The sequence below is a fragment of the Carettochelys insculpta genome, chromosome 1 (assembly GCF_033958435.1).
Source record: "Carettochelys insculpta isolate YL-2023 chromosome 1, ASM3395843v1, whole genome shotgun sequence".
NCBI classification, from domain to species: domain Eukaryota; kingdom Metazoa; phylum Chordata; order Testudines; family Carettochelyidae; genus Carettochelys; species Carettochelys insculpta.
Genome location: NC_134137.1, coordinates 228,048,493 through 228,321,771, shown reverse-complemented (window position 1 = coordinate 228,321,771; position 273,279 = coordinate 228,048,493). Strand labels below are relative to the sequence as shown.

General features: G+C 45.9%; 6 protein-coding genes across 12 annotated transcripts; 5 read left to right on the top strand and 1 right to left on the bottom strand.

The window, feature by feature from the left end:
* The first annotated feature begins 909 nt into the window (after nucleotides 1–909).
* On the top strand, nucleotides 910–22,933 carry TRIM45 (tripartite motif containing 45). Of its 2 annotated transcripts, none has more exons than XM_075000836.1 (7): nucleotides 910–1,004; nucleotides 2,733–3,225; nucleotides 6,906–7,639; nucleotides 10,817–10,946; nucleotides 14,583–14,697; nucleotides 15,952–16,078; nucleotides 22,601–22,933. In XM_075000836.1, exons 2-7 carry the CDS (start codon nucleotides 2,789–2,791, stop codon nucleotides 22,750–22,752), a joined length of 1,695 nt encoding a protein of 564 aa, XP_074856937.1. In that variant the 5' UTR covers nucleotides 910–1,004; nucleotides 2,733–2,788; the 3' UTR covers nucleotides 22,753–22,933. The 2 variants fall into 2 exon arrangements, with proteins under 2 accessions (XP_074856937.1, XP_074856942.1); XM_075000841.1 differs by lacking the exon at nucleotides 910–1,004 and adding an exon at nucleotides 1,653–1,774.
* A 25,069-nt stretch (nucleotides 22,934–48,002) lies between these two features.
* On the top strand, nucleotides 48,003–57,444 carry VTCN1 (V-set domain containing T cell activation inhibitor 1). Its single transcript, XM_074991834.1, has 4 exons — nucleotides 48,003–48,017; nucleotides 48,983–49,091; nucleotides 55,712–55,984; nucleotides 57,088–57,444. The coding sequence occupies exons 1-4, from the start codon at nucleotides 48,003–48,005 to the stop codon at nucleotides 57,225–57,227; spliced, it is 537 nt and encodes a 178-aa protein (XP_074847935.1). The 3' UTR covers nucleotides 57,228–57,444.
* A 2,179-nt stretch (nucleotides 57,445–59,623) lies between these two features.
* On the bottom strand, nucleotides 59,624–87,223 carry CTC1 (CST telomere replication complex component 1). Of its 3 annotated transcripts, XM_075000807.1 has the most exons (24): nucleotides 87,134–87,223; nucleotides 86,890–87,044; nucleotides 84,799–85,048; nucleotides 81,602–81,801; nucleotides 79,604–79,748; nucleotides 78,906–79,205; nucleotides 78,574–78,702; nucleotides 77,989–78,218; nucleotides 74,215–74,389; nucleotides 73,935–74,135; nucleotides 73,586–73,712; nucleotides 73,273–73,387; nucleotides 71,999–72,443; nucleotides 71,482–71,571; nucleotides 70,768–70,911; nucleotides 70,374–70,441; nucleotides 68,816–68,925; nucleotides 68,062–68,227; nucleotides 67,638–67,724; nucleotides 64,482–64,659; nucleotides 63,870–63,934; nucleotides 63,456–63,615; nucleotides 63,198–63,324; nucleotides 59,624–60,561 (listed from the first exon to the last, which is right to left on the bottom strand). In XM_075000807.1, the coding sequence occupies exons 1-24, from the start codon at nucleotides 87,143–87,145 to the stop codon at nucleotides 60,416–60,418; spliced, it is 3,825 nt and encodes a 1,274-aa protein (XP_074856908.1). In that variant the 5' UTR covers nucleotides 87,146–87,223; the 3' UTR covers nucleotides 59,624–60,415. The 3 variants fall into 3 exon arrangements, with proteins under 3 accessions (XP_074856908.1, XP_074856917.1, XP_074856927.1); XM_075000816.1 differs by lacking the exons at nucleotides 84,799–85,048; nucleotides 86,890–87,044; nucleotides 87,134–87,223 and adding an exon at nucleotides 84,242–84,322 and having other exon boundaries at nucleotides 81,602–81,751; XM_075000826.1 differs by lacking the exons at nucleotides 59,624–60,561; nucleotides 63,198–63,324; nucleotides 63,456–63,615; nucleotides 63,870–63,934 and having other exon boundaries at nucleotides 64,527–64,659; nucleotides 67,595–67,724.
* Nucleotides 87,224–111,650: 24,427 nt separating this feature from the next.
* Nucleotides 111,651–133,465, top strand: TNFRSF1A (TNF receptor superfamily member 1A). 2 transcript variants are annotated; one of them, XM_075000795.1, is made up of 10 exons: nucleotides 111,651–111,801; nucleotides 124,034–124,208; nucleotides 124,687–124,815; nucleotides 125,168–125,314; nucleotides 128,163–128,241; nucleotides 128,479–128,567; nucleotides 129,091–129,213; nucleotides 130,512–130,558; nucleotides 131,363–131,513; nucleotides 132,072–133,465. In XM_075000795.1, exons 1-10 carry the CDS (start codon nucleotides 111,763–111,765, stop codon nucleotides 132,338–132,340), a joined length of 1,248 nt encoding a protein of 415 aa, XP_074856896.1. In that variant the 5' UTR covers nucleotides 111,651–111,762; the 3' UTR covers nucleotides 132,341–133,465. The 2 variants fall into 2 exon arrangements, with proteins under 2 accessions (XP_074856896.1, XP_074856887.1); XM_075000786.1 differs by having other exon boundaries at nucleotides 131,267–131,513.
* A 1,603-nt stretch (nucleotides 133,466–135,068) lies between these two features.
* METTL16 (methyltransferase 16, RNA N6-adenosine) lies at nucleotides 135,069–170,059 on the top strand. Its single transcript, XM_075000773.1, has 9 exons — nucleotides 135,069–135,334; nucleotides 137,240–137,439; nucleotides 144,218–144,358; nucleotides 151,756–151,871; nucleotides 153,149–153,291; nucleotides 160,471–160,540; nucleotides 164,520–164,609; nucleotides 167,540–167,713; nucleotides 167,820–170,059. The coding sequence occupies exons 1-9, from the start codon at nucleotides 135,207–135,209 to the stop codon at nucleotides 168,438–168,440; spliced, it is 1,683 nt and encodes a 560-aa protein (XP_074856874.1). The 5' UTR covers nucleotides 135,069–135,206; the 3' UTR covers nucleotides 168,441–170,059.
* Nucleotides 170,060–178,480: 8,421 nt separating this feature from the next.
* POLQ (DNA polymerase theta) lies at nucleotides 178,481–271,564 on the top strand. Of its 3 annotated transcripts, XM_075000759.1 has the most exons (30): nucleotides 178,481–178,613; nucleotides 179,682–179,812; nucleotides 181,853–182,009; nucleotides 190,633–190,741; nucleotides 194,021–194,240; nucleotides 197,690–197,849; nucleotides 197,965–198,111; nucleotides 200,699–200,911; nucleotides 209,085–209,227; nucleotides 211,073–211,277; nucleotides 212,569–212,711; nucleotides 216,900–217,093; nucleotides 217,444–217,568; nucleotides 219,710–219,953; nucleotides 221,845–225,020; nucleotides 226,737–226,883; nucleotides 227,929–228,125; nucleotides 233,002–233,242; nucleotides 234,225–234,418; nucleotides 236,737–236,874; nucleotides 238,229–238,403; nucleotides 242,666–242,795; nucleotides 243,813–243,848; nucleotides 246,321–246,436; nucleotides 248,858–249,042; nucleotides 249,796–249,907; nucleotides 255,960–256,084; nucleotides 264,936–265,089; nucleotides 267,602–267,711; nucleotides 270,250–271,564. In XM_075000759.1, the coding sequence occupies exons 1-30, from the start codon at nucleotides 178,544–178,546 to the stop codon at nucleotides 270,361–270,363; spliced, it is 7,611 nt and encodes a 2,536-aa protein (XP_074856860.1). In that variant the 5' UTR covers nucleotides 178,481–178,543; the 3' UTR covers nucleotides 270,364–271,564. The 3 variants fall into 3 exon arrangements, with proteins under 3 accessions (XP_074856860.1, XP_074856851.1, XP_074856845.1); XM_075000750.1 differs by lacking the exon at nucleotides 200,699–200,911 and having other exon boundaries at nucleotides 178,484–178,613; XM_075000744.1 differs by lacking the exon at nucleotides 243,813–243,848 and having other exon boundaries at nucleotides 178,484–178,613; nucleotides 270,250–271,563.
* Nucleotides 271,565–273,279: the final 1,715 nt, after the last annotated feature.

The window sequence follows — 273,279 nt, the reverse complement described above, 5'->3', positions numbered from 1 at the left end:
AAAAGTTTCTTTTGAAAGAAAATGTGCGGAGGCTTGCAGGGCCCTTTTTTCCAAAAGAGCAGTTCTCAAGGGGCCTGACTTTTCGATCCCTGGCCTTTTTTTTCAAAAGTGCAGGGGCTGTGTGGATGCTCTCTATGGAAAGAGCAGATCACTCTTTTGATCCACTTTTTTGTGTGTAGACACACTCTTTTGAGAGAAGCTCTTTCCACAGCGATCTTCTTGAAGAGCTTCTTTTGAAAGACCGCTGTAGCGTAGACATAGCCATCATGCCTACAGTTTCCCCACTACCAACTAGGCCAGTAAATCTGTCAAAAAAGGGAAGCTATAGTGGTTTGGCATGATTTGTTCCTGACAAGTCCATTCTTCTAATATTGACCATCTGTGGCCTGGCAAATTCTCAAGTGTGGCTGCAGCCAGGTCCCCAGGATGTGGGAGGAGTTCAGCCTGTAGCATAGGTGCTGCAACTAGGTGTTCCCGGGGGTGGGGGATTGCAGCACCCCCGGACTTTAAGGGGTCTCCATTATATGCACGATTTACAATTTGGTTCATTGGCTCCTAGCTCCCCCCCTACAAAAACTGTTCCAGCTCCTCTGGGCAGTAGCCCCCCGCGCTGGCCTCCCCCCACGGTGCTACACACACTAACAAGGGAGCCCGATTCCTACCGCCCGGCTGTCTCCGGGGGGTAAATGCGGCTAGCTCCGGCCGGCAGAGCCGCGTCCCCCGGGCAGCTCCCTGCAGGTGCCAGCTTCCCCCAGAGCCGCGGCCCACCTCTCCCCTGCCCGACGGCTTTGCTCTAGGTCCTGCCCCGCGTGGGGGCGCTGGGGCAGAGAGGGAACGGGCGGGGGGGCGGTGCAAAACAGGGAGCGAGGCGGAGCGGCTCGGGGGGCGGGGCGCTGAGTGGCGCTGCATCGAGGCCGCCCCCGGGCCGAGCGCGCCTGGGCTGCGGGGCGGGGCGGGGCGGGGCCAGGCCAGCACAAGCCGCGCGGCCTTGGCGCCGCTGCTGGGTAAGTTGCGCTGCGGCCTGTGAGGGGCGCCGGGCTCAGCCCACAGCGCCGGGCAGAGCATCCGCGGCGGCGCCCCCTGTGCTCCGGCAGTGGTTTGACAGCCTCGCCCTCGGGAGCGCCCCGTGTCCCCGGCTGGGGGCAGCCCCATAGCTCCACCCTAGAGCGCCCCTGTGCCCCAGGCCGGGCAGCACCCTTCCCCCACAGCCGTGCCACCGGCCAGCCCTGCACCCCGCGTCCCGCGGCGATGCTTCCTTCCGCGGCGGCCACAGCCCGGCCCGCAGGGGCAGCACCTGGCTTTACCATCCCCCGAAAGCCCCATCAGGCCCTTCCGAGCACAGCCCCGGGCCTCCTAGTGCTGCTCCCCCCACGGCGGGTTGGTAGTGATGGCAGGGGGCCCCTGTGCCCGCTGAGAGCACCTCCGGTAGACCTGACAGCATGTCCCCGCCGCCCCCGGAGTGCCCCTCACAGCCATGCTCCCCTCCCCTCTCTCCGTCCGTAGGCGAAGTCCATGTTGCACGCAGGGAGGCGAGGCGCGTGCTGATGCGCACCACCAGTAGAAGCACAGGCTGGTGGCTGTGGGCGCTTTGCCAATCACCAGGCAGTAGCTGAAGCTCTCCTGGGGCAACTGCCCAAGCACACAGCTCACAGGGAACGCTGCTCATAGTCCCTGCCCAGAAGTGCCCCTTAATCCCGGAGTGCCCTGTGTACCTCTTACTCAACAGCAAAGCTTCAAGAGTTACTGCCTTGTCCTCCACCTGACAGTGGCGCAGGTGAGGGCCTGGCCCCTGAGAGTGCTTTGTCTCCTCCGCCTGGCGCAGATGCTGCCGAAATGCCCCCTCTCACTTATGCGAACCACACATCTGCTGGGTGTGGTTCGCTGGCCCGTGTAGTTGCACTTAGACCATTTACACAGAGAAAGAATGAGTCTCCTGGCCAGCCTTAGTTTGGAGCCAGCTGGCTTTTCTCTCAAGGGGCGGAGGCTTAGGTAGGAAGTTCTAGAGGTCAGATTTGCTTCCATTTGTTGGCAGTTACAGGTTACACTTGCAGCTGGAATGGTTGGTAGTGCGACACAGCTGTGCTGTGAGAGGTGCTCTTTCATGTCAGCCCTGGCGCTCTTTGTACATTTACTGTATGAAATAGAACAACAAGAAGTCCTGTGGCACCTTATAGACTGACTAAGATATTTTGGAGCATAACCTTTCATGGGCAAAGACCTGCTTCATCAGATGCATGAGTGAGTGTGGGGTGGCAGTTTCAGAAGGGTATTTAAAGAGTGGAGGGCCAGAGCTGACAAAGTCTATTCAGTCAGAGTGGAAAAGGCCCATTATCAGTAGTAACAGAGAGATAGCCGTGCTCGTCTGTACACTATCAAAACAAAAAAGCAGTCCAGTAGCACTTTAAAGACTAACAAAATAAGAGATAGCCATGCTAGTCTATTTTGTTAGTCTTTAAAATGCTGTTGGACTGCTTTTTTGTTTCGATATTATCAGTAGTATGTATCCAAAGAGGAAAAAACAAGTCAAATAAGACGGGGGGATATGGCCCATTGTCAGAGTCTAAGTTGCAGATGTTAACACCTAGGGCAGAGAAGCTCCTTTTGTATGGGGCAAACCACTCCCAGTCTCTGTTTAATCCTTGGTTAATGAAGTCAAATTTGCAAATAAATTGCAGCTCAGAGATTTCTCTCTGCATTTGATTTTTGTGAAATAGATTTTATTTTCATTCCAGAATCTGAATTTCAGAAGATGGCCCACCTGTAGGAGCAGCAGCGGCAGCTTGGAATCATGGCCAAAATCCCTGGTGAGGTCAGGGGTTTAGCCAGAACGAGGTGCCCATTGTGCACAAAGCTCTTCTCTTCCCCCAAAATCCTGCCCTGCCTACACTCATTTTGCCTGGCCTGCCTTGAGCAGCTGGAACCCTTTTCAGTGCTCAGCATCCAGGGGGAGGACTCAGACTCTACCTCAGATGGGTCGTGGCTCCAGGATCATCGTCAGCCACCGCTCAGCATCCTCTGTCCCATCTGTGACACCGAGGTGGATTTGCCACCAGGTGGTATTTATGACTTGACCACTGACCACCTGACCATGAACGAGGTGCTGCTGGAGTCCAGGCAGGCACAAGGCGCAGGAATGCTGTGTGACCTCTGTGCGGACGGGGAAGCCGTGAAGCACTGTGCCACCTGCAAAGCCAGCCTCTGCCCCTTCTGCTGCCAAGCCCACAGGTATGGGAGGAGGTACCCCAGGCAGACAGCCCATAGGTAGCACACCCCATTAAAACTCCATGACCGTTTGTAATATATGTATGGTGTCACTTGTGCACTTAGGCATGGTAAACTCTTCGGCCAGAAGGGTTCACTTAGGTTTTGAGTGCCTGATTTGAGCCTGATTTTTTGGAAATGTTGAGCGCTCACCACTCTAACTGAAGTGAATGGGAGCTGTGGTTTCTCAGTATCCTTGGATGTCAAGCCACGGCTGTCTCAGCTGGGCTGCCAAAAACAGAAACACCCAAATTAATGAACAACTGTGGTGATCTGGCCTGTATATCTTCCTGTTTGCAGTGCCTAGCCCGTTCTGGCTATTTCCTTCATGAGCTGGTCCACATACTTCCTGGTCCACATACTGTCCCAGGTAGGGACAAACCACAGAGTTGACGGTGGGGGGGTGCTGCACTTATCTGCCTAGGCTGATCTGGTCGAGAGGCACCATCCAGTCAATAAGTCCAAACTTTGGTAACTGCTCCAAGAGACGTTTGTTTATTTCACATTTAAGTGAATGTAGAGTAGCAGAAAAATAAGAGCTTGACAGCCCTGGAGACTGAAGTGTGCTGTTCCCAGATCAGGTGCTGCCAGGGCAATGGCTCTCTGCCTCTTGCCCAGCCCTTCCCTGGAGGGACCCCAGCTCTGAAGGAGAGAGGGCAATCCATCTTCCATTGGGCCAAGTCCTGGGACCTCCTACTGAGGCTGACCGCAAAGAGGCAGGGGAGACAAGAGAAGTGCCAGATGGGGTTTGAAAAGAGCTGGAGAGGTGTTGAGACAGAAGCACCAGGTGGCTGCTAGAGTTGTAGGTGCTGCAGACAGGCCGTGCTAATGACTTCTGGTGCACAGTGTAGCCTGAGCACCTGAACCTCCCTGCTGGGGAGCAGGGCAGCTGCTCTGCAGGGAGGAACTGTGCTTAGGGCTATGGGAGCAGGAACATGGCAGAGAGGCTGGTGGGGGAAGAGGCGGAAGAGTGAGTGGTGCAGCCCACCAGTGCTGCAGGCTGGAGGATTGGGGCCACAGGGCTGGGTGGCAGAGTGGGAGGCTGAGAGACTAGGGGAGCTTGGCCGGTGGCTGAAGTGTTTGGCCTCTGGGGCTGGAAGGCAGGAGGCCAGGGGATTCATCCCATTGGATCCGGGCAGCAGAGGAGTGGAGGCAGAGGCTTGGAGGAGCCAGGCGGGGAACCAGGGAATTTGAGGGTCTGGAGGATTCTGGTCACTGGGGCCAGGAGATACACCAGGGGCTGAAGGATTGGGCCACTGGGTTAGGGAGGTGGAGGTAGGGCTAAGGGATTGGGCTACCTGGGCTAAGAGGCAGAGCAGGAGCTGGAGGACGAGGCATTGGGGATGCTTGAGTTAGGCGGCACTAAGCAGCATAGGGCACTACTTAATTTGGAGCACAGCGGTGCCCCAAATTTGGTGGTGCTCTTCACAGCTGAATACTGTGCATGTGCCTAAGGACAGCCCTGGCTGCAGAGAAGGTTCTTGCATCTGTGGTGGTAAAGCTGTGTGAGGAGACCGAAGTGCAGTGCTACAAGTAGAAAGAGAAATGAGATCTGTGTGGCCAGCTGGAGCATGCACATAGTTGGAGGGGACTAGAAAAGGACCAGGTTTAGAGCCATTCTGGCACCCCTGGATTGGCCAGGGAAGTTCCCCATACTAGGGTCATGCTCTGGGCCTGTTTTCTTCTTGTTTGAAGCATCCTGACAGCTTTGGAGAACACAAAGGCCGTGTCTACACATGCCCCAAACTTATTCCCACGGGAATAAGGGGAATAAGGGGAGCTCACGGGAATAAGGGGACTTCGAAGTAGGTGGCGTCCTTTTGAAAAGGAGCCCTGTCTGGACGCACCGCGCAGCGGGAAGGCGCGTCAATTTCGAAGCGCCGCTGCCGCCCACATGCTAATGAAGCGCTGAATATGCATTTCAGCGCTTCATTAGTAAACTTCGAAATGGCCATTTGCATGGCCATTTCGAAGTTTGGGGCACGTGTAGACGTAGCCAAAGTGTCCCTTGCACTACCAAGAATCAGGCCAGATTCTCTGTTGCCTTGCCCATGTGTAGACACCTATACCTGTGTGACAGGGGCTTGATTCCCATCACCCTGCGCTTTCTACAACCAGTGACACCAGGCCAGAGTGTTACTGTTCTGTACAAGTAGCACCTTACACCTAATTTGACTACACTAGATGCTGCACAGAGAAGAATGGAGCCCCAGAATGGCAGCTCTTCACACTGATGTAAAAAGCTGTCCTAGGTGCAAGGCTGTAGAGAATCTAGCTGAAGTGGCCTGACTCCAGTCTCATCTATTGATACCACTTTTGCACTGTGGTCACTCCATTACTATCGGTGAAGCTGCTCCCCATCTGTAGAGGTGTGAGTTCAGTCTCCAGGAAGACCGCTGGGAACTGGGTCCTAGGCAGCCCATGGAGTTCTGGGAAGATGGGCATGCCATTGCCATCCTTTTTGGTGTACCAGTGAGGGATTTTGGCAGAGGTGACATCCAGGGAGAGGTGTGTGTGGGGTGTGTTACACAAATGGTGTGTGACACCTGTGCAGGCAAAACACAAGTGGGAGCAAGAGCAGAGTTCTCACTGAGGAATGAGGAAAATGTCTGAGAGCGCCAGGCCCTGACTTATGGCAATTTTGTGCTGCTCAGGAGGTGCAAAGCAGCTCTAGAGCTGTCCTACGGTTCTCCTGCAGCATTCCCCCTGCCTCAGAGAATCCTTGGGTGGTATAGAGCCATCTTCTCCTCCGACGCTCACGCCTGTTGGTGTAGGAATATGGGCCGTGGAAGGAGGCACTGCCAGGACTTAATGTCTGTGGATCCCCCCAGCTGTTAAATGGTCCCTGGGGCCTGTTGGCAGCTAGCATAAAATAGAACAACTTTGAGAGAGCTTTGCCATGTGTGAGGTACTGGCCTGTCAGCTGGATGTCCCCAAGAGATGTGCCCTGACCCCAGCTCAGCTGGGCTAAGCAGGAACAAGCACTGCGTCTAAAGGGAGATGGCTTTAAGAATATTTATTACGTTGATATGTTGGTACAGATCCTTGTTTGGCTGTTTCCTGACCCTGATTTCCCATTTCCCCTTCAGGAGTATACAAGTTTCTGTTTGAGTGAATAAAGGCTTCTGGAAGAGAGCCAGACTGACAGGGTAGTAGCCTGACATTCCCTCCTCATCCGTGGAAAAGGCAGTGACTGAGCAAACTTACTCCGTGCCACTGCCTGCTGGTCCTCACTGGGTGGCACCTACCCCCTTCTTGCTCTACTCATCACAGTGGGCTCTGGGGGTCATTGCAGCTGCCCTGTTTCTGGCAGGCTCTGTAAAGAGACACAGTTTGCACTAAGGGTGTGACAGCCACCCCTTGGTTCTCCCATCTGAGAACAGCACTGTCGGCATCCAGGGATCCAGTGATTAATTAGCATAAAGGGTGTCAGTTTGCAGATTACATCTTCTTCTACATGGAGATGTAACCCGAGGACATTAAAGTTTCTGTAATGCAACATGGCCATCTTCTGAGGCAAGCAGCAGTATCATATATTGTAGCCCCTGCCTGTCACGGTGTGTGAGGACGTCATCCTCTGCTCTGTAGGAATCTGCAGGCCGCATGTGGGTGAGCCCAGCTTTCTCTCTCATACTTCCTTCTAGGAGACAGAAGAAAACAGCTTCCCATGCTGTGGTGAGCCTAGAGGACCTGGAGGGCTACAGCCAGACCGGGAAGCCCATCCTGTGCCCTTCCCACCCTGCCGAGGACCTGACGTTGTTCTGTGAGCAGTGTGACCACCCTGTGTGCCGGGATTGTGTGGTGGGCCAGCACCGGCAGCATCAGTGTGACTTTGCTGCCAGTGTCGTCCACAAGCATGGAGATGCCATGCGGGAGCTGCTGACGAGTACCCAGCTGCACGTGGGCGCCCTGGAGGGGGCCCTGCGCCACATTGAAGGAGTTGGCAGTGCTGTCAGCCGGCATGTGGAGGCAGTGGCTGGGGAGATCCGCACGTTTGCGGATGGGTACGTAAAGGCAATTGAAGAGCATCGGGACCGGCTGCTAAAGCAGCTGCAAGACTTGAAGGTGCAGAAGGAAACTCTGTTGCACTTACAGAAGGCACAGCTGGAGCAGCTGCTGATGGACATGAGGACTGGGGTGGAGTTTACCGAGCGCCTGCTGACCTGTGGCTCAGACCTGGAGATCCTTCTCACCAAGAGGGTGGTGATGAGCCGGCTGAGGAAGCTGAACAAAGTGGATTATAACATCCACCTGGCAGCAGAAGATGGGATCCAGTTCTCTCCCCAGGAGGAGGCCGGCCAGTGCTGCGGCTATGAGGTGTTTGGGACCATTCTCAGTCGGGCCGTTGATCCAGCCAAGTGTGTCCTGCAAGGGGCAGGTATGGGGACAACTCCATTCTGTTTGACCGGCGATCAAATAAAAGTGGGAGGGATTGGGGTGAGTACTAAAAGCCCGTAGCACTGATGACATTGATTAACTGAGCAGCTGCATAGCCACTCTGCAGAAGCCCTAGATACCGAAGACCGTAGTTCAGGCCCGTCGACGGGAGGAGGGGGACCGGTGTTCCAAAGGGGCCTGGAGCTCCAGCTGCTCTGCTGCTACTTTGGCAGCAGAGGCGTCCAGTGCTGTAGGTCGCTTTGAAGTGCCACCGCAGCACTGCTCCATACAGCTCCAAGGGAGAGGGAAGGGGGACCCAGAGCTGCGGTCCAGGCAGCACAAAGGGCCAACTGCCCTGGGCCCCATCCCTTCCACCTTTGGCCCCTCTCCTTGAAGGGGCATGGAGCCAGGCACCCTCCCACCTTGCTCCAGTGCTCACAGTGGCTGTGGGCCCCACTGCCCTAGTTTATCCAGGATATAGGTACAGTGCATGCAGTAGTAGGTCAGACTTCTTTCCTGTTGCCTCCTGGCATTGTCTCTCATCACTGAACTGCGCAGACCATCTCTGTGGCTGAGCTGGCAGTTCAGTCTCCTTGGTACGGATAGTCCTTGGCCTCTGCTGAAAACGACAACTGGGGAACCAGTTAGTGCAGATCATAACGTAGACAGCTGCCCACCAAGAACTTTGTGGGGCGGTCAGACGCATTTCATGCAGGCCACAGAGCATCTGTGAGAGAGCAGGAACTTTGGGTTACTCATACCCTGGACTAGATTTAACAAGAGAAGTTCTTGATTCCATTCATCCTCTCGCGTGTTGACTGCAGATGTAAGCTTGGCCTGCCAAGATGACAGCTCCCACTGTGCAATGCTGTCTTGGTCTGAATAGATGATCATGTTGTGCACTGGGACATCATCTTCAGCCCCTGTCTCTGTGTTAAATATGGGCTAGCGGGCTGTCCTAGGCAGCAGTTAGGCTGTCCCTACCCTATAGGTTTACTTCACTCTATACCTCTAGTGTCACAGCTTTTTAAAAGAAGAGGAAAGAACTGCTCTTACATTTCCTGAAGCAATCTGGTGATCCTTCTACACTTGTAAGTCCAGGGTTGTCTTCCTTGGCCTCTGAGCTGTGACACATGAATTCTGTCAGGGAAAGGGATGGAAGGAACCACCACTGTCCCAGCCCTTTGCAATTAAAAAGCCACTCCTGCTCAGAGAGGCAACTTACCCCAACAGCCCTGATCTCTGCTGCAGGTTCTTTACACCAGCTGTGGCCCCAAGGGTCTGGAAAACCAATGGAACCAGCCCTTGGAGAAAATCTCCGTCTCAGGGGAACCCTGCTGCTGTAGAGCCAGTGGAGTGGTTCTGTATCTGACCCTACTGTGCACAGGGACATAGAATCCTAGGGTTGGAAGAGGCCTCAGGAGGTCATCTAGTCCAGTCCCCTGCCTAAAGCAGGATCAGCTCCATTTAAACCTTCCCAGCCATGACTATGTCAAGCTGGGACTTGAAAACCTCTAGGGATGGAGAATCCACCACCTCTCTAAACAATGCATTCCAGTGCTTCACCACCCTCCTGATGAAATAGTTTTTCCTAATATCCAACATACACCTCTCCCCCTGTAACTTCCGACCATTACTCCTTGTTCTGTCATCTGTCACCTTTGAGAACAGTCTCTCTCCATCCTCTTTAGAGCCCCTTTCAAAAAGTTGAAGGCTGCTATTAAATCGCCCTTCAGTCTTCTCTTCTGAAAACTAAATAAGCCCAAGTCTCTCAGCCTCTCCTCATGGGTCATGTGCTCCAGACCTGTAATCATTTTCATTGCCCTCAGCTGAACCTTCTCCAATGCATCCACATCCTTTCTGTACTGGGGGATACAGAACTGGACACAATACTCCAAATGAGGCCTCACCAGAGCCAAGTCAAGGTGAATAATAACTTCTCTAGATCTGCTGGAAATGCTTCTTCTAGTGCACCCCAATATGCCATTAGCCTTCTTGGCTAGAAGGGCACACTCTTGACTCATATCCAGCCTCTCATCCACTGTAATCCCCAGGTCTTTTTCTGCCATACTGCTGCTTAGCCAGTCGGTCCCTAGCCTGTAGCAGTGCTTGGGATTCTTCTGTCCCAAGTGCAGGACTCTGCACTTGTCCGTGTTGAACCTCATCAAATTTCTTTTGGCACAATCCTCCAGTTTGTCTAGGTCACTCTAGACCCTATCCCTACTCTCCAATGTACTTACCTGACCCCCCCAACCTTAGTGTCATCTGCAAACTTGCTGAGGGTGCAATCCATCCCCTCATCCAGGTGATTAATAAAGATACTGAACGGTACTGATCCTTGAGGCACTCCACTTGAAACCAACCACCAACCAGACACTGAGCGATTGACCACTTCCTGTTGGGCCCAACTGTCAAGCCAGTTTTCTTTCCATCTTACAGTCCGTGTATGCAATCCGTACTTCCTTAACTTATGGGCAAGAATGTTGTGGGAGACTGTATCAAAAGCTTTGCTAAAGTCAAGGTACCTCACATCCATTGACTTCTCCATGTTCACAGAGCCAGTTACCTCATCATACACACTAATCAGATAGGTCAGGCATGACTTGCCCTTGGTGAATCCATGTTGACTACTCTTGATCACTTTCCCCTCTTCCAAGTGCTGCAAAATGGATTCGTTGAGGATTCCGTCCATGATTTTTCCAGGGACTGAGGTGAGGCTGACTGGTCTGTAGTTCTTTGGATCGTCCTTTTTTCTTAGGGGGTGTAGTAGGGTAAAGGGGTGCAGCTGGAGCATCCTTGCACTCTGGGTCTTTTCAGCTGTCACAGTGTGCCCTTCAGAGCTAAGCCTAACTTACAGCAGCCCTTCTTCTGGGGACTGAAACGATGATTGGTAGCACTCACAAATCAAGGGATAGCACTGACCTGCATCTTCAGATCAGGGCACATGTGCCATCTGTGGGGAGGCGTGGCCAGCCGGACACAGGAAGTATATTTGAGTCAACGTTTCCTGGCAAGGACTCAGACACTGCCACGATGGGGAACTTGGTCAAATCCTGGTTAGACAGAGTGAAGTAGACTGTAGAGATTGGGAGCTGGGAAGCTGCTGGCTGATGTCAAGCACATCTATTCCCAGTCCCATTTGGAAGAACAGTAAAAGAGAGTTTGCTCTCTCTTTCAGATCTCCACGGGGCCCGCCAGAATCAGCTGGCCAGCTTTACTTTGGTGTGTAATGACACGTCCGGAGAGCTGATGGGGAAAGGAGGAGAGCCCATCCGGGTCACTATCACCCACAGAGACAAGAAGGATTGGTTTGTACCTTCCCGGGGATGACCAGAGTGGTTTTGTTTGCCTTCTGTCTTGCTTTAACATCTCTGCTGCAGGCTTTCTCACCCCATCTCTATGTACCTCCATGTTTGCATTCCCCTGTAAGTAAAAAGCTTCCAAGGGCAGGCCAGGATCTATAGAGAGAATGGCACAAAGGTGCTTTGTCCAAGTGCAGCCCTGAGGTTAATTATGACCTTTTGGAGCTCTGCCACAGAGCTGTCTACTCATGATTTTATCACCATGTTTGGACATTTTTAAAGGCACCTTGGGTATAAACCATTCTGACTTGGCAGCATTGTACAGCTACACCGCACTGGGTGTCTGCACATGATCCCAGGCAATGGAGGACGAGGACTTTTGTTTCTATTAACACCCATTTAAATTAACAGGGTGATTGGCATTTTTATAAGATGCCTTTGTTAAAGCATCAGCAATCCGTGTCCTTCCAGCCAATGGGAGCTGCAAGGACAGTACTTGTGGGAGACCTGCTGCTCCCCTCCCTGCTAGGGGTGTGCCACACAGACACACACAACCTGGTACCAGCAAAAGACCTCTGAGCGGTGTGTGGGGCTGCAGCGCGAAATATGGAACATGTTGGGAGCTGCCTGTAGTAAGCGCCTCCCAGCTAAAGCCTGCATTTGGAACCACCCCCACACCCCAACCTCCTGCCCCAGGTCACAACCTGAGCACACCCTCTGCACCCATGTCCCAGGTTACAACTCCCTCTTGCATCCAAACTCCCTCCCTGACCATGCCCCACTTTCTTGCTCCAGGTCAGATTCCCCTCCCCAATCCAAACGCCCTCCTAGAACTCACACCCCTCTGGCACCCCAGTCTCCCACCCAGAGTTCCCTCCTGTACCCAAAGTCCTTCCAAGACCCTGCACCTCCTCCATTAATATCCTGGGAGAGTGCAGCCCTTGACTACTTTCCAAATTCTTAGGGTGTCCCCTCCATCAAAAATTATTGGCCACCTGTGAACTACAGCCTTGCTCCTGCCAATGTAAGTGCCCTTTACAACACTGATGACATAACTCCTCCATGAGAGCCATAGGGCTTATGTTGGTGTGGTTAGGGCAACACAGTATCTGTAGACACTTCCTTACTTACCTTGACAGTTTGGCTAAAATTCTGTAAAATTATTTGTTCCACATGTAGAGACTTATAGACTGATCAAATCGCCCAGAATCTTATTTTTGTTAAACTAAAAAGGTCAATCTCCTTGACTCTATCATTATCAGGCACATTTTCTAATCCTTTAATTAGTCTCATGGGTCTTTTGTGCACCCTCCACAATTTAATCAACCTCCTCCTTGAATTGGAGAGACCAAAACTAGACACAGCATTCCAGCAATGGTTGCACTAGTGCCAAATACAAAAGGAGGTAAAATAACCTCCCTGCTCCTACTCAAGATTCCCCTGTTTATGCATTCAAAGATCACATTTTTGCCCCTGAAATATGGGAGCTCATGTTCAGCTGACTATCCTGCATAACCCTCAAATCTGTTTCAGACCACAGCTTTCTGGGGCACAGTCTCCCATACAGGTTATGGTCACCATTCTTTGTTCCTAGATGTATACATTTACATTTGGCTATATTAAAATTCATAGTTTGTACCCATCTTACCAAGCAATGCAGATCACTCCAAATCAGTGACTTGTCATTTTTATCATTTACCACGCTCCCAATTTTTGTGTCATCTGCAAACTTTATTAGTGATGATGTTATGTTTTCCCCCAGATTACTAATAAAAATGTTACTGCATAGGGTCAAGAACTGATTGCACCAGCATCTTGTTAGAGACACAGCTGTTAGAGGATGAGTCCCTGTTTAGAATCACAACTTGAGACCTATCAGTTTGCCAGTTTTTCATCCATTTGATGTGCTGTGTTAATTTTATATCTAATTTCAATTCAGAAAGTCAGCTACTTTACAGAAGTCTAAATATATTACATCAGCACTATTACCTTTATCACCCAAACTTGTAATCTCGTCAAAAAGATATCAAGGAAATTTGACATAATCTACTTGCCGTAGATTTATGTTGATTGTCCTTAATTTTATTACTCTCTTTTAATTCTTTATTAACCAAGTCCCTTATCTGCCACATCATTACCTTGCCTGGGAGCACTGTCAAACTGAAAGGCTTATAGTCACCCATGTCATCCCCTTCACTCTTCACAAAACAAAAATGCAGTCCTGTAGCACTTTAAACACTAAGAAAATAATTTCTGTCTAAACAGTTTATTATTGTTATTTTGTCAGTCTTGAAAGTGCTTACAGGGCTGCGTTTTTGTTTTGTGAAGATTCATACTAACATAGCTACCTCTCTGTGACTGTTCACCATTTAGAATAGTAACAGGGAGATAGCAGTGTTTGTTTACGTTCTATCAAAACAAAAAGGCAGTCCAGTAGCACTTTAAAGACTAACAAAATAAACAAAATACCTGACTGTTCTGGTATGGCTATGGTCTGAAGAAGTGGGTATGTCCCACAAAAGCTCACCACCTAATAAATTATTTTGTTAGCCTCTAAAGTGCTACTGGACTGCCTTTTTGTTTTGATATTCGCCATTTACCATTAGATTTCTTCCCATCCTCTGGAACTTCCCCAGTGTTCCAAGAGTGACTAAGAATCAGCATAAAAGGTCAAGCAAGTCATCCAACTCTTTTAATAGTCACAGAGTGGTAGGTGTATTAGTCTGTATTCTGACAAAACAAGCCAGTGGTCATGTAGCACTTTAAAGGCTAACACCATAATCTATTAGGTGATGAACTTTCATGGGGCAGACCCATTTCGTCAGATCTGATCATCCAGCCTTGCTAATTCCATGAGTGGTGTTAGTGCTGGTGACGTTCATTTCATCCATGACTGAGCAAAATACCTGGGGAGAGAAATAGTGTGCTGTACTCAATGAAAGCTTTTCTATACTGCCTGTGTGCGATGTCTCCATCCCTGTCTTTGTCTCCTGTATGGGTCATTTGACCCATCACTGTTGTATTGAAGTGCTGTGGTCATAACAGCTCTGAACAGGGTGTTTCTTGTAAGACCCTGCCGTGGCTACAGCTGGCAATGCTTGCACAATCCTTTTAACTGGCTCTGTGTTTTACAGGCTCAATAATGAGAGTGAGAGCTGACCTTTAGCCTTTCCCTCTAGGAATTTGAAAATGCTTGTGTTTTCCTCCTTAAGGTCAAGGGCTTTGCCACTTCCTCTTGCACCTATGAAATAGGAAAGAGAAGGCAATGGGCTGAAATCCAGATGATGCTCTGACATTGCACTTGTCTTCCTCCCCCTGCTTCTTCTTTTTTCTATTGTTTCTTCCCCCCCCACACCCGTTTTCTGCTTCTCCTTTTTCAGCCCTTGCTGGTTGTTGGTAAATTACTGCAGCGTAACTGACTTTTTTGCCCTCCTCCTTAAGATATGGTAGCCTCTGATGGTAGGTATATGTGTGCAATCTATAACACATGCATCATAGTTCAGGGGCTCTCTTATACATGGACGTTTCAGGTCCCTGAACTGGGTAAGAACTTTCTTATAAATCTAATCCACAAAGTGATTACCAATTAGATCAGTCTTCTACAGGTTGCTGACCTTGCTTCCCTCTGTCTTTTATTTATAGTGTAATCAAGCCCAGTGTGTGTGATAAGAGGGATGGGACTTATCACATTTCCTACACTCCAGAGGCACTGGGCACATACACTGTCTGCATCTATGTCAAAGGGCAGCACGTGCAGGTAACATTTCAGCTCACAGTGATGGATGTAACTCAGGGAGTCTCAAACTTCATCACCCCGACTCCCTTTTGACCTAATCCTGGGATGGGGGAATCAAAGGCTGAGGCCTCCCAGGCCCCTCAGCTTTAGGCAGGGGGATCGAAGCACAAGCTCAGCTGGTTCAGTTCCAGGTGGGTGGCCAAATCATAAGCCTGAAGCCTCCTGCCCAAGCCTATAGCTTGAGCCCCACTGCACAAAGCTGAAGCCTCCTAGGCAGCAGGGCTTGGGCCCTGGCCCCAGGCAGTCAAATGCCAGCCTTGGCCACCCACTCTAGAGTCCCAGACCACAGATTGAGAACTCGTGTAAGGGCAGGGCACTAGTGAGTGAAGCCCAATGAGCTCTCCCCTTAGGTAATCCCTATATCTCTTAGTTCCCTCTGCTCTGACTACAGACATGTTCTTCCCTCTCTGTTATGCAATAGGTATTGTTCCATTGGCACTCCTTCTGCATGCCCTGTTCCTCCCAGTGGAACCCAGCAACTTGATTCCACATCCCTGGCAGCAGCTTCCCCCCACCCATGAAGCAGCCTCCTGGAAAGCACCCTAGCCTGGCCCTTCCAATCATGCTGCAGCCTTCTTGAGCCCCTCTAAAAATTTCTGTGGCACCCGGGAACTCCCCACTGCTGGCATCATACCCTAGAACTGGAAGGGACCTTGAGAGGTCACCAAGTCTAGTCACCTCCACTCGCAGCAGGACCTACAAATCTAACCTGCACCAGGCCCTTGAAAGGCTCCCTCAAGGATTGAGCTCACAACCTTGGGTTATAAGTCTAATGCTCTAACCACTGAGCTGTTCCTCATGGTGAGACAGCCTTTCCTGCTGCCCATGCAGCCCTGCTGGTCCCCTTCCTAAGTGCTTATCTATTACCACTACCAGAGGTTTACTTGCCTTTTGTGAGGGATTCTGCTGAAGGGATTTTGAAAGCCCAAACAAATGGTCATTGTTTCTCCTTTATCTGCTGTTTTGGCTGTCCCAAAGTATTCTGGTGGACCACATATGCTGGGTTTTCATTTGTGGAAGTCATGCTGGGTTTTCCCATTCACATCCTGTTCCTCTAGAGGATTGGTATTGAAGTCAGGTTTACTGGTCTGTGGTTGATAGCATCACACTAACAATTTTATAAATTTTGGAATGTTTAACACCCCCCCCAGTGCCTTCAGACAGCAGCAAGGTAAGCTGGGTGCATGACTACCTCTGCTGTGTTGTGCGCTGCAGGGCTCACCGTTCACTCTGACTGTGAAGAACCAACTGCGCAAACACCAGGGTGTGTTTCACTGCTGCACGTTCTGCTCCAGTGGAGGCCAGAAAACTGCTCGCTGCGCTTGTGGAGGGACCATGCCAGGTGAGCACTAAATCCCAGATCCCCGTAGATTCCAAGGCCAGACGGGACCATTGTGATCATCTAATCTGACCTCCTGTGTGACTCCAGCTGGAGAACTGTCCCAAAACAATCGCTAAAGCAGATCTTGTAGGCACACATCCAGTCTTGATTTTAAAACAGCCTCTGATGGAGAATCCACTGCTACACGAGGTAGGTTGTCGTCAGGGACCATAGGTCCTGAACAGTGACCCCAAGGCACTTAGTGCTAGTTAAGTTCAGACACGTTACCCAGTGGCTGCCAGCAATCACCAGAACTTGAAACTGAACTCTGACAGAGGACTCTAGTCCCAAGCTCTGACTGATACAACACTGGGGCTCTGACTGGGTCCATGCTCATATTTAAGCCAAGCACAGGATTAGAAAGCTGTTCATGGAACTGAACTGGCTCTGCTTAAGACTGTTTCCTATTATAATACCTGCTTCTGATCTCCTGGTAACCTAACCCTGACTGCTTCCTGGCTCTTGACTGTCTGATTGCCCTCTGGCTGTCTTGAAGTTGGATATCCTGATATCTGGTCTGACCCTCATGCAGCCCTGTGGCCTACCTTGCATTCTGATTTCCCCCTATCTACCCTTGCCTGGTTCCTGACTTCTGTACTGACCACTGCATCAGACTGACCACCTGTCTCTAGTCATGACAGTTCCACAAGTACTCTCTATTTTCTGTCTAAATTTGTCTTGCTTCAGATTCCAGCCACTCGACCATGTTATACCTTTCTCTGCTAGGCTGAAGCACCCAGTTTTGAATATTTGTTCCACATGTAGCTCCCCGAATGTTTTCTGGTACATAACTTCCATTGACATTTAAACTGCTCACCCGAAATTGTTTGAGCCAAGAACATGTGTCATGTTCCCTCCCTTCTCATGTAGCACTGTGTTTATAATCACCGTGGCCCACTTCAGCTTTGGCATACACACCATAGCAGCACAGGCCAGCAGCAGTCTGCTAGAATTGGGCCAGGACCAAGGCATGGATGAAGTGCAAACAGTGTTGTTCCAAATGTTCGGCTCTGCTTCTCTTGACCTTGCGGGGCTGGAATGCTCTGAGCTCTGGCTCTGTCCGCGTTCCTTGCGGGGAGGTCTCTTGAAAACATTCTTTCAGAGTTCAGCTGGGTCAGTGATTTCATCAGAGCTGGTTTCCACATCCCTGCACAAGACTCTTGTTTGTCTCTGTAAGGTTTGCTGGTTGTAAAAGCGGAAATGGCTCCTTCCATCCCCCAGACCTGGCTGTAGCCAGCTCTGACAGGAGCACATTCCCCCTCCATGCAGACCAAGGGTTGGTACAAGTCGGCATGGTGAGACTTCATGCAGTGAAGGTTCGTGGTGTATTGCAGGCAGCGTGAACAATAAGACATACGTTTTTAACAAAGGAGGTTGTCACGGTTCTACGGGATCTGTTACGCCCGCCAGCTTTTAACCAATCTATTGGAGGAACTCCATCAGTGTGCCAGATCCCCAAGGGCGCCCGCTCTTCCAGAAGGTGCTTTCAAGTGCTTAAAAGGGTGTTACAAGGTGGAGGGAGAAAAATTGTTCTCCTTAGCCTCTCATGGTAGGACAGGAAGCAATGGGCTTAAGCTGCAGCAAGGGAGGTTTAGGCTGGACATTAGGAAAGACTTTCCTGTCAGCATGGTTAAACAGTGGAATAAATTGCCTAAAGTGGTTGTAGAATCTGTCGGAACAGGGTTGGATAAATATCTAACAGGGATGATACAGATGAGGGGTCAGCAACCCCAGCACACATGACAAGAGCGGTACGCCAGCGGCTTTTCCTTGGCACTCCAGCTGGAGCTCAGCCCTGCCCCTCCTCCCTCCCCCCCCACCCCCCGCCCTGTGCAGCGGGGAGCTTGCAGCCCTGACACAGCTCTCCAGAGACTGGTGCCTCTGCTGCTGGAGCTGTTGTATTTACTTGCCTGCTTTTAATCAGAGGTAAACATTGCACAACTTTCTCTGAGCAGAGTTACAAGCAAGAGCCTCAAGTGGCTGACGCATTGTGTGTGGGGGGAGGGGGAGAGGTCAGTGTTCTGGGGGACAGGTATCAGCAGGAGGCGTTCTTCTCCCCAGGACTCAATAAGGGGCCCTGGGAGCGGAGCTGGCGCTTTAGTCCCTTCAAGAGAGGCCACTGATTGTTTCTGCAGGGAAGCGGGATACAGACCGGTGTGGGCTATGTCGCTCAAGCAGTAGTGACGGAGAGCTAACCCTGTTAGTCTGTACTGCCAACAAAAGTCTTTAAAGTGCCACATTTCTGCTGTACCATTTAAGGAGGACAGTTGAAGCTGATGGCCACTGGGAGGCTGGAGTTACTTGGGGAGACAGAAGGAAGAGAGGGGCAGGGCACTGTCCAGCTGAGCTGCTGTATCTGCCCTGGCTGCGAAGGGCTCAGAGGAGTTGTCGGCAAGGCCACGGTGCCAGACCTGCTTGCAGTTCCCTCTTCTGCCCTTCCCAGCCCCCCGGCCTGCAAACCACAGCACCCTCCAACTGTAGGGTCACCCCCAAACCCCAGCTTCTGAGCCTCCCTCCCCTGTGCTGCCCCCAGACCCTGAGCTGCTCCGCCTGCTCCTGGCTGCCCTGTCCCTTAAAGGGGTGGGGCGGGTCCAGTTGCCACGGAGATATGTCACAGGGGAGTGCCGTGAGGGGGGAGGGGAGGCCCCCCACAGCCACTTGTGGCTCCCCTTGGCCAGAGTTTCAGGGTCACTCCTGACACTGTGTGCGGCTTTGGACAGCAAGCTCCTTGTGAGCCCTGAGCGGAGGTTGTGGGCACCGCCTTGCAGGGGGAGGCACTGTGCAGCTGGGGACTCAGGCTGGGGCTGGCATGAAAAATGGGTCTGTGCACGGAGGGCAGGAGGCTGCTCTGTGGAGGACTGGGGGAAGGGTTTGATCCAGGGCTTGCATGGAGGGCTGAGGGGTGGGGACATGTATGGGGTGGGGTCCCACCAGAGGCTGTGCACAGAGGTAGGGAGCTGTGTCCTGACTGCCTTGCACCAGGGTCTCATCAGTTCTCCCACCCAGGACCTCCAGCTACGTGGCCTTTGATCTGATCACTGTGACTTTGAAAGCGTTGCCTCCTCTGTCACTAAGAGGCGGATGACTCGGACTTGTCAGCACCGGTACAGAGGGTCCTAGCTGCCCAGGGGGCTGCTGAATTTCTCTTGCTCATGGGTGGGTTCCATTCAGGTTTCCCTCGTCCAACGGGGTGGGAGGGTTCCCTGCTCAGCCGTGGTCTCCCCCCTCGCACCCCGAGAGGGCAGGGAGCATGTGAACAGCAGCCAATGCAATGTGTTTCGAGCAGCTGGCGCTACCTGGGGGAGGGTCCTTGCAGAGCTGGGTGTGTGTGCAAGAGGTAATATCATGTACTGCACCAGCTGCTGTTGGTGAAATGCTTCGACTGCCACGGAGCACCTTGTCAGTGCCGGCTATGTGTGTGTGTGACTGCTGGCAGGGCAGAGCCGGGCCTGGCCTGGCCGTCAGCATCTGACAACAGACCCTGCAGCCTCCTGGGGCGCCGCAGGTCTCAGGCCCCAGTGTTCAGCCTGGTGTTCCTTCTAAGTTTTTACATTCATGGGTGGAATAAATTTGTGATGTGCACCGCCAGTAGAAACGTGCTGTGTGGCTGCTCTGCTAATCAACTGAGTGGCACTTGAATCTCTGCTGCGCAAGGGTGCCTAAGTGCTCAGCTTACAGGGAACGCTGCTGCTGACTGGCACCCTGGTGCACGTAAAGTGCTTAGAGTGTGAGACCATGTCATCCTCTAGTGCAGGGGTTGGCAGCCCCTGGCACGCATGCCAAGGGTGGCACAGTAGCGGATTTAATGCACCAGTGGTAAAGCTCCGCGTCGTTATTTGTTTGTTAATGAAGCAGTTGTAAGTAGGACTGTTAGTGACGTTAAAAAGTATCACCGCACTCAGACCACACGTAGAGGTCAAAAGGTTATATTTTGGCACTCTGCCGTAGAAAGGTTGCTGACTGCTGATACAGACAGTGCTTGGTCCTGCCATGAGGGCAGGGACTGGACTTGATGACTTTTAGAGGTCCCTTCCGAATCTAGTGCTCTTTGGTTCTGTGAAGGGCAGGCCATGCATCCTCACCGCCTCCTAGACAGAGCCTCTGGGTTTCTGCTTCACACTGGCTGCGTCTACACGTGCACGCTACTTCGAAGTAGCGGCAGTAACTTCGAAATAGCGCCCGTCACGTCTACACGTGTTGGGCGCTATTTCGAAGTTGAAATCGACGTTAGGCGCCGAGACGTCGAAGTCGCTAACCCCATGAGCGGATGGGAATAGCGCCCTACTTCGACGTTCAACGTCGAAGTAGGGACAGTGTAGACGATCCGCGTCCCGCAACATCGAAATAGCGAGGTCCTCCATGGCGGCCATCAGCTGGGGGGTTGAGAGATACTCTCTCTCCAGCCCTTGCTGGGCTCTGTGGTCACCGTGGGCAGCAGCCCTTAGCCCAGGGCTTCTGGCTGCTGCTGCTGCAGCTGGGGGTCCGTGCTGCATATACAGGGTCTGCAACTAGTTGTTGGCTCTGTGTATCTTGCACTGTTTAATGAAAGTGTGTCTGGGAGGGGCCCTTTAAGGGAGCGGCTTGCTGTTGAGTCCGCCCCGTGACCCTGTCTGCAGCTGTGCCTGGCTCCCTTATTTCGATGTGTGCTACTTTGCCGTGTAGACGTTCCCTCGCTGTGCCTATTTCGATGTTGGGCTGAGCAACGTCGAAGTTGAACATCGACCTTGCCAGCCCTGGAGGACGTGTAGACGTTATTCATCGAAATAGCCTATTTCGATGTCGCAACATCGAAATAAGCTATTTCGAAGTTGGGTGCACGTGTAGACGTAGCCACTGTGAGCTCGGCTCAGCAAACCCAACTGAACTAGACTGCTGGTACAGACTGCTGCATGTTTCAGGGACTGCTGCACTGCAGGCAGTGTTTGCAGGCACACTCCAAACAGGCGCTTTTAAAACAGAGTGGGATTCGTTGGGCAGCTGGAACACAGCATTTTGCTTAGCACAGAGACATAAAGGCTAAAGCATAATCCATTCGGGTCAAGCCAGAGCAATTGACCTGCCAAGCTATAGTGAAATCCATTTCCAGGATCGGTCTCTCTGACATCCTCAGTCGGTTCCAGTGGAGCATTCCCAGCTACTTCTCGGAAATAGCTCTTTATTCCCATCGGACTCATCTGGCATTTGTTCTACACACAGGGCCACGCACAGGTCACAGCTCTCCTGGCTAGAGCTTCCTGCTGCTGCATGTTGAATCCTGAGTCACCGGATCCTGTGTTGTTTTTCTGGGCCCCTTGTTGATCTGAGTCAGTTTCCCCCAGTGCCTTACTGACTGTACTAATTCCACCAACACAGGGCGGTAACATATACATCTGTCTCTCTTAATTTGCACTGCAAACAAACTTCATCCTTTCCTCCTCATCCCCTGCCATCCCCTCAACTGGGAAGCAATGTAACATGGGTTAGCGGGGGACTGAGGCACACATAAAAATACTCCTAAAATATTACAAAATATTTCCATTTTTGTCATGGGTGTAATTGACCATCAGAACACTTTGCCAGGGGTCATGGGGGATTCTTTATCAATAGCAACTTCTAGATTAAGACTGGATGTTTGTCTAAAAAACTCTACTCTAGGAATTATTCTGGGGAAATCCTGTGGCTTGTGTTACACAGTAGGTCAGAGAACAGCAGGGGAACGCAAACTGGGGAGGTGTATCACTTTGTAAGGGGGGTGGAGGGCTCAGCACAGTAGGCCCCCGCTCCCCTCCACAGCTTCTGCTGCATTCCCAGCCCTCTGCCGCCACACCAGAGGGCTGGCGATGCAGCGGAAGCTGCAAGTGTGGGAGGAGAGCCAATCGTGCTGGGCCAATCAGGCAGAGGGGGCAGGTGCACCTGTGGCACCTGCCCTGCTGCCAGGCTGAGGCAGCTGGTTCCCAGCAGCAGGGGTGGGGCTGGCTGGGGGCTTGTCCCGACATAGCACTCAAGTTACCCTCATGAGACCACAGCCAGCCTGCCCCATAGCACTTCCCTCCTCCCCTAGGAGGAGGCGCTGTTCGCCCAGCACCTGAACCTCTTGCCAGCACAGGCCCCCACCCCTATCCCTTCCTGTGGTCCTCCCTCAGGTTGGGGTCCCTGGCTAATAGCAGGGATGAAAAGTGGGGACACAGCATGAAAAGTTTGCTCGCCCCTGGGCTAGAGGACCACAATGGTCCCTTCTGGCCTTACACATTATGAATCTATTAATAGCTTTTTGTTGGAGATTACTAGAGTGGGCGGTGGGCATCGCATGTTCTGTCCCAGTTTGCATGAAGGATTCTGGCCCAGCCAGCCCGAAGCAGGAGCACCTCACTGTGTGTGCGTGGCCCTCCCGCAGGGCGCTCCCTGAGGGGCAAACCACTGTGGGTTGGTGACACGCTCAGAAATTGCTGGCGGCTATTTTCAGCAATGCTAATGGTGTTTCTCCTCTATCCTGGTGATGGGTAGGTGGGTACCAAGGCTGTGGGCATGGTCACAAAGGTCATCCCGGCTGTCCCCACTGGTCCTGCTGTGGCAGAGCGGCTGAAAACTCCGAATGCTCCACTCCTCCACCTGGCGACAGCTCGCAGAGAAGCCTGCTCAAAACAGTGGTGCTCTGACTGGCGTAAGAGTCTCCCAGAGCTTGTGGTGTCTCTGCCGGGTGGGCTTGGGCTTAAGCCAACAGGAGTGCAGGGACTGTCACCAGGCACTCGTTGCCAGAGAGCACCGTACCAAGATACAGGGCTGCCATGTGGGCTGGGAGGGGACAGGTCTGTTAAAATAAACATGTGCCTTATATTCCATCCTGGGGCTGTGTGTGTGACAGGTTATTTCCAGAAGAGCTGGGGGAGCCGTGCGGCTCATGTCACTGACTTCCGCACAGTGGGGAGAACATCAGGAATTCCATAGGCACTAAACTCCAGGCCTTGGGAGAACAGGCTCAGAGTGTCACTACTGGCACATACCTCCCCTAGACACATCTTGTTCTAACTATGGAATCAGTGTTCCCTTGCCCTGCTTTGATCTTAAAGGATGGTCACAAAGAAGCCAAAGATGCTGATGGAGTCACCCTTCAAAAGGTGCTCTGCCGGCGTTTAGAAAAGGCTTGGCAGGTTACGTATTTCTCATGCCTCTCTGGCCGGCCCAGAAGTAGATCCCCTGCATGGATGCGTACAATACTACACAATCTCACTCAACAGATCTGCTATTTTGTATGCAAGCTTTATTCTCCCCAGCACCTCCAGGTGTACTCCTTTACATGCCACAAATAAAGCAGGATTGGTCCACGCTAGCAAATACTTGGCCGAGGGGAATCCAAGGAACACTCAAGGCGCGAGAGGAACTGGTAGTGGTGGTTCTGCTGATGTGTCCTTTCATCAGTCAGATTTCCCAGCGTGACTGTAGGAGACCCTGTGCTGAGATGCCGAAGCGCAGCCACCTGTTGCTTGCATTCATTAGGGAGCAGCTTGCACGTTACGGAAAGCTAGAACCAAGTGGTGAGTCAGGGCTCAGGCTGGCTCCTTTCTGCTTCTGCTCTGTCTAGTGACGCTCTCTCACTGGCAGTCTCATTAGAAATTGCACTGTTTTCTGTATTTAAAGGGGTCTCACAGGCTTGATCTACACTGGGAATCATCCAACTAAGTTACACAACTTCAGCTTCATGAATAACGTAGGTGAAGTCAATGTACTTAGAGCTATTTACCAAGGTATCTTCACAGCTGATGCTCTCTTGTTGACCTCCACCTGTGCTGCTTGTTCTGAGGAATACTGGAGTCGACAGAAGAGCGCTCAGCGGTTGACGGGTGCTGCAGGTCATGTAGACAAGCCTGCACAGGCTGCTGCAGCAACCAGCCTGAGATGGATTAGCAGATGTAAATTTTTCTGTGGCGGTCCAAATGCAGCCTGGGTTGGAAGTGACAGAAAGTCAATACCACTCACACATGTAAAAGGCTGAGCTGTGAGTGTGCTTGACTTTTATCTACTTTCCTTAACTGTTCACTACACATCTCAGAGGGGCGGCCGTGGTAGTCTGTAGCTTCACAAAAAACAAGCAGTCCTGTAGCACCTTAAAGCCTCGCAATTTTATTTATTAGGTAATGAGCTTTCATGGGTAAGACCCACTTCATCAGATTTCACTACAAGAGATTTAATTGCTTAGCCAAGAAGAACTACACTGTAAAATTCTTATAATTGAGCAACTTTAACAGGGTTACCAGAGTTTTTCTCTGTTAAATTTATTTTTAAGTGAGTGGAAAGGGCCCTAACTCTTGCCCCCTACACAGATCTGTCATTTATACTGTACTTGCTACTGTTCTGTAGTGCTCCAGAATTGCCATCTGTGCTTCTGCTGGACTTAGCCATTGAGACCTTGCACCCTCGGAAGTGGGCACCGTCCACCCCTCGGCCTGCACAATCTACCACGCTCAGAGCTGGCTGCATGCTGGGTGCAGGACAGTCTGATGTGGAAGGGCTGGGCTTGAGCCCAGCACGGATGCAGCTCAGAGCAGCAGTGTCCAGTGTGGTGAACGGGACACTGAGATGTGGCAAAATGGAGCGCCCTTCCCCCGCTCCACACGCAGGCCCCACCAATAGGTCAATCAAGTGGGTGGTGGCTCCAGCCGCGACAGTAGCCACGGGGGTTGGTGCGGCTCCAGTTGTGGGGCTGGGCACCTCCAGCTTCAGGGCTCGGCACAGTTCCGTCCGCTGCAGCTCACACGGCCTGTGGGCTCCTGCGTGGCGGTAGCAGCAGCTCTGTTGAGTTGCTGGCAGTTAGCCGGGGGGGGGGGTGGTCTGGCTTGGGGGGTGGGGGCTTGCTCTGTGGAGGGGAACTGGAGTGGGGGGACTGTGGCAATCCTGAAATTTCTGTTGGCCACCGCTGTCTTAGCGGTTCGGCAGCAGGTTGCTAGAGCATGGGCAGAGATCAGTCAATAATATAGTCACGGGGACCTTGGTGTCAGTACAAATAATAAGGAATGGGGACGGGGGCTGGCAGGTTTGAGGGGGGTTCTGGGGTAAGGGCAGAGGGCTGTGGGCTCGACAAGGGCCAGTGAGGGGTGCAGGAATCAGGGTGGAGGGACTGTGGTTGCAAGGGCAGGGTGGGGGGCTGAGAGTGTGGGGGTTCAGAACAGGGAGGTTTGGGGTGTTCAGGGGACTGGGGGGTGAGGGCAGGGGGAAGCTGGGGGTGTTAAGGAATAAGGATGGGAGGCTGGGGAGGCCTCAGAGCCTGGGGCTGAGAGGTGTAGGAGTAAGTTCAGGGAGGCGAGGGCATAGTTTTGGGAGTGGGGCTGCAGCCTCACATACTGGGTCTCTGCTGCTCTTCCTTTGAGGCTTGGGGAGCGAGGGGAAGGGTGCAGCTTGTGTGAAGTCTCCTCTGCCCCTCCCCTGGGCAGCGGGCCGCCAGCGGAAGGCACACACCCTGCGCACTTCCTCCTGGCTCCCTGAGTCAGGGGAAGAAGAGAAGCAGAGTTCCAGCTGCGTGTGGCTGCAGCCCTCTGCCACTCCACAGGGCAAGAGAGGTGGTGTCTCAGGGCTGGGGCAGTCCTGTAAAAATCCCCAGCCAGCCCCCATTCACCTGCCAGCCTGCTTCTTAGCAAGGTAGTGTCCAGGGAGCCCAGCCGGGAGCAGCTGCAGCGGAGTACCCCAGGGCCCCAAATTCTCTGGATTGTGTTATGCTTAAAAGAAGCACGTGGGATCTTTTTCAGGGGAAAAGGCAAAATGCTGTGTTCGTTGAGAATACAGGAGAGAAGCAGTTAGCGTATGCTGTATAAAGACAAGTATCAGAGGGGTGGCCATGTTAGTCTGGATCTGTAGCAGCAACGAAGGGTCCTGTGGCACCTTGTAGACTAACAGAAAAGTTTAGAGCATGAGCTTTCGTGAGCTAACTCACTTTTTCAGATGCTGGTCCTGGAAATCTGCAAGGCCAGGTATAAATAGGCCAGAGCAAAGCTGGGGATAACGAGGTTAGCTCAGTCAGGCACACTGAGTTGTATTGTCATCAGTAGATCTGGAGGTGTGAACTCCAAGAGAGGGGAAGCTGCTTTTGTATTTAGCCAGCCATTCATAGTCTTTGTTTAATCCTGAGCTGAGGGTATTGAATTTGCGGATGAATTGTAGCTCAGCAATTTCTCTTTCTCTGAGCCTGCCTGACTGAGCTAACCTCGTTATCCCCAGCCTTGCTCTGGCCTATTTATACCTGGCCTTGCAGATTTCCAGGACCAGCATCTGAAGAAGTGAGTTAACTCACGAAAGCTCATGCTCTAAACTTTTCTGTTAGTCTATAAGGTGCCACAGGACCCTTCGTTGCTGTATAAAGACAAACACACACAGGGCCTGGGTCTGAAGAAGTGTGTCCGCTCCACAAAAGCTCATCACCTAATAAATTATTTTGTTAATCTTTAAAGTGCTAGTGGACTGCATGTTTGTTTTCACAGGTCCTGCAGATGGCACGTAGTTACCAGTCCATGGTGGCTCAAGTCAGTCTTACTGGCCAGGCAAGACTGTCTGAGTGAGAAGTCAGGGTTCCTATGACACTCCTCTTAGAGCTGGCTTGCAGGACTGAACCCAAATATTGTATTGTCACCCTTACTTCTGCACTGCTGCTGAAAGGGCATGGCCTTCACAGCTGGATGCCCAGCTAACAGCCACCACTCTGGAAGCCCAGCTCTGCAGTCAGGGCAGCGGTAAAGGTGGCAATAATGCGACACACACACCCTGCACCTTGACGGGGTGCAACTTTATATTCTTGCCCCAGGTGCAAAATTAGCTAGTTACGGCACTTCCCAGAGTCCTGTGGCAAGAGCTTCCCTTCTTATACGTGTAAATTCCCATTTGAGTGTGGGTTTTGCAGTGTCATGCAGCGCCCTGAGGAGGTGTTAGTCTGTGCTTTTCAGTGTTATCCTTTGATGGTGCTTGTCAGGCTGCCCATCCTTGTTTCTCACTCTTGGGGGAGTCTCTGCCTGTCTCCCAGGTTTGTCAGCGCTGCTAATTCAATTCAGACTCATGCTGTTTCCTGTCATCTTCAAAGTTTCCACTTCTTCTTGATCCCCTGGTCATCTGTGATGGCTTTCACTCACACCCACCCGCCACTCACACCAAACAATTGTACAGACAAGATCAATAATTGCTAGAGGACACAACTTAGTTTTGGATGCAGACAAGGGATACAACTTAATTTGTAACACTAATAGGGAGCAAGGCCTTACAGTAAACATTATCTAATCATGAGAGACACAGGGAGAAATAGCCACAGAACTTATAAGCAAATCATTACACGTGAAATTACACATCCTACTTATAGTCTTATAACCAATACTAAATAAAATACACATTTTTGCTAGCTGTGGCCATGCCACTTAGTTGTGCCCCTGCTACAAGCTGTCGTTCTGCGTGCCTGGATACCCTGGCGGACTAGGTAGGGCTGCTATCTACACATTCACAATTACTCACAAATTATTTCCAACAAACTTCTGGTGATGCAGTTGTTCAGTTAACTCTGAACTTAGAAGCCTGGTCTGCATGCTTGGTCAAGTGGCACCTTTCATTCAGTGGTGGGTGAAAGCAGCAGGATGTTTCTTTAGGTGCATTTCACAGTGGGTCACATCAGCCTCAAGAGTTTCTGTTCCCCCTGAAGTCCTTGATTGTTAGTTTTACGACCATTTTTCATCCATGGAAAACTATGAAATAAATATAATAGAAATATAATATCCATTTTTAAAACAAAAAGGTAACATATGAGACAGTGGCAATGTAGGAAAGAAACACTTTATAACTTTAAATAATCATAATGGACAGCCAGTCAGAGTAATTTTATTGATAAGAAACTATTTATATCCTATGGCTACATCTACACTACAGATTTCTTCCAAAAGAATGTGTCCACGCACAAAAAAGCGGATCAAAAGAGCAATCTGCTCTTTCCAAAGATAGTGTCCACACAGCCCCCACTCTTTGACAGAACAGGCCAACGATCAAAAAGTAAGACTGTTCTTTTGAAAGAAGGGCCCTGAGGAGCATCTACAGATGTTTTCTTTCAAAAGAAGCTTTTGAAAGGTGGGCAATCTTCCTGAAACAGGAAAGGAAGAGCAATTTCAAAAAGATCACCACATTCTTTCAATTTACTTTCGACAGAATGCTTTTTGTGTGGAGACACTCTACAGAATCTTTTGAAAGAGACCCCCTTCTTTCAAAAAATCTTTTGAAAGAACTTGCTAGTGTAGATGCAGCGATGTGTTCATTCAGATCCTATAGGAAGAAGTTTAGAGCAAAGGACTGGCCCCCAGGAGAATCAGGTTCTGCTCACGGCCCTACCACAGATTTTAGACAAGTCTTGTAGCCTTCAAGTCATCAGAATGTTCAAGCCTGGATGTCTAAAGCTCGGCCTTCCAAGCTAGGTAGACACTGAAATGAGTGGCTGCATTTGGAGAGGGGATGAACCATTGAAGTCAATGGAAACAGCAGATGCTCAGCACCTCTGAAAATGCGTCCCCTGATTTACATGCCTGGATATCAGCCACAGCCTTGTCTAAGCCTCTCCCTGCTCTCTCAAATACTCCATCCCCTCTGCCCTGACCTGTAGGGAAGCATCTAATGACTACATAAGCGGCGCATTTCAGGAGCTGTACCATGGCCTGAAAAAAACAAACTGCAAACTTCTGTACACAAGGAAATGCACTGCTATGGGGTATTTCTACACATATCCAGCACAATCACATATCCTAAACTCTGACCCCTGTAGCTCCCTACCCTGAAAAACACCACACCTTAAACTCTCCCAAAGCCTTGTGGCCAGTCTGATCTCTGCAAAGCAGCAGCAAGTACTCCCTGGATCAGAGGTGGGGGTGGTGCCCTGAGCCCCTTGTGTCTTGGGAGACACTGTGAATAAAAGTCCTGATTTGGAGCTGTGGTAGTCTCAGAGAAAATGGCAGTTTGTATTCGGATGGGCAAAGCACTGGAACATTCCCAGTTCCCTACCAGAGCACAGGAAAGCCCTGTACAGACATTAATTTATCATCACAGAGGCTCAGGGTAGCATAGGGGTAAGTGTTGTTATCCTAATTTTATGGGCATATGCAAGCTTCCCTCAAATCCACACTCACAGCCTCCCCCTACACTCCAATCCACACACAAAGGGGACACACAGAGCCCCCCCTACCAACTTCGGGATATCTTATCTGAAACAGGCATCTCTTGCCCATCTGCTCTCCCCATAGCTGTTCCCTCTGCTCTCCTCTCGCCCTCTTTGCCTGCCCCTCCGTCAGAGCCAGAGGAGAAAGCAATACAAGGTCCGTGCTCCCTACTAGCCTTACGGGCCCTGCAGGCTCCCAGTGCAGCCAAGCTGTCAAATAGTATAAAGGGTCTAATGTCAATCAATCGCATCCCCTGACCCATTAGGCTGGGCCCAGCTGTCACCAGAAGTCCCACCCCTGGGGTTAGTAATTCCAGGGTTAAAGCCAGGCACATGACTGGAAGCAAGGGTGTCATGTGACCCCACCAAGAAGTTGTTCCACCACCCTCTACCAATGTGGAGGGGTTCTGCTTCCATAGGACTGCCCCAAGATCAGATTTGACCAATGGGGGGGCAGTTCCATGGCAGGATGAACCACCCAGAAGTAGGTCATGTGACCCCTCTTAAGAACTTCTCCCACCTCTACCAACCAGGAGTGGTTTTGTCTCCATAGGACTTTCTGGGGAGCAGGCTTGACCAAATAGGGCAGGTTCTGGGGTGGAGTGAGATGCCCAAAAGAGGGTCCCATGACCCCCTTTAGCTGTTCCCCCTACTACCCTCTACCAATCAGAGTGTTGCACTTCCCCCAGAACATACAGCACCACAGAAAAAGAGACCATCTTGTACCACGATGCTTCTTAAACACTGTTATTGCCATAGACTATACTATGCAATGTTTGTACTTACCGCAAAAACATTTAGTGAAGGGGTGACCTTGGTAAATGCAGAGCAATTCAGTTGAGACCCTCATGGGGTTTTCAAGACAATGACCAAATCAGAAGATGCTCACTTAGAGCTTGATATTGACCATCTAGGGTGTACAAAAACTACAGAACTCTGCTTAGGAAAAAGACTATTTGTCAGACAGCTAAAAAGATTATGTTAGAAAATTGTGAGGGGGTCATATCAGTGATAGCAAAGTTGCCGGTATAAATATCTATAGCAAAGAGTTTTGGTGACTAACTATGTTTCCGTTAAAAGGTTTGTGTGGCCTATAAGGGAGTAACAGTTTTGGTGGACACCACGGTCAGTACATCTTTTAAATAAAATAATAATGATAAAAAAGTTTGTGAAACCCCACTTGGCATAAAGGGTCCCATTTTACTGAAAAAAAACCTGAAAAGATGTGTGGGAGAAAGTTGCTGGGAGGGGGAAAAAAGTGTTTGTTTTTTTTGAAGGGAAAGCACTCGCCCCCCTAGCCATTGTTCTATCAGGAATGTTTGAGTACAATTACAGCGCTGACTCACCCTGTTGAACTCAATGGCTTAGCCTCTTATTGTTAACATGCCCATAGAAACCTTTCTTGTTACGCTTCACATCCCTTGCCAGCTGCAGTTTCAGTTGTGCCTTTGCTGACCTTACTACGGCCCGGTATTTTCCAGCCCTATATTTACACACATCTCCATGCACTGGAAGGGACCTTAGGAGGTCATCTAGTCCAGTCCCCTGCCCTCTTGGCAGGACCAAGTACCATCCCTGAGATCTATTTGCCCCACTTATCTGTCCACGTTTCCATTTCCTATATGCGTCTTTTTTGAGTTTAAGCTGACCAAGGATTTCCCCATTAAGCCAAGCTGGTTGTCTACCATATTTGCATTTCTTGTTATTGTCATGATTTTATAATATCTAAGGACATTATCGTCCCCGTGGGCCAGGGAATACACGCCTTTGGCTATGAAAAATCAGTGCAGGCACATGAAAAATCCAAAGTCTCACAGGCTGCCATTTGGCAGCATTACCAACGGTCACTTTTTGACAGTTGGTTTCCCCGGTAACCTGAACTCATAACAAGGTGTTTGAATTCTAGGCCTCTGATTGGGCGGAGGTGAGAGCTTCTAGCACCTTCCACACCCCAGAGGACCTAATTGAAAACCGCAGGTACAATCATGAATATTCATTTAGAATCATGAATCATGTATGAACTCCCTGCATATAAGCAGGTGCCTCAGGCCATTCTGTGGCCCTGGAGGACACAGGCTAGACCCTGCTACTCCATATAGTGAGGCGTGGCTGCATCTGCGGCGTCTGCCGAGCCCTTAGGCTAGCCTAGAGCGGTGAAGATTAGCTGAAATCACTATCTTTGAGCTAAATCATTTCAGCGCCGCCACTACACCTGCGGTGCTGACCGGACTCAAGCGGCGCCTGCACTCTCAAGCAGCAGCTCCTCTCCCACATGGCGACAGCGGCAAACGGCCTCTGCAGGGCGGCGGCCAGGTGTCGAACTGGCCTGCCGTCAGGTGGGTACTGCGATCCTGGCTGCCAAACCCAGAGGCCGCCATCTTTAACACCTCCACGCCTACCTCACCGGCGCCACCATTTTGACTACCGGCTTTTCCACTCTACCTGGACTCGACTCATTCTACTGGATCAGACATCAACTTCAGGACACGTAACTTGTCTACTGAAACTGACACCTCATACACATTTAAAACAAATCTCACCTGGGACGTTGGGGCCCCCAACGGGGGTGTAAGGGTTGCGCCCCTGCAGTGTGCCGGCCTGATGGGGTCGGCACAGAACCTGAGGGCCTGACCCTAGGGCCAGGCCTGTGTGCCCAGGGTTATAATACAGCACATTTAATTATTAATTGTTTACTGCTTTATATTGATAGTATTGTTGTTATTATAGTATAGGTTTAACATTGAATCCTTTATTGATAATTCTGTTAGGAAGGTGTTATCCCCTACCTTGTGATACCTATATTCTTCCACATACAGTGAGTGAAGGCCCAGCCTCCTCGCTTCCCGCAAGCTACCAACACAGTGCTTCCTGAGGAAGAGCTGAGGCCCCCCAGGAGCACATCATAAAAAGTGCCCACAAATTGGGTATCGGAGAGCCTCCCACAAATGGCGGAGCTACCCTCAACTGACCCCAAGGGCCTTTCTTTGAGGCAGGTGTAGCGTCCTGCCCCTGGCCAGGAGCGGGGGTTAGCACCCCTCGCTCTGCCTGTAAAAGTTGGTAGCAGGGATAATATAAATCCCTTCACCCCTCTCACCTTTCCATCACTAATAAACTGAATTTTTGCCTTCCGGAGAAATAAAAATTTATTAACTACACCAAGAAATCTACAATCCAAGGTTCATCATAAGTTTATAGCTATAGTTATTGTTTAGTTCATTATAGTTAGTTTGTTATTTAACAGTGTGCTTTAATAAAATAGTTAATTTGTTTCACCTATTTCTGCCTTGTCCTTGCTCTCGCCTTTCCGTGCCAGCCACTTCCTGCTAGGAGGCTTGGGCGGGGTCTAGTGAGAACTGGGGTGGAGCTCTCCTGCCTGGGATTGCAGCAGGGGACTGTCTGGGATCTGTGCTTAGGAGGCTTGTGACCTCCTTCTAAGGGCTTATTGTAAATTACCACCTGACCAGAAAAAAGCCCAGCAGTTATACAGCGAGATTGTCTGTTCCTGTGCCTTCAGCAAGACTTCTTTAAAGTATTGCCAGTTCTCCTGAACGCTTTTCCCCTTCGTCTTCGTTTCCCAAGGGATCCTGCCCATCAGTTCTCTCAGGGAGTCAAAGTCTGTTCTTTTGAAATCAAGGGTCTGTATGTTACTGCTCACCTCTCTTCCTTTTGTCAGGATCCTGAAATCTCCCATCTCATGATCACTGCAGCGCAGGTTACCACCCACTTCTATTTCTGTTACTAGTTCTTCCCTGTTTGTGAGCAGCAGGTCAAGTTGCGCACAGCCCCTGGTTGGTTCCATCAGTACTTTTACCAGGAAGTTATCCCCAACATTCTCCAAAAACTTCCTGGATTGTCTGTGTGCTGCTGTATTGGTCTCCCAACAAATGTTCGGATAATTAAAGTCTCCCAGTATGAAGGGGAAGGGGAGGGGTTTCCAAGCTTTTCCAAGTTTTGCATCCCACAAATGTAACCCACATACCTAGGTGTGGTTCACTGTCCCATGTAGTGGCACCTAGACCATGAACAGAAAGAACGAATTTCTTCTACAGCCTGAGCTGAGAGCTAGCTAAATTTACCTCACACTGCGGGTCATGCATTATGCTCCAGCGGTTCTGAGGTTCAAGTCTGCCTGTGAGCAATTACACAAAAATGTGATGCATTTAGCCAGTCTTTTTTAAAAAGCGGTAGCAATAAAAGCCTTTGTTGTTGTACAACCTGAAATCCATTGCTTTGTTTGAAGCTGTGACTTTTTTCTCCCTTTTTTTAAATACCCTAATGAGCATTTTAAATTTACAAAACTGTTTCATGTGTTGTACAATAATGTTGTTTGTTTCACAATAAGGTCAAAAAAATGAGGGACCTTTAGACGAGAAAGTACATAAGCCCAAAAGAAAAAAGAAAGAGACATCTGAAAAGGAAACTACACTGGTATCGAGGACTGATGGATGGATGAAGCCCAGTAGATAGATATATATATAGATATATATAGATATATCTACTATCAAACTACAAAATATATATATATTTGCTTATTGGTTTGCTTATTTGATGAGGGTTTCCTTTTTTAAGTAAACACATAGGTGTGGGTGGCAAAAATGATAAAGTTAAGTTTTGTATCATCTCTGTTTTTAACTCCCTCCTTATTAAGCACCTGCAGCTCTCCTGACCATGCTACAGCTACACCTCCAGGCAACTAGGAATTTACTCAGAAACCATCAGCTATGACAACGGCAAAGCAAACCAGCACTAAAGTGCAGACGAAGCTTCAGGAGAGCCAGAAACTCATACCCAATGACCAAAAAAAAAAATTTAATTGGAGATACACATCTTCGGGAACTCAAAAGGACCTTGGGAGGTCAGCTAGTCCAGTCCCCTGCTCTCTTGGCAGGACCAAGCACCACCCCTGACATCTATTTGCCCCAATCCCTAAACAGCCTCCGCAAGGATTGAGCTCACAACCCTGGGTTTAGCAGGCCAATGCTCAAACCACTGAGCTTTTAACCTCTGCTGTTAAAAAAAAGGAACCACACTCCAGTTTCTTAGCAGTCAACACCACACTGATCACTGAGAAAATGCCCACATTCACAAACCCAGAGCACATGCTCTAACAACTGTAAATGAAAAACCAAGGACTGACAGCACCAGCTGTGAAGGGCTTTCTCCTTATGAAGAAACAGATATGTATTATGAATTCTTCTTCGAGTGGTCCCTGTGGGTGCTCCACAGTAGGTGTCGGGCTCACCCTGGCGCCGCAGAGCGGAAATTTTTAGCAGTCTCCGTCGCGTCGCGTCGCGCATGCGCCGACACGCACCGGTCCTTTGCGCGCCTTCGGTCACATGCGCGATCCGGTCCCCGCCAGTTCGTTCTCAACCGCCAACGGCTGCAGACAGATTCCACTCCGGCTCCAACGCCTGAGAAAGATAAAAACTATGTTTTAATTTTGTTAATCTTGCTAATAGTTATTAGTTTGATAGTTTAGTTAGCATTGTTAAAGTTGTTCTGTTAAATGTAGATATAGTTTAAAAAAAAAAAGAAGAAAAAGAGGGGAGAGAGAGAAGACTGCAGGCAGCCGCCCTAAGCGGTCTGCTATCCTAAAAGCCACAAACGTTGTCTTTTTTCCAGGACTGATTAGCTGTTAAGTGCCCGATGAACATTCAAAGACGTAAACGCCCGGGCCGAGATGTCCTTGCTGGGGTTTAAGAAATGTGCGTCATGCCGCGAGGCCATGCCTGCCTCAGATGGGCATAGCGAGTGCATTCGTTGCCTCAGGGAGACCCACGTTCCACAAAAGTGTCCTCACTGCTCCAAGCTCACAGCCAGAGCCAGAAAAGACAGGGAAATGAGGCTGAAAATGATTTTATTTGATAAGGCCCTCCAACCTGAACCATCGGAGAAGCCCCATAAAGAGGGGCCCTCAGGGTCGCACAAGAGGAAGGCGGCTTTCCTAACCTCCTCTGTACAAAAGAAAAGGAAGCTGTCTCCAGCTCGATCCTTGCCGGTAACACCTGCGAGCAGGACGAGCAGAGCACAGGACTCTAACCCGCGGGCTGCTCAAAGTGGGATAGGTGTAGCGCACACAGCGGCGCCGGGGCCTCTGACAATGAAGCAATTGGCACCAGCGGCGCCTCAGGCACCAGAATCGGCAGCACTGACTCCCACGGCACCGAGCCCTGTGGCACTGACGGCACCAGAGCAGGGGTACCCGGCACGGGACCCAATGGTGCTGGAGGAAGCTACCCGCGCGGCGCCGTGCACAGGGGCACCAAGCGCAGCACCCACAATGGCGGCGAGGTCCTCGGCATGGGAGGGGGCGGCGCCTGTTTTGCAGGGATGGGGAAAAGTAAAAGCTACAACCAGGCACCGCAGCCCATCCCTGGAGGCCACCGCATTACTATTATCGCCTAGCTCCCCCCCAGAAATACATAGGGCAGCAACTTCAATGGCCTGCTTCAGACCTCCATCCCCGTTCCTTCAACCACCATCCCCCTGGCCCAGACAACCTTCACCAATCTCCAGTAGGGACCCCTGTGAATACTATCAGAGAGCATCTCCACCGCTCTCGGCATCATCACTGAGGTCACACTCATCTAGACCCCATGTGTACGTTTTCCGATCGTGGTCTAGATCCCCATCACCGGGCCCTTGCCCCTGCTGTTATGGCCGTCCCTACCATACTGAACACCGGCACAGGGGGGTCCAGGTCCAGGGGTAGATCCCCCCCCACACCTCGCCAACACCCCTTCACACAGTCTCACTCCGTGAGAAGAACACAGCCTCCCCAGGCGGACGTTGGTCCACAGGCCCTGGACCTCCCCTCTGAATCTTCAAAAGGGCAAGCATATGAACAAATCCAGGAATCGGAGGAATTAGGGGAGGTGTATCATAGCGATGCCTCTTCGTCCTCCCCAGATGAGGGGATTGTCCCCGGGGATATTTCCCCCTGGATGACCTTAGGCAATTCCAAGAACTAGTCAAGAGAGTAGCACAAACACAGGACATTCACATAGCGGAGGTGCAGGAGAAACATCATAAACTCCTGAGAAATTTAAGACCCCCGGCTTCATCTAAGATCGCTATCCCACTAGATGAAGCGATTATGGAATCAGCCACCAACATATGGCAGACTCCAGCCACTACCCCTCCCACAAATAAGAGGGCGGATAAGAAATACTTTGTCCCAGCCAAGGGCATGGCATTCCTATTTAGCCACCCCCAACCAAATTCCCTGGTAGTCGAATCATCACAGCAGAGATCCAATACACCCCAATATAAATCAGGAGGGTCAGAAAAAGACGTGAGGAAATTAGACACATTCGGTAGGAAGGTCTATTCCTCCTCTACCTTACTTCTCAGAATGGCAAACTATGCAGCACACCTGTCAAACCACAACTTCAACAATTATTCCAGACTTGCTTCTCTCATGGATTTCTTTCCAGAGGATAAGAAACCAGTGCTAAAAGCTATCATCCAAGAGGGCTACGCGGCCTCATGAACAGGAGTCCAGATTGCCCTGGACATGGCAGACACGGCAGCATGCTCCACAGCCACAGCAGTGGTAATGCGTAGGGAATTGTGGCTCCAGACGTCCGGCATTCCCAGAGATCTGCAAACAAAAATCGTAGACCTTCCATTTGATAAACAGAAGTTATTCGCAGATTCAACTGACTCGGTCCTACACTCCAGCAAGGACTTGAGAACCACGCTTAGGACCCTGGGCATATATACCCCTCCGTACAGGAGGAAGAAGTTTTACCCCCAGCAAAGGCACTACACTTATCAACCTCAGCGTACACAATACCAACGGCACTATGACCAGGGACGCCACCACCAGCAGCAACAGTATAGGGCCCCCAGACGACACCCCCAGCAGGGTCACGCACCCTCGGGGCAAGCCCTGAGACAGCAAGTTTGACGGGTATGTCGAGGACTGCAATATCAACACCATCCCTCATTGCCAATCCCACCACATGTTCCATCATCGGCTCAAACCGTTCTACTCTCAATGGCAAAACGTCACCACAGACAAATGGGTTCTGGAGATTATAGCCACGGGCTACACAATCCCCTTCCAATCACTACCTCCACCGAAACTGCCCACCCAGCCCTTCTTCAAGGACCCATCCCACGAGACAAGGTTAAAACAGGAGGTAGACCATCTCATGTTCATAGGCGCAGTGGAGAGAGTCCCGGAACAATTCCAAGGGAAAGGGTTCTACTCACGGTACTTCCTAACAGAGAAGAAGACAGGAGGCTGGAGGCCAATCCTGGACCTACAGGCCCTCCACCGGCATCTGCACAAACAGCGTTTCAGGATGATTACAATTGCCTCCATACTTACGGCATTGGACGATGGAGGCTGGTTTGCAGCCCTCAACTTGCAGGACGCGTATTTTCATATAACTATTCACCCGGCACACAGACGTTTCCTCCGCTTCACAGTAGGCAGGGAGCACTCCCAATACAGAGTTCTTCCGTTCGGTCTCTCTTCAGCACCCAGAGTGTCCACCAAAACACTGGCGGTAGTATCAGCTTACCTACACAGACAGGGTGTGTTCATTTTTCCATACCTGGACGACTGCCTACAGAAAGGGGCCTCAAAGGTAGAGGTCCTACTCATGATACACGTCACTACAAACACATTCGCCTCGTTGGGCCTAGTTATCAACCTCTCGAAATCAAAGACCGAGCCTACACAGAATATAGAGTTCATAGGGGCACACATAGACTCTACTACATCAAGAGTATACCTGCCTGAGGCCCGTTTCCGCACCATCAAATCCCTGGTACAAGTGATGACGTACAGCCCCACAGTGCCAATCCTAACATGTGTACAACTGTTGGGGCACATGGCGACCACCACGTTCATGGTACAGAATGCCAGGCTGTATATGCGGGGCCTGCAGAATTGGCTGGCGAGCGTTTACAAACCAACAGTCCATACCATCCACAGGGCAGTATCGCCCACAGCGGAGATGCGCAGGTCACTGGCATGGTGGGCAGATCCCAAGAACTTACTAGTAGGGGTGCCCTTCCACCAATCACAAATCACAATTTTTCTTGCAACAGATGCATCCCACATAGGATGGGGAGCGCACATTGGCAACAAAGTAACTCAGGGGCGATGGTCCCCCACAGAAGAGACATTGCACATAAACATACTAGAACTCACAGCAGTGTTCAATGAGTGCAGACGTTTTCGGAAATACCTGCCCGGCAAAGTAGTCAGGATAAATACTGACACCACCACCACCATGTTTTATATCAACCGGCAAGGATGGGCCAGATCCCGTGCGCTATGCGCGGAGGCAGTCTGGTTGTGGAACTCGTGCATTGTCAACAATATAACGCTGAAAGCCTCATACCTACCCAGTGTCCACAACGTGAAGGCGGACCAGCTAAGCAGGCGATTTGCACTCACGCACGAGTGGCAGATCCGTGCCGATCTGCTCCGACAAGTTTTTCACAAATGGGGGGTTCCCCAAATCAATCTGTTTGCCACTTACAACAACAAACAATGCCCTCAGTACTGCTCCAGAGCGGGCATAGGACAGGGATCCTTGGGGGACGCATTCACAGTGCCATGGAAGGGCCCTCTACTCTATGCGTTCCCTCCCACATCACTCATTCACAAGGTTCTAGAGAAAGCCAAAAGAGAGAGAGCACGCATAATACTGATAGTCCCAACCTGGGACCGACAGCAATGGTTTCCTCTGCTTCTGCGCATGTCATGCCGCCCACCACTCCCACTACTGGTAGTGCCGGACCGTCTCACGCAGGCTCAGGGGTCCATAGTGCACCCACATCCTCAAAGACTCCACCTACAGGCGTGGCTAATCCATGCTCAGCATCTTAGAGAGCACATGTTTGCAGTGAGTGAAACATGTCTTGGAGTCCAGTCAAAGGACTTCCACCAGAAGGACTTACGCGCAGAAGTGGAAATGATTCATCTCCTGGTGCTCTTCCAAGCAGTTGGCTCCTCAGGGCATCCCTATAACTGCAATTCTAGACTACCTGCTGGAGCTAAAACAAAACAGACTCTCCCTATCCTCTCTAAAGGTCCATCTTGCAGCTATATCAGCGTTTCAACATAAAGAGGAAGGACCAACCATATTCACCCATCCTATGGTCACACGGTTCCTAAAGGGGCTGGTAAACCTGTACCCCCCTCGGAAACCGCTATCGCTGTCATGGAGTTTGGACTTGGTCCTCCACACGCTGTCGGGACCACCCGTTGAACCATTGGCCACGGTACCCCTCCGGCTACTTACCCTGAAAACAGCCTTTCTTCTCGCCATCACGTCAGCCCGCAGGGTGAGTGAACTCACAGCAAAAATGGCAACACCACCCTGCACAATATTCTCAAAAGAAGCGGTGATCTTATGATTACACCTGGCTTTTCTTCCAAAGGTTTCCTCAGAGTTCCACATTAACGAACCAATAGTATTACCCTCATTTTATCCTAAGCCTCACAACTCTAGCAAAGAGGTGCAGCTGCACCTGCTAGACGTAAGGAGGGCGTTGGCCTTTTACATAGAGAGAACTAAGCCCTTCCGGAAAACGGACAGACTCCTGGTGTCTCTCACACCCAGGTCAAAAGGGGAAGGCCTATCCTCACAAAGAATTTCAAATCATATCGTATCCTGCATAAGACTGTGTTATGAGCTGAGTAAGACCCCTCTGCTAGTTCCGCCCAGGGCTCACGCCACCAGAGTGATGGCAATGTCGACGGCCTTCTTCAAAGGCATCGCATTAAAAGACATCTGCAGAGCGGCGACTTGGTCATCTTACGACACCTTTGCCAAGCATTATGCCATGCACCGGGTGTTCGATGAGGATACACGCCTATCGACAGCAGTCCTATCAAGGACAAGCTGCACATAAGCGGACACCCACCTCCTTAATTGGGGTCACTGCTGGGTAGTCACCTACTGTGGAGCACCCATGGGGACCACTTGAAGAAGAAAGAGAAGTTACTCACCTGTGTAGTAACGATGGTTCTTCGAGATGTGTCCTCGTGGGTGCTCCACCACCCTCCCGTCCTCCCCACTTCGGAGCTCTGTTTTCGTGTTTTTCAGAAGCATCCGGGGCGGTTGGTCAAGGAATTGGTGGGGGCCAGATCGCGCATGTGAGTGAAGGCGCGCGAAGCACCAGCGTGCGTCGGCGCATGTGCGACCCGACGGAGACTGCTAAAAATTTCTGATCTGCGGCGCCAGAGCGAGCCCGACACCTACTGTGGAGCACCCACGGGGACACATCTCGAAGAACCATCGTTACTACACAGGGGAGTAACTTCTCTTTATTCTCCTGCCTCCCTAAACTTAGCACAACTATTCCTAATTCTGAAAAGATTGTGAAAAAATATAACGCTTTATATGCAGAGCTGTGGGAGAATGTAAGATGAAGGGTTGTAGAAGAAATGTTGACTAGAAAATACATCAAAAACTCTTATGAGTAACTTGGAAAAAGGCTTTAATTTTTTAGTGGGTGGTACTGAGCAGGCATGACTGGTCAGGGAAAGAGGAACCCTCGAAGGTCCCCATCAGCTAAGGTGTAAACAAAAGAGGGGGAAAGCATTTATCAGCTAAACAGACGGCTGCCAGAAAGTTCTAGGCCAGGATCGCTGCAAATTTTTTTAGAAAGGCTAAAGAGGTAATGAGGAAAAAAAGCCCCAAAAGAGATGCCACCTACTGGAGGCTCTCAAACTGGCTTGCTTGAAAATGAGGAGACAGAATCTGACCTGGGGAGCAGTGATGAATCTCAAACAGAGGCTGATTTAAATGACTTTCTAGATGGATTCCCCAGATACTCCTCACCACCTTCAGGAGACCTCGCTGAGTCTGACTCTTCAATAGCATCCCACATAGAAGATGTGGCTGATAGTCTCATCTACAGAGTCTTTTAAATCCGCCTCTGTGTGAGACGTACATAACAATCCTTAACATCGCTGAACCTTCTCTTGAATGAATGCCTTTGCAAACATCAATGAATTGTTTAAAAAAAGTTTCTTTCATATTTTGAAATAAAATGTATCACCAGCACAGGAAGCATTCTACAAATACCTATGGGATTTTAATCGCTCACAATTTTAACAGCAGTTCTTAAGTATGGTGGAAAATTTGGAGACCCTGGAAACATTTTAGTTTGGGGTTAAACACTAATGTCCCTGAGTTGCTAGAAAGAATGATCCATAGCATTTAGTAAGCTCCTGAGGTATTATTTAAACTGTCCAATAAGGTTTTACAAACTCCTGGGTTATATTTAACTGCTCAAGAGAGAGAACTCCTGAGGTTTCATTTCATATTCATCCATCCCTACCTCATCCAGCCCTACCCATCCAACCACTTCTCTTAGTGTATGCCCATCAAATTTAATTACTGAACACTAATTTGATTAGCTCTAACTTCAGTGAGGTACATGGTCCCAGCTAGACCTAAGCACCAACTTAGAGCACCCCATGCTATTCAGCGAGGTGCAGTTAAGCCATTGAGGGCAACCGGACGAGTCAGCTCTGTTGTACACAGACATGTCTGATACAGCCCTGGCTATGGAGTGCTTGAAGGTTTGTTTTGTTTTTTGTTTTGTTTTTTTTAATTAAAAAAAACAAACTTTGGTTTTACCCCCCCACCCAACTTTCTACCGCACACCTTTCAGGGCATTTCCAGTAAAATGGGACCCTTTATAGTACAAAATGGGTTCTCACAAACTTTTTTTAATTCTTGTTTTATTTCAAGGACATGTGGAGCATGATGTCCACCAAAACTGTTACTCATTTATAGGCCACACAGACCTTGTAACAGAAACACAGTCAGTCATCAAAACGCTTTTAAATCGATATATATAACTGCCAAGTTTTATATCACATATGTAACCCCCTCACCATTTTCTAACTTGATCCTCATAGTTTCCATGTTAGTCTGTAGCTTCACAAAAAAAAAAAAAAAAAAGCAGTCCTGTAGCACCTTAAAGACAATTTCATTTATTAGGCAATGAGCTTTCATGGATAAAACAAGTGAAGTGGGTCATACCCAGGAAATCTCCTTACTTAATAAATAAAATTGTCAGTCTTTAAGGTGCTATAGGACTGCTTGTTCTTTTTTTTTGTTTGTTGTTGTTTTTTGTTAATCCTTTTATACATATCTGACAAATGGTCTTTTTCCTAAGCAGGGTTCTGTAACTTTTTGTATGCCTCGGACGGTCAATATCACACTCTAAGTGAGCAGCTTCTGATATGGTCATTTTCTTTAAAATGCTGTGAGGGTCTTGACTGAATTACATTGCACTTACCAAGATCCCCCTTGGTGCTAAATGTTCTTGTGTTAAGCACAGACATTGTGTAGCATAGTCTATGGCAATAACAGTATTCAAGAAGCTTTCCAAACACAGTTCAGCACACAGGGCTCTCAGCTTGAGGTTTATACCTTCTCAAGTCCAAGTCCCACACTCATGGTGCCTCTGTGACACAGCCCTTACAATCTTCAACAAGCTTTTTCCTAAGGCAGTTATTCAGGAGAGCATGAAAATTAATGCATATGATAGACCACATCACTTTTTTACGCTAACAATGTGGCATTGGCTCTGCTAGTTCCACGCCATGCCTCTTCCTAAATGCCCCTTAGCCGCCATCCTTGGCATTCTCTTCAATGATTTGTGCTGATGTTGAGCAAAAGCAAGGTGGGCCTTGTTCCTCTTCTTGGCCTGATGCAATGCTGTCCTGGAGTGTAGGGTCCTCTAGGAAGGCATAGGTGAGTTGTTGAGAGATTGTCAAAAAAAAAGGAAGTGGGTAATTGTCCACTGCTGATTTTTAGATTCACACATCCCCAGGTCAGCACCTAACCCTTATTACACCCCAGCCTCAACTGTCACTTGCAAATCATTCATTTACCTCTTTGACTTCTTCTATTCACCTTTTTTTCTGGGCTTCCTGAGAGGCGTGGTTGCCTTCTTCCATCAGGGTGGACAAAGAGAGGCATTTGGGGGTTGGGCTCCAGCCTATCCATCAGTGGCTGAGCCAAAGGGCCCCCTTGGCTACTGCCTCCTCCTTGGAACTGTCCCTGATGTAGTGTTCAAAGGCCCTCAGTGCTAAAACAAAGTCTGAAGTTCTGACGGGTTGAAGAAGGAGTCCATGTTTCCCCTCAGCTTTTCCATGAGTTCTGAAACACGTTCTTAGAACAAAATAGCCTCTTTTGTGTGGTGCTGTAACTTCGGGGGAAGTGCAACACTCTGATTTGTAGAGGCTGGTAGTGGGGGGCTCTTAGAGATGGTCACAAGACCCTTTTATGGGGAGGTCACCCCACCCCAGAACCTAACCCCTTTGGTCCAACCTGCTCCCAGGGAGGTCCTGTGGAGGTTATACCCCTCCTGATGGGCAGAGGGTGTTGGGAGAAGGAGGTCTTAGAGGGGTCACATGACCCACTTCCAGGTGGGTCATCCTGCCACAGAACTGCCCGTCATTGGTGAAATCAGATCTCATAGTGGTTCTTTTGGGGCACAACCCCTCCCAATGGGTAGAGGGTGGTGGGAGAAGTTCTTAGAGAGATCATGTGACCCACTTCTGGGTGGGTCAACCTGCCACAGAAGTCTCCACTTTACTCAAATCTGATCTTGGGGTGGCGCTATGTGGGCAAACCCACTTCCAATTAGTAGAAGATGGTGGGAGGAGTTCTTAGAGTGGTCACATGACACCATTTGCTTTCAACCATGTGTGTGACTTGACTCTGGAAGTACTACCCCAGTATTGGGACTTCTGGGGACAGGTGGGAGGGGCCTAAAAGTTCAGGGGGTGGGACTAGCATTTGATTTATGGTAGGCCCCTTATACTGCTTAACAGAGAAAGGTCTGATGCAGCACCTGGTACATTAAATGGAGAAGGCAACAACAACGAATGCATGCTGTAAGGGGAAGATGATGTTGCTGTTGCTTTTTAAGTCCCCAGATGCAAAGTGGGAAGACTTGGGTGAATATCTCGGGAGACAAAAAGTTGTTTGTCAGAGAGGGAACATGTACCACCCTTCAGTGTGACGGATCCTATGAGGCCACGTGGCTGCTTCAGCATACCATAGGGAGATGGGGGGAGCAGGTGCAACATTATCGAGGGGATAAGGTGCATGCTTAGCGTAGACTGAAAGTCTGTTGATTTTTAACAGCAAGCTGCTAACAAATTCTACTATCATGGAGGCCCCGGCAGTGATTTTTGTCTGTTTTAATCAGAGAGTATTTGCATGGGACCAGCCAAAGGCCTCTCACTGATCTTAGGATTAACTCCCTTCCAATTTTCACATCCCCACTGCTAATTTTGGGAGGATCTAAGAATTGCTTTAAAAAACCAAGCTGGAAAGGGGACAAATTAGGCAGCCTTAACATAGGGGGCAAGGCTGCTGTTCTATAACATTGAAAAATCTGTGCCTTGCTGCTGTGATTGTGTCTGATGGGACACCTGTGCATATCCTGTTGGCTTCCTCATACCTTAGTTTTCCCCACCCGGAGTCACCACTCCTTACCTGAGTTCAGCTATCTAAGCAGAGTAACTGGAAGGTAGAAGAACGTGTCTCAAAGGCAAAGAGGCTGCACTGACTACCGCGCTGTATTGTTACACACCCTACTCTTTGCCTAGCTGAACCCGTCCCAGAGCTTCCCCGGGTCGGGTTGTTGTCTGGAGGTACTGTATAGTCTTTATCTGCTTTTGGACATAAAGGAGGAAGAGAATTATTCTGTGTTCATTTCACTAGGGAAGGTCTGGGCTCCCTTGCCCCTCCTGGTTGTCCTGCTGTACTCCTCTTGCAGACATTTGTTCAGCTTTGGCAGGGGGACTTCTTTGCCATTGGCTCCATGTCAGGCTTGTGGGCTGTTTGTAGTGTTGCTATATTTTGAGTTGTTGCGTGGGAAGTATGAATGCCACACCAGTCATAGATACAAACATATTAAGATGGTTTATTCATGCTCCTGAACACCAGTGTGCTATATTTAGTTACAGCCACGATGGAAACTCATTTCCAGTGAAATGAGTTAGTTTTCCAACACTTCAGAGCTGCGTGTTATTAGAAGGAAGGGATGTAAATGGCTTTGGAGAGCCTCTATATTTCCTCTATCAGCACTGGGAAAACTGAGCAAATCTGTGGCAAATCAGTGTATTGCAGAGAGCAATCCTCAATCCAGACTGCAGTGTATTTTCTATGTCTCTCAGTACAACTGTTTATTCCAATTGTCAGAGCTATGCTGATTAGGAGCTGGAAGGAAGAGGGATTTCATTTATTTGTTCAGTAATGAGTCCATCTTCTGAGCTATTTTGCAAAGCCAAAAATCAAAATCAAATATACACACAGGCCATACTCTCTGATATATGTTTAATTGCAGCACTGTACCAGCAGATACCTCTGAAAGTGCAAACGTGGATGATGGATCCTGAAACAAAATGGTTGAAAAAAAAAGTCACGCTCACTTACTTTTTAAAACCCCCAATATTAAAAGTGCATGGCTTTAAAAACGAGATTGAAAAATGAAACATTTCTCCAATTACAAATGTTTGTGTCACTGTTTAAGTAATGTATTCTACATGCAGTTTTGTAGAGAAAATCATGATCAATCTATAAAGATGATCTAAATCTATTTAAATGCTTATCTGTAGAAACAGAACAAACAACTTGAAAAACATTTTAAATGTCAAAATTCATAAATGCTTAATAAAACTTTACTTTTAAACAGGAAATTGTCACCTAAGATGTTTGATTATATTGAGCAATAAAATAAATAAATTGAGAAGCCCAGCACTAAGTGTAAAAGTGTAACTGATAAATATTCTATTCCCACAACAAACTAATATATAGCTTACATTTTGAACCCAAACATTTTGAAATTCATAAGTAATCAATTCCCCTACAACACAATTTTCTGAGAATAATCTAAGACACAACAGGTAGTCCATAAGAATGCGGCAAAAATAAGTTTACTAACCCTGTTTGTCCAGATTGATCACACATGTCCACATCACCATCATCACAATCATTGTCTCCCAGGAAGCATACTTCAAGATGTTGTTCCAGTCTGACAACCATGCCTTGCATCTCTCTGTTGCTTTTTTACATTTGCCACATATTCCTGTTTATTAATCCATGGTACAAGAATTCCAAGAAAATATTCCCAAATAGGCTCTTTTTTATCACCTCCAGCCATGGCAGCTTTTCCCCTCCAGTCCCCAGGTGTTGAAATCAGCTCTAGAAGCTGCAGTCTGAAGAATATTGTCCTGCCGTCTCACACTGTCCTGCTTGGATGCCCATGTTCCTTTCTTCTGGTTGCACGTTCTCCTCCTCCTCTCTTGCTCTGTAAATTCTGTGCCCCACCCCACTCCAAAAAAACAAAAGAGCAATAATCCAAGATTTCCCCTCCTATCGTCCACATGCTTTCTGCATTGCATTTGTTTAGAGACAGTGAGGGAGGCAGCTGAGCAATGGATTTCTCTATGTTGCTCTCTCTCTCTACCTACACTCTCAAGGACACTATGGGAATATACATACATATCTCATAGAGCTGGAAGGGACCTTGGGAGGTCATTGAATCCAGTCCCCTGCCTTCTCTGCAGGACCAAGCACCATCCCCGACATTTTTTTTTTAAATCTACTTGCCCCAGATTCCCAAATGGCTTCCTCAAAGATTGACCTGACAACATTGGGGCTAGCAGGCCAATGCTCAAACCATTGCACTATCCCTCCCCCACAGGGTTACCATATTTGAAATTTAGGCAGGAGGACACCCCTGAGAGCGAGTGTGTCTGTGTAAGTATCTACCAGCTCACATTGTATTCATGTAGCATATAGCTGTACCTACACAGGCTGCAATACCAGCTCCTGACACGCTCAGCATGCCTTAGCACTGCCCAGGAATGCTGGCTCAGGGCTGGAAGGAAGAGGCTCTCATTTGTTAAATATCACCCCCACTTTCTGTAGGACTTTTTGGAAGTCTCCCAGCTAAGTACTGAGCAGGCCTGACCCTGGTCAGCTTGTGAAATCTGAAAAAGCTGGTTGGTATGGCTGCAGGCCAAGTGACAACTGAGGGAGAGGCTAGCAAGTGTGCATCAGACCTATGGTGCACAAAGAGTTGTTCTCTATAAATCAGGAAGGAAAACACACCACGGCACCATACTGTTGTGGAAGGGTGGGATGTTGTTGTGAGGCTGTCAAGGCTTCTGAACTGTTACAGTGGCTCAGTGCGTCTGTCCCTGGAGCACTGGTGTTCTCAGCACTAGCAGGAAGTGCATCCTGCTCATTTAGCAAACCTTGATGTTATTCACAGGGAAAGACCCCAGGCACAATGGGGTGACAGAGGCACAGGACCGGGTTGATTGCCCTGCAGGCCCAGTCCTAAGGACTTGCACAACTAGCACCAGTACATTAACCCAGGAGTGCTCGGTGTCAAGGAGCAGCTCAATGAGCAGTGAGAGTCTCAGCTCTTCCCTGAGCCCCACAAAGAATTAAGGTGAGATCCCCCAACATTTATAAAGTGTGACAAACAATGGGACTAAAAACTTACCTACTCCCTTCCAGGAGTTATCACATTTGTTGCCTCCCCTTGCACCTTGTTCCTGTTATTCCACACAAAACATCCCTATTCATTCTTTTGCTAAATTATCTTTTCTTGTGTGATGTTGGGATGTATCTGTACTAGCCTTATGTACTTACATAAATATTCAGTGCCTAGTACTTCTTTGGAGTGCATGGGAGTTAGCAACGTTAGCAGCAACTCTGCCTAGTTCATGCAATGGACAATGAACTTGTAAGCATCTCCTTTAATACACTATGGCTGCAGCTACACTTGCACTCCTCTTTTGAAAGGGGCATGCAAATGAAGGAAATTGAAAATGCAAATGAGGCTCAGATTTACATATGTGGTACCTCGTTTGCATATTCTTCCTTCAAAAGAAGAGCAGCCGTGTAGATGCAGCTCTTTCGAAAGTGAACACCAACTTCGAGAGAACCCTTCTTCCTAAAAAAAAAAAAAAAAATAGGACGTACTTGAGTCTTTGAGAGAGCGAACAACATGTGACAGATGGAAGTCATGTCGCTTAAGGCATTACTGGAAAATGCTCAGACCCTGTGGGGCTCAGACTGGCATAAGAAGCTGTATAAAATAGCTATGTCAACAAATGGAAGAAACTAATGAATGGGCTGAGCCAGACTGTCACCCCGGAGAAGCCCTGATTTAAGTCAGCCCCAGCACCCAGTGGCACTGACAGCCATGGCGGGTCCGGAGGCAGGGTGGGAGAGTGGCCTGACTCCACACCCCCAGAAGGGGCATGGCCAAAAGTGGCAGGGGTGGGGCCTATGGCAGTCAGCCAATAGCACTGCCCGGACCCTGGCACTGGGCCGCCACCTCCTGCTCTGTCACAGCCACTCAAAGCAGTGGTGCAGCTGCTGGCTCTTCAAAGGGGCAGGGAATTCTGGCTGCCACCACAGCCAAAGTAGCTGGGAATCTCTCAGAATCTCTGGGCCCCTTTGAAATGCCAGGTCCCAGGGCAACTATCTCTTTTACACCCCTGCCCCCCACTCCCTCAGCAAGCCTGGGCACACCACATTCCTGTCCTGCACTGCTCACTGCTGCTCCAGTTCTGAAAAGACCCCCCAATGCCAACCCACTTCACTTTTAACCCTGCAGCTCCCCAGGCTTTCCCAGAGCTGTTGTTCTTCCTCGAGCAGAGACTGATAACTGAACCCCCACTGTGTGACCACGTTAAGAGTTAGAGGAGCAAGTCTGTTAAACAACGTTGTGTTTTCTTTTTAAACGGCACAATTACCATCATCCTACTCCTGGTAGCCGTGATTGTGCTGCTCCTCAGGGTTGGTGTTTCAGGTAGGAACCTTAGTTCCTGATCTGGACTGCAGTAAACTCTTCCGTATCCAGCAGCCCCAGGACCAGGAGCTTGACGGATAGTCCAATATGCTGGATGTTCCAATATGCACTGGCCGGGGCACTGCGCTGCATGGGGAACTTCTCTGGGCAGCTTGCACATGGCTGTACGGCAGGGGGAGATGCTCTGGGTGGCAGGCACTGGGCAGGAGAGTGGCGGAGCCTCTGGCCATACATACGGGATGGGGAATGCTGGTTAATTGAGAAGTCCAGTTGTTCAATACTGAGTAAAAGAAGGTTTACTGTACTTTCTGACAGCATTTTTTTCCCCAATCAGAGCATAGTTCTGATGCCTCTTAGCAGGCATTTTGGAAGCTCTTGCCCTGGGCAGCCATCTTCCTGAACCTGGGCTTCCTCCAGCCCTGGGAGTTCGCTTCAAATGAAGTTTTAGGTTCCTTGTGAATCTCAGAATATTTCAGTACTGGTGCGTCTGTGAAAACTTTTTTTTTCAACTGAGCCCAGGGGCCTGCTTCCTAGTACTGGCTCAGACGCCTGTATGCTGTGTGGGATCTGGCAGATCACTGTGGTGTCAGTTTCACCCTCTGTAGAGAAAAAGAATATGTGATCGTGTATTTAAAGCCTGTGTCGTAATGCATCTGCACAAGGGAGATGAATTAAAGTTCCACAGGCCACTTTATTTCTGTCATATTCTGCCTTCTTAGAGTTTCACTTTGCAAACTTAATACAGGTTGAATCTCTCTAGTCTGGGATCCTCTGGACATGACTGATGCCGGAGGGGAGAATTTGCTGGACTATGGATGTCAATGTTGTCAAGAAGCATTACCAACACTCCCACTACTTACTGGCTCTTAGAAGACATTTAGGGGGTGAATTACAGGTAAACAACAGCACAGAACACAGATAGACAGGGCTGGTGTCTGTAAACAAACTTTATGAGACCACGGGAAACTTGGCCACGGCCATGATAAGTCGTCCAGCTAACTAAAGTCTTGCCAGATGGCAGATGTTGCTGGACGAGAGGTTTGGATTGGAGAGGCTCAACCTGTACATTCTTCCACTACAGTTTGTTTAGGCCAGAAGTTCGAGGGTTTTTAAAGGGGAAAAAGAACAAATTGTATTTATAAGCAACTCTCGTGACCCCCTCTTACACATTATCAGAAGAGTTTGCACGTACAACCTTCAGCCCACGTGCAACTTGCACTGACTGAGCAGCAGCTCTGCTAGCTCACAGACGACAGACTGTGCTACTCTGTGGACCAGCTGCTACAGGCTGCATAATCTATTATAGTAGTATCTATGCAGAGAAAAACCATTCTACAGTCAGCATAGCATAGCTGAGTACATAGAAGCAGTGGGCCTAAATATAGCTACCAAATTAGACTGCTACATTCTGTTCCTAGGTCTGCTGTAATATCTCAGTGGGGCTTTAACCCTTGCTCTGTAATATGAATTATGAAAGATGTGGTGAGAGGATGAAGTGAAATGTAATCTTCTGATCTTCAGGATCCTGGTCCAGTGCACCTTCCCTTCCTGTGATTGCCAGTGAGATCTGGTGATGTGCGATGAAGGAGGAGTAGAATGATCCATTTTATTTATGATTCAATGTGGGTTTTTAATACAGCCCTCATGACTACACTGTCTAAACGTGCGTAAGGTGACATGACTAGCCACCTGTCATGTGGGGTTGTTAGTTCTCTCTTCTTCCCATGTTGAACATACATAGCTGTGTCTACACTTGCAATCCTCTTTGAAAGAGGCATGCAAATGAGGGAAATCCAAAATGCAAATAAGGTGCAGATTTACATATCTGGCACCTCATATGCATATTCTTATTTCAAAACAGCTTATTTCGAAAGATGAAAACCAGCATAGACACTGCTCTTTTGAAAGTAAACCCCATCTTCGAAAGAATCCTTCTTCCCATTAAGTAAAAGGAAGAAGGATTCTTTCGAAGCTGGGGTTTACTTTCAAAAGAGTAGCATCTACACTGGTTTTCTTCTTTCGAAAGAAGCTCTTTCGAAATAAGAATATGCAAATGAGGTGCCAAATATGCAAACATGCACCTCATTTGCATTTTTATTCACCTCATTTGCATTTTCAATTTCCCTCATTTCCCTAGGTCTTTCAAAAGAGGAATGCAAGTGTAGCCACACCCTGTGCGTGTTTTGCTTTGTTGTATTTCAGCTAGTGTAGTATGTACAGTTTGCTATGCATACTTAAGGCAGCAGGCTGGCATGGAAAGGGGTGAGTTTTGTCATGCTGCTTTGTTCCTGGGTGAGTTCATTACTTAGTTTGGAGCAGTGTCTGAGAAATTGCCACAAAGATGAGCATTTTGTGAACAGCTCCCTTGTACTTGTCAACCAACATTTTCACAGCACACCTTAAAATATCCTGGTTCCCAAACCATTGAGGTCCGAGGTCTTGAACTTGCTTTGCTGTTCTGTGGGAAGCCAGTGTAAACCGCAATGACAGGTTGGATATGCTTTGGGTAGCCAGTGTTGCAGAGGAGTCAAGCTGCTGTGCTCTGAGCTAAGTGGAGTTTCCTGACAGCCAAGGCTTCCTGCTAAACTACATGTCATTGCCACAGTCCAAATGGGAAAAGACAAAGGCATTTATTACTGAGGTCAGTCATCATCCAGAGAGAGTAAAAAGACTAGGTCTTTTCAACTTAGAAAAGTGGAGACTAAGGGGGGGGGGCGGGGAGGAGGGATATGACAGAGGTCTATAAAATCATGAGCGGCGTGGACAAGGTGAATATGGAAAAGTTATTTACTTGTTCCCATAACATGAGAACTGTGGGGGCGGGGGTGGTCACCAAAGCTGCGTCTACACGTGCACGCTACTTCGAAGTAGCGGCACCAACTTCAACGTTAGGCGGCGAGACGTCGAAGTCGCTAACCTCATGAGGAGATAGGAATAGCGCCCTACTTCGACGTTCAACGTCGAAGTAGGGACCGTGTAGACGATCCGCGTCCCGCAACATCGAAATTGCTGGGTCCTCCATGGCGGCCATCAGCTGGGGGGTTGAGAGATGCTCTCTCTCCAGCCCCTGCGGGGCTCTATGCTCACCGTGGGCAGCAGCCCTTAGCCCAGGGCTTCTGGCTGCTTCTGCGGCAGCTGGGGATCTATGCTGCAGGCACAGGGTCTGCAACCAGTTGTCAGCTCTGTGTATCTTGTGTTGTTTAGTGCAACTGTGTCTGGGAGGGGCCCTTTAAGGGAGCGGCTTGCTGTTGAGTCCGCCCTGTGACCCTGTCTGCAGCTGTGCCTGGCATCCCTATTTCGATGTGTGCTACTTTGACGTGTAGACGTTCCCTCGCTGCGCCTATTTCGATGTTGGGCTGAGCAACGTCGAAGTTGAACATCGACGTTGCCGGCCCTGGAGGACGTGTAGACGTTATTCATCGAAATAGACTATTTCGATGTTGGCTGCACGTGTAGACGTAGCCCAAATGAAATTAGTGGGGAGCAGGTTAAAACTAACAAAAGGAAGTTTTTCTTCTGGCAGTGCATGCCAGGCCTGCGGGAACCTTTGCCAGAGGATGATGTGAAGACCAAGACTTTAGCCGGGTTCAAGAAAAGAACTAGATAAATTCATGGAGGATAAGTCCATCAATAGCTGTTAGCCAGGATGGGTAGAAATGGTGCCCCTAGCCTGTGTTTGTCAGAGCTGGAAATGGATGACAGGAGAGGGATCACTTTATGATTGCCTGTTCTGTTCTCTCCCTCTGGAACACTGACATTGGCCACTGTCAGAAGACAGGATATTGGGCTAGATGGACCTTTGGTCTGACCCAGTATGGCTGTTCTTATACACCATAATTATGAATATTATGGGTTGTCTCTTTTGGGATGCATATTCTCCATTATATAAGCCATTTTAAAACTGGCTTTGTTCATTTGCATTTACTTTTAGCCCACTTAATGCCCCCCACTAATTTTTTTCTGTTAGCTCTGCTCTGTATGTTATTTTTCTTCCATCTTTTTTAGGTCTATTTTCTTCTCTCTATCACTGGTCTACAGTTCCTTCTCCTTTCTTCTTCATGTTCTATGCTGTCTTCTTCCTTCACACAAATTTCTACTCTCTGTTCTCTCCCACTATCAAGTCTTTCCTCAACTTTGCCCTCTGGGTATGTACAGCTCCTAGCAATGCGGGCTCATTTGGCACCTCTCGAAGCTAATGTAATACAGCTGAGAAGAGAGAGGAGTTTCTGGTCAGTTGCCTTATGTACCTGCCTCATTAGTCATTGGACAGCATATTACTCGCTTTGGTCTCCTCCATTCCTTTTGTCTGGGTACAGCATGACCTGACCAGATTCTCTTGGATGTGAACCAAAGAGAATAGGGAAGTTTCACCCTAGCAGGGGAAGACCCTGAGTTAGGGATTCCCTGGGTTGGCAGCCCATCAATGGGCAACCTCCGCTGTCTCTAGTCTAGGGTGCTTTGGGAGAGAGCAGTTAGAAGAGACTTGCACACAAACAGGATCTGATTCAGGTAAGGAGTCTGTTCCCAACGTGATCTGCTAGGACAAAAGCTGGGAACTCTGTGGCGATCTGTCTCTCTGCACTAGCCCAGGAGGAGGGAAATGATTATTTGCTAGTCCCACTACTGGTGGAGTGTTGCCTTTTTATCTTTCTCTTGAATATTACATCTTTGTAAAATGAAACTTCTGCTGTTTGCAGGCTCTTTTGAAACTACCTGTCCCTGTGGGTGGAATGTAAATAGACCCTGTGCAATAAAAGCTTTTATCAAAAACCAAACTTTTTAAGAAGAGGCAATGAGAAAAATTCCCTAGAGCTCGAATCGAGCTGGTAGAAAACATGCTTTTATAAGCTTTAGAGAAACTCTTTTGTCTTGTGCTTTAGGAAGGAACGGCTTGCCAGAGTAGAAAGGGACACTGTTCTGGCCCTACCAATTCAAGGCTCATTTTGGTCAATTTTACCATCATAGGGTTTTTCAAATAATGCATTTCAGGGTGTTGTAATCATAGGGGTCCTAACCCCAAAAGGAGGTGGGGGGGGGGTTACAAGGTTATCATAGAAGGGATTGAAGTACTGCTACCCTTGGTTTTGCACTGTTAATGGCAGTGCTGGGCAGTTGGAGAGCTGCAGCTGCTGTCTGGGACCCCAGCTCTGAAGGCAGAGCTGCAGTCAGCAGCAGTGAAGACATAAGGATGGCAGGTTATGGTGCTGCTGCCCTTACTCCTGTGTTGCTGCTGGCAAGGCGCTGCCCACCCAGCTCTGAAGACAATGCAACGGTAAGGGTAACAATACTGCAAACCCCCTAAAATATGTTTGCAATCCCTCTGAAACTCCCCAGGATGCCCAGTTTGAGAAACCATGAAATCTGTAGTATAGAGAAAAAGGACATCAAAGATCAGACTTCACTGTCTGACACTTTTACATGGCCGTGAATCTGGTAGGGTCCTCCACATTGTATAAACAAAGCTCAAGAAGCAAACTCCAGTAGCACTAATCACACCAGGATCTGCAGTCACCCGCTACTAGTGCCCTTCCCAGGTGGTTAAAGGCATTCTGTCTCTGGCTTTGCCCTTCACCAGGCCCCAAGAGGCTGTTAATGCCAAGGTGTCCTGGCTTGCTGCTGTCACCTCACCAAACATCCTTGGCCATCAGCTAACAGATTGGCCAAAGCAGTTCTACAAGCATGTTTGCTTATTTTTCTTGAATATATCTTCTCTACCCTGTTATTTGAAAGTTTCTCAGAAGGGGAGAAAGGGGCCGACGACTAAAGAGAAACAGTGATTCTGACTCGGCAGTTTAATCAAGTGCAAACTGGGAAACTAAGAGATGTTTTCCCCTCTAATCTTTCAATCACAACAAGCATCAGAATACCTTGTTGCAACAGTACACAGAGTGTTGTGAGAGAAGTGCCTGAATTAGGAGCACAGGGGGGTTGATGCTCCTAACTCACCTAAGCAATGCTTAAGTGTCCACTTCTTTACGTTGACTGTCCCTTTAATTGTTGCGTGTGGTGTTGGTCTCAGGATATGAGAGAGACAAGGTGGGTGAGGTAACAGCTTTAATTTGACTAACTTTTGTTGGTAAAGGAGAGAAGCTCTTCATCTTATACACAGCTCTTCTGCAGATGTGGGAACCTTGTTTCCAATACCACATATACAAAACATGACCCTCAGTGCTCCCTCAGGCTCCAGCACTTTGTACAAGCCTTCTGGTCCCACATGGAGGGGCTATTGCTAGCAGGGCACAGCACTCAGCTCCCACTGATTTCAGTATTGGAGACGGGATGCCTAGTTTCTCACAGGATCAGGCCCATACGTGGCAAGGTTCATGGTTACTAGCACTGCAGGTACTTTGGTGGAACCTGTTTGCTTGATGAACCAAGTTGCTGACGAAATTTGGGAATTTCTGCGTTCAGCCCGACATAGTTAATTGTACAGAACTCTGTCTGCCATAGGATGAAAACTGGTACCTGAATCTCTGGTTTCCAGGTACCTAGGTACTGTGCTTAAATGTTACAGTAATAGGCACTCTAGACCCACAGTCCAGTAGACAGACAACAGATATTTTATAGCTGGTGCTTACAGGCTCCAGTTTTGCTCACAGCTCTTTTAACTGATTCTCCAGCCTGCAGCTCTCCAGAGATGCACGTGGATTACAACAGGGGCATGGACATTGTGCAGGGTCAGGCCCCCCAGTGGTTCCCTCAACCTGTCGTGATTTGGACTTCACGCAGTATCACAATGGACAAGTTATCAGCGCTCTCCAACACCAGCTTCAAGCGGAGCTCTGACAACATGACAATGCAGGTGGTTCTGCACACCATTACAGAGAGTACCACCTACACCTGTGTAATTAAGAATAGCACTGCCACAGCTACAGGGGACATCAAGGTGACAGGTACCTTCTTGCACCACTTAAAGGGCATTAGACATGAGCGGGAGATGCATTAACTCCTGGGTGTCGGCTCACATGCTGCAGAATCTGGAACTAGCGACGCAGCCTCTCCCTTTGCTAGCTCCAATTCAGACCCCTATAAGCTAAGGTAGGGGTGGGGGGGGCTCAGGAGGGCTGGTCCTAGCTTAGGGCTTGTCTATACATCCAGTGCCGCAATTGCACAGTTGCGCAACTGTAACACTTCAGTGAAGATGCTACTGTGAAGGCAGGAGAGCTTCTCCCATCCACCTCTGTAAGAGGCAGCAACCACAGTGATGAGAGATGCTCTCTCATCACCATGGTGCTGTCTCGACCAGGGCTTAAGTTAGTATAACTGCATTGCCCAGGAGGTATGGATTTTTCACTCGAGTGAGTAATCATAATGTAAGTTTATGGCGTAGACTTGATCTTAATCAAATTTATCTGAGCATACCTGAAAATACTTTGAATAATAAGGTCCACAGAGTCACTCTGGTAAGTCTTTAGCCTGTGTGTAATTTGGGAGAAGAACTGGACTTTCAGGCATCGACACTAAAGGAAGGGACAGCTGATAACCAAATGGTTGGGATCGTTCCATTTGACTGTCTCCAATTACAGTAACAGAGAGGTACCCATGTTCACTATTATTTTGAAGATCAAACTGTCTCTCCCCTACTGCAGCGCCCAGAGATAGAGCTGATCGTGAAAGCATTCTGCAGTTTGAAACTGTTTGATCTGCTCTCTCTGGAAATACTTTCCTCTACCAAAAATAGCAACCTCTAGCTCTGGCTGACTGCAGCTGCTCCCTTGTTAGAAGAGTGGATTGCATCTAGTGGGCCTCGTTCTGAAGAAAGAAAATTTTCAGATAAACTCAGACAAGTTTTCCTCCTCTTCGTGGTGCTGAGAGTCATAGCATTGTCCCAATAAGAATTTCACAGCCGTGTGCCTCTGGGATGGGAAGCAGAACCATCCTTTACCCAGGAACAAAAAGAATGGAAACTGTATGCTCATCTTTCCATGAAAGGGGCAGGAGGGATTGACAAATACAACAGTGCCCTTCATTCTGATACTGTCTTCTTTCATTACAGAATCCAACATCAAGACGACAGACCATTTGCAGCTATTGAACATGACCATGGCATCAGCCTCCTCTTGCCCTTTCCTGGGTCCTCCTACCACTCCTGCATCTGATGTCTTCATAGCCTTTAGCCTCCACAAAGCAATGTGAAGAGGAGTTGGAACTGGAGATAAGCTTGAAAGGAGACGTGCAGAGGACAATAAGCGTGTGGAGATTGTCATTACTGAGCCTTATTAAAGCAGTAAGTTGGATCCCAGACGTCTGTGGCTATGGTAATAGGTCTTTACGCTGGGTGGATCCTTGCTAGTTGTATGTCCTGCGTCCCCTCATTCTCCCACAGCCCTCCCCCATTTCTCTGATTCTTTCCCTATGTTCTCTCTCTCCTTCCCAAACACTCCCTCTTCCGTTCAGCCCCCCAACCTCACCCTCTTTCCTGCAGGGTCAGAGGATCAACAAAACACAGTGCAGTAGGGATTAGCAACAGGTAATCAACTAAAACAAAAGGCCCTTGGTCTCGTCTCACAGACACCAGAGCTGTATCATGTCCAGCTGAAATAAACCTTCAGTTCCATCCTCCCTGTTGGACTCAGACTTGTCACTATGGCCACCTCCAGGCCTGGGGGCATATAGTGGGACTAATCTGAAGCTAATGCTGCTAGTTAGGGTGGGCTTTGCCACACTGTGTAGTTCATGGACTAGGTTTAAAAAAAAATCAGGTGTGATGGGATGTTTATTTTTCTTTCATCTGAAAGCTGACAAATTGCACAAGGATACCTTGCAGGAGTCAGTGGGAAGGAAGGTAACAAATAGAGGAAGAGGATACATTTTCTTACACAGGTAACTTAATGATCACAACTTGACTACTATCTATGAAGCCCATAGCCATGATCACACAACTGGAAAAAGGATTTGCTAAGCTGGATCTGATCATTGGTGCCTTGAGTTCAGCATGTTAGAATAATATGCAAACTGTGTATTTTCTTAAAATGACCTATAACATTTCATTACTCACGTCTCACTAATCTGTTGGAATTCTCTGAATGTGCCCATAAAACAATGGATGAAGAACTCGTTGATAATATAACTTTGTTAAAGGCTTTTTAAAAGTCCCTTACTAAAGCAGCTATATAATCATGATGTGAGAGGATATCTAAGAAGTAGAAAACGCAGGCAATAAATAAATGAATTTTTATTGTGGTAAAGAGTGAATAGTGGTGCCATATCAGGATTTTTGGATTTAAATATATTTAATAATTTGGAAAATAGGGCAAGTTACGGCACCTTCAGGACCTGACCAATGCTGAAAGAGAATTTGGCAGGCCACTGGAAGTCAGTATTGTCTAGCAGTATTGCCAACACTTGTGCTGCTTACTGAACTCTTAAAAGACACTGAGGGGTAAATTAGAGCTAAGGAACAGCACGGAACACTTACAGCCAGGACTGTTGTCTGTAAACAAACTTTATGGGACCACAGGAAACTAGGCTGCACCCATGATAAAGTGGTTGCCTAAAATCATGCTGGATAACGGATGTTGCCAGAGCCAGATGAGAGAGGATCAATTTGTAGCAACATTTGCAGATGACCTAAACCCTATTTATGTTAATAAAAACTGTAAGGACCAAGGAACCTAAATCAACCCAAGTAGACAATGTGTTTGGCAGACAAAATTCAGAGTTGACAAATGGAAAGTAACTGCATACTGGAGATCATGAATTGTCAAGTAAGGGAAAAGTATCACTGCAGATCTCAATTAAAAGCCCTGATGAAGGTGCAGATATGGCAAAAAAGCAAACACAATGTTAGCACAGATAAGGGAGAATAATATGGAAAATATTACTAAAGTTATCTAGCATATTGTGTTGGGTTCTGGTCACTCAATTTAAAAAAAATCTAAGAAGGAGGTTCACAGCTCAGAACTGGCCAGAAGCACTAATATGAGAGAGAGAGAGAGAGAGAGAGAGAGAGAGAGAGAGAGAGTGTGTGCGTGTAAATTCTTTATCAAATAATTCAACCAGTAATGGCAACAGCTGTCTATTAACTCTCATCAGCAGATCTGCAAATGTTTTCTATTTTTCAGCCCTTTTAACACCCCTCATTTTAGGCTTTCTGAGTGCCCTTGAAAATGAAGAGCAGATGCTGGCTCTATACTGCACACAGTAACATTTTGAATTTTCGAAGTTTAATAGTCAATTTTATCGTGTTACCTTTTTTGTGTGTAGTTTTTAATAATGTAATCTAAAAACTAGAGTCTAAAACTAAAATGAAGTTTCTCTAGCTCTTGAGAGTTCTTCTTCTGAGAGGATCCCTCAGTGGGTCTGTTTGCGTTTTCTGGGCGGAGCCTAGTGTTAGGTTGAGGAGAGGTACGAGACTGACAAAGCGCAGCCATTCTGAAGCATCTGACCGAGTCTGATGGAAAGAGCCAGGAACCCGACGCGTTCATTATCAAAACTTGAACTTGTATCACTTTCCTCCAGTTCCTGTTGTGCCTTTTTAAAAAGTATTTCAGTCTGGTCAACTGATATCACACTGTACCTTTTTGTTCATTGCAGAAGTAAGTTTATTGCCGAGATACGTAACTGGGAAGAGCAGCATCTCCTCCAAGTGGAAGGGTTACAACTCTGGTTTGAGGAAAGAACGTGTGTTGCCAGCCAGTCCACCCCATTCCTTGGTGCTGCACTCCTGGCTTGCTGAGAAGCTCTTCCTTAGGTGCTCAGCTGCCCCACACAGTGCAAGTGGAATGTGCCATGTTAATTCCACTGGGTAGCAGGGTGCCTAGGATAGGCCCTGCAATGTCTAAGTCCCCTTTGACTCTAGAGCCAAATACTTTTCAAACCACTTACTACGAGGCTGCACATTTCACCTCTGTACGTCCTTCCCCCTTGCTGCTGTTTGGTTTCTCAGGCAGACAAGCCTGAGCCTAGTTCTCAGACGTGGCACAAATGCTCTTCTGCCCATGTTCTCTACAAATACCCACAACATTCTTTACATTTTGTTAGAAAACATTTATTTACATTAGATAGACTGTAAAATACATACACCCTTTATTGCCTGTCCAGCCCACAGCGGAGTGCTAAAAAGGCCTGCACACCTGTTACTCCTAGATTTTTAGCCCTAAGTAGGCCATGTGTCAAGAGTCCCAGAATGACTGCACTCAGGAGACATACAATCAATTCCAGCCCTCAGTCCTTGACTCCAAAGCCCTAGCCACAAATGCCTCAGTCCCAGCCCACAGCTTTTAATCTCAGCCAGAACACACGCTTTGCCAAACTGTACCAGAGCCTTCCTCATCTTTCCGATGGACAGAGGTGAGAGATCAGGCCTCAGACTGAATGACTGATCAATGTTTGATCCTTTTGCTGCTCAGACTACACAAGAGTTTGGGATCTACCTCCTGGATGCTCAGGCACTTCAGGCTCAGTCGAGTTCCAATCTGGGACACAAACTCCACCTCACCACACTGAAACCGTCTCGGTTGCGGTGAATCTAAATAGAAAGAAAATACAAGTAGCCCCCTAAAACTCACACTCCATCCACTCGCCAGCACTGCACAGCAGCGCGAGACTCTGTGGTGGGCTGCACAGGCTGTTAACAGATTCTCAGCGGGGAAAGACAAGAAGCAAACACTGTAACCAGCCAACTGCAGACAGACTGAGGAAGGTGGAATCTGGGTTATGGGAACCCATTCTCTCCCTCTGAGGGAAGGAGCTCTTATTTTCCTGACAACTAAGGCCCTACCAAATTCATGGCCAAGAAAAACGTGCCATGGTTGGTGAAATCTGGTCTCCCCCCAGTGAAATGTGGTAGTGTGCTTTTACCTATATTATGCAGATTTCACGGTGGGGGTGGGGAAGACCAGTGTTTCTCAAAATTGGGGATCCTCGCCCAAAGGGAGTTGCACAAGGGTTGCAAGGTTATTTTAGGTGATCACAGTACGGTCACCCGTAGTTCTGCACTGCCTTTGGAGCTGGGTGGCCGGAGAGCAGTGGTTGTTGGCCACATGCCCAGCTCTGAAAGCAGCCCCTGACCAGCAAAGTACAGAAATAAGGGTGACGGTCAGTGTTCCCCGTAAGCTGTGCACTTGGGCGGCCACCCAGGAGAAATTCAAATGCTGCCCAGGTGATTAGCACACTGCCACCGCCAGCAGCACACATTTACATGAGCGGTGCACATCTGCAGGCACGTTGGTACCCACCAAATGCATTCCACACACAGATAGTAAAAATTAGATGGAACATTGGTGGCAATGCCATACCATGCCACCCTTACTTCTATGCTGCTACTAGTAGGAGCTCTGCCTTCAGAGCTCTCTGGCCCCCCAGCAGCAGCACAGAAGTAAGGGGAGAAGCACTGCAACTCTCCTGAACTATAACCTTCTGACTCTCCCCAACTCTTTGGGTCAGGAACTCTACCATTACAACACTGTGACATTTCATATTCAAACAGCTGAAATCATGAAAATTACTGTTTAAAAAAATCCTATGACTAACATTGACCAAAACGGACTGTGAATTTTGCAGGGCCCCAGCGATGACTGAAGTCTGCATGTAAGGATTGGGAGTGATGTTCTGCTCACCCAGCAGGTGTACAAGGATACGCACCTACCTCCAGGAATGCCAGCCCCAGCCTTACAAACAAGGGATTACACCTCATGTGTCCTCTCCAGCAGGACAGCATCCGTGCTGTGTCACCCGTGCCATGCACTGTAGAACAGTGCCACGTGACAGCATGCAAAAGCCCTGGGGTCACCGCCATCTGATAGAGACAGGTCTCTCTCAGCATCACAGCACCTACTTGCACCAGTGTGGCACTGTGATGAATTCTGACTGGTGGAAGATCTCTGCTCCCTGAGATGCCAATACTATACACTCTAGGATCTCACCAACAAACTCCAACCAAGTCGTGGTTAGACCCACTCTTGTCTAAATGTCAGGATATTCCAGCTTCCTAAGGTGACAAAGGAGCACGCTGTTAACCTGGAGAACGGGAAACTTCCAGAAGTGAGATTATGCAGAAGGCACCACAAGAAGAAGCTGCAGTTCTTCAGAGCTCTCTCCAGTAACAGCTGGGAGGACAAGACCTGGCATTTCTCATGTACACATACTTCTCAGAAATAACCTTTCTGGTCTCCACACCAGAAAGAAGCCAACAAATGCAAACACACTCCTTGGTTCTCCCTCCTGAGGGCTCTAAGAGTGACGACTACCCTGCTAAACATTTTGGCAGAAAAATCCCATTTTTTCTGTGATCATGGGCAGAATTTAAACTCAAGCAGCACAAAGTTCCTTCCCCCAGCAGTCTAATATATTGGGAGACACCACAAATCCACCAAACCATACCACAGACCTTCACAAAGCACCTAAACCAACACCCTATGCAGCTGGGTTGAAGTCAGAAGACTGTGCGGACACAGCAAACCCTCGATTTTACAGACCCGGGCTTAGTGGACTTCTGGACCAACAGACAACCCCATCATTCCAGAAGTCCACTGCAGTCTGTAAAAGCCTAATTTCTGCCCCCTGCTGGCCCCTCCCTTCAAAAAAAGGTGAAGGGACTTACCACTGCCCCGGCCTGGAGGAGCCACCACCTCTTCCTCCTCTGGAGTCTCCACACGCTCCTCTCACCAGGGCTGGGGCGCGTACGTGGGCAGACAGCACTCGCGCACACGCCCCACCCCGGTGGGAGGAGTGCACAGAGGCTCCAGCAGCAGTGAGGTCCCTTCAGCTGCGGTCCGGCAGCTCCAGCTGCATGGCAGGCTCTGGCAGTTCCAGCTCCAGCGGCCGTGGTCTGGTGAGTCCCCGGCATATTTTGGGGGGGGTTAGGGGGGGCCTGGGATTGGGGTATCCTGGCAGGGGTGGGTGGGCAGTAAACCTCGTATTTAACAAACATTCTGGTTTAATGGACACCCCTCCCCCCATTAGTCCGTTAAATCAAGGGCTTACTGTACTTGCAGGGCTGACAGGCTGGGCTAGCTGAACAGAGGGGGTCCGCATGCCCACCTCCTTCTGGCTGCAGGGAGGATCTTTCCCCATCCCTCTTCTCCCCACCAGGGGGTGACTCCTTCCTTTCCCAGTCAAGCAGCACTAGAGGCTGATGGTGATAGCTTAGGGCACTTAACTCACCTGGCTGGGGGATCTTTGAGGGTTTTCTGTCAAGGCTGAAAGCCAGCAGGATGGGCCGGCTGAGCGCACGGTTCCTACACAGGCTCCTCAGGTAGCAAGTGACAAGGTCTTCAGGCTCCTCCACGCACTGAGAAAGGAACCAGAGTACTATCAGTGAAACTGGGACGTGAGCCAGATGGTTATACAGGAGCCAGAGGAATCCCACTCAGCTAAGGCTCAGGCCCAGCACCACAGCCACTGCCAGAATAAGGCACTTACCCCAGGCCTGACACTGGCATGCTGGATGAAAATACTGCCCCTGCTCTGCACACTGCTCTGCACGACTTTCCACTCCACAGGACTCAGGCCTAACAATGCAACTACCTGCTGATTACTGCACAGCACCAGGGCCTCACCCGTTCCATCCTCTACCAGGATCCTGTAGGCCAAGGACAGATGGAAAGAGACAATGGCAAGGCTAGCGTGACAAGCAGGCACATGAGAGCTCAGTGAGGGAAGAAGGGTTGTGGCACACCACAGACAAGTAACAAGGCAAGTTTTAACTGGCAGCTCCATCCACGTCATCTGTTCTCAACCAGCTTCCACTTCATCAACTCCTCTCACCTGCCTACTGAGGCAGTCTCTGCTTCCCCCCGCCCCATCTCATCCCAATCCCTGCCCCACAGCACTTACTTGGCATTGGCTTGATTCACTCCTATGCGTGATGGGCAGGGTGGGCTGTCTCGGCGGCACCTCCCCTGAAGCAAGAGCAGAAATCAGAGGTGGGGTGGGGTGAGCACTTCCTGGCCTCCCCAGGTTAAACAGCTTGGTAACTGCAGTCCCAGGGACTGTCTCAAACAGAGATCAGCTGGGCCTCAGTATCTGTGTGGAAGGAGCCACCCAGGGACTGCGGATCCCTGTGCTAAGGGATTGGATGGGGACTGAAACTCTCTCCCGGGAATAGAGTACGCAGTGGGAAGGCAGAGCACTGACACACTGTGGGATTTTCTCCTGCATAGCCCACACACTCAGCCCAGAGCCAGGCCAGCCTGTGGCCTGCAGCCAAGCTAGACATTACAGTTTTGGGCCCTCTTCTGTTGTGGCACTATTGTGTGTGCAGCATTAAGAACAGACAGTGGGAAGGAAATCAGGAAATGTCTGCTTCTTCTATACAGTATTTTACAAGGGCTACATTCCCAGTGAGCAGAGGGCAGACTCAGTAAACCAGCTAACAGCACCTGAACAGAAAACACATGACCCCCAAGATGGCTCCTCCTCAGCAATCCCTGTGTGCACTCTGGGTACCTCTTTGAAGATGCTGCTGCAGACAGAGCAGATCCATTGCAGGGACAAAGCCAGGACACAGGACAAGTGGCAAAGGATCTTGCCCTGAGATGGGCTGTGAGGCTGAAGCAGCAAGTTGGACAGAAACACAAGTGAGGGGGATGTGGCTTCAGGAGACTTGGAGGATAGACCTGTAGGACTGGAAAATATTATAGAATACTAGGACTGGAAGGGACCTCGAGAGGCCATCGAGTCCAGGCCCCCGCCCCAATGGCAGAACCAAGTACTGTCTAAACCTCCCCTGATAGACATCTATCTAACCTGTTCTTAAATATCTCCAGAGATGGAGATTCTACAACCTCCCTTGGCAATTTATTCCACTGTTTGACCACCCTGACAGTTAGGAACTTTTTCCTAATGTCCAACCTAAACCTCTCTTGCTGCAGTTTAAGTCCATTGCCTCTTGTTCTATCCTCAGAGGCCAAAAAGAACAAATTTTCTCCCTTCTCCTTATGACACCCTTTGATACTTGAAAACCGCTATCATGTCGCCCCTCAATCTTCTCTTTTCCAAACTAAACAAGCCCAATTCTTTCAGCCTTTCTTCAAAGGTCACATTCTCCAGACCTTTAATCATTTTTGTCGCTCTTTTCTGGACCCTCTCCAATTTCTCCATATCTTTCTTGAACTGCGGTGCCCAGAACTGGACACAATACTCCAGCTGAGGCCTAACCAGCACAGAATAGAGCGGAAGAATGACTTCTCGTGTCTTGTTCACAACACACCTGTTAATGCATCCTAGAATCATGTTTGGTTTTTTTGCAACAGCATCACACTGTTGACTCATATTTAGCTTGTGGTCCACCATAACTCCTAGATCCCTTTCTGCTGTAGTCATTCCTAGACAGTCTCTCCCCATTCTGTATGTGTGACACTGACTGTTCCTTCCCAAGTGGAGCACTTTGCATTTGTCCTTATTAAACTTCATCCTGTTTACCTCAGACCATTTCTCCAATTTACCCAGATCATTTTGAATTATGACCCTGTCCTCCAAAGCAGTTGCAACCCCTCCCACCTTGGTATCATCTGCAAACATAATAAGAGTACTTTCTATGCCAATATCTAAATCATTGATGAAGATATTGAACAGAACCAGTCCTAAAACAGACCCTGTGGAATCCCACTTGTTATACTTTTCCAGCAGGATTGAGAACCATTAAGAACTACTCTCTGAGTACGGTTATCCAGCCCATTATGCACCCACCTTATAGTAGCCTTATCTAAATTGTATTTGCGTAGTTTTTTGATAAGAGTATCATGTGAAACTGTATCAAATACTTTACTAAAGTCTAGGTATACCACATCTACTGCTTCTCCCTTATCCACAAGACTCATTATCCTATCAAAGAAAGCTATCAGATTAGTTTGATATGATTTGTTCTTTTACAAGTCCATGCTGACTGCTCCCTATCACCTTACCACCTTCCAAGTGCTTGCAGATGATTCCTTTAATTACCTAATCCGTCATCTTTCCTGTCACAGAAGTTAACCTGACTGGCCTGTAGTTTCTTGGGTTATTCTTATTCCCCTTTTTATAAATGGGCACTATATTTGCCCTTTTCCAGTCTTCTGGAATCTCTCCTGTCTCCCATGATTTTCCAAAGATGGTAGCTAATGGCTCAGATACCTCCTCCATCAGCTCCTTGAGTATTCTAGGATGCATTTCATCAGGCCCTGGTAACTTGCAGACATCTAATTTTTTAAGTGATTTTTAACCTTTTTTTTTTTTTTTTTTTATTTCAACTTCTAACCCTACCCCTTTCCCACCAGCATTCACTATGTCAGGCATTCCTTCATCAGGCTTCTCAGTGAAGACCGAAACAAAGAAGTCATTAAACATCTCTGCTATTTCCAAGTTCCCTATTACTGTTGCTCCCTTGTCACTGAGCAATGGCCCTACCCTGTCCCTAGTCTTCCTCTTGTTTCTAATGTATTTCTAAAAAGACTTCTTGTTTCCCTTTATGCCTGTAGCTAGTTTGAGCTCATTTTGTGCTTTAGCCTTTCTAATCTTGCTCCTGCATTCTTGTGTTGTTTGCCGACATTCATCCTTTGTCATTTTTCCCTGTTTCAATATTTTATATGATTCCTTTTTTTATTTTGAGATCATGCAAGATCTCCTGGTTAAGCCAAGGCGGTCTTTTGCCATATTTTCTATCTTTCCTACGCAGCAGGATAGCTTGCTTTTGGATCTTTAATAATGTCTCCCTTTGAAAACCTGCCAACTCTCCTCAGCTGTTTTTCACCTCAGTTTTGCTTCCCATGGGACCTTACCTACCAGCTCTCTAAGTTTACCAAAATCTGCCCTCCTGAAATCCATTCTATTGTGCTGTTTTCCCTTCTTCCCTTCCTTAGAATTGTGAACTCTGTGATTTCATGATCATTTTCACCCCAGCTGCCTTCCACTTTCAAGTTCTCTACCAATTCCTCCCTATTTGTTAAAATCAAATCTAGAACAGCTTCCCCCGGTAGCTTTTTCAACCTTTTGGAATAAAAAATTGTCTCCAATGCAATCCAAGAACTTAGTGGATAGTCTGTGCCCTGCTGTATTAGTTTCCCAACATATATCTGGATAGTTGAAGTCCCCCATCACCACCAAATCCAGGGCCCTGCATGACTGTTAGTTGTTTAAAAAAAGCCTCATCCACCTCTTTCACCTGGGTAGGCAGCCTGTAGTAGACTCCTAGCAGGACATCACCCTTGTTTTTTACCCCTCTTAGTCTAACCCAGAGATTCTCAACACATTCATCTCCTACGTCCACACCTCAGTCCAAGTGTTTACATTTTTAATATATAAGGCAACACCTCCCCCCTTTCTATCCTTCCTAAGCAGGCTGTACCCTTCAATACCAACATTCCAATCGTGTATTATCCCACCAAGTTTCCATGATGCCAACGATGTCATAGTTGTATTTATTTATTAGCACTCCCAGTTCTTCCTGCTTATTACCCATACTTCTTGAACATGAAGTACATGAAAAGAACATGAATAGCTACCACAGGGAAAACAACAATAACAAAAACCAAAACAAAACAAAACAAAAACAAATACAAACAAAAAAAAACAAACAAACCCACCACTCATTCCTCTGTGGAAGAACAAGGGAGAGCCCAGACTCACTTGGAGGAAAGAAGAGGGCAGGATGGCGGTAGAGCCAAGATGCTGATGCAGCTGGATGCGATGTAGGTGCAATAAACATTTTGGAACCTGCAACATAAAAAAAAGCAAACATTACAAGCAACTCTAGAACACCCCTTTGTCTGGATGGGCTGGGGTCTTCCTTTAACCTCTAGCATGGCCCACAGGAGTTGGGGTTAGCAACTGAATGGGAAGAAGAGCAGAAGGATGGTAGATCAGGAAGGGAGGAGGACAAGATATGGAGACAAGGAGCAAGATGTGGCCAACTGAGTCTAGGTCAGATGATAGGCCACAGAACCAAGAGCCATGGTGGGTGGTGGCAGAGGGACATGTATCTGCGTGCTAAGGGAAAGGGAAGTGTCGGGGTCTTGATGTCACACGAGGGCTGTTCAAGGACTAGAAGTACCTGGAGATTTTGCGCTGCAGGTTCTGGAAGAGAATCTTGGCCCCAGGCAGCAAACCCCAGAGATGCTGAGTGTAGTCAACTGCTATGTAAACATCCAGCACAGTAGAGGAGCCAGGAGCAGCTGAAACACTCAGCTTCACACTGTGATCCCAAGGCAGGAGGGCGCCTAGACATGCAGAAATCGAAATACACAATGAGCTCACAAGCAGCTGCTCTACTCCACTCCCAGCCTGGCTTGCTACAGGCTACTTTTACTGTAGACTTACCAGCCAGCACCTGGTCCCTAGGGTCAAACATTAGTGCCCCCTGCTACTCCCGTACACATAGGACCATGCACCTTCTCACCCCTATCCCCAACTCTCCTCACGACCAAGCACCTTTCCATTTGATCCCAACGAACCAAAGGGAGAGTGTCCTGGTCCCTCCATCACATTGAATGGGACAGGGTGTTCCAGCCCCATGCATGTATCAGGGCAGAGCATCCCCCTCCATGGCACACGCCAACATCAAAGCAGAATGCTGCACCTCATCCCTGACACAGATCATGCTTCCCCTTACTGGGGCATGATGTCCAACCCTGGCAGGCACAAAGGCACAGGACAAAATTCTCTGTCCCTCTGACACCTGCACAGGGTCGCAGCCATCCTGGCATGCTCTCCTCACCCCCAAATGTACACATGCAGAATGGGGCTTTGTTCCTTCTCTTCAGAGTGCAGAGGGGACCAAGCATCATCAGAGGTAGGCATGCACTGACCTTTCTGCCGCCGCGTTCTGCAGAGCGCAGAGCGCTTTTCATTTCCAGGGGAAGCACACAAGGTCCGCTCCACTATCTCACCAGAGAAAGAGACAAGGGAGCCTGTGAAACTGAGAGCAGAGTAAAGAACCAGGGGCTCCATCTTACCCGAAAGACAGAGCCTGATGTCTGAAGCTATCCAACACAAAATCCAGCACAGAGGAAACTGAAGGCACAGCCACTTCACTTCCACCACCTGAACTCATGTAACCCTGGGACCCTGGACACTGAGGGCCATGACCACATCAGGGAATCACATACCTAGCCCCTCGTCTACCCCATAAATCTTTAGGCTTCTTGTGGGTGTTTGTGTTGGTCCATGTTATGTAGAATGCTGTGTAGTCTAGGAAGTGATGTGGCAGAGGCATAAGTAAGGTTGTGTGGCAGAAAAAGAGCTGCTGAGGCAAGGGCAGAGTTTTAAATGGGGCAGGGATGATTTATGACAGCCCGTTGCTGGGGAGGCATCACAGCTATTCAACACCTGTACTTTATCTGCCTCTGGTCTATCCAACTCAGATACACTTTGCTCCTGCACCAGCCAGACAGCAGGTTAGGAACACAAGCTTTCAGCATATTAGATTCTTATCCACCTCTCCCCATGTGCTCTCCTAATGACGAAGCCCTGCGACAACAATGGGTGCATATAGTACCTTTCAACGTCAAAAAAGTGGGAAGCCCAGCCCTGAGCAGACCCACGCATAAGCCCCAATAAACTTATGAGGGGGCCATTAGCTCAAGAGTCTCAAGACTGCAGCGACACTAGTAGAAGTGGAGGTCTTTAGCCACTGTTCTGGCTAAACCCCACTGGGAGATGCCACAACTCTTGTAGACAGTGTGTAATAGGGCTACTACATAGTATGTCTGGCTTCTGCTGAGGGGTGGACTCCTGGTGCTGTAGCATGGAAGCTGCAGAAAAAACTTGGAATACAGGCTTCCATGGAGCTAGTTCAGATAAATTCCACACCCCTAAAAGCAGAGTACAAGGTTCCTAGGATGCATTTCCTTGTTGCTGGATCTGGAGAAACAGGAGCAAAAGCAACAGGAGAGTAGAAGAAGGGAGGTATCAGAGCCTGGGGAGGGTGTCAGGTTGGAGGCATTCTGAAGGCAAGCTCTAGAAACTTACCTATGTAAGGTGTTTGAAGAGCAAAGAATTCATATACCCCAGATTAGAAGCTTGGCAGATGGGGAAATGGGAGGGCAAATTGGCCGTACTGCAGGAACATGGTAAGGGCTTCACTGACCAGACAAGGTCACTCTCTTCAGCTGTAAACCTACTACTTTCGGGCCTGTTCAGAAAGCATCTCACTTGTGATCACATCTTGTACGCTAAATAGGGTCAGGTCAAGTCAGCACTTGCACGTGAAGGAGATTTCCAAAGAAACCTCACTGTGCTGGAGGAAAAGGTGCGTGTGGCTGAGTAAAATGCATTCCTCACACAGAGCCAGCGTTGACCCCACTTCCTAAGCAGTGATCATGTCTCGGTGACCCTAATGTCACAGCAGAGGAAGAACCAACATACCTGTTGCTTAGTAGCTCTGGAATGGAGATTGTCTGTCCCATCCCTGCCAGCACTGACTGAGGAAGCATCTGGAAAAGGAGGAAAAACAGATTTACCAGGGTTACGATATGCACCCACCACCACTATGGACCAACTCCACTCAAAACCCACCCATCCTTGCAACTAAGAAGCATGGAACTGTGTGAAACTGAGAGGCTACCACTCTGGAAAGGGTGGCTTGGGGTATATATTTTTTCACTTCTGTGAGAGGGGCCAAAGTCCCACGCTGCTTTCAGCAGTGCCCATGGGCATAATAGCGTGGCCAAGGAACAGTCTTGTGTGGTCTTCTGAACCACATCTCCAGGGAAGGCCTCTTAGTCACTCACAGAAACCCTGAGCTATGGATGCTGCATACCTTGGGCTGAGTCAAGCAGGAGATCCAAGTCTTGTGCTGTAGGTACCAGGAATCTGAAACTAGCAGGCACGAGGGGCACCCCAACTGGTTCAGATGCTGTTCTTGCAATGGTGAGAGGCCAGGCCGTTCAAACACCCCAAAGTCCTGTGAGAGCAATATTGCAGGAGATGCATCACAGGAAGCACGAAGACAAAAAAAAATCAACAGGTGTGAGGGCCCCAAATGTAGGAGGAGGCTCTCGGAGAACACCAGCAGAAAGGTCCTTACAGAGACTCCTGAGGATTTTGGAGTAACACAGAGGTGACGTAAGTTGACCCACGTGCTGGGTAGAAGCAGCAGCAGAGCCCCAAGCCCAAAAGGTGCTTAGTTTTCTTTGCTGGAATGCTTCGCCTTCCACGGAGCCACTGCTGGGTCTGTAGGTGGCTCAAGGGACAGCGCAGCCTGGACGTTCTATTTGTCATTCGAGGGAGCTGACGTGTCGCTCTGATTAACAGCACAGGATTGGGTCCAGCAGGACCTTAGCTTCTCCCCACTCCAGCACAGGAGTTAATGTGCTTCCCTTAGTGGGGATAGCAAGATTTCAATTGCAGGAGATGCCTCTGCTAAGCCAAAGAGTGACAAGCTAATCGGAGAGTGGTGAAAAGACAGGGTGGGGAGGAAAAGAAAGCCCAGCTCTGGAGCCCTGCAGGAGGCTGCATCAAGGCCCTTCCTTACCAGACACTGGGGCACAATGAGCTGGTATAGCCCATCTGGGTGCAAGAATGTGAACCATCGAAGTGATCTCCCCATAAAGAGCAGCAACACCTGCAACAGGACAAGAGGAGAAACTCATGAGGGAAGGCCACTGGGGAGGCAGGTGGAGCTCACCATGGTGGGAGTGGCGCAGGGAAGGGAAAGCACAGCCTCCCCGCTACCCACCCCACGGACTGGGAGAGAAGGCAGAGTGCTCTGCAGGAAGAGGCTGGATTACAAAGTGGCAGTGTGGTGTGACCTGGGAGGGAAGGGGCAGGAGAAGAGGAGCACTTGCAGGGCAGAGACAGAGGATACATAAAACCTCTTCCTGGAGGGGAGTCACTTGCATTCACATGTATCAGTGGCCCAGAGACACAACCCTCCTCCCAGTTTCTCCAGACCCAGGTCCCCTGGCCCTCAGACAAGATCCCTACGCTGAGATCTGGCTCACATCCTTATCAGAAGGCCACCCCTGTGGCTCCTTCCAGCTCTCTCTTACTCTCTGCTGTGCCTTGCTGTCCTCGCTCCAGCAGTTGGGCTGCTCCAGCTCTGTCAGGCTCCCAATTTCTCTGGGATGCCCCCAGCGCTGAGGTTTGTTCATCCAGAGTACAGTGGCCTGGAAGCTGAGCTGCAGATCCTGTCCCTCTCCACCTCCTGCTGCAGCCAGCAGATAGTTGCGATACGTAAGCCCCTCCTTCTGGACGACCAGGAATAGACGGGACATGCAGCCGGTTCCTTTGGCACTGCTTTGGCCTCCATCACAGCACTCTGCAGTGACAGGTCCTGGGCTGGTCTCCTCCAGCTTCGAAACCTTTGCCTCAGGGGATCCTGGCTCAACCTTTGAGCTGTGAACATCCCTCTTGCCCAGCGAGGGACCCACTTGGACAGGCACCTCAGGCGTATGAAGAATCTGCACATCTTCAAAGCAGAATTGCACATACAGCCTGCAGAGAGAAGAGGGGCCAGGAGGAGGCATCAGCATAGCTCCAACTTAGGGACTGGGTGGGGACGGAGGCAGGAGGGTTCCCACACTAGGTGGCCAGAGGAGAGAAGGAGGCTTAGCCAAATGCTCAAAAAGCAGGAACAGATGGAGTGGAGGCCTGCTGAACCTAGCATATCCATGACAGATAGAGAGGGTGGGAGTGTCTCAGAGAGGAACCCTGTTCACGCAGACAGCATAGGAAATGCAGGTATGCACTGATGTACCAAGTTGTTCGGCAAGTTCTTGAGTTAAAAAATTCCGAATTTCACAGGGAACATGTGCATGAGCTAGTTGGAGGGCAGGGCGTGAAGGGCTCCGATTTAATGGGCACAAGTGGTGAGGGGAACTCCAGAGGCTGATGCCATAGGAGGAAAAAGAAACAGACAGAAAGTTCAACACCACCAAGAGAACCTTTAAACTGGTCACCAGGGACCTTTCTAGACAACTGCATGCTCAGGTAAACGGGCAGGGCCAGACATGCATTTCCACTAACTTAGGACCAAGTGAGTGAAGCAGAAACACCAAGAGAAAGCAAGAGCACAAGCTGCCCTCCCACTTAGTTCTACCCACCCAAGGCTTCAGAGTGATTCTCCTTCCCAGCCAAGTTCTAGAACTGCTCTCCAGGCTCTTGGGTTATTCCCCATCACCCAAGGCACCCAACTTTAGGTACATGACAGTGTGGCCCAGGCCTAAGCTACAGGATCACTTCCCACTTATGTTTAACTTTTTAATTCTCCCCCTTTGGGAGGCCAAGGCCTTCTGCTCCTGGGCTCAGGATAAGGGAGACTTGCCTAGCTTCTCTGCCCCTCACATGTTCCAGGACTGACAGCTGCTCCCAGGAGGGAAAGTCACTTTGAAGGAACCGCTCCACCACAAGCTGGTAGGTTTCCACCTGCAGAAGAGACCCTGCAAACACACCAGATCGAAGAGGTTAGCCAACAGACAAGCACAGCAGAGAACATGTTCAGTTTATTTACTTCCAAAGGCAGTGAAGGAGCTTCGCCCCCACTGCCCTCTTCCATTCTATCTCCCGCCCATCCCCTTGGGCCAGCCAGCAAAGCAACTTGAGCCCAAGGTCCCCAGCTGGAGCTGAGCAGGCCGCACCTATCAGAGCTGTGTCAGCAAAGGGGCTGCCATTTCTGTGGGATATCACACAGGGAATCGAATCACTCTTGTCCCGCAGCTGAAGACAGCCACTCCTGGAGGAAGGTCTGAGCACCCCTAGCAATACCTGCAAAGGAAGAAAGCCGTGAAGAGAAATCAACCAGATTCCAGCTTGAAGGGCCTGTTACTGAAGTGTCTTGTGCCACCTGGCAGCAATCTATCACCACAGACTAGTTTTGGGAGAGCAGGGTGCTCTTCACATGCCAATCAAGAGAAGAGGAACCCTAATCCCACTCCCATACATCAAGGTGGGAGGCAGGTCAGATAGCAAGAGGAGTTTGACACATACCACTCGCGGTTGGAAGCTCTCTGCTGAGAATGCATCATAGGACCAAGCCAGTCTGCGATTCAGCTCCTGGGTGCCCATGTGCTGGGCCTCCAAGGGAGACAGCAGCTGTGATGGACTGAAGGCATCCCAGCTTCTCCGCTCAGCCACACAGCGCAGCACAGAAAGAGGTGGGGCTTGGCTTGGGGGCTCCAAGGGCTGATACTAAACAATACAAAAAGCAAGAAAAACACGAGTCTCCTCCTCTCAGAAAACAGAGGGAGCTCAGGGAACAGGGCCCCACCTGCTGCAGGGGACAATGATGCATTTCTGCTAGGATCTCATAATGAACATCTCTCAATCTCTCCTTAGAGGGAACCTCAGCATTCAGAATGGGAACAAGAAACTTCTCGGCTATGCCAGGGCCACAATGTGCAGAGCGGATAAACAGCTGCCGGCGCCCAAAAAAGCAGCAAAACCTGAGAAGTGGAATGATACAAGTGTTAGTAGTTCACCCATTGTTATGGCGAAATTTTGCACATAAAGCAAGGATGTTACTGAGACAGTTTCTTAGAGAGCTAAGGCCCCTAACTACCTCCAGTAGGAGGAAGATTTGCTTGTGCTTAACTGACACCACCAGACTGTTAGTCTCCCAGTTGATATCCTCAGAGCCCAGCCAACCTTTAATTTGCTTTAAAGACTCACCAACTGGTGCACCCCAATCTTCTTTGAAGAGTTCCCCTGTGATATCCCACTCCCATCAATGGACATTCTCAGAAATTACTGGTTTGCTTTCCCCAACGCAAAGGTATACAATACATGAAGCTTGTCTAGTTAAAATTTGGGATCATCACTGCACTAAGATATATTTTTAGCAAAGCAATTTACCATCAAAGACTAAAATTCAAGATACAGTAAGGATACTGGAAACAGAAATGGTTACATAAAAAAACAAAATGCACATCTGGGCTCACCACTTATCAATGGTTATTGTTCACAACTAGATTTCTCCCCATGGACCTAGTCTTCTGCAGAGCTAGTTGGTTTCCAGTCTTACTCAGATCCGAGCATCCAACCCATTCTTCAAGGAGTTTCTTCACGGAACAAAACAGCTCCTTGCATTCTATTTATGTTCTTCAAAGTTCATTCCCAACCCGATAGGACAGCCCCCTGTGGTTCTGTCTCTAGGGCCCTCACAACCTCCTATTTACTCTGTATGGAGATTTGGCTTCTATTGTATTGGCTTCCAATGCTTAATTTACATAGCCACACATGAGACAGGTGAATCAATGTCCTTTGCCTGATTCAAAACCTGTTTGCCAACCCTGCCTTGATTTAGACTTTAAAGCATATGTTTAGTATATAAACACGGTTTCTTTAACATCATCCTTGCATATAACCCACAATGTCTGAGTACCAGTGTGATTCCGCCTTTTATTTAAGATCTCATATGACATTTTTAATAGACAAATACCACGAGAATAGTTTGCTAGGTATAGTGTTCATCAGGTCTGAGAGGAGTTGCTGTTACAGGACAGTGAAGCCTTTGCAAGATGGTGCCCAGGGGCCATTGTGTCACACTTATGCATAATGTAAGGTATGAGACTAAGGAAAACATAGAAAGGCAATATCATGGTAGAGAGGGAGGATGTGAAAGGTGGGCATATTAGGAGATGAAAGGGGAAGAAGAGCGTGAAGATGGAGCGGATGGCAGAAACTTACAACATAGAGGTTATGAGACAGCACAGTGAAATCTCCCTCCAACCAGGAGACCAATATTTTATAAGGGCCCCTAAGGTTAAATTTTTAACATGAAATGACCCATGTATAAGTTGGGTATGTGTCGCTCCTTGCTAAAGGCTCAAAAATAAAAAGGCAAATTTACAAATTGCATCTTTTCGTTGTTGTTTTGAAATCTGTGTTGTGATTTTAGAGGTCTAACCTGATTTTTGAATGTCTGGAGATGGCAATATTGGTAACAGGATCCACTGGCTGAAAGCTGAAGTTGGATAAAGCCAAAGGCACATGTTTTTAAACAGCAAAAGCAACTACCCATTAGGACAGCTTATTGAGAAAGCCTCATCACTTGAAAATCTTTAGCTCAAATTGGACGTATTTCTGAAGGAAAAGCTCCAGCACTCAACCACATATTACTGGGCTCAATGCAGGAATCTATAAATCAACCAACCACCACCATTCCTCTCAAATTAGTTGGTGTTCTGCAATTCACTCAGTTGTAATGAGTCATCAGAATGGCTCTCTCTTGCTCTCACACACACACACTCTTACTTTTCATTGGTAAATCAATTGATTATCTGCACACAGACTATGGCCCGGATTGAATCCATGCTTGCATCTGAGGCAACAGGCCTCTACCTCCCAACAGCCACTATTACCAACCAAACATTAAAAAAGTAGGAAATCCACAAAAGTTACAATCAAATACACTACACAGCAAGTCACTTTGCATGTCACCCTGTTCATCTTCCCTTACCTTCATAAACAAACACTCCACTAAGATAACACTAAATATGGCCTTAATTGTAGTGATGCAAGCGTAAAATATAAAAACCAGGAAATCTGAATCATCCTTCTTTACCCATTGGAAATAATTTCAATCCAACAATGACCAAAATCCACCAGAATACTTTACTTTTGGTTGCAGTTCAGAAAATTCTGGTCACCTCTAAATCTACACAAAAAGGTATATTTAAATATATAAATAGACAAATAACATCCTTCCTCTCCTGTTAGTGTTTGGCATTGGACCCACACTTGTCTTGGACTTGGTAGGACTGAATCCACCACAGACTTCTTGTGTGACTTTGAGCAAGTCACTCCTCCATGCTATCCGCCAGTTCTATAAAATAAGTGTAACAGAGGTATAATTCCCTACCACTCAGACATTTAGATAAAGGGAAACACACAAATATAGTAGAACCTCAGAGTTCCAGACACCTCAGGAATGAATATTGTTTGTAACTCTGAATGTTTGTAACTGTGCAAAACATCATAATTGTTCTTCCAAAGGTTTACTACTGAACATTAACTTAATACGGTTTTAAACCACTACCATGCTGAAGAAAACTGCTCCTTTCCCTTTATATTTTTAGTAGTTTACATTTAACATAGTACTGTACTATATTTGCTTTTTTTTTCCTTCAGTCTCTGTTGCTACTTGACTCTGTACTTCTGGATCCAAATGAGGGGTGGGGTTAACTGGTCAATATGTAACTCTTGTGCTTATTTACTTTAGGCACAGAAGAACATCAGAGTTAAACTATACAAGGTCTGTTAATAAAAAACCATGTCCAGCTACTTAAACACTTCATATGCTAATATTATCCACTGCTAAGGTACATACAATCACAAAAGCATGGATGATAGACATTAAATGGAATAAACAAGGGTAACTGCAAGGATATCTATAACTACATTTTAACATTACAGCTTCCACAAAATGCAATATAAATTTAGGACTTGAGAATACATATGAGGAAGGGAAGATGAGAGTATCACTGTAGTATGTTATTTATAGAAACATTTTTTAAAGATACCATCGGCTGTAATCTATGAATGCCTTATTTACCCCCATCCCAATGGCACTAAATTCAAAACCAACAGTTCTGTAAAAGTAAGGGCAGTAACACAAACATCCTTAATTGTGGACATCTCTTTTAAAACAAGATTGTGGGGAAGAAATGAACAAACAAAGAGGATTGTTGCTAGCAGAAATTATAAGGCTGTTTTAGTGGAGGATGTGGTAGATACATATTTGAAAGGGGACAGATGAAAACTGCACTCTCAAAGTTTGCAAATTGGTTCCTGTGTAGCTGTCTCACATAACTGCATTTATTATAGTTTTTAATATTTGGCTCAATAGTTGTAGTTGAGTAACCTTAACTGTTCTGGAACAAAAAACATCTTATGTAATAGAACCTAGGAGTTGCTCACTGAGACCAACTTACAACTCCCATGGGTAAGAAGAGTGAAGCAACCAGTGAGAAGAGCCATCAGGGACCTCTGAATGGCCTTCACAATCATTTCCCAATGGGACTATGGAAGGGAGTGTCCTCACCTCTGCTCCAGCATCTCTAACAGGCTCACCAGCCATAGATACAGTGGCAGGCCTAGGTTATAGCGGAAGAGCAGTTGCATGTAGAGATTTCCAGAGGAGGCTACAGGCTGGTGGAAGGTACTGAGCCTTGAGAAACCTTTGAGAAGGACTGTGCTGTGCAGACAGGCACCAAGGACAACAACAAAGGGGAAAGAAGCCAGAGGCTTCTGCAGGAAGTGGACATCTCGGAGCTGAGAGAAATAAACATATGACTTAATAGCAAGAAAGAGGCCACTCTGCCGTCTCTTTCAAAGACCCTCTCATCCCACACAAAGCCCTTTGCTATTTCTTTACATTTCTTAACAAGCCCAAATGGCCTCCACTGATCTGCTGCCACCTACATAAGAATCAGTGGAGCAAACTGCTACTATCATCCATCCCCCTTGATTTAGCTAGGCTCCAGGTTATATCCTGGTTGACCGAAAGGTTCAGTAATCCTAGCCCACACTGCACACTAAGCTTGTTCTACACACCATCTTCCATAGGCCTAAGCCTCAGCCACCCCCACCTTCTCTTGTGCTTCAACTCCCAGCCACATCAGCTTACCTCCACACGTGCTCCTGGTCGGAGTCCACGGGCAGAGTTCAACAGCTGCTGGTAAGCAAGGCACAGACAGACCTTGTTATCAAGCTCATAGAGGCCAGCCTGGGCATTTAGTACTCGGGTGATGGTCCCCTAGAGCAGGAATACAGAGAAAAGCAGTGAGTTTACAAGGAATACCAAGGGCCCTGGAGCACTGAGGCCTAAGGAAAAATGTGATCCCATAGTGCTGAAGGTGCACAGCGGCCATGCTGTGCAGGAGCTGAAATTCGGAGGCGGGAGTTGGGGATGTGGTCTCTAAAAGCAGGAATGGGTGTGGGTGAGGAATAACTCCTTACCATGTATGACAGGATCTTGGATTCTTTGGCTGGCACTGGCAATTTCTCATCTGTCACCCCCAGAAGGCTGCTGGGCTGCACAGAGGCCTCAAGGGAAACTGTCTGAATTGGTCCTCCATGCCAGGCAATTTCCAGAGGCTGCTCCTTTACCTGCTCTGCAGAGTAAGGCAGGAGGCGTGAGGAAAAGCTGGTGACAAACACCTTGTGCGCTGATGCCTTGAGGCTGGACACACGCAATGATGTCAGCACATAGCCCTGGCCCAACTGGAGCATGCGGTGCCAAGCTAGCTGGGCAGGCTTCTGTAGCAGAGAAAGCACAGTCAACATCAACATCCACTGCACTGGAGAAGAACCTTCCCTGCAGCTAGGGTGTCCCTAGGAATACAGTCCAATGCCTCTCCTGCCCTCAGGGCTGTCCCACACTCCACCCCAAGCACTTAAACCCTGCTGGGCAGTGGAGTCGTGCATCACTTCAACGGTGGCTGCATTTCTGCAGGCTGTAACGATCCTTCTATGCACTTCACCTAACGCTATGGGACCCTTGGGATGGAATGTACTAGAAATATATTAGAGCATTATGAATAATAAAGGGATAAATAAGAGTCAAGATGGGAAAAGGCTGACCTCATGACAAAGCCTAAACAGCACCAGCACTGAGGTACAGATGGCAAATTGTGGGCAAAGCCCTAAGGACTCACCTGCACCAACACAGGGACGCAGGCAGCAGAGGTGAAGCACTTCAGAAAGAGGAAAAAGAATGTCTTGTTGTGGATGCACAGGAGAGTGCTCAGTCTGGCCAGCTCGCCTGCTACATTCAGCTTTGTTCTTGTCTTACACAGAGCCCTATGAGAAGTTGGGCACAGGAGGGTGGAAGGGGTAGGAGGGATGGAAGCTAAACTCAGAACTAGGTCAACAAAAAACACAGGGTGCACATGTGGTGTAGCACATACTCCTCATGGAAGGAAAAGATCCCAAAGGGGTAGTGAGGACTCTCCCCCTTCCTAGGGACAGGGGATGAGATTTTCAAAGACGACAAGTCACACAACTTTGCAACGAGCCACCTTGTTATACTCTGGAGAAAGGTAGCCGTGCTCATGAATGCTGGAAGTTAGCTCCCTTCCATCACCAGCCTTTTATCTACTTAATCACTCTCTTTTCAGGTCTGTCTTCACCTTGCAGGTCAACAACAGGTGCACCCCAGTCCCCAAGTCCCTTCGAAGAATTTCCTTGACAAGCTCTATCGCCCCACCAACAGCCTCCCCATCACCTCACTGAGCTCCACCCACCTTCATCTGGACCCCTTCAAGAGACCTTCCTATTGTCCCTGCACTGGGAATTCCCCTAATGAAACCCTGTGCACTCCCCACCCCTGAATCCAGTTGAGCTCTCCACACCCAGACTGCCCCCCCACAGAACCCTCTCACCCACACCTGTCTACTGAGCTCCTCCACATTTGGATCCTGTCAGACTGAGCTTGTCTGCTCACACCTGGCGTGGAAAGACGGGGTGTCTCTGGGGTAGGCCTAGCCCCTGTGCTGTGTCAGGGTTGGATGCAGCTTCATTTCTAAAATCTAAGTACTATTCAAATACCTTAGTATTTTTGAACACAATTGCACATTTAACATTCTATAAAGAAAAATATTGCTAGCGTCACAATGTTTTCGCAGAACACCTATTCACTTTGCAATGAACACCAGTGTTCCACGGAACACAGTTTGGGAAGTGCTGTTCCGACAGCATTACCAACACTTCCATTGCTTACTGGGTTCTTAGAAGACATTTATGGGGAAATTAGAGCTAAATAACAGCACTGAACCCTGAGAGCCAGGACTGGTGGCAGCAAACAAACTTTACAGGACTGTAGGAAACTTGGCCACACCCATGGTAAGTGGACATCCAGCCAACTAAAATCATACCAGACCACGGATGTTGCCAAACCAGAATGTGCCAGATTAGAGAGGTTCAACCGGTAAAAGTAACTTTTGACTTTTTCTCCATATTTGGTGTAATTAATATATTTATGTGAAAAAGATAAAAGGTTTACAATACATATCACTTATCTAGGGTATAATCTGAAATTATAAACCTGAATTTGCATTTATTTAATTACATAGTTTCCAAGATTATAAACTTTAAAGATTACTGGGGTTTAGAGAACAGACATTCTGATTAGCATAAACAGGCATTTATCTTACTTAGCACTCTAATAAGATTCTGAATTGTTATATATACTAGCTCAAAATTTAAATCTAGGATTACCTACCCAAAACTTGTGTCTTTGATTTCTGTGGTTCATTACTCCATCACTATCTGTTTAGATTATGTTTACTATTTTAAATGAGCTGTCTCTTAAAATCAAATGCATTATACATTACCATCTTCATGTCTTTTCTATTATTTCCTAACTTCCATTTGGGTTAATAAAATCTATAAAGTCACAAAAGTTTGAATCTGTATCTTACCCAGTTTAGCAAATTCCCATGTACTGTTGGAATATTAATTATTCATTGATTAATTAAAATTATTTAATATAAGCATTATCTATTATACCTTGTTCTCTCCTACCATCAGCATGGATCTGACTCAACCAACATCTCCCTGAACAGGCCATGTTCTTACTGTGATGCAGAGTGAATCTGTGAGAAATGGCAGTAGCAACAGCTGCACACGTTGAATTAAGAGCATTGAGAGTTTACCTGGTGCTAACCAACTGAGCAGCTGTTGTAGGGTAGATGACAGGGAGGGTGTCAACCACTCTCTCTGGTGGAGCATTTACTGGAACTGGGTCTGACAGGATTTCCACATATCCTGCTGAGTCCTTATTCATCTGTGGTATATATGCCCAGCTGGGGAAGAGAAACAGTAGGTCCAGCCACTCAGACTCAAAATGCAGGAGCTAAACCAAAAAAGAAAAAGGTACTACAGTTTGAAATACATTCACAATATAGTTTCAGAACTGGGATATTTACAGCACTAACCCAGCCTTCTCACTGCTCATTTTAGAGCAGGAATCAGTTCCCCTCAAGATGCACATTTTGGTGCTCCCAAAGCAGTAGCAGCAACTGAGCTCTGGAGAAATAAACTCCCCTGTTTGCCCCAGGAGAGAACTGCAAACAATATATTGCCTCAGTTTCCTGTAAGTGGCATAGCTGTGCGGCTACACAGCAACCAATTATGCACCATACAGGTGCTCGGGGAACCTGCTTGCCCTGGTCCTGCCACAGCCGGGGTACAGGCACCCTTCCCCAGCTCCAAACTGTCCTGGCTGGGGGATGGGTGCCTATCCTGAAGCCACAGCCCCAGAGCTGCCATGGCAAAGAAAGGGGCCTCTCCCTGCCAGCCACGGCATTGGGGTGTGGGGGGTACTCTCTCCCCACCACTGCTCCCCACCATTGCGCTGGGGCAGGCTGCATCCCAAACCCCTCATCCCTATCCCCACCCCAGAGCCCATACAGATCTGGAGCCACCCCCATGCACACACTGTCCAACTCCTGAGCTCCTCATCCCTGGCCTCACTTGAGCTCACACCCCCAGCCACAGCCCTCACAACCCTGCACCTCAACTCTGTCCCAACCCTGAGTCCCCTGCTTCCCCCACATATACTCTGAACCCCTTTAGCCCACCCACCACATGAATTTTGTTATGTGCACCAACAGGGAGCTGAAATGTCACAAACTACTTCTAAACTGGAACAGATAAAATACATTCTGAACACATGGGAAAAATCAGAGAGAACACTGTCCATAGCTTTGAAAACGCCTATGCAAATTTACCCACAAATCAAATATGCAGTATTTTGCAGAATTTTTAGTTTTTTGGCACAGAATTCCACCAAGAGTACCAGAGTCCTGTAAAGCTCAGTGTGGATGGGGACAGAGGGTGGAATTTAGGTGCACATTGGCTCACCGTGGGGTTCTGGGTACAGGGAAAATGGGATTCTGCAAAGGATGCCAAGTGACAGTAGTTAGGGCTCAGTGAGGGAAGTCTGGATGTGGGGATTTCAGCGCGAGGGGGTGGTCTAGTGCTTGGGCAGCTGCGCTTTGGGGGTGGGATCAGGATGCAGTTGGGTGGGCGTCCACTGTGTGTGGTGGTCGGGGAGGACTGGGTGCAGGAAGGACTGGCTGCAGGGGGCAAAGCGGGCAGCGTAGAAGTCCAGAAGGCTCAGTGTGGGGTAGGGTTCTGGGCATAGGGGATGCTGATGTAGGGGGGCTCAGATGCACAGGGACTGGGAGGACAAGGGAAGCCATTCCCTGTATAGTGACACTGCTTCCTTGTAGCTGAGGAGGTCTGGGTCCAGGAAATGAGGGGAGGAGTTACTGTAAGAGGAGTTGTTTTGTCTGTCTACCCAGCCCTGTGCATCTGGACTCTCCCTCTGCACCCGTCCCCTCCTTCTTGCTCCCCCCACACTGCCGAGCCTCAGTTCCCCCACACCTGGCAAACCTACCTCACAAAGTCTCACCTCCTCCACCAAGAAATGTCCCCCTGCCTCACCAAGTTCCTCCCTTCCCCACAGTGCAGATCTTCCTGCAGGCAGGAGAGGTTTCTGTGGGTTGATCCATCCAGCTCCAGGCAGGGGTGGGGGACGGGGAACTCCATCTCTAGCCTCCCCAGCCAGGGCATGCCCAGACACACACATCCTCTTATCTCTGCCTGACTATGAAAACAGAGGTGCCTGCCCTACTGGGAGGGTGAGAGAGCACTGATGCAGCTCTTCTTTGCTACCCCCACTGTAACCTTTTTTTCTGCACAAAACAATGAGACTCTGCAGTTGCGGAGAGAGGGAGGGATGTCTTTCCACACAGAATTTCACCAGGAGTAGCAATTTGCTGGGCACTAGACCATGCATAGCCTAAGTGGGGAGAAACCTGGGCCAAGGGTATGGTGGCAATTCATTTACAGCATCCTAAGCTTTGGCGGTGCTTGGTATTTGCAGACCATATTTCTAACTTCTCTGGCTTCACCATTTTTTGAAGCTCATTCCAACAAAGTGTTCTTTGCGAATATAAACCAACACAAGTATCAAAACAGAGCACCTTGTTCTCCCAACACTAGCATTACACTTCTGCTGCCAATTCCACGTGCTGCTTCTTTTATCCAAAATCCTCCAAGCAAGGCTCAGAACAGCAGCACCCCATCCAAGCCAAAATTTCCTACATCGTATCATAAACTACACCAAAAAGCCTAGCCTAATTCCCCTGCTGTAGTTATTTCAACTCCACAGCTTGTAATTCATACTGGTTTAAAACCAGATCAGCTAGAGCAGCATGCAAAAGACCGAACAGGCTGGTGTGCTCTCATACGACACGTGTATGACAACTTTGAAGAGCGACACGTACGCCTCATTGATGCTCATGAGAGGAAGAAAGCAACAGCAGCAGGTGCACCAACAGAGCCAGGACATGCCCATGCCATTCAAAGCTTGGATCCTCAGCCACATGCGAGTCCACAATCGAGGAGCCTGTGCAAGCTCAAGACATCATCGTCAGACACGACAGACGACCTACATGCTACAGCTTGTAATTCAAGAAAGCTTACCACTGTTGGTCCTACAAGCTTCTCAGAGTACCTCTCAAAGAGTTTGCTCCATTATTTAATTAGTAATTGAAGCTACACTTCAATGGTAGTTGACAGGATCAAACTTCTTCCCCTACCTCTTTTCTCCGGTCATCCCCTAGTCTAGAAAGTTTGATAGTCAGCTGTTTAACAGTGAAAGAGTTGACAAATTTCACCCTCCATCACTGGCATTTGAGCTCACTACCTTCTGCTCACAAGACACACATCTGATCTCTCACATTACACTATCTTTTGCAAATTGTCATAATCCTTCTGTTGTCTCCCATGTTCCTCAGAAATGGTACCAAGAACAGGATCCACCATCTACTTGTTGCCATACCTCACAGGGAACTGTACCAGTGTTGTCTTGCACATACAGGTTACCATCCATTAGCTTCTCTTTCCCCTCCTGTGTTCTTCCATCCCTCAGGTAGCCAATCAGGATCAGGTGAGCCCGTGGCAAAACACTCTCTTTGGGCAAGATGACCTCACTTTGGTGAGCCCATGTCTTGAACTCACTCGTGCTCCAAGTAAGGTGACTACAGCACGGAGTGTGTTGTTGGCACTGGAGGTCAGAGATGGAGATGAAGCTGGATAAAATGGAAAAGTTAGAGTATGAAGGGATGAGGACAATGCAGGGGGGAACGGGAGAGAGACATTGAGACATTTTGTTCCAGATCAGGCTCAACAAAAGTGTCGTCAGAGACCCACCAGGTGGGATATCTTAGGGGTGAATGTACAGGTTGAACCTTTCTAGCCCAGCACCCTGGGCACCTGACCAGTGCCAAATGAGAGAATTTGCTAGACCACACACCAATAATGTCTAGCAGCATTACCAATACTTACACTTCATACTGGGCTCTTACCCTTGAGTACCTCAGAGGAAGCATGAGCCATTTGAGACTGGTCACTTGGCTACGCACATATGGGACATGTGGAGAAATATTTGGGAACAGCAAGTGAACAGCAGATTCTCTTGAACAACCTTCCTAGGAGATGTGAGAATGATTTCTCCCACCATTTAGGCAGAATGTTAATAGGAAATTCCATGAGAAGACCAAGCATATTGCATGTGGCGATGTGGATGACTCTGTAACAGGCAATCTCCTTTCTAAATCAATACTGTCACCCCACCCCACCCTTTTCCCCAGAAAGGTGCATGGAGGTTCTCACTTGTTACTAGAAGAGTGGCTAAATGTAGAAGTCTCTGTGCTGCTTACCGGGAGAAAGATTCAAAACAATGCTCCTAAACTTAGAGTTAAATCGTAATCTTAATGGACCTTGCTTAAAGGATGTGAAGTTAAGGGATGTCAAATTGAAGAGATCTTAGGCTCTTCACTTCACCTGATAGAAAAATTTTGCACACCACAAACCAACGTTGATCAGCAAAGATCTGCTCAAGATTACACAGTGTTGAAACTGATCAAGTCACTATGTTTGAGAAAGATTGGTGGCATCATCAACATTCCCTACCCACCTGGTTTTAATGTGTGTGCCTAGAATAACAATACCCACACCACACATATAGGCCCTATCTACATTAGATAATTTCAGCAGAAAGTTCCCCCCACTGTCAACATTGGTATCAACAACACTGAAAGCTTTAATTTAGACAGCACTACAGCTAGCAGTTTCAACACTTGCACCTTGGTCAGCTGATGGGGTTTTAGAAAGAGCTGTTATACTGAAACATTGTTTACACACTATGGCCCTCATGTTAGCAGCACTGTAAGCCACAGGGACTTAGGACAAGCGTTGCAACCCTACAAGTGCACTTACACTGCATAGCACTCTGGCATAGACACTTCACAGCAACAGAGAGGCTTTTTCTAATGGGATGGTAAATCCAACGCTCTCTTCCATCCAGCCAGTTGTGGGGGCATAGGTCAACCTAACTAAATTGCACAGGGCAGCAATGCATCTATATTAACCTAACTTTCAGGTGTACATCAGGCCTTAGTGGTAATCCTTAGAAGTGGGAGTCAGTTAAGTGAGAAGATGTACAAGGTTGCCCAAGGGAAGAAAACAACCTTCAAATCTGACAAGCCAAGAAACTCTGGAGAAGCAAACTCTCCCCGAAAGCCAAAGCTGGCCAGGCTTGGCTGAGTGCTATCACTGGCCAGCATTCTGGACCCAGACTATGTGAAATGGTCATTTTATAAAGCCTGGTACATCAGCGTAGCAGAGGTGGGAACTCATTTCAGTAGGGAGCTGATTTCCAGACACGCCCAAGCCCATGCATAAGAGATGGGGGGAGGCAACAGCTCACATGGGTGGGGCACGTGAGAGGCAATGAACACAACTGAACCCTCCGCGGGAGGGTGCCGCGCCAAGCGGTGGGGTGTGGCAGGATCCGCAGCGTCTGCTCCGAGGCCGGGCAGCAGGGAGCGCATCTGAGGCGGGCAAGGCCCCGCTGCCACCCGCGCGTTACCTGTAACCCAGCGGGAACTCCCCGCTCCGCCCGCCCCACGTGCTCCGCAGGCACCGCAACACCGACTCCGCCAACTGCTCTGGGTCGCCGCCGGGCCCCGCGGGGCACAGGGCCTCGCAGACAAAGGCCCGCGCCGCCCGCAGCCAGCGCTGCTCCTAGGGGAGAAGGGAGAACGTCAGGGTTGGGCGGACGGGAGGAGCCCAGGACGGGGGTGGGGGGAGACTGTAGCGCGCGGGTCACTCACAGACTCCGCCATGCCTAGCCCCGCTTCCGCCTGCCGCCCGTCGCCATAGGAACACTGGACAGAGCGCCGCGGGGCATGACGGGTATGACGTTCCAGGCGGAGCCGGCTGCCGGCCAATCAGACCAGCTCCTTCCCTCCCCCCAAGCACCCGCCCGCCTGACCTTCGCGCGCTGGCGAGATGCCCGGAGCTGGCGCTCGAGCACCGGATGCGGAGGGGAACGGGGGCGGGGCTTCCCCGGCACGCCGGCGGCGAGGCCCTGGCGGGTGCGTGGGGGTTGTGCGGGTCTGAGCCACTTCCAGGAGCGTGGGCGGGGCTGTGAGCTGCCCTGCCGTGTGTTTCCGCGCCCCCGGGCCCCCCAGCGGGGCCACAGCGGTAGAAAGCCCCCGCCCCCTCCAGCGAGCCCGCTGCTGACGCGGGGGTGCGGAGCTGTTCCCGGGGTTGGCAGCGAGGGCCTGGGAGGGGCTTGCTGCTGGGTGAGGGAGGTAATGGGGTAAAGTCACTGGGGCTTCGGTGTGTGGGGGGTATGGCTGGGGCGGGTGGAATTCTCCCCTTGGCTGTGGTGTGTGATATATGGAGATACACATCTCAGAACTGTAAAGGACCTTGGGAGGTCGTCCAGTCCAGTCCAGTCCAGTCCAGTCCCCTGTCCTCTTGGCAGAGACCAAGCACCATCCCTGCTCTTTTTCGCCCTCCCTTATTTGCTCCAGATCTCTAAAAGGCCCCCTCAAGCACTGAGCTCACAACCGTGAATTTAGCAGGCTAATTCTCAAACCACTGAGCTATCCCTTTTCCCCCCATGTATCCACCCCGGTCATGGTACCCCACTAATAGGGGTGCTGCACCAGTGCCAGTCTGTGAATACAGGCAGTATCACTCATCTCAGATATATTCATGGTCCTACCCGAGGCTAGTACTTGGGTGCTTGCTGTCATTGGTACAGCTGTATGGCTTCTGCTAGCTGCTGCAGTGCTTGTGCTAATGCTTTTCTAGGCAAGGCCTGGGATTGAGACAGACTCGCTCCAGCTGGAAGTTAAGCAACATCTGCTGGAATCGCTGCCTTGAAGGGGAGTATCAGTCCCAACCAGAAAACCAATTTGGTGAAAAAAGCCAGCTTTGAAGCTTGTTCAGCATTTCTCTTTCGGTCTGGGAAAACAGAACTGTGTGGAGCTCGAGAGTTTGTCTCACTCACCAACAAAAGTTGGTCTAGTAAAAAATATTGGCTCACCCACCTTGTCTCTGATATGCTGGGATGGCCATGGCTGCAGCGGCACCACACATGAAAGAGGAGCTCAGGCTGGGGCTTAGGCCTCTCTGCAGGGTGAAAAGAACTAGTGGCCTGTAGCAGGCAGGTGAATTGGAATAGGTTCTCCATCCTGTTTGGGAAGTGAATATGGGATTCCAGGACCATTTAGCCAATTGGTGCTCTCTAGAGACAGCTGGAATTAGGAGTGTGAAAGGAAAATGGGAGAGATCTATGGAAAAGGTGGCTGATCTGCTGATTTTTCCTGATGGTGCTTTAAACCAGTGACTTTATTTTTAAATTTAAATATATCTGCTTATCTGGACGGAGAAGATAGTTCTTCACTTGGGTTCAGATGTTGGTTTCACTCACCTATGTGACCGTTGTCTCTTGCACCAAGCTATCAGAAGAATCTTTGAAGGTCCAGCAGAGTCTATTCCACTGAGGGTTGGCAACTGACTTAGGGAAGAAGCTGAGAGAGAAGTTGCGTTGTCCCTACCTACTGGTAAATCTGGGAAGTTGTGTATCTTTAGGCTGCATTAACAACTATACGGAGGCCCCCTATGCCATACTCAATAAGCAACCATTAAAGGGGTTTCCAAGAACTGATACAATTAGGGAAAAGTAAAGTAAGCTGGTGGTGAGGTAAATGGGAGACTGTTGATGTGAATAGTAACAGAGGTAGCCGTGTTATTTTGTGTTTTAGCAAAACAAAAAAGCAGTCCTGTAGCACTTAAAGACTAACACAATAATTTATTAGATGATGAGCTTTCATGGAGCAGACCACTTCTTCAGATCTCTTTCCAGTACAGCACTATCTCCAGATGTGAAGAAGTGGGTCTGCTCCATGAAAGCTCATTACCTAATAAATGATTTTGTTAGTCTTTAAAGTGCTACAGGACTGCTTTTTTGTTTTGCTGATATGAAGACATTTTAGTGGTAGTGATTCTCAACCTTTCCAGCTACTTGTACCACTCAGTAGTTGCATTTACTTTACATACACCATGCTTCACCTCACTTAAAAACTCAGGCTTTGACTCCAGCCCCATGCATTGAGGCTTGGTCTTCAGTTTTCTGTTCTGGGCCACTGATAGTGTAATGTTGGTCCAGAAGACCCCAAGAAAACAAAATCATATTGGAAAACTGTTTATAGATAGAACAGCATAAAATTGTTGTATGACATTTTAATTCATAATGACTTGGCTAGTGCTTTTAAAGTAGCCTGTTTTAAAAGGAGGCAAGTATCTGCATGAGTTGATCTAACCCCCGAAAGATGTCTGCATACTCCCAGGGCCAGTGTAGGCCCTAGAATAAATCAGCCTCCCTGCTAGACTCTTTGCTATCTGACCCATGTGTCCCTTGCCTGATCACTGGTTGCATCCTTGCCGCTCCCCTACCCCATTCTCATCCCACTGCTGCCTGCCACGCACCTCCTCGGCCACTATCTTGACATGCTTAAGCACAAGGGTTCTTTTTCAAGGTAAATGGTCAATATGCTGCTTTTATTGAAAATACGACATGAAGAACCAACGCACACAAACTATCTGCTCATTGACAGGAAATGGAGCAATGCGGTCAGCGGCTGGACAAGAATTTTGCTCTGATTGCCCCCACTGCTGCTGGCACCAGGCACCCCACCCCCAGCCCCAGCCCCACACACAGTTCTTGGGGATGTTCCCTTCATGGGAGGGGACTTAAGGGAAGAGGTATAACAGGAGTGGGTGATGGTAGAGCTGAAGTAGGAAAGGGAAGGGCTGGGGCTGGAGGGGGTGTATCCTATCCTTCCCCTTGTGGCACAAGGAGTCACATGGAGTGGGGTGGTCACATGGCTGGTGCCCCCTGTATGCTACCTCAACAGTCACACTGATAGAACCCAAAGAACCAGAGCAGAACACCTTTTATACAGTAAACTCTTAAGAAGTGCAATTTCGATTTGCACTTAACTCACATTAATGCAAGTTAAGTGCAAATCGAAGCTTCCCCTCCAGCCCACAGCTCCCCCAGCTGGGGAGCCTGGCAGGCAGGCTGCTGCTTGTGGTGCAGCTTCTCTCAGCTGGGAGAAACTGTGGCGCAAGCTGCTGTGTGTCCCCCAGCTGGGAGAAGCCAGGGGCCACATGGCTGCCCCCCCACTCTCCCCAGCTGCCCACTTCCCCAGCCAGGGGAATACTGGGGATCTCTCCAACCCCTGCCCCAATTTACGCAAAATTTAGTTTATGCGGAGGTTGCCCAGAACACAACCTCCGTGTAAATGGAGGGATTACTGTTGTAAATTCCCATTTGAGTCTGTGGATTTTGCAATGCCATACTGCAATCATTAATCCTTAAGTAGTGTTGATCTTGGGATTTTCTGCAATTATCATTTGATGATTATTGTCAGACTTGCCATCACTATCACTTATTTGTTGTCTTGCCTTTGTGGATGTCTGCCTCTGTCAAAGGTTCTCAATTTTAACTCATTTTAGCAGCTGGCACATTGGATGTTTTCTGATTGTCTCTTCGTGTCTCCAAGTTTCTTTCTTCTTTTTCACAATCTGGACCTTTGTATCGGCTTTCACGCTTATCCTTAAGTATCTGTTACTTATACCAAACGATTTGACAGAGACTTTCAGACAGGGTATTAGAAAGGAATTATATAGTTACAAAATTACAAAAGAACCTTATGTAATTTAGTTTGCAATACAGACAAGAAGACCTTAAAGTGAACATTGTAATAAAGCCATGTCCTAAAATAAAACAAATTATCGTGAGAAATCAACATCTCTTCCAGCCTTAATGTTGGGTTTAGGGATGTAATATCCCATTTAATTAGTTAACTGGTTAAGCTTACCGATGAAACAGGAGGGTAGAATGGAGCGACCCCACCACATGCTATAAAGATAGGCTTCTCTGGATGGGCTGCAGTGCCCCTGCCTGTGGCACTAGCAGCTGGGCCAGCTGCACGCCAGGGCTGCTCTGGCCACGTTGGAATGCCCCCTGGCCACAGCAGATCATGTGGGGCTGGAGAAACCTGCCTGCCTGCAGCAGGCAGAGGCTTATCCAGTCCCCGCAGCCTCCCCAGTTAACCATAGCCAGTAAAAGGTTAACATCTGTAATTGGAGTATAAACTCTTATAAACTTTCTCAGTGTTTATCTAATAAAGGCACAGTCAGTTCCTTCCTGCTAATCATGATGAGTGGCTGTCAGGATGAAACAGAAACAGACAGAGCTTATAAGGAAAACATTACGTAGGATTATCTTCATTATGCTTATTATGTGCTTATACAAACAAATACTATATTTTGCCTCCAGGCTCAACTGAATATCTTGACACATAGGCTACGTCTACACGTGCACGCTACATCAAAGTAGCTAATTTCGAAGTAGAGACATCGAAATAGCCTATTTCGATGAATAGCGTCTACACGTCCTCCAGGGCCGGCAACGTCGATGTTCAACTTCGACGTTGCACAGCCCAACATCGAAATAGGCGCTGCGAGGGAACGTCTACACGCCAAAGTAGCACACATCGAAATAGGGATGCCAGGCACAGCTGCAGACAGGGTCACAGGGCGGACTAGCGCTTCCGGGGCAACAGCTAGCCGCTCCCTTAAAGGGCCCCTCCCAGACACACTCAGCCTGCACAGCACGCGGTCTGAGGAGCCATAGGCACACAGACCCCGGGCGCCACAGTCATGGACCCCCAGCAGCAGCAGCAGCAGCAGCCAGAGGTCCACCCAGCCCTCCCGGCAGAAGCAGGGCTTGCCCTGCTCCGTGCCATGCGGGAGGCAGCTGAGCACCTCCTTGGTACACCGGAGGAGGAGATGCCCCCAGGGCAGCAGGGCTCAACCCCCAACCCTGCAGCACCCCGCCCCCGCCCCCACCCCCGCCTCACACGCCGGCGGCTGTGGAGCTACCCCACCAGCACCGACTGGTGGGAGCGGCTGGTGCTTGGGGAGTGGGACGACAACCGCTGGCTCAGGAACTTCAGGATGAGCTGGCAGACATTCCTGGAGCTGTGCCAGTGGCTCACCCCCGCACTCAGGCACCAGGACACCGCCATGCGGCGTGCCCTCACAGTGGAGAAACGGGTTGGCATCGCTGTCTGGAAGCTGGCCACTCTCGACAGCTACCGATCCGTGGGGCAGCAGTTTGGTGTCGGCAAGGCCACCGTCGGGGCTGTGTTCATGGAGGTAAGAGAACCCACGGGGGGAGGGCAGGGCAGGGGAGAGGAGGGGAGGGGAGGCCAGGGCAGGGCAGGACCACGCACACCCTGCTCACCCCTCATTGGTGCTCTCCCATGTGCTTTCCCTGCAGGTTGTGCATGCCATCAACGCCATGCTCCTGCACAGGCTCGTGAGGCTGGGGGACCCACATGCCACCATCGCGGCCTTTGCCACCCTGGGCTTCCCCAACTGCTTCGGGGCTCTGGATGGGACTCACATCCCCATCCGCGCCCCGCATCACAGTGGAGGACGCTACATGAATCGAAAGGGCTACCATTCTGTGGTCCTCCAGGCCTTGGTGGACAGCCGGGGACGTTTCCAGGACATTTATGTGGGCTGGCCTGGCAGCACCCACGACGCCCGGGTTTTCCGGAACTCGGGCCTGTGCCGCCAGCTGGAGGCGGGAACCTACATCCCCCAGCGGGAGATCCCTCTGGGGGACACCACCATGCCCTTCTGCGTCATCGCAGATGCGGCGTACCCCCTCCGGCCGTGGCTCATGCACCCCTACATGGGCCATCTCTCCGCTAGCCAGGAGCACTTCAACGAGCGCCTGAACCGTGCGCGCCAGGTGGTGGAGCGCTCATTTGGCCGCCTGAAGGGACGCTGGAGATGTCTCCTGACCCGCCTGGATGTGGGCCCCAACAACATCCCCCAGATTGTGGGTGCCTGCTGCGCCCTGCACAATTTGGTCGAGAGCAAGGGGGACACCTTTTTCCAGGGCTGGGCTGCGGAGGCCAGCAGGGCAGACGTCCAGCCACTTGCTGCCCCCAGTCGGCAGGTGGACCCCGAGGGGACCCGGGTCCGGGAGGCCCTGCGGGCCCACTTTGATGAAGAGGCTGCGGGGTGAATTCTGCCCAGGCCCCCTACTGCCCGCCCCTTCCTCCACCACACTCCTGCCCCAACGCCTACACCATGGAACACCCCACCGCACCCCCCTCCCACTTTTCCTGGACAAATGACAGCACGCACTGGTGGCTGAACTTAAATGTCTTTTTGTTTCAGAACCCTTTTTTTTTAACTGTAAATATTTGAACCAAAAACAAACTATGTACAAACATGTTGAAAAAAACTAATATGTACAAAAATAAAACAATACAAAGAAACCAGTGTCCTCAATAATAAAAAGAAAACCAGGGAGGATAAAGGGGAGAACTATTTACATGGGGGGGACGGGGCAAACGGGGGGCAACAAATAATAACTGTAAACCATATACGGGGGGGGCCACGTCCTGGGCCCCTCGCCCCTATAGCCCGGCACTGGGCGTTGGCGGCCGGGAGCCCCGCCGCGGTCGCAGCCCTGTCCGGGGCTGGGTGGGGGCGGGCCGGACTGGAAGGTAGGACGCCCGGCGAGGCTCAGGTGGCTCCAGGGGTCCCTCGGCGCTCCGGCCCTCAGCGGTGGGTGGTGGGGCGACGGCGGACGGGACGGCGACGGGCAGAGCAGCTGGTGGTGGGGCTGGTGGAGCAGGCAGGGCGGGCGATGCGGCGGCTGGCGCGGCATGGGGGGCCAAGTAGTCCACCAAGCGGTTAAAAGTGTCCGTGTAGGCCCCCCATGCCTCCTGGCGCCAGGCCAGCGCCCGCTCCTGCAACTGCAGGTGCTGCTCCGCGACCTCCAGCTGCCGACGGTGGATGGCCAGCAGCTGGGGGTCCATCGCCGTCGGCGGGTGGTAGCGCGGGGTCCGCCGTCTAGCCCGCCGCGGGGCCAGTCGGTCCTCGGCTGAGGGGCTGGCCTGGAGCGATGGTCCCGAAGGGCTCTCCGGGACGACTGAGGCCTCGCCGGCGCTCTCTTCCGGTCCTTCTGATGGTGCAGGTGCGGGACACAGGAGAGGAGGTGGGGGAAGAAGAATGGAGACAGGCCTTAGTATGGGCCCCGAGCCGTGGCCTTTGTCCCCCCAGCCCTGTGCTGCAGGTTCCCCATCCCCGTCCCCGGGAGATGCTGCTGTGATGGATGGAGTTCAGGGGTCCCACCCCGTCTCCTGGTGGGAGCGACTCTCACTTCACCCCGCAGGGTCTGACAGCAGGAGAGGTTTCTTAGGCCACAGATGCCCAGTTTCTCCGAGGAGTGACAGCACCAGCTGTCAGAAGAGACAGTCCTTCCAACCCGTCGTAGGGAGAAGACCCCAAGGGGTGCCCCTCTGGGATGCAGCTTTCCCCCTCCTCAGGCTGGCTGCCTTCCAGCTCTCCCTTTCCCTAGCCTCTACCTGTGGCCCCCGCCCTCACCCCCCAATTCCAAGCCAGCTCGGCTCCTCCCTCCTCTTTGTTCAGGGCAGAGGTGTCACCTGCCAGCTGTAGCCCCAGGATCCTCCTTTGCCCCTGGGAGCTATTCGGCTCTTGTTGCTCATATGTAGCCTGAGTCTCCCTTTTGCACTCCCCCCACTCCATCACATGCTGCTGCTGCGGGGTGTCCCACCCCCTCCTCCCGGGGGCCCCTCGAGGTTCTGCTCCCCCCCTGGCCCGGGGATGGGGCATGGTACTGTCATGCGGGGTGTGGGGGGGCAGGGGCTGATGCACTGCTGTGAGGGCCATGGCCCTGGTGTCCTTGGGGCCATGGCCATGTGAGCATGTGGGGGGCCCTGGACACATATCTATTACCCCCCACCCCTCAAGCCCAGGGGTGTACACCAGAGAGGGGTACCTACCTGTCGGTCCACTCCCACGGTCCGGAGATCCCCGGGGGGCGGAGGCCCTGCTGCTGCTCCGGGATGGCAGGAGGAGGATCTGCAGGCTGGATTCTGCGGAGGAGGAGCCCCCCTCCTCCTCCTCCTCCTCCTCCTGCCGCGATGTCCCGGGGGTGGCCTCCGGGGGGGGCCCTCGGGGTGCGGGGCTTGCCTCCGGGGCGGACTCCAGCTGCAGGGCCTGCTGGGGCTCGTCAGCCGAGGTGTCAAGGGTGGCCGGAGGGGAGGAGGTGTGCCGGGGGCCCAGGATGTCCCTGAGCTCCCTGTAAAAGGGGCAAGTGACGGGGGCGGCCCCAGATCGGCTGGCCACATCCCGGGCCCGGGAGTAACCCTGCCGCAGCTCCTTCACCTTACTCCTGATGTGGTCAGGAGTGCGGGCAGGGTGACCCCGGGCAGCCAGGCCGTCGGCCAGCCGAGCAAATGCATCCGCGTTCTGCCTCTTGCTCCCCATTACCTGGAGCACCTCCTCCTCGCTCCAGAGCCCCAGCAGGTCCCGCAGCTCGGCCTCCATCCAGGAGGGGCCCCGCTGCCGCTTCCCAGCCTGGCTGCCCCTCTGGCTGGGCTGGCTGCCCTGGCTCCCCTTGGGGGGGGTCCCCTGGGGGCGCTGGGGGGGCTGCCAGGCAGCCATCGCAGCTGGGTGGAGGGCTGAGGTAGGTGCAGGCTGGCCGCGTGTGCAGGCTGCTGCCTGCACGATCCCTCAGCTTCCTGCACAGGAAGGGAGGGGGAGGGGACCTTTAAGGTGCCGCTCCATGCGGCCACCAGTGAGCTGAGGGGCTGGAGAGAGCGTCTCTCAACCCCCCAGCTGATGGCCGCCATGGAGGACCCGGCAATTTCGATGTTGCGGGACGCGCAACGACTACACGGTCCCTACTTCGACGTTGAACGTCGAAGTAGGGCGCTATTCCCATCCCCTCATGAGGTTAGCGACTTCGACGTCTCGCTGCCTAACGTCGAAGTTAACTTCGAAATAGCGCCCGACGCGTGTAGCCGCGACGGGCGCTATTTTGAAGTTAGTGCCGCTACTTCGAAGTAGCGTGCACGTGTAGACGCGGCTATAGTGTCACAATCATACAGCAATTGGGACAAAGAACTCAATATTGTGACAGTCCTGATTTTATTAAAGCATGATGTTACCTACCAGCTATGCGTTCTTGGGGAACCAGGCCAGAGTACTCCTGCAAGACCTCCTCACCATTGCCTTGCCCCACCCTCTGCCTTGAACCAAAACCCATACACAAAGCAATAAAAGGCAGGGGAAGATACAACTAAACCCCTCTGGACCAAGGTGATAAGATTAAGGAAACGCCCCTAGCCTCATTTGCATCAAAGTTGGGACAGAAAGACATTTCTGTTAGCATACAGAATGGAGAACAGAGATTCCAAAGCAAGAATTACATTGAACTGTGAGATGCAGGAAAGCACTGGCTGGTGGGAAATCTCTGCTCTGGATGCTAATGAACTGACACCTGTTCACACCCAGGTATGTAATTATCAGACCAACTTTAGTAATAAATTGTTTGTTGGTATCCATAATATTGATGCTATCTAATGGCATTATGAGCTCTCTTGAAGGAACATCACACACAGCCAGGAATTATCAGTTTCTATTGTCTAGCCTAAGTAGAACAACTTTAGAATACTCCCTTTAACCATATATTTACAAACAACTCTAGTGTTCCTTCTTGCACCATTGTTTTTTCCCCAGAAAACCCCTTACTTATGCTCATGTAAAGTGTTCAGATGCCTGGATCTAAACTTTGCATCTGTTCTGTTGGGGCTTCATCTTCTCTGTACTGACCATGCTGGGGGCTCTGCTCTGCCTGTCTCTAACACTGCACCACCAGCTACCGTCAATACCTGGGAACACAGATCAGAGTCCCAAGCAGACAGAAAAGGTTTAGGATCCCTTTCCTGGCCTGTCCAAGGATGGTGGTACTCAGCAGCATGTATAATATATTGGTATAATACCCTTCCTTGACTGTAAAGTCCCAAAAATTAGGAATAGAAGTTTAGTGTCTTCTATTCCCCCTGCAAGGAGGGGGCTAAGGAATTTTTGGTTATTGAATTTTTTGGCATACCTTTGGTTACTGAGATTAGGATACTGAATTAATATGTTTAGGAGTAAAGACACAAAGGCAAATAAAAAGGAGATCAAGAAATGGCATTTGTAAAAGATGTTACACCTTTTGAAAAATCTTGTAAAATTTGGACATAGCCCCTGGTCTGATCAAGTGCTAGCTGATGTCCACACAATTTCAGACCTGGAGGACAAATTGGCTAAATATTTATTGGTTTACAAACCTTCAACTGCAATGAGAAAAAAAGGCAGCTGCAGTCTGGCCCTTATGGAAAGCCTCTAGTGAGGCATTTAAAAGGATTAACTGACTGCAGGAACAAAAATTCACATTTACACAAAGAAAGGGACCAGGAGGCTTGGGAGCTAGTTGAGAAAGCTACCCTCCTTGCTAAACTGGTGGATTGTTTCCCCCCCCCACCCCCTTTCAGAAGGGGTGTGTTATGAGGCACTTCAGAACAGGTTAATGAGGCGCTGACATGTGTATTCAGCACCTCATTGGCATAATGGTGGCCAGTTGTGCTTCGAAAGTGCAGCTTTCAAAATGAAGACTGGCTGTATAGACGTGGGCACTTCAGAATAAACCCCAAACTTTGACATTCCCTAATTCCCAAAATAACTGGCTGCCATTATGTTAATGAGGTGCTGAATATGCATGTCAGCGCCTCATTAACCTGTTCCAAAATGCCTCATTAACATGCCCCTTCTGAAAGGGAGGGGCACGTGTAGACGTGGCCATAGTGGAGCAAAGACTGCGTCCATGGGAAGGGATGGTTTGGCTAGGAAAGCAGGACTGGGCCCAGACAAGCCTACAAGAAACAAATAAAGTCTTGAACTATGGTAAACCCTCAATTGTACGGATCCCAATTTAGTGGACTTTTGGAACAGTGGACATATGTCAGCCCATCCCATCCCCCCATTCTTGAAGTCCGCTAAATTAGTGCCTGTAAAACCCTAAATCCTGCCCCCCGCCAAAAAAAAAAACAAAAAACTAAGGCGACTTACCAGAACCGCCGTTGTTGCAGCTGGAGGCAACGTTGCTTCCAGCTGCCACAGTTTGCCATGGCTGAACCCTCCACTGCTGCCTGGACAACCACCACCACACCCTCCTCCCACCAGAGGCGGGGCATGGACACAGGCAAACCAGTGGGAGGAGTGTGTGGCAGCTCTGGCAGTGGCTCCTCCAGGCTATGGCAATGGGGCAGCCGCATGGCGGGATCCCTCCAGCTGCACAATGGAGCAGTGTCAGCCATGCGGCAGGGGCCCTCTAGCCACATGGTGGGGTCCCTCCATAAGAACGGCCATACTGGGTCAGACCAAAGGTCCATCTTGCCCAGTATCCTGTCTGCCGACAGTAGCCAATGCCAGGCGCTCCAGAGGAGGTGAACTGAAGACAATGATCAAGTGATTTGTCTCGTGCCATCCATCTCCCGCCTTCAACAAAAGTCTAGTCACCATACCTTACCCCTTGCTAATAGGCATCTATGGACCTAACCTCCATATACTTATCGAGCTCTTTTTTAAACTCTGTTCAAGTCCTGGCCTTCACAGCGTCCTCTGGTAAGGAGTTCCACAGGTTGACTGTGCGCTGTGTGAGAAGAAAATTTCTTTTATTAGTTTTGAACCTGCTACCCATTAATTTCATTTGGTGTCCTCTAGTTCTTATATTATGGGAACAAGTAAATAACTTTTCTGTATTCACTTTCTCTACACCATTCATGACCATCCACATGACCTCTATCGTATCGCCCCTCAGTCTCCTTTTTTCTAGACTGAAAAGTCCCAGTCTCTCTAGCCTCTCCTTGTACGGGACCCGTTCCAAACCCTTAATCATTTTAGTTGCCCTTTTCTGAATCTTTTCTAACACCAGTATATCTGTTTTGAGGTGAGGAGACCACATCTGTATGCCGTACTCAAGATGTGGGCGTACCATAGTTTTATATAGGGAAAGTAAGATGTTCTTCATCTTATTTTCTGTCCCTTTTTTAATTATTCCTAACATCCTATTTGCTTTACTGACTGCTGCTGCACACTGCATGGAAGTTTTCAGAGAACTATCTACTATAATTCCAAGATCCCTTTCCTGATCTGTTGTAGCTAATATTGCCCCCATCATATTATATGTATAATTGGGGTTATTTTTCCCAATGTGCATTACCTTACACTTACCCACATTAAATTTCATTTGCCATTTTGCTGCCCAGTCAGTCAGTTTGCTGAGATCTTTTTGAAGTTCTTCACAGTCTGCTTTGGTTCTGACTATCCTGAACAGTTTGGTGTCATCTGCAAACTTTGCCACCTCACTGCTTGCCCCTTTCTCTAGATCATTGACGAATAAGTTGAACAAGATTGGTCCCAGGACTGACCCTTGGGGAACGCCACTAGTTATCCCCTTCCACTGCGACAATTTACCATTTATTCCTACCCTTTGTTTCCTGTCTTTTAACCAGTTCCCAATCCATGAAAGGATCTTTCCTCCTATCCGATGACCACCTAATTTACATAAGAGCCTTTGGTGAGGGACTGTGTCAAAGGCTTTCTGGAAATCTAAGTATACTATGTCTACTGGATCCCCCCGTCCGCATGCTTGTTAACCCCTTCAAAGAACTCTAATAGATTAGTAAAACATGACTTCCCTTTACAGAAACCATGTTGACTTTTGCTCAACAAATCATGTTCTTCTACATGTCTGACAATTTTATTCTTTACTATTGTTTCTACTAATTTACCCAGTACTGACGTTAGACTTACTGGTCTGTAATTGCTGGGGTCTCCTTTAGAGCCCTTTTTAAATGTTGGTGTTATATTGGCCGTCTTCCAGTCACTGGGTACCAAAGCTGATTTAAAGGGTAGGTTACAAATCACCGTTAATAGTTCCGCAATTTCACATTTGAGTTCTTTCAGAACCCTTGGGTGAATACCATCTGGTCCCGGAGACTTGTGACTGTTCAGCTTATCAATTAGTTCCAAAACCTCCTCTAATGACACTTCAATCTGGGACAGTTCCTCAGATTTGTCACCTATGAAGGACGGCTCAGATTTGGGAATCTCTCCAACATCCTCAGCCATGCAGACTGAAGCAAAGAAATCATTTAGTTTTTCCGCAATGGCATTGTCTCCCTTGATTGCTCCTTTTATGTCTCTATTGTTCAGGGGCCCCACTGCTTCTTTAGCGGGCTTCCTGCTTCTAATGTACTTAAAAGACATTTTACTATTGTTTTTTTAATTTATGGCTAACTGTTCCTCAAAATCTTTTTTGGCTTTTCTTATTACATTTTACATTTAATTTGGAAGTGTTTATGTTCCTTTCTATTTTGGTCACTAGGATTTGACTTCCACTTTTTAAAAGATGTCTTTTTATCTCTCACTGCCTCTTTTACATGGTTGTTAAGCCATGGTGGCTCTTTTTTAGGTCTCTTACTGTGTTTCTTAATTTGGGCTATACATTTAAGTTGGGCCTCTAATATGGTGTCTTTGGAAAGTTTCCATGCAGCTTGCAGGGATTTTACTCTAGTTACTCTACCTTTTAATTCTGCTTAACTAAGCTCATATTTGTGTAATTCCCCTTTTTGAAATTAAATACCAGAGTGTTGGACTGTTGTGGTGTTCTTCCCAACACAGGAATATTAAATGTGATTATGTTAAGGTCACTATTTCCAAGCGGTCCTGTAATAGTTACCTCTTGGACCAGATCCTGTGTTCCACTCAGTACTAAATCAAGAGTTGCCTCTCCCCTTGTGGGTTCCTGTACCAGCTGCTCCAAGAAGCAGTCATTTAAGGCGTCAAGAAATTTTCTCTCTGAATCCCTTCCTGAGGTGACATGTACCCAGTCAATATGGGGATAATTGAAATCCCTTATTATTACTGAGTTTTTTATTTTGATAGCCTCTCTAATCTCCCTTAGCATTTCAACATCGCTATCACTGTCCTGGTCAGGTGGTCAACAATATATCCCTAGTGCTCTATTCCCATCAGAGGAAGGAATTGCTATCCATAGTGATTCTATGGAACATTTTGATTCATTAGGATTTTTATTTCATTTGATTCTATATTATCTTTCACATACAGTACCACTCCGCCACCCGCTCGACCCATTCTGTCCTTCCGATATATTTTATATCCCGGTATGATCGTGTCCCACTGATTGTCCTTATTCCACCAGGTTTCCATGATGCCTATTATGTCAATCTCCTCCTTTGATATGAGGTACTCTAATTCACCCATCTTATTAGACAGCCTTCTAGCATTTGTGTAAAAGCACTTTAAAAAACTACCACTATTCATATGCCTGCCCTTCCCTGACGTATTGGATTCTTTTAAAAGTGATTTTTTGTCACCTGATCTGGCCCATACTTTATCATCTCCCTTCTTCTCTTTCTGACTGAATTCTATAGAATCTCTATCAATGGAGTCTCGCCTAAGAGAAGTCTCCATCCGATCCATATGCTTCTCCGCACCAATCGGCTTTCCCCCAGCTCTTAGTTTAAACACTGCCCTATGACCATTTTAATGTCAGGAGCCCCAGCTGCGAGTCCAGTAGCTCCCGCAGAGCTCCAGTGGTGGCAGCTCTGTTGAGTCGTGGGCATTTTTTTTTTGTGGTGGGGAGACTGGGGTTGGGGGAGCCTGGTGGGGTGGATGGGCAGTAAACCCTCGTATTTAACAGACTTTTGGGTTTAACAGACACCCCTCCCGGCAGCCCGGCCACTCTGTCAACAGAGCAGAGTGCTCTTCCAGTTGGCTTTTGTGTGTGGCCACAAGAAGTTTTGCCAGGAAATCTCTTCGGACTGACTTCTGTCTACAGATTGCTGTAGTGTAACCGTAACCAGTGAGTCTAGGCATGAAAGATTCAAATCCCTAGAATAAAGCTTAAAATAGTAATATCTAATTAAAATGTCATTTTGGGGAATAAGCAAGTGATTTAAGGAAAGAGTAAGAAGTCAACTCTGTAGAGTCTGGAGAGAACTGAACAGTTAAACTTTGTGAAAATGTTATAGAAAAGAATTCTTGGTTTCTTTACAGCCATTCTAAAGGACAAATGAGTCCTTTTCCAAAGAAATGTCTGTAAATAAGCCAGGCAAAGAGATAATCTGATTTAAATCTGGATAATTTAGTCAAATTTGCTAAAAAGACAATAAGGTGTGTCTATTAGAACTTAACTGCCCCAGATCTATAAAAGGAAACGTAATCTATGTACTGTGGTGTAAAATTAGTTAAAGTAATGCAAGAGATATTAAGGAAAAAAGAATATATGCACATATCTCTCTTTGTGTGTGTGTATATATATGTGTGTGTATATATATATGTATGTGCCACCAACAAAGGTGTAGAAAAATGTTCTTTTTGTCTTTCAGAAAATCAGAAAAAGCTAGTGTGAGCTGAAGAGTAACCCAAAATAACATGGGAATCTACTGATGCAACAAAAATTGTGTTTTCTCTATTTCGTGTTTTGTCTGTTTTATAGTGTTTGTCTTATTGCTAGCATTGTTGTGTATTGTGTCAAATATATACATAGTTTTTCTCTAGTCATTTGGCATAATTTAGGTATACTATGATAAAAGGAGTTATGTTTGTATTGTCAAATTAAAATCCATTGTATGCCAAAGTATGTTAACAATTGCAAATTATATTAATCTTGGTTTGCCTTTAGAAGTTAATGGGACAAAGCTATATGATTGGATTTATCAAAATAAACAAATTAGCCAACTAATGTCACTGTACAAATTCAAACACACAGTTTGGTAATTGTATTTACATCCAGTGTGTGAAAAATAAATATTCATTGCTGTATAATATTTTTAAAGGATGGTTTCCCACTTCTAAAGGCATATTGTCAATTGTGTTTCACCCACATTGTATTGATATTATCTTGTATTTGCCTTACGGGAATATGTCCTATGTGCTGTAATAAGAAAGAATGTATCTCAAACTGAGACCACAAGCCTATGTAATGTCTCTATATGTTACCATCAGGCTCCCCCAGTGAGGGAATGAGATATTATATTTGCCATGTGGGAATGTGCTGGGCTAAGAAAGATTTATCTGGCCAGTAAGTCAGGACAGCCAACAGACTAATACAATTCTAACATCAGCAGGACGTGTGCGTGTGAAACTCATATTCTTTATTATATTACTAATAAATGCAGGGTGTTGCCATATCCCCCTGAAAAAAGATCCTTTGCGCTTCTGTTAAGCATAACACAACACAAGTAGCATGGTGATAGAATTATCACCCCGCAGAAGAGTAACTCTAATAAATGAACATACCCAAAAGTAATGGACAAATCTGGTAACAATGGGATTCCCAAAGCATGGGGCAGTTGCCTCAACTCACTGTATCCAAGGGACAGCTGTGGCTCTGGGTGTACATGCACCTCTGTTGGTTCTGGAGGCTGAAATCTAGGAGTAGTAGGGCTAAACCTCATCTACTTATATAAAGACATGAGAAAAACTTGGCAACTTTTTTTTCTTTATTGGGGTGTGACTTCATCCTCCACATAAGTTATTACAACAGTGCATTAGAACTTCTTTTCCCTGGGGAACAATCCTGCATTGGCCATTTTCAAAAGATGCAGATAAGAAAGACAAGACTGAACGAGCCATTTCCATCTCTACTGGTAGAGATGGGTGCAACCTTGGAAGACTTACCCTGCTTTGTCCTTCCTGATGAACACATCATAAGCTTAGGGCCAGAGAAGAATTAACATCTAAATAAGGGAGTTCTTTGTCAGCCATTTAAACCATGCTGTTTTCAAATTCTCCGCCCCCACCCTTTTGTTTTTAACCGTGGCTTTTATTATTCTATTTTAGTTCAGAGAGACAAGATGTGTGAGGTAATATCTTTTACTGGACTCAGTTCTACTCGTAAGTGAGAAAAACTTTCAACCATACACAGAGCTCTTCTTCGTATTATTTAGTTCATTCTCTTAAGGCACATTAAATAAAGCAGGAATCATCTGAAGATATTGTAAGCACAGAAACCCTATTTTATGATTAGCCATTTTTGCACTGCCTAGCCAGATTGATTAGACAGATAGTGAAGCCAGAGTTGCCAATTTTCTCTACTTTCTGTTTTTAAATATAGCCATAGGTAATTCCATCCCAGAAATATATGAAAAGAACATTGCCTAGCGAAGCACTCTGAAATCAGGGTATGTCCCAGTTAAGATTTAATGGACATCGTCTGCCTCCTCATGTTTCTGTCTTACAATAGTCTTTGATTACTGGACCTCATACTATTTCTTCCTGCAGGTCAGGTCTCATTTCTTAATGCAAAACACTAAAATACCTTTCTTGTTTTGATAAACAACACAAAAGGGTTTGTGTGCAGCCCAGTGACTCAGGCCTAGTAACAGAGCACTCCCATTTCTCATACCAGAAGAGGTTTTCTTATTGGGTTTGTTTCTGGATTATTAATGTAGTAATACAACCAGATTGTGGTTTAATGAGAGTTAACCCAAAATCTTGAAAGGGTGGAAATAAAAAGGAAAGGCCAGCATTCATTGCTGGGTTCGTATTATGTTCAATGTTGGGAATACAGTGCACGTGGCATTCACTTCCCTCTGCAATCTACTCCAAATGTATATCTGTCCAACATACATCAAAGCAGGATGCACCCCATTCAGGGCTGATCCCCATTCTGACATTCCGAGTGCAGAATGTGGGGGCTCACAAAAGACCTTAAAATTCCTTGCCTCTGTAGCTTTCTGCTTAAAAAACTTCTCTAGGCCATAGATTCCCTGACCCCTGGGAGGTGGCTGCCACCACCCAAGTGAGAAACCCCGCCTTTAAAACCCAGGAAGACACACGTGGAATGTCTCCCTGTGGGGTAATCCTAAGCTTTTATCCCTCCCTTAGGAGAGAGCATGGGAACAAAGAGAAGAAATTAAACGGCAGCCTGATAGCTGACCCTTTGGTCTCAGCATGAATATACACACGTTTCTTTGGGACACAGGAATGGAATCATGGCCTTAAAAAGGGCAATTTATTAACAAAGCAAAAGAAAAAAGTATACCAAGGAAGGGATATAGCATACTTGGTTACAAAGTGTTACAAAGCAACTAAAATAAACAAAATTACAATTTCCAGGAAGATCATCAACGAGCCTAAGAAGTCCCTCACCAAACCAAAAATAAAAATAACCTGATTGTGTCTAACGAAACATTTCCTTTCTCCTCGCATCTCTGTAGGCCTAGATTGCACTGTGGCCAGGTATTTACTGGATCCAGAAAGCCTGATTAAGATTAAGCACCCTGGTATCCCTGCTCTGGCAAGGAAACATGATCCTCTCAGCAGGCAACTGTTTCAATTCAAAACGATCCCTCTCTCTTCCCATTGGCTCATCTGGCTACTTGCCAACAGAGGACCCATCCTCTCTGGCTGTGGCTACACTACAATGCTCTGTTGACAGATGTTACTGTCAGAAGAGATCTTCTGACAAAACTGTCGACAGATTGTGGTCACACATGAAAGTGGATTGCTTTGTTGATTGGCTCTGTCGACAGACAGTGCCCAGACTGCCTGGCTGCTCTCTCAACAGAATGGTCAACTGGAAGCACAGCAGACAGGGCTGCTTGGTGACCTGGAAGCCCAGTTTGTCGACAGAGAGCCCCCTGGGCATCCACACGTGTTTTTATCAGCAGATTCTGGAGGAGGGGCAGAAGGCTGTCGACAAAAGTGCCAAGTTCTGTGGACAATATGTCAACACAACCCATTTTTAACGTGGGCACTTCACGAGTTTTGTCAACAGAACTCTCTAGTGTAGATGTAGCTTCAGGGGTTAAACCCTTAACAGGCATTCGTTCTTCACAACCCCAGATTAATCAAACTTGCTTTCTTATCACAGAACCTTAATTCTGACCTAATTAATTGTCTCAAGAAACTGACACAACAGTCCAAACATGGGTAATGTTTATTTTGTCATTGCTGAGTTTTCTTATAAGATTCTACATTAGACATGCTTTATGTTTTTGAAGATTTTCTTTGTAACTATGGGCTGTATCTACACTAGCAAGTTCTTTTGAAAAAGCTGGCCCTTTTTCAAAAGAACCTGTGTGCGTCTACACAAAAAATGCATTCTTTCAATCTGAAATCAAAAGAACGCAGTGCTTCTTTTGGAGGCCCTCTTCCGCTCCTGGATCTGGAAGAGTGCCTTTTTTTGAAATAATCTTTCGAGAAAAAAGCATGTGCAGATCCTCCATGGGCCCTTCTTTTGAAAGAGGGGACCTCCATGGTGCCGGCCAGCTGGAACGTGGAGACACCCTGGCTAGTGCTAGCCGAGCTCTATGTTCCCTGCGTCCAGCTGCCTTAAAGGTGCAGGGACCCTGTGGCAGGAAGCTGTGAGTGTGGTGGCAATGAGGACACAAGCTGCTGAGACCCATGCCCTCTCAACCACCCCTGCAGTGATCAGAGCCAGCATGTCCAGCACTCAGCTGTCCCGTGCCCCCCCCCAAGCACCCCACAGGGAGCTAGCTGAGGAGTCCTAGGAGTCTGCCCCAGGCACAAAAAGGAGGACATCCTCCTGGATGAAGCCAGAGCTGCAGGACTTGCTGAGCCTTGGGTGGGAGGAGATCGTTCTCTGGAACACCATCAGCAAGAAGTGCAACGCCCCTGTGTACGGCTGGCTGGCTACAGGCCTCGCCGCCTGAGGCCACCCCTCCCGGATCTTGGAGCAGGTGCGCTCCACGATTAAAGAACTGTGCCACGGCTATGTCTGGGCCAGGGATGCCACCAGGCACTCGGGGCAGGGCCTGCTACCTGCCCCTTCTATAGGGAGCTGCCTGGCCTCCTTGCCAGCGAGAACAACTCCCCACCCTGCATTGTCCTTGACACAGCAGCCGAGGAGCTCCCTGCTGCACCAGAGGGAAAGCCAAGCCCAGAAGGGTACCAGCCAGGCCATGGAGACAGAATCTGAGGCCCACTCTGAGGACACCTCCACAGACAGGAACTTTGTGATCGCAGTGCCCTCGGGCTCATCCAGCTGCTCTACCTCCAGCCAGGGGTCCCTGGACATTATCGAGGGACCCTCCGGTAAGTGCCTGGCATATCGCACCCCCTGGAGCATGCGGGGAAGGCGCCCGCCCCTGCAACGGCCTGAGGCATGCCAGCCACACAGGTGATGGCCCAGCCCGAGACATCCCACATAGGAGTGTGCCCCAGCATGTGGGTACACTCACAGGTGATGCTCAGCACCTGTGCATGTGGACAGCACTGCAGACTGCACGCATGTGGGGGCCAGGCTGCACCCAGCTCACTCGCCACCACTGTGGGGACCCTCATGTGCCTGGACACCCCCCTCCCATTTTCTTGTGCAGCAGGGCCCACTGTGCAGGGCACACAGGCCACCACTCCTGGGACATCTTAGACCCGGGGGTGGGGGCCGCTGCCCATGGGGGTGTGGAGGGCACAGCACTTGGGGCTGGGCTGTGGGACTATCTCGCTCTCCCTTTCCATCATTACAGCTGCACCGTCCAAGGGCTGGGAGAGCCCCACCTGACTATCGGCCCCAGCCAGCCCTGTCCCCGATGTAGGGCCAAGAAGTGCCAGAGGGGCAGCAGAGAGCGCCGGGCCGCCCACACCATCAGTGCCCAGAGGGGCCCGTGGCCGGAGGGCACGTCGCCATGGGCAGGATGACGAGGCTGCCACCTACATGGCCGCCTCCGCTGTCAAAACGAACTGTTGGCAGAGTGGCTGGTGCTGGATCGGGCTGACCTGGCCTGGCAGTGGGAGGTGTGGGCCAAGATGGTGGTCACGCTGCAGAGCATCTGCAGGGCCCTCACTGACTAGCTGGACCAGCCTCCCCGGCCCCCATCGCCCCCTCCCAGCTGCCCCGGCCTGACCAGCCCATGTAAATGTCCAAGAACCAGCTTCTATGGTCCACCAGGGCCTGCAGCACAACCGAACGGTAGCCCTTGTGGTTGACGTGTCGTCCGGCGCTGTAGTCTGGGGCTGAGATGGTGATATGGGTGCCAGCAATCATGCCAAAGCCGCCGGGGAGGACTAGGGCAGTGAACCCCGCGACGGGCATGTCCAGGTCCCCGACACAGACAAGCCTCTGGAGCAGCACTTGGTTGATCACTGCCACAACCTGCAGGGGACGGAGAGCGAGCGCTATCATGAGTGCCTGAAGGGGCGGCCCTAGCCTCAGTGGGCTCCCCTGCCCCCTCTCAGCCCCCTTCCCCCCAGGCCCTCCAGGCAACCCCCCCACGAGGTGACCCCTCTGGCAGTGGGCCTGTATAAATGTGGGGCATCACAGTCCCCTGTGGCTCGGCCCCCCCCACCCTGCCCCCCTCACACCTCAGCCTCTAAGGGTCCCCCTTACCTGGGAGTCTCCTCCCCCATTCTGCTTCCCCCCCATGCCAGGCCAGCGAGCAGGGCGTGCCTTACCTCAAGGAGGACAGCCCCGACGGTTGACTTGCCTACCCCGAACTGCTATCCCACAGAGCCATAGCTCTTTGTGGCGGTGAGCTTCCAAATGGTGATAGCCACGTGCTTCCCCACGGTCAGTGTGTGCTGCATCTGGGTGTTCTGGCATTGGAGAGCGGGGACGAGCCAGCTGCAGAGCTCCAGGAATGTTTCTTTCTTCATATGGAAGTTCTGGGCAGCCACCGCTCATCATCCTCCTTGCCCAGGACCTGCTGGTCCCAGTAGTCAGAGCTGGTTGGGTGGCTCCAGAGGCGCTGGCTAGCCCACAGTGGGAGATGGCTGCGGTCATGGTGGGTTGGGAGCCCTAAGGAAAGGGCTCAGCCACTGGAGGAGACAAAGGGCGGCCACAAGGAGGGTGGCTTGCAGCCCAGCCAGGGCGTGCATATGGGTCAGGGGCTGCTGTAGGTCCATGGCTCTGAGGGCTGAGCTTCAGGACCATGCACAGGCTCTGCAAAGCTAATTCCAGCAAGGCAGACCTCAGCTTGTGCAGGGAGTGGGTGTTTGATGGGGCCCCTTCAGGCAGTGTATTGCTGGAGCTTCCTGGAAAGCTTGCTGACCATGCAACTCTGTCTGCACCATTTCCTGGTCCATTCTTTTGAAAGAGTGTCCAGGGCTGCATGGCCACTCTCTTTCAAAAGGGCGGATAGATCTTTCGATACACTTTTGGTGTGTGGATGCAATCTTTTGAAATTAGATTTTCCAGAAGATCTCTTCTGGCAAATCTTCTTTTGAAAGATTGCTGTAGTGTAGACACAGCCATATAAAGTAAAAGGTTTCTTCTTTTAAAATTCAGATTATGGAGAATAAAATAGCACCCTGAAAAAAGTGCACTGAAGTGCTGAGATACAGTAGAATGCTGAGATACGCACCCTCACGTTGCTCATATCTTGGGTTAATGTGACTTGAGTGGCGAGGAGCTGGTGCCTGGCTCCTGGCTACCCACCACTCAGGGGAGCTGGGAAACTGACCAGCACAGCAGCGCTGGAGCCAAGTGCCAGCTCCCCCCAACTCACAGGACTGCTGGTCAGTTTCCCAGCTTCTGTCAGTGGTGGCAGCTGACAGCCTGATTGCCACCCCTGACAAGAGTGGTTTCACAGCTTCTGTCAGGGATGGCAACCTGATTCTCGGCTGCTGTCACTGACTGGAGTGGGGAAACTGACCAGCAACAAGCTCTCTGCTGCCCACCACTCACAGGAGACAGGAAACTTACCAGTGTTGGTGCCCTGCTCAGTTTCCTGACTCCCTGCCCCCCCAGCCCCGAGTTATGCCAAATTTGGTTTAGGTGGGGTTGCGCAAGAATGCAACCTCTGGGTGAGTCAGGGGTCTACTGTACTGTTCTGAATGAGCAGTGCTATTCAAACCCATGTCCTGTCGGGAGTTTCTTCTCCATGTAGGCTGCTTAAGTCAGGCACCAGGCTGGTTCTGTGTGATGCTGATGGGATGCTGGGGATTGTGGCATGCTGCCACAATAAGTGGCGTGAAAAAATGACCATGCTTATTTTAATGATTTTTAACTCTGAAGTGAATGTGAGGCCTGGTCCCAGGATTATATCCTTTTGTCAGATTCCAAAGTCCTGTTGCGAACAATCGAGGTGTTAGAGCTGTTCAAACAAAAAGTTCCAAGACTCTTTTATGGTAGATGTAAGATAACATCAGTAACTTCTCTATTATAATAACATCTATATTGGGGTTCCGGGAGTGGGGTACGGGGCTGGCAGCTGGTGCTGGGGCCACAAGCTTATGGTACTCCCCCCTACCCTTCTCTGGGCCCACAGCTGTACCTCCCAGTGCTCCTCAGTGTCCCAAGAGGGGGTGCACCCCACAGTCCGAGGACCTCTGCCCTAGATAGACTATGCTACTGATGTGGAGTTCTAGGGAGACCAGGCTATAGAGGTAATAGCTTTTTCTCTGTTGGTGAAAGCTATAAATATAGATGTAAAGCAGGGTTTCCCAAACACTATATAGTTGGGACCCATTTTTTTTCAGTAACTTTTTTTTGTGTGGCCCAAAAATATAAACACATATAAAAAAGAATGAAAAATGAATACATTTTAACTGTTTTATTCACAATAATAATAGTACATAGCAATAATTTGTATATTTTCTAAGGACTGGTATTTTTGCCCCAAGGACTGGTACTGGGCTGCGGAGCACACTTTGGGAAACGCTGGATGTAGATAATTTAACAAGCACCAAGTAGTGGCATATCTATGTAGCATTGTTCACAGTAGTTTTAATAAAGTTTTACACTGCAAATGGCTTCAGGAACAGGTATAATGGGAAGGCTTATCTAGCGAGACAAGGCGGGAGAGGTAACAGGTATCTCATTGGACCAACTTCTGTTGGCCAGGCAGGCAAACTCTCAATCTTTCTCGGTCTTGAGGGTTGGTAGGAGGTTGGGGATTGATTTCTGGGTTTCTCTCTAACCCCTGAGAAGCTGCCCAGGTGGGTCTCTTCACATAAGGAAAGGTAGAGTTAGTAAACTTAGCAGCGAAGGTGAATATTAACTACTCAGGGGGAAGGGTTGGTGATGTTAAGGGATAGCTCAGGGGTTTGCGCACTGGCCTGTTAAACTGGGAGTTGCAAGCTTAGTCCTTGAGAGGGGAATTGGGGTAAACTGATTTTTTTTTAAATTAAAAAAAAGGGATGGTGCTTGGTCCTGCCAAGAGGGCAGGGGACTGGACTCCGTGAGGACCCTTCCAGGTCTGTGAGATGTATACCCGTGTGTGTTATTAAAAACCACCGTCTCTTTGTCCCCTGGGGAGGGTTGTAGACTAGAGTGAATGTCTTGGGTGCTACCCTGTGGGAAGGTGAGGGTTAACCGGTCGCTGGGAGTCGATGCTGCCTGCCTCTCGCCCCCCCTTTTCCTGTTGCTGTCTCGCCCTTTGCTGGCAGGAAGTTGAAGAACTGGTTAGTTTCAGTTTGTGGTCGGGCTCCTGCTGCTGGATCCGCTGGCCTAGGGGGGCTTCGCAGGGGACGAGGAGCCTATCATGGGGACGTAGGAGGCCCCAGAACCATGTCCCCACGGGAGCCTTCCCCTGCCTTGGTGGCTACGGTGAGTGCCGAACCCCAGCGCCCGGCCGGAGGCGCGGGGTAAGGGGAGCGCAGGGCGGGGAGCGGTGCCGGCTGTGGCTGGCGGACGGGCCGCCTGGGCTGTGTCTCTGGGGCTGCCGGGCTGACCGTGGGAGTTAGCCCCCCGCCCCGGGGGGCGCTGCCCCATGGGTCTGTTCTTGAACGTCTTCCGCTGGGTGGATCTCCTTTCCCCCTATGCAGAGCGCTGCTGCTGGGCTAGTACCTACTCCCCCCGGAGGGGGGCTCCCCGCTGGCACACCCGCATGAGGGGTCCCCCGTTTGCTGTTTTTACTTAGGGTCCCAGTCTGAGGACTGGGGTGGGAGCAGAGCCGTGGCGAGTGGGGGTTCAGGGTGGAGCAGGCATGGGGAAGGGGGAGAAGGCTGGGGCCGGGAGCGGAGCCTTGCTTGGTGGCCAACTCAGGTCTACAGGGCCCCTCTTGGGGCTCTGGGAATGTATTTTGGGTGTGGGAGCTGGGACTGAGGCCAGGCGTGGAGCTTAGTGGTGCTCCCTCCTTGTCCCCTTCCTGGGCCCCCAGCTGTACCCCAAATGCTCTTCAGTGGCTCAAGTATCGGGGAGGTGGGTAGCCGTTGTAGTCCGTATCCGCGAAAACAATGAGAAGAACAGAGATTTTGGAGCATAAGCTTTCGTGGGCAAAGAGCTATTTCGATACACGCATCCCACGAAGCAGGTCTTTGCCCACAGAAGCTGATGCTCCAGTAAATCTGGTAGTTTATAAGGTGCCACAGGACTTCTCAGTGCCCCAGGAGGGGGTGCACCACACAGTTCAAGGATCTCTGCCCGAGAAAGACCATACTACTGCTGTGGAGCTCTAGGGAGAGGAGGACAATAGCTTTTTCTCTGTTGGTGAGAGCCACAAACTTTGGAGCCACAGGGAGCATCCCACACCTAAAGAGGAGCTCTGTGTAGCTCCAAAGCTTGTCTCTCTCACCAACAGAAGTTGGTCCAATAAAAGCTGTTACTTCACCCACCTTGGCTCTCTCATGTCCTGGAACCAACAGCTTCAAGAGCACTGCACATCCCCAATGATTTATCAAAACAAAAAAGCAGTGCAGTAGCATGTTAAAGACTAACAAAATAATTTATTAGGTGGTGAGCTTTTGTGGGGCAGACCCACTTCTTCAGACCAGAGCCATTTGGTTAGTCTTTAATGTGCTACACGACTGCCTTTTTGTTTTGATAGAATATAGGCTAACACCGCTATCTCTCTGCTACTTCCCAATGATTTATGGCAGACCCAGAGCTCACGTGCTGCGGGGGGGGTCCCTTACATAAGCAGGGCTAGGTCAGCCTCATGCTATTTGGATATGGTGAGTGACCAGAGGCTGCATTCTCCCACTGGCTCACCACAAGAAATAACACTTAACAATGATCAGATTGCTTCTGAGATTTCCCAGCCACATTCACGTTCCCATTGCATCTCTGCAGCCGCTCAGGACCTCCCACCAGCTAAATATCCAGTCCCCCCCAGTTCACAAATTTGGATAAAAGATGTTGTCTTGTGCTTCCTGTGCCTGTGTATCTAATCCTGTTCCACAGTAACAGAGAGGTCGCTGGGTTAGTCCGGATTCTAACAAACCGAACCAGCTGTTCTGTTCAGTAATCCCTATTGCCCCATCCCCAGCTCTCCCCGGGTCCTCCCATTCCCAGGGGCACCACCTAGGGAGGGGGATACTTGCCCCTCAAGTTTTGAACCTGTATAATTTTATCACCAGGGTCGGTGCTAAAGGAGTGATTGCAGGCAGCTGTAGTGACCCTAAAAGTTTCCTTAGCCACCTCTCACACAGCTGGCACCCAGCCAGCAGGCACTAGTCTCCAGCTATCCTGCTCCTGCAACTGTGGCCCTGGCAGTTGCTTCCTGGTTGGGAAGCTGATCCATGGCTTGCATAGCGCCAGGGGAGCTTGCCTGGTGCTAGAGGGGCTGTGCCCAAGTGCGTGTCTTCTGAACTGGGATGAGGAAAGGGAGCTTGTCTGTTCTGGGGACTCTGGCTCAGGGGTGGGAGCGGCGGCTACAGCTGTATTAAAAAAGAATCCAGTCTCCTGAATTAATGACCTTGAGGCAGCTCAGGCACATGCACGTAGTCTTCCCCCCCTGAACCAGTGCTCCCCAACACCACCACTCTTTCACACAGTTTCTCCACAAATGCCGCCCTATGCACACTCATACTGTTTCTCGCGCTTGTATTATTATTATCATTGTTTTATTTCTTGGTACTTCCTATCAAAATGTGCAATGTGCATATATTCTGTGTAATTTTATTCTTTCAGATTAGTTAAGGATTACATTGCTCTTATTTCGTTTTCAGACTGGTCTGTTCATTTCATCATTTTGTTTCTTTTTTATGCTTACATTTAATTTTTTGAGTAGGGAGTTCGAAAATGCCTAACCTGTACTGGTGGGACTAATTGTCATTGCTTCTATTACCCTATTGCCCTTTGTCGTTCATTATTTAATGTGGTATGCAAATTTAGCATATATTCACCTTAGCAGTGTCTGGTATTTTTTTAAGCTAAACACGTAACTTTAAATGCTGTGCAGATTATTATTTATTTGCAAATCAAATAGTGACAGAGAGATAGTTGTGTTAGTCTGTATTCTATCAAAACAAAAAAGCAGCCATGTAGCACTTCGAAGACTAACAAAATAATTTATTAGGTGATGAGTTTTCATGGGACAGACCCACTTCTTCAGAGCTACACCCTTACAGAACAGACACAATCTGTAGAAGATCTGAAGAAGTGGGTCTGTCCCACGAAAGCTCATCACCTAATGAATTATTTTGTTAGTCTTCAAAGTGTACATGACTGCTGTTTTGTTTTTATTTGCAAATTGTATTTTTAGTTGTAGCTGTAAAATATATATGAAAATCAAAGCGGTTGCAAGTCTAATAGTAACTGTAGAGTCGGTAATAGTGAGTCCTGTGCGTGATTGTGAACGGTAAATATAAATGCCAAAATAATTAGAAAAATCAATTTGCATTCTTGAGAGGACAAAAATAATAATGTTTGTAAAAAAATAAGTACATATCAATTTAATGGAGTGAAAAACAATTGAGTAAAATGGAGTGGATACTGTTAATAGCACACTGTCTGTTGGCGAAAGTAAGCAGATTTTATTTATTTTTATTCATCTCTACTAAACTACAAGGTATCAGATTTCTGTTGCTGGTATCTGTACGAAGGCTCCAGAACTAATACTACAAATCCTGGGATTGAGACTATCTAGCTGTACTGTCCCCTGGTTGTTCTAAACTTACATATGCATTTAAAATGTCTTAAATTCGTGTTTTGTATATTTTTCTCTCCTTGTATGGTATGGGAATTAAATACAGCGATTCTGTCAGCTAATGTCTATCTAAGTTACCATCTGGAAAAAAAAAGAGAGTTTTCAGTTGCTTATGTAGTCCCAGGAATCACGGTTAAAGTTACATGTTCCCCTCCCCCAAAAAGTCTGAACTGGCACCTTGCCTGTTCCTTCTTCCCGTATATTCTTTCTGTCCCACTCTGATCTCTACCTTAAGCCGTCAATGCCCTTCAGCACCTCCATTTTCCCTGCCATGCCAGTGCTCCCTGTCTGGCTTTGATCATTCCTGACAGTCTGAAATTTGTACCCACAGAGGAATGGCCCACACTGAAAAATCTTCAGGGAAAACGCATTGGGTTCTCTGTGGCAGCCTGTTAATCTGTGTTTTGGGGTCTCCATAGGCTTTGTATTCCAGGGGAGTGTGTCATGAGTTGAAGAGTTTGGGGTGGTTGTAGGGAGTCTTGCACTGCCAAGAAGGCTCTGTATGGCTCAAATATTGGGGGACATAAGTAATATTGATGTAACACACAGGAATGCTAATAAAAGACTAAACTTTCTTTCTTAATCCCAATCACCTGACACCGGTCAGCACCACAAAAGTTTAATAGTTCTGCACTATGAGAGAGATCAGTATTCAGTGACTTCAGGGGTTACTGTGCTCCCCTGGTCTCTCCTCAAGCCTCCAGGCAGTGCCTCTTTTCCCTCTTCCGGACTCCCTGGTACAGCATAAACAGTTTATTCTTAATAAACTGCCTCCTTAATATGTCCCTGACTCAGCAGGAGGTTGGATTTACAGGAATTGCAGCTGCTTTCCAGACTTGCCAGTCCCCCTGGAGATTTTAACTCTTCAGTTGCTGGGACCAGTCAGAAGGAATTTGTTCTCTCCTAAGCAGGTGTGGAGAACCACTGCCTGACTGAAAAAAGGATTAATTGGCGTTTAACCCCGGTAACCGTACAGGAGAATTAGTAGTGACTCGAAGGAGAGAGTGCTCCCTTCTGAGTCATCCCTGGTTCTCTGTACAGTAACTCCCACTACGCCATGTTGGGCAGAGGGTGAGTACTTACTCTGTGAGGAATGGGTGTCAGGGATGTACTCTTATTAAAGCATCAGGTTTTCTGCTCTGGGGGAATTTTTTTAAATACATTTTGGATTTATTAATTTGATTTCTGGGTTTTTGTGTCTTTAGGGAGTGCTTGAGTCATGTTTTTAAGCTTTTCTCAGCAATTTTGAAAGCAACTTCCCTTTTTGTTTAAAAAAAACAAAGAAAGAAAGAAAGTTGATGTTTTCATGTAATTCCTTGATTTGAGGCAGTGGAAAAACACCAGACATCAAGAAATATGTGGTATAGTCATGAGAGGTAGCAATGGAGAAGCTTGTGTTCACAAATAAATAGGCATTCTTGCTTTTCAAACTTCTAGCACAGAGAAACTAGTGAGCAGCCACTGGAATAAACTCAGTCTATGAGTGGAGGGGCATAAGCAGGTTGGTCCAGAAATAAGCATGAATTTCCCCTCCTCCAAAAAGCCTCCAGTAACATCATGAACTGTATTTATACTGTAAAAGCTGCAGTATTTGTGCACATAAGGGATTGTTTAGGTTTGAATTTTTAATTTTAACATGTTTAGTACTGTAATGTGACTGTAAATTCTAGTGCAGATGCTATACAAATACTTCTTCTAGATCACAAACATTAGTTTGTGAAGATGCTAGCATCACTAACAATAAATATTTCTATCCTTGCATCCTGTCTGCGTTAAAATTTACAGCTTTGTTACATTGTTAGCTTACTTTTTAAAAGGACAAAAACCCTATACCGTAGAGTTAAGGTTACATCATGCTAACTTGTGCCCTTCCAGAAAGTTGACTTCATATACCCTGAAAAATAGGAAATAAAGAGTTAAGATGCAGACTACTTCCCCTCCATAAGTGTGACTGGAAGGAAAGCATCTTCCCAGTTTCGAGTAATTTGCTTTATAATCAGCAACAGCTGTCTTTCTGAGACAATATCACACAAAGGCCATGTCTGCACTAGCCAAAAACTTCGAAATGGCCATGCAAATGGCCATTTCGAAATTTACTAATGAAGCGCTGAAATACATATTCAGCGCCTCATTAGCATGCGGGCGGCCGTGGCACTTCGAAATTGACGCGGCTCCTCCAGACGGGGCTCCTTTTCGAAAGGACTCCGGCTACTTCGAAGTCCCCTTATTCCCATCTGTTCATAGGAATAAGGGGACTTTGAAGTAGCTGGGTCCTTTCGAAAAGGAGCCCCGTCCGGACGAGCCGTGCGGGGGGGAGCCGTGTCAATTTCGAAGTGCCACGGCCACCCGCATGCTAATGAGGCACTGAATATGTATTTCAGCGCTTTATTAGTAAACTTTGGAATGGCCATTTGCATGACAATTTTGAAGTTTTTGGCTAGTGTAGACGTAGCCAAGGAGATATTGAGGTATACTCTAGTATGCAGTCTGTTACCACTAAGTTTCCACAAAAATTCGTTAGCCTGAGATTTTCTTGTTTTGTATATCTTTCCTGTCATGCTATACTGCCATCATTGACTTCAGGGAATGGCTTTTTGGAGCAAGTCTTTGGGATCAGAATTTTTTTTTTTTTTTTTTGGTGATAGCATTTACTTCCTCTTATTGCTCTCTTTGACTGTAACAGTGATCATGCTTTATGGGACAGATGTTTGGGATTCCATTCCATAAGAGGCTTGTCACTAAATTTACCTTTCCACAGGGAGATCTGTATTCTGAGGTGCAGAAGAGATGACTGTTATTAAGTGTCTGTTCTTGAGTATTGAAGTACTTCCTTCAAACTACCCTAGCACAGGACTTTCTGCTGCTGTTTTGCAGCCTTGCTTAACAAGTCTGGTTGATACTAGTACAAGCAGCATCTCAAACTAATACTACTGTGCATTTCTATAAAATAGATTAAATACACCACATTGACTCTCATTCATTCTCTTCCACATGTCATGGTTATGGTACTAATTCTTAACATCTACTCCACCTTTACTGCTATCTTCCCTCATTAGAGAGACAAGGTGGGTGAGGTAATAGCTCTTACGGCAGTGGTTTTCAACATTTTCAGACTACTGGACTCCTTCAGGAGTTTAATTTGTCCTGTGTACCTCCAAGTTTCACCTCACTTAAAATCTTCTTGCTTACAAAATTAGATAGAAAAAGACAAAAGTGTCACAGCACACTAATACTGAACTTTTTTTTTACTTTATAATTTTTCCATATAATTATAAAATTAATCATTGGAACATAAATGCAGTATGTCATTTCAGCATACAGAATATATTGAGGGGTATAAAGTCATCGTATGATATTTTGGTTTGCATTGACTTTGCTAGTGCTTTTTATTTCACTGTTGTATCATAAGGCAGATGTCTAGATGAGATGATGTGCGTCCTGGAAGATCTCTGCCTAGCACGAGAACTACACATACCCTCGGTTGAGAACTAGTGTTTTATTGGACCAAAATCTGTTAGCAAAAGAGACAAGCTTTTAAACTACAAGTTGAACCTCTCTAATCCAGCACTCTCTTGGCAACATCCATAATCCAGCATGATTTTAGTTAGCTGGATGACCACTCACCATGGGTTTGGCCAAATTTCCCATGGTCCCACGAAGGTTGTTTGCAGCCACCGGCCCTGGCTCTCCGTGTTCTGTGCCGTTATTTAGCTGTAATTTGCCCCTACATATCTTCTAAGAGCCCAGCCAGCTGTGGAAGTGTTGGTGATGTGCTAGACGGTGTTGACCTCCTGTGGTCAGGCACATTCTCTTGTTCAGTACTGGCCAGGTCCTGAGGGTGCCAGATTAGGGAGGTTCAACTTGTCATAGAGCTTCTCTTCAGGTGCTTCAGACTGCACGTGCTCTTCTGTTTAGTTCAAAAGCTTGTCTCTCTCACCAGCAGAAGTTGGTCTAAAACTACCTCACCCACCTGATGTCTGTTATAGCCTCAAAAGAACCATCCTGTCCATAGGACATTTCAGGTGGTTACCCCAGATCCTGGGGTGTATTACAGAAAAATGGGGCCTGGGTGGCGCAGGGGCTGGCAGCAGTGCTACTGTCCCTACTCCATCCTACCTCACCAGCTTGCAGTTAGGGGTAGGTGCTTGAGGGAAGGGGCAGATTGGGGGCAGAGCAGAGGGGATGAGCTGGGGGGTGACTTGTGGTTAGGGGTGGAGTGGGGGCATGGCTTGGGGTGGGGTCTGGGGTGGGAGAGTTGTTGTGGGCCCTCCATTCCCCTAGGGATGGCCCTGCCTGGGAACAACATGACTACAACAATACTGCAAGCATCTTTCCTCAGTCTGAGCTTCCTTACTTACTGGCTTTTACAATTTTCTTTGTATCAGTATGATAAGGAGTAAATCCTTTGTTACTATCAGAACAAAAAGCAGTCAAGTAGCACTTTAAAGACTAGCAAAATAGTTTATTAGGTGAGCTTTTGTGGGACAGACCCACTTCTTCAGACCATATGGCTATGGTCTGAAGAAGTGGGTCTGTCCCACGAAAGCTCACCTAATAAACTATTTTGCTAGTCTTTAAAGTGCTACTTGACTGCTTTTTGTTTTGATAGTGTATAGACTAGCACGGCTTCCTCTCTGTTACTATCCTTTATTACTGATTTTCAGAAATGAAGTTGGTGTCCTTAAGAACTCTTTGATTTCCTAGGGACCTTTTCAACTACATCACGATTTCTGGGCCTTCCTGTTTTAGGCAGGAGTTAAGATAAACTACCTTAATCATCAATCTGATATTTTTATTGTAATAGATTTTTGTATATTTCTATTAATCTTTCCAGGTTAAGTTGGGCAACGGAAAAATTGTCCTGTAAATATTTCCTTAAACATAAGTGCATATGTCAGTGTGTGTAAACCAGAGGCTCTGTTTTCAGTATTTTTCATATATAATATATGATATAGGAATTTTATGCCACTTTAACTCATGTCAAAAAGCACATATTCTGTGAACCAATTGGTAAAGACTGAATAGGCAAAAGAATTGAAGGAAATCTTAAATCCCAGTTTCTTGGATGGGTTGTGCACACTCTTCTTTAGTATGGTTATGATCAGTTTTCCTTCTCAAACTGGCTAGTATGTGACAATAGCCATCAAAATGCATGACACATAACCAAAAAGTGGAAAACCTGTGTTTTGTTGGGCATAATTGGCAGATGCTAGTAGGGGTAAATAGCTACCTGAGGGCAGAAATGTGGAATAGGGAGTAGACCTGGCTCCCTGATGAACGGCAAAATGCAGGACAATTGAAAGGTTCTGGCCTAGATAAATAAAATGGTATACAATTTGTAATTTTGGGTTTAATTTCCAATATTTTACATATGTCTGCCATGGCTCAGAAGCATAGCTTTAAATCTCTTTCTTACTATTCCCCAAGGGAAGCCTCAGTGACTAAAAACATGATTCACTAACACACATGCTGTGGTTTGGTGGTGTGAAATATCTTTTGATGTGGGGAATAAATTCCATTTTGTAAACAAATAGATGTCAGTTAGCATATACTTACCTTATCTTGGCCTATAAAATGGCTCCACTAAAGCCAAGTTGTAAATCTGACCATGGGAAAGCAATTTCTGTGGATTGCTGAAGATTTCTCTGTGCCATCTTGTCCTGGTGGGTTACTATTTATGATATATAACATCATCTTTCAAAGCAGCTCTCGCATGTCTGATGAGGATGTTGTTTACTTCAGTGCTTGATTAGCTATCATGGATTCCGGAATGAGTACTTCTGTAGAAATCATCATGGATATCCATAAATAAAAGCCTTTAATAGTTCTTGGGAACTACTTAACATGGTATTTTTTTAAAAGGCTAGGTAATTAGTTTTGGTTAATCCTTGGTTTATAGTTCTTGATTATTCCTCAGATCTTGATCAATGATAAAACATATTAGCTTTTTATGTGTTTGTAAAGCTTAAAAATGACTGCCTTGTAACTGTGTTTTCACAAAATCTTATTAATTCCCCAGCCCGTCCTTTTATTATGCCTGAAGATGTGTTATTAGAGTAATCAACTGACATGACTTGGCATTTCATATTCTTGGCCTGGTCTTTTCTAGTATTTCCTATTTTTGTACTATGTATATTATTTATACTTTGTTCAAGTTTGTAAATTCCCATGGTATCTTGCTGAAAGCTTCTTCTTTGGCTAGAAAATCACCTTTATTATTATCAGGCCATCTTCAAATTTGTTTTTGGCAAATAATTAAACCATATTTGTAGGCAGATCTGTCAATTGCTGCAATCAGTTCTTGGTGTCTAACTAACTTAGCCTTGGAACTGTGGAACCCATCCTGCCTCCACGTGAATTGGTTACTGGCAACTGTCCATCTTGAAAGCTGGTGCTATAAGCTCCAAAGCAGTTCAGTTACTATGTGTCATGCACCAGTACAATGAGTGGCTAAAAGCCTATCTTTGGCGCACATAATGTGGGGATAAGACACAGGGCCTTCTATGCTTTTCCCCTCAACCACCTCTCTTAACATGTCTTTGGATCCCTAGTTAGGGCGACTATATCTCCCTGTCCCAAATATGGGACAGGGAGATATAGGGGGAGGCCCTGAGGAGCCAGGAAGGAGGCGGCAGCTGCCAGCACTCCCCAGGAGCCCTGGGGAAGCCGCAGCCACTGGTGGTCCCTGGAGTCCTGGGGAAGCGGCAGCCCCCAGCACTGCCTGAGCCCTGGGGAAGTGGCAGCTGCCCATGCTCTCCCAGCTTCCCGCAGGCTCAGGGAAGTTTGTGTGTGGGGAGGGAGGGGACGGGACAGCCTGAATATGGGACAGTTCGTCCTTTTTGAGAAATAAGTCAGGACGCCTTTTTGGTTTCCCAAATATGGGACCATCTCACCCAATGGGGGACAGATAGCCACCTCATCGCTAGTGAGCTACAGCACTCCATTGTGGCCTGTTTTAGGTGCATCTTTCCAGCTTGCTGTGTTGATTTTAAAAGTTTTTAAGTCCCTCTTGCAAACATCTTTGGACTTGTGCCCAGGTCAGTCCAGTGGCCTTAAAGCACTCACAAGCTGGTACAATATATCACGTACACAGGGCCATCCCTAGCAGTTCTGATGCCCTAGGCAGCTCCACATGGTGTGGGGTGGAGGGGGCTGTGCTCAAGGACAGCGGAGTCAGGAACTGTGGAAAGCAGACCCAGATCCATAGGGTGCAGAAGCAGGGCAGGCAGACGGCAGAAGCCAGGCCTGAAATGGCAGGAAGCAGAGTAACCTGGCATATAAATAGGGAAGGCCTTGCACATACATGTGCTTAAGTACCTTCTGTTTCTCTCTCTGACTGTTTCGTGTAAGCTGAAAGATTTGAGAATCTCTTACCTGTTATTTCAGATTCATAGCTCTCTAACAGTCTTGGAAAGTGGAGGTTTCCATTTGCCAGAATTTCATTTTTCTACCATTTCTGTAATTCTTTCAGCTTTCAGTTTTATAACTTTCTCCAAACCTCTAGCTTTTGAAAGTGAAATAGGGTAGTGTACAGCTGTATCAGATGCCTTTGTGTGCTTATCTTTTCCTAAACCCACAACCACAAAACTGGTATTAGCCTTACAGATTATCTTTATTGGGTTAGAGTTCTCACAGTAGAAGAAAAATCTGTGCCTTTCAGCTGATACTAATTACTTTCAGAAGAGCAACTTTGGTAAATGTACTCAGAAATAAAATTACAAAGAGTCTGTAAAAATATACAAACAATTTCACAGAAGCAAAGCAAAAAAGTACATTCTCACAGCCCACTTCTCATTGAGAAATCAGCCCACCTCAGTTACAATTAAAAATGTTATTTAACCCATTGTGCATATATAGGCCACCAAAATGTACAGCTAACTTTTCAATGTGCAATGCATCTAAAAGGTTTCGCATAGGATTTTCTTTATTTTCTCATAACCCAGGGATTAACTTCTCAGTATCCACTGTATGAGGAAACGTATGAAGTAAAAAAATTTTTAAATAAGGAAGGAAAGTAAAAGCTTTTCTTAACTTTGGGAAATAAGTAGATAATTAAATAAGAAGATTGCAGTCTAAACTATTCTCAGCCCACAGCTTTATAAATTATTTTGTTTAAGCAATTTCCTCAACTGACCAAACAGATAAAATAAAAATATTAATATAAAAAGGGTAGACACTGTTATAAAGTTAAAGACATGAAAATTGTTATGACGGTGTTTGTTAGTCACGCTGAAACTTTCTAGGCTGGTGGGAGCCAGGCTGCCAAACTTATTTGAAGATGAGGTCCTGGTGACAGGTGAAGTTTCCTACTGTCTCTCAGTAGCTGGAAACCAGCAGAAACATTTTAAATTGAGCAGGCTAGTACCAAATCTTGGACAATTAGGATACGTTATTAAAGTCTGAGGTTTTCTGGGCTTGACAACCATTAGACCTACAACTAAAACAATAAATACGGAAAAGGACAGACAGGGAAAGACTAGGAAACAAGTCCACTAAAAGTCACTCCCATCTTTAAACAGTTGTGTGCATGGACAGTATTCAACCGTTATAGTTATCTATGTTGATGGTTTTGGTAATCTTGGCAATTCAAACAATTTAAACTCAAAACAAACCAGTTTTGAAAGTCTCAGGATATCTGTCTTTGTGTTAATTTCTAAATAGTGAAATGTAGTACACATTACACAGAGGGAGGGCAGTTTGACGATATTGGCATGGCTCAAGTAAATGGATTTCAGTCTTTCCCTAAAATTCCAGGAGGCTCATAGCCTAGAGGCCTCACATCCATTATAGTCTTTCTTCAGAAAGTAGGTCGGTTCAGTTAGTCTCGTTGCCATGACAGGTTGGTGCTAGGGTCAGCTGTAGATTCTACCTGAGGAGATGTTTTCTCACAGTGGTCTTTCCCTTTTGCAGCTCGTTCTAACCCTGGTCTGGGTGTGGGCCGAGGAATGCTTGGGAGGAGCCCCAAACCAAGATACTCTACAGGTTAACGGGATCTCCTTTGGGAGAAGGAAAAGAGAGCCAGAATGTCAGCAGGGAGAGTACCTACATCCCAACAACACCCACTGCTGCATGAGATGCCATGCAGGTACAGTACTGTCATAGCAAGTCATTACCATGAAAGCCACAGAGACATTCCTGTTTCCTGAACTCTTAGTCCATGTATGTCTTGTTCCCCAGCTGCCCCGGTGAGAGTATCTCCATGGGTCCTTTACCCCATTCTAGGGTAAAGGAGATAAGTATTCCTAGTCATGGGATCTCCTTTCCCCTTGCCCTCTCACCCTGGTGAGTGCACCCCCTCATGGGGTTTAACTGCCTTCTCAACCAGATGCTGTTTAAAACAATCTGCTGCCTAGGCAAAACTTCAGTGTCCAAGCCAGGACTCAAGGTGATGGGAGGGCTGCCCCGGAAAGCTGCCACTGTAGACAACTGTCTAGCTTGCCTATAGTTAGAGCAGCCTTTCAGCTTCGGGTTCCTCTCAGCCCTGCAGTTTCTCTGGATCTCATTTTCTCTGGGAGAATGTCTCTCTATGCCTGTCAGATCCCTGTTAAGTAATTCTGTTTCAGGGACATACTTAGCAGAACACTGTCAGCTGGGGAGTCTTGCACCTCGCTGCCTACCATGCCCAGCAGGCACTTACACAGCTGTGAATAACTTTGCGGATAAATGCCGTAGTTGCCGACGGTGCCGTTCAGGTGAGTCTCACACATGGGGGGTTGGGGATGGGGAAGTGGGCGCTGGTGGAGGGACAGAGATTGCAGGAGTGGACATGGTGGTGAGGAATGAAGAGAGAGCAGAAACGGGTTGATGGGGAGAACAGTGGGGGAAAGGGACAATGTTAGTAATGGCAAAAGGTGGGATGGAGTTTTGATGGGAACAAGACCTTCTTGGAAGTGACTGTTAGGTTCTTTGGTACTAACTCTTAGTTGGAGGAAAGCAGAGGATGATAAAGCCTGTTTCCAGCCTGTGCTGTTCCCATGAAGAGGGGACCCAGTTGTGGGAAGAGGGTAGAATCATCTTTTCCCCCCTCTTTCTCTTTCCCCTCAGAATTCCAGCAAGTAACACTGGAAAACTGCACTGAAAGTAAGAACACGGTCTGTGGCTGTCTGGCCAACCAGTACCAGACTTCAGAATCAGATTTTTTCCAATGTAGGAACTGCAGCCTGTGCCACAATGGAGGAGTCCGGCATGCATGTAAGGGTGACACACACTGTAGCTGCTGCCATGGTACCCATAGAAACCCTCTCCTCCCACCTACTTGTCCTGGGAAGGCCATATCCCCCACCCTTGAGTGATTTCTCTCCTGCACAATTTCCCTCCTACACTATTTTTCTCTGTCCAGGAATGCTTTCACCCTCTCCAGTCCTGGAACACTCCTCCCTGTTCCTGCTTGCTCCATTGCAATCCTTGCTCCCCACCATCACAGATTCTCTCTCTTCTGTCCCACAGTGTGAACTTTCTCCTTTTCCACATACCCCCAGAGAAATTTCCTGATTCATATTAATTTCTCCCACCTCTGCCTCCTTCCGCCCTGGCCTGTGGTGGAGCAAGTCCCATCTGTCTTGAACTAATCTTCCCTTCTGCACCCGTGTGGATCCCTCTCTCCTGTTGCTCTTAAGAAATGTCTTCCCAGTCCCTTCAGCAAGCCCTGGAAGGACATTCCCTACTCTCACATACACTCTCCCATGTGGAACAGTTTTACACCACCTGTGCTCCGGAGCGATGCAGCCACCCCTGAACTGGCCTAGATTCACTTTCTCCTCTGCTCCCCGTTCCTTTGATCCCTTTCTCTCTCTTTTGCCCTCGAGTGGTTCTCTCCTTCAGCCTCTCCCTGATTTAGGAGTGACTTTTCCATACCCCTCTCTTTCTTAAGGAGAGACTGAGGGCTTATGGTAGCTAGGTTGAGGGAGAATTTTTACACAGAAACTTGGGTCAGTTCAACTCTGCCCCTCGGGCATGTGGATGTTTCACATCCTTGACCAACGGAGTTAAATCAGTCTAATTTTCTAATGTAGCCCAGGCTTTAGTCCTGCACCTCCTCCCTCCTGAGTGAGACTGATTTCCACCTCCCTCCCATTTGCTCTCTAGTCTGTTTTCCTTTTTTTCTCATCGTACAACTCCCTACCCAGTTGTTCTGAAGTGAATCTTCTTCTCCTTGGCAATTTTCCCCTTCCGCATCTCACACCGCCTCTGGTATAAATTTTCCTACCCCTTGGGTGAGTCCCCATCTCTGTCCTGTTCCCTCCCATTCTTGCTTCTCCCTTGTGCGCACTTGCACTTGCCCTACAGCAGAGGTAGGGAACTTATGGCTTGCCTGGATCTTGCCTGCCAGCCTCGGGGCTCCATCCCTCTTCTGCAGGATGAGCCAGAGTTGGCACTCTAGCCATGCCTCAAGTCTCTGAGCCTTAGCACCCCCACATATGGCTGGAGTACCAACAGTGTCTCCCTAGTGTGTGCAGGGAGCCCTGAGACTCTCGTAGGCTGGATTAAAGCAAAGCACAGGCCTCACTGGCCTGCAGGCTCTGTCTGGTAGTGGGGCGGAAGTGGCTTGTGAGGCATCATAGGGAAGCTCCATCCCTGCGCTGCTTGCAGACTCCACCCTAGTTGCTCCTGTTGGCCAGAAATTGCAGTACTTGCGAGTAATGTGGCACACAGCCACTTGTGCTCCCGGGAGCTGCACCAGGTAGGCATGCCAATCCCCCGCCCACACTCCCCTCACCCAGCTGGCTCCTGCACCTCACTTCCTGCCCAGACCCTGCACCCCCACTCCACTCCGGCACCCTCCCTCCCAAATCCTGCACCCACACCCCCAGCCCACTTCTGAACCCTGCCTCCTGACCAGACACTGCACCCACACTGCTTTCCTGCACCTTATCACCTACCCAGAACTCTCACCCTCACACAGCTTCTGCACCCTGTCTCCATTTTAGATGCTGCACCTCTAGCCCCAGCCCGCCCCCTGCACACCAAATCCCTCATTTTTGGCCCTATTCCGTAGCCTGAGGGCTTTAGTGTGCAGGAGGGGGCACTTGGGACTTGCAAGTTCAATCCCAGGCACTCTCACTGGCCACCACAAAAGTATGTGCCACAAAACCTACTAACTCTGGGCCTTCAGAAAAGTTCCTGCGGCCCTGGAGGGAGGCTCTGAGCTTTGGCATGGGGCTAGAGCATGCAGGGAGTAAGATGAGTGCTTTTCTTTCCTGCACCTCACCTTGGGGTTCTTGTCTGTGGAGGGTTTTTTCTCCTTCTCCCCTGGGGTCAGGTCAGCGCCGGTGGTTTTTTTTTGCTTCTCACTTTTGTGTGGCCCCCAACTGATTTTTGTGTAGGTCAGTGACTCCTGACCCCTAAAAGGTTCCCCACTCCCTGCCCTAGAGTGAATTCCCTCCGCCTGCTGCACTTGAGCAATTTCCTTCCCTCCCCTGTGACTTAGAACTGTTGGTTTCCCTCCCTCTTCCCCCAGTATTCTCACGCTTCCCCCTATGTGTTCTGGAGACATTTTTCTGTCCCTTCCTCAAGTGAGTCTTGCTTTCTCCACCCTTGCCTTTAGCTGGTTCCCTCCCTTCCACATCTAAGATGGTGTGACTTCCCCTTCAGCAGTTTCCCTCACAACAGCACTAGAGCAATTTTCTTCCGAGATACTGCCCATACCTTGGAGTGGTTTTGCCTTATCCCCACCTTCTGCTCTGGAGCCATTTCTCCCTTTCCACCCCCCCTCACCTTGCTCAATAGTGATCCCGCCCCCCCCCGCCTTTTTGCACCTTCGTTTCCATCTTTCAACCCAATCTGCTACCCCAGAGCAGCTTCCCTCTGTCCTGTGCCCGAGACTGATCTCCTGCTCTGGAACAGTTTTCCCCAACCACCATCTATTGTAGAGTGGCACACCTGCCCTCCTCTCCTCCCACCCACCAGTGCCATGGAGTGATTTGCTTTCCTGACAGCAGGTTCCCCAGCCCGTAGAGAGATTATGCTCTCCCCAGTCTGGAGGGATTTCCCTTCTCCAACATCTCCCACCGGGGCTGACGTTTCCTTCTTGTCTCTATAGGTACAAAGAACCGTGACACAGTTTGTGAATGTTACCATGGATTCTTCCACCAGAAAAATACCTGCAAACCTTGCAGCAGGTTGGTTTCCTGCTCCTATGCTTCCTCTATCTGGGCAGCAGGGAAAGTGGTGTGTGAACTGCCCTAGGTGTGACACCATTAGGCCTGACCTTCTGTGGGCAGGTTGCATAACATCTTTCCGGCTCAGACTTCCCTCTGGTGGTGTCATCAGGCAGATTTGCAAGGGGTTTCAGGGAATATGTGCTACATTGTGCCCTCGCTCCCTGCACCACTCTGACTTCTGCTTCCCTCTTGCAGCTGCAGCAAAGAAGAATGCAAGTTTTGTGGTCCACTGCCGGGGCCAACGACTTCCTCTTCAGTGAAGGAAGACCACTGGGAAAAGCAGGGTATTGGCATTCCTGCAACATTGGCTTCTGCTTCTCCTCCCAACCCCATCACCACCCTCCCTGCCCCATCACTCCATCCTTCCCTAACCCTGCTGTTCCTCTGCTTTCACTCCCATCCCCACTTTAACACGTGCCCTTTCCAGTCTTGCTCCTATCTTGCCCCCACTTCAGGTCCATCAACAGGAGGGGGGAGGGCAAGGGGGCATTTGCACAAGAGCTTGGCATTTCAAAGGGGCCTGGAGCTGCAGTGGCCAGGAGCTCCAGGCCCCTTTGAAATGCCACAGGAGTGTCACTCCACCACTCCGTGAGGCTTCTGAGGGCTGGGTGGAAGAGCAGTGCCAGCTCTGGGCAGTGCTAAGAGCTGAGAAGTCTTGGCCTCACCCCTTTTGTCCAAGGCCCCGCCCCTGCAGGAGTGTGGAGCTGCCCCCCTCACCTTACCCCTGAGTCTGCAATGGCTATCAGCCCTGCTGGCCCACATTTTGCCCTTTCTGTCTGTTACTTACTCTCCTTCTCTCTTTTCTAGGTCAGGTCCTCTTACTCATCAGCCTCGTTGTTGTGCTTACAATGAGCCTAGGGGTGTTGCTTGTAGTTAAATTGATCAAGCTGTGCCGTCAAAAAGGGCCAACTCCTATTTTCTATTCCTGTGGTGAGTACAGCATTCTCTGCAGTGATGCTGGCGAGCAGAGGAGGGTGGGAACAGGGGGAGGGAAAGAGACACGGTGCTCGGCAACCCATTGGTGTAGGCTAGAGAATGGTTTCCCAAACTGGGGGGGCATGCTCCCCTGGGGTCACGAAGAAATTCTGGGGGGGGGGGTACCAGGTGACCCAGCCCACCAATCATTCCGCCCACCTGAAGAAAGATCCGGCCTTTGCTTCTGGCTCTCAGCCCCTGCCATTTTATGTGGGTGACCCAGCGTAGCCACTATAGAAAGGAGGCAGCTGGTAAAGACCGACGTGGAGCTGGCTGCCTTCTGCAAATGAGAGTGAGTGTGGGTTGTGGGGGAGGAGGAGGAGGATGGGGTTAGATGTGGGGCTGGGGGTGCCTGGCTTTGTGGCAGGGCTGGGGAGGGGCTCGGGTGGGCAGCTTGCGGGGCTTGGGTGGCTGGCCGGCTGGCTGGCCAGCTTCTGGGACTCATGGGGCTCAGGCAGCTGGCCCTGGCAGAGCAGGGCTTGGGTGGCTCAGGCTGGTGGGTGGGTGGCTGGCCCCGGCAACGTGGGGCTCAGGCAGCTTGCGATGGTGGGTAGGCAGCTGGCCCTGGCAGCGTCGGGCTTGGGCAGGTGGCTTGGGCAGCTGGCCCGCGGCTGGTCCCGGCAGCGCGGGGTTTGGGCAGCCAGCAGGCAGGTGGACAGCTGGCCCCGGCATTTGGTGGGCAAGCGGGTGGCCGGTGGTTCTGGCAGCGCAGGTCTCAGGCGGGTAGGTGGCTGGTGTGGGCAGCTCTGGAGACTGGCATGGGTCTCAGGCAGCTGGCCAGCTGGGGCTGCACCAGGCAACCAAAAGGAGCCATGAACAATTATTTGTGCTTATTTTTAATTTTAAATAACATTTTTATACCAAGCTTTTGTGTTTATTTCAAATTACGAATTGAAATTTTTGTTAAAGGTGTGTTGGGTGATGGTAAAGAAGAGGTGGGGGGACGGGAGGGTTTCTCAAAAATCAAATGTGGGGCATGATGCCGAAAAGTTTGGGAACCACTGGTGTAGAGTAAGGATGGAGGTGCATGCCAAAATCAGTGAGCTCATTGCCCTGATCTTGGACGTTCATACAGGCTTGCCTCCACTCACGCCTGTGATGAGAATCCCTCACGTGAGCTCGTTGATGGGACTTGTGCATTTCACCACAATGCATCAAATGAAGTTAGAACTGTGGAGGTACCCATGGGCTTCAGCTGCTTTTCCTGTTTATTGTGGATGGGAGGAAGTGAACACAATTTCTCCTTTTTTCAGTTTCTACGCAGCAGCCAAAGAGCAAGCCGGTACCTGAAGTAAGCAAGGTACTTACTGCAGTAATCTCCCCCATGCCTTCATATTATCATTCCGCACAGTCCTATTCCACCTGCTTGGGGCCCAGGGCAATATTTCCTCTCAGCCTGTTCTCCTGGTTCTTACTTCTGAATGTCCCGAGCTCTGGGCGTCTGGGCCCTATACATATGGAGGCAACATCTCAGTTTCACAGACCCCTCCCTACTTGTGGATCGTTTCTGTCCTCATCGTGCCTTGTTCTCCTCTCTTTCAGGATTCATGCTTTGCAGACACTTGCAGATGGGTCTCATGTCCCATTGGCAAAGCTTGGCAGATTTAGCTCATTGGATTTATCCTCAGAACTTGATCCCTCCAGTCCTCTGTTTCTGTGGCATTTCTCTGTACTCACTCTGTTTGTCACTAACTCTGTAGGATTACGCAGCTCAGAGCTGAGTGCCATATTTCAGCTGGGGGGTCTCCTAAACACAGTATAAAGAGGGAGTGTCTGTGCCTTCCTCTGGAACTCATTTGGGACCTCGAAGAGCAGGGGGTCCTGTCCTGGGCTCCCAGGACACAATTCAGTAGATAGTTCTTCCTCATTTTCTAATGTCAAAAGAAAGTTTAACCCCTCATGCTCGGCAGGTGTGAAACATTTGACCCCCATCTCCACAAATCAGGTGTTTGTGGGGGGTTCCCCTCCATCACGGGGAAGTATTAACTCCTGTGTCCCTCATCCACAGCTCTCTCTAATGCAGAGTGGCAGCTGTTTCTCTCAGATACAGTGGGCAGTGGGCTGTCCCAGTGGTGATTCCAGAGTAAATACATGCCTCTCACAGGCTGGAATGAATGAGAAGAAAGCTGCCATCCATGGGCCGCAGTCACCCCAGATTGAAGCAATGTGGGCAGTCAATGCTGTACCAAGTTCATTGGTTGCACAGGAGCTACCGGATTGCGTCAGACCCGCTGGAAAGACTCAGCTCCCAGACAGTGAGTGCTGCTCCTCCTGAGAAACGGGATTTCTGCGTGCACAAGGAGATGGGGGTGGGAAGTGCATGTGCCTGTGCAGCTCGTGCACCGGTGTTTATGAGGACACCTCTGTGTCAGCTGCAGTCCTGTGGCCAAGCAGACAGGGTACATGAGTTGACACGTGTAGGTGTTCTCATGAGGCCGGGCAACGGTGGCCTGTTGCATACAATCATATACTGACCGTCTTGTTTTGTTGAGTTTGTGGCCTGCTGTTGTTTCCTGCATGAACGCATGGCAGTGACACAGTGCGAGCACATTTACGAGAATGAGCTGCCACGTGGGCACATAGGTGTGCAAGACGATCCCTCTGAACAGTCTTGCAGAGTCCCCAAATTCATGTATAGGTAGGCTCAGACCCACATGGGATATATGTCCGTGTGATGGTGCAGAGGGATGAAAACCTGATCTGAGGGAGGTGCCTCCCAATATGTCACCATCGTGTTTCCCACTGGTATCATTTACATCCCCCTCCACTTTCCCAGACCCCGCTGCTGATGTCCCTTTGCTTGTCTTGCACAGACCCTGCTGTCCTCTATACGGTGGCAGACCATGTGTTGCCATCTCGGTGGAAGGAGTTTGTGCGACGCCTGGGGCTGAGCGACTATGAGATTGAGCGAATTGAGCTGGAACAGCGGCGACTGCGGGATGCCCAGTATGAGATGCTGAGACAGTGGAGGCTGCAGATGGGCCGTGGTGCCACAGTGGAGCGCATCAGCTTTGTCCTCAACCAGATGGAGCTGAGTGGCTGCAGTGAGGCTATCCAGGAGGCATTATCTCGACAGGCCTAACCTCCATTCTTACCTCCTGCAACAGGCAGTTCTACCCCTCCTGCTTTAGTGCCCCCTTTTCTAGCTCTGTCCCTCTGTCTGGAGGTTTCTGATACACTCTTTCTTTCCTGAATGTGTCTCCTCTTCTCTTCCCCACTTCCTCTGGCATGTTTTTTGGTGTTGGCAGCCAGTGATGCTGGTGGAAGAAGATGGACCACTTTTCAGCGAACCACAAAGTCACTTGTGCCTTCCAACCAAGAGTCCTACAACAACTGCCATGGGGGACCACCTCCTAAAGGACGAAACAGACTGCTTCTGTGACCAAAACACAGAGGTCAACCTGTAACACAGAACCCAGCCCCCTACACCGACTGGAGCCTGATCAGAGGCATGTAGATATTGGATAATGCTCTGACGAGAAAGATGGAGAAGTTAGCTTCATGTTTCTCTAGTGCTTGAAGGGAGTAACGCGGTTTCTCAGGTGCTGATAGGCCAGGTGAGATTGTTGGTGCTATTTCAGCAGCACTTTTCTGCATCTGAAAATATTTGTAAAGGAGCATTAACAAAATACGTGTGTATTTGTGACTGTGTGTGTGCATGGGTAAGAGCAGGTGTGTACACCTGCCAGTGTGCATGGCAGCGAGCAAATGGAGTTTTGAATGTGCTTGCCTGTGTGCATTCATGTATGACTAGTTGGGAACGGAAAAGTACATGCACCTATGGTGCCACGAGTGCACCTGCACATCTCTGCTTACACTCAGGCAAGGCAGGCATGCGTGACTGTGGCTTCATGTGTGTCTGCATGTCTGCCTTTGTATGAATCTGATTTAACTGAAAATATGATGATATATATTTTGTTAGGAATTTCTGAATAATTTCACACTACTTCCCAGTCTCCATCCCATGAGCTGCCTTGGGGTGAAAGTTACTGAGGGATAATTCCCATGAATTTCTCTACACTGTAAATGCTCGCTGTTACATTCTTCCAAGCGTTAGCTCTTGTGAGGTATGTATAACCAACAGCTCAAATTATGCACACACCTTACCAGGATAGGTTCTCTGTCAGGGCACAGGGCCAGGAGAACTTTTTGTGTTAAAACTCTTGTAAATACACTAAATACTCTGAAATAAACCCCCCATTTGTAACCTTGTTTCCACTCTGCATTTGTTCCTTTTCTCTTTCTGCATATTGTTGCAAGAGAGAGACATAAGCAGGGGGGTGCGCCAGAAGCAGTCAGCATGGACCACAGCTGGAGATGGACTATTGTGGAATCAAAGATCTCCTCTTTGACAGAATTCATAAAATTCAACTGTCCCAAAGACTGGAGGAAGTCAGGAGGTAGGGAGGGGAAGCTGGCTGGAGAGCAGACTTGAATGTAAACTTGGATGGAGGTCTCAAGACATTTGGAGCTTTAATTTGTTAATGAGATGCCAAAAATTTTAAGAGCGCTTGCAAAAAATAGTTAACATTAAAATAGCAAAAATCCCCTTGATTAAGCAAGGGGAAGAATTATAATGAAATGGCAGCTTCTCTATGGTTAACGTGAAGATCACCTTTCAATTTGAAGCTTTATAACAAAAACAAAGTGCTCTCCTTTAGCACCTCTTTGTAGCTCTCCAAGCGGAGACCGAACCTGAAAATCTGACGAAAGCAGGTTACTTTAACACATGTACATACCTGTATTGTCTTTAAGGGTTTAAGTGTGTGACAGCAACAGGAAGTCCTATGGCACCTCAGAGACTGAAGATATTTTGAAGCATGAGCTTTGGTGGGCAAAGACCCGCTTCCTCAGATGCATCTGTACTTGTGTACAGACTTGAGTGCCATTGCCGCTGGCTTCTTTGACTGGGTTCTTGGAATAAGATACATTGAAAATGCCACACAGTGCAAACTGCCAGAAATAAGGCAGATGATACCTTCAGACTGGTGATTTAGTCTATAATTAAATTCCTGAAGCCAATAATACAACATGGAAGGAAAGAGTGAGAGAGGCATCAGGTACCAACGGGCGCCGAGCCCACGGTTATTGATGATGATGATGATAAAATAGCTTTTGCAGCACCCCAGTGGTTAACAAGAAGCTAGGCACAGTCTCCATTAGGTATCTGACGAAGCAGGTCTTCGCTCACCAAAGCTTATGCTTCAAAATATGTTAGTCTACAAGGTGCCACAGGACTCTCGTTTTTGCGGATGCAGAAGAACTCGGCTACCCCTCTGGGTAGGTGTGTCAGAGGAAACCCAGAACGCGACTAGTAGGAAGCCAGATGTTCACACGACCGTCCTGCCGCCTTCCTTCGCCCAGGGCCAACAGGCCAGGGCCAGACTCCCCGGACGAGAGTGCCAACCACGCGGGCTGCCTAGGGCCGCGCTCGGACTGGCGCTGGCGGGACTCGGGAGTAGACAAGGCAGCCGGGCGGGGGCGGGGGCGGGGGCTGCCCCGCAGCTGGGGGCTGGAAGAAGTTGCGGGCCGCTCTAGGGAAGCGCTGATGTTCCCCCTCCCGCAAGCTGCTGCTGCTGCGTGTCGTGCCCCGCCCCCCGAGGAGAGCCTCAGGCCCCTCCCCTGCGTGGGAGGGGCTAGACGGGGCGGGGCGGGGCTCTCGCCTCCGCCCGTGGGTTCCTTTCCGCGCGCCCCCGCAGCGGCTGGCCCCAAGGGGCGGAGGGAACTCAGGCTCGTGCCTCAAGGCTGCGAAGTAATGGGCCAGCGGGGGCTGGACGCACTGCATGGTGGGAGTGCCGCGCATGCGCACCTGGAGATCCCGCGGCGTTGGGGAGGCTCGGCTCGGGGCTCGGCTCGCGCCGACTTGCAGCGCGCGGGGCCGGTTCCGAGAGCGGCTGCCTGGTTCGCGCGCGCGGCGCCCGGCAGCGACTCCCTTTCCCGCTCCCCCCATGGCCCTCAACAAGTCCATGCACGCGCGGAACCGCTACCGGGACAAACCGCCGGACTTCGCCTACCTGGCGTCCCGGTACCCGGCCTTCCGCCAGCACGTGCAGACCAGCCTCTCCGGCCGGGCCAGGTGGGTGCCCGGGCGGTCGGGCGGGGTTTTGCCTCTGCCTTCCTACGGAGCCCCGCCGGGGGCAGCTCGGACACGCGCGGGAGGCCTGCGTCACGGCGGGCGAGCGCGCCCGACACCCTCCCCCGCCGGGGCCGGCACCGCCGCCCCAGCCGGTAATCAGCATCTCCAGCGCCGCTGTCCTGGCAACAGCCCTCCCCGCATGTAGCCACCATCGCTGGCAAACGCCGGCCCCTCCTGGCCTGGTGCGGGAGGAGTGTAGCTGGCTTAGTTCGGGCGGTGGCGTTGTTGCTGTACCAGTGAGGCCATGTGCTATATATAGCTGGGGCTCTGGGGTACAGGCACGGGCTTTACCTGCCTTGCTTTGCCACTCCAGGTCCCCCCTGAACACCTTGCCTACTTAGTAGTGAGTGAGCCAGGGAGCCCCTGGGGAGAAATGGTATGTGGTTAGAAATAATCAGAACACTGTCAAGTAGGGACAGAGCTACAGTTGTTCTGGCATGTGCAAATTATAAGTTCTTGCCATTGCAACCACAAAATTGTCCTCATGTAGGTGTTTAACTTTTTAAAATACAAACAGAGGGAATGAAGTCCATAGTATCTTAATGTCTGCTTGTGGATGTACAGAGAGAGGCTGTGTTTTGGGGGGGTTGGGATTGTCCCAGAACCAACACATTTATTGGAACACTAAGGCTATGTCTACACAGCCAAGTTATCTCAGAATAACAACATTTATTCTGAACTAATTGGGCATTGTCTAAATTACACACATGCTGTTTTGAAATAAATTGGAAATAACAGGTGCATTTCAAAGGCAGTAAATGCCATTTTCTGAGGAATAATGCCCATTTTGCAAAAGGCCGTAATGGGCTCCAGTGACGCTACTGTGAGATAGTGCTATAGACTGGAAATGCTATTTTGAAATTGGTAAGTATTATTTCGAAATGCATTTTTGTTTGGTTCTGTTATTTTGAAATAAGATATTTCAAAGTATCCATTTCAAAATATCTTATTGTAAGATAGGGCTGTTGTGTAGACGTAACCTAAGATTTTATTTTTTCCTTAGAGCTTTTTCTTTTCTCAAATGTTAAGGAATACTGCCCAGTTTGGCTGCATCTACACTACCCCCTCCTTTTAGATGGGGAATGTAAATACAGTGGATTGAAAATACTAATGAGGCACTGATATGAATATTCAGCATCTCATTTGCATATTGACAACTACTCGCCATGTTGAAAGTGCTGCTTTTGAAATGCAGACTAGCTGTGTAGATGGGGTTCCTTGAAAAGGAAGCCTCGCTTTTGAAAGCACCCTTCTTCATAAAACATTTTTGATCTGCTGCATTTACATGCCCATTCTGAAAGGGAGGAGTAGTGTAGACACAGTTTTTATGTGGTCAGTTTAACAGTTTTTTTGGAGCATGAGCTTTCATGGGCAAAAACCCACTTCATCAGATGCACATAGTGGAGAGTCCAGCAGCAGGTGAGCTGCCTCTGGAATTTCCACTACATGCATCTGATGAAGCGGGTCTTTGCCCATGAAAGCTTATGCTCCAAAAAATCTGTTAGTCTAAAAGGTGCCAGAGGACTTCTTGTTTTTGCAGATACAGACTAACACGGCTGCCCCCTGATAGGTTGTTCCTGAAATCAAATGATTTTTTATGGATCTTGTTTTTATGTGTAGAAACAAGTTTTCTTTAAATATATCCTGTTTAAGGATATGAATTTGTTCTGAAAAACATGACATATGATTTTATTATTTGAAATATGTATCTTGTGATTTTATTCTGATATTTTACTTAATGCTGACAAGACACTTGTTAGTGTAATGCATAAACCCAAATAATACTGCTTTATACCTATGTTAATGCAAGGATTCTTTCTGTTGATTGCCTTTTATGCCTTACAGCCTAAATTTCAAGGATCCAGAAGCAGTGAGAGCTCTAACATGTACTCTCTTGAAAGAAGACTTTGGACTTACAATTGATATACCATTGGAGAGGCTTATTCCTACTGTTCCCTTGAGGCTTAACTATATTCATTGGGTGGAAGATCTTATTGGTCATCAGGATGGTGATAAACAAGCTCTTAGAAGGGGAATTGATATAGGTGGGTATCCTATATGGGGAATTAGACAACTTTCTGTTGTTGGAGTATGTCGGGTCTTCAGTTTGACTTCTGAAGTGACATTAATTTATTTTGCTTTATATCTCTTGGGTTGTGGCCACACTAGCTCCTCTTTTCAGAAGGGCTATGGTAATGTGGCACTTGGGAATATGCCAGTGAGGCACTTCCGGGAATATGCAGCTCCTCATTAGCATAATGGGAGCTGTGCATGCTTCGAAACTGCCAGTTTCAAAACACACGCCACCCATATAGCCGGGGGCCTTTCAAAACGATCCTCGGATTTTGAAAGCCCTTTCTTCCCATTTGGCTTTGGGAAGAAGGGGCTTTTGTAGTAGGGGCTGGGGTGGTTGTTTCGAAAGGCTTCTGGCTCCATGGGTGGCGTGAGTTTCAAAACCGGTAGTTTCGAAGCGTGTGTGGGTGCCATTATGCCAATGAGGTGCTGCATATTAATGACTGCTTCATTAGCATATTCTGAAGTGCCACATTACCATAGCCCTTCTGAAAGGAGGGGCTAGTGTGGCCATGGCCTTGGTCTAGGATAAAATTAATGAATGTCCTGAACTTGAGAGGCTGTCTGTCAATCTTTAGCCTTAGTGAGGATGCTCCTTCATGGAGGAGGCTTTTTCTCACAAGCTTGTGAATAAATGCAGGTCATTTCTGACTTGTAACACCACCTTGGTCATTCTTGAGCTCTCCTGAACTTAGATTGTTCATGATATGGAATTTTGCATTGGGTTAATAAATCTGAAAAAGATCTGCTCTTGAGTTCGTTTGTAAGCCTACAAAAAATAAAACCTTTTGATTCAAGTATTTTAATTTTGGCCTGCGTTGCTTCTTAGCCTTGAGTTATGGTATGCAGGTATTCTATTATTATTTACTCTTTAGATTGGTTTTGATTTTGTTCCTGTGAATCAGATTCCCTCTATGTTGCATAGTAATAAATTTTAGTATTGTCTTTTGATCTCTCTGCTTTTGTTGAATCCAGATTCTCATGTATTCTGTGGACTGATCTGTACTTAGGATAAGATCGCCATCTTCCAAGGTCAATCTTCCGGAGTTCCATTTTGCTGTGTGTTTTAAGATGTGGCAAAACCTGTCTGTCTGGGCTTGGCTGTTGACCCTGGTACTCCATGCTATCATGTGGAGTAAGGGACATCAGCATGAGCCCGAAGAGCCCTGATCTACGCTAAGGCAGAAAGTCGATTCTCATGCATCAGTTTTAGCTACACTAATAGATGGGGTGTCTGGATATCCAACATTGATTCATATCTTGTGTCTTAGGATTTCATCTTTGAAAGAGAACTATAATTCAAGCCTCTTCACAATTTTTATTTAGTGATTTCAGTATCCACATCACTTTCAACAGTAATCCAGTGCTCTTCTGGCACACACTAATTATTGTGTTGTCTTGTCTAAATTAATATTCCTTTTCCTGCAATTTAACAACATCATTTGTATTTGTTTACCTTTGTAATGCTTTCTTGGCAGTACTGTCTTACCAGCTTTCCAGAAGGTAGTTTGTTACCGTCCCTGTGTCGCTATTTTGGAAATATTCATATATAAATGTTGCCTTGTTGTATTTTGTAATGGTGTTGTTTAACCTTCCAGTACTTTATGTCAGACACCAGTGACTACCAATAATTGTTCAGATGATTGTGTTACTAAAAGGGTGGTATCTCCAACACTAATGTTGTTGGACTGTTAAACTAAAGTTTTAAAAAACCCACTGCCTTGTGGGTTATCCTGGGAAGGAGCAAGGGTAAGGGAGTAAACCCTGACAGAAAATCTGGAGGGGAGTCCTAAGGCGATTCTGTGCCAACTTCTGGCATTGGCCCGGCAACTCCTGCAGCTGAGGTGGTACTGGATGTGGAGGTTATCCTCTTCTTTGGACTATATCAGTAAAGCTGAGAGGGGGACACTGGCATCTGGGCAGCCCAGGGTCCCAAAAAAATTGCCCAGGCTCACCCCTGGAGAGGTACTCCAGCATCGCTTAACAGCGTTGAAGCAACACAGGAGGTAACGGATACCGGTTACAAGCTCTTGCTTGATTGGCGTAGAGAACGAGTGCCGGGGTTGCCTTCGATGGTGGGAGAGAGCATCGCATCTTGCTGGGCAGCCCCCAGCCAGAAGGGTACTGTCCCACCACAATTCACCTGCCTCACTGGGTGCGTGGGGCTTAAGGTTCCCAAACCTGACAAGTGACTGAAATTTGAGCACCAGGCAAACCAAGAAGAAAATCAACAAGAAAAGGAAACCATCAAAGTTTTAAGCTTGCTTGCTGGAATGTGCAGACCATGCTGACCAGTTTGACTGAAGATCTTCAGGACATCAGCGACACCCGAAAGTCTGCTGTCATCAATGAGGAACTGAAGAGGCTCCAAGTTGCCATTGCTGCTCTGCAAGAGACGCGACTTGCAGATTCGGGATCTCTAAAGGAAAAGGACTACACCTTTGTCTGACAGGGTAAAGCCCAAGATGAACCCAGGGAGCATGGTGTTGGCTTCGCCATCAGAAACACCCTTCTACAAATGGTGGAATTAGTCATGGGCGGATCAGAAATACTCCTTCAGGTCATACTTCAAACTTGCGCCGGTCCTGTCCACCTGATCAGCACTTATGCTCCAACTCTGTACGCCACACCAGAAGTAAAAGACAAGTTCTGTGACGTGCTTAGTGGTGCCATAGCGCAAATACCTGCTCGCAAACAACTGTACATTTTGGGTGACTTCAGTGCAGGAGTTGGAGCTGATCGTGACTCTTGGCCTTCCTGCTTAGGCTACTTCGGTGTGGGAAAAATGAATGAAAATGGACAGCGTCGTCTTGAACTTTGCACGTGCCACAATCTGTGCATCACAAACACATTTTTCCAAACCAAGCCACAGCAGAGTGTCATGGAGACACCCACGCTTGAAACACTGGCATCAACTAGACGTGGTCATCGCTAGATGTGATAACCTCAAAAACGTCCTCCTGACATGCAGCTATCATAGTGCCGACTGCAATACAGATCACTCGCTAGTTTGCTCCAAACTCAAGGTGAGACCCAAGAAGCTGTACAACACTAAACCAACTGGAAGGCCCTGCATTGATGCCAGAAAGACAGCAAACTCAGAGAGAGCTGAAAAGTTCAGAGTGACCCTCGAGGAGAATCTGCGCAGCAGCCCTGGGGGTGCTGATGTGACATCCAGATGGCAGCATCTGAGGGATACAATTTACAACACGGCCTTGTCGGTGTTTGGAAGAAGAGCTAGAAACACAAATGACTGGTTTGAAGCTAACTCCGATGAAATGGTTCCAGCCATCGAAAAGAAGCACGCTGCACTCCTGGAGTACAGACGCTCATCGAGCCAGAGTACCCGCAAGCACTCAGAGCAGCCAGAAAAACAGTACGGCAGCCAGCCAGGCGCTATGGCAACAACCACTGGCTCGAGCTATGCAGCAGCTTCCAGACCAGTGCTGACTCTGGTAATCTTGGGGGAATGTGTGAGGGCATCAGGAAGGCACTAGGACCCACCCAGAACAAGATGACACCTCTGAAATCCAAATCTGGTGAAGTCATCACTGACAAAGCCGAACAGATGAAGCGCTGGGTCGAGCACTACTCCGAGTTGTACTCGTGCGAGAACATTTTGGTTGATACAGCCCTCAATGCCATCGAGCTCCGACCAGTAATGGACGAACTGGATCAGGAACCAGCTGTGGATGAACTGAAGAAAGCCATCGACAGCATTGCCGTAGGAGAGGCCCCAGGCCAGGATGGTATGCCATCAGAGGTTATCAAGTGTGCCACGGACACCCTCCTGGAACCCCTACATGAGCTACTGTGCCTGTGCTGGAGAGAGGGAGAAGTTCCACAGGATATGCGCAACACTAACATTGTAACCTTGTATAAGAACAAAGCAAACAGAAGCAACTGGAACAATTACTGTGGAATCTCCCTCCTAAACATCACTGGTAAACTGTTCGCTCGCGTCATCCTTGGCAGACTCCAGAAAATTGCTGAGAGGGTGTATCTCGAATCACAGTGCGGATTCCGTGCAGAGAGATCTACCATTGACATGGTCTTCTCTCTGAGGCAGCTGCAGGAGAAGTGCAGGGAGCAGAGGAAGCCTCTGTCTATTGCCTTCATCGACCTGACCAAGGCCTTCGACAGGGATGGACTGTTCAAACTGCTCCACAAGAAAGGCTGTCCACCACGGTTACTCAGGATGGTCCAGTCTTTCCATGAAGACATGAGAGGGAACCATCCAATATGATGGCACATTATTGGATGTTTTCAGCATCAGGAGCGGCGTCAAACAAGGAAGCGTACTTGCTCCAACGTTCAGGATCTTCTTCGCACTCCTCCTGAAGCATGCCTTTGGATCTTCAACAGAGGACATCTTTTTGCACACAGGATCTGATGGGAAACTGTTTAATCTTGCAAGGCTGAAAGCTAAATCTAAGATGCGGGAAGTCCTCATCAGAGACATGCTGTTCGCAGATGACGCTGCTGTAGTGTCACACAGACAAGACCAGCTTCAGAAACTGCTGGATCACTTCTCCAAAGCATGCAAGGACTTTGGGCTCTCCATCAGCCTAAAGAAGACAAACCTACTTGGTCAGGACGTTGCTGAACCTCCATCAATCAGCATTGACAACTATACGTTAGAGGTCGTCCACGAGTTTGTTTCCCTTGGGTCCACCATCACTGACACCCTGTCATTGGAGACTGAGCTAAATAGGAGGATCAGAAAAGCAGCCACAACTCTGTCCAGACTCAGCAAGAGAGTGTGGAATAATATCAAGTTGTACACCCACACCAAAATGCAAGTCTACAGAGCCTGCATCCTCAGCACCCTCCTTTACGGCAGTGAGTCTTGGACCCTTTACACCCGCTAGGAAAAGAGGCTGAACGTCTTCCACTTGTGCTGCCTCAGGCGCATCCTTGGAATATCGTGGAAGGACAGAGTGACCAACACCGCCGTCCTTGAGCAAGCTGGAATCCCAACCATGCACACCCTCCTCAGGCAGCGTCGGCTCCGCTGGCTTGGCCACGTCCACAGGATGAATGATGGAAGGATCCCAAAAGACATCCTGTATGGCAAGCTAGCCTCTGGCGAAAGATCTCTCGGACACCCCCAGTTGCGCTACAAAGATGTTGGCAAGAGGGACCTCAGGGAGGTAGACATCAAGCTGGACAGCTGCGAGGAGCTGGCAGACGATCGCAGCAGCTGGAAGCAGGAACTACACAAGGGCCTTCAGAAGGGTGAGATGAGGATCAGACAGCTAGCAGAGGAGAAGCGAGTCCCAGAAAGCACGGTAAGGACCTGCCAGACACCCATTACACATGCAACAGATGCAGCAAGGACTGTCACTCTCTTGTGGGCCTTCGCAGTCACAGTCGACGCTGCAAATGATGATTCCAAATAGAACTACGAAGGGCGCGATCCATAGTCTATGTAGACTGAAGGATGCCTACTACTACGACTAATTTAAAAAAATACCTATGTTGGAGTAGGACTTTACTACCAGAGTCAAAAATATAATCTCTCTCATTCTGGATATTGCTCTTTTAATACATCTACCAATTATTGTTCTATAAGAGAATTTGATAGTTACAAGAGGCAGTTTTTATTTCAGCATTAGTTTGAGGGGACACTCAATTTTCTGCCACGAACTACACTCTGCATGTTTTCACTAATTCTTAGAAATAACTAATCTATTAGTGCCATAACTCCTATGGTAATGGATCATTTTGTAGTCATGTAATGCACCAAGTGCAAAGATGTATTTCTTTTCCATATCAGAAACTATCAGTTAACTAGTATGGTAAAAGCTCTTTTATCTGGCAGCTCCCTAACCTCAGTAATATGGTGTTTCTGATCTGCAACAAAAGTCTGATGCAGTGATTGGTGTGGGGCTGGGGGATGGGAGGAGCTGTGGGGAGTGCTCTGGAAGGGATTTGGTTCTGGGAGGGAGCTGGGACTTGGGTTTAGCACACAGGAGAAACTCAGGTTGCCAGATGAGAGAGTACTCATCTGTAGCAGCCCCTGCAAGTGGCTTCCCTTCCCTACTGTTGCTGGCAAAGGCATGGTTATGTGGTTCTACAGGCACCCTGCCTCTGACCTCTTCTGTCCCCCTCCCCAGTGTTGAGTCCATTGCTCCCAGTTTATTGGCTGAAAACTTGGGGCCAGTGAGAGCTGCAGGGGGCAGCACCTGTAGATAGAGACAGCTCTGCTTCAGGTAGGCATGCTGTCTAGTCACACTTCTACAAGGAGCAGCAAGGGTAGCTGGAGGTGTGTGCTTTCCCCCCATTTGGCACTTTGAGCCCTTTCCATGCATCAGCCCGCACTGCTGGACCCACGTTGCCCCCTCCAAGAGTCCGTGCTCCATAGCCTCTTCTACATTCCTGCTTCACTCCCCCATAGCAAACCCCTTCCTCCTAAGTAACCAGTCTTTTTGATTTACCAGCATCCCTTGTTGCTCCAGCATGCTGGATGAAAGGGCTCTTACTGTATGGTGGTTTTATTATTTGTGTACTGTGTCTTGTGATTCAGACTTTTTTTTGAGTTAAAACTTAAAAAATTAAGAAATAACCAAAAGCTGAAGGAAGAAAGTTAGTCTTCCTGTCATTTGTACAAGTGAAGTGAAATAATCGATACAGATTGAGATATGCGGATGAAAAATGTACAACATACACCAGATGATTATATATTAAATTAAATCTGATGTCTTGTTTGATTTGGTAATCTAGCTTTTTTTAAAAAATTTGCTGCAGGTACAGGGGCATCTTGCATCTACCCATTACTTGGAGCCACTTTGAATGGCTGGTATTTCCTAGCAACAGAAGTGGATGATATGTGCTTCAATTATGCAAAGAAAAATGTGGAACAGAATAATTTATCTGATCTTATAAAAGGTACCGTATAATAATGATTCATTAGCTTTTGTTCCCCTTTGATGTTTCCACTTCTCTTGTTTTAAACAGATCTTGTGATATATCTTTGCTTTAGGTGGCTAATGAGTAATTACAGTCATGTCAAATATATTCTGCCGTGATACTGGTGTAGCACAGAGCACTTACATATTGCTAGTATCCTCCCTATTGAATTCAGACAAATTCAGTTGACCCAAAAACAAAATACTTAGAACTTTAAACCAGTTGGAGAGTTCTCGACTTTTGATGCATATGACTGATCAGATTTCTGCATATAAAATGATATTCGCGTATAAAAATGTTTAAGACAAAGTTAAGGTTGCAGATACTGATCAGTATTTTGTGTAATGTATTGTGTGACGTGATCATGACAGAGTTCATACTGTTCCATGTTGCACCTTGCATGTGCAGTGTTGTTACCAAATCAATTTATACAGCTAATACTCTCCATTCCTTCAAATTCCTCCTTGTTCATAGACAGACTTCTAGTCCTCATCCATGACTGGATGGGTAACTATATCCATAATGGCATCCAGGCACTTGATACATAGTTGAATTGCTTGCCTTATATGAACCTGGAAAGATGTGTCTCAGCCTCAGTCTTGCTGTGTGTGTTCCAGTGAGAACGTCTGCAACTTAGCTCTGGGGAAATGCCACTGAGTTTTGGTGGTAATCGTTTTGTTTTTCTCTTGTTCTTCCCCTTCTACCCTCCATTAGAACCTCCAGTTTCATGTGTCAGTGTGGGAAACACTGATATCAGAGCTTTTCCAGGAAGGGTGCCTCAGGAGGTGAATGAAAGGGCTAATGCCTATTTTATCAGTTAAGTGAAGTAACCAGGTTATCCATAGGGTGGGAAGAAGGAGGACCACCATTCAGCGGTAGCATCTGTGGCGCAAGCAGTCAGATATTGGCTGAAAGGGATTTACCCACCAACTTTGAAACTGCGGGACTTGAATTTTCTGCTCCTCTTTTTGCATGCGTCAGACAGAACAACTATTCCAGTCATCTGCTGTTAACTCTTACTAAGCCATGAATGTCCCTGAAAGTGATTATCAACTTGTATACCATCATGTAGCTGTTGGCAATGTTGTTCGTGTGAATACAGTACAATCCTTTGCCAGCTGCTTAATTTTGTTGAGGGATTATGCTATAAGGGAGCCTGCTTAAATAATTCCTCTTTGAGTAGTGTCCCTATAGTGCTGCACTGTGGCTGCATTTACACCCCCTTGCACCTTTCACTGGAGATATCTCAGAGCATTGTGTCTTTGGTCTATGCATGCATGTTACTCTGTCTTGTTTTCCTTGCTGTTATGTAGTGCGGCATGGGAGAGCCACCTTCAGTTTCTTCAACTGTATTAATGTGAGATATAGAGCCTTAGTGGTTGTCCACATTGAATATTACCTTGACTGTGTCCCCTTAGTTCTTTTAGTAGTTGTTCTTAATAGTTAGTACTTAGAAGTTTGAAAGCAGCCTCTGTATAGCTTTTAGATAGCTTCTCCCTTCCTGGGAGTTTAACTTTATTAAGAGGATGTGCCTGGTTTTCTTGGTTTCAACATTGACTGTCATGTTAGGATGCAATCTTGGTGAGTAAGAGGTACTTCTGGAGCATCCATTTTTTTCTGCGAATCTCTCATTTCCCTAAACTGCAATTTCTCTCTGGCTTTAAAATCTATAATATAGATGATGACAGGCATACTTGAGCACAAGTGACAATGCCTGGAAATTAGCTTTCATGTATAGGGTTCAGGAAAGTTGGTATCTACATTCCCTCCTGTTGGTGGCCAAGTTGGTTTGATATTCTGTAGCATGTTCTGCTTCATTCATAGTAGTACCAAACTTGCCTATCATCGGCTATAATCCTGCCTGGTAATTAGGTGAGCAGGTCACCGGATTGTACATGGTATTTGATGTAATCTTCATAGTGGGGTTTGGGATGGCTAACGTTCCTACTGCCCCCCCCCACACTTTTTTTTTTAAAGATTCTCTCTACAGAATTCTTCTACATCCTATTGTTATGTACATGTATGACATGGTCATCCCAAATCATTTGCATCTGTGCTAGCATAACTTCTGGTCTTAGCATGGCTGCTAGCTGTATTACTGTATTATTAGTGATTTTGTCAAACCATTTGTTAAAGGGAGTAAAGGGTGATGTTGCAGGCAGTTAAATTTTTTGGAAGCAATAAAGGAGACAGGTGTCTAACGAGTATGGAAGACAAGGAAATACCTCAGCTCCATAGACTTGGCATTTATATCCAGAACCAGAGAAAAGAGAGCCAAACTTTGACTTCTCGGGGTGCAGAGCTTGCAGTGCCTGGCCCCTGACCCTGGCCAGGGAAGCCTCTTGTATTCTGATTTCTGAGTAAATCTGCTGTCTTCTAACCATAGTTCTCAAGGGCATCTTAGAGGAAGACCCCCATAAAGTTTCAAAAGAATCTTGCCTTTCAGTGGAAGCAGATGTCCTTTATCCTCGGATTCCTCTCTGTGTGATTGATTCAAATGCTGGTTACAGGAGACAAGAATGTTAGAAGTTTATAATATTTTGAATATTGTGAAGGAAAAATTTGGATATTCTAAACAACTGGATGATCATCTTTTATAATCCAGGAAGCATTCTATATCTGTAGTTAATACTGCATCTAGAAGGTCTATGGATTCAGATTTTCCAAGTGTTCCTTTAGTGCCAAATTAGGACAATAAAACAGGTTGTTTTTAGATGCTGCCTGATGGCTTCATTGTGTTCCCATAGTGTTTCTAATCTGACAGTTACAATAAACTCTTTCATGGATTTTTATTATCCAGAACACTCAAATAACTAGTATTTTAACCTTAAGTAAGTTTTAGTTATGTTTTCAATAAGTACAGTATAGTGAGAGAAAGTACAAATAAATACAGTAGAAATTCACAGTGTACAATACTACTGTTGGTAAATAAAGTACTCTGCATACATTTTTGTTTTTCTTAATATCTAATCATGTTTTTATTTAGTGTTGTGCATTGACAGATATACCTGTCTCTCTCTTATCTAGAATATTTGAATATTTGGCAACCTCCTGGTCCAAGGGCTGCTGGATATAAGAGTTTACTGTGCTGACCAAACAAAGAAAAGAGTAATTCAGCCTTTGCAGAGAAACACTAATAATAACCTTTGATACTACTTTCCTAATCACTTCTTTGTTTCCTTCCAGAAAACTTACTTACTGAAATTCCCACCCATTGAATATCAGTTACATTTTTCAGTTGAGAGTGATACTTCTTAAATGGAGAAGACTTAGCTTGCACCTGAATTATTGGTGGCAGAAACTGACTTCCAAAAGCTAACACACAAATGAGTCTTCTGTTGAGTGTGGAAACTGATTCCTTTATGTACCAATTGCATATGATGGAAAGTATCAGAAAGGTAGCTGTGTTAGTCTTTATCTGCAAAAACAATGAGAAGTCCTGTGGCATGGTTATAGGCAAACAGATATTTTGGAGCATAAGCTTTCATGGACATGGACGTGCTTGGTCAGATGCAGTGTAGTGGCGATTCCAGAGGTCTCTGTAGTTTGGAACTCCCTCCTTTTCATGAGCCTGTATAAATAGACTTCTGTAATCTCCAGTACATTTCATCTGACCAAGTGGGTCTTTGCCCATGAAAGCTTATGCTCCAAAATATTTGTTAGTCTATAAGGTGCCACAGGACTTCACATTGTATGTGCTGGAAAATGGCGCTATTAAAGGCTTGTCATAACACTTTAAGGATAGACATCTGTTGGACTGTAACTAAATAATGGGAAACTTTTTTCATTATTTTTCTATGCTGCAGCAATTGCAGCAATTGAATATAAATGCTTCAGTGCCATTGCTACTGGCTTCTTTGACTTGATTCTTGGAATAAATTACATTGAAAATCCCACACTCAGTGCATACCGCAAGAAATAAGGCAGATGGTACCCTCAAACTGGTGGTTTAGTTTATAATTAAATTCCTGAAACCAGTAATAAAATAGCTTCTGCAGCAACTGAGTGGTTAACCAGAAGCTAAACCTAGTCTCCATTAGGCATTCCAGCCCTTAGCTCCCATCCAACTAATCCACTCAAATTCAGCGAGAGGTTATTGAAAACCTATTTCAGCATATGTGAAATCCCAAAAGATCAGATTAGTGTCGTGAGATGAATATATCTAATACAGATCTTACCCAAATATCTCACTGTCAGCCAATCCTCAGTAAGTTAGCTAAAGCCTTAGTAATAAAAGAAGAGAGTTATAAATGGTGAATGAGTCTCATACAGAGGTGTTTGCAAAATCCATATATCAGGTTTGTAGTAGTGATGGAGTTAAGTGCTGGTTTGTGATAGTCTCACTGTAATCACCCAAAAGGTTGTGGGTCCTCTGGCCCTGATTTCTATCAAGAAAGTTTTAAACCAGTCCAGAAATAATCAGGAAATTAATTCAAAATGAAAATATATGATGTCTTTTTATATCCTCTGCCACATGTGTGGAAAATTGCTCTCTCAAAAAGAATTCCCCCAGCCCCTTTTTGTGAAATGTTACTGGACCTGCCCAAAAGGGAATCTATAGCTCTGACGCTGTTTGCTATTTGACAATGGTTGTTTATTTGCTCCTTTGTGTCTGCATCATCCTCCGGGAGAGTTATCAGAGTCAGATGAGGAGCTGCTTCTGTGGCCCACTGTTAGTGTGTTGTCCTGAATGGCTCATCAATGCATAACTGTCTAGGCTTGATGTAAACTGTTTGTGAAGTGTCAGTAAACCATGTTGAACCAATATTTGTTAGCTTCTAGTACACAGTATCCTCTCTATACATGTCAGATTTTGTTGGCTTGGGCTCTGAAATGTAAATTTTTAGGCAACTTAAAAGTATTCCACTTTGATTGTACATACTGCACTTCAAAATTTAAACTTCCTGTTTGTATAGCAGCTGCAAAGCCATTGTTGTGAAAGAATTTAGTCACTGTGCCTCAGTCTTGCAGCTGGACAATGTGAAAGCCCACTTATAATAGAGGCTGTCTCTGGCCATATCATTGCATTACTGGAGCAACACTAGAGTCTTTTAGTAATTTTTAGAATTAGTCTTATATAATTAGTCTTTTAATTGAGTCTTTTAGTAATTTTTAGAATGTGTTGAATTATCATATGTTATATCAGTTAATGTTTCTTGCAGAGTTCTTCTCACCTTAGTCTCATTGGCTACTTTGTTTGCCGTGAAACTACTCATATGTCGTTAATATCGCAACATTTTATTGTATCCCTATGGATTGTAGTAAAAGTGAAGGATGGAAGATTTCAGTGCTTGTTACACATGTAAATAGTCTTCCCTCAGCAGTGGCTGTAGAGCATACAGTAATTTGTTGTGAACAATACTCCACCCATATTTATGCACAAAACCCGCGTTCATCATACAGCTTCTGAAAATATTGTCTTCTGAGTAATTTAATCCTGAAGATGACAAGTCATTGTAAAACCTGATGGGGTAGGGTCTGACTGGCACTAGTTGACTTTCTTGGCTCATGGATATTCATTATGTCGGAAACTGATGGTTGCAATTATAGCAAGTGTTATCAACTTTATGTGGGTTTTATTCAACAAAGAATGTTGACAAAACCGTGGGACTTGCCTTTATTGGCATCAATAAACATTTTAACTGTGAAACTTCCTGTAAGAAGTAAACCTTCCATTTTGGCATCTAAGATTAGACAATAAAAAGAGAAAAAGCGAGGAACATGTTAATATTTGTTTTTTAAAAAGCCAAAATGCCCCCCCCCCCAATTTTTAGTCATGCTGCTTAGAATCTAACAAGGCTGATTAGAGTTTGCCTGCCTTAACTGTAAACTTTTCATACTTTCATGTTTGGGTTTTAAGAAGTGCAGCTTTAACTCTAAAATTACGGTTTTACATATGACTTTTTTCTAAGTAACATTATTGTAGAATAATACGTGTTCAAACTCCATGTGACTGCAATATTTACACAACTTTTTTTGTATTTGGATTTCCCTTATATCAGTTGAAGATCTTGAGAAAGGGGTGCAGCAGACTAAGTTGAGAGAGGATATGGAGTACTTTCTGGCTCTCCTGGTTGCAGATGTCCCAGTAATCCGTCCCACTCGTTGTCCTTTGGAAGGGCCTCTCTTTGCTGCAAATCTGCTTAAGTCCCAAAGAGGGAATCCCACTCCTGTGAATCTTTGTAGGTTCTCAGGATTAGGCCTTTTCGCACCTTCTAGGCTCCACAAGTAGGAGCGTGGTCCTGTCATCAAATTGACTTTCTCCTGTCTTCTGGACTTGGTATTTCCTCTTGAGATCTGCAGGAAGTGGAGGAGCGAGAAGGAAATTTAGCTGGAAGAATGCCAGTGGAAATGTGAGGTCCTCCTTTTTCTTGTTTTCTGAGAAGAGGGTTGCAGGAAGTGGAGAGACTGTCCAATTTCCTCTCTCCAGAGTTTCTCAAATATTAGTTTCAGCCTCTGCTGTGTTAAGCCCTGTGAGATTTGAATCATGAGTCATCAGCCTTAAAGATATTCTTCAGAGCCTACAAACCTGATTATGGGTTTAAGAGGCTCCATACCCTACCCCCATATTCTTAGCCTTCTTTTGGCTTGTCAAACTGCAAGCAGAAATATGGAGAGTGGGCTAACAAAGCCATTAAGAAGTGAGTGGGAATGTGTATGGCCACCTTTGAATCTCTTTAAGCCTTGTGGATTGCTGGGTGCACAGTGTACTTAATGCATATGTTGGGAGGATGGCCATTGATCTCTGCCCCCTTCGTCTTGACCCCACACGTTAGTAGCAGCAGTATTTCAAATTCAAAGGTAATGAATCTTATTAGACTTCAACTAAAGTTTGATCCTGTTCACTATACCTCACCTAGAGAAATCTGGTAAACTAGGCTCTACCTCTGTCCTTCCCTTCTTTCTGTCTGTCTTTCTTAAATAAAGTGATAGAAAGTTAGTCTTGAGCTGTGAAGATCTATTTTAGGGTGTAGTAATTCTGGAACTCAACATTCAGTTCACTTCAAATTTTATATGAAAACTCTCTCTGCATAAGACCTAAAATACCAGTTTTGAGTTGTGGCTGTTTGAGGAACTAAAATTAGGTTTATAATGAAAACCCAGGTGCAACTGTAATATGGAGCAGCTGCTATCTCTGAAAGAGATTCTTCCAGTTCTGTGATACTGGTTGTTAAAAAAAAAAAAAAAAAAAAAAAAAAAAAAAGCTATATATGTGTCTTTTCTTTTGTTAGATGAATGTAGAATGTTTTTTCAGACTAGTATTTTGATATTAGTTGCATATGTTACTTATATCCTAAAGGAAGTGTTAAAATACTTATGTAACAGTAGAGTTAATTTTAGTTCCTTACCAATAAACATCCTCCTTTTTCTGCTAGTGGTTAAAGTACCACAGAAGACCCTTCTAATGGATGCACTAAAAGAAGAATCTGAGATCGTTTACGATTTTTGCATGTGTAACCCTCCCTTTTTTGCCAACCAGTTGGAAGCCAAGGTACAGTATATTGATTAGACTGAATGTTATGCTTGCTTTGCTGGTTTTAATAGGTGGGGAGGGTAATTATACCTGAGGAGATAAGTTTTGAAGGCTCATTGGGGGTAAACCTGATCTCTCTGTTTTATAAGCTGTTGTTTTGTGTATGTATATGTTTTTGATTATTTTTAAAAAAACAATGCTGCAAAGCCCACTTAAGTCAACAGTCTTTAAAAGGTTACCTTAAATGAGTTTTTTAAATTCTGAACTAGGAAATAAACTGTGGCATTCTTCCCCTGCTTCTATTCAAATTGTCTCTAATAGATTTAGTATGGAATTGCAGTCACCATGGACTTGGTCTTAGTGAGCCTGCTGTAGTGGTAGAAAAAACAGAGGGACAGGTGGGCATCACCATTGCTAGAAATGTCTTGTTGCTCAGCTTCATTGTTATACCAGTCTGAGGTGTGGTATGCACTGCTGCTTGAGTTGGTATAAGTTGTTAATTTTCTCATGAATGTGGGGAGTGGGGGGGAAATCCCCGGAGCAACATCATTAATGCAGTGTCCATGTGATGCTGTGTAGTCAGAAAATGCTCTCAGTGACTTATCTTCTGTCCCTTGGGAACGTGGAGTACTGAAATTGGTGGGAGAGCACTCTCCCACTGATTTATTGTGTCTTCATTAGTCTTGTTAAATATCTGGTGCTGCAGTGTGCCAGTTATAGAGAAGCCCTGACTCTAGACCAAATAAGAAGCTTAGAATCTTAATCTCCATAGTAACAACTTCAGATTTTAGAAATACAGGGGAGGAAGTGTTGTAAGTAAAATAACTGTATATTTAAACGTTGGCTTTTAACTTTCCGATATGACTATGTCCTAAGGTGTTTTATAACCAGATGTTTAATACTATTCTCATATAGCAATAACATCAATACATTGCTAACTGTTTTCTGTAGCTAAGTATACAGATTTTGCTTCATTTTCTGTATTACTGTACCAGCTAGCAGCTCAGGTCATGTATTAGGATCCCATTGCGCTGAGTTCTCTACAAACACAGAACATAAAGATGATTTCTGTCCCAAAGAGATTATAAACCAAATACAACAGATGGACACTGGTAGAGAGTAATAACAGTGGCATTGTTAAGATTAAAAATACGTTGTTAGCATTTCCCCATATGGGGAAGGTGTGCAGCACTGATATTGTTAGTGTTTGGCAAAGCACAAAGGAGACAGCAATGTTTAAGGCAGGATATTGTTTTTTAATGGTTTAAACCTCGCATACTTTCTTTCCTGTCTAGGGAGTAAATTCTCGAAATCCTCGACGGCCGCCTCCTAGCTCTGTAAACACTGGAGGTATCACAGAGATCATGGCTGAAGGGGGAGAACTAGAATTTGTCAAAAGAATCATCCACGATAGTCTGAAGCTTAAAAAAAGATTGAGGTAAGGACTGAAGTTGTTGAGAAAACTTCCCTCCTCAAATGGAAGGTACTATAACTGATAACATTTTTGTTTTGGTTGAAAATCCAATTTGTTATGGTTATCTTTCTTTTTTTAATAGCCATAGGTCAAGGAAGTTTACTAGTTCATTTGAGACACATTAGTAAGCTGTCTGAGGTCCAAGGAATAGTGTTTTTACGTGAAATTGAGCAGAGGACAGCTGCTCTCCCCTTTAGATTCCTAGTTTTTGGGCCAGAAGTGATCGTTAGACATTTGGTCTGATTTTCTGCGTAGCACAGGCCAAAGAAGCTTCACACAGCAATTTTTGCATTTAGCCAAGCAACTTGCAGTTGAAGTAGAACATATTTTAAAAAGAGATTGTCAAGATTTCAGGGCATCACGGCAAGGAGAATTTCGCATCCCAAGGTAGTCTGCAGGGCTGCCAACAGAAGTTCAGGGCGTCTTTGGCACGGCGGGGGTGGCTCTGGGCTCTCGTAGAGGGTGAGGACTCGGGAAGAATTGGTGGGTCTGGAGGATGGTCTCCCCCGGTTAGCCCTCTAGTGCTGCTCGGGGCTCTGGCAGCAATGTGAAGGACCATGGTCTCTTGTGCCCTCTGTCAGTGTCCCTGGGTGTCCATGCCACTGCTGGCTTGGCATGGTGTCACCACTTGGATGTGTAGCTGGACTACGGATGGCAGCTGCATGGTGCACGTGGCACATAAAAGCTATTGCTGGTACTACTAAAATTTAAATTGCCGTGATTTAAGTGTCACAGGGCTCCCTATTGCCACTGTTGTTTACTGTGGCAGCTGGGAGCCCATGGGTCTTTTAAGTTGCCCCAAGCCACAGGCAATTCCCCTCAGCCTCCCTGTTCTCCCAGTTGGCTGCCCTAATAGTGAGTTCCAAAGATTTATTGCCCTCGCAATTAAAAATCTGCATTTTTTTTCCCAGTTTGAATAATGCTGATTTTAAACTTGCAGCCATTGGATTTTGTCACAGCTGCCTTCTAGATTAAAGGGCACTTTAATACCATATCGCCTTTTTGTGTAGGCATATGATGCTCACCGCCAGATCCTCTCTTCAACAGACTATAAATAGATGGAGGTCCTTTCATTTTTTTTTTTTTCCAGACCATAAATTATTCTTGTTCTTCTAAAACAACAAGAATTCTGTGGCACCTTTATAAACTAACAGATATTTTGGAGCATAAGCTTTTGTGGGCAATGACCCGCTTCATCTTTGCCCGTGAAAGCTTGTGCTCCAAAATATCTGTTAGTCTATAAGGTCCCACAGGAATCTTAAGCCGTGTCTACACGTGCACGCTACTTCGAAGTAGCGGCACTAACTTCGAAATAGCGCCCGTCACGGCTACACGTGTTGGGCGCTATTTCGATGTTAACATCGACGTTAGGTGGCGAGACGTCGAAGCCGCTAACCCCATGAGGGGATGGGAATAGCGCCCTACTTCGAAGTTGAACGTCGCAGTAGGGCACGTGTAGACGATCCGCGTCCCGCAACATCGAAATAGCGGGGTCCGCCATGGTGGCCATCAGCTGAGGGGTTGAGAGATGCTCTCTCTCCAGCCCCTGCGGGGCTCTATGGTCACCGTGTGCAGCAGCCCTTAGCCCAGGGCTTCTGGCTGCTGCTGCTGCTGCAGCTGCAGATCCATGCTGCATGCACAGGGTCTGCAACCAGTTGTCGGCTCTGTGGATCTTGTGTTGTTTAGTGCAAGTGTGTCTGGGAGGGGCCCTTTAAGGGAGCGGCTTGCTGTTGAGTCCGCCCTGTGATCCTGTCTGCAGCTGTGCCTGGCACCCTTATTTCGATGTGTGCTACTTTGGCGTGTAGACGTTCTCTCGCAGCGCCTATTTCGATGTGGTGCTGCCCAACGTCAATGTTGAACGTCGACATTGCCAGCCCTGGAGGACGTGTAGACGTTATTAATCGAAATAGCCTATTTCGATGTCGCTACATCGAAATAAGCTACTTCGACGTAGGCTTCATGTGTACACGTAGCTTTAGTCTGTATCTTCAAAAAGAACACCTTGGCTACCTCTCTGATTCTTGTTCTTCTTTGAACTTGCCAGTTTTTTACTTCCTTTTCAAGTATGGACAACAGAACTGGGCATAATAGTCTGACTTCACAAGTGTCACATTCAGAGGTAATATTGCTTTCCTTCTTCAGTCTGTTATTCCAGTTTATATACCTGGGGATCAACTTAGTTCTTTTATCCAGAATATTACACTGGGGAGCTTATGTTCCGGTGACTGACTACAGTTTCCAAGAATGTCTCCTACGATATAGTCTTGAAAGTATGCTGCATAGTCTTTATTGTTTGTACTTGGCTATATTAAACATATTCATTATGTAGTACAGTAACTTCTTTGATATCCGGCAACCCTGGGACCAGGAGGCTGCCAGATATTCAAATATTCCAGTTATTACAGAGCAGGTGTGGGGAAGCACAGGCAGTGGTCAGTGGCCTCTCAAATAAGAAAATTCAGCTCATCCCACCCCCCCACGGGGTGGCTGTGTGGTGTGAGGAGCCGCTTGTGGGGTGGTGTACACCAGGCAGGAGAGCCCACTCAGCCAGGGAGGCTCACACAGTACCCCAGGACTGTCTGGGGTGGGGCGGAAAGGAAGCCACATCATCGGTCAGAATTTGCTGGAGTTATGCTGGTTATCTGAGAGTTCTGGGTGATCAAATACCAGATAAACAAGAGTTTACTGTAATCCAGAAAAGAATGCAGAGCGCCCAGTTTTGCATTTTTGCAGTCTTCATAAGATGCTCTGTTTTGATCTTCCCAAAAATAGGAGTAGATCTTGTAGACTTCCTCTTTTTTCCCCAAGGAAACGGTTAATGACGCCCTTTGCTGCCACAAGGACTTGTCAGTGGCTACGGTTTGAACCAGTGACGAATCTATCAAACAAGCAGGCAGGTCATGACTGTATCAGATTTCTGAATTGAGAAGTGTTCAGCATGTTTGGATGGCCTTGATAAAGTAGAAATCTTCCTAGCTGTTCAGGATGGACACACTCACAAAAGGTTTATCCTTGAATTCCAGGTTGCCAGTTCAAACTTAACTGCACCTCCACACTGTATCGACCTCTGCATCAGATTTTGAGTGGAAGCTGTAATAGAAAATAGACTGCTATAGCACTGTGGCCAAAGGTTCAGGCTGGGAAAGGCTAAAAGAGCATAAAGGTGAGGGATAGTTCAGCGGTTTGAGCATTGGCCTTCTAAACCCAGCCTTGTGAGTTTAATCTTTGGGCGAGGGGCATTAAAACTTTTCACATCTTGAATACTGCATACCAATGTGGTCTCCTCATCTCAAAAAAGATATATTGGCATTAGAGAAGATTTAAAAAAGGGTAACTAAAATGATTAGGGGTTTGGAACGGGTCCCGTATGAAGAGATATTAAAGAGACTAGGATTCTTCCGCTTAGAAAAGACTTAAGGGGGATATGATAGAAGTATATAAAATTATGAGTGGTGTGGAAAAAGTGAACAAGGACGATTATTTACTTGTTCTCGTAATATCAAAACTAGAGGACACCAAATGAAATTAATGGGTAGCAAGTTTAAAACAAATAAAAGGAAGTTCTTCACACAGTGCACAGTCAACCTGTGGAACTCCTTGCCACAGGAGGCTGTGAAGGCTAGGAATATAATGGTTTAAAAAAGAACTAGATAAATTCATGGAGGTTAGGTCTGTTAATGGCTGTTAGCCAGGATGGGTAAGGAATGGTGTCTCTAGCCTCTGTTTGTCAGAAGCTGGAGATGGATGGCAGGAGAGAGATTTCTTGATTGATACCTGTTCGGCCCACTCCCTCTGGGGCACCTGATCTAGGCCACTGTCAGCTGACAGGATACTGGGCTGGGTGGACCTTTGATTTGACCCGGTATGGCCGTTTTGATGTTCTTATTTGACTCTCCTTGCCACCTAAAGGGCTACATTTGGAGGACAGGTGTACTTTTATTGTCCTATTTAAATGAAGGCATCTCTATCTATGCCCTGTTTTTCCAAAATCTGGAAGAGTCATCCAACTTGGCTGCTGCTTTTTAATACAGTACGTTGCTCTGGGAGTCTGTTACTGCAGATACTTTGACCTAGTGCTGTATTCCAGTCTTGCTTCACTAGAGACATCTCAACCAAATGGCTAGAATGTTGAGCTACACTTTACGTAGGAAACTGAGACTTGCCGCCCAAAGGAAAAACTTGATAGCTTCATTTTCAACTGTTCAATCCAGCTGTTCAAGACAAGGCATAACATGATTCAGTGATTGGAAGCTGAATGTTAAAAAAGTGCATGTTTTTTTCTACTTCGTCTTTCTCAGTGGGGTAATGAGCTGAGATAAAATAACCCACTAAGGGATGTGGTAGACACTTCTGCATTTTGAAGTCTTGAGAAAAGTGTCCCATCTTAATTTGAAGATGTGCTGTATTTCAGCCAGAAGTTACTGGGCTTAATACAGGAATTACTGGGCAAAATTCTCTGGCCTGTTATGTAGGGGATCTGAGTAGAAGATTGCAAAGTGTCTCCTTTGGCCTTATAAAAAGCTTATTTGATTCTTTCCAATTTAGCATGAACACGAGTTTCTTATTTTATTCTTGTACCCATGATCAGTTTAAATCATTTTTCTCTCAAAGAAGCTGCTTAAAATATGTAGGAGGTAACTGCATTCCAGTAATTGAACACTCCCTGGGTACACAGTTTTAACAGTGTACTGATGAATTATTCCATTGGGCCCCAACATCTCTCTCAAAATACTTCGGGAAAGTTCCTGCAAAGGAACTTATGGGAAATGCTGCAGAAGAACACAGGCGTTTGCCTTTGGATGAGTCTGTGTGACCTGGATCTCTCTGCCCTCATCCCTCTGTTTGCTCACTGATGCGATATGGATTTAGAGAGTAGGAAACTGGGAGAACTAACATATCTAAATTTCTCATAAGTAGAGCTGCCAGGGAGTGGGTCTGTTTTTTCAGACACAAGCTCTTATTTTGCTACTGTCATCTCTGCTCATTCCTTTAGAAGTTAAAATTGAAAGGTTGAAACCAATTTATTGTAAAGGATACTGTGATGGGTTGAATCATAGCAGTCCCCTTGGGGCTGTCACCCATTGTGCTGATCATGCTGCTGAGCCTACCTGCCTATTTGCCCTCTCGTGCACCTCACCACTCTGTTCTGCTGGGTCAGAAGCTTTGGTCTCCCCCAGCTGAGTAACAGAGTTGGGGTAACCACTTCTCAGCAGAGCAACACAGATACTGAACCGGCTCAGCTACAGGGCCATTGACAGAACCTAGAAATACCACCCCCAAAAGAGACAAAACCCACAAACCTGTCTTATTCTGTGTCAAAGTTTTACGCAGAGAAAGCTTACAAGTTTGCCGTCTATATTGGTGAAACAGAGAGATGCACAGTGGTTGCTGTCCCTCATGTAACAATTATTGACACTGGACTCTAACAAACAAGTTTTTATTAAGTACAAAAAGTGATTGCAAGTGAAAACAGACAGATCCAAGTAAATTACTAAACCTAAGTAAACCATACCAATTAAACCCAATGCATTAAGGCTATGTCTCCACCACAAGATAAATTGATTTTGTAATGTTAGATTTTATAAGTTCAAATTTGAGAACCCTAACCTCCCCACAAAGTCGAGTAGCGCTGCCACACTAAATTGCCAAACATCACCTGTTGTAGCAGTGCATTGTGGGAACCTATGGCACGGTTCCCTCAGCCTTGTAGTGTTCTGGGTTTTTCACTGTCACAGTAAAGGGAAAAAATGCTGTGCAAGTGGGTGTGGGTATGTTATATCACCTTCCCACATTGCATTGCTTCAATTCCCCTCCCATGGAAAGCAAATGGGCATTTTTCAGGAGACTTTCTCCCTCCCCCCCAGCGAAGGCCAGCCTCTGAAATCTTAAATTCATGGGCTTCCTGTTACCTTAATTCCTGCACACCTGGAGAGCATCGGCAATGCAACTGGCCAGAATGAACAACTGTAGGGCATTGTGGGATACATGTAGGACTCCTCTGGAGGTAAATAAAACCTATTTAAAAGGAAGCTGTTTCCAAACTACCATTAATCCAAATGTTTACATTCGAATTTACTGTTAATCCCACTCAAGTTGTCGGAGTAAGACTATTGACTGTAGTGCCCCCTAAATTTGAAGTAATGGTAATTCGATGTGTAAACAGTCACAGCTGAAAATCAAGCTAAGTGCCTTAGATTTGAATTTATGCTGTAGTGTAGGAATAGCCGAAGAAAAATTGTTTCAAAGTATGTTCCTCATCCTTGTTCTTATTTCTGATAAAATGCTTCAAGACACAGTTGATTTTTTTCCTCTGGTCTGGGTCTACAACTCTTTGTTTCTTTAGGATTTTTTCTTGTGTATCTTCTTAAGGTGAGGAGGCAATGGCAAAGGCCAGCTGAAGACAAAAGACTGGTGTCCATTACTTACATAGACTTTTCTCAAAGTGGGACGACTTTGTTTTATCTCCCCACCCCCAGGGCAAAATACAAGATTGAGGATGGATTCCAGCACCGGATGGCATGATCACATTTTTTCTAGGCTCAATCACTGTTTGGGTATACAGGAAAAACAAGTTCATTTGCAGATCATTACCATGAGATAATTGTTTCCCTAAGTATCTCTAGTGGCTTTCATGAGAAGACTTTGATTAATAAAACTATTTGACACTTCGTATTTCCAACTTCACATACAAGCATAATACATGGACAGAAATGAACCTACACATTCAGCAGACTGGAACTTTAAAAACGATGTGATTTTTGCCTAAACCATCTTTGGAGTTATACATACACATATAAGCCAATTTTCAGAAAACATGGATGGGAGTGACAGGTACCATTTTATAAACCACTTTGACCTTTATGAAGGTAGGACAGAGTTGTTTAGACACTTTTTAAAAATTTTACACAATCTAATTTTGAAAAATCCCAGTGAATTTCTTTACCAGGGATTTCTTTCCTTGGTCTCCCTGTTCATTTCCTTGATCAAGACATATTGCTGATATGGGTTTGCCACTATTTTTAACTGGAGAGTACTTTACCTCCTGTGATGCTTACAGGTCTCTGATATGAACCCTTTGCAGTTAGTAGCCATTTTCAGTAGAACTGTTTCTAATGCATCTTTAATGTAATATATTTTTCATAGGTGGTACAGCTGCATGCTGGGCAAGAAATGTAGTTTAGCTCCATTAAAAGAGGAGCTTCGAATCCAGGGGGTAAGTTTTTCTCCGGGTGCTGAATGGTTGCATATCCTATGTCCTGATTCTGTGCATTTGTTACCAGCTTTTGTCCCTTAAAAAGAAAGGTTTCTTACAAGTAACTGAACTTCAGTTCGTTGGAAGATGCTTTTGTATTATGGAGGCGCTGATAGCAACTCCAAAGTTGAGGTTAAGCAGAGTTTTGAACGTAAAACATGGGAATATAGTGCCTTCTCCAGGTTTTCAGCACTATTTTTGAGAATTTCCAAGAGCTGTTTTTCCTCATTTAATTTGTATGCTACATATATAAATTACTTAATTTGTAGACTAACAGAACAGTGAATTGTCCCACGGGGTTGAGGAATTAGTTGCCTTGCTCCTTCTGCCCTCAGTTTTGCCTCAGTGGGTTACCTTAGAATAGGCGTGGAGAACCTATGGTCATGGCTTGCCTTGATCTGGTCCATGAGGTTTGGCCCTCCCCCACAGCGGCACATACTGGTGCTCTAGCCATGAGGTAGGCGCAGTGGCTGGAGGGAAAGCCAGCTCTGGCTCCCCACTGTGGAGGGAGAGCCCTGAGCCTCACAGACCTGATCAAGGCAAGCTGCAGGCCAGATAAAGTTTTCCTGCCGTACATGGAGCCATGTGGAGACACCTGTGTCCCCCTGGGAGCTGTGTCAGGTAGGCTTGCCAATGCATTTGTTCCCTCCTGTACCTCCCAGCCTGCTCTTGCACCCTGCCTTCCAGACTCCTCCCCCAAGCCCTCTGCTGCACCCATCCTGGTCTCTGACCCAGACCCCACACTCCTATCTGATCCCTGGCTCCCACCACCTGCACACTGAACCCCTCATTTTTGGCCCCACGCCAGAGCCCAGAGGGGCACAAAATCCACAAGTTGGACCCCCAAAAGAGTTAATCAAGCTGGGGGGGTAAACTCCCCCTGTGCTCCCCCTTAGTGCTGGAGCATCAGGGGAGTGAGGGGAGAGCATCTTTCTCTTTCTGGTTCTCAGTGGGGGGGGCCACATCTGTGTGGGTTTTTCTCCTCACTTGGGGGCCAGGTTGGTGAGGGTTGTGGTTTCATTTTTGTTTTATGCTTCTCACTTGTATGTGACACCTAACGAATTTTTCTGTGGGTTCGTGGCCACTGATCCAAAAAAAGTCTCCCACCCCTGCTTTAGAAGAAAGAGTCTGAATGCTGTTGTGTATATTTGGGGCAGTCACGTCCACTTAACGCACAGGTCTGGGGGTAGTGGGCAGGAACGGAATCTTCCCAAACAGGGAGGTGTATAGCATTAGCTGCCCCTAGTAAGGAGTAGATAGCAGAGTTCACACTCCCAAAAATGTGTTTGATGGTGTCTTCTCCCAAGATAGGATTTTTATTTAAATGTGTTTGAGTTGTGATAAAGAGAAAATCAGGGATTACCTGACTTCCACTACATGCTAATTAATCCTTTAAAGACGTGTATTTTTTTTTAAAAAAATGCCCTGGGCTGTTGAAGACTGCTTTTGACTGCAGACTTATAGTGCACTAACATAAGGGCTCTGAAAACTCCATTATTTCAGTCTAATTTCATGCCCTTCACCCTCTACGTTTCACAGAAGTGGCTCTCACTAAAGTCTCTAATGAGCTCTTCCTGGTCACATTTCAGAGGCACTACTCCATTGTCCCCTCTTTGACCTATTGGATGTCTCTGAAACTGATCTTCCAATCCTGCCTTCTGTGGGCTCTGTCCTTGGCTTCCTCCTCTTTTACCTTTTTTCTCTGGATGATCTCTTGCACAAACATGGTTCTGAATACCATATTGATGATGACTGGCAAATGCCTCTCTTGTTCTTTTCATACTGAAATCTCACCTTGTCTTCCTACATCTCCTTCTGGATGCCTAGTCGTCAGATGAAACGTAACATGTCCAAATGGCTTTTTCCTCGTCTTCCCTCAAAACCCTTCCATCTCTGCTTTTATATCACTGTAGACAGCATGATCATCCTGTGACTCAAGCTTGTATTCATGGTTTCTTTTTTCACTCAGGTATCTTTAACCCATATTTCCAGACATACCTAAATCATGATGTGCTTTCCAGCACATCTCAAAATCTAACTCCTCCTTTGTACTTTCATTGGCAAAACCCTTGTTCACATTATAATCTTATCATGCTTGATTACTGCAATTTCCTTTTCCTCCGGCCTTGACGCTTGCAGCCTAACTTCCCTCAAATTTATTCTGATTGTTGTTGCTAAGATAATGTTGGCTCATCACACTCTCATCCTAAATTTAGTTCCTCCTCAGGCTTCCTCTTTTCAGCGTATCAGACTCATTTTCATTGGTACTCTCAAAGTCCTTCGTGACTGAACTACCTGACCTTATATCTTATGGTATGATTCAGTAATGCTAGACCCCAAGACTCAGTTCTCAACCTGAAAAGCACTTTTATGGGAAGTGAGAAATGTGCTGAGGTAGAATCCATAGAATTCATCTCTTCAGAATTTTCTTCTTCTATAATGTTTGCAGGAAAGTACAACCATATAATGGTTGGACAGGTGGCAAATTGTGATTACTGCTTCTTATTGGCTAAGAATTGTGCACATTCTCTCGTTTTGTAATTTTATCTCCTTCATTCCATCTTTGCTCACTTCGCAGCCACTTGTTCTGAATTGTCTCTTTCGCTTTGTAAACTGTTTGGAACAGATACTGTACCTGACATGTCTGCTGTGGCCTCTTTGGTCTCTAGGTGTTACTGGAATGCAAATAAAAATAAGCTCTGAAGAGCTTATCATCGAAATTGACAAAAGAGAAGGAAAAGTGTGCAGTACCATGTGTGTTTCATCTCTTCATTGGCCATATCTACACATAGGGAAAACTTAAAATGGCCATGCTAATGGCCAAGTTGAAGAATACTAATGAGGTGGTGAAATGAGTATTCAGTGCCTCATTAGCATGCTGCCGCCCACAGCACTTAGAAAGTGCCACATTTCACTTGCGCGGCTTGTCAATGGGGGGGTCCTTTTCAAAAGGACCCTGCAAACATTGAAATCCCCTTGTTCCTGTCAGGTGTTTGCAGGGTCCTTTCAAAAAGGGCCCACCTGTAAACGAGCTGCGTGTGAGTGAAACGCAGCACTTTTGAAGTGCTGTGGCCAGCAGAATGCTAATGAGGCACTGAATATTCATTTCAGCACTTCATTAGTATTCTTCGATTTGGCCATTAGCATGGCCATTTCGAAGTTTTTCCTAAGTGTAGACGTAGCCATTCTTATTTATATTTAACCTTATATGTAAATTCACTATGTTCGTAAGCAGGCTTGAACCAGATCCCATCCTCTGCATTCTTAATACTTTTGGTTAGAAAACTGACCCTTATCCTTCACCTCCTTGAGCTCATGCTCAAACTCACTGCATTGCTATTTCACATAGTCTCTCAAGCCACAGTTATTGCTTCCCCATTCTCAAGCAGTCAGCCCCATGACATAAAACAAGTAGTGGAGGCTTGTCATGCTGATTTCCTTAATTGCAAAGCTACATGTGTGTACATGGGATATTCTTCTTCCTTCACCAGGGAAGCCTAACTTCTTTCATAGGTCACCTACAGGGGAGGAGATTTGTGAGGTTTCCACCTTGTGTGACAGAGGATGCTACTGTAGGTACTTCAGAGGGACAGTGACATTTTACAGAAGGGGAGGAAGTGGTTTGCCCAAGATAATACGGTATATCAGAGGCAGAACTGCAATTAGAATTTGGGACCTCCTAGCCTACACTGTTTACATTCAGCTACATCATGGTGCCTAATGTGAGTTTAATTCTTAGGGATTAAGGGTGGATTTAAGTTGCTTGTTTTATTCTTGGTAAAGCTCTTTGTCTAAGTGGTTGCTGTTTCACTTTGATGTTGTTGGTTCAAAACCTTAATTTTGTAACATATCTCAAGTTGCACTGAGTGTGTAAAACAGAAGGACACTTCATTAATTTGAGATGAAAGGTTGTCATGACAAGAGTTTGTCCTTCACATAGGTTCCTAAAGTTACCCACACGGAATTCTGTCAAGGCCGTACTATGAGGTGGGCACTGGCATGGAGTTTCTATGATGATGTCAGAGTGCCTGTAAGTACCTGTATTTGGTTTGTTTTTCATGGTCCTCTACGCTTAATTTTGTGGGGAGTGTTTAACAAGTATGTCCTCTACAACACAGCTATTTCCTTTCAGTCTAGAGTACAGGATACAACAGTATTTGAGCTGCATTTCCTGCATGGCAGTACAACCCTGCACCATAGCCAGTTAAAGCCTTGTAGTGCCCCTCAGTCTATCCATTACATGTCACTTGGTGTTATTCTCAAATCCTAACCTGCTTATAGATAAGCTTGGCAGAATTAGATTTTTATCAGTAAATGTCAATAAACATACATTTTGATGATTGAAATGTATGGACAGGCAAAGTAAGAAATAATTCTTGAACAAATAGTTTGATTTAAGAGGGTGTTTATTTTTTATATTTTGAAACATTTTATCGCAGTTCACAGCAGCTGTATCTTTGTTCCCTCTCTAAAGTCCAGCAAGGGCATCCACACTCACGCCTGCAGTTTCCCAGGGTTTGCCTTTTCTGGGTGGAGACATGCATTCCTCTCCCTTCTAATGGGATACTTCCAGAGTACACAGTTCCGTTCCTACACTGTCATCCTCAGCAGAGAGAGGCTTCCTGATGAGATCGTGCTTGCTTTCTCTTTACCAACTGTTAACCAATGCACTTGATACAGTTATAAGGTAGGGCGCAGCACTTCCTACAAAAGCTGACTTGATTCTTAAGATAAAAAGCATTATGGAGAAAATACCTTAAAAGTAAGAAAAGGACCTACACACATGCTAATAAGCTTGCCAGAATTAAACCCTACCTTAACATGGATTCTTACTGGAGCAATCCTTAAAATTCACCTATCCAAGGGGGAATCCTTGTGATAATTTATATCACAGCTTCAGCTCAGAGCAAGCCCCTAGCATTATGAGGCACTGGAAGGTCCAGTGCTTCCAACCCTACCCTAAGGATTGGGGGCCTTTCTCGATTAGGGGCCCTATGCATTTGCTGTATAAGGAAGAAGGTCATGAGCAAGTTTAATCCAGGTCATTTATTTAGTAACCCTTTGTCTTTTGGATTTGGAGAACCCAGTTTGAATTACAGTGGCACCTCAGATGTTGGGAATTGAAGTTGTTTGTAACACTGAGCAAAGTGTTATGGTTCTTTCAAAAATTTACATATGAACACTGACTAAGTACAGATTTTAAACTTCCTTCTGGAGAAGGAAAATGCTGCTTCACCTTCATTTTTTTTTGTCAGAGAGGTAGCGGAATTAGTCTGTATTTTGAAAAGCAACAAGAAGATCTGTGGCATCTTATAGACTAATGTATTTTGGAGCATAAGCTTTCGTGGGCAAAGACCCAGTTCGTCAGATGCGTGAATGGGGGGTTCCAGAGGATTTTGCTCACAAAAGCTTATGCTCCAAAATATCTGTTAGTCTATAAAGTGCCACAGGGCTTATTGTGACTTCATTTTTTAGTAGTTTCTATTGAACACAGGACTGTACTTTATTTGCTTTTTTGGATGTCTGCTGCTGCCTAATTGTATATTTCCGGTTCTAAATGGGGTGTGGTTGACTGACTGTTCTGTTTGTAACATTGACGTTATACTGTGCTATATGTAAACCTTTACAGGGAGGTGGCTTCTCTGAGGATGCTACAATTTGAATGCATTTGCCTAATTAATCACTACAGTTTTTATTTCCCTTCCCATGGAAATTCATAATGTCACAGTAACACATACACCAATTGCATGTTAATACAATGTACTCCAAAGGCGTTAATCCTAATTTAGTGGGGTCAAGTCCAGAAAGTTTGTTCAGAGCATTACAGTATATTGTCAGTCTGTTACATTGGTGACAATTTTTAATGGTAATAAAGTTTTAATGTTTTGAGTCTCTGTCATTAATTGTCTGAGGCCACCCATTCCACATGTTTGAAAATTTAAATGGGTAAAAAATAAAAAAAATTTACAATAAATATCAATATCAGTCAGACGAACATAAGTTACACCAAGCCACGCTTATAACCAGTTCTGCCAAGCCTAGCTATAAATAGAGGTTAGGTGAATGATGGGTTTCAACGTGAGTGGGCACATTCCCTGAAAATCAGGTCACTTCCACTTTAGTGCTTAAATAAGGATTTAGCAGCAAAAAATTGTCCTCTTCTGAAAATTTTAAAATGTCCACATCCTTACCAGTCGAAGAGGGGAAGCTGTGTTAGTCTGTATCTGTAAAAACAATATGGAGTCCCGTGGCACGTTAAAGACTAAGATTTATTTGGGCATGACCTTTTGTGGGTAAACCCACTTTTGTCAGACGCACTGGTGGTCCTTACATTGTCATATATGAGCTGAACTAAACTTGTTAACCTATTCTATTACATCAAAACCTGCTTTTACCCATGTATGTATTTTTTGCACAGGCACTTGAACTGGCAATAACTAATTTTACAAGATAGGTGCATCTGTGTGTGATCAGAATCAAAACATTAGTAGCTTCACATGTAGTACCAAAAGTCACAAAAATCTGAGAGATGGCAGTTCAGGGAAAACATTATTGATTCTTTTTGATATCTGTGCAGCAGGCCAGTACAAAGCATACACACCTTTTAAGTCCTACTTAAACCCTCCTTGAGAGCTTAAATGGTACATAGGATATGACAGTGAATGTACATGGTTTTAAATGAGAATCCCATTTCACTCCTATTGGTACTGGGATCAAATAATCAAAACTGGATAGTGCAGCAGTGCCATCTAGTGGCCCCAGGAGATACCACCTGCCTCTGGCCCTGGAATCCTGTTTTTTCTGTAAATGTGGATAGCCCAATAAGGGAGAACTGGATAAACAGATTCTACTGTACTGACACTGGGATGATGGAGGCTCTGTGTCCTGGGTGTTAAAACTGTCTGATTAGCATTGCACGTCTGTTTGTTTGTAATTCAGTTGTGTTGTTGCTCTTTTCAGTCACCTCCCTCCAAAAGAAGGAAGTTAGAAAAGCCCCGGAAGCCAATTACATTTATAGTGTTGGCATCCACAATCAAAGAGTTATCAGTCAAGGCATCAGCTATGGGTTGGGATGCTGTGGAAGGCATAGCAGTGGTTACAAAGTGGATAGAGAAAATACTGACTGATTTGAAGGTACAGTATTAAGTATTACATTTTAGAACAAGATGCTGCTTTTGGGCATAAATATAAACTTTTAAAAAGTAGAGTGATAATGAAGTTTTGCTGTTTTCTGTAATAGGTTCAGCATAAGTATGTTCCCTGTGGGAAGGATGAAGTTAGTCTATTTCTAACAGCCATAGAAAACTCTTGGGTTCATTTAAGAAGGAAGAAACGAGAAAGAGTAAGGCAGTTACGAGAACTTCCTCGAGCTTCTGAAGATACTCTGCAAGCAATGGAAGAGGAGAAGAACAGCCAGAAAGACTCAAAAAATAACTCAGTGTGTGAACAAAACAAGACTGAAAACTCTGAAATGGCATCACTGATGCTTGATGAGGATGTTAACTCAGCCAAGAATGACGTGCAAAGGGAAGATTCCCCTGTTAAAGAACAAAACAGTGAGGAACTCATGGAAGAGGAGGACACAGAAGCAAAGCAAGCAGAAACATTGGTTGGTGAAGACTCCAGTGATGCAAAGGAGGAACCTAATGCTTCAGAGGATGTTGGCAGTCTAGCAATGGAAAAAGATCAAAGTCCCAAAGGAACTAGTGGACATTTTCTTTTCAAGTGTTTAATAAATGTGAAGAAGGAAGGTGATGATGCATTGGCAGAAATGCACTGGGTTGAGGGGCAGAACAGAGATTTAATGAACCAACTGTGCACCTACTTAAAAAATCAAATTTTTCGACTAGTTGCTAGTTAGCCTTGTATTCAGAATATAGTAGAAATAGATCAGTTCTGGATATTTTTTGTAATCCCCTTTTTAATAGCACAACAAGGCTTTTTTAAAAAAGATGTCCAAAATTGAGATGGAAAATCAAATTTATTTTTAACCAGAGCCTTTTTTTTTAAATACAAGGATTCATAAATATGTAATAATGAGAGTATGAGACAGAGTGCTGAAAAAGCACTTCAGTGTTCTAGCTGTGAAATTGCATGATAAATGGAAACTTATCTTTGCAATAGCTCTGTGGTTGACTTCATATGGCGACATTACAGCTAATTCTGGTCTGTCTTATCTGATGTAGGCAGAAATGCTGTTCTCTATTCCTAAATAGAAGTAATCTTCACTACAATATTTTATATCATGATTATTGCAGGAATATAATATTTTTTTCAGACCTTACCCATGTAGATTATCTTGCAACTCTGTGTATTGTCTTTGGGGAAGAAGGCACTTGCCACTTTCCTCAGTCATTCTTCTCTTTGTGTTTGGCCTCAGCTCAGCAACATCTTGATAAGAGATGACAGTTATTTAAATGACTGCTTATAAAAGCACAAAATAATACAGGAGACTGGATAACCTTAGAGATGATTGTGAATCTCTAATTTTAGTTAATGGGCTATATGAGAAAAAATTAAATGGGTTTTGCATGATAGTCTGCATTTTAAAAGTTTAAAGTGAAAAATTATTTGTGCTTCACCTTCAACTTACAAGTTAAGAAAAAATTAAGTCTGGCACACATTGTTTTATAATATATGTCCTCACTGCATTCCATACCCTGATATCAAATGCAAGTGTCGTGATTTCAAACAATTATTCTTGAAAGATTGGAGTGAAGTTTTTAATGAGGGAGGGAGAGAGAATTAAAGTATGTCCTTCATCTCCATGAACTGGAAACTAGATAACTAGAAAAGTTCATCATAGGGTATGTAAAGATGGATAGGAGAATAAATTATGATGATGAACAGTGAAGATAGGATGGAGGCATAATTTAACTATAGAACTCATGGCATTTGGGGTACCAGCTATTGTTGTCTTGTGCTTTTTGCATGTGCTCCAGGGCCCTGTGCCCTGTCTAGTTGGAGCTGTACTTTTGGGGATTCCTTGACCTGAGCTGTACTTGAAATCTATTACCTTCAAGGGGGGTGCAGTAAGGATTCTGCATTGTGTTGCACCAATCTTGTCTTGGTCTTTACACAAGGTTGATGAAGGAATTATGGATGTTGCTATCACCATCTTGTCTCCCAAGGGATGAGCTTGTCCATGCAGAGGTTCACTACAGGATAGGATAAGGACTGGACAGGACAGGATAGCTGATACTCTCTATGGAAATGTCAAGATCTGTTAATGGAGAGTTCTGAAGTGGCCCAGTGACTGGAAATGAGTTGCAACATTGATTGCATTATACTAGTATGGGACTCACAAATGAAATCCACAGTAGGGCTGTGGCTACACTGCCCCTCCCTTTTGGAAGGGGCACACAAATGTGGTCCATTGGAAAAGCAAATGAGGTCTGAATTTAAATATCTCAGACCTCATTTGCATATTCATATGGGATCTTGATTCTGGAAGAGCCGATTTTTGAAAGCCAAATCAGATGTGTAGATGGGGTTAATTTGAAAGGAAACCCTGCTTTTGAAAGCATCCTTCTTCCTGGAAAAAAATAGGAAAAAGGGTGCTTTTGAAAGCAGGGTTTCCTTTCAAATGAACCCCCATCTACACAGCTGTTTTGGTTTTCAAAATCAGCTCTTCTGGAATCAAGAGCCTGCATGAGTATGCAAATGAGGCATGAGATTTAAATCTGTGCCTCATTTGCATTTCTGATCAGATGCATTTTCATGCCCCTTCTGAAAGGGAGGGGCAGTGCAGCCACAGTGTAGGAGAAAGATTATTGAGGTAACATAGCAAATGCTTTCGGGATCACTTCAAATATTGTTTGCTCATTAGGGGCAATTCAGCAGAAATTGAGGGTCTTTTGCACCACAGGAGACCAAAGAAATAAGATATGCTGTTTAAGACTTGTCCTTAATCTCTGAAACTCTGCTAAAACAGTTATACGAAGTATTAGATTTGTTATCCATAAAATCATTATGGTACATTGTTTTTATTAAATTTATTTTATTTGGATCAGCTTTTACCACAATTGAGGGTTTTGCATTACCTCTAGTTCCTTTGTCTTTTAAAAGAATGCACTAAATATTGACAAATTGCCTGAAGAAGTTGTGATTCCCTGAAAGTTTCATATAGTGCAAGTAAAATTAATATTTTTGTTTACTGTAAAAAAAAAAATGAAGAAAGCATATCTGTATAGAAGACTAAAATATTTATGCCTTTGACTTAATGGATTCAATTTTGAATAAGAGAGCAATGTTTCTCCTGTGTAGTAGTGAATAATAATACTTCTAAGACTTCTAGATTTCTTGTTTCATTAATGAATGGCTGTCATGCTGGCTAACTATTTTATCACAGGTAAGGGGTGGTTTGTTAAATTGGGAAGATAATGTTGTGGATAGTCCTCTGAAAAAATCCCCTCAATATACAACGGCAGTCAAAAAGCAAACAATTTTAGCAGTTAAAAAGGGATAGAGAACATCCTGTTGTGTCTCTGTCGGTGCAGGCAATATATAGCAGAGCAGCCCACCAAGCTTTTTAATCCAGCTCATAGCCAATGGGAGCTGAGAGATTTTGCTGAGGGAGGGGTAGGGCAGCAAAATTTCTCAGCTCCCATTGGCTGGTTTCTGGCCCATAAGAGTTAAGAGATTTGTCAAGGCTTGAAAATGGCTAATGGGAGCTGAGAAATTTTGCTGGGGAAGGAGGTGCAGCACAGTTTCTCAGTTCCCATTGGCTGGTTTCCAACCAATAGGAGCTGAGAGGTTTTGCTGGGGGTACAGCCCATGAAGCTCTCCCTTTCCCCCAGCACCCAGAGAGACAGAACAGCCTGTTCGCTGGGGCTGCTGGCTGGGAGGGAAGCCGGCCTGAGAGTGCTGGTGGCTAAGGGCAGCTTAAACACCTCCTGGCCTTAGCCTTCCTCTGGCACTGCTTCTCAACTCCTTGCCAATGCCTGTACTCACTTTACAACCCCCCCAGGCCACAATCCTTTTCTGCACCCACACCCCCTCATGGACACTGCTCTCCAATACCATGTCCTGGTCACAACTCCCTCCACCCAAATTCCCTTTGAGACCCCAACTCTCTCCTTCATCCCAGTTCCCTATTTTGAGCTACATTCTTCACCCAAACTCCATCCCAGACCCTACACCCCCGCCATAGAAAAGTGCAGCCCTTGACCACTTACCAAAGTCTTATAGCGGCTCTCCCATCAAAAATTATTGCCTATCTCTGCTCTGTATAAATATATGGTATATCCACATCTTTAATATGGTGCACAGATGTAATCTCATTTCAAAAAATATTTTGTCATTGGAAACAGTTCAGAAAATGGCAACAAAATCACAATTCCCCTGGAATTCTGAAAGGGGTTTTTAGTGTTGACGATGTGCCGACCTACTCCGGGTCCCGTGGGTGCGCGTGGGGTGTGATACAGTGGGGGGGAGTCGGGTGGCCCGGGACCAACCACCCCACCTTTATAGCAGCCTGATATAGTGTAGCAGCAATATGTGATTCAGTGTATTCACTTTAAAACCTAGGTTTCCACAGTATTATGAGTACCAGGAACAATAACACTCCGATTGTGAACACCACAATACCCTGTGGCTGTTCTAAGTCCCAATAATTCTCTATACAGACCCAGCTAGACCAGCTAGTGGTATTTACCAATAGTGATTTATTCATTTATTTGTAACTACAATTACTTAACACTTGTTATATATACATATTTATTTGGCGTAAGCTAAATACTAGGTTACATATAACTATATATAATTACATGTGACTTACCAATAACATCCAATGCTCCCACATCTTATCAATAACTACGTTACAGCGGCCCTTCAAGTCAGAGATACGGCTTGGTTGGGACCTTTCGTGGTGGTGACGTCCGGGTGATCAGGCCAGGGTCTGCTGTCTGGACTGGAAGTTGCTAGCCTCTGCCTTGTGTCCAGGAGCCCACCCCCTTATTCCTGTTAAATCACCTTTTATACTGTTTCTTACTTGGGGGTTCGATACCTGGCCAATTAAAGCGTTTGTTACCTAATTTGGGCTTTCTATCCTCCCGGCCTGTTAGAACATGTTACAAGATTTCCTCTGTCCTTGGTCTTTTTCTAAACCTCCCCTGAGACCCTCTGATGTTGTACAACCAAGATGTTCTCTTTGGGGGGCTTCCAGCTACTAGCCCCAGCTGTTCTCTTTGGGGGCTTACTATCTGCTTGTCAGGATGTTCTCTTTGGGGACTCTCCAACTACTTGTCAACTTTCTGATTTCTTTCTCCTGGCCTGACTTCAGACCTTCCCGCCGCTGTATGATAGCATTCCAAGATGGAGTGTATGGTCATTCTGCCTTGCGAGTGAGGTCCGGCCACCAGGTGCTCGTGCTCCCACAAGTGTTAGAAATTTAGAAAGTATGGTCCTTTGGAAATTGAATGAAAAATTGGAGGGTAATGTTAGCTCTAGGGAGAAAGGGATTTGAGACTAGTTCTTCTGTGGGGCAGCTTTCTTTGAAAATCGGCAGAAACAGCAAAATTTAGCAAGACTTAATGTTTATCGTAGGAACAGTGCTGACTCTGGTGACTCAGGGAAATGCATAGCACACCTATGGTTGAGGTAGCTAACCATGAGGGTAGCTATGCTTCCAGTTAGGAAGATCCTATAGAAAAGAGACAAATGGCCTCTGGGGAGTGCAGTTTTCCTCTCTTGAAAAAGCACGTGAGGCCTGAAAATTGACCTTGACATGTAAATTAGTCATTTTGCGTGTCTGCTGAATCAATATCAGAGACGCATGCTGGTTTACCAGTGCCCCTCCATTTTCCATCCTCTTTCCACTGTTTGTTCCTGAATTGAGCTTGGAAGTATGTATGACCTGCCCACTTGAGTAATATTTGAAAACTCTCATGCAGCAAACTTTGTTCACAGTTAATTGGACTGTGGTTAATATGGTTTATCCTATCTCATATTATAATGACTTCTGTTCTGTCTACTTTTGATATGCACATTTATTTTTGAAGCTTAATATTAAAACCATCTTTTACTTAAAAGAATAAGAAACATGCTAACTAGGCTGTTAAATAACGAGAACACCGAAAGAGGAATAAGGTAAGATGGGGCAGGGAAAAGAATGAAAGGGGAAAAAATCAAAGCAATGGGTTTCCCAGTCACAGTGTTGAAATGAGAGCGCTCTGTTTAGGTAACAGAATGTAATGGAGTGCTCCTAAAACGTGCCATTTTGCTAATTTTAGAGACCTGCCTATTCATCCATAGATAGAGCAAAGTATCAGTAGAAGCCTCTCACCACTGAATTGCTGTGTGCCTCAGACTTGGACTTCATCTCTGGTTAGAGATTGTTTTCAGTCTTTGGCCTTTCTATGTATTACTGTGTGTAACAGCCCCAGGGCAGGGGCCAGAACCCTACTGTGCTAAGTGGCGTACAACAGAATATAAGATGGTCCCTGTCCCCAAAGATTTTATAATCTGAATATAAAATGAAATAATAGATGGATTGCTATTATAGTTCTGCCAGTTCTCATAATGATTTTCTGCTGAGGGAACAACTGGATAACATTTATTCAGCACTGAGGTATGAAAAATGCTGTGAAGTCTTTGTATTGTTCTGAATCCTTGTTTCTGGTGGTTACAAAAATAATGGAGGAATACCCTGTGTTCATAGATTATCAGTCAGAGTGCAAATACCAAACAGCCATAAAACATAAAATGATCCAAATCAAGATCAAGGACCAGTTATAAAAATTATGTCCTTTAAAATGCTGAATGATCTAGGTGTCTTAAAGATCATTTTTGTGCTCCAGAATTCACTGCTGCTTGCTTATCTGGGCAAGTCAATGCAGCATAGTGGGAACTGTGCAGGAAAAAAAAAGTTTAAATGTGAAAACAAGTAGCTTTGCATACAGTGGACAGGGCTCTAAAACTAAATCAGATGTCCTTCAACCCTCTACAGTAATTCCATCTACTTTTGCCTCTTATGGAAATCGGAGGGTGTGTTGTGAAGGGTAGCGGGCTCTGCTGTTACTGTAGTGTGGAGGTAAAAGGGATAGAGCTATCCGGGTTTGTTGTGTGTGGAAGTAATTCAAACAACGTTTGCAAGTGCGCATTTTGTGTGTTAATTTTCTTAGGTCCTGTGCTAATTGAGACTGAAATCAAGGAGGGTGGAGTGTTCAAAACGTCTGAAACTATCTGATCGTAGGTTGCTCAGGCGCTTGGAAGGGGCTAGTCTTGGAATCGTTGCCCTTTTCTGCTCTCCTTTTGGAGACCGGGGAGTGTTTGGGGCCTGACGTGTTGCCGTTGTAAGGTACCAGCTTAGGCTAGGGGGAGGCGGTGGATTCTGCTCCTGGCTAGTGCTTGTTCGACATGAAAATAAAAACCAGCGGACCTGACACGTGCATTGGCTCTGCTTTCCAAAGGGGTACGCTCCCGCTCAGTACTTCCCCATGTGAGGGGCTGGCCCTTCCAGCCCCCTTACCGCCGCATGCTTGGGGGGGGGGGGGGGCGGAAAGGAAGCAGTTGACTCTTTCCTTCTATGAAGGGACCTGAGCACGGGGACCCCGCCGCTCCCGCCAGGCTCGAGGAAGGAGACTCAAAGCCTTAGCCGTCCTGCACGAATCTCTCCTGGCGCTGCGGCGACTCAGGCCCGCAGGCTGCTGCCGGCCGGCCGCCGCCCGCAGTCGCTGCTCTTTTGGAAGCGACGTCACGAGCCCTGGACGCAGCTGCTGGGACAGCGACGCCCGCCGCCGGCAGGGGGTGCTAGCGAGCCGCGCCTTCCAGACGGGAGCCTCGCTTGACTCGGACTTCGTGCTGGCGCGCTCTCTGATTGGCTGGGCGCGCGCTCGGCAGCCGTTAGCCCGGCGCTGGGATTTGAATGGCCGGGCGGGAAGATGGCGACGGCGGCGCTTCGGGCCTGGGGTCCGGGCCTGCCCGGGCCGGTAGCAGCGGGAGGCCGAGGCGGGGTGGCTGGGCCCGCTCCTCTCTCTCTCCGGCAGGCTGCGTCCTGGTGGGTGCTGAGCCCCCCGCCCGGCCTGGAGCGCTCCCTGCGGGGCAGCGGCAGCCCGAGCAGCTCAGGTACCGCCCGCTTGGGGGAGGGGACAGGGCTGCTGCGCACGCGCAGGTAACGTTCAGGTGCGGTGGGGGCAGGGAAAGGGGAGCGAGAGGCACCGCCGCCCCCTGCTTGCCGCTTCCTCCGGGGCGGGAGCCATTTGTGTGTGTCCGGCGCGTAGCGCAACGCGGCCTCTAGGTGCTACCACAACACAGTTAATGCTGCCTTAGTGCCGCTCGCCTTCCTGAGGCTGGAGAGCGGGGCTCCTGGGCGTGCCCCGTGCGGAGAGGAGAGCCGCTTCGAGAAGCGATTCCTTTAGCTGCAGTGAATTCCTTGGCATCCGGACCCCGGCGCCCTGAGCGCTCCCGGCGCACAGGCGTGTGGGTGGCGCAGCTGAATGGTTCATGCTTCGTGTCTTCATCTTTTGTCCCATCTCGTCTGTAAACGCTGACGCCGCGCTGTGCGCACTCCTCTAGCTCCCTGTAGTAGATGTAACCGTCACACCCCGCAAGGCGAGCAGGGTTGGATCGGGTCAGTGTTTGGATGGGACGTGTCCTATACAATGAATCAGTCAGTTAGTTAGTCCTAGCTGATGCTGATGGAGGCGCTGTCTCACGGTGGAATCCGAAATCCAGCACTTATGATCACTTATAGTCACTAATCTTACCTGCGTAATTTTGACATTTTGCTCGCCTGTTTGTAGTGGGAAGAAGGGTACAAACACAGTTCACATAGATGGGTCCTTAAGATCGTCGGATACAGTGGTTTTCCAACTGTTTTGTACCATATCTTCTTGTACTCTGCAGATACCGGGTGGGTCACGTGAATTGGCTCCTCTTTGTTACCCGCTTAATTTACAGATTTTTCTATATTCAGATGTTCATGTTGTAAAGTTTGAGAACTGCTTGTGTAACCCTTTTAAAAAACTAGGGGATGTTAATTCTGCCATACTGGACAAATCACAGTAAAAGTACTTATATTTCTCTCTTTGAGAGTGCATATATATACAGCTCCCCCTTTCCCCTCCCGCCCCTAAAACAAAACACATGGTAGTAAGTCTCAGACCCAGGGACAATTGATTTTTTTTGTACTGCAGAGTTAAAATTATAATTGTGGATGCTCAGACTTGAGCTGGAGCCTGGCTTCTGAGACATCCACCCTCATCAGGCTCCTTAGTGGAAACAGCTACATTGCTATTTTTAACCTTGCGGTGCCTGTCCTGCAGTGTGAGCCTGAGTCACTTGACACAGTGTCTGAGACTTGTTGATGTGGATCTTTTTATTGTGTAGATATACCCTAACTTCCTGATAAAAGACTTCATTTTGTTGAGAGGTGCTGCTGCCTTTTATTCTGGAAGTCGCTGGTTTGATTGATCATTTAATATCCTTAGTACAACAAAACAGCAGCAATATTTTGTTGGAGTACAAACTAACAGGGCTACCTCTCTGTTACTATCCTTAGTAACTTAGTTTCTGTACTCTGGGATCTTTGAAGGTAAAAATTGCTCTTTAAAGCTATGTCTACACGAGCCTTTTATTTTTTTGGGGTAGGGAGAACCTTTCACCACTGCTAGCTGAGTGAGTTGGGGAGTGCTAATGTGGGTTCTACGTTAGCTGTAACAAATCAAGAAAAATCCTCAGGCAGCATTGTGGAAAATTCAGCAAAGATGTTTGGTCAATGTGTAGAAATGGGATGGAAAATGTAAGGAACATTATAATGCTGTTAGTGTCTTAATCATCTTCAACTGGAACCTTTGTTCTTATATCATCCACCTCAGAAAGCAGACAGAAATACTTGGAGTTCAGAGATGGGCAATGAAACTGACATGGAATATAGAAAAGTTCTCCTATGGAGAGAGGGAAAATATTTTCGGAGGCAAATACAAGGAAAGCTGATAAAAGCATAGAAAACAACAAATGGTGTGGTGTAGGTAGATCAGGAATATCTTGCAATGCTTTCTCAGCAAACAAGGATATAGCAATTATGCAAAGAAATTGAAACATGGTGAATTAAAAACTAAAGTGTAGAAGAACTACAGTAAACTCTTTCATATCTGGTAGCCCTAGGACCATGAGGATGCCAGATATTCAAATATTCTGGATAATAGAGAGGTTTACCTAGCAATGCATAACAGTAAAGAAAAATAGGACTGGATATTAAGAACCAAACAAAAATGTGTGCAGAGTACTTTATTTACCAACAACAGTAGTATTGTACACTGTAAACTTGTACTGTATTTTCTGTATTTATTTGTATTTACTTTCACTATATTGTACTTACAGAGAACATAACTAAAAAGGACTTATGGTTAAAATGCTGGTGGTTTGAGAGTTCCAGATGATAGAATGTTGGATATGAAAGAGTTTACTGTACTCATACAAGGTGCATTAGTGTGTGGATCATTGTGGCCAAGAGCTTTAGCAGAATTCAAGAGGGGCTAGACATCTCAGTGGATAGCAAGAATATTCAGCGTTAGAGTAGTAAAAAAAAAATCCAAAAAATATTTCTTATTCTGTTACAGGCTATAATCCCTCATACTTCGGGCCATAATCCAGTCTCTTAACTATAATGCACTGGGAGGACACTTTCTCGGGCAGCTGGGGGAGCAGGTTGTTCTGTAAGGTTTCTTGCACTTTCTTCTGAAGCAGTTGGTGCAGGGCGCTGTCAGAGATAGGAAGGATTGCTGGTAAAATGGACTGCAGGTCTGATTAAGCATGGCCGTTCTGATGCTTCGTGAAGTTTAGTGAATAAGGTTTAAGTGTCCTATTACTCACTGTGCTGCATCTGCTGATGTTGGAATTTTTCCCCAAGGGCAATGGCAGCAGATGAATATTCCTGATGACCAAGCAGACAAACTACTCCTAGCAAGCTGGGGTCTTCCCAAAGCAGTTCTGGAGAAATATCACAGTCTGGGAGTAGTGCGTATGTTTGAATGGCAAGCAGAGTGTCTGATGCTTGGGCAAGTCCTGGAGGGGAAGAACCTGGTTTACTCAGGTATGTGGACATCTGATAGAATCATGCACTATAACTTCAGTAATATAGAAATGATTTTATTGCTGCTAAAAGATGTTAGACTGGAGGCTGAAATCATCTTTGTCTTCAAGGTAGTACAGAAGAGTGAATTTCTGGGCTTAGCCACTTGTCCTTATGACCTGCTATGTTTAGAGCTGTTCCATCCATAGGGTGGTTTGGGGCAAGTCCCCCCAGGCCCTGCACTTTGCGGGTCCCCATGGGACCCATGGCATCCTGGGAGATTTGTGGATTGGGCCCACACCTGCATTTGATGGCCTGGCTCATACCAGTCTGTTCTGCCTGCTCCCAGCTGCACTGCCGCATGTCGTGTCACTGGTGAGTGCAGGGTCATTCCCAGGGCTTCCTCCAAGCCCTCTCCTATAAACAACATGGCTGGGAATTGACAGAGCAGAGCCACTGGAGTTGCAGGCAGGCTGCTTTGCTTCTTGCAGCCACCAGTGAGTCGTGGGGAAGATGAACCTTGCTGCCTGTGCTAAGCCCCACCACCCTTCTGCCCACCACTAGTCCCCTGGGTCAGTTGCTTGTGGGGCAGAGTAGGAATGGAGTAGGGGTGGGAAGAAGCATGGTGGGGTTGTCCCAAGCCCTTCATCCCTCCAGGGAGGGCTCTGACTCTTCTGAGACCATCTCCAGATATGAAGGAGTCCAGCCTCCATGGCCATATCCTTGGTGGTTTTCTGAGATGGTAATGAAGAACAAATTAATGACAGTTGTCGTAGCAGCACTCTTTTACGTGACTTCCTGTCATTTAGGCCCTGGATAGAGACCTGCTGGGTTGTTTTACATGTGTCACTAAGCAGCGATCCAAGTGGTAATGACTTTCAATCATTGTGGACCAGGAACTATCATCCTTAAAGTGAGAGTCTCTGAGGAAAGTTTTCAGAAATGCCTACGTCAGGGTTTAAAAAGTAACTTAGACGTTTAGGCACTTATTTTTTTTGTTGTATGCAGTTTCCATCTCCAGATTCATCCACTACTTATTCTCTCATAGTTTACATTTTAACACACTTTTCATGGATCATGTTATTTCAGCTCCTACTAGTGCTGGAAAGACTCTGATTGCTGAATTACTCATCTTGAAGAGAGTCCTGGAGACCCATAAGAAAGCTCTGTTCATCCTCCCCTTTGTCTCTGTAGCCAAAGAGAAAAAGTATTATTTGCAGGTAGGTGGTTTACAGGAATGTGGGATTATGTCTCAAAGCTGTCAAACTTTTTCAGAACCTTGAATGTGGAATTTTTTGAATGAATTTGGGGGGTTATGTGAGGGGAGTAATGAGGTTTGAGAAAGATAGCAATTCTGGTTTTGTGAAAGATTTTGAAAATTGTTTTGTTCTGAATAAGACCACCGCCTGAAGTGCTTAAAGTCTCTGTGAAGGAATTTGGGGCTGATCAGAACATTTCATTTCAATTTCTGTTTTTTGTATTTGTGTGTATCTATTAAATGTGTTTGTTTATTGATGTATGTGTGTAGTGTATATAACAAAAGGTCATTTCAAAACAAAAAGGTATAAATATTTATTCCAAAAATATCAAAATAAGATGTTTTAACATTGTCAGAATATTTATTTTTTATTTTGAAACAAACTTCCTGTGTGCTACTGCTGCTCACCTCTTTCAGCTGTGTATGCTTCATCCTACAGTAGGCCTGTCACATTCTGGGGTGCAGTCCAGCTCAGAATGAGGCTGTGTCCCTACCTGCCGTGCACACTTCACTAAGTTTTGCTGCCGTAGCTTCCTACCTGGACTTCTCTTAACCAGCTTGCAAGGTCACAGGATCTGTGCATAGCTGTAGCCTTCGGATCCCAGCAACCTATCAGCAACATACCAGCCACACTGGCTTCTCCCAAGCTTCAGTGCTATCTGCAGGCTGATCCCAACTCATCCCGAGTCCTAGATTTTACCAAAAACATATGTTCTGCGTTGTCCAGCCCTTGCCTGGACAGTCCTGATATTAAGGTTCATTCACTGAGTTATTTTCAATAGTTAGCTGTTCCAAACAGGACTGCTGGGGGAGAGAGAGCTCAATGGTTTGAGCACTGGCCTGCTAAACTAGAGTTGTGAGCTCAATCCTTGAGGAGACCATTTAGGGGTTGGGGCAAATAGATGTCGGGGATGGTGCTTGGCCCTGCCAAGAGGGCACAGGACTGGACTAGATGAGCCTCCTAAGGTCCCTTCCAGTTCTAGGAGATATGCACCTCCAATTGTGTGTGTGTGTATAATTAAAAGACTGTCTTGTAATTTCTGTTAAAACAAAGCAGTGAGCTGGTTTAGATTAAAAATAAAACAAGTGTATTAACAAAAGGCAGGAGGTTAAGTATTTGAAGTAGGAGATAAAGTTAGAAACAGTTATAACGAACTAAAATTAAATACATGCACACAAAAGGCTAAAACTTAATCTAGCAAACTGAGTTCAAGGCTTTGATAAAATGGCTTTTTTTTCCAAACATAGTCTTTTAGCATAATCATTACTGACCCTTTCCTCAGTCTGCATCTCCCCCAAAGGTGCTGGTGCCTTTTTGTCTTATGTTAGATAGAACTTGGGATCCTCTGCCCCCTTTTTTATAGTCCAATGAACTTTTGAAGTGAATTCTTCAGAGGGTTACCCTTCAGAGGAGTATTTATTCAAGCAGTAAGGAAGGCAACATGGAATCTGATAGTGAAGGAAGCTACATGCTCTTTCTTCACCAGCTTATTTGTTAAAATGGAAATTCTGTTTCTTGCCAAATCTTCTCCTTGCTGTCTTGAGGATCGTGTTTAATACTTTTATGTAAACTGAGGTAAACATGCATATGTTTAGGAGAACCCTGTTTAAAAACTTCTAAATAGGGCTGTGTGGGTTTGAACATGTGCTAGTAACTTCATGCTGGGGGCATTCACAACTTTATATATTATTGACCGTTTAGATATACATTTCCAAATTATAATTCCCAAGGCATATTTTGTACAAAGTTTATTACAGTAATTAGAGTGTAAGAAGAGGTGCTTTCAGTCACAATGGGTTGGACTGCTCTGCCCTAGGCAGAAAGCACACTGTTGAATAGTAGACAGCAGTGACTAGCTGGCTCAGCCATGCTTTTAAGCTCGTGTTTGGGACTCTCTGTTTTATGATTTGTGTACTGAGCTGGTTTTAGCATCCAGCACATGCTGATAACAGCTGAAGTGTCTAATCCTGTGAACAAATGTTCTGTCTCTCTGGCACACAGACTCTATTTCAGGAAGTGGGTGTGCGGGTAGAAGGCTATATGGGAAGCACCTCTCCAGCTGGACGTTTCTCAGCATTGGATGTTGCGGTGTGCACCATTGAGAGAGCCAATGGATTAATCAACAGACTCATAGAAGAGAACAAGATGGACTCATTGGGTAAGATGGTAGGGCCTGAACCATCTGCAGCAGGAAGGAGGATGCTTTTTGTGGCAGTATAGAGACTCTACAGTTTATGAATTTTATTTTGAAACTATGGACTGTGTTTAAACCTGTATTTTTATTGTACTCTTGCCTTGTCCTGCTTAAGCTAAGTAGTCAGGGAGTGGCACCTGTCTCTGAATGAGACAATTTTAAGGACTATCAAGTGTACAGCTGGGCCCCGGCAGAACAATGAGATAACTGCATCCTCGGTAATACCTGTTTTCTCCAGCTTCAGTGTGAAAAGCTAGGGTTTGAAAGCGGAAGATTCCGAAGTGTGAAAAAGCAACCAATCTTCAGTCCAGAGATTTAAAAACACAGAGGCTAAGTAGTTGGAGGGACTCATTGGCAGGTTTCCTGAATGTAGGGGTCAAAGAAAGATGCCATCATTTGGAGAAGCTTTGAGCTACAGAAGTGCGGTCATGGTTTGCTGAGCCATTTAGAGAGACTGCATGTGTCAGAGAAGCTTGTGACTGCTAAGACCAAGGAAAGTTTAAAAGCATGTGGGCCCAGCATGTGGAACCCAAATATAGCAGACGACTGAGTGTCCAGAAAGGGGAGATTAAGCCAGACTTTGACAATTCTTGTACAACTAGTGTGTGTGTGAGAATGAGAAGATACCCACTGAGACTGAGAAACTGTCAAGGAAAATCAAGGAGTCTTCCCTCCATTATGCTGCTTATAGGCTGCCTTTGGGAATCCATTCAGAAGGCTGCTCTTCATTATTCAGTGTGGTTAGCAGGCAGGTTGGTGGGTGGAATTTGTGGTTGTGGGTTGTCTGGACTGGGCAGTATTACTGGGTGACAATCCGTCAATAGGATTTGTCAGTATTTGTTTTAAAAAAAAAAAAAAAAAAAAAAAAAAAGGTTGGGGCAGATTTTATGCAATGAAGGGTGTCTGGGTGTGACTCCGAGTTCATGGATCGCCTGTGTGCCATAAGGGATGACTAGGGAATGTGTGTGTGCGCAATCGGTGAATTGCATTCATGTAGTCTGAAGTGGGGATGGAACTGAAGATGTGGCTTTTCTGGGTCTCATTGTTTGGAATTCCTAGCTGAGGCTCTTCTGTGCTGGCTGATGTGATTAGGAGGGCAATAACCTTATGTTCATTTTTCCAATAGTTGTTTCAGAAACACCAGCTGTCTTTCAGAGGTATGGACTTCTTGTATTATTGAGGCCTTGGGTTTTGATGATGTCCATTAAATAAGATGCATATAGAGAGATGTGAAACTGTTAGCAATCTTTGGTCGTTCTGTGTAAATGTGAGAAGGAAGCTGCATTTTCCTAGCGCATTCAAAATTCATTCTTTGTTTGTGTTTGCCTAGCTGATAAAGAATTATCCATTGCTGTTAAATACATAATCCCTCCCACCCTGCAGCTGGCATCTGATATTACTGCAGTATTTGGGTTGATGTTGTAAACCAAGAAAAATCAGAAATGTAAATGAGTACACTCATCCCTTGCTATACGAGCACAATTGGTTCCCAAATTTCCTCTCGTAGGCGAAAACTCATAAGAGCAACACTAAATTCCCATTAAAATGTGTCCAATTCATTCCAAGTGCTTGTAACTGGACATTAACCAGTTGAGTTAAGGTACTTTTCTGACATAGTTGAATAGTTTGGCACCAGAAATACGATGTAGTGTTTGTGGCGCAGGGATTCTCAACCTATGGGTTGGGACCCAAACATGGGTCCCTTAAATTTGTTAAAAGGTTGCCAGCTGGGCAGTTCCCAACTGCATGTGGCTGTTAAAGAAGACATTTGCAATTTCTTAACACTGTTGCCTCAGGCAGATATCTATCAATAGAGGTAGGTGCTATCTCCAGCAGCTATCTCGATCACTAGGGATAGCAATTACCTTATGCCTAGGTGCTGAAACCTTAACGCTTGAGTTAAGTGCTAGGAGCAGGAGGGCTGGGGAGCCACCCAGCCTAGCAGCCCTTGTGAAGAGGCTGCAGGAGGAGGAGTGTCTAAGGCTGGGGCTGTTGAGGGATGCAAGGGGATCTAAGACTGGGGGAAATTTAGGGCTATGGGGTGGGGGTTGTAAGGCTGGGGGCAGTTTGGGGCTGCAGGGAGAATCTAATGCTGGGGTGGTTTGGGGCTGCAGGGGTGTGCAGGTCTCCCCATCTCCGGCCAGGAACCCCACTCATATAAGTGGAGGAAGTTCGTTCATATAGGCTGTGTCTACACTAGCCCAAAACTTCGAAGTTTACTAATGAAGTGCTGAAATACATATTCAGCGCCTCATTAGAATGCTGGCAGCCGCGGCAATTTCAAAAGGACCCCAGCAACTTCGAAATCCACTTTTATTTGAAGTTGCTGGGGTCCTTTCGAAAAGGAGACCCGCCTGGATGAGCCACGTGGCTGCCAGCATGCTAATGAGGTGCTGAATATGTATTTCAGCGCTTCCTTAGTAAACTTCAAAATGGCCATTTGCATGGCCATTTCGAAGTTTTGGGCTAGTGTAAATGTAGCCATAGTGAATAAAGGTAGGTATATATGTCCCTCATTTTAGCAAGTATTCTTTAGTAAAGTACTTATTAGACAAGGGATGAGTGTATTTAATTATGAAACGCTCACCCTGCAATTTTTTGACTTGTGTGCAATTAATGCAATATTTTTTCACTGTACCAGCTGGATAGCTCTGAAATACAAGAATAAGAAAAAGTTAGAGGTGGCTGATTTTTACCTTTGTGTGTGACTACATTATATGCACATTCACAGGCTGGACCTTGGAGCATATAGTGTTTTATGCACTATAAATAGTTTCAATTACCCAACAAAGCATAGGGTGTACTTGAATGTGCTGAAGTTTTTGAGAAATCTGAGTCATAATCTGAAAACATGGGTCTTATCCATGAAAGTTTATTACCTAATAAATAAATAAGTTTTAGTTTTTAAGGTGCTATAGGACTGCCTTCTTTTTGTTTTGTTTTCTGTTTTTTTTGGTTGAAGAAGTGTTGTATCAAATTAGTATTGGTGCAATTCCTATGCCTTTCTTCATGTGCTCTTCAGGAGAGTCATATAGGTGTAGAATCCCATAAGTATACAATTAGAATGTGATTAGATGTGCAGACCTTGTGTCTATATACCTTGTTAAAATTTGTAAACTTGTCTTGCGTTATTGGAAGTGCAAAAAACTGAAAGATTAATGATTAAACATAATTTTGTTACTTCATTATTGGTAAAATTATGCAAACTAATTTCTGGTAGCCTCACAAAAATCCCTTTTGCAGTAAAAGGATCCAAACAAATTACATCCCAAAAGGTAATAGTTGGGGGTAAATTTTATAAAAGCCTGAAAATACAGACAGAAGCTGAACATGACTTTATAACAAACACCAACCTAGTGTGAAGCTGCAACATTGCACCTTGGATCTCCTAATTAATTCTAAATTTGGACTACTTTTTTAATTGACTGTTTTATTCTTTGAAATGAATTATTGAGAGACAACTGCAGCTCTGGCTGGATTCCATCTCAAGCTTGAGCTGTTCCTTTTGTTGGTGTCAACCTCCTGCTGCCAACTCAGATTGCCTCTGGAAATTGTTGCAAGAAACTCAATTTCTGCTGCTGGCAGAGCTGTCTCTGCTGCCTAAGGCAGTTCAGAGCAATTTGATTTTAGTTTAATTATTATATAAGCTATGCAGTTGCTAGCATCCTGGTAAATAGGAAGAGGAGATGTTTCCTTATAATATTGTTTAGTGAAAGAGGAAACATTCAGAAAAATTGTAGGAGAGCAGATTAAAGAAAAACCTCCTTCCTGTTAAATGTGCAAGCGAGGAATGGATTTGTACTTTGTTTTTTGTGTTAGATTTCAACTTAAGTTTAAAAATTAGAAGTTCAAAAACGTGGATTTTAGCATTTTTTATAACAAAATACAAGTTGGCTGCCTCAAAGAACTGTGTAAACTTGGGTCATAATTTGCAAATTAATTCAGATGACAGTAGTGTATGAATTTAAAGAGCAGTATCAATTTTGGAATAACTATGGACAAGCTCTCAGTAATGTGAATGCCTTGCCAGGAGCCACAAGGTCCCACCTATTTTGCAGGAAAAAGAGAATGCTCTGGCTGTCCTCATTGGCAGTAGAGATAAGGTTAAAGGAGATTAAGGGCATGTTTTGCCCCTATTTGCACTGCTCAAGCTACTGAGTTAAAAAGAATATTGCATGCTGGGACCTGTAGTCTCCACTCATTGCACTTCTGTTTTAAAGGTACAGGCTTTATGTGATGTTTTTGTGGCTGCTTATGCTGCAGCCACTAAAATCAAATCTCAATGGAGGCCTCCATGGCACTGCTTGGAGAAGGAAGCACTGTATGTGTACATGACTGTCATGATTATAGTGAGAGCTTGGATGTTAATGCCTAAAGAATAATAGGAGGCACAGAAGTTCTGACTCACGAAAAAAAGACAGGAACAATATTCCCTCTCTTTTTTTCATCTGTATGAAGAATGAATTTTGTTATGTGCACTGAGGCATGTGCAGATGTCCACCGTCAGTAGAAATACATGCTTACAGCTGCTGAGGGTGTGGGCACGCCACTAATCAATGGGGCAGTATTTGAATTTCCCCTGGGTGGCCTCCCAAATGCTCATCTTGGAGCAGGGGTGGACAGTAATTTTCACAGAGGGGCCACTGCATGGATTTTGGTACTGATTGCAGGCTGGCTCTGGGCAGGAGGGTTGGGGCTGGGGGCAACAGAGAGAGACAAAAGTGTGTGAGTATGTCAGGGCTGCCTCCCTACTCTGACTCTCTGAATGCAGAAATTGGGGACCTGCCAAACCTTAAACATACTTTGCCTATGAAGGTTCTGCTTAAAAACAACAGGAAGTCCTGTGGTACCCTTATAGACTAACAGATTTTTTGGAGCATGAACTTTTGTGGGCAAATACCTTATGGCCATCACTTACAGCCTCCAGCTAAAACCTCTCTAGTGCATCATCAGTGATCTGCAACCCATCCTGGACAATAATCTATCACGCTCTCAAACGTTGGGAGGCAGGCTTATCCTCGCCTACAGACAGCCCACCAACCTTAAATAAATTCTCACCAGCAATTATACACCACACCACAGTAACCAATCCCTACAATAAACCCTGGTGCCAACTACACCCACATATCTACACCAGTGACACCATCACAGGACCTAACCACATCAATCACACCATCAGGGGCTCATTCACCTGCGCATCTACTAATGTACTATATGCCATCATGTGCCAGCAGTGTCCTCCTGCCATACACGTTATCCAAACTGGACAGTCTCTGTGTAAAAGAACAAATGAACACAAATCAGATATCTGGAACGGTAACATACAAAAACCTGTAGGAGACCACATCAGTCTCCCTGGACACTTAGTAGCAGATTTAAAAGTAGCCATACAGCAGCAGCAGCTACAACAAAAACCCTTCGAAAACAGACTCCAAAGAGAAAGTTCAGTGCTACAATTTATTTGAAAGTTTGACACCATCAATCAAGGGTTGAACAAAGACTGGGAATTGCTGGCTAACTACGAAAGTAGTTTCTTCTCTGGTGGCACTTATACCTCCACATCAGCTGCTGGAAGTGGATTGCATCCTCCCTGACTGAATTGATATAATCAACTGTGTGTTTTTATGTCTGTTTTATGCCCATCAGCTCTTTGTCTAAGAGAGTTCGAAGTGCCAACTTTGTTCACATATCTATTCTGGAGGTACCATCACTGGACCTAACCAGGTTATTCACAAAATCACGGGCACATTCTCGTATTCCTTAACTAACATCATATATGCCAACAATGCCCAGATGCTTTGTATACTGGATAGACTTCAAACTCTCTTAGACAAAGAATTAATGGGTATAAAACAGACATAAAAACACACCTGATTCACAAACCTGTCAGCCAACACTTTAATGGAGTGGGCCATTCTGTTAATGACCTGAAAGTATGTGTTTTACTGAAGAGGAATTTTCATAAGAGCTTGGAAAGAGAGGCTGCTGAACTCTCTTTTATATTCAGATTCGACACATTAACACGTGGTTTGAACTGAGATGGAAATTTTCTATCTTATTAGAAGGGCTCTTTTGCATACTTGGCTTTATGTAATTCTTGACTCCCCCCATCCCTTCTGCCCCTCTTCTCTCTGATTTGCTCACCTTGATAATGTTTTCCTGATTTGTCAACCTTGATTACTATTTTTGGTTCTCTGTGCCTTAAATATTGAGTCTGTTCTGGTATGGCTATGGTCTGAAGAAGTGGGTCTGTCCCACGAAAGCTCATCACCTAATAAATTTTGTTAGTCTTTAAAGTGCTACTGGACTGCTTTTTTATTCATGACAGTGTGAAAGAGAAACACTGTATGTGAGAGACAGATTTTGTGACGTTGAACGTGTGCTGCAGTGTATATGTGACAGTGACCATGTATGTGTGGCATGGACAGGATATGTGTGACTGACAGCCTGTATGTGCTGGCTGCTGCTGGGTAAGTTTTTGAGAGGCCCCTCTCTTTCTCTTTAAGGGAAATAGGTCCTGCTCTGTTTTCTTCTCTTTTCCCTGCTCCACAGTCCTGAGTGAGTCACTTGCCATCCATGCTTCAGATTGTACCAGCTCTGCTATGTGTCTCCTTCTCCCTGATCCCTGCTCTGCCCTTCTACCCCATTTCCGCAGGGGAACAGCCTGGCTTCAGCACTACCTTGTCCCCCCTCTGCACAGCTAGCAGGAGAATCCTAGGAGCAGCTCAGTTGCAGACAGAACAAGGTGTGGGGAGGGGCCGGTGGACACAGGCTGCTGGCTGCTAATTATGCACACTTTGCTAATCAGCTGGGCAGGTCAGATGGAAATGCTTAGTGGGCTGGATGTGGCCTCAGAACTGATTTTTTTGCTCACCCCTGGCTCAGAGGCGGCAATGGACAGCAGTACTCTGTTTTAAGACGTGAATGCAACTGCTATTATAGGCTTTCTTTCAGGAAGCAAGTCAGACCACTACTTCTGATGAGCACTGGGAGCCAATTTCTGTTTGCTTTGGTTACATCGCTATACATTATATTACACAATGCAGAATTTGCACAAAATTAATGTTCTGCATAGAGATTCCTTTCTGCCTCACATAATCAGTCTGCAGAGCTATTGGTTGCCCCTAGTGGCTGTTGGACCTGGCAGAACCAGAGACAGCGCTAGAGGGAGGAAGCTGGAGGATTCCCAACAGGATGCAGGATGCAGACTGTGTGAAGGAAATTCCACACACGCACTAGAGACCGCATCATGCTGTTTCTGCCTCTGGATCCCTGATCTCTGGGGGTGGGTAGGGGAGCACAAGTATCTGGGCTTGCTGGGGGACCCAGAGCTGGTCTCTGGGTTGTAAGGGATGAGGGTGCCTGTGCTGGAGGGTGCCTTGTAGCTGGGTTCTGGAGGAGAGGGAGCAGAAAAACAGGACCTGGGTTGTCATAAGGGCTTCTCTAACTCTATTCCGGGAGGGGTTTTTGGTATGTGTCTGTGTTATAGGTATAGTTGCTGAAAGGTATTTTTAAATAAATTTGTCAAATTGCTCGAAATGTAAATTATTATGTAGTGTTATTTTGACAAATAAAATATGCAGAGTTTTACAGTATCTGTAATGGTGCAGAAGTTTAGATTTGTTGTTGCAGTTTCCTCAGGAATAACACTACATGGCAGAGAACTCCACATTTGAGGCATGACCTGCTGGGGAATCTCACTAAGACTGAGGATTCATAGGGAAGTCTTAGTCACAGGTCTGTGAGGTGCTGCTGTTCTGTTTTTAAAAAGATTCTGTAAGGGACTTGAGAAACTCACTTGTCCTTGGCCAGTAGGAATCTGTTGAAATTGACATCAGATTAATGAGAGTAAATCTGAACCAAGTGTAAGTGAATGCAGTCCTGTGTGTGCCTGAATTTGCAGGCAGCTCTAGTACTTCTGTTGCTGTATAGACTATGGAGTTTTGCTGAACTATACCAGATTGAAAAGTGCAAGGACCATTGACATTTTCCTTGCTGCTATTCAGGGCATTGTGCTGGGGTTAGCTCTGAAAATGACTAGAATAAAATCAATTCCACTTTGACTTTGCTAGGGAATGTTGTGAAAATAATGAGAGGAAATCATGGAGCTATTCAGTAGGAGAGAGAATCTAAAACAGTGGCTGTGGGGAGCAGCAGAGCTGCATAGATGCCCCTCAGTTTCAACATGCTCTTACAGCTCTCAGGAAAGAGGATTTGGGTTGGGAGAGGCAACCAGTGAATACACTTTTTCTTTCCCAAGCCAGAGGGCAGGCCAAGTGGACACATAGCCAGAGACTGATGCAGAAGATTATGTTCTAGAGCAGCTGTTTTCAAACTCAGTATTGTGATACCTCAGGACGCCATGTAATTATTCCAGATGGGGTCATGGGCTCTTAGCTTCCACACCACTTTACCTCCATCATTTATAATAGCGTTACATACAAAAAAGGATTTTTAATTTATAATTTCAATATAAATTAAATATAAATATAATTCATATGAAATACGGTGCCTCAGGAGTGATGAAAGTTTGTTTTTGCTTTTGAACTCTGGTGGGTATAATATCTGCTGTGCTTCTTTTCACCAGGAATGGTGGTTGTGGATGAGTTGCATATGCTGGGAGATTCTCACCGAGGATATCTGCTGGAACTCCTGCTGACCAAAGTTCGATTTGTTACAGAGAAAATTCTTAAAAGGTGGGTGGACCTTTGTGCAGTTTAAATATTCAAGTTGCTCTATGGGTGAGTGGACATACAGATTTGGTCAACTGAAATTTGGGTAGAACTAATCTAGGATCCCTCAGTTATTGAGGTTTTATTGCATTAGGAGGCTGTCACTAGCCAAAAACCTTTTCTTCAAGTTTTTTTAATTTGTGTTTTTGTTGTAAAATTTATTGTGTAAGAAAAGATGTTAGGCTGATATTTTAAATTCAAATTTAAAGCAGGATATTTTTTAGACATTTTGGATTTCTGTTTTGTTGTATCTTGCCCTGTTTAATTTTTTCATTCCTTGGCAATTGTGTTTCTACCACTATGGCTTCCTTTAGGAGACTTTCATAACCTAACAGAGTCCACTACAAAATTATTGATGTGGAAAGAAGCACATAATCAGGCACCCTGTGTTGGCCTATGGTAGCTTGGAGCAGGGCTTTGTATCCAGGATTGTAGGGTTGGAGTGAAGTTTAAAATGAGGACACTTTATTTTTGTTTCTGTTTTCTTAATTATAAATATTATTTGCAAAGGAAAAGCACTTGCTAACTACAGCTATTCTCTGCTGAGTTATTTCACCTGCTTTATGTGCATATTACCATTTGACATGGAAAAAATGAAAATGCAATGATCACAAGTGTTCTGTATTAAAGTACAAAACATCTGAACTTCCCAATACAAGAGGGAGCCCTTAGTTACTAAGTTTTAAGCCCTAAAATGGAGTTTAAGGATTAGAAAACTCATTACTTTTGTAAACTTATAAGGAAGGAAATTGTAATGGAGTGTCAGGTTTTTCAGTATAATTCATACCAGATGTGATATAGCTAGTTCCCAGGACCAGGGTGGATTCATTTAAATCATCAAAAGAGATGGATTTAAATTGAGTTACCAAAAAAGTGAAGACTGGAGTAAGCCCTATTGAACTCCCTGGCACTTCTGTTTTTTGAGAGAACAAGTATAGGATGGGGTTCCCTTGGAAAAGCTGAGTTACGCTGAAGTAAAGTAGATAATAGACTTACGGCATCACCATTATGGTCTGTGACCATGATGCCCCAAAGTAAGGGGCATGTAGTCTGTAGTCTAAAATAAGAAAATGATAGTTGGTAGCAAAGGCAACTTTAGATTTCTCTTACTTCAGCTTTCTGTATTGTATACTTAATTGATAGATTCTAAACCTAGTTAACTAATTAAACAAGCCATAATGATTAGCTAAGCTATTTTTTTTCTAACATACAATACAGCAAAAAAAAAAAAAAACTTGTTAAATTGCACTTCTACTAAAAGGCACAGAGAGTCTTGAAGAATGATGCATTGTAAAATAAATTATGTAAGTTACTAACCAGTTGATTTGCTCAACTATATCCATATAGTTATCTACATAATTTTCTCCCCATAAGCAGTTTTCTTTATGATGTTTCATTTTTGCAGCTATGCCCTTTGTTGTCTTTTTTCTGGGCTTATGCTTGACACGTTTTCCCTTTTTTTTTTTTTTTTTTTTTTTTTTTTTTTAACCTAGAGAATAAATTGTTAAAAAAATATCCAGTTAGCATGTCTCTTATGCCCAGAAGTCATGATGGTTTTTCTGTGGCGAGAGAGTGTGTGTTGAATATCTTCCCTTTTCTCCCCTGTCCACTCCACTGTTCCTTTTTATGCTGCCTCTGTCCTTTCTTATAGTCTCCCTGTCTTTCGATGAATGCCTTAACTTAGGGATGAGCAAAGTGTTGTGGGGGCAGGCCCCCTCTTAGAGGCATGACATTTTGTAAGGGAGTGGAGCACAATCAGCTGCTGGGTCTCAGGGTCATCCATCTAATTAAAAATGTTGAAATATATTAGTTTTTATGTATGTGTATTCACATGTATATACCAATTAATAAAGTTATGTTGGATGTACTTATTTTCTTACATGTGCCAAAAGGATTGTTTTCATATGAACATAACCAAAATTTCTTTTGGTTTGGATTACATTGGACAGGCTGGGGGGGCCCCGTGCTAATTGCAGGGAGAAGAATTGGGGCCCTGACTTAACTAACGCCTCTGCTATGCTTGGCCAAGGTCCAACACCACATAAGCACAGAACAAAACAGTCCTGTCCAGTTTGCATCTTTCTTTTCACATGTTCCTTTTTAGCTTGCTGAGAAACAGAAATTAAAGCCAAGAATTTTCAAGAAGCAAGAGCCAGTAGGTAGTTTGGACAGAGTAGAGCCATTCATTCATTTTTGAGATTATAAATGTGTATAGCATGTTTGTGATGAGATTTAATTGTAATTGTTGTTTTTAAAAGAGAAATTTAATATTTTATTGCTTTTAAATAAATAAAATATCCAATTTAAATAAAACTGATTGTTTTTAATTTAAAAACAAATCACTTTTTTTTTTCCAACCCTTTTCAGAACTCCGTTTGTGTTTGGATGCTCCACAATAATTACTTTTAATATATTTGCCAGGCATTAACAGTCTGCCCAGGATGGCCTGTAGCATTTGCAGCAGCTTAGGTAATGATGGATTAAGAAACACCTAATTTTAAAAAATGTGCACACTGTTGTGGCAGACAAGCATTTAATAAAAAAAATCTATCCTGTGGTTAGAGTTATGGACAATTCATGTGGTCAGTGATTAGGCTGTAGGTTTTTTACAAGAATTAAAAAAAAAAAAAAAAAAGTATCAACCTTTTTGCCCTTCCATCTGTATTTAGGCATCTGAAAAATCAGGCCACTTATTTAGAAGTTCTGAGCACCCATTGCTTCTTTTGAATTTAAATTAAGCTAATGAGTATTCATCACTTGAAAATAAGGCCACTTATTTAATTGCCTAAATAAGGAACCTAACTTTCAATGCTCATTTTAAAAAACATTTGTCTATGATTGTTTAATCTAAGAGACAAAACGAGTGGGTTTAAATAAAATATTTAAGATTATGAAAGTTATAGTGAAAAATCTGTCCCTTTTTGTTCCCATAATTCTGTAAGTTGAACATTTAAAATTAATGGCAAAGAAATCTTTTTTTTTTTTTCCCTAGCATATAGTCATCCAGTGGCAATCAGTGCCTTCAGAGGCGAAGCCTCATAGCCGCATTGTTTTAATTATGGGTAATTTTACGATGAGCATGTAACGGTTATATATGCCAAGAGGAGAGTGATCACTTCTGCATGTATTCAGTGTACTGCTTTGAGCATCAGGATCCTTGAGTGGAAAAATAAGATTTACTTTTCTGCACCAGAACATTGCCAAGGATTCTATTAACTTTTATTTTCTTTTATTCAATTATAGACAGAGCAAGGAGAGCAATCCTGTTTCTGACAGCATACAGATAGTGGGCATGAGTGCCACTCTCCCTAACCTGGGCCTTCTGGCCTCCTGGCTGAATGCTGAGCTGTACCATACTGATTTTCGTCCTGTACCTCTCATGGAATGGGTAAAAATTGGCAGTAACATTTATGACTCCTCAATGAAACTGATGCGGGAATTCCAACCCATGTTGCAAGTCAAGGTAATTGCTGATTCTTGCTAACTAGTTGCTCAAGGATAACATTGCTTCTACTGCCTTAATTAAAATAAGACTCTTAAAATGTAACAGTAGATGTGTAATGTTTTAAGTAGGTGACTTTCCTACCCTGCCTCTAATATAGTATGTGCACTCACACCTACAGTTACACATGTCCTGTAATTTGGTTTTTATTGGTAAACCATACGTTTCATCTTTAACTCTTTTGCAATCAAGAGTTTTCCCCAGCCAGGTCTATCTGTTATTGTACATGGAGATATGCATATCTCATAAAGCTGGAAGGGACCTTGAGAAGTCATCGAATCCAGTCCCGTGTCGTCTTGGCAGGACCAAGCCCTAACCCTGACAGATTTTTTTTTTTAAATCTATTTGCCCCAGATTCCTAAATGACCTTCTGAAGGATTAAACTGACAACCCTGGGTTTACAAGGCCGGTGCTCAGACCATTTAGTTATCCTTCCCCCTTTGCTTCAGAGGGACACTCCAGGCTCTCTTATGAATTAGATTGGAAATAATTGGACATGCCTGAGCTAATAATTTATAAATTCTACAGTAAGAAAAAGAACTATTGTGATCATCCAGTCTGACCTCCTTTATAACAGCATTTCTCCATCTTTTCTATGAAGTACCCCTTTTTCAAAAAGGGGGAAAAAAAAGTACCCCCAGATTTCTCTCTCATATCCCTAAGGGTATGGATGCCAATGGTTGAGAAACCTGTTCCTAAGGCAATCTGAGGTCTTGAAACAAGTGCTATTCAACCTTTACAGATTACTGTATGGTTTTCAGGAGTCAGATTTGTTTTGCATACCACTGTTACAGCTCACTTAAAAACTACTTACAAAAAATGCAAAAATACCGCAGACTACTACTACTGAAAACTTGCTGACTTTTTATTATCAAATAAATGAATTGGAGTAGAGAGATTGTACTTAAATTCACTGTAATGCATATGAAGCAGTAGAAACAAGTCATTGTCTGAATGAGCTTTTAGATTGTACTGACTTTCCCAGTGTTTTTAGGCAGCCTATTGTAAAACTAGGCAGATATCTAGGTGAGTTGATGGAAAACCTCGGTGTGCCCCCAAGGTATATGTACCCCAACTTGAGAGACACTGGTGTGTAACACTGGTCATAGAACTTCCCACAGATAATTAGTTTTGAGCTAGAGCATATCTTCAACAAAAAAAAAAACCCCCACCCAATCTCATCTTGAGTAAAATGTTTGCCCTTGGTGGAGAATGACCTGAATGTCTTGGCAAAAATGCCTTTGCTTCTCCATAGGTTTTGAGAATCTGATCACAGGCTATGTCAACTCTAGAGCATAAAGTCAATTTTAAGGCACCTAGCTCAATTTTTACAAGGTGACTGTCTTCACTGCAAATACCATTAGGTCGATTTTTAAGGGGTGCTAAAGTTGACTTGCTCGCCCTGCCCCTCCAATGTAGTGTAATTCCAAGTTCCAAATTACAAGGTCAAATTAATCCTAGCGTGGAAACAGTGTTACTTTGAATCAGTTTTACTGTCCTCCAGAGGTGTCCCACAATGCTCTTCATGTGTGCATTCTGGCCTCTTTCCCCTCTGCTGCTCTCCAGGTATGCAGGAAGTAGGAAACAGGAAGCCCAGCAATTTGAATTCATTTTCTTTCTGGCCAGTGTGGTGATTACATCTAGCCATGATTTTTCAGGGTTGAAAAGATCCCCAGCATGGAGCCGTCAGGAGATCTCATTTCTGTCTGGATCGATGAATTTGTGCAGAGTAAACACCAGGGATGCTCAGCTGTGCCGTGTGAAACTCAAGACCCTCCCCACCCCACAGGACTGCTGGGCTGTGCAGATCATGTCTGCAGACAGTGGCATGTCCTGTCCTGCACAGGGTTTCAGTTCTAGAAAGGGCTTTTTCTCCTGCAGAGGATTTAGCAGGAAAGGACAAGAAATGTGTGTTTTGCACTTCACATTTTTATGGGGCTGCACTTTCCCCTCCAAGCACCAAGTGGTTGGCAGGCTAGCCCCCACCCATCCCCTATCAGGCTAGGGCCCCTTCCCCCCTTATGTGGTGGTTGGGCAGTACGGACCATGCCTGCAGACAACGGTATGTCCTGTCATGTGTAGGGTTTCAGTGCTTGAGAGGGCTTTCTCCCTGCTAGGGCTTCTTTACTAGAAGAGGCAAGGAAATCCCTTCATTTGTTCCCCAACATTTTTATCTTCTAATGCTTCCTTAACGTTTCCTTCTCCTCTTAAATCACTACTACTTCTGATGGAGTAATGGCTCCTTCCAGCAGCCACTAAACATCAGCACCCTCTTGTATTCTTTCCTTCTCTTCTGTTTTAATCTTGGGGATTCATAATGAATCTGGAGCTAATACTTCTAATGATCTCCTCACGTTGGAGACATCAATGCAGGATCCCACTGAGGTCTGTCATGTGTCCAGTTCTATTTAGAGTCTTCGTAAATGATTTACGTAATAGTCTAGATAATGCGTATAAAGTTTCAGGTTGATTCCAAGCTGTCAGAATTTGCAGCCTCTTTGGAGGATAGGCTTAGAACTGAAAATACACTTGGCAAATTTGAGAAATTATCTGAAATACGGAAGATGAAATTCTGTAAGGACAGATGCAAAATACAGTAGAAGCTTGATTATCTGGCATCACTGTGAATGAACAGGGGTTGCTGAATAATCAATCATACTTCTGAAGTTTCAGATGCTTTAATTGTTCTTTGCATGTTAATAAAAAGTTAAAAAGGTTTTAATTGGAATTGTAACAATGGGAGTAAACTAGGGATAATTTGACACAAGTCTTCAGATTTATCTGTTGTTGGCCCCAAGACACACAGGCTGTGGCCACACTAGCCCCTTCTTTCAGAGGGGTTATGGTAAAGTGGCACTTCAGAGTATGCTAATGAGATGCTACCATGAATATGCAGCACCTCATTAGCATAATGGCATCCACCTGCGCTTTGAAAGTGCCAGCTTCGAAACGCATGCTGTCTGTGTAGCTGGGGGCCCTTCGAAATGGCCTCTTGATTTTGAAAGCCCCTTCTACCCAAAACCAAATGGGAAGAAGGGGGCTCTTGAAATCGGGGCCATTTTGAAGGGCCCCCAGCTACACAGGCAGTATGTGTTTCAAAACCGGAAGTTTCGAAGCATGTTCAGCCGCCATTATGCTAATGAGGCACTGTATATTCATGGCAGCACCTCATTAGCATATTACAAAGTGCCATATTGCCATAGCACCTCCGAAGGGAGGGGCTAGTGTGGCCACAGCCATACATATCCATGCAACCATACTAATCCCTAGTCTTTCAAAGGTCAAGAAATTCAGATATCTTTTTCCCCCTTGTTTCTTCTTCTGAGTTGGGAAAGGGGATTTGAAGTGTAACGGGGCCAGAATGACAGAGTTTTCAAGAGTTTATTGAAAAATTGTTTATCTCAATTCAGGGAGATGAAGACCATGTTGTGAGCCTGTGTTATGAAACTGTTCGTGATGGCCATTCAGTCCTGCTCTTCTGTCCATCCAAGAACTGGTGTGAAAAACTGGCAGACAATGTAGCCAGGGAGTTCTACAATGTGCATCTCTGGTCCTTGCAGCAGTCTGAAAGTAAGAAGGATGTGGAAAGAGCTTAATAGGAGACTGTGAGCTGCGCACTGTGCCCTTATAGCAGAGTAAGCTTGCTGAAACCTATAAAAATATTCTTTCTCTCTCCTAACTGAAGGATTTACGAAAACCTCAGAACTTGCACCAGTTGCCTTGGACAAGGTAGGCATAGAGGAAGTATTGAACCAGCTAAGGCGCTCACCCACAGGTCTGGATTCTGTGCTCCAGCGTACTTTACCTTGGGGAGTGGCATTTCATCATGCAGGTGTGTCTGAGTTGTTCGCTTATTTCTCATGAACATACCAAAGATATGTTAATAATGTAGTTGGACTTATATTTACCAGTTACTTTCTGACATCTCTTGTTCCTTTTGTTACTTATAGGTAAATCACATCTCGTTGTCACTCACAGCTAAAGCTAAGCCTGATAGTCTTTTTTTGTGGCCTAAGGCTTAAGTCAGTAAGGCTGTGTCTAGACTAACCTCCAACTTCAAAGGGGGCATGGTGATTAGGGTGTTGGGAGATTACTAATGAAGTGCTTGGGTACATATGCAGCACTTCATTAGGCTAAATCTCCCCCACAGTAACTTTGAAGTGCCGGCTTGAATGTACCATCGGTCAGCCGCAGGTACTTCAGAGTGCCTGTGCAACTTTGAAGTCCCTTTATTCCTCAAAATGGACTTCAAAATGGCTGACCTGCAGCTACACGCAAGCTGGCACTTCGGAGTTTGACACTTAGAAGTTGCTGTGGCGAAGATTTACCCTAATGAAGGGCTGTACATGGAGTACAGTAAGCTCCCAGCACCCTAATTACCATTACCTCTTTGAAGTTGGGGGCTAGTCTAGACACAGCCTAATTGTGTGGCAAGTCTATTAATTTCAACACCTAGGACAATTTACAAATAATGACTTTCAGCTAAGACATTTTGTCAAAACAATGAGCTTTGTGAGCGAGTTAAGACAGTATACGCAGTTGAGCACCGAGTTCCTTTATGAGAGTTCCAGGAGAACAGCTATTAAGGTTATAGGCCTTAAACTTGATAGTTCATCCCTTCAAGGGGAACTGGAGGTGTTGGGTGCATTGTCACAATAGCTCATTGAGTGAAGGCAGCAAAACTGATCAGCTCTCTCATCTTTCTTTGTAAGTTGCTGTCCTCAGGTCTGCTGATTATAGAGGCTAGAAGATTTGCCAGGTGTTGCTTAGGTTCTTAACTCAATGATGAAGTTAATTTTTATTTCAGATTTCTTAAAAAGGTTTGTTAATTTTTTTTCTTTTTTAAATAGTTTTTAAAAATGGGAATTCCATCAAGCATATCTTTTCTTGATCCCTAATAAACTCATATTATTCACTATGCTTTAACAAAAAAGGTCTTTAGTCAATTTGGTTTCCAATAACATCATCTTCTAGTTTGCAAACCATAAGCATTGACTTAGCGGTGCCAAAAGAGAGAACTACTCCAAATTTCTCAGTTTCATCTCTTTTCTGTAAAGTTAATTGAGATGCAATCCTATTCCAGGTTCATCTTATTTTTCTGGCTCATCTTGATTCAGTCTTTCAAAATTTGCTCAGTTATGTAAATTTTGAGGACTCTACTTTTGTTTCATGAGAAGCAATCACTTTCCAGGTGAATCCTTTTTTTTGGCACAACCAAACCCTTACGTTGCTTTAAGTTATGATGAGAGGAAGCTGAATTTGGTTGTCCTAGCTCATACTGCTTAGGAGGAGTTCTTTATCAAACAGACGAACACTCTGGCCATGTCTACACTAGCCCCAAACTTCGAAATGGCCATGCAAATGACCATTTCGAAGTTTACTAATGAAGCGCTGAAATGCATATTCAGCATTTCATTAGCATGCGGGCGGCCGCGGCACTTCAAAATTGACGCGGCTTGTCCCAACGGGGCTCCTTTTCGAGAGGACCCCGCCTACTTCGAAGTCCCCTTATTCCTATGAGCAGATGGGAATAAGGGGACTTTGAAATAGGCGGGGTCATTTAGAAAAGGAGCCCCATTGGGACGAGCCGCGTCAATTTTGAAGTGCCGCGGCCGCCCGCATGCTAATGAGGTGCTGAATATGTATTTCAGCGCTTCATGAGTAAATTTTGAAATGGCCATTTGCATGGCCATTTCAAAGTTTGGGGCTAGTGTAGACATAGCCTCTAAAATATAAAGGGGATTGGTAGAAGGAAGAAAAGTCTACCAGTATTTAGAGACTATAACTATAAAGGAAGAAGAGTAATTTAGGGTTGTGCAAGACTGGACTTAGAAATAGACAAATGAAATAGTATAAACAGGAAACTTCCTGACAGTAAGTTCTGTTAAGCTGTTCAGAAGCCTCCCAAAGGAAGTGTTAGAAGCCCACTTGCTTTGGACACTTACAATTGGATTGGAGGAAACACTGGAAAATATGTTTATGGTGTTTTTCAGGGAAATGAACTGTATAATCTAGTTGGACCCAGATTCAAGGTAGAAAATGGCAGAAGTTAGATAAGGAAAACTCTTACCTCTAAGTTTATATTACAACTGCTGGCTCCAATTTTCTTCTGGTTATATGATTCTCTAATAAATATTGTGTTTTTCTGACTTTTTATGGTGTTTGCAAGCATTTTGGAGGAGCAGTCTGCAAAATCATACTATAGTTTGGAATAGTTAAAAGAGAGCATTTCAAGGTAATTTGCAGCCATGCTTCTACGCAGTGATCAGGATTGGCGTGACGTGCTTCCGTAGTTCTGTCTGATATATGGTAAACATTTGTTCATTTACTGACTGTCTTCATAAGCCTTTCCATGTTGGTGCTTATGCTTCATTGCAAACATGGTGTTAGTGTGTTTACTGCAGACATTGTCATCTCAGGTCTTACTTTTGATGAACGGGATATCATTGAAGGGGCCTTTCGCCAGGGGTTGATTCGAGTCCTGACTGCGACATCCACCCTTTCTTCTGGGGTGAATCTTCCTGCACACCGGGTAATTGTCCGAACACCTGTGTTTGGTGGCAGACTCCTGGACATCCTAACCTACAAGCAGATGGCTGGGAGGGCTGGCAGGAAAGGAGTAGACACAGTGGGTAAGTGGGGGGTTTTATTAACATTCTGTGAGAACTGTGTTCACCTAATTTATAACCAGAGCAGTGCTTTACAGTTAGTTACTAATCATGATGAACACCTTTGGTATTCAGTATGATAAAGTTAATAAAGATTAATTTGTTTAGTATCAATGGAAATGTAATTTGTAATTCCCAGGGGATTCTTTTTCATTGCATGAATTGATTTTGCTGTCTACATATCAAGTTATTGGAAACAGTCTATTTTCTTTGTTAAATTTCTTATCACTTCTAATTCTTTGATCATTTACTTCAATTCTGTGAGGAATTAGCTAGGAGTTTTACAGACTTAAAATTTGGTAGATGAGGTTGAAGTTCTAGACCCAGAATTTGGCAAACAAATACCTTCCACTTGAACAACTACCTCTCTAAGCCTCTCTCCAGATAAACCACTTATTTCATGAACCTGGAAAATATTGAATGCTTTTCCCCCTGTTGCCACAGGCAGTTAACAGAAAAAAAAGTCTCTTGAGCTGTGCTCATGTCAGTTAAAAACTCTTGGCATGGGAAGGCAAATAACTCGATTAATGTCAGTTTTATTCAGAGTAGAAATTTATTTAATAGAGAATTTATAGAAATCTTTTCTGCAAATTTGCAAACAATAATAATAACGATGATCTTAATACTTCACATAAACAGAGATGACCTGCTGAGGGTGTTGTTGCCAGTTTGGTGGAAGCTCATTGTACTCTCTTTATGGCTACATTAATATTTAATGCACAGTTGCAGCTTGCAGATGCTACAAGTCTTGAAATGTAGCATTCCATCTTAATTTGAACAACTTGGCAGCATTGCATGTTGACACCTAGAGTCTCTGTAGGCCATGCTGCTGTATTGAAGAGGGAAAGCACATGCTCTGTTGTAGAATTTCTTGTGGCCTGCTGGCTACACTTTGACCAAGCCTGCTATAAAATCAAGTTGTTTGGCGTTTGGCACTCCTTTCTTTCCCCACAAGAAGTAATTTATTTTTTACCTGTCTGATGTGAACCTGACTCTACTGCACAATATGTGGACTATTTTTATGCATATGAATTTCTAAATGTACCATTTTTACATAGTGGCAAATATTAGCAGCTGTTCTTACTACCACAGCAATTCCAGTTTCAAAACCAAAAACAATCTTCCTAGTATGGATTAGAAATTTGTTTGATATAGAAGGAACAAAAAGTAAGGTTTGCTAAGAGAGAGGTGACCTGCAGCTTAAATCTTTAGCTCAATAAAATTTCTTTGAAATAGCATTTCAGTGGTATCCCACATGAGTGAGGTTAAAATATATAGAGACTGAATGAGGATCAGTGATGGAGAAATTGTTGTGAAAGAGGAGATTATATGCATATATGGCAGACATGTCTAGATATTAAAGGGTGTTGGGACGTAGTCCATAACCAAATATAAAAAATTGTTGGATATTTATTATAAAATGATCCTTTGGTGATTGTCTTGGAATTTCGCATTGGAAATGGTCACCCAAAAGGCAATGAAGACTTAATTTCTCATCTGCTTGTAGCTGCTTGGTTATTTAGGGTCTTACTGGAAAAATGATACATAGCACAACAGTGTAGGAATGGTTCAAAAATATGTGGGAGGTTGTGGTTATGGGAGAATTAGCATACCACTTATGTATCCAATATACACAGGAGAGAGACCTTTTTTTCAGTACTCAGAGAGAGTGCATCACACCTGCAAAAGACAAACAACCTCACCCTCAGACATACACATCCATCTCACTTATTTAATTTTATTTAAGAATATCATTTGGCAGACATACCCGCTCTGTTAAGTATGCATATGTTGAGATTTCACTCTCTCTAATAATCAGTATAGGTGTTGTAATGATGCTTGGTTTGTTAATGAGATAACATCCTGTGAAATAGAAAGCTCATGTTACTTTACTTTTTTCCTGTATAGTGTCTCTTTAAACAAATGCTGTTTGTTGTAATGATGATTCTTCTTCGAGTGTCCCCGTGGGTGCTCCACATTAGGTGTCGGGCTCGCCCGGCGCCGCAGATCGGATCTTCCAAGCAGTTTCTGCCGGACCGCGCATGCGCCGGTGCGCACCGCTCCCCCGCGCGCTCCCGGCCATGTGCGCGATCCGGTCCCCGCCAGTTCCTCTTAACCGCCGTCAGCTGCAGACGGAATCCAACTAGGCTAAGGCCAAGTAGTGTATTCAACGACTTTATCTGTTTTTTCTTAGTTTTTTTCAGGCACTTAGGCTACTATAAGCTAGCCGTTTGTTATTTTGTAAAAAAAAAACAACAACGAACAAGCTAGGAGAGGGACAGCTCAGCCAGTCCCAGTAACAAGCGCCGGAGGCCAGGAGCTAGGGCTATCAGCCCTCCTGCTAAGGCAGGCCATCGGATGGGGAAAACGGCACAAAGAAGGTGCTAAGTACCCACTTAAAAACTCAAAGACTCATCAACAATGTCCTCTTCAGGCTTTAAAAAAAAAAAAAAAAAAAAAAAATGCTGCTTCTTGATAAGGCCCTCCAGCCAGAAGCGCCGGAGCGGCCGCTGCAGGAGGGACCCTCCGGGGCCCTTAAAAGGAAAGCTGCCTCCCTCACTCCATCAGCGCAAAAACGGAGGAAAGTATCTCCAGCCCGATCCCTGCCGGCAGCAACAGCGAGCGGGACGGGAGGAGCAAGTAGCCCCCAGCCGCAGCAACGGCTGATCGGCGGCTGCACGGAGAGCCACGTGGAAGCGGCTCAGCCTCCGATACTCAGCCAGCCACCCCGCACCGCAGGCAGGGCGGCGGCTAAGCAAACGCCGGTACCGGCGGCACCGCAGGCAGCGACACCAACCCCCGGGGAACCGGCGGTGCAGAGCGCGCAGGCACGTAGCCTGCCGGCACCGGAGGACACCGCACATGCGGCATCGCCCTCAAGCGTGCCTAGCACGGTGCGGACGGGGCCGGAATCCCCTGTATGCTCCCCAGCCCGATCCCTGCCGGCAGCAACGGCGAGCGGGACGGGAGGAGCGAGCAGCCCCCAGCCGCAGCAACAGCTGATCGGCGGCGGCATGGAGAGCCACGTGCAAGCGGCTCAGCCTCCGATAATCAGCCAGCCACCCCGCACCGCAGGCAGGGCGGCGGCACTGACCCCCGGGGAACCGGCGGTGCAGAGCGCGCAGGCACGTAGCCTGCCAGCACTGGAGGACACCGCACATGCGGCACCTCCCTTGAGCGTGCCGAGCTCGGTGCGGACGCCGGAATGCCCTGTATGCTCCCCAGCCCGATCCCTGCCGGCAGCAACAGCGAGCGGGACGGGAGGAGCGAGCAGCCCCCAGCCGCAGCAACAGCTGATCGGCGGCGGCACGGAGAGCCACGTGCAAGCGGCTCACCCTTCGATAATCAGCCAGCCGCCCTGCACCGCAGGCAGGGCGGCGGCTAAACAAGCGCCGGTACCACCGACCCCCGGAAAACCGGCGGTGCAGAGCGCGTAGGCACGCAGCCTGCCGGCACCAAAGGACACCGCACGTGCGGCACCGACTTCGAGTGTGCCGAGCTTGGTGCGGACGGGGCCGGGATCCCCTGTATGTCAGGGGCGGAATTACCTCCTCAAGGGAGGGGGAAGACTGCACACAAGAGGAGGCATTGCAGCCCCTCTCCGCACAGGGCTGTGGAGTTGCTTTCTCACAGCCCTCCGCTATGTTGCAGACTCCAACTAGAAGGCAGGGGTCTCCCCCCCCCTTGGCCTACCCGGAGCCCCCTTCTCCATTTCTGCAACCAGCCTCACCCTGGCTGGGACCACCTCCACCCTTCCTGGGATTTGAACCGCTGGACTATTAGGCAAAGTCGCTCTCTCCGGGGTCTCGACGGTCTCCCTCCCCCAGACGCACAGGGTATGCACCAAGGGAGTGGTCTAGGTCACCTTCCCAAGACCAGTGCTTATACTGCCATGGTTGCCCCTACCACGCAGGGCATAGACACCATCGGCAATCTACTAGGGAAAGATCCCTACGAACGATCTCGTACCCCCGAGGGCAATTGCGACCGGGGACAGAGACTTAAGCATCTCAGGGGGGACTGGTTATGGAACCCTGAGATTTTCCTCGCACACCTCTAGTGAGAGGGTGTACCATCATCAGCAGGAACCGGAAGGGTCCAGAGAGACGTACCCCAGCGGTTCCTCGCTTTCCTCCCCGGATGAGGCTACGGCCCCGGGGGGCGTCCATCCTCCGGACGATCTCAAACAGTTCCAAGAGCTGTTTTACGAGGGTGGCCTTCACGCAAGGCTTCCAGACAGCAAAGGTGCAAGAGCAACACCATAAGCTCCTCAAAAATCTGAGACCTCCGGCCTCCTCCAAAATAGCAATACCGCTGATGACGCAATCTTGGAGTCTGCCACTATGATATGGCAGACTCCTGCGACTATTCCGCCTGTCCACAAAAGAGCGGGAAAAAAAAAAAAAACTTCGTGCCCACGAAGGGCATGGAGTTCCTGTTCAGCCACCCACAACCAAATTCTTTGGTGGTGGAGTCGTCGCAACGTGGGGGAATAGACAAACATGCCAAAAAGCTAGAGCTGTTGGGCAGAAAGGTCTACTCCTCCTCCACGCTACTGTTGCCAATGGCAAATTACGCAGCGCATCTAGCGAACCATAATTTTGACAACCACATTAGGTTGACCTCCCTCATGGACTCGCTTCCAGAGGGCACGAAACCAGTGCTCAAGGCCATCATCCGACCATTTTATAACCAGTGGCAAAGGATCACCACAGACAAATGGGTGCTGGAGATCATAGCCACGGGGTACGCCATCCCCTCCCAGTTGCTCCCACCGCCATGACCTCCACCCGGGGCCCCACCTCCAGGAGACCTCCCATGTAGCGAGGCTCAAGCAGGAGGTAGACCATCTCATGCTCGTAGGGGCAGTGGAAAGAGTGCCGGAGCAACTGCAAGGGAGAGGGTTCTACTCCAGGTACTTCCTCACGGGGAGGCCCATCTTAGATTTTCGAGGCCTCACCGGTACCTGCGCAAGCAACGTTTTCGGATGATCACAAACGCCTCCATCCTTACGGCACTAGACGATGGAGATTGGTTCGCAGCCCTCAACTTACAAGGTCCTACCGTTTGGGCTCTCCTCAGCCCCCAGAGTCTTCACCAAGACCTTGGCAGTGGTGTCAGCCTACCTGCACAGACAGGGGGTATTTATATTCCAGTATCTGAATGACTGCCTACTCAAAGGGGCCTCAAAGGAGGAGGTACTACGCATAATATGTGTCACAGCAGGCACGTTCTCTTCGCTCGGCCTGCTTATCAATCTGACAAAATCAAAGACAGACCCCACACAGGACATAGAGTTCGTAGGGGCACGCATAAATTCTATTACAGCGAGGGCATATCTACCAGAGACTCGCTTTCGGGCCATCGGCTCCCTCGCGCAAGGCTTCACCTTCAGCCCTATGGTGCCGGTTCTGACGTGCTTACAGCCGCTGGGCCACATGGCAGCAGCGACGTTTCGTAGAACAGAACGCCAGGTTACACATGCGCAGCATGCAGCATTGGCTGGCGAGCGTATACAAACTGGCAGCACACAGTTCACAGGATGGCGTCGCCCACAACGGAGGTGCGCAAATCCCTGCAATGGTGGGTAAACCCCGAGAACCTGCTAACAAGGGTACCCTTCCACCAACCACACGTATTGGTTTTTCTTACTACAGATGCCCCCCTCATAGGGTGGGGAGCACACGTGGGCGAAGAGGTGACGCAAGGGCTGTGGTCCTCTATGGAGCAGTCACTGCACACAAATATACTGGAGCTCAAAGCAGTGTTCCACGCCTGCAGACACTTTCAAGACCAACTGAAAGGCAAGGTAGTCGGGATCAGTACAGACGATACCTCCACCATGTTTTATATAAATCGGCAAGGAGGAGCTCGGTCCCGTGCCTTATGTGTAGAAGCAGTCCGGTTGTGGAACTGCTGCATCGCCAACAATGTAACCTTGAAAGCCTCGTACTTACCAGGCGCTCGCAATGTGAAGGCAGACCAGCTGAGCAGGCGTTTTGCACTCACGCACGAGTGGCAGATCCGTCCCGATCTGCTGCAACCGATTTTTCCACGCATGGGGTTTTTCCCCAAATAGACCCTGTTTGCTACTCAGCACAACAAGAAGTGCCCACGATTCTGCTCCAGGGCAGGACTGGGACGGGGGTCCCTGAGGGATGCCTTCGCGATCTCATGGAGGGGCCCCCTGCTTTACGCTTTCCCTCCCACAGTGCTCATCCACAAAGTGTTGCAGAAAGCCAGGAGGGAAGGAACCTGAATGATCCCGATAGTCCCAACGTGGGATCGACAGCAATGGTTCCCCCTATTCCTGCGCATGTCGGACCGGCCACCGATGTCCCCTCCGGTGGCGTGGGATCTGCTCACGCAAGCCCAGGGGTCCATAGTGCATCCGCACCCCCAAAGCCTGCGACTACAAACGTGGTTAATCCATGGCTCAGCTCCCTAGAGAGCACATGTACGGAGGAAGTGCAGCAAGTCCTAGAAAGTAGCAGGAGGACTTCCACCAGGAAGACCTTCAAGCAGAAATGGACTCGCTTTACGGCATGGTGTTCTACCAAACAGCTAGCCCCCTTTCGGTGCCTATGGCTGTGATATTAGAGTATTTACTGGACCTCAAGAGAGGAGGACTCTCGCTATCCTCGTTTCAGGTCCACCTGGCCGCCATTTTGGTGTTCAGACACGAAGAGGAAGGGCACACGGTGTTCGCCCATCCCATGGTTACCAGGTTCTTCAAAGGGCTGGTAAGCCTATACCCCACTCAGAAACCGCTTCCACCTCTGTGGAACTCGGACCTGGTGCTTAATGCGAAAGGGGACCACCGTTTGAGCCTTTGGCCACGGTTTCTCTCCGCCTCCTTATGATGAAGACGACCTTTCTTCTCGCAATCACGTCAGCTCGCAGGGTGAGCGAGCTTGAGGCAGTTATGGCAACGCCGCCCTGCGCTGTTTTTCCAAGGAGGCGGTAACCATACGGCTGCATCCAGCCTTTGTTCCTAAAGTTTTTTTCTGAGTTTCATACTAACGAACCTATTGTTTACCCTTGTTTATCCAAAGCCTCATAACTCTAACAAAGAGGCGCGCCTACACCTCCTGGACGTGAGCAGGCGCTAGCCTTCTATATGGACAGGACCAAGTCCTTCCGGAGAACGGATAGGCTCCTAGTCTCTATCGCTCCCAAATCAAAAGGAGAATGTCTCTCTTCGCAGAGAATCTCTAAGCACATCGTATCTTGCATAAAAATGTGCTACAAACTCAAAAAGACTCCTTTACTGGCCACGCCCAGGGCTCATTCCACTAGGGTGGTGGCAGCATCAATAGCCTTTTTTTCAAGGGCGTTGCGCTAAAAGACATTTGCAGAGTGGCGACCTGGTCATCCTGTGACACCTTCGCCAAACATTACGCCCTTCACAGGGTATTCCAAGAGGATACCTGTCTCTCGGTAGCGGTCCTCTCGGGGACAAGTGCACATAATCCGATTACCCACCTCCTATCTTGGGTTACTGCTGGGTAGTCACCTAATGTGGAGCACCCACGGGGACACTCAAAGAAGAAAGAAAGGTTACTCACCGTAGTAACGGTGGTTCTTCGAGATGTGTCCCCGTGGGTGCTCCGCTACCCGCCCATCCTCCCCGCTCCGGATCTCTGTTTAGTGTTTTGCAGGAGCATCCGAGGCGGTTGGTCAAGGAACTGGCGGGGACCGGATCGCGCAGATGGCCGGGAGCGCGCGGGGGAGCGGCGCGCACTGGCGCATGCGCGGTCCGGCAGAAACTGCTTGGAAGATCCGATCTGCGGCGCCGGGCGAGCCCGACACCTAATGTGGAGCACCCACGGGGACACATCTCGAAGAACCACCGTTACTACGGTGAGTAACCTTTCTTTTTGTTTTCGAGTTACACATCTGACAAGGTGTGTAAACTTGTTGCGTCTTAAATAGAGGGAAAAAAAGACATTACATTTTAAGATTAAGAATAAAAGAGAGAAAAATTTGGTTGTCAAAAAGGGAGCAGAGAGTACTTATTACTGCCAAAACCTTCAAATGCTACAACGTTGACATTTTGTGGAGATTGTAATTCTTTTATTTGGTCTGAGTAGAATCAAAGTTCTTAATGCTTCTAAATTCTCTATTTTTCCCATAGGTGAGAGCATTTTAGTGTGCAAGCCCTCTGAGAGATCAAAAGGCATTGCTCTGCTTCAGGGATCACTCAGACCTGTTCACAGCTGTTTGCTCAGAAGAGAGGGAGGAGGGGTTACCTCTAGCATGATACGAGCAATCCTGGAGGTATGGGATTCTTGGAAGGGGACTAAAACTTTGATTGCTCTGTGATTCCACATTTGTTTAGAATGACTACTTATGTGAGCCTGCTAAATATAGTTCTCATCCGTTCCTCTTTTTCCTTTAGTCTTCGTGTTCATTGTTTCTGTCTTCTCCTCTACAAACCCAGACAGTTTCACATGAAAGTAATACAAATCTGTTTCCATCTGTACTGCAGCTGCAATATAAAGCTGTAGCTGAGGGTGGTGTTAATTCAGAGAGGAAGTGAGACTGAAAATACTATGTTGGGATTCTCTTAGTTTCAGTGACTCTAAATTAAATATGCCCAGGTTATAGGTGGAGAAAAGCACTGCTAGCACTGCATGTTTAAACTATGATCCGAGGCAACAGCTGCACTACAAGCTAGGGATGTGATTCCCCTGCTCATGTACACATACTCATGCTAGCTCTGATTAAGCCTAGCACAAGTATGAATAGTAGCATAACAGTGGTAGCATGGGTTGCAGCTCAGGGGAATAGCTGATCCATGCAAGTACATACCTGCGGTGGATATATACTTGGTATAGCTCAGCTGTGCCTCTTCTTCTGCTATCTGGGCTATCATGGCTATTCTGCCTCTTATACTTGTGCTAGTTTGATAAGAGCTAGTAGAAGTATGTGTACATGAGCAGTGAAATCCCATACCATATAGTATAGCTGTAGCCAGAGAGTCAAATTAGTTTATTGTTATACATTATCATTAATATTAATGATTCAGTAGACTAATTTAGGTCCTAAGTTACGTACAGATATCATTGATTGGAACATAAATAATTCTGTTAATGTATGAGAAGTAGAATCCTTACCAATTTCTCTCATCTGTATTCATTCTGCAGGACTAGTTCAATAACAATTATTTTTTACCACTTACGTGAACTGATCTGAGACTAATGTCTAGGGAGTAGAACTGTCCATTTTTACAGAGTTGCTTTTCAGGCTTTAAACATTTTTGTAATTTTAATTCCTTTTTAACTGTTTCACACACAGCCTCTTCTGAAGAATCTGTTATAGTATCTGGAGACTGGTCAGATATGCCCTAGTTTTTGTATTTTTCATCAGTGGTGAGAGGTGTACATAGTATAAGGATCTCTAATTCAATGAACTGTTTTTAAAATGCAACTCTCCAAAATGTTCCCACTTTTGTTGGTAGCTAGTTTTTTACCTACAAAAACATTGAATTCAACACACAATAGTTTTGTTAACTAAACACTCTTACCTCCAGTTCTGAGATAGTAACTCACAAAGAACGAGGCTAATATAGTAATAAAAGCATAAAGCAAAAATCTCTACAAAGGAGGACAGTAGTATTAGACTGTGATATTTACATGTGTTTATAAATGTGCAAGCACACAAAACCAAAAACTTCGATAGGATGAACAGCATTAGGGAGAGAATCCTGCTTCCTGGTTTGGTTGTTCTATATCTAAAACTTAATGAATCACATTTTACCTTTCCAGTGGTATCTAAGGAATGAGACTACTGTAACTATCTTTACACTAAAATGAAATTGTGCACATTACTGCCTCAAAAATGTTAGGATGTTCTTTAAATCAGTTTACTAATTCACTTTCTCTTGCAATGAGCAATCTGGTACAGTAAGTAGATTCAAAAGCATCTTATCCTTGTTGCAAAATGAGAAACTGTCTTCACAATTATTCTTCAGTGTTTGTAGGAGTTTTGCAACTGTTGTCACATTCCTGTGACACAGAACTTTTTCTTTGGATCCATTACAGATCAGTCTATATTAATTTTTCATGTCTTAAATTCTGTTGCTCTTTTGCAACAATGGTGATCATGGAATTCTCTTAACAGATCATCGTGGCTGGGGTGGCCAGCACCCCAGAAGATGTGCGGATCTATGCATCCTGCACACTTCTTGCTGCCAGTCTGAAAGACAGTGAGCAGGAAAGTGGGCGAGAAGAAGAGAGAGCTCAGAACGGAGCTGTTGAGGCTTGTGTGAGATGGCTGCTTGAGAATGAGTTCATCCAGGTTTTAGTCTCTGGCAATGGAGTGAAAGGTAAAATTGTGTTATGTCCCCACATTTTTTGTTCTTTGAATGCTCTTTCTGCTTTAGAAACTTTTGGCTGGGCAGAACTTCAAGAGCTAAGTATAATTAGCCGCCTGTCATTAATTTGTTTTTTGATCAGTGTTTAAGAAAAACAGTTCTTCATGGAGTTGTCTCTGCAGGTCCCTTCTAAGACTTGTGTTCTAGCTTACAAGTCCTGGAACTACAAAGCAGTGTGGCCTTTAAGGGGTACATGAATGCTGACTATTGACCTTATGACCCTATTGACTCTTATATCTCTGTTAGTTCTTTCTTGTTTGCCAGCAAAATTGGTTCTGGGACATTTCCTCTTGTTCTGTCTCTCCAGACTTTTTGACTGGGACGCTTTCTGTTTAGGATAGTTAAGTTTAATGGTTTGCTCAATTAAAGATAGGAAATCTTTTTTCCTGTTGGTGTCTGTGATCCCGTGTGGTGATACCAGTAAAGCATTTTGGTTTTAAAAGATGTACCTTGTGTCGCATGAATATTCCCAACCAAGAGCCCCAGCACACATGGGGTATTTGTCTATAGGATTTTTGGTATGTTTTTCTCACCTCATGGAAAGTCCAGACTCAGACTTTTGTTTAATGTTCAAGTTTGGAAGGCAAGAAAGTTACTCATAACTAAAGTTTACTGAATATGTTAACTTTGTAGACCCTCTGTTTTTTTCCCTTTATCTTCAGCTATTGTCATTCACCAGATGAAGTAGTGACAACCTCAGGTTGGTGGGGAGGGCAGTCCCTTTCGTAACTTCAGGTTGGAAAGTGGGCTTGCTGCTCTTACTGTTCACACTGTTTTCTGAGGTTCAGAGACCTGCAAACAGGGGAGTGCGACTCCTAGTTGCAGTGTATTTGGAGAATTCCAGCTGTTGGTCACCTTAGTGTTTCCTGATGTAAAAATAACAAAGACAACACAATAATACTCTTTTTAAAAAAAAAAAAAAAAAAAAAGAGAGAGAGAACCATGTGACTTCACTTTTTGGCCACAGGGACAAAAATGGGATTTACATGAGTTTTTTGTTTAACTTTTAAAATTGAGGTCTCTTCAGTTGGAGCAGAGTATTGAGTGCCTGAGTTCTGATCCCAGCTTTGAAGCTAACTAGCCTTGGGTGAGGCATTTAGACTTCCTGCCTTACCATCCCACCTGTAAAATGGAGAAATGCTTCTCTTTTTCCTAAGAGGGTTGCTTTTGTATTTATAAGTCATTTTGTACATTAAAAATGTGTTAGTTTATCTGTAACACTAGATGGCTTGTTCTCTTATAGCAGAGGTTTATCACCCAACACATCTTGGCACTGCTACGCTTTCCTCTTCTCTCTCACCAACTGAGGCCCTGGGAATTTTTGCTGACCTCCAAAGAGCAATGAAGGGTTTTGTCCTAGAGAATGACCTGCATATTCTCTATTTGGTAGGTTCCTTGTTCATCTCTTTATAGCAGCTTTAGTTGTACATGCGAAGGAGAGATGGAAATGCACAGTACAGTATCTTGGATTAAAGTACTTCATGCTTTGTTTATTCTGTTCAAGTGACCTCTCATGGGGAAATGTTTTGAAAAGCCTTTAATTCAGGGTCAGTAAAAACTGATGACCTAAAATCTGATTTTTATTTTTTTTTTTAAATATAAATTGGATTTTTTAATTATGTTAAGTTCTCATGGTTTTGTTTGGGCAGCATAGTGATCACCGAACATGTTATGTGCATCTGTGATGTTTGTCCTGAGCCAAATCTGGCATAATTCAGGGTAGGATATCTGTCAGGGACAGGTATCTGTTGATGGTACCCTGCCATCATGTTTCAGGTCTTCTGGGGGGTCTTTTCCATCCTGCTTTCATTGTGTGGAAGTTGGAGGTGGCTTTTACAGAAAAGGTGGTAGGCATTCTGAGTAGATGACCATGCCGCCTTAAAGAACTTTAGATGACAGCTTTGAAAGAACAAAGTCTGTTTAATTAAGAAACAGATCTCTGGGTTTGACTTGAATTTGTACTATTCGATGTTCTCGATTATTCAGCAACGCTTCATCTGAATGGCGTCCAGGTTTTCAGTCTTGACAATAAGTGGCTGTGTTTCAGTTCCAGAGGTCAGAATACTGACCACAGTAGCATTATATATCATCACCTTCATTGCTCTTCTTATCTGGATGTTTGATTTGTGATAGACGTTCTTAACAAGGCAGCCTGTTACCAACAGGGCTGGTTTCATATTTTCTTAGTGATGTCCCTGTTATGAATAAAGGGGCCCTAAGGTAGCTGACTGTCTTGATGGGTTAGTCGTCTACTAAGATAGTAGGGTCTTCAACATGTTTTAAATTAAAACCAAAATTCTTCTGGTGGCCATTCTAATCGGTTTTCAGACTGACTTTAGCCATTGAGCCTTTCACAATTAGGTCATTTGTTGATTCAATAAATAGTGTAAATTATCAGCAAGATTGGTATCAAAGAGGTTCTTATCATCAAGGTATGTACATCGACTTAGTGTCTCGCTAAGCACCTAGTTGCAGTGCATCCTTGTCAAATGCCCAATCTAATTTGGAAGAAGATCATTCTTTTCCTTTTTACAGGAACCTAGTTTGAGGGGGCATACAGAAGAGGGAGTGTACAACTGCGTTTGTCAGGAAGGCCTGCGAGTTTCAAGATCAGTCAAAACAATTTGCTGACAACAGAATAAAACATGACCTCAGTATTGCTAATGCAGTGTATGTTTCAGTTCATGTGCCTTCTCAGTAAGCTGCACTGTGAAGAATTGCTCCACCAGGGAATGGTCATCTCTTGTTCTTTGAGATATCTGTGGTTCAGATTAGCAAAACAGAAGGAAAAGTTAAGCCGGGAATAGGTAGATTAGTAATGTTGTAATGTTGGGACAATCTCTTCACATTTCTAAAGCTATACAATATCTTTTTGCCAGTAGGACTGGACTGAGTTTGTTCTCCAGATGATAATGAATTGTATGTGCAGCCACAAATGAATAGCTAGTACCATGTTTTTAATGGTTTTGTAGGAATTCCACAGATTCTTGCTGTTTTATTTTCTGTACGCTTTTTTAGAGGACTTTAATTTTTGTTGATGGTTAATTTGCCAGGGTTGTTTTGTAAGGAATAGATCATCTTAGCGGTGACCTTAAATATCAGGAGTCAAAGAAACTGGGGGTAAATTAGCAGGTGGATGAAATGTTCCTTTCAGCATGTGAGTGAAGGGACTTCAAAGTTGCCCAGGCACTTCAAAGTACCAGGGGGTTAGCTGCAGCCACACGCGAGCCAGCACTTTGAAATTTAACACTTTGGAGTTGCTGCAGGAGACAATTAGCTTAAGGAAGTGCTGCATATGCAAAGCAGAACTTCATTAATAATCTCCCGACACCCTACTTACCAGGCTCCCTTCGAAGTAGGGAGCTAGTGTAGACAAGCCCTATGAGTATTATGCAGTTTATGATGCATGATCATATCACCTCTCAAATGAGCCATGCAACACTTTTAGTAATGGATAGGGTGCTAACAGAGATCCAGAGTTTATCTGGTGAAGCTTTTTTTTTTTTTGGAACCGACGACAGTCATAGCATCATCAATTATTTAGGATTTCAAGTCCAACCAGATAGATTTAGTATCAGTGTACTCTGATTGGGCCTCAAACCTTCTTGAGATTTCAACTGTAACATTTTCAAATGTTTCTGTATTTTATCTTAGCTTATTCAAAGTTTGGTAACTAAAATGTTGCTATACCTGTGCTTTCTAGTCTGAGAAGGAAATATTCAGGGACTAATTGTAATAGGTGTTTCTAAGGCTAGCATACCAATAAATTCTTCAGTTGCTATTAATTTGCTTTATGTGAAACCACGTGTTCATAAGGACAAGCTCACGTGAAAAAGACAACTGTGACATATAAGTATGCAGTTGTCTGTGCTCTTCTCTCTACAGTCTTTAAAGTGTATTACAGTGAGGCAAACAATGGACATATTTAACCTTTACAATTCTCTGATGAGTACTTCCTTGGGGTTGTGCTGGTGAGCATCCTAAGATTCACAAACAAAAGGGCTCTAAAGGAGTGCTCTTCAAAATCTGATACTCCTCTGTCTTATGATTAAATGTGCATCCTGCTGAGGAACTTTGTGAACCGTGCTAAACAAAGCAGGGGTAATGTGATTGTTGGGATCATAAACAGAGTGGAGTACATGTTTTTGCCTGCTCTCAATTCCACTCCCCTGCTTGTTCTGTCACTGACCAGCTGCTGACCAAAACTGAATAATTTTGTAGGATATGCTAATGTTTTGTGTGTGCATGCAAACTGCCTACATCAGGAGGAGTTATATTTTGTTTCTTCTTTCAGTAAGCAAAGCTGTTCTGTATAGTATGCAGCAATGCACTTGTTTCCTACTGACATCTATTAAAAATGGAAAATGAAAGGATGAATTCTGTTTATGTTCTGAGTCAGGCGACATAAATATTATAATGTATTTTCTCTCAGGAATTTTCAAGCACAGCAGTTTGTACAGTGTATTTAATTTGAAATAGTGCTATTGAACAAAATGTTCTTGAGATTCTTTCCCATTAACCATACCTAAAACATTGTTTGTAAACTGTTCATTTCCAAAGCACAACTGGAGATGATTTTTGCTGGGAGTTACTCTTCAGATGTACCCTATTTACTATGATAATGGTTCTTAACTCCCTTAGGCTTGAATGTTCTAATTGTGTACATCTATGGCTGACCCTTTGTAGAATTCGATAAAAAGAAAAAATATTTGTTGGTTAGGAATGGATGAAAAAAGTCTACCTCCCTGGAATGGGATCCTATGTTCACAAATTCTTACCCTTGCCAATATTAAAAAGGAGAGAGAGGATTTGTAGGTGTGCAGCAGACATTTTGCATATTGTATTGTGCTAAATGTGGTCAGAGTACTGCCAACTAGTTATTTTAAAACCTAAGTCTATCTCAATATGTTGCAGTAGAGATTAAGACATTCTTTCTTCTGGTATTGAACCAGACTGAATTTTAACCAGGTTTTTTTTCCCCATTAAAGGTGGAATTGTTTGCATATTTTTGTTTATATTAATAATAGCTCTGTGATTTTTTTTTGTAGTCAAGGTAATTTATGAAGTGAGAGGAAAAGTGGACTGCAGAACCCATACTTCTCTACATGATCAGATACCATGGAAGTGTCTAGTAATGCTGCTGAAACTGGATATCCTATTTCTTTGTAGCATGTACTAGAAAAAGTGTCTCACCGACACTGATCTTAATAGACAGGCATATGTTTATCAGTTATGAAAAGTAAAATAAAGCTACTGTTCCAAAGCCTTTATTTTTAATGTATGGGATTTGGGAAACAATCTGACAAAGTGTATGAACTGTGTAATTGTGAGGATATACAAACATGAGTCAGAGCTCATTAGTCTAAGCATTAAAAACTAATTTGGAAGAGCTATTATGTGCTTCAGGGTATATGGCTCTCACTCAGTGCATCATAGCTGTATGAAGGACACTGTAACCATATACTACGATTTGCATTATTATTTATCCTCTTTTTTGCAAATGTAGTGCTGTGCGTGTTCTTGTGAAGTAAAGATTTTGCTTTAAATAATGAGACCTTGATTTGTTCTCTTTAGGTCACTCCTGTGTATGAGGAGTGGACCACTATTGACTGGTATCAGTTCTACTGCCTATGGGAGAAACTGCCCGCATCTATGAAGCGAGTGGCTGAGCTGGTGGGGATTGAAGAAGGCTTCCTGGCTCGCTCTGTAAAGGGCAGAATCATAGCCAGAACGGAGAAACAGCACCGGCAAATGGCTATTCATAAAAGGTAATAACAGATGGCTCTAAGTGCCCAAGGGGAAGAGATTCTAAAGAATAAATGGTTGAGGGGAGGTTTCACTTGCTAGGTTCTATGCTGTGTGATGGCTTTGTCTGAGATGGACTCTTCTGGTGGCTGAGTTGGTAGCAATTGTAATTGGCGTCAGTCCCTGATGAGTCCATCCATGTTGGGTAAGAGGATTGTAGTTACAAGAAGCTTGAGTATGTGTTAAGAGGAATAATTTAAGAAGTTAATCCTTTGCTTACCACTTCTATCCCAAGAGTAGCACAGAGCATGTACCACTAGCTTCACTTCAATTACTTTATTTTTTAAAATTTCTGCATATGTTTTTTGTACAGGTTTTTCACCAGCCTTGCTTTACTGGATTTAATCAGTGAAGTTCCCTTAAAAGATATTACTAAGAAATATAACTGTAGTCGTGGCCAGCTTCAGTCCTTGCAGCAGTCTGCTGCCACTTATGCAGGTGAGTCGTAGGGAGAGAGCAAATTCTGGAGTCTTGGGTTATCTGGTTTAAAATATTTGGTCTGTCCAGTTGTTGGAAAAAAGATGGCCTATTTTCTCTTTATGTGGCATTATTGGCTAAAAATTGGCGGTGATGAATTTAGCCCGTGCACTATTATAGTTCAAGCTAGGGCTGCCATCTGCTCTAATGGGGAAACGTATCCTGTGGAGGGGTTACACCACTCGCTCATTGTAGGATAATAGAATAAAGATGGAGTATTGCATGTTTGGAAATGTAGTTTCCAAAGGCTGCATCTTAATGGTAAATAAATGTAATTTGTCCCCTTTTATGCAAATTAAGTGTAGGTTAATGCAGTGCTTGTGCCAAGCTACGAATGTGGTATTCTCATGTGGGCAAAGTTTGGGTGCCCCTGATACATAGCTCAGAGATTTCTCTGTTGAAAATTTAACTGGCTTGAAAATGTAATTTTACAATTGCCTAAAAAGACAGACTTCTCCATGTCACTTACCATAGCTTTTCAAACTTTTATCAGGGGTTCAGAGAGCCTTAATTTGTCTGTCTATCAAAAGAGGAGTGGCAAAGCAAAAAATAATAGGTCATAACATGAGTAAGAAAACTTTTCTTTCTTCACCAAAGTCCTCCTTAACGCCACAAATGGGATCCATGAATTTTAAAGTGGTTGCATCTCCCAGCTTGTGAAGGCCCAAATGTGGGATTCAGTGTATCACAAAGACCAAAATGAAGGGTACACCAAAAGTACTCAGGAGGGAAAGTTTAAAATATTAACAATATTTATTCTGATATTGCTTATAACTTCTCATAAAAATCTCTATTCCAATGTAAATAATTTTCAACAGTGAGGCCTCCTTCCAATGTCTTGGGACTCCTGTCATCACCTCTCTGTGGGAAAGGACCTGTGGCCTTCTCCCATAGACAGGGTATTTATACTTGCATTCCTTCTTAAATGCATTGTGCTTATCCTGGCAGGTCTTAGATCTTAGGCCAGGACCTATGGTTCACTCTACCTCAAGGTTACCAGTGACGGGGTTAGCAGAGATCAGCATGATGATTTCAGGACACAGGCATTACAGAGAGAACACAGCATAATCCAATCAGTAGTCTTTATCACATGATAAGCTTTCTGGGCATCATCAGTCTTCAACATGGAGATCCAGATAGGTGGTCAAAGTCTTTATAATCCTTCCAAACATTTGAGGCACGAGGCACTGGTGACAGAAGGGGGATTTAGCTAGCAGAGGCACGTCCACACGGCCGCTGCAGTGGCGACACCCCTTTCTGATGGCACCTAACTCTCGCGGGCTATGTTGGGAGTATGCAAATGGGCAGCCATTTGCAATCCCGAGAAGCTCACGTTGCACAGCTCTGCCCATAGTGGCACTGGACAGAGCTCCATGTAGACCCAGTCTCTGAAAACTGACCATTTATACTTATCTGTTGTTTCCTGTTTCCTATTTCCTATTTCCCATGAGAAGACCTTCTCTCTTATCCTATGACAGCTTACTTTATTTAATATCCTTTGGTGTGGGACCTTGTCGGATGCTTTTGAGAAATCTACGTACGCTATATCCATTGGATCCCCCTTGTCCATGTGCTTGCTGACCCCCTTCAAATAATTCTAGTCGATTGGTGAGGCACAATTTCCCTTTAAAAATACCATGATGATGCTTCCCCAATAAATTATGTTCATCTATGTGTCTGAAAATTCTGTTCCTTATTATAGTATCATCTAGTTTGCCTGGTACTGAAGTTAAGCTTACCAGCTTGTAAATCACCAGGATAAATTCTGGAGCCTTTTTTTAAGATTTGGCATCACAGAGTAGCCTCAGCAGAGTCCCTGTCTGGGAGGCATGAGGAGGCTTCAGAATAATTTCCTGATCAAATGTTTCATACATCCTTCTGGTTATTCAGCATTCTGACTGCAACATAGGTCCAGACATTTAGCAACATACAAATATTACTTTACTGGGGAATCAAGAATGCTGCCTGACTTGTAAAGAGATCATTTTTAGTTTAAATTATATTATTTTTGCATGCTCAAACTGATACTACAGAGGAAAATGACTCTAACTTTTTAGAACTGAAATTAAGTTAAACCTAAAAATGTAACTTTCATATTCCAGGGATGGTAACTGTTTTTTCTAACCGTCTGGGATGGCACAATTTGGAACAGTTACTCACCCAGTTTCAGAGTCGCCTTACGTTTGGTGTCCAGAGGGAGCTGTGTGACCTGGTTAGGATATCTCTGCTAAATGCGCAATATGCCAGAGCTCTTTATAATGCTGGCTTCATCACAGTGTCTGATGTTGCTAAAGGAAATACTGCTGCAGTGGAAACTGCCTTGAAGAATGCAGTACCATTCAAAAGGTGAGAGATCAAACAAGTTATCTGACTAGATGCCTTTTTGGGTGCTTTTCTTTTGAATATAAATAGTGTTTGTTGTTCAGTGTTGACTATAGAGTTCCCAGAGTACTTCTAACGAATTAGAGTGGAGGCAGCAACCTTTCCTAGATGAAGTGCAAGAATATGACCTTTGACTCTGTGTGTGGTCTGAGTGCTGGTGATACTTTTTAAAGTCATTAATAGTCCTTTGTACAACAGCTTCATTAATAAATAAATTAAGATGCAGCGCTTTAGTGTTTAGGTGGTGGTTGGTAGCATTAGGTGGTCTTTTGTTCATCCACAGGTGACATGGCTTTGAGCAAGCTCCTGGCTGCATTAGGGAGGAAAGATGCAGCTGAGCTCCTGCCTCACGTGCTGATGAAAATTGGCTCACCTATCACTCTTGGCACGCAGGCTGGGGGTTGCTGAGTATGTGGTGGTTATAGGATAAGTCTGGGAATCTTGGGTTGTGTTCCTTCCTCTTCACTGACCCGTTATATAAACTTCTTTATCTTTCATATCTCAACACTTCAGTAAAATATCCAAGGCTAGCCTGTGTCAACTGGCTTGCGCTGTGGGGCTATAAAATTGTAGTGTAGATGTCTGGGCTCTAGGATACTAGCTGCTTTTGAGCATCTGGGCCCTCCTCCCTGAGCCTCCAAAATTCCAACCACCCTGCCAAGTTCTGTGGCCCCACACCCAGAACCTGTCACCACCTCTTCCCAATCACCTTCACTTGGACCCCTCTGCAGAGTCTTATTATTGTTGCACTCAGAACCCCAATAAATCCGCAGTCATCCAGATCTCCTGCACCTGAATCCCCCAGTGAGCCGCCTGCACACAGAACTTTTCAACCCACGCCTCCCTATAGTTTCTCTGCACTTGGATCCTGCCTTGCTGAGGCTGTCAACCCAAACGTGGTACAACTGGCAGGGAGGGGCAGGATGCTGGGGTGCTTCTGGGGCAGGCCTGCTGCTTGTGCTGTGTCAATATTGGTTGCAGCCTCACAGCAGAGTCCCTGTCTGGGAGGCATGAGGAGGCTTCAGAGCGATCTACCACCTCTGTGCAGCCAGAGTGCTGTGCTCCCAAATGCCATGCTTGAGCCTCTACGTTTTGACAAAATAGGCAAAATTTTAAAATTTTGGCCACAAAATTTTTAATCTTTTTGGGACAGAATGCCATCAGGATCATGCATGGGCACAGAGGTGAGCTAGGTTAAATTCATTCAGACTCTGTTCTCACACTCAGAGCTGATGTAAGTTGTTGCATTATAACATGAACATGATTTACTCATAGCTTCTCTAAACTTTGGACTACATCAAAGGAATGTTACATTGGTAATTGCTCTTGGTGGTTTTTGTCCACTTCCTTTTAAACAACTGTCCATATGAGAAAATCCTAATTGGTTACCTTGAGATCCTTTGTGCAGGTATATCACTTATTGAAATTAATGGGGTTTCTCCACGTGGTGGGCTTTCAGGTCTGGGCTAATTGTGAGTTAACATAAGAGAGCAACAGCTCTGAATTTCAGCCCAGAACTGCCTGTTGTTACGTGGGTTGCTCTAGTTTTTGTCACACCAGTGGAGGTGTGAAGGGAAGCCTGCATGGGGGCACTATGTCGCACTGCAGCCTCATCATGGTCACTCTTATACCTCTGTTAGTGCTATGTGCCCCTTTGAGTAAAACAAACCAACCAAATATTCATTTCCTAGGTGGTGCAGCATGTGTAGTTAAGAAACAGTTTCAATGAACCCTTATAGTAAAACGTATCTTAATTGAAGATAAGTGCACAGCTGGTTGCTTTGCCTGTTCGTTATTGTCTGTATGAATGTTTCTAAACTTTCTGGCTAACTTCAAGTTGTTTTCCTTCCATTAGCATTCGCAAGGCTGTAGATGAAGATGAAGCGGCAGCTGAAGAACGTCGGAATACCCATTGTATCTGGATGGTGGGAATGAAGGGCTTAACCAAAACTGAGGCAGCAGCCCTTATTGTGGAGGAGGCAAGAATAATCCTACAGCAGGACTTGGCTATGATGGGAGTGCAATGGAATCCAGATTCTTTTCTTGAGTCTGATACATCTTCCATGACCAGCAGTGAATCAGAACTGGAGGACAGAAAATATAAACTGAACGGGCAATGTTCACGTGGGGCCTCAAGAATATTCAGCAATGAAAGGTACAGAAGTCTAACTGATAAAGGCACTAGTTTTCAAGCTGCGAATTCATCAAATATCAAAAAGGGAAATAAAAGGCTGTTAAATGCTAGTATATCAAATTCCAAATGCCAAAGTGAATTACAAGAAGATTACACCCAGACAAAGGGCAGAAATGGTGATTCCATCACATACAGTGCTAGAAAGCGGCCACATTTGAGCAAAGGTAAAGAAAACTGGGAAGTTACATCTCTGAACAAAAGTGAGGCTGTCTGTGGGGTGACAATTCAAGAATTCCCGACTGAAAAGAGAAAAAGACCGATCTTGAATTTCTCAGCATGGAAAACTTCTAAGGCACCTGGGTGCAGGAGGACTATAGACACTAGTTCAGAATATCTGTTGCACACAACAGAGGCAAATGGGCCATCTGCATCCAGCCATAGCAAATCTAAAGATCAAGCCTTTTCAGACCGAAAGAACAACAGATTTGGAGACAACAAATCATATACTCACAAGGCCTTCACGGTCAAAGACTCAGAATCTTTACAGGTGGACAAAATGCTACCAGAGAGCAAAGAGATAATGAAGGAATTATTTACAGAACCTTCTACTACTAATGAAGCCAATACGAAAAAAACTTTGGGTGGTCTGGGAGCTAGGGATACCGTAATGAGGGAAGCTCGACCCATGAATATGGGAGATCTCGGAATTTCTAACAGGTCAGCAAAAAATGAAAATATTGGTGTAAAACAGAGCAAAATCCCACCAGTGGAAAACTGTACTGAAAAGATAACTTCTGAACAAGAAGTGATTCTAGGTAAAGACCCAGCCATCAGTTGTGCAAACATGCATGTGAGCACTAGTACTAGCAAACAGAAAAGTATTTATTTTTACCCTGATGAGAATAAATCCTTCCATTTTCGAGTTCAAAATGATGGCAAAACAAGATTTGAAAAGCCCAGTGGAATATTGATACCAACTGGAGGTTTGGATAAAGCAGATAACCAGCCTGAGGATTTTCTGAAAGACTCCACAGTAAAATCCAGAGCTGTTTTTGTTGCAGAGGATATTAAAAATGGTTTTTCACCTGATCTGTATTCAGTTTCGAAAGGATTTGAAGACAGCTTCCAGTTGGATACACAGACTGATAGGATATTACAACAGCAGGTGGGACCTGAAATTGCAAGACAGCAGGAAGAGAAAGAGACAGAGCGGGCAGAAACACCTGTGGAGAACGTGTCCATGAAACTACGCTGTGCCAACACTTTACAAAATGAAGATGTTGCAGATGAAAAGTTAGCTGCAGCACTTAGAAAAGTGTCCTGTTCAAGTCTTGGGACTATGAATATTATGAAAGAAAGCACAGCTTTAAATTGCACTAGTGCTTTGTGCTCTAGAAGCTTTAATTTACAGCCTGCAAAGAAATGCACAGATTCTGCATTTTGCAGAAAAGGAAATGATTTTTCTTTCATGGACTCACAACTGTATAGCTTTTTACAGGGTTATCAAACCCAGAATTCAGTGAAGGAAAGTGCCTCAAAAGATCTTCAGAAGGCAGTTTCTCCTTCCACTGGCCAGCACCCTCACACTGTGCTCGTACATGTTGAGTGCCATCCACCTCCTGAAATTAGTATGAATATGAGTGACAGCTTACTGTTCGATGATAGCTTCAATTGTGTCAATGGCTCTCCAGCTATGCATGCAGATGAGGCACAAGGGGCAAAATCAGAGGAACAGAAGGTTGTGACTCTTCCCTCTAAAGCCACTTCCAGCTCTCTTGCTGACCTTTTGCATCAACAGAACCTGGGGCCTGTTCAGAATGTATTAACTGTTGGCATAAACCACAATGAACAGCTTCTTGCACAGTGTAATGATTTGTCTGTTATATTTTCTGATACAGGTTCTTTAAAAATAGCTGAAGCTTTAGGTAAGGTAGACTTATCTCCTTATGAAGGAGGCAATACATCTGCAACTTTTTTTGAACTAGGGTTAAGAAAACCCAGGTATGAGGAGCATGATCACAGACCAGAAGAGTCAAGATTGCTTCAGAGTGAAAGGCCCCAGAATGCCCAACAAGCTGTGGAAGAGAATACCAACCCAGTGGTATGGTCTGATCATTCATTCAACTTAAGCCCAGGGTTGCAAGATATTTTAGACAGGTGGCCTAATTCTTCAGATAATAAACCTGTTGTTTTAAGTCCGAGAGTCTCCTCTTCAGTCAGAAAGTTAGTAATGCCAAATAGCAAAAAAGATCCAGGTGCAATTTATGAATTCAGCTGCTGTCCAAAAGTGTCGTCATCCACTTGCCAGGGTTTAAGGAGCAACTTCAAAGTTAAAGAGAGCAATAAAGGAGCCCTGGATGTTCAGAAATCATCTGACAACCATCTGCTGCTCAAGAATAGCAGCAGGTTATCTGACCCTCAGCTGGATACCAGCAGTGAACTTATACCTCAAACATCTCCCAAGGAACCCGTTCCCAAGACTTTTGGCACATCTTCTCTAATGTTTGGAAAAAACAAAGCTATCAGCCACATAGATGAAGTCCCACCTTTTCAACCCTTGGTGAATGGCAACCCTAGTTTAGACCACCACAGAGAAACGCTGCCACTTAATTCTGGGAATGGAGAAACTTGTGAGGTTTTTCTCGAGACTAACGCTGTAAAAGACAATTCTATTATAGATCAAGGCTTTTCACTGCAATTATCTCAAGATATTTTGCCACTTATTTCCAGCAGTGCTGAAAGCTTCTCAGTTATTGATGTGGCAAGTGACAGAGCTCTCTTCCAGACTTTCATCAGCGAATGGAGGAATAACAGTAGATTTGCCATCTCACTAGCATGCGAAAGAACAAAATGTCCCTTGTCCCCAAAGTCAACTATAGGAGCCCGATTTAAACAAGGTCAGTTCCTCTTTCACATTCCCATCATATTGAATTGGAAACAGTACTCTCTTTAACCAGGACACTTAATGGGAATGACTATAAATGTATTCCTTTGGATTTATCTAAATAAGAGAAAAAACACCTACTATATGAATTAAGTACTGACAGCCACTATTGATAGATGGAGGTGGGTATCAGGAGAGAAGGATAAATAGAACTAGGTGGAATCCTTTAAAGGCTGGATTTGGGAAGAGGAAGATGGCTGAAGTGTGGATTTGCCTTTTTTTTTAAAAAAAAGCCTACCTCCATTACCACCCTGAAGTGGGTGTCATTAAGTGCTTGCTTCCTGTATTTATTTCCAGACTCCTATACATAAGGATGCACACTCAGACTAGGTAGTGCAGAGAACAAATATCAACTGAAAACTTATTGCATCCCTCATTTTAAAGGGAATGGTGCTGTAGTTTCCTTTTAATGAAACAGGAGGAGATACAGAAATGGTTTCCTCTTGGCCCGAAGTTCAGACAAAAAATGGTTTGTTTTTTTTTTGTTTTAAAGTTCAGAAACAAATATAAACAACTGATTCACAGCCCCTACTAATCAGGCAGTATTCCGTATATATTGTGGGCTTATCTAAAGTTAAAAATTTCCCAGTTTGCAAAAAGTTAATTTGGATAGATTGAATTGTTTAGCTATGAAATTCAATGCAGGCACCAGCCCCTCATATCATTGATGTACTCCTGCACTTCTTCATCTTTGGTATTCATAGACTGCATCTCTCCTAAGGGGCTGATGCAGTGGAAGGAAGGAAGCCATTGGGAGGCTGATTCAAGCAGAGTGTCTTTTAGAGGAAGAAAAATAATGGATTTTGTCGTTTTCTGCTCCCTTCCCCTCCCAGCCCCGCATCTTAAACAGCTTCCTTCCATCAGTCTCAAGGGAGGACGTGGACCCATCAGCAGCTTGTCTCTGAAACTCTCAGTGCCTGATGGCAAAAGTCACTACATATACTGTTACAGCAATGAAGGGTCCTGTGGCACCTTATGGACTAACAGAAAAGTTTTGAGCATGAGCTTTCGTGAGCATAGACTCACTTCATCAGATGCATCTGATGAAGTGAGTCTGTGCTCACGAAAGCTCATGCTCAAAACTTTTCTGTTAGTCTATAAGGTGCCACAGGACCCTTCGTTGCTGTTACAGATCCAGATTAACACGGCTACACCTCCGATACATATACTGTTGTGTTATTTATTTTACTACCTATTTTTATAAACACCTCCACCCCTCACACATGAAAACAAGACAAAAAATCCCCCAGGGAGTTAAACACTAGATGCTTTGCCTGAATTTAGGAAATAAAAAAAATTATTCTCAGCAACAGGAATGTAATAAATAATTTTGACTAAAACTGAGATGTGCCCCAATGCAGGTTGGGGAAGTACCCATATACTCCAGTTCTTGGATATGTTATAAGATAGAAAGCCAAATCTTTTAGGGACTCCCAAATGGTGATTTGACTATGTTGGGGACTTTGCTATTTTAAAGTCACTAGTTTAAAAAGAACTAAGATGAATGGAGGAGAGAGTCTAATGCATATAAGAGAATTAAAGCATTGATTCAGTTTTGAAAATTTCAGGTTATCTTGAGTTGTTTCATTATTTGACTTTTTCAGTTAAACACACTGGTGTTTTTTATGGATGCTGTTTTAGAACTATACTTTTAAAAATGTTTGTTTAGTACGATCTCCCAGGCGGATCCAGGTTAAAGACGATGGGTTTCCTATCAAAGGCTCTGAAGACATCTTGGTTGTTGGCTTGTCTGTATGTTGGGGTGCAAAGGATGCCTACTATATCTCATTTCAGGAGAAACAAGGTGAAGAGACTGGTAAGTGAGGATTGATAGACAGACCAAACTGCAGAACTTTACACGTTTCAGGGAAGAACTGTGAGATGATGTATCTTTTGGGATATGTCCAGTAGTATGTCCCCTATAAAAATCCCTAACCCAACTCAGTTACATGACGAAAGCAATCAGCCACATTAATCATTAACACACACAGCTGGGAGAGACTCATTTGCCAATGTTTAATATACTGCATGTTCCTCCATTTCTAAAGGCAGCAATGAAGTCTGTCATTTACAAAAAAGATCAAGAAAGCATTAAGCTGCAGACTGATCTGCTTGTGAATGTGACCAAATAAGTTATTAAATTTCCTTGTACCTCAGTCAACCCACCAGTGATACGGGAGTAAAAACAAGACCTTAGTAATAATCAAATAAAACCTCTCAGTTATTCTTCATAACTAAACAAGTACTCAGTTCATTCTACTGTATCAAAATAATATGGAAAAACAACAAGGAATTCTGTGGTACTTCAAAGACTGACATTTGGGCATAAGTTTTCATGGGTAAAGCCCACCTCATCAGATGCACTGGTAATGAAGTGGGTTTTACCTGTGAAATCTTTTATGCTCAGATAAATCTGTTACAGTATGTATGTACTTCCAGGAAGATCGATCTGTTCATGGTCGATTTTTCCAGTGTTTGATTTTGTGCACTGGTCAGTTCTTTCTCAAGGAGTAAGGGAGGTTGAAGGGAGAAACACTCCTGTCAACCTTTCTTAGTTAAGACAGTCAGGTAAGTCAATTTCCAACATGTCGATTCTAGCTATGCAATTGCTGTAGCTAGAGTTGCGTATTTGAAATCCAGCTTATTTCCCTAGTATAGACCTAGCCTTAGTCACAACTCCTCTTGTTTTTGCAGGTACAGACTAATATGGCTACCTCTCTGTGACAAAACAATCTAGATGCATTGTTTGTTCAAGCTTTGACTATATGCTTAGTGGTTACTGGTAGCTTCAAAGAATCCCACGTACTCTCACCCCTTTCTGTCCATTGGATAAATAAACTAACTCGTGTCCTTTATCTCAGAAATCAGTGCCAGCTTGGCACCACCTCCTTTGGATCAGAACCTGACTGTGACTGAGAGGTTGTGTCAAGTACAGTCCTGCTTGCAGAAAGAATCTGCTGGGGAGCGCTCACTTGTCTTGTACAACTTTATTCAGCACTATAAGACGTTTCTACTGGCTTGTGGCATCTCCCTGGAAGGAAGATTCGAGGATCCAAAGGTTTCAGAAAATAATAAAAAAATTAATTTTTGTAAAACTTACATTCATTAAACCAGTGAGTTTGAGTAGCTTTTAGTGATTAATACTCTGCTCAAGTCATTTGTTTTATATTCAGAGTTGAAAATAAACATTTTTGTCAAAGTTTTTGATGATATTTACTGCTAAAGTAATAAGTTCACATTAATATTTTGCATTTACTTCTTTATGTGTGTTTTTTTTTTTTTTTTTTTTTTTTTTTTTTAAGTTTATCAGGGAATGTCTGTACTTACTGGGTTGAGTCATTGACCTCTCCGGGTTCTGCAGTTGATCTCCTGTACTTTTGCTCTGGTGAGGAGTAAGGGTGGTCGAGGAGGAAAGTGCTCCCATTGGCCTCCCTCAGTAAGGACAGACCTCACAGTCGACTGCAGATACGGTGACTCTAGCTACACAATTGTCTTAGCTAGAATTGCATATCTGTAAGGTCTACTGTAGACCAATGTGGTTTCAAATCTTCATTGTGTCACATGTGGAAAAAGAGTTAGGGTCTCATATACGTCCTAATGGCAATGCTCCTTTTCCATTGGCACAAGAGGCCTGGGACAGAATGGCAGAAGAGATACCTTGGCAGAGATCTGTGTAAATCTTGCACAGGAACTTTCTTTCATGGTTCTCATTAGTACTGGCAGTCTCTCCATTTCAGAAGAACTACATTTACACTTAACTTTGAAATGAAGGGTAGGATCACTGTTTGGAAATCTCTTACATTGTCTGAAAGAGTTAAAAACCAGTCTGGGCCTGCTTAGTAAAAAGCGCTGTCACTTTTAATTGTGTGTGTGTATGGGGGTGCTTATTGGTGATGACTTTTAAAGTTCATATCTCAGTGTGACAAGTAATGGAAAAAAAGAGTATAATTTGAACAAATTAAAAATATTAGGTCAGGAAAACTGTTCTTACGCTTTTGGAAGATGAATACAATATAATGGATTAATATATGCACCAAAAATCTGAAACAAGCACGAAGGGAATAGAACTTGCTTGGTATCCAGAGTGTCTCTCAACAGAAATGATGTCTTGGCCACCTCTTTGATTTCACATTTCTAGGGCCTTGCGGGTGGTTTTTAAGCATCAGTTTTTCATTAAACATGACATTCTAAAATGTTCAGAAGCTGTTGAGGGGCCTTCTTCAGTGACTCTTCTGGATTCTCTTAGAACCATTTGCAGCCTGGTCTTCACTGCTCCTGAGCCTCCTCTGCTCCAAGTGAAGCAATCTCTCAGCACTTCTGAAAATTAGCCCTCTGATTCAAATACTTGGGACTACTCTGGGCAGAGTACTAGGCCTTCTGTTGCCTGCACACTGAAAGCTCTGGAACACTACTCCCTAGTGAGAGAGCATGCTTCTAAACAGCCCAATGGTTTTCCCATTTCTGTAGCATGGTTTAAGGTTCACTTTCATGTTTATCAAAAAGTATTGATACATATAAATGGACTGGATAAAACAAAGGTAGTTGTTGGTGCTTTAAGCTCCCAACCCTTGCAGGTATCTAGTGAAAATGCAATGAGTATACCTACAGAAATACCTAGAATTTTATGTGATTGAAGGCATTTGTGTATAGGGTTCATGGTTCACAACTAACCTGTCATTCAGGTCTGAATTGCAACTTCTTTGTGTGGCCTTTGCATATACCTACTTCTGAGATCAACTCACCAGAATTACAAACTTCCAGAGCCTATGGGGAAGCAGTGTTCATTTTGGCCACCTTTCCCTTCTCATCCTGGAGGGATCTGTGGGTATGGAAGAGGAAGTGGTCCCTGCCATCCGGATGGTGCAACCTTACATCACACAGCATGTGCTCTGCTGTCCTCATTATGTTTTCTCCTTTTTTTTTCCTTTTCCTTTTGAGGAGAATTTTGTTTGTAGTTAGTTTGATTTTCCTTTTGAAAGACCTGAGGAACTGCTGGTCCAGGATTGTCTTTGTTTGGAGTTGCAGGAATGAAGGGGCTGCCTTACATTCCCCTACTGACTGGGAGGCTATTCTGGCCCAGATAATTAAGTTGGTACTGCTTAAGGTTAGCCTCAGCTTCAAAGACTGTGCTCTAGGAATGCGTTTGTTCACCTCAGCCTAGCTTGTATCAGGAGCTGCAAAATCTGGGTCTGAATCTGGCAGCCTAGCATTTATCTGTGGTTACAAAACCTGGATTTGGATCTAGCAGTCTAGAATGACCTGGGAGCTGCCAAACCCAGTTGTTAGCATATTAGTGATCCAGAGATACTGAAATAAAAAAACAAAACCCCACAATCAACTTAGGAATCTGTGGCTGATAGATTGGAGTTTGTATTCAGGATCTGAGCCTGAACTCAGATTCAGGAGTAAAACTGAAACAACTGCCAAGCACATGAAGGACTGCCAGTTGCCTGAGATCCAGACAGTAGGAGCATTGGACTTCTGAGAGTCACTTGTTAAGTAGCTCTATACCATTGAAGCCCCTGATCCACGCAGGTCAATGGTATACAGTACTACCTTTGCAACAGCAAGATCTTTGTTGGGCTGCTTTCCTTACTTTGTGCCCAACTTACTGTTGTAATCAAGCAGATCCATATGGAAGTCTTTACAGCTGTAGAAAGTGGTAATACATGCTTCTGATCAGATGTGGGATGGTGGATCTTTGCAGCAGTAGTGTTTTCACATTGTGCGTCCTGTTTGGCCATTTTTCAGATACACATGCTGATTGTCTGGGAGAAACCTTTCTCTTTCCAATATTCCATTTATCAGACCCTCTCTCTCAAGAGAGAGAAATGGACTGATTTATTCTTAGATTCTTCTGTTGTTAACAGTTGTAAAAGTCAATTTATTTGCTTCTGGAGCTGTTGGTTCTCTTGGGATCCCAGCTCATTAATAAGGGCTAATTCAGCTTTCCAGGACCAGATTTGTAAGAACTTAATAGGCTAAGAACAGATGCCAAGTTCAGAGAGCTGCTTTAGGATGTGAGGCTACTTTTCCCCCTCAACATTTCTACTCGTTCTGAGATTCATGGATCCAAAAATTTCACCTTTCCACTTCTTTGGAGTCTCAGGTTAGGAATTCCTGAATTAGCAGAAGGACCAGAGAGGTGGTTAGGACAGCTCCCTCTGTCAAGCTATTGGTCTCTTCAATGGACACTACTTTCCTGAATGGTTTGGAAGCTTGCAGCACAGGTGACTTGATCCCGCAAAAACTGTGAGAAGTCCTGTGGCACCTCATAGACTGAGATTTTTTGGAGTATAAGCTTTGGTGAGCAAAGACCCAGTTCATCAGATGCATGCCCATGTCTGTGCTACCTGTCTGATACTTGACCCCACAAGTGTGAATATGCAGTGGCTCCTCTTGAAGCACCTTGATTACAAGTAAATAATCTTCATTTTGTACCTTGCCATGGTATTGTTTATATATTGGCTAACATTTAATAAACAGTTGGTTCCCTGAAGCTTTTTGGAGTGAAGGCATGTAACTGTGTCAATGTTTTCATTTGTTTTTCTCATCAGTAAACTTGATAGATTACAGTCCACTTTGTTTGTAAGCAATTACAGAGCACATTGGGGAATCCATAGATTTGCCACATGGTAAAAGACAGAGAAGCAACCACAAAGGTCTGACATTTTCTCACTTTGTACTTACAACTTTAAATAAAGATTGTAAACCACCTCTGATTGATTTAGTCACTAGGTGATATTACCATTATTGCTTATATAAAGTAGTCTGGTAGAATTGTATGATGTCACTATCAAAATAGGTTAAAAATATAGCTAAAATGTTTAACACATGAGAGGATTTAGCTTTTAGCATAAAGTGTAGATTATTGTAAAAATAAAACAAGACTTTGTTTAAAAAAAAAGTACATACTTATTTATCAGGCCTGCTCTTCTTTCTATGTGTAACCAGCTTCGGATCTGTTTACTAAATAAGCATTTTTGTCAGTATTATTATTATTTATTATTTACTTTTTTTTTTTTTTTTTTGCTCCGCAGCACCACTGTGGAAAAGTGAGCTGGATTCTCTTACAACTCATGTAGGATTAACAGCTGTTAGCTGCATTTCAGTTTCAGGGTGAAATTTTGATGTTGTTAAAGACTGTGAGCTTACGTAGGGATTACTGTAAATAGAGTTTGGCTTGCTGAATCTTTACTAGTTAGTGCCGACATGCGAACAGGAAAAGAACTCAACTTCTCAGATCACAAGCTGATGGTAAATCCAGTAATGTCACTTTTTACAAAGTCTGTTTTCAGGGTAGTCATGTTTTAGCTATAGTTCTTACATTTACTGTGTCTTAGAAGTTTACTAGACGGGTTCTATAGAAAGGACTATTGACTGAGGGCAAATTTTGTGCATTTACTTTACTCCAGACAAAATTTTCAAAAGGGCCAAAGTAACTTTCAGTGAGGTTTAGGATGCTTATGTCATTCATTGCAGCTAAATGTAGTGCCTTGCATGGTGACAAGTATCAGAGAGGTAGCCGTGTTAGTCTGGAGCTTCGAGAACAACAAGAAGTCTCGTGGCACCTTTATAGACTAACAGATATTTTGGAGCATAAGCTTTCGTGGGCAAACACCCGCTTCATCAGATCCAGCGGGTCTTTGCCCACGAAAGCTTATGCTTCAAAATATCTGTTAGTCTATAAGGTGCCACAAGACTTCTTGTTGTTCTGTATATCATTCACATGCTTTTGAAAATTTCACTCTAACCATTTGAGTTCTCCCAGGAATTACTCTAACTCAGCTACTTAATCAAGAACACTGATTCTGTGTAGATGTTTGAAGTTAATGGTAGTGTTAAGATTTTTTGGTTGAATTTCCAATTGATATTTTTGTTAAAGTATTATAGTTAATAAAAAGATTTTCAGGATAGGTTTGTTTCCATTTTAGGTAGCCTGCTGGTTGCTAGACCCTGGCTCTAAGGAGCGTACCCTTCACAACATGGTGACGAACTTTCTTCCTCATGAGCTGCCCTTGCTAGAAGGGGTGGAAACCGGCCAAGGGGTTCAGAGCCTGGGACTTGGTGCCAGTGCTGATTACTCTGGCCGGTACCGAGCAGCCATAGAATCTGTGCTTGTCTTCAACATCATGAACCAGCTCAATGTCCTGCTGCAGAAGGAAGATCTAACAGGTAAAGAGAACCTGGAGGTAATCTTATGAACAGACTTATTTGTTGAGACCGTTTCATATGCGCACGTGAAACTATTATGAGTCCCTTTTACACGGGCCTGCAGGCTCAGGGCATTTTCACTGAAATTTAGCATTGGAAAGTTATCTAACATGTTAGCACAATGTTAATAATTCTCCAGTCAAAGTAAAAGAAGGATGTTTGTGTATCTTGTCAGTAGCTCATGCTGTTGCTGACCCAGTAGCCAGTTTCCTTTTAATTGTGGCACATTATGCTTGTGAATGGCCTTAGTATTTCTATAACACCCATAACTGTAGTGTGTATTATATGGAAAATAATAACCCAGGGCTAGGAAAATGTTGTTTTGAGAAATAAACATGTTTTATTTCACGGAGCTTGGGAAGTTCTGTTTTTGGATTTTATTTCATTTTTTTGGGAAGTGTAGTCCTTCTTAATACAAGGTTTTCTAAAATTCTCTGACGTAAGGCTCTCCATCTTTCAACTTCATTGCACTCTATCACAAACATCTCCTTGTAATATGCTGCATGTTTTGGTCTTTAAGAATGGCCATGAATATTGTTGAGACAGGGTGGGTGGATTGTAGTAATTTTTACTGAGTCAAAATTTGTTGGTGTGAGAGAGAAGGTTTTAAGCTTACACAAAGCTCATAGGTAGATCATCTTAGCCAGATCTGAAGAAGAGATTTATGTGCATTCAGAATGTTGTGTTGCTCACCAGCAGAAGTTGGTCTAGTAAAAGATCTTCTGTACCTTATGTTTTTAGTATTCTGGGGCTAACACAGCTAGAACAATACTGCATAGTAAACATTATTGCCATCCTGGAATTAGAAATTTACAGCAAGCATGAGCAGCCATTGTATTCTGCATTTATAAATCTAATTGATGTGGTATTTGCCAAATCCAGCTATAATAAACCTGCCATTTGATGATGTAAATTCACTTACTGGCTTTTCTACTCCTTTCAGATGTATTCCATAAGGTGGAGATGCCCACCCAATACTGTTTGGCCCTGCTGGAACTGAATGGGATAGGTTTTAGCACTACAGAGTGTGAGACCCAAAAACAAGTCATGCAAGCTAAACTGAATGAGATTGAGGCCCAGGCTTACCAGATGGCAGGCCACAGCTTCTCTTTGACCAGTCCTGATGACATTGCAGAGGTATTTCAAGGAGCTGGGTAGAGTGATTGCATCTCAGGGTCCTGTCACATTAACTTCTCTTGTATTGGGGCAAAAACCTTGTTGAGTGGAACTTGTGTATAGTGATAAGGGAATTGCACTTTAAAGAAAGACAGAAACCAAGTTTAATCTTTATCTAAGTTGGCTTTCCTTTCAACCATCATAGGCCCTAGCTCTGTAAGGAACTGAGCACTTCCTGTGTGGCACTCACCTCCCAGCGACTTCAGTGGAAAGTGAGGGTTTGCAGCACTTTGCAGATTTAGGTGTTTCTAAAGATGCTGTCTGCAGCCTATCATGTGTAGCATGTACCACGGGCCAGATGTTTTGGGGTATTACTGTCAGAGTAAAGGCTTATCTACATGGAGAAGTAACTATTCCATCCTGGCTTTCTTTGTGGATACTTATCCTACATTAAAATTGTCTTTGTGCAGTTTAAATTAATCCATTAAATCTGTTAGATCAAAGTAAACTGAAAAAGGCACTCAGTGCAAAATAAGACCATCCATTCAAGGCGTTAGTGTGGCATAGCTATTGCACTTTAAAGTTACAATATACTTTGACATTTCAGGCACAAACACGTTGAAATCTTATTCTAGAAGTTCTGAAACAAATGCGTTAAGGTTGTCAGAACCTTTATAGATCAGTTTTCATATATATATATATATATATATATAATATGGATGCTGCTTCTTTTACATGCTGTGTATGCAGATTGTAGGAATAAATTGGAATTACCTTGCTATTTCTTTTCCACCAGGACTGTTCTTTAACACTGCAAACCTTTAAGAAATTTCAGACAGCTGCCATTTTAAAAATAATACACATATATTTTTATTTCCTGCAAATATGGAATTTACCCACACTATGTGGTCTGAAGCCAGTCCTGAACTAGTGACCAATGTAAGGTCCAGTATTTTCTGACCAAGAAAAAATTAAAGTTAAACCTTGCTCTAAAATAATGCTTCTTTGAAATGTGTATACACAATGATGATTTGATGTAAAACCTTAGCTCTCAATTGAGATGATCCAGATAATTCTGTTATGACTTTAACGCTCATGAATCATAGTTTAAGGCCACCGGATCTTCTGGTGTGATGTTCTCGTATTTCACAGGCCTCCATCACCACCCAGCCACCAGCATTCTGTGAAAAACTGGGATTAGACAAAAATATTAAAGCTCTCAGAAGACTCAGATATATTGCTTCATGGGCAGAGAACAGGAGTGACTGAGGGGTACTAATATCTGAGGTCCCTGCAACAGTAGGGAATTGATTAAGTGAGAGATGCCCACATGACCCTGGCAGGTGGCCCAGACTCTCATTCTGCAGAAGAGTGCGGGAGCCCTCCAAGGTCACTGACAATTTTCCATGGGAAAATTCCTTCTTGACCCACATATGATGATCAGAGCCAGAATACACGAGGAAGAAACACCCAACTGAAGACCCCAGAGAGGATTCTCAGTGCCATGTCAGCTTACTATCCCAGTTCACCTCACCCTGTGTCCCAGCTCTGATGCTTCAGAATGAGACACACAGAAATAAAGCTAAACCCAGAGTACACTGGGAATATGATCATTTTAATCATGTCAGTAAAATCTTTATACTATACAAATGTGTGAAAAAATTAATACTAATTGTGTCTGCCAGCTCCACAATGAAATACAGAATCTGTTAAATAGTGCAAAATATTACACAACTATTGAAGACAAGAAATAAGTGTATTAGCAATATTGCTATTTGTTATATTATGACCATAGTGCCTGTGTATCTAATGACAAATGAACACTTCATCATGTCTAGATTTTTAACTGATAGGAATTGGTAGAAAAACTCCAATAGCCAAACTATTTGAAACTATTCTGTAAAGGGTAGTTGCCACCAGTTCTTCAAGTGCATACTGTTCTGCACTCTCTTCCTTGCTAACATGGTCTGCTCCATCTCTTCCTCGGCCTTTCCATCTCATGTAGCGTGATCTTAATGTCTGTTTGCATTACATCTGGCCATTAAGAGCTCAGGATATATGTAGCATCACTTTATAGCAGTCAATTACCTTATCTAGAAACACAGCTCTCAACCCTAACTTTCAGGATCAGAAAATGAGATTTTAAGTGACATTTTGTAGTTAGTTAAAATAAGGAAGAACAAGGGAGGGCAACACAGTTCTTTAATTAGCTTTTTAATTACCTGGAGCATTAGTGCTGGGCTTTGGTTAGAATACAGGCTATTTTAATGCTCAGAATCATTTACTTTTTCTTCTGGGATGAAAATATTCCTACTTACTGAAATGCTGGCCTCTTTTAGGTTTTGTTTTTGGAGCTGAAATTGCCACCAAATGGAGACATGAGAATGCAAGGGAACAAGAAAACTCTGGGTTACACCAGGAGACCTGCTGCTAATGGAAACAGCATCAGGCTGGGCAAGCAGTTCAGTACGACCAAGGTACAGTTGAAACATATTTCTCATCTGAAAAGTGACTTTCAAAAGACCTGTTCTTTACTTCACAGATCTTTTCCCTATATGTGTGAGAATCAGATCTGCTTACTCTGACAAAAATAAATTATTCCTAGCCACTGCTCCTGTTAGCACAGACAAACCTATTGAGCTCTTGGAGTAGGGGCTGGATTCTGTTCTGCCTTCAACATCAACAGTTTTCACTTCTTCTCTCAGTTACATCTGTGCCTTTGGAAGAGACTGAGGTGAAAGCTGGGACATTCTCTAAAACAGTGCATTTGGATGCTTTTAAGTCAGAGCTGAATGTGATGTATACCATTTGCTGTAAGCACAGATTAAGTTTTAGATCCCAGGTTAATTGTACAGGGCTAACAACTGGACAGTCTCCCATCAATGACCACAGGTGTTCATCTTCGTGAAAGGTGCTCAGATACAAGGGCGGTCAGTTTCTACCTGTTGTGGAACTCAGTGCTTTTCCTGTTTGCCTTGAGCTAATTACTGCTTTTGTTGGACAAATGATATTAGCATATTTATGTGTTCCTTATTTTCAGGACTCATTAACTTGTGTGGTTCTCCCAATATCCCTTGCTGCAATGTGATAAGTGTTGACAAGCAAATACTAATCCCAGGAACCCATCCAGCAGTCAAGAGATGATGATGTTAGTAGATTTTGCTTGATGTTTAGCACAGGTGTGGCACAGCAGTGGTATCACAAAGGGGTGAAGGGCAGAAGCTAAGTAAGAAAATGCAGCAGGTTTTGCCTAACTTTAATGAAGCAGAACGCTGTACTAAACTAAGAGGAGCTCAGGCACTGTACTCTGATTATGTGCCACCTTTTCTGCTTTGCTTCCATCTTGCCTGATCCATAGGTAAAATTTGTCTTAAACTGTAAAGTTTTGACTTCTAATGGTCATCTTTGTCTCCAAGGCTTGGAGAGAGACATGGTATAAGAACAGGATGTAGGACAGTTAATTCTGGGAGGGAAGAGACAGCAGTAGGGTGATGCAAGTGATAATTTCCCATGACTTATTTGATGAAGCAAATTCTAAAAATTGTATTTAGGACTCAAGACAGAAGTAAATTCTAATAATTGTTTCTCTTGCTGCATATAATTATGAGGTATATTACTATAGCAGCTATGCCTCATGACATTCTTGCAGCCCAAGCAGCAAAAGTAAGGGGAGCTAATGTTGACATAAAATTGAAATGTGAGTATAAAAATTGAAGACTGTTAAAAGTATGTCACTCCCTATAAATTAGGCTTTGTCCTCTATGCAGATCCGAAGAACTTTTTGTAGAACTTGTAATACAGCTAATATTTGTCCTGCTGCTACCTTTGTAGGAAGTTTTGGAAAAATTAAAGGCCTTACACCCATTACCAGGCCTAATTCTAGAGTGGAGGAGGATCACCAATGCAATGACCAAAGTGGTGTTTCCACTGCAGAGGGAGAAGCGTTTGAATCCTACACTGGGGATGGAAAGAATCTATCCTATATCTCAGACTCACACTGCTACAGGTAATGTGATGTATATGAAGTCCTTTCTGGTCACAGACTCTGGCAATGTCTGTGAGTGAAGAGGAGGAGCTCACTGTGTTCTGTATCTAATTTTTCAACTAAACTAATTATGACTGTTAAATACAGAAGAGCACTAATTTATATTAAGAGGAGCACCTTTAAAACCCTGAGTACCTTTGCACTACTCCAGAAATTTTACTAGTATATTGTGTGTGAACATAAAAGTTTCCCATGTCCCACTATAGATAGATACAGCATTAGCGTGTGTGTGTGGCAGGGAATCTTTAGTGTTTAAAATGTTTCTGGGGCACCTTCCATATGAAGAGCTCAAGCTATTGTAAAACCACTACAGGTTGTACCTCTGTTTTCTAGCACCTTTGGGACCTGACTGGTCTCCAACAAGGGAATTTGTTGGATGAAGGGAGGTCTCATGCCCTCAGCCCCAGCCTGCTTTCCCTTCCTGCTGCCATCTTCATGCCCCACTAATCTACCCCCCACATTGCCATTCTCCCCTCACCTCAGACCCCTGCAGCTCCCTTACCTCCAGCCTGACCTGCATCAGCCCTGATCCCAGATGTGTCTGGGCTGCTGGCTACCGCCCCAGGGACACCAGCTCTGGACCTGGCTGGTCTGGGAAGAGAACTCAGGAGTGTGGATTTCCAGATGTTGTTGTGCTTTTCCCACAGAACTATTCGGCCTTAAGTGTCAATTTTTTACAGTCATGGATGTGATGGCATTCTTTGTGGCATGTATTTATTTGCTTTTTTACTTTTTTTTTAGTGGATGGATGTAGTCCTCAATGAGTTTATATAGCAATTCCATGATGTGTTTGTTACTGTTATCTTGATCTTTACATTCTGTAGAACAAGAGTGGCCAACCTGTGGATCTGGAGCGACATGTGCCTCTTCAGAAGTTAATATGTGTCTCCTTGTGTAGGTGCCAATGCTGGGGTGGGAGCTACCAGTGCCACCTTTCCAATGTGCTAGGGCTGCTTGCTGATCAACCCCCAGCTCTGCCCCAGGCCCTGCCCCTGCTCTACATTTATGGTCTAGATCCATGATGTCCAACACACTAACCACTGGCCACATGTGGCTGTTTGGCTGGTTAAGTGTGGCTAGTTGGCTTGAATAATAAATATATTTTCAGAATAGTGTGGCTAGTTCAGAATAAGTTGGACACCACGGGTCTGGATGGTGCTTGGTCTTGTAATGCGTTCAGGAGAGTGGAGTAGATGACCTGTTGAGCTTCCTTCCAGTTCTGTGATTCTGATCATGTGGATATGTAGAAACACGTGAGGACCCCATATGGTAAACTTTTTCATGTGCAGTGTACCTGGGACTAGGAGGTTGCCAGATGTTCAAATAGTCTGGATAATAGAGAGGTATACCTATGACACACGACTGAATTTTTATTTTGTGTCTGAAAGGCATTTTAATGCCCAGTGTGGCTATTGGCCCCAAATTTTGTCCTGGGGGGGCCGTGTGAGGTGTCTAATGAAAGCTGATAATGCCTTGAATCTATGTATGCTACTTATGTCTGTGCCATATTTGGATGTGGAGTCATAGAAGTTAGCTGTGTAGCTGTGGTAGAAAATGTTTTAGTGCTAAGCTTCACAATAGGAGGTGTGAACTCAACCCCAGCCAGGACATTGGGCTGACCAACAGGGTGGAAACCAGGTGCTCAGACAGCAAATCTACATTCTGGATGCTTGGAATGTGTCACTGGGATGCAGGCAATGGTCAAGTGACCTGAACTGAAACAAAGGAACAGGTCCATCTCAGAAATTTGAGACTGTCTCCTGGGATTCATTCAGTGTCAGTTTGCCACAACAGCCCACCTGAGTCAGGTAGAGGTGCACCCTCAAGGGACTAGGGGAAAAAGAAAAGGCTTTGGCCCTGGTCAAAAACAAGACAATAACAAGAGTGAGCAATGGTGTGGATTTAGCAGCGGCCATCTTGGAGTCTTTTGTCTTTTGGACTCCAAGGGTCCATGTGCCAGCATGTGGACCCCAGCAGGCTGGATCTACAATGCTTTGGTAACTGAATCTGTGTCGTCTGAAATGAACTTTCAGAGACTTTCAAGAATCAGCAAATAACATCGTTGGCCTGAATCAGTAGTTATGATTGATGTATGTAAAGTATCACTTTAACAATTCTTTTCTCTGTCCCAGGTTCGTTCGTTCTTTATTAATAAATCTTTAGATTTAAAGAAACAGTGGCCGTGTTGTTTGAGTAAGATCCAAGTATATGTTGACTGGGGTCTGGGGTTGAGCCCTTTTGGGGTCTGGAAGAATCTGTGAAGTGTTTGGTGAAACAGGCTTAAGAGCCATTCGCATTAAATTGTGGGTTGTTGGTCTGGCCTGATACAGCAGCCAAGAAATCTGTGGGTTTGCTTGTCTGGCTTATGTCTGGCCAGTGAGACTGGCAGAGGTGCTGTTGTGGCTGATTGGATTTGCCTTAATGAGAAGGAAGTCTCAGCCTCCGGCTGTAAGTGGCCCAGATTTTAAGCAAAGGTATCCTGGTTTGATTTCTCTAGCTGTGCCCAGAAACTTCATCCTGTCATGACCTAGCAATACAGAACACTGAAGAAAAACAAGATTAGATATTAAGAAACAAACAAAAATGTATGCAGAGTACTTTATTTACCAATAGTAGTATAGTACACTGAGAACTTGTACTGTATTTGCTGTATTTACTTTCACTATTCTATACTTACGGAAAATGTAACTAAAATTTACTAATGATTAAAATGCCAATTATAATTTGAGAGTTCCAGGTGATAGAATGCTGGATATGAAAGAGTTTATTGTAATATAATTTCTCTTCCCCACCTTATTCTAGTTGAGTTTCAGACAGCTAACCTTCATTTAACCCTGAATCTATCAGGCACAGGGCAAGATCCACATCTGCAGGTCTCTTGACAGTAACCGCCATGCGGTCAGTCAGTGCTATTGCACTAGCTCTCATGCTGTCATGACGGTACTTGTTGGGAGAATATGAAATAAATAGGGTAAAGACTAAACAATAATAGTCTTGCTTCTGCCCTTGTTTAATTTAAACAGGTTGAGTAAGCAAAAAAGGAATGCAAGTGAAAGCACAAGGCTGCTTCTCCCCCGCCAACCACGCCATTCTAATAACCTGGCCTTTTAGTAATTAGAGAAGATAAGGGGACATAATTGAGCAAGAGGTTGCTATGGAGGGGACCATAAGTTGTAAGGGAGAGACACTGAGTCTATGAGAAAATGTCTGTGGTCAATAGCAATTCCACTCCTCATCCCTGCTGTCAAGTAAAAAAGAGTGATCTCAACTGACCCTCCGATCCAAGCTCCCACCCCAGAACAGGAAACGAGCATATATTGGAAGTGTGGTATCGTGAGGGGGTGTAATTAAGTTGGGGGAGAAAAGGGAGCCCTGTCAATATGGGGAGCTAAAGGTCAGGAGAAGGGGTTCTATCTCTGGTAGCTCTGTCAGTGAGGGGTAAGCCCTGCTGGTCTGAAGTGCTTTGGAATATGCTTGCTTGTTTAGTCCCAATGTACCCCTTGCGTTGCCAGCAGACTTGACTCTCTGGACTGTTACTTTTCCAGTGTCTGGGAATTGAGAGGGAGGAGGGAGCTGGACTTCTGTCAACAGTACTGTAACATAACAGCATTAAAATTGCATTGAGATGCATTAAAGTTGAGGCACTTATTGATATTATTTAGGCCATGTCCATACTCACAAGCTTACAGTGGCACAACTGTTCCGCATTATGCCAACAGGAGAGCCTTTCCCACTGACCTAGTGCTGTGGACAAAAATGCTTATGCTGACAAAATTTGTGTCAGTCAGAATTTTTTTTTCACACCTCCAAGTGACATAAGTGTTGCCGACAGAAGCGCTAGTCTAGACATGGCCCAAGGTATTAAAAGTTGAGATTGTGATGCAACCAAGAGCTCTTCTACCCACTTGCCCTGATCTGGAACCCCACAAAACCTTAATTTGCCTCTACTGTTAAGCCCTCCCATTTAGACTGAAGTAATTTTAAGGGAGGTAAAATTGGTTCTTAAGGTGTTTGATAAACAGTGATTTTAAATTTAGTTCCATTTCCCCCAAGATGTGTTTAGTTCAAAAGCAATGAGTGTGACGCTTGGATTTCCTGAGTTCTCAGCTCTGTGTGTGTGTGTGTGTGTGTGTGTGTGTGTGTGTGTTCAAATGCATGCTATGCTAGCCTTGAGCTGTTTCCTTCTTGGTCCTTATTTTCTTCTTGCTCTTGGTCCATTATAGGTCGCATAAGCTTCATAGAACCAAATATCCAGAATGTTCCAAAAGACTTTGAGATTGCAATGCCAGCCTTAGTTGGAGAGAGTCCACCTTCCCACGCACGAGGTTGTGGCTCTACTTTCCCTGGGGGCAGGTAGGAATGTTTCCAGCAGAGAGTCCGCTTACACTGTTGCTATTAGCTTGATTGCTGTGTCAGTTCCTTTTTCTATATTTTACAGAGATTGATATAGGTTGCTTTAACGTCTGATGCATGACTTGTTTTTCAGTGTTTTTCTCAGAATTTAGAGAGGATAAATGGCTGAAGATCAATGGTGCAGTGAAATACCTGATAACTCTAATAGCACTTCGCTATTATGTAACACTTATCTTTGCAAAACATTGTACAAACATTAATCTTCACAATAGCAGAGTGAGGCAGGTTAGTATTACCCCTGTTTCATGCATAGGCAAACTGAGTAATAAATTAGCAGAGCTGGGATTTGAACTCAGGAGTTGCTCAATTCTGCCTTTTAGCTCAATTCAGTGATGCCTTTCTGAAGCAAAAGAATCTTGCTTTAAATAAAAGCAATGAGGGGTCCTGTGGCACCTTATAGACTAACAAATGTATGAGCATAAGCTTTCGTGGGCAAAGACCCACTTTGTCAGATGCAGGTTGTTTTAAATACAGCTCCTGCATATCACAGAACTTCTTAAATCAGATAGAAAGGGTGAACCAGTTCTTAGTGCTGTATTGTGTGGCTGTCTAGTGAGCAAAGTAATATGGGGATAAGAGCAATATGGTGGGACAGATAGATGGCTTCTGTACAAGGGAGACTTCTTATATGAATGAACCCTGGCATGGAGGTGTGAACCTCCCAAATACCAATAAGGTTCAGCCTTCATTTTCTGTTAATTGTGTGCCTGATCAGCCTGTAGTAATTCTCCTAACTCTTGTCTCCTAATCTGGTACTTTAAAGTGTCCTTATTGAATCAGAGGGTCTGATGTAACTAAATGGGGTGATGGTGCCAACCCTTGGATGACAATTCTCTGATTCAGTGACTTAGCGGGGGAAATTTTGCTGAATATTTTCTCTGTACCCCTCACTTGCCTCTTCCAACTTCTTCATCTGTCTTTCCATGACCACTCTGAATCCTCATCTGTTTCCTGTAGGTTCTGCTCCAAAGAAGAGAGAAACCAGAAAAGAAAGTAAGGAAACTAACAAGAATTTGATAAAAAGTGGGAGGTGTCTTTCCTTTCTTCATTTTGTCTAGCTCTTCCCAGAATGAGGAACCTGATCTTGATCTCAATAGATTTCTTCTTCACTCTTAAGTTGATCTGTAGGTTATTTTACTTGGAAACTAAGGACTCAGAAGTCCTTTCAAGGCCCCCGAATATGGGATCCTTCCTAGCTAACAGCGTCACTACTGTGCAGTGTGTAGAGACACAGCAGGATGTAGTGCCTCCTATGTCGCTGGTGGGGTTCAGGTGGGCTGGAGCCAGCTGCAGCCCTCAGAGCCTGCCACTGTGGGACTTCTGACCTCTCTGCAGATGAAAAGCAGAGAAAAAAGGCTGTGTATGGGCTTTTTTGTTCAGCAAAATTTCTCCTTAATTGGGATTTTTTATTCTCATGCCTTGACATTCAAACTTGTGATGAGCGTCCATGCATGTCTTCTTTTTATGGGTACTGGGGATGCACAGTCTTTTGCCCACTGATCTTCAAGAGTGACTTGTCTGGTGTCTGTAGACTTTGCTTTGTAGAGGAGAGAAAAACCTCTTATGGCGAACTAGTACTTCACACTTGGTAATGCTTCTCCCTCACCTGTGGATGCTTATAGTCTTAGCAAATATTTAAGCAGTTACCATTCTAACATGGGCTACAGATATTAAAAGTAGGATTAATAAAAGCAGCATCCTACAAGCATAGGGCTAAACAAATTCTGATTACTCTAATATATATTTTAACAATACTAACACACAGGCAGTACAGACTGACTTCCAATTATGCATTTGTCAGTATGTAGTGAGGCTCAGTGTCTTTGGGATGAGCCGGCATGGTCAGAGAGAGCCTGCCAGTCAGAATCTGTTGACCTTGAAGGAACAATACAAAGTTATCGGGTTGGATCATGAGAGTCCCATTGGGTCTGTCACCTGGTGTGCTGACCATACCACTGAGCCCACCTCCCTGCTTTCTGGGGCATTCACTACCCTGTCCTGCGGGGCCAGAAGCTCTGGTCACCCACAGTAAAGGAACAAAGTTGGGTTGGGATGGTAGTTCCTTAAAGGAGTGACACTCATGCTAAGCCAAGTCAGCTCTGGGAGGATACAGTTAAAGGGGTTTGACAGCACCCAGGACCATAACCTTCAAAAAGGACCAAACCCTCAAATAAATCCTAACTGTTCAAAAGTTTTTCATGAAGAAAGCTCTTAAAGATGTTCATTCTCTTTATCAATGAAAGAGAGACATGCACAGTGATTGCTCCCCCTAGGTAACAATTATTTATATGGGGTTTGATAATACAAGTATTTGTATTAAATATAAAAACTAGGATTTAAGTGACTGCAAGTAAAATAGACAGATCAAAGCAAGTTACTGAGTTAAAAAAATGCTAGCTAGATCTAGTACATTGACACTTGTTGCATGCAAATTCTTACCCTAAGAATACATCAAATAACCTTTTTCACAAGCTAGGTAACCTTACCTATGGCTTGATCTTTCTCTTTGTTCAGTCTTACATTTTTCCAAGAGACATCTTCAGTAGTAAGTCAGGGATCTCCTGGCATCTGGCTGCTCCCCTATTGTTCAGTTTCTCACCTTTATGTCCCCTTTGACCAAGGTGGGGATTCTTTGTGCTTAGTTCGAACTTTTCTTGCCTTGAGTGGAAATGTACAAGATGCAAAATGGGTTTCAGCATCAGGTGGCCTGGCCACATGTCTTGGCAGGACCAACCACAGTCCAGGCTTTTGGGAAATGCAAGACTATTCCGAGATCATTGGAGCTCCCAACCATTACGTTTTCAGAGTATCACTCATGGTCCTTGTAAACACATTTAAATTTATAAACAGATTCACACTTCACGTCTAACATCACACACAATGATACATGCACGGAAATAGATTACAGGTTGAACCTTTCTAATCTGGAGCTCTCTTGTCCAGCAAACTCTGTGCTCAAGCATGATTTTAGCTTGCCAGGCAACCACTTATTTTGGGTTTGGCCAAGTTTCCCATAGTACCATACGGTTTGCTTACAGCCGCCAGTCCTGGCTCTCAATGTTCTGTGCTGTTATTTAGCTGTAATTTACCCCTCAATGTCTTCTCAGAGCCCAGTGAGCAGTGGAAGTGTTGGTAATGTGCTGCACAATATTGACCTCCTGTGCTTTGGCAACTTCTCTTTTCCAGCAGTGGTCAGGTCCCAAAGGTGCCTCATGAGAGAGGTTCAACCCATATACACATTCAGCAGATGGTAACTTGAAAAATGATATGTTGCATGATGCATTTTGCCTAAAGTGTCTTCAGTTACACACATTTGTATCCATGAGCCAATTTGCATAAAAGGGGCCAGGACCACTGACTTTTTTTTCCAAATAATTCATCTGATTTTAAAATCTTTGTAACCACAGTTGATGCAGCAATAAGCACTGTAAATTCAGTTAAGTAAACCATATTTTGCTTCCACAGAGGTAGAAAGCATTGCAGTACCTTGCCTTGTGGTCGTAAGGTTCTGGCTGATGGACCCAAAGAAAGAGGGATGCCTTTTTCTGTTAGCATGAGACATGCTTTTGTTCCTTTTTCAGGTAATGATATTGTACTGTCCTGTATCGGTTTGTTCAGTTAAGCACCCAGCTAATGTAAATCTGGATCTGGTAATGAAGGGAAGAAATGCTGATGTGCACATCTTTTTGGGCAGGCTGATTGGAAATCCAGTACTATACGTAGTAATTTTACCTAAAGTTATTCAGAAGGAGGCAGTGTAAGAGGAGAACCCAGGCATGGAGAGATATATAGGTTCATACTTTTAACATAGGTTTATAAAGGTTATATAGATTCGTACTTTTTCTCTTTTAAAAATTATTTGTGCTCGATATAGTACTTACAATATAATATACAGTACCTGGCTTTCATTGAAATTTTTAATTTCTTCAGGCTGACTGCCATGGTTCAGTATTAATTTGGCTGTTGCAGCCTCTGTCCCATATACTTATTATCAGATGGATAAATTTTTTTTAGATCTCACTACCAGTTTTGATTGGCCATGTGTTTTGAGTGGCTTGTGTTTTAACTATTCTGTTTTATCTAACTATATTTTAAGTAAAATGAATGTTAAGATTTTTGTGCCTAAAATTAGGCACCTAAACAGGTGGTCTGATTTTTGGGGGTGTGGTGCGAGGGTGGAGCGGTGGGCGAGCTGCAGAGCAGATGCAGCTCCATTTGCTAATAATTGTTATGGTTATTATTTCGGGTCTACATATAATGGTGGTAGCAGTTTAAAAGATGAGAATTGTAATGGGTGAGTGGTTTTGAGGCAGGACTTGAAAAATTCATTCATCCATTGCAAATAGGAAATTCTGTTGGCTGGGTGAGTATGGGGCTCTGTGGCCAATTCCATCAAATTCATATCCTCTATGGCTGTGAAAAAAGCCTTCCAAACCAGAACTGAATAAAAAATTATGCTGTTTCTTTTGTCTGTATCCACAAACAGATCGTGTCAGTGCATGTGCTGCTGCTTGTAACTTTCCCAAGAGTTAAAACTGACCAGAGTCTTGTCCCTTTTTCTTGCTGATACTCAAAACTTTCTGGGCATCAGACAGGCCGATAATCAGGTTAATTTTTGCTATTTGGCAAAATTCTGAGTCACAGCAGAGGCAAGTCCTGAAGCTATTCACCAATAGAAGCAGGTCCCGGATAGCATGAATGAATTCTCACCCAGCTTCACATCAGTTTAGACGTCTCTGCAGTGGGAAGCAGAGGCATGAGAGAGAAGCTACTAGGACCTCCTGTTTAGGGCCCTAGCAAAATCAAATTCTATTTCAATCAGTTTTACAGCCAGAGGGTTTTTAAATGGATCAGTTTCACATTTTGAAGTATTTACATCTGAAATTTCACAGTGTTCTAACCATGGGGATACCTTTTCAAGCAGCAGGGACTTGTAGCTAGGAGCCTCCCCAGCTGTGGCTCTTCCTGCTGCTGAGGGAGATTACACCCATCTCCACTTGCCTCCTCCAGCTACGGGAACTCCAAGGCTGCTGTCTAGCCCCGACGCATACTGCAGCAGGGGGAGAAACTTGGTGGGAGGTGGGTCTGATCTCCCCTTCTGTCTTCCCAGAGCAGCCGTGCAGGGGAAGGACAAGTCCTGTACTTCCCAAGCCCAGAGGGAATTTGTAGTTGGGAGCCTCCTAGCTGAGGTGCTTCCAATAACAGGGGAAGAAAATGAGCTTCCTCCAATTGCAGGAAACTTTGGGGCTCTTGCCCAGGATGGGAACTTCTTGCAGCAGGGGGAGGCACTTGGAGGTAGATCTGATCTCCTCCTGACCCCAAAAGCTGCCATGCAAGGGACAGAGAAGTCCCTTCCCTACAGGGGGACACAGCTAGGAGTTCCCTTCCTAGAGATCAGGTGCACACGCACAAGTCTTCTCCAGCTTCAGGAACTTCCACGGCTGCAGCCCAGCACCAGACCTTTCTTCAGCAGGGGAAGGCACTCAGAGGTGGTTCTGATCTCTCCATGAGAGTAGCTGTGCAGAGGAAAGACAAGTCCTGTCACTTCACAACCTGGTGGGGACTTTCAGCTAAGAGCCCAGCCAGCCCCCCCCCCCCCCCCCCCCCCCCCCCCCCCCCCGGATACCCAGATGGGGTGCTCCCACCAGTAAGCGGGAGATCAGATTTTACAGGGAAAGATCATGCAATCGCTAGGCCCTAATTGTATTGGTGAAAAGCTGTTCAGCATAGGGGCAGTAGATAGTAGTCTACTCAGTAAATGAGTCTCCTCTGATTTCACCTTGTGCAGCCGTGGATTTAAACTTATATAAAGCTACCTTCATTGTGAGTGAAGAAATCTGATTTGATAGTGTGGCGCTCTCTTTGCACTCAGTTAAGTGATGATCCAAGGGCGAGGCAGTGGAGGATCTGGCCTGTAGTATCTGAGGTGATAAATTTTGAGGTGGTATTTGAGTGTTAATTTATAAAAGATTGTTTTTATTTATTTGGTCTGTTGGCGGCAGGAGGTTTAATCTTGGCTGCTGATTATTCCCAACTCGAGCTGAGGATCCTTGCTCACTTGTGTCGCGACCGTCGGCTCATTGAAGTCTTGAACAGTGGGGCTGATGTCTTCAAGAGCATTGCAGCTGAGTGGAGGATGATTGATCCTCAAGCTGTTGGAGACGAGATAAGGCAACAAGCTAAGCAGGTAGTCTTTGGTAAAATTTCTAACTCCATCAGACATAAAGGACTTAATCAAAGGTTATAATTCAAAAACCTCTTCGAAACCTCTTGAAAAACTTGTTTCCTTTGGCTATTAAATTATAAAATAAGGGACCTCCATAGGTTCTCTACTCCTGCCCAGATATAAAATAGTTGTCACATTGCCCTCTTCCCAGAATATTAAGTACCCTGTCAAGAGGTTTTCATCAATCTGTCAAAGAAAAATATCTATAATTAGGTGGGATAAGGGAGAGGTAGGTTCATAATTTTCTGCAGTCATCAAAACACAGTGAAATTTTAGGCAAATATTGGATACCGTTGGCATGAACACATCAGGGTTTAAGCTAATAGCTGCAAATTCAAGGACTATTTTGTAGTCTGTTCTCCCACCCCTTTTATTGTTAAGCACATTATATGGGAAATATGAGAAGGGAAGTTGCATTTTATGGTGCATCAGTTACTGGCCTCTTCCATAGGTAGTATAAACCAGTGATGTGATGCAGCGCAGTAAATCTTATGTTCCTCAGAAGTTTCAAATTTAAAATGGTATCCTTGAAGTGTGTGGGAAGTGTAATTTTTCCATGAATGCAGCTGTGATATCCCAAAGTAGCAGGTTGTAAACTGAAATCCTAAGAACCATGTCGGGATTTACTCTCTTCTGCAGTTCAAATTTTGTTGCACCGCTGGTCTTTGAATCACTAACTGTGTTCTTGTGATTTTGCTGTCTTTCCTCTCACAGATTTGCTATGGAATCATCTATGGAATGGGAGCTAAATCTTTAGGAGAACAGATGGGTATTGAAGAAAATGATGCTGCCTGCTACATTGAATCCTTCAAATCCAGATACCCAGGTAAGGTACAAATGTTTGTGGCCCTGCTTCTGTTCCCCCACATTCTTGTCCACTCCTAGAACTCTATGTTGTATGTGTACACAAAGTAATTCAATCTCTGCTTTCACATAAGCTCTGTGACTCCCCTTTGTTAAACAATGTTCTGTAAATTTAATGCCACATTACTTTAATGATTTTGTTGTTTTGACTGTAAATTAGTCCACCCCAGAAGGTTACTTTTTAAAGTTTCAGGCTTAAAATAAATTCCTTATTAGAACATGCAGCTTTGAAGATATATAATGTTTCTTCGAGTGCTGTCCCCGTGGATGCTCCACAGTAAGTATTGGGCTCGCCTAGCACCACAGCATGGAGATCTTTTATAGGAGCCCTGAGTGGGACTGCACTTGCACCACCCTGGCAAGTGCTTTTTGCGCCATGAGGGTAGCGCACACAGCCCTGCTCTCTTCAGTTGCTTCTTTGCTGCCCTTGGCTGTGCATGGAGTAATGGCTCTGCTTCCACCTCAGAACGTGTAAACAGAATTAGGTTTAGTTAGTTAGCGTCTACTTTGTTCTTTCTCTTGTACATATATACACATGTACTCTGCTATAGTTCAAAAGAAACCCAAGAGAACAAGGAGCTGGGACTTCCCCCGTCAGTTTCAGTTCTTGCTAGTCAGTTTCCTGACAAGCAGGTTTCTGATAAATAAATAGTTTTTTTTTAAAAAAAAAAAAAAAAAAAAAAAAGAGAAGAAAACAGCTTTTTATCAACTAAAACAAAGAAGAAACAGAAGATCAACATCCAACTGATACAATGTCTTCAGGAGGCTTTAAAAAATGCCTCAAGGGCCAGGACCCCATGCCAGCTTCTGACGGACATTCAGGTTGCCTCACACATCCCCCCAGTGCTGCTCCGACTGTAAAAGTTTAACAGCCAGAACAAGAAAGGAAAGGGAGCTCAGATTCTAAAATGTTCCAGTGTGACAAAGCACTTCAGCCTCAAACACCACTGCTGCCAGTGGAAGTATCCCTTCTGTTAGGGATGCTCCCCCCATCACTGTTAGGGATTCACTCCCTTTCAAAACAATCCCCCATGCCTGGATCAGAGATCAGCGTGGGGGACAAACGGGGCACCTCAGGCATTCAGTCCAAGCCCAAGCCCACAGTGTTAGCATCCTCAAAATCAAAGAGCCTCGCTTCCAAGCCGGCTTCAAACCCCACAATGCAGGCTGCTCCTGAAGCGGCACTGGGACTGGCACTGGCAGACTCTGCACTGCAGGCACCAGTAGAGAGTCTACTGGCATCGGTGCCTGATCAGCATGCAGTGCTGAATTCTCCCTCAGCACCAGGGGGCTGTTACTGAGCGCTCAACAGCAGCAGTGCTCACCTAAGACACCCAGAAAGGCTAGGGCTAAAACAAACAAGCTCCCTGCTGACAATAGCCCTAGCCCTGTAATCCACTCATTGAGGGGATGATCCACTGCACCCCCTACCTCTGCATTTCAAAGACGTAGCGTGGACAAGCACCACCAATACTACTGACGTCACTACTGTCAGGCTGATCTGTGCAGAGACCAGTCACCTGCAAGATTAGTCAATTTCATGAAAGCCCTCTATCTCCATATCCTGTTAGATTCAACAGGTATTTTCATTACAGAGACACCCTTTCTTCAAGACACTCCTCCTTGCTCATTACTCGGGCACCGTGTTACCACCATGACCGCCATCATTGTCACTACCCATATGAATCACAAGGGCCTGGGTTGCGAATGCATCCAGCACCCTGTTGTTTTATAGAATCATATAGAGTCATAGAAGAGTAGGACTGGAAGGGACCTCGAGAGGCCATCGAGTCCAGCCCCCTGCCCTCATGGCAGGACCAAGCATTTTCTAGACCATCCCTGAAAGCCATCTATCTAACCTCTTCTTAAATAGCTCCAATGATGGAGATTCTACCACCTCCCTTGGCAATTCGCTCCAGTGTTTGATCACCCTGACAGTTAGGAACGTTTTCCTAATGTCCAACCTGAACCTCCCCTGCTGCAATTTCAGTCCATTGCCTCTTGTTCTATCCTCAGAGGCAAGGAAGAACAAGTTCCCTCCCTCTGCCTTATGACACCCTTTTAAATACCTGAAAACTGCTATCATGTCCCCCCTCAATCTTCTCTTTTCCAAACTAAACAAGCCCAATTCTTTCAGCCTTTCTTCATAGGTCGTGTTCTCTAGATCTTTGATCATTCTCGTTGCTCTCCTCTGGACCCTCTCCAGTTTCTCCACATCCTTCCTGAACTGCGGTGCCCAGAACTGGACACAATACTCCAGCTGAGGCCTAACCAGTGCAGAGTAGAGCGGGAGAATGACTTCTCGTGTCTTGTGCACAACACACCTGTTAATGCATCCTAGAATCATGTTTGCCTTTTTCGCAACAGCATCACACTGTTGACTCATATTTAGCTTGTGGTCCACTATAACTCCCAGATCCCTTTCTGCTGTACTCATTCCTAGGCAGTCCTTTCCCATTCTGTAGGGCCTACTAGGAGCTATTCTGAGCCACATTCCACTGGATGACGACATCATTTATCCCCTCCCATGCCAACATCTGGACTCAGCCTGAGGAAGAAGGAGTTATACGTTTCACAGCTATTGAACAATACTGCATGACGACTCCCCCCAGACTCACCACCAGCTGAATTGGCTATCTCCTGTACTGAAGCCCTTTCACCCATCCATCAAGCTTCTCCAGATGACCTTAAACAATTTCAAGATCTAGTCAGAAGAGTGGCAGTCAGCCAAGAAATCGTACTGACTGAATTACCAGAGAAACAGATAAACCTTGAAAGCATTTACATCCTCCTACTGCAGCAAGAGTAACTCTTCCCTTGAACGGAGCTATACTGGAGACAGCAGACGTCGTCTGAAAATATCCAGCCACCATTACCCCAACCAACAAGCGGGCTGCAAGAAAGTATTTTGTCCCAGCTAAGACCATGGACGACTTATATCAGAATCCGCAGCTCAACTGCTTAGTGGTCAATGCTGACAATCATAGATCAAGGTCCTCACTATGCAAGAATACCATTGCTGATAAAGAACACAAGAGATTGGAGTTATTCGGCAGGAAGATATACTCTTCTGCTACCCTACAACAGCATATAGCCAGTTACTAGAAGTGCTACACCTCTTGCAAATTGGGGCCATAGAAGAGGTTCCAAAACAACACGAGGGAAGGGGGTTTTATTCAAACTGCTTTCTGATACAGAAGATGGGAGGCCAGAGACCCATACTAGACCGACGGTGATTGAACAAATACATTTGCAAGAAGTGTTTCAGAATGACCACCCTATCCACTATAATCCCTGCACTCGAGGAGAGGCACTGGTTCACAGTGCCCGACCTCTAAGACACCTATTTCTGAGTCACCATTCATCCTGCGCAGACTATTTCTGGGCTTTGCTCTAAGAGAAAATCACTATCAATACAATATACTGCGTTTCAGGTTTTCAACTGCACTGAGGGTATTCACCAAAGTCCTTGCCCCAGTAGTGGCACACCTCCAATGGCAAGGCATCTCTATAGTCCCATATCTGGATGACGGCCTACTTTCGTGGACCAGCTCAACACATCACCAGAGCCATGATTCAGTCCACAAAACAAGTGCTACAATTCCTGGGTTTCCTGATTAAACATACCCAAATCAGTGCTGGGACCCACTATGTGCATCGAGTTTGTAGGAGCACAGCTTGATGCACAACTGCCCAAGCTTACCTCCCTATCCAGCATCATGAGGCCATAAAAAAACTGGCATCAGAGTTTCAGTCCCACGGTGCCTGTACTTACGTGCCTCCAGATCCTTGGCCGTGTGGCAGTCACTATGTATGTTGTCCCCAATGCCTGGTTACATTTTTGCTGCCTGCAGCATTGGCTGCCATCAGTGTGTACCCCAACAGAATGTGCTTCGATAGGTGTTCCATTCCGCCGCGACCAACCATCCTGCCAAATTACAATGGATGCTTCGCTTCTTGGCTGGGGAGCACATTACCAACAACATCATGTCCCAGGCCAAAGGTTCACAGAGAAACAGAGTCTGCATATTGGCCATCTCGAACTACACACTGTCTCCAATGCTTGCAAACATTTCCTACCTCACATTCGAAACAGGACCATCCGCATCGTTACAGACAACACCACGACAATGTTTTACATAAATAGTCAAGACAGGGCCTGATCACAATTCCTTTGTGCAGGGGCCATAAAACTTTGGAATTGGTGCATCGGCCACAACATTGTCCTCGTGGCGTGAATGACACCATGGCAGATGCTCTAAGTTGCCACTTCTTTCTGGAGAGTGAGTGGGAGCTCCACCACAAGGTGACCAAACAGCTCTTCGGATGTGGGGCCAACCAGCAATAGACCTGCTTGCCATGCAAGAGAACACCAAAAGCACTTGTTACTGTTCCAGAGCAGGCAATGGGCACACATCTCTAGGGGATGCTTTTCTCCTCTCCTGCACTACTGACCTGATCAATAGCAATATCCACAGCTTTTTTAAAGGGAGTGCCTTTGCAGGACATTTGTCAAGCAGCTACATGGTCCTCTAACCACACATTCACGACTCACTGTGCACTGCGGTCCCACACTGACAGAGATATGGCACTAGGTCAGGCAGTACTGTCCACAGTAGATGAGTTGAATAGAAACCCACTATCCAGTTATAGAGTGGTCCTGCTCTGCAGTTACCTACTGTGGAGCACACATGGGGACAGCACTCAAACAAGAAAGAGAAGTTACTCACTTTGTGTTGTAACAGTGGTTCTTCAAGATGTGTGTCTCCATGCGCGCTCAATGTCCTGCCCACCTGCCCTCCATCTGGTGCAGTAGCTATAGTTAGGGTGTCAACAAAGCAACTGAAGAGGGTGGGATTCTCATGCCACCCTAGTGGTGCAAATGGTGCATGCCAGGTTGGTGCCCCACTCTGGACTGCTATGAAAGATCTCTGTGCTGTGGTACTGGGCGAGCCCAACACCTACCATGGGGCACCCCTGGGGACACGCCACTTGAAGAACCATTGGTACAACACAAAGTGAGTAACTTCTCTTTTTGGACTTAAGCACTTGCTTTGTCATTGATAAGTACAGCTAATCATTTTTCGTGTTGAGTGATCTTTTCCACACTACCTTCAACTTTCATTACATCTTTAATAGCTTTGCTTCTAGCCCTGCCATTTTTATCTGGCTGTGCAGAGTAGCTCCCACACACTTTATATAAAGACATCATATCTTTGAGAAGCATTTCAAGTTTCCTTGGGAAAAGTGCCTCAACGAGGAAATAGCATTCTGAAAATGAGCAGAAGGTCGAGTGGGATGAGTCACAGCAAGCTTCAGTAGGAGAGCTTGGAGCTGAGTGCAGAATAATGAAGTGGAGTGTCAGTGCTCCGTCACTGACTCTAAGCTTTTCTCTGATAACTTCTAGATTGTGTCCCATCCCAAATGAGGTCCATCAGAATATGACACCCACTATATGCAAAGGAAACAATATTGCATAATGTTTCATAAAGGGCCCATTGACTGTTCTGCCCTGGGGCCCAGGATTACGGTCAGTGGGTCTGAGAACACTTACATATAGTACTGATTCAATACACTAATTTTTTTTACATATATCCTCTTTCAGTTTATTCCCCTTTTGAAATATGTCCCTTCAGTGCCACCACAAGTTCTCACTTCAAAGAATCAAGAATAAATAGTGGTGTAATATTGACATGCTACCACTTGGAATACACTTGTGCACAGCTAGCTCCCCCCACTCACAAACTAAGGAGAACTGAATTCCAACCTGAAAGAAAGATCCCTCACCCATTTTCCCTATCTCACAGGGGCACTGAGAAATTAACGTCTTCCTCTTTACATATTAATGATATATTTGGCGTCCAAAACTTGCCAGTGCCTTAGTACAAAAACAGAGGATGGAGTAAACATGAAGTACCTGGTGTTCTAGCATAAAGAGTTATAGAGAAGGAGCCATGGAACTCTGGCAGTAGTGTGGAATGATGGGATAGTCTTTCTTTTGTTTCCTTTCTCAGGGATTCAGAAATTTCTGAGGGAGACGGTGAAGAAATGCAGCAGGGATGGCTTTGTGCAGAGCATCCTGGGGAGGCGCAGATACTTGCCAGCTATCAAAGATCCAAACCCTTACAGCAAAGCACATGTATGTTGAGAAGCATTCTTTCTGACCAGTAGAAATTCCACGTATACTGGACCTCAGTTATTTCCTCACTCTGAAGTAGTCAGCAGTTTGAAAGGACAGTTAGTAGACTATGGACTTGTTGCTTCTCTGTGACGTGGCATAAACAAGGATGGGTTAACATTTTGTGAGCTTGGCTCCACACACATTTGTGGGTCCCTGTAAAGGCAGTGGAACAGGGCACAAGGAGGTCATTCCTTGGAGCAAGGTGCAGGCCAGGGCCAATGGGGCATGTACAGCATGGGCTCCACCCAGTGCGAGAGTACTGTATACAAACCAGCAGCCATCAGGTGCATACTGACCCACTCAGCCATGTGCTGCCAGCATACCTCTTCCTTGTAGGGGTGGTTCCATGCCACATCGCACAGCCTCGCCTCTTGTCACCCCTCACACACAAATGCACAGTACTCTGAGCACCACCACCACTGTCCAGCAACCCCCACTCTCAGTCCCACTGCAGTTGCCCACTGCCCAGCACCCCAACACGCACAGCTCTTCTACTTCGAGTGTCCCCGTGGGTGCTCCACATTAGGTGTCGGGCTCGCCCGGCGCCGCAGATCGGATCTTCCAAGCAGTTTCTGCCGGACCGCGCATGCGCCGGTGCGCGCCGCTCCCCCGCGCGCTCCCGGCCATGTGCGCGATCCGGTCCCCGCCAGTTCCTCTTAACCGCCGTCGGCTGCAGACGGAATCCAACTAGGCTAAGGCCAAGTAGCGTATTCAACGACTTTATCTGTTTTTCTTTAAAAGTTTTTTTCAGGCACTTAGGCTACTATAAGCTAGCCGGTTGTTATTTTGTAAAAAAAAACAAAAAAAAACAAAACACAACAACGAACAAGCTACGAGAGGGACAGCTCAGCCAGTCCCAGTAACAAGTGCCGGAGGCCAGGAGCTAGGGCCCTCAGCCCTCCTGCTAAGGCAGGCCATCGGATGGGGAAAACGGCACAGGGAAGGTGCTAAGTACCCACTTAAAAACTCAAAGACTCACCAACAATGTCCTCTTCAGGCTTTAAAAAAACGTGAGTCCTGCCGAGAGGCGATGCCAGTGTCCGATGGGCACAGTCTATGCATAAGGTGCCTGGGGGAGTCCCATGTGGCACAGAAATGCACCTTCTGTGCTAAATTAACAACCAGAGCACGGAGGGACAGGGAGATGAGGATAAAAATGCTGCTTCTTGATAAGGCCCTCCAGCCAGAAGCGCCGGAGCGGCCGCAGCAGGAGGGACCCTCCGGGGCCCTTAAAAGGAAAGCTGCCTCCCTCACTCCATCAGCGCAGAAACGGAGGAAAGTATCTCCAGCCCGATCCCTGCCGGCAGCAACAGCGAGCGGGACGGGAGGAGCAAGCAGCCCCCAGCCGCAGCAACAGCTGATCGGCGGCGGCACGGAGAGCCACGTGGAAACGGCTCAGTCTCCGATACTCAGCCAGCCACCCCGCACCGCAGGCAGGGCGGCGGCTAAACAAGCGCCGGTACCGGCGGCACCGCAGGCAGCGGCACCGACCCCCGGGGAACCGGCGGTGCAGAGAGCCCAGGCACGCAGCCTGCCGGCACCGAAGGACACCGCACATGCGGCACCGCCCTCGAGCGTGCCGAGCTCGGTGCGGACGGGTCCGGAATCCCCTGTATGCTCCCCAGCCCGATCCCTACTGGCAGCAACAGCGAGCGGGACGGGAGGAGCCACCAGCCCCCAGCCGCAGCAACAGCTGATCGGCGGCGGCACGGAGAGCCACGTGGAAGCGGCTCAGTCTCCGATAATCAGCCAGCCGCCCCGCACCGCAGGCAGGGCGGCGGCTAAACAAGCGCCGGTACCGGCGGCACCGCGGGCAGCGGCACCGACCCCCGGGGAACCGGCGGTGCAGAGCGCGCAGGCACGCAGCCTGCCGGCACTGGAGGACACCGCACGTGCGGCACCACCCTTGAGCGTGCCGAGCTCGGTGCGGACGCCGGAATCCCCTGTATGCCCCCCAGCCCGATCCCTGCCGGCAGCAACAGCGAGCGGGACGGGAGGAGCGAGCAGCCCCCAGCCGCAGCAACAGCTGATCGGCGGCGGCACGGAGAGCCACGTGCAAGCGGCTCAGCCTCCGATAATCAGCCAGCCGCCCCGCACCGCAGGCAGGGCGGCGGCTAAACAAGCGCCGGTACCACCGACCCCCGGAAAACCGGCGGTGCAGAGCGCGCAGGCACGCAGCCTGCCGGCACCGAAGGACACCGCACGTGCGGCACCGCCTTCGAGTGTGCCGAGCTCAGTGCGGACGGGGCCGGGATCCCCTGTATGTCAGGGGCGGAGTTACCTCCTCAAGGGAGGGGGAAGACTGCACACAAGAGGGGGCATTGCAGCCCCTCTCCGCACAGGGCTGTGGAGTTGCTTTCTCACAGCCCTCCGCTATGTTGCAGACTCCAACTAGAAGGCAGGGGTCCCCCCCCAGCCTACCCGGAGCCCCCTTCTCCATTTCTGCAACCAGCCTCACCCTGGCTGGGACCATGCAGGGCATAGACACCATCGGCAATCTACTAGGGAAAAATCCCTACAAACGATCTCGTACCCCCGAGGGCAATTGCGACCGGGGACAGAGACTTAAGCATCTCAGGGAGGACTGGTTATGGAACCCCGAGATTTTTCCTCGCAAACCTCTAGTGAGAGGGTGTACCATCATCAGCAGGAACCGGAAGGGTCCAGAGAGACGTACCCCAGCGGTTCCTCGCTCTCCTCCCCGGATGAGGCTACGGCCCCGGGGGACGTCCATCCTCCAGACGATCTCAAACAGTTCCAAGAGCTGTTTTACGAGGGTGGCCTTCACGCAAGGCATCCAGACAGCAAAGGTGCAAGAGCAACACCATAAGCTCCTCAAAAATCTGAGACCTCCGGCCTCCTCCAAAATAGCAATACCGCTGATGACGCAATCTTGGAGTCTACCACTATGATATGGCAGACTCCTGCGACTATTCCGCCTGTCCACAAAAGAGCGGGAAAAAAAAAAAAAATACTTCATGCCCACGAAGGGCATGGAGTTCCTGTTCAGCCACCCACAACCAAATTCTTTGGTGGTGGAGTCGTCGCAACGTGGGGGAACAGACAAACATGCCAAAAAGCTAGAGCGGTTGGGCAGAAAGGTCTACTCCTCCTCCACGCTACTGTTGCCAATGGCAAATTACGCAGCGCATCTAGCGAACCATAATTTCGACAACCACATTAGGTTAACCTCCCTCACGGACTCGCTTCCAGAGGGCACGAAACCAGTGCTCAAGGCCATCATCCGACCATTTTATAACCAGTGGCAAAGGATCACCACAGACAAATGGGTGCTGGAGATCATAGCCACGGGGTATGCCATCCCCTCCCAGTTGCTCCCACCGCCATGACCTCCACCCGGGGCCCCACCTCCAGGAGGCCTCCCATGTAGCGAGGCTCAAGCAGGAGGTAGACCATCTCATGCTTGTAGGGGCAGTGGAAAGAGTGCCGGAGCAACTGCAAGGGAAAGGGTTCTACTCGAGGTACTTCCTAACGGGGAGGTCCATCTTAGATTTTCGAGGCCTCACCGGTACCTGCGCAAGCAACGCTTTCGGATGATCACAAACGCCTCCATCCTTACGGCACTAGACGATGGAGATTGGTTCGCAGCCCTCGACTTACAAGGTCCTACCGTTTGGGCTCTCCTCAGCCCCCAGAGTCTTCACCAAGACCTTGGCAGTGGTGTCAGCCTACCTGCACAGACAGGGGGTATTTATATTCCAGTATCTGGATGACTGCCTACTCAAAGGGGCCTCGAAGGAGTAGGTACTACGCATAATATGTGTCACAGCAGGCACGTTCTCTTCACTCGGCCTGCTTATCAATCTGACAAAATCAAAGATAGACCCCACACAGGACATAGAGTTCGTAGGGGCACGCATAAATTCTATTACAGCGAGGGCGTATCTACCAGAGACTCGCTTTCGGACCATCGGCTCCCTCGTGCAAGGCTTCACCTTCAGCCCTATGGTGCCGGTTCTGATGTGCTTACAGCCGCTGGGCCACATGGCAGCAGCGACATTTCGTAGAACAGAACGCCAGGTTACACATGCGCAGCATGCAGCATTGGCTGGTGAGCGTATACAAACCGGCAGCACACACTGTTCACAGGATGGGGTCGCCCACAACAGAGGTGCACAAATCCCTGCAATGGTGGGTAAACCCCGGGAACCTGCTAACAAGGGTACCCTTCCACCAACCACACGTATTGGTTTTTCTTACTACAGATGCCTCCCTCATAGGGTGGGGAGCACACATGGGCGAAGAGGTGACGCAAGGGCTGTGGTCCTCCATGGAGCAGTCACTGCACACAAATATACTGGAGCTCAGAGCAGTGTTCAATGCCTGCAGACACTTTCGAGACCAAATGAAAGGCAAGGTAGTCGGGATCAGTACAGACGATACCTCCACCATGTTTTATATAAATCGGCAAGGAGGAGCTCGGTCCCGTGCCTTATGTGTAGAAGCAGTCTGGTTGTGGAACTGCTGCATCGCCAACAATATAACCTTGAAAGCCTCGTACTTACCAGGCGCTCGCAATGTGAAGGCAGACCAGTTGAGCAGGCGTTTCGCACTCACGCACGAGTGGCAGATCCGTCCCGATCTGCTGCAACCGATTTTTCCACGCATGGGGTTTTCCCCAGATAGACCTGTTTGCTACTCAGCACAACAAGAAGTGCCCACGATTCTGCTCCAGGGCAGGACTGGGACGGGGGTCCCTGAGGGACGCCTTCGCGATCTCATGGAGGGGCCCCCTGCTTTACGCTTTCCCTCCCACAGTGCTCATCCACAAAGTGTTGCTGAAAGCCAGGAGGGAAGGAACCTGAATGATCCCGATAGTCCCAATGTGGGATCGACAGCAATGGTTCCCCCTACTCCTGCGCATGTCGGATCGGCCACCGATGTCCCCTCCGGTGGCGCGGGATCTGCTCACGCAAGCCCAGGGGTCCATAGTGCATCTGCACCCCCAAGGCCTGCGACTACAAACGTGGTTAATCCATGGCTCAGCTCCCTAGAGAGCACATGTACGGAGGAAGTGCAGCAAGTCCTAGAAAGTAGCAGGAGGACTTCCACCAGGAAGACCTACAAGCAGAAATGGACTCGCTTTACGGCATGGTGTTCTACCAAACAGCTAGCCCCCTTTCGGTGCCTATGGCTGTGATATTAGAGTATTTACTGGACCTCAAGAGAGGAGGACTCTCGCTATCCTCGTTTCAGGTCCACCTGGCCGCCATTTTGGCGTTCAGACACGAAGAGGAAGGGCACACGGTGTTCGCCCATCCCATGGTTACCAGGTTCTTCAAAGGGCTGGTAAGCCTATACCCGCCTCAGAAACCGCTTCCACCTCTGTGGAACTTGGACCTGGTGCTTAATGCGAAAAGGGGACCACTGTTCGAGCCTTTGGCCACGGTTTCCCTCTGCCTCCTTATGATGAAGACGACCTTTCTTCTCGCAATCACGTCAGTTCGCAGGGTGAGCGAGCTTGAGGCAGTTATGGCAACGCCACCCTGCACTGTTTTTCCAAGGAGGCGGTAACCATACGGCTGCATCCAGCCCTTGTTCCTAAAGTTTCTTTCAGAGTTTCATACTAACGAACCTATTGTTTACCCTTGTTTATCCAAAGCCTCATAACTCTAACAAGGAGGCGCGCCTACACCTCCTGGACGTGAGGAGGCGCTAGCTTTCTATATGGACAGGACCAAGTCCTTCCGGAGAACGGATAGGCTCCTAGTCTCTATCGCTTCCAAATCAAAAGGAGAATGTCTCTCTTCGCAGAGAATCTCTAAGCACATCGTATCTTGCATAAAAATGTGCTACAAACTCAAAAAGACTCCTTTACTGGCCACGCCCAGGGCTCATTCCACTAGGGCGGTGGCAGCATCAACAGCCTTTTTTCAAGGGCGTTGCGCTAAAAGACATTTGCAGAGTGGCGACCTGGTCATCCTGTGACACCTTCGCCAAACATTACGTCCTTCACAGGGTATTCCAAGAGGATACCCGTCTCTCGGCAGCGGTCCTCTCGGGGACAAGCTGCACATAATCCGATTACCCACCTCCTATCTTGGGTTACTGCTGGGTAGTCACCTAATGTGGAGCACCCACAGGGACACTCGAAGAAGAAAGAAAGGTTACTCACCGTAGTAATGGTGGTTCTTCGAGATGTGTCCCCGTGGGTGCTCCACTACCCGCCCATCCTCCCCGCTCCGGATCTCTGTTTAGTGTTTTGCAGGAGCATCCGAGGCGGTTGGTCAAGGAACTGGCGGGGACCGGATCGCGCACATGGCCGGGAGCGCGCGGGGGAGTGGCGCGCACCGGCGCATGCGCGGTCCGGCAGAAACTGCTTGGAAGATCCGATCTGCGGCGCCGGGCGAGCCCGACACCTAATGTGGAGCACCCACGGGGACACATCTCGAAGAACCACCGTTACTACGGTGAATAACCTTTCTTTCCCTCTCCCACCACTCCAACACCACAACTACAGCACCTCTCGCAGACCTTCCACAGTTTAGCACCACACAGTACACACACATCCCTCACTGCTCAGTCCCTCCTGCTCCCTCACATCCCCATATCCACTGCTCAGACCCCATTCTCCCATGCCGGGGTGGCAGGATAGTGGAAACATGATGATCCCTTAGTCAGCTGGAAGAAGCAAACAGTGGGCAGGAAGAGAGGCCAGAGAGTCGGGAGGAGCCAGTGGCCAGGGATTGAGGCTGTGGGGAGAAGCCCTGTCCGACTAGGCAAGAGCAGGAAATGGTGGTGAGGAGAAGCAGAAGGGTAGAAGGGAACCAGCTTCTCCAGGTGCAGCACAAGTGAGCAGGCTGGACTGGGGTCCCTTCTGAGTGTGGCTGGAGTTATGGCACTAGCAGCACCATTTTAAATCTAGTACCGGGGCATATAGAGAGGTACGCAAAGAATCCTTGAGGCTTCAGCTAGGAACATTTGCTCTGCTTATTGAACTCCAGAAGAGAACACTTCTCCAAGATTCTTATTACAGGTTGAACCTCTCTAGTCCAGAACTCTCTCGCCTGGCAGACTCTGTAATCTGGCATGATTTTGGTTAGCTGGACAATCACTTATCATGGGTGAGGCCAAGTTTGCTATGGTCCCATAAAGTTTGTTTATAGACACCAATGCTGGCTCTCAGTGTTCTGTGCTATTATTTAGTTCTAATTTACGTCTAAATGGCTTTTAAGAGCCTGGTAAGCAGGGGAAGTATTGGTAAAGCTGCTAGACAATATTGACCTCCTGTAGTCTGGCAAATTCTCTCATCTGGCACCAGTTAGATCCTGAGGCGGGGGGCGGGCGGCGCAGTTGAGAGAGGTTTAGCCTGTATTTATTATAGTAGTTTGCGTAATACAATTTATAATAGTGCCTATACAGTACTTGGAGCTTTCCAGATAGGGAGGAATGATCCATCTCTGCCCCACAAATAAAGTATAAGCTAAGGATTTATCCATCTACAGTTTTTGAAAACTTTAAGATATCTCTTTTTTTCATCCCATCAATAAATGTGGCTTTACCAAGTTCATTCAGGGCCTGCACTTCACTCCAATATTCCATTCGTTCGGTGTTCCTTACTTTTTGGAACATTTTGCTCAGATTCTGAAGTAAGTCTGCCACAGCATGGTGTGCAAAAATCGTCATGGTAGTAACCTCGCTGCGTATCTCTCACCGAGGAGTTGCAATGAAAAATGTATTGATTTAAATGGGTACCATTTTTAAAAAGTAAAGCAGTGTTTAACTCTTTGGGATAAGCAAGTCTCACTCAGTAGTCCTTATGAAATGAAAATTGTCAGCATTTCATCAAAAAGATATTTCAAATTCTAAACTTTTGCTACTTAAAAAGGGACACCTCTAAAAGAAAACCGCAGTGACTAGACAACTGAATGTTTACAAAATATGTGACTATGTACAGAAAATATTTTGCAAGATAAGTCTTAAAAAAAATCTATCGCTGTTTTGCTATTTCCCTAATAGTGAATTCACTCAGTTGGGGAGCTGCTGTTTTCCTGACACAGCATTATACTTCTCAATAGGAGGTTCAGTGTTACAATATAGAATTAGGACTCAGTGGAAATCCAGGTACCAAATAAATGCATAGAGTAACAGGAGACTTTAAAAATGAATATAAGAAGTTGGTGGGTTGAGTTTTTTTTTAAACATAAGACTATTTTGATTAATTTACAAGTTACTAAATCTTAAAGGCTACTTGATTAGATAATGAAGAGAGGCAGCTTTTATTCAATATTTACTTTTTAAAAATTATATTTAAGACCCCTTATAAGATTGAGCTGTTATTTTAATTTCAGCTTCTTTTAATTTTTCCTTCATTAATTTCAGTTAAGAGGTGAAAAGGTTTTTGAAAAGGTTGTATGTAATGTTCTACCTGGCAGGATTTGCCACAAGAGATCAGACTTATAGGCCATGAAGTTAGTCATCTTGCTTCTGGTACTATCTTGTATTTTGTACTTTGCAAGAAGGCATAAGCAATGCCTAATGATTCCAGCTAGTTGTGTGACTGTCCTCTGCAGGATAAAATCAGATTTCCACAAATGTGGAGGTTTCCCAGTAATAGCTGGTGGCTGGTAAATGTTATCAGCTTTTAATATTAGTAATTTCAGGTTTACGAAGATTCTTGTCTATTGACTAAAGGCCTATGGCTTATGTAAGAAGTCTGTTCCAAATACCAACTTCTTGAAGTTGTGTGTCTGTTTGTATGTTACCACAGATTTGTTACGAAATGTGTAATATATAGGGTTTATGCTATGGGATGAGTTTTCAGAGGTGATATCTTTGTAATCCTCAGGCAGAGCGCCAGGCTGTGAACACAGCTGTTCAGGGTTCTGCTGCTGACATTGTCAAAACAGCCACTGTGAACATTCAGCGGCAGCTTGAAGCATTGCCATCAGCAGTGAAATCCCATGGGCACCTGGAGAGCTTGTTCCAGAACACCAGGATAGGTAGGCTTTCGTTCTCCTTTGTATGTGATATCAAAAGTCCAAAGCTAATAAAAGTAGCTTAACCTAAAAGCCTGTGATAGCTGGGGGACTTGGGCAACTGTTGAGGAATATTTATTTTCTCATAGCAGACATATTGCTGTGGGTGGGTGCATGGGCAGTCCTAAGGAAGATAATATCAACTCACTTTGTGAATAAGAACAGAACACTATGATCTGAAAACCATAATTACCTGAAAGGTTCAAGGGGCATAGCAGAAAACTACATAATTGGACTAAGTAAACTGGAGTTCAGTTGTGTTAAATTCCATGATGTTACTACTCCATCTTCAAAGGCAGCGAGAAAACATCAATGGTAACAATAAGTTGGCCAAAGAATACAGTTTCCATTAAATTAAAGCCTAGAATTTGTTTTAAGGTATGAAGATATGGTACAGACCTTTTGTCAGCATCAGTTTGGGCTGGCCACACTACTCTTCAGTTAGCAGTTTCAAATGAATTGTGCATCGCATTCCCAAATTCTCTTTAAAAAACCTTTGTGGCACAAAACATGTAATTCGACCCATATATGTTAGACATTAAGGATCATACCAATTGTAATTAGTTCTGTATTTCAGAACTCCATTTATGGAGTGAAAGAGACTGTCTTAATATTGTCAGTCCAATTTACAGGCCTGAAAAACAGAGCAAATTAATGCAGGTTGCAGCTCTCAAATCTGGTACTCTCTCGTCCGGCAACATCTATCTTCCAGAATGACCACAGATGCTGCCAGATGAGAGAGTAGCTGTCAGGTGCCTGGGAAGCAGAGCCCCTGCTCCCTCACAACTGTGGGGTAGGAGGCTGCAGGGGCCAGCAGTTTGGAGCCCCTGCCTGCACCATGGCAGTGCAGAGCTGGGGCTTTGACCCCCTGCTTGCCCCATGGCAGTTGGGGCTGAGAGGCTGCCATGGGGCCAGAAGTTGGAGCCCCTGCCTGCCGGCAGCAATGCAGGGCCAGGAGCCTGAGTGCCTGCTTGTTCTGCAGTAGCAGGGGCTGGATGTTGGCACAGGGCTGGGAACTGGAGCCCTTCAGCAGTGCAGGGCCAGGAGCTGGAGCTGTTGTATGCCCTGCAGCAGTAGGAGCTGAGAGGCTGTCGTGGGTGGGAGATGGAACCCTCACCAACTCTGTGGTGGAGGAGGGAGGGGGACAGATGCTGGCTGGAGCCCTGTGGCAGCCCCTGCGAGTCTGGGCTGGGGCCAGAGTCCCAGGGGAGAGAGGCTGGAGCTGCCAAAGCCCCGCACCTCCCCTTGTCTGGCAAATGCTCTTGTTCAGAACCTGTCAGATCTCAAGCATGCTGGATAAAGGAGGTACAACCTGTAACTAATCTTAAGAGGTCTCTAAAATTAGTCACATAGCTTTTCTTTGCTTCACAATGCCAAGATTAGAATGTTTGATAATTTATGATGGGCCAGAGCTATAAATAAATGACAAACTGTTCAAAAGTGTGTGGAGGGAATTTCTATGCTCTAGTAATAAGAAGCATCCTGATGGTTCGTGGATTATAAATCTGTCTCTGGTCCAGAACTGTGCAGGATCCATCCAAGTAATTACGGGAGGGAAAGAAGAGAAGAAAAATCTGTGGAAGCATTTTTTTTTAAATAGAGGTGTTTGAAGCTTCTCAGAGGTTTGAAATGTTAGAAATCGTTCCAGAAGAAGGGAACTAATGGGTAAGAGGCAGATGAGGTGGTCCACAATGCGAGCTCTGTGCAATTTATCACATGGCTTACCCACAAGAAGTACAGATTGCATGGTCTGTTTAGATGTTAGATTGTACTGAGGATTGAATGAAGCCCTTGATAGCCAGTATTTTGTTTAAACTGAAATCTTCTATTTGCATTCTCATCTGTCAACTTCTGCATCCACCTTTTTAGCTCGTAGCATGGAGCATGCAGATGGGAATCTGTTTTTGGCAGGTGTGCTCTGCTAACATACAACGTACACATCTGTTGTTTACTGTGTTGGGCAAGGACTGCTTATGTTTCTTTCAGTAGCAGTAGCTGCAACTCCAAATTTTTGGATTTGGCTGAGTGAAGCCTCACTGGCTTTTTAGAATTAGCCATTAAAATAGTTTTGGAAGCAGTGCTGAATTCTTATTCATTGCCTGAGAGAACATTATACACCAAGTTCTCATTAAACCCAACACAATTGTGTTTAAAATTTGCTCGGAGAACAGATGGTCCAGGAGAAGTGGTTGTCTCTTTGGGTTTTTTCCCCCCTAATTTACATCTTTATAATTTAAGGCTAGAATATCTGTCTGAAAAGCTTTGCATTAACAGTCCTTATTTCCAGACAGTTGTATGAATATTGATATAAAGCATAATAATGATATTTTATATATGCATCCCTGCATGCATGGATTTTTTTTCCATGTTGGAGCTCTGCCATACATAGATTAGGAAGGTATCTAGGCCTTTTAGGCTAAAACAGATACAATTATGTGTAATGCTGGTTAACTGGGTATATCTCGTCCCTGTATAGGAAGGTTAGAGAGGAGGAGAAACAGAGGGATGTTACAGAGTGGTGGTTTCTTCATCCTCCAGCTGCATGATGAGCTCCTATATGAGGTTGCAGAAGACAGTGTAATTCAGGTAGGAATGTGTTTGCTTTTCCAGCCCATGTACTTTTCTGTTTCTAGCCAGTTAAGTTTCCTTTCTAGAGGTCTGTGTTCTGTTTCTTGAGGTGTCAGCAAGCTTGTGCCTCTGAGTCTATTTAAAATAACATATTTTGTTAAGGCCAGAGGGGTTTAAAAAGAGTAATGGTCTTGAGTGTAGGTTCCTTGAGTAAAACAAACAGTCCTGTGGCTGAAATTTTTACCTGCTCGTCCAAAGCAGTGTCAGCTGAGGATGTTGGTGACCTCTAGTTACCTGCAACTTCCTTACTGACTCATCATGATAAAGTGGCTCCTCTGTGCAGCTGCACTAAATGTGTGCACATTACCCACAACTCAGTATTCGTGGGCAGCCTTTTCTCCTTATGTAGGAGATTCTTTGAGTTTGGGAGTTTTCTGTCTGATGGGCCAACTTGGCTCCGTGCATTGGATCACTAAATGTGGTGTGGTGTTTTGTTTGTTTGTTTGTTTTTGTTTTTTAGTCGTTGTAGTTTAGAATCAGTTTATGTGGGAAGGAAGATGCTGTGCTTTTGGTAGTTGTCACCTCTTTCCCTTCCTCAGTTTTCTGTCTTCCTGGATGTCACAGGAGGAGCAGCTTCAAGAAATGTCCCAGGTGCACTCCCAAAATATTTATCACAAGCAAATTTCCCATTTGTATTGCCTGGGAAATGAGTGTGGCTGGCCATGCTGTTCCACCAGTATCTTGTGCTCAAAGCGTGTGTCCAGAGGCATTTCTTTCTTCGTTTCTGATCACTGATCAGTCCAAAGTGAAGTTAGCTCAGAAGACTTCCAATAACAAATATGATATGTGGGAATAAATACCCCTGTCTGGTAGTGGATGCTTCGGTGCAAATCTAGAGAGAAGAATATCAAAGCTGTACTTCCACACCTTCAGTGTGTCTGACTTAGAGAAGAGGGAGAATGCTCTTTTGCTTACTGGCATTGATTTCAAACACACGATGCTTCAGACACTCAGTGGGAAGGGCTCTACCAAATTCATAGTCCATAATGACCAATTTCATGGCCATACGATTTGAAAATTGGTCAATTCAATTGTCTCAGCTGCTTAAACCTGAAATTTCACAGTACTGTAACTGTGGTATCCTGACCCAAAAGTAGATGTGGAATGGGTGGGAATCACAAACTTTTTTTTGGGATACCATAGTATTGCCACTGTCACTCTTGTGCTGTCTTTGGATCTGGGCTCCGAAAGCAAGTGCAGCACTTCCTGCACCATAGGTGATTCTAAGAGGTAGAAGTGGGTGTCATCTCCCCTGTGCTGTTGGGAGCACCCCAGCTAGGGTCTCCTTGCTGCTGGTCTTGACTGGCTTGGGATGGACAATATTTGCTCTCTTTGCAGAACTGCAGAAACCTCAGGCTGCTATCCAGTCCCAGATAGTGTCCTGCAGCAGGGGGAGGCACCTGGAGCTGATCTATTTGGTCCCTCTGTACCCCTAGCAGCTATTCAGGAGATGAACAAGTCTTGTACCTCCACTGCCCAGTCGGTCTGAGGAAGCCCCGTTGTTGTGACACTCCTAGCAGCAGAAGACAGATAAGAGCCAACTCTACAAGTCTCTCCAGCTGCAGGAACTTAAGGCTGCTGCCCAATCCCAAACAATATCCTGCAGTAGTGGGGAGATCCCCAGTGGTGGGTTTGGTATGGTCCCTCCTGCACACCACCAGAGCAGTTTGCAGCAGAGACATAGTCATGGCTGGGATGAGGTAGTTGTGTCTGATCCTGCTTTAGGCAGGGGCAGGACTAGATGACCTCCTGAGGCCTCTTCCAACCCTAGAATTCTATGATTTGAGCCTGAAATTTTTAGATAGTTAAACTGGGGTGTTCAGTCATGCAAGTGGGGAGATAATACTGAAATTCAGGGCTAACTTAGGAAGAATTGTGGCTTGTTCAGGTTTTTAGAAGAAAAAGACAGTTGTACAGTGGGTATAGTATAGTAAATGTTGTGATACCTCTTTCAGTATGTTACAGACTTGTGACATTGTGGTTTTATTGTGGTGGTATGGTGGTCGTGATGTTCCATTTGGGACAATTTTTGGGTAAAATGATTGCTTTCTGAGTTGCTTGTAACTGTCTCCTGTAGAGTGCTTCTTGTACTGACACAATGAGCTCTTTATTCCTGGGTTTCCTTGCTTTGTGTCTCCCCTGTAGTGTAGCTTCTCAAATAATTTGCTTTCACTTGTCTCCTTTTTATGTTTTGTTAAGTGTTTGGTGGAATCCATTTCTGGTTAAAGCAGGAAAATAGGTCTCCAGTGTATGCAGCACCTTAAGAAAATGTATTAATACTTCCTTGGGTCTTTCCTTTCCAGTATGTTAATCAGTCTTGAAACATTCAGTCAGGCTCTTGTCAGTGGAGAACCTGTCCAAACGTACAATCGCTTTGGCGATCTCCAAGCCCCTGAGTCACCAAACTAATGATAATGAAATGGAGCATCTGAAGTGTCTGGCTTTAGGTCTCTCAACAGTGAATTGAAACATCTAACTTGATTTATTTCCTTGCAGGTAGCTCAGATTGTCAAATATGAGATGGAAAATGCCATAAAACTCTCAGTGAAGTTGAATGTTAAAGTGAAAATTGGACCTAGCTGGGGAGACCTGCAGGAGCTGGAGTTGTGAGCATGAAACAAATCCTCTGGCTGTGATGAAGCGCCATGCTCCATGGACTCTACAGAGCAGGTGCCAGCTTACTCTGAGATGGAGACACTAACTGCACATTTATTGATAAATCCAGCAAGTTGGTGGCTAATTGGTGCCTTTTCTATTTAACAAGCATGTTACAGACTGGCTTCTGAAATGTGGAAAGCTTGTATGTATACCTCCGCGCAGTGAGGTCAGATAGCACTGCCAGGCGTGTTTACAAAAGTGTACAATTATTAATTTATAAATGCTAATATTTAAATTAATTCCTATTAAATTATGTAAATCCAAGGATACAGATTTAAAAAACCAAAACCTAGTGGATTTACTGCATCTGAAATTACACAGACTTTTTAATAAAATAAAATAAGAGTTACTCTTGAAGTGTTTCTCCAGAGCTATATATAAGAGAAGAAATAGGATGTCATTGTATTGGTATTTAATGACAGACTGTGCATGTTCAACATTTCAGGCCCTGCTTTGAGCCTCATGTGATGCCACGATTTTTGGAGACAGTATTAAAGTGTGGAAATAATTTTACTACAGGCAGTGTTTTATGAGTAGAGCGTTACCTAATGGCGTGCATAAATGAGAGCAGAGGATTCTCTTTGCTAGAGGGGTCACTTACCTTGCTAGGGCCTTAATATTTTAAGAAAGTTGGTGGCTTGCTGTATCGCTGTTGCCTCCATGTTGTTCATCTTAGAATTGACCCTCAGTGATTGATGTTGTTTTTGAATAAAAACAAAACGCCTTCAAAAAGTCCGAACATCTAATAAAATAGATACCTGGGGAAGGTCTGGAGATGGCTGACCAGAAGAAGGAACTTTTCCCGCACACACATTTTGAGGTATGTTGTGTTGATGAGTCATTTAAACAGTAGCTGATTACTTGCTTTAAATGGCTCAGCCATAGATACAAATCTTTCCCCTACTTTGGTACAATTACTGCTGGTCAACCTGGGCTGAAGATTGTTTAGATTTCACCTTTTATGTCTGTAATAACATTTTCATTACATTTCAGTGGCTGTTACTTAGCCTCGTAAATAGAACATTTTTTTCTAGGAACATAAGAATTGTGGTACGGGAGCAGTCCTGAAGTCCATCTAGGCCAGTCTTCTGTCTCCAATAAAGACCTGTACCAGATACTTCAAAGGACAGAGTTGTAAACAGAAATTTGCCTTCTCTAGAGTATTTTTAGCAATAGACTTTTACCATATCCCCTTGTTCATCTGTGAATCTACCAACTAACACAGCTACCCCTCTGAGATCATATCCTCTTATTCGTCTCCTTTCTAAGATAAACAGTCTGTCTTTTCACATTCTCCTTATTTAAGAATTTTCCCACCATCTTCTCCTCTCTGAACTCCCTTTAATTCTGCAATATCTTTTTGACGCTCCCTTTTTAACCCACACCGAGAGGGAGTACGCTTACACCTTTGGCTTTGGAAAACAGCAAGATACTGTGCCTACTGCTTGTTAATTTCAAGCACAGCCATTATGCTGCAAGTAGGGATGTCTGGAATTGAGATTTCATGAACACAGTAAGTTTTAAAAAAAATGTGAACAGAGCCTGGGGCCTGACAGCTGGGTTTTGTTCCTCTAAGAATGGTGTTGTGCTGGGAAAAAGACAAACGGCAACAACTGAAAGCACTACATATATCTACTTTTGTTATACTTCTCAGGTCACCCCTGGCCTTTCCTATGGCACTTATGTCTCCTTCAGCATTTTACCTTCAATTCATACCACCTTCACTTGTGACTACCACCCTCTAGATGTCTGTTTATGTGCTGTTTGTCACCATGGTGTCTGACACCTCTTGTATACTTCAACCTGCAGTTCAGCTGCAGGACTCAGTTTTGTTTTCCCTTGTTCTTCAAGCTATTAGAGCTTAGTATTGACATACATGGGCCTTGGCAGCAAGACATTAACCTGGGGTCTGCCCATGTATGTACACTGAGCATGGCTGGGCGAGTCAGTCTGAATTAATTATCTAGGCACCAGAGTCTCATGCTTTCCTTTTGCCTGGGTGCCTGCTTCTGGCCTGAACAGAATCACTGATTTCTGTTACTCCTTCTTTGATATACTGTGTTTTTATTTTTCCCTCTTGAGTTCTGTTTTTAGAAATTGTGACGAGATGGAGCTCATGTATATTCTCGGCAAAATGTGTGTAGGGATGCTAATGAATAAAATGATTGGCACAGAGTTAAATTTATTTGATAAACTCAATGGATTCATTATCATTTAGAGCAAAACTGAAGATAAAAGGTGATCACTGCTCTGATAATGAGGAGGCTGCTGCATATGAGTCAGATTAAAATTTGGAGCCATTGCCTGATTGCTGCTATTTTTGTTCCTAAATTCTGATTAGATTTTCTTCAACGATTAGCGAGGCTAAGCAGGGGAGAAGGGAAGGAAGGCATTGCTGTTAGTTTGGCTGAAATTGTCTGTGGGGTTAGCCTTACATCACTGGCAAAAATAAATCCCTAAAAGAGACTAGAAAAGAACTTGATGAAAAAGGATCCATCTTACATATGCTCCTGGCTGTCTGGACTGTAAATCTCCCTAAAATTGGGCTCTTGTCCTTTGAATGGTATGTTGAAGGAAGCCCTGTGCTGAATTAATATTGAGATCTCATTTCTGACTCTACTGGAATGTTTAGATGGTGCCTGTTTTGCACTGTAAATGTGCACACAGGTCAAAGGGAGAGAGAGCTGGCTGGTGGTGTGCTCTGATCCCTGCTGCTTTGGTGGGACTGAACAGATACTCAGCTGGAGGGTCTTTTTGCTGTGTTGATATCTCATCTTCAGATTTCACAGGCAGGATGCAACCAGTCAGCGGAAGTACTCATTTTCTGCTACCCCATAAGTGCATCCCTTGCCAATCTGCTCTTTTTTT

Bases quoted from the DNA above. Each gene is read 5' to 3' on its own strand.
- TRIM45 (XM_075000836.1), top strand. From the start codon at position 2,789: ATGGCCAAAATCCCTGGTGAGGTCAGGGGTTTAGCCAGAACGAGGTGC. The intron at 7,640-10,816 runs GTATGGGGACAA...TCTCTCTTTCAG, and splicing joins GTGTGTCCTGCAAGGGGCAG to ATCTCCACGGGGCCCGCCAG. The intron at 16,079-22,600 runs GTGAGCACTAAA...GGTGATGGGTAG, and splicing joins TTGTGGAGGGACCATGCCAG to GTGGGTACCAAGGCTGTGGG.
- VTCN1 (XM_074991834.1), top strand. The intron at 49,092-55,711 runs GTAGGAACCTTA...CTGATTCTCCAG, and splicing joins CCTCAGGGTTGGTGTTTCAG to CCTGCAGCTCTCCAGAGATG. The intron at 55,985-57,087 runs GTACCTTCTTGC...CTTTCATTACAG, and splicing joins AGGGGACATCAAGGTGACAG to AATCCAACATCAAGACGACA.
- CTC1 (XM_075000807.1), bottom strand. The intron at 79,749-81,601 runs GTAAACTCTCAA...AACTTCTCATAG, and splicing joins GCTCAGTTGGTTAGCACCAG to GGCTCTGTGTAAGACAAGAA. The intron at 70,442-70,767 runs GTATGCAGCATC...CTCCTTTTCCAG, and splicing joins CCTGCTTGACTCAGCCCAAG to ATGCTTCCTCAGTCAGTGCT.
- TNFRSF1A (XM_075000786.1), top strand. From the start codon at position 111,763: ATGTCCCCACGGGAGCCTTCCCCTGCCTTGGTGGCTACG. The intron at 111,802-124,033 runs GTGAGTGCCGAA...TCCCTTTTGCAG, and splicing joins CCCCTGCCTTGGTGGCTACG to CTCGTTCTAACCCTGGTCTG. The intron at 128,568-129,090 runs GTATTGGCATTC...TCTCTTTTCTAG, and splicing joins AGACCACTGGGAAAAGCAGG to GTCAGGTCCTCTTACTCATC.
- METTL16 (XM_075000773.1), top strand. From the start codon at position 135,207: ATGGCCCTCAACAAGTCCATGCACGCGCGGAACCGCTACCGGGACAAA. The intron at 160,541-164,519 runs GTAAGTTTTTCT...TCCTTCACATAG, and splicing joins AGGAGCTTCGAATCCAGGGG to GTTCCTAAAGTTACCCACAC. The intron at 167,714-167,819 runs GTACAGTATTAA...TTTCTGTAATAG, and splicing joins AAATACTGACTGATTTGAAG to GTTCAGCATAAGTATGTTCC.
- POLQ (XM_075000759.1), top strand. From the start codon at position 178,544: ATGTTTGAATGGCAAGCAGAGTGTCTGATGCTTGGGCAAGTCCTGGAG. The intron at 233,243-234,224 runs GTAAAGAGAACC...TACTCCTTTCAG, and splicing joins GCAGAAGGAAGATCTAACAG to ATGTATTCCATAAGGTGGAG. The intron at 236,875-238,228 runs GTACAGTTGAAA...CTACCTTTGTAG, and splicing joins AGCAGTTCAGTACGACCAAG to GAAGTTTTGGAAAAATTAAA.